At 38.0% G+C, this 288,358-nt stretch overlaps 4 protein-coding genes and 1 long non-coding RNA gene across 6 annotated transcripts; 2 read left to right on the top strand and 3 right to left on the bottom strand.

The window, feature by feature from the left end:
- The first annotated feature begins 63,327 nt into the window (after window positions 1-63,327).
- LOC111764989 (uncharacterized) lies at window positions 63,328-64,361 on the top strand. The gene is made up of 2 exons (XR_002797461.2): window positions 63,328-63,617; window positions 64,204-64,361. It is a non-coding gene; the product is annotated as an uncharacterized lncRNA (long non-coding RNA).
- Window positions 64,362-96,609: 32,248 nt separating this feature from the next.
- On the top strand, window positions 96,610-147,133 carry DAPP1 (dual adaptor of phosphotyrosine and 3-phosphoinositides 1). Its single transcript, XM_004461955.4, has 10 exons — window positions 96,610-96,757; window positions 97,728-97,860; window positions 115,123-115,245; window positions 120,317-120,450; window positions 131,067-131,197; window positions 137,872-137,919; window positions 139,206-139,268; window positions 140,395-140,480; window positions 144,065-144,152; window positions 145,484-147,133. The coding sequence occupies exons 1-10, from the start codon at window positions 96,655-96,657 to the stop codon at window positions 145,550-145,552; spliced, it is 978 nt and encodes a 325-aa protein (XP_004462012.2). The 5' UTR covers window positions 96,610-96,654; the 3' UTR covers window positions 145,553-147,133.
- A 4,314-nt stretch (window positions 147,134-151,447) lies between these two features.
- LAMTOR3 (late endosomal/lysosomal adaptor, MAPK and MTOR activator 3) lies at window positions 151,448-173,152 on the bottom strand. 2 transcript variants are annotated; one of them, XR_009185384.2, is made up of 8 exons: window positions 173,001-173,131; window positions 172,644-172,690; window positions 170,835-170,869; window positions 160,605-160,663; window positions 158,189-158,322; window positions 156,796-156,859; window positions 153,471-155,269; window positions 151,448-151,915 (listed from the first exon to the last, which is right to left on the bottom strand). XR_009185384.2 is itself a non-coding variant. In XM_058294945.1 (7 exons), exons 2-7 carry the CDS (start codon window positions 172,650-172,652, stop codon window positions 155,196-155,198), a joined length of 375 nt encoding a protein of 124 aa, XP_058150928.1. In that variant the 5' UTR covers window positions 172,653-172,690; window positions 173,001-173,152; the 3' UTR covers window positions 151,448-155,195. The 2 variants fall into 2 exon arrangements, 1 of the variants encoding a protein (XP_058150928.1); XM_058294945.1 differs by having other exon boundaries at window positions 151,448-155,269; window positions 173,001-173,152.
- An 8,406-nt stretch (window positions 173,153-181,558) lies between these two features.
- DNAJB14 (DnaJ heat shock protein family (Hsp40) member B14) lies at window positions 181,559-241,962 on the bottom strand. Its single transcript, XM_004461954.5, has 8 exons — window positions 241,533-241,962; window positions 223,281-223,452; window positions 204,027-204,172; window positions 195,455-195,640; window positions 191,296-191,390; window positions 190,323-190,432; window positions 189,120-189,292; window positions 181,559-186,402 (listed from the first exon to the last, which is right to left on the bottom strand). The coding sequence occupies exons 1-8, from the start codon at window positions 241,663-241,665 to the stop codon at window positions 186,278-186,280; spliced, it is 1,140 nt and encodes a 379-aa protein (XP_004462011.1). The 5' UTR covers window positions 241,666-241,962; the 3' UTR covers window positions 181,559-186,277.
- A 1,151-nt stretch (window positions 241,963-243,113) lies between these two features.
- H2AZ1 (H2A.Z variant histone 1) lies at window positions 243,114-245,297 on the bottom strand. Its single transcript, XM_004461953.4, has 5 exons — window positions 245,158-245,297; window positions 244,666-244,743; window positions 244,264-244,377; window positions 243,795-243,924; window positions 243,114-243,549 (listed from the first exon to the last, which is right to left on the bottom strand). Exons 1-5 carry the CDS (start codon window positions 245,158-245,160, stop codon window positions 243,488-243,490), a joined length of 387 nt encoding a protein of 128 aa, XP_004462010.1. The 5' UTR covers window positions 245,161-245,297; the 3' UTR covers window positions 243,114-243,487.
- Window positions 245,298-288,358: the final 43,061 nt, after the last annotated feature.

Genomic DNA, 288,358 nt, shown 5'->3' with positions numbered 1-288,358 from the left:
ATAGTCTATATGGTTATAAATAGTTGTAAGAAGTTTTATGAAGCATTGTTTAAATTAAAGTGTTTAAATGGCTAATTCCAAAAAGTCATTATTAAACAAACCTGAATTAATAATAATAATAATAATAAATGGTAATTTTATACCAGGAAAACTCATCGGCAGCCAGCCTCCCCAGCCAACTTGCTTCTAGGGGACTGTTTCTGATATTGCATGCTACTAAATATTTAAAGCAAAAAAAAAGTTCATTATTTTAACAGGCTTATTTAGTGTTGATGGTATTATATGTTGTAAGAAGTTTGCTTGATAGCTTCGTATGTGGGCTATATGGAATGTGTTTTTATTATTAAGGAAACAGGAGATGATTTTGTCCTAAGATAAAATGATTGGTTATTAAGAAAGAGTAAAATATGGAACAAAAACTGAGTAAATACTGAAAGTGCAGAAGGTTCGTGGAAAAAGAATTTTTATGGTTAAAGTTAAATAAGATTTGATGGGTCTATCTATAAAATTTTAAAGGCTTTAGTATCAAGTAGTATACTAATGCAAAGTTAAAATTCTGTTCTTTCTCAAAGTCTCTCAAATCATTAACCTGTTTTGGTAAAAGCTTTTATCCTGAATAATCAGCATACAAAGAAAGTCTGTTTTATCAAAATAGCTTCTTGTGCTTTAACCTTATCATTTCCTCAGTGTTCAAAGAAGGAAAAGTCTTATCTCTTTTAAAGGAACATAATGGTCAAAACTGCTTTCTCAAAACCAAATCCTGAAAAGTAGCCTTTTATTTCAAACTAATTATAAGAGATTTGTTCTTTTACCTTGAAAGAAAAATTAAAGTAATAGTTAAGTTCATTTAATATGTTTTAAGTCGAATAGAAGGTGTTTAAAAGTGTTATAAAATTAACAAGTTTTTTCTTCTTCTTTAACCCTCTGCTAATTAAAGTTGTATGAGTAAAAAGTTTCTATGAATGCTTAAAAGTGTATAAAGTTACCAATATTTCAACATAATATTAAAGAGAAGTACAATGTGATTATTTATGGTTTTAATTATTATAAAACAGTATGTGTCACAGAAACAATCTCTTATCATAGATTAAAGTAACAACACTGTAGTATGCAGCAATCCCAAACACTGCTAGTTTGTTGCAAAAAGTTAATGTCCAGCTGTGTTGCTATCACTTTGTTTTAAAACCTGCTAAAACTTTCTTTAGTGTCTTCTTAAACAAATCAAGCCCGCTACATTCCTCTATCTGTAAAAAACCCAACAATAGACTTTTGCAGTGCTTTTCAGGGCTATGTGCATAGCCCAACCATCTTGTACAGTATTTACTGATAGTAATAGTAATAAAAAAGTAGCATATGTTACTTCTCAAAGAGAACAGGTTTGGCAAACTCCATATTCATCTGCTCAATGCACAGAGCTTTCAGTCATCATTAAGGTTTTACAAATATTTTGAGAGCCCTTAAACATTGTCTCTAACTCTAAATATGTATGTCTTACTGTCAAACATATTAAAACAGCTCATATCTTTGCTACTGATGAGTTATCTCAACTTTTCACTGACTTGCTATATCTCATTAGGTTAAGACAGCATCCTATTTACATTACTCATATACGCTCTCATACCTCTTTGCCTGGTCCTATGACAGCAAATAATGCTTGAGCTGATTTATTAGCAGGGTGTTTACAAAGTGCTTGTGATTACCATGCTTTAACTCACATTAATGCTAAAGGCCTGCAAAATAAATATCAAAAGTTAACAAAACTACATGCGCAAAAAATTATTCGCACTTGTCCTACTTATGGACCACTAACAGCAGTGCCTTTTCAGGCTGGAACTAATCCCAGAGGCCTAACTCCTAATCAATTATGGCAAATGGATGTTACACACATATCATCCTTTAGTAAATTACAATATATTCATGTTTATATTAACACTTATTCTCATTTTATGTAGGCTACTGCTCAAAGTGGGGAACGGTTTCATCATGTTTGCTCACACCTCTGGTCTGCTTTTGCTATAATGGGATGCCCTCTAAAAATTAAAACTGATAATAAAACTTCTTACATTAGTAAATCCTTTAAATCTTTCTGTTTAAAATATGGTATTAAACATGTTACCGGCATTCCTTATAATCCTACAGATCAAGCCATAGTTGAATGCAGCCATCATACCCTAAAAACTATGCTTTTAAAACAAAAAGGGGGAAATGATGGTATTATAACACCAAAAGATCAATTGGCAAAAGCTTTATTTACTTTAAATTTTCTTAATGTTTATAATTCATTGACACCTCCGGAATGTCACTTTGGAAAATGTCAAACATCTACAGTGGACACAGGAAATGAAAATCAATGAATATTTTGGGAAGATATTTTAAGCAATGAATGGAAAAAAAGCAGGATTAAAGTATGGGGGAGAGGTTATGCTCTTATCATTTCAGAAAATAAAGAACAAATTTGGTTATCTGTGAAGAGGATTAAACCCCAGAATGAAGAGATGGGGTCTCCTGCAACTTCTGATGATGGTGATCGTAAGTAATGAGGAAACTGCCGGTAATTACACTTATTGGGCCTATATACCTAACCCCCCATTACTTAGAGTGTTAACCTGAAAAGATCCATTGTTTCATATATATCTGAATAAGACCCATATATTCCCTGGACCAATTGATGATTGATTACCAATTAAACCCTATGAGGAAGGACAAAAAAATCTATAATCTCGTATTACCATTTGATTATCGACCCTTACGCATTGGTAACCATCCTTCCTGTATGTATGTTAAAAATCAGGCCATAATTATCTTCAAAAATAATAATACTCAGTTTATTGTAACTTTATTTCCCTCTTACTATTTAATCATGACCAAAAATCCTACTTATGATTGTCTGCAAAAAGACAGTAGGGATAAAGAAGGATGGCAAGAGTGCCATATAGAAAGAGAATCTATCACTTTTAATAATTCCTATAAAATAGTGTAGGAAAGTGCCCCTATGGGGGGTCCCATTAAATATAATGACAGATTTATTTGGCATGGTCTAACTAGTAAAGGACAACAAAAAATAATTTTTACTAAAAATAATAATATTTAGAAACAAAAAGGAAAATAGATATCTTCTCCATGATGTAACATTACATCTATACATAAACAAAAGAATTTGTGAAAAGTTTTTCTAGGAATAGCTCCTACTATAGAATGGATTTGGAATAATAGTAAGAATGGTCAATATCTGCATTTAAATCAAATTCATCTTTTTCAATCATGTGTAAAAGATCCTTATGTGTTTATAGTCGGAAAATTAACTATAACCAAGAATGCTCTATTTTATAAAAGTGGGGCCTTGCATCCTAGTAGTCATTACCCCGCAACTAACATACTATGGAGAAGGCGAACAAGAAATTTTACTATCCCCATCTGTGTCAAAGAGAGCTGCCTTCCTCCCTGTATTAGCAGGATTAAGCCTCACTGCCTCAGTTGCAGCTGCTGCAACCCCTGGAAGCGCCCTAGGCCATAACATTATCACCTCCCAAAACTTTAAAAGTCAGTTGCAATTGTTAATAGAAACCAAAGCAGATTCTCTCTATTCCTTGCAATGCCAAGTTACCCTGCAAAATCGAAGAGCTTTAGAGTTACTTACAGCTGAAAAAGGAGGAACCTGCCTTTTCCTCCAAGAGGAGTGCTGTTATTATGTCAATAAATCAGGAACTATAGAGCAAAATATTGAAAAATTACAGAAGTTGCAAGAAGAAATAACCAAATGCCAACAGAGCCAGAGTTCAGTCCTAAGCTGGTTCACCTCCCCACTTATGGCATGAATTGCCCCCATACTCAGTCCCCTCATATTAATCATTCTTCTTCTTCTTATAGCACCCTATCTTATAAAGTTCTTCCAGAAAAAACTACAAGACATCTCCAATCTAACCTTTTATGAATTACAGCTGGCCCCTTATCAACAGCTCCCACAAACAGATCCCCAATATGAAACTCCCTTATAGCATCCCATGCCCAAGAACTGACCCTGCCTAAAGTGGATGTACAGTCCAACACTCAAAGCTTCGCAACCCCCAACTAAGGTCTGATAGTCAGTGAGCTTGGCCGGTAGCCAATAACGGGTAAGATCCTCAGAGGAGGACAACCTAAGACAGGCACGGTCACCTTAACATATGTCTCCTCGAGTTACCTAAAAAACAAAAGGGGAGGAATTGTGGGAATTCCCCCCACTGGAAAGCCCCTAACAGAAGATGGCACCTAGAGCTATCAAAATGGTGCCTGGAGCAACCAAACGGCGCAAAAGAGCACCTGGGACAGTGACTCTGCATATACTGGAAACCAGCCCGTTTCCAGGAAAAGGCAACTGAATCCAAGTGATCACAGACCTGCATAGACCTGATAAAGGCCTAGCAACCAGCACTAGAGCTCTAACGTACGTTTCACTCTGCCCAATATCATCTAATCAACCTCTTACATGGTCCTTCCCCTTAAACGTCCATAAAAGCTGTCGCAATTCCTCAATAAACCAGACCTGCGCTACCAAGCCTGCGTCTCCAGAGTGGACTCTGTGTGAGAACTTTTGCTCCGTTCACCACTCACCTCGTTGCTGGAGTTGAGACTGCCGGGAACCTGCTTTGGGTACTCTTTCCTATCTTCCTCTCTTATTTCTATCTCCCCTGAGTACTTGGGTGCGCCTTCTCCGGTCTGACTCTTACTAACCCTCTCCACGCGTCCTCTGTCTCCCCTGCCTCAGCGGGGTCGAGCAGATGGCATAAGTGGATGAGCAAAAAGTAGGCAGCGGATGGACCGTTGAGATAGCAAACCCCGAGGCTCTTCTCCCCCTCTAAAAACCTTCTTTCCTTCCTCTCGGCCTTTGCCCCGCGAACGGACGTCCCTCTGGGGGTCCTTCGTGCAATAAGTAGGTCAATAAGAGAGGACCACTCAGTCCTACATAACCAACACACAACACATACCCTTCTTTTGGAAGATTTCCTATCAAGTAACAGAAATAGCCTCAGATCTGTAATATAATGCCATTGTCCTTGGAATTCATAAAAACGGTTGAGGCATGAGCTGACACCAAGGTCCTTGCAATTCTGAGCTACAAAACTGCTGTAGGGATGGCTAGAAGTGATTAAGGGCCTTATTCTGCACTCACACTCTCTCTCTCTCTCTCCCCCCCCTCTTCCCCCCCGCCCTTATTCTCTCTCATTCACTGTCTCTATGATTTCATAGAGTGGGGTAAAAATAAAAGAGAATCAAATCAGTTCTTTGCCCTTTGTTCTTGTCTCCATATCCAGGAAATTTTCTCAAGGGTGCTCGCCTCAGTTGCATGAGTTGTTAATGCAAGACCTATCTGGTACTCAAATAAAGCACTTGAAACTCTAAGAAACTAACAAAAAAGGTCCTTTTGCATATAAGCACCATTTGACTCCCCATTCCTACATTCTCTGTAAAAAAGGGACCAAAAAATCCTATTCAGGGTTCAGTTTTTTATTATGACAGGAGTCCTCCAAACCTGGCTGGCTGTTAATAAATTTTCCTTCTCAGCTTTTTGCATCCTGGCCTTCAATATCATGATCACCCAACTTCTCTCTGCTACAACATCTCTGGGGCTCATCCAAGATACTCTGAGAAGGCCAGAGGTGGCAACAGTTGATTGCCCCTCCTGGATATCTCCAGAAAGGCTGGGAGGGCCTGGGAGAACCCCAGCTCTGGGAGCCCCTGGACTCTCCTTAGTCCAGAAAGAGGTTGTGGACTCTGCCAGAGCCCTCCTGGAGAAACTGGAGGTGCTGGAGGGTTCAAAAGAGACCCTGAGAATGAATCAAGGAGCTCCGCATGCCAGATGGGTAAGACCCCCAGGGGTATAGCACAGGAAAAACCTAATTCTGAAAAACAAGGAGGGGAGCCTGATCAATTCCCAAAGAAGACCCTAGTACTCCTGAGGAGAAGGGAGGAGCCCATCTTCTCTAGGTCTGAGGAAGGAAAGAGGGTGGTTGTATGTGTATGATTGTGGAGACTGAATGAGATGCAGAGACACACTTCTGTGGGGCGAGTGCAGAGTCCTGATACATGGTTCTGTGATGACCTCATCTGGTCAAGGGTGATCCCTGTAAAGGGACCCTCTTCTAAGTAGGGTACTTGTACTGACCCGCTAAGGCTAAGAGGTGCCATAAGCTCCCAAAAGGGATGCAGCTGGAAACAGATGAAGCAAAAGATGAAGCATGAGTGTTGTGCAGCATTGACACAGGGTGGAAAGACGGGGAAAATACAAAGTAGGACTCCGTTAGGTTGTGTGCTGAAAAACTTACCCCAAGCATTCCATGGAGATGTATACAGCATAAAATTCCAGCCAGGAAAGCTTAGAATGCTTTGTGAATTAGAATGGCCAACTTTTGGCATAGGCTGGTCCCAGGAGGGCACCTTTAACCCCCAGGTCATCTGTAAAGTCCATGACATAGTAACTGGAAAACCAGGGCACCCCAACCAGTTCCCCTACATCAATGCCGGGCAGGATGCTGTGAGTCAACATTCACCCTGGTTAGGGAAATGTAAGACTAAAGAAGTCAGGACTAGCCTGATACAAAAGCCCAGGAGTGCTGTCCCAGGAACTAGGCCAAACAAGTACCATGAAAAGGGTCCAGAGGAAGTTAGCCCCAAATTCAGTGCCAACCCACCCATTCTAGAAGTGTCAGATGAAAATGACCTCCCACCACCTTATGCAATTGTTCCTACCACACCAGTGCTGAGGAGTGGGCATGAGCCAATTTCCCTCAGTAGTGCACCCCGCCATCCCCACAACTGTCTTTGCCGCCATCCCTACTGGGAAGTGCGCCCCTGCAGCCATTTGCCCCTGGCAGCATAGCGCGACCATCAGTTGGGAAGGAGTCCCTGAAATATGACAACTCAGACCATGGGGAGCCCCAGAGACAGGTGGAGCAGGGAGAAGGTCTGCCCTACAGTTACCTCTTCAAGAAGCCCCAGCTCCAGTTTATTATGATGCAGATGGCCAGATTCAAGGAGGAAACCAAATGTTCGTGTACCAGCCCTTCACTACCACCAACCTCTTTAACTGAAAGAGCCACACCCCACCGTACTTGGAGAAGCCTCGGGCCATGACAGACCTCTTCCAGTCCATCATACAGACTCACAAACCCACCTGGGCTGATTATAAACAACTCATCATGAACTTAGTCAACTTCGAGGAGAGAACACAAGTCACACAAGGAATTCTAACCTGGCTCAAAGAGGACCCATCTGAGGGAACCCTGGGCAGGGACCAATATGCCCACTCACAGTTCCCAAATGAAGACCCTCCAATGGGATCCCAATGATACAACTGGGCTTAACTGACTAGAAAGTTTCCATAGGGCCTTAGTGAAGAGTTCAGAGCTGGGACCCAAAAAGCAGTAAACATGGCAAAAACTATCCAAGTCCTACAGACTCTTGATGAAAATCTGTCTCAATTCTATGAGATACTGTTGGAGGCATTTCATATACACATGCCCTTTAACCCAGACACTCCCAAAAGCCAAAGAATGGTCAATGCAGCATTCATTGCCCAATCACAGGCTGACATCTGAAGAAAACTACAGAAGTTAGATGGGTTCACTAGTCTGAATATTTCCTAGCACATGGAGGTAGCCACCAAGGTTTATGTCAACCACAATGCATAAACCAGGAGAGAGGAAAACCGGAAAATGAAAAAGAAAGTAGACCTTCTTGTAGCAGCAATAGTCGAAACAATCCTGTGTCAAGGAAAGTAAACTGGGAAGCTTCTGCCCCAAGGATGGGGGGCCCACCCCTAGGGTGAAATCAGTGTGCATACTGCAAGGAGGAGGGGCACTGGAAACAGGAGTGCTCCAACAGGCCACTCGACCCCATCACCCTAAAAAAAGCAGCCAAAACATTAGCCAGGAGAGCAAGTGGAGCATCACAAACTAAACCCTGTGTTTGCAAAAACTCAGAAGGAAAACCTGCAAATCAGCTTATTGGACTTGAGGGAATAGAGGACTCTAATGGAGATTATTAGGACAGACCAGGCTCCTAGTCTCTTCACCCCGCAGAGCCCATGGTCAGAGTCCAAATTGGGGGCTGTACCATACATGTGGTGGTTGACACTGGGGCTCATCACTCCGTGATGACCAAGCCAGTCAGGCTATTATCAAAAAGACAAGTCACTGTCATAGGGGAAACTGGTCAAAGCACCCAAGGCCTTTCCTCCAAGCCAGTTCCTGTAATACTGGGGATAAAGAAGTCACACGTGAGTTCCTGTATCTCCCAGAAAGCCCAGTACCTCTCCTGGTTCTGAACCTCCTGTCTAAACTACAGGTTCAAATTACCTTTAACACCACGGGGCAATCCACATTAACACTGGGGCCACCAAACCCTCCAAAAATAGCGCTAACCCTCCTTCTACAGGAGGAATGGAGACTGTTCTGCCTCAGCAAAGCTGGCCTATCTGTGGTCACACAGCTCCCCTTCAAAGATGTACCCGAAGTATGGGCAGAGGGCAACTGAACAGGGATGGCACATAACATTCCTTCAATTATTGTTGAAATAAAGCCCACAGCCAGCCCAGTGAGCAAAAAGCAATATCAGTTCCATGTGAAGCACTAGAAAAAATACAGCTACATATTCAGAGATTGCTGAATAAAGGCATACTAAGCTGTGACAGTCTCCATGGAATACCCCACTCTTCCCAGTTAAAAAGGCTGATGGGGATTACCGTCTGGTCCAGGACTTGGGAGCAGTCAACTCAGCAGTAACAACCCTATATCCGGCAGTTCCCAACCCTTTCACTTTCCTCAGCTTGATACCCTCTTGGTAATCTACTTTTCATGTCTGGATCTTAAAAAATGCCTTCTTCTGCATTTGGATAGTGCCCCAGAGTCAACCAATTTTTGCCTTTACATGGAATAATTTGAGCTCTGGCGAAAAGCAACAGCTAACCTGGACACCGCTGCCTCAGGGATTTAAAAACATGCCCACTATTTTTGGACAATCCCTGGCCAGGGATCTCAAATTCTTTAAACCAGAAAGCCATAATTGTTTTCTCCTCCAATATGTAGATGACCTCATCCTCGGAAATCCCACCTACCAAGATTGTGCTAGCAGAACCCATGCTCTCTTAAAACATCCACAACAAAAGGGGTATTGGGTGTCCAAGAAAAAAGCCCGAATCTACCTACTTCAGGTCAAATATTTAGGTTATAAAATAGCATAGGAACTCCATGAATAGGGACTTGAAAGAAAGGAGGCAACCTGTAGACTCCCTGAACTCAACACTCAACAAAAATTGCAAGAATTCCTCGCAGTGGCTGGATTCTGCTGCATTTGGATCCCCAATTTTGGGGTCCTTACATGTCCCTTATATGAAGCCACAAAGGGTGGAGGTCATGATCCCCTACTCTGGGAAAGCCCACAGAAAGACACTTTCACCACTCTCAGGCAGGCTCTGATGGAAGCACTGAGCCTCGGGCTTCCAGATCTCAGTAAGCCATTCTACCTATACATCCATAATCACCAAGGCATAGCAGTAGGAGTACTCACTCAATATCTGAGTTCCTGGCAAAGACCTGTAGCCTATCTAGCCAAACAACTGGACACTAGATGCCTGCAAGCTGCAGCAGCTGCAGCAATGCTAACACTAGAAGCCATAAAATTAACTCTTGGGCAGCCTATAATTGTTTGGGTTTTGCATGCAGTAATTGCAATCTTAGAAGCCAAAGGAACACACATTCTTATTAACAGCTGCCTGGTTAAATATCAAACCCTATTATGTGAAATCCATCTGTCTGACTGGAACTCATAAAAAACCCTCAATTCTGCTATGGTGCTACCCATTGAGCCAGGGGTTCCAACCCACAAATGCCTGGAAACATTGTAAGAAGTGTATTCCAGCCAGCCAGATCTCAAAGACCAGCCACTACCAAATCCCGACATGGAGTTCTTCATGGATGGGAGTAGCTTTGTTCAGGGCAGTAACCAGTGAGGGGGATGCACTGTAATAACTTCCAAAACCAAGTGGAGGCCCAGTACCTCCGGATAACACATCAGCACAAAAAGCTGAACTCATTGCCCTCATCCAAGCCCTACAACTTGCGGTTGGGCCAAGGTTAACATCTACATAGACTCCAAATATGCCTTCCTTACCCTGCATGTACATGGAGCCTTATACAAACAAAAAGGACTTATACAAACAAAAAGGAAAGAGCATTAAACATTGCACACAGACTCTGGAACTACTAAAAGTAGTTTGGGAGCCCATCAAAGGGGCTGTGATGCACTGCACGGAACACCAGACAAGCCACAGCCCCATCACTCAAGGAAATCAGAGGTCAGATGCTGAAGCAAAAAGAGTGGCATGGGAAGGACCCCTATCTGAAAACTTGGTCACTGCCCTCATTCCTCAACCTCTTAATTATCAGAAACTCCAATATACACTGCCTGCTCTCTTCCCGCAGCATCTGAATCACCAGGAACAATAATATACTCAAGCCAAGAGAGAGTGGATTCTCTTTGAGAGCAGGACACAAGGAGCAAATGGGTGGTGGGCATTGCCTGATCACAGAATAGTCATACCTCAAATATTAGCTATAACTGTAGTTCAAGACTACCACAAAAACTCACACTTGTAAATAATCCATCTTAAAGAAGTGTTAGAAAGATACTTCTACATCCCAAGTCTAGCCACTATCACCCATGCCATATGCCAGCAGTGCATGACATGTGCAAAGAATAACCCTCTTCAGGGACCTATGGGAGCCCCAGGAGTCCAAAGAATCAGGAATATTCCTCTCAAAGACCTAGTAGTTGATTTCACTGAAATGCCATGATCCAGAAACTACAAATACCTTCTTGTTCTCATTTGTAACTTTTCCAGTTGGGTGGAAACCTTTCCTACTCAGACCGAAAAAGCTGAAAAAGTGGCCAAAGTTCTCCTCAGAGAAATCATTCCTTGATATGTGCTACCCCTCTCTCCAACAACGGGCCCATCTTCATCTCCAAAATCACTCCAAAGATTGCCTAAGCACTGAGCATCCAATGGAAACTGCACACTGCTAACTATCCTCAAAGCTCAAGAAAAGTAGAGCAAATGAACCATACAATAAAAACTTATATTGCCAAAATTTGCCAAGAAACTGGGCTAACATGGGTACAAGTACTCCCAAGTGCTCTCTTCCAAGTTCAGGCCAGCCCAAGCCGAAAGCTAAGCCTAACCCCTTATGAAATCCTATTTGGGAAGCCCCCTGCTTAATCCAAAATATAGAAGGGGATCTCAGAGAAAGAGGAAACTTATCGATAGCTCAGCAAATGATCAGCTTAGGAAATCCTACAAAACCTGTATCACTGGATCCAAGAAAGGGCCCCCATTAGCTTAAGCAGCTCCGTACACCCGTACAAGCCAGGAGATGCAGTCTGGGTCAAAGAGTGGAAATCAGCTCCACTAATAACCCCTCAATGGCAAGGACCCTATCTTGTCATTTTACCCACCCCCAGTGCAGTTAAAGTAGCTGAAATCACGCCATGGATATACCATAGCTGAGTCAAGTGAGCTGCCCCAGAGTCTTGGACCTGTATTCCAGATACCCACAACTCAACCAAACTCATCTTGCAAAAGAACAAAACACCAAGCCCTGCTCCAGTCACACCTTGGAAGCTGGTTGGTCTATGCATAACTGAAGAATAGGAATCTGGTTTAATCCCAGTTACAATCCCTCTTCGGTTATTTTCCCTACTCCTAGCCCTGACCCTCCCCTGGTCCCAGGTTGGCACCACAGAGCAAAGCCATGTATCCAAGAAGTGTGAATGGGGGTCCGTGTCAATACCACATTAATATATTATAGCCATTACACCTGCAAGGGCCATATAACCACCTGCCAATTTCAGGGAATCTCCTATAGTGTCTGTAAAGTATCTAGCCAGATAACCTGCTATGATCCCAAGCCCCGAACAGTCTCCCATGAATGGGAAATAAGAGTGCTTAATCAAAGTGGGGAGCTACTTAACTCCACCTCAGTCACTAGCCGGAACCAATGAGTGTCCCTCCTATTTGAAGCATGTCAAGTTGCAGACTCCCGGATACCACGCAATACCAAACATAGAGGGCTTAGCTAGGAGCAGAAATATACTCATAAGAATAAGTATATGTGCACTACAGAAACGAAAAGTACAGCTCAAAGAGGGGCCTTCTGGCACAAATACATAGGTGCATACTACTGTCCCAACTGGTCCTGTGTCACCTGGGCCACCTGGAACACAGACACAACAGCCATCCTCACCAAAGGAATGGCCCCGACTACCTGTCCACACAGTCAATGTAACCCCTTAAACCTCACCATCCTTAACCCTGAATCATGGAAGACTCAGGGAGTCCAAAAGGACCTCCTCATTGATGGTAGAGGAAGAGACCCAGGAGCCTACATCTGGTTGGGTATAGGGAACACCCACTCACCAGTAAAGCCCACTCTGTGTTCCATTCCTTCTATGAAGAAATGGAAAAGCCCTTTTCCATTCCACAAACAGCAAAAACCTCTTCATAAACCTAGCTGAAGTAGTAGGGGCTGCCTTAAATGTCTCCTCATGCTATGTATGTGGAGGTACTAATATGGGAGATCAATGGCCCTGGGAAACTAAAGGATACAATTACAGCCAACCATATAGCAAAACTGGCCTCCTGGCCACCCCCAACATAGTATGTGGCCCTTGCAAATTTCTGTTATAGGAAAATATTGTGCTTCAAGGGTATGCCTACACTCATCTGTATCTGTTGGAAACCTAATATGCATGGCAGGAAAATTCCAAAATTACACCACCAATACAACAGAACCTTAGGGAACATGGAATGAATCTGACCTCATTTTCATAAATTATACTTTCCCCAAATTAATCATAGTGTGGAACTCCACCACAAAGGGTCCCTTTACTGCCCCAAATGGTCTGTACTGGGTTTGTGGAAAAGTTGCATTCCGAGAACTTCCCTGAAACTGGTGTGGTACTTGAATGTTTGGTAAAATAAAACCCTCTTTCTTCCTCATTCTCTTAGCAGAAGAGAAAGAGTTAAGCCAACCAGTATATCAAAACATAAGAGAAAAAGGGACTGTCATTACCTGGGGAGGTGAAAAATGGCCCCCTGGGCATATAATCCAGAACTATGGACCAGCAACTTGGGCAGAGGACGGCATGTGGGGTTATCGAACCCCTATCTATATCCTAAACTGAATCATCTGCTTACAAGCTGTGGTAGAAATAATAACGAATGAAACTGCCCATACTTAAACTTACTAGTCCAAGAGCAAACTAAATTCAGAAATGCTATCTATGAAAAACATCTTGCCCTAGACTATCTCCTGGCAGCTGAAGGGGTAATTTGTGGAAAATTCAGTCTTTCTAATTGCTGCCTTGAACTAGACAGCACCAGAAAGGTTATTGATGAAATTACAAGCAAAATGGTAAAAATTGCTCATGTCCCAGTGCAAACCTGGAATGGTTGGAATTTAAGTAATCCCTTTGGAAACTGGCAGTCAAGAGCAGACAATTTCAAGCTTGTAGTGGGAATAATTGCCTTCCTCATAGGAGGATACACCATACTTCCTTGCCTCCTCCCTTTCTTCGTAAACAGGATAAGTGCCCTAATAAATGGTATAGTAAAAATGCAGACAGCTGCCCATCTCATGGCTCTATATACACACCAGTCAGTCCAGAGAAACTGACAATAGTGATGCCGAAGCTTAATAACCTTAAGCAGGCATCAAAGGGGGGAAGTAATATAGGCTGTGCATAAATTCAAATTTATTCTATATCCAATTATGCCTAATTCCTGGAAAGCCAATTGAGAGGTATAAGCTCTATAGACTTTGGACATTCAGGGAAGGTGCAAACTAAACGTGTTAATTCAAGTTTACCTGGAATGTGGGGAATATGTGTTAATGCAAGACCTATCTGGTACTCAAATAAAACACTTGAAACTCTAAGAAACTAACAAAAAAAAAAAGTCCTTTTGTATATAAGCACCGTTTGACTCCCACTCCTACATCCTCTGTATAAAAGGGACCCAAAAATGATATTCGGGGCTCAGCTTTTTATTAGAACAGGAGTCTGCAGAGCCTGGCCATCTGTTAATAAATCTTGTTCTGCATTCTTTTCTCTCTCTCCCACTCCTTCTTATTCTCTCTCATTCATTCTCTCTATGATTTCATAGAGTGGGGTAAAAATTAAAAAGCATCAAATCAATTCTTTGCCCTTTGTTCTTGTCTCCATATCCAGGAAATTTTCTCAGGGGTGCTTGCCTCAGTCACATGAGTGACACCTGAAGAGGGCTTATTTTAGGATAAGTGTTCCTATTTTGACCATGCCTTATCTTAATATTTTAGGATCTCATTCAATAAATATGCATAATTTTCTATGTGCCAGGCACTGGGTATATCAGTCACTGCTATTTTCCTACCCCAAAACTAACCCTCCTGCTTCCTTATTAATTTTGCTCAAGGGGACAATGCACCCACCTAAAATTTCCTAGACTCCTTAGACCTAGGGGTAGTAAAATGACACCATTGTGGACAATAAGATATAAACTGAGGGTTTCAGGGAAATAGTCCTTATGAATTTAAGCCATCCCTGGGACAGTTCTGTTACTCACCACTGATTGAAATTCTGACATGGCAAAGGCAGCCCCAAGATCTGTTGGAAGCATGGCCAGAGGAATGACAGGGCTTAAATGCTGACATTTCATATCCTGAGCTTTTTATTTCCAGACCAATTTGAAATCTTTTCAGTGGGCAGATGAATGAAAAGAATTGAGGAAATACACTTCCCCTGTGTAGGGAAGGAAGAGGATTATGGACCTATTGTTGTCACCTTTAGACCTAAGATGCAGTGTGTGTGTTTGTGGTAGGGAAGCTTGCAGGCAAATGCATCCTTTTTGAGCCTGTGTTCTGTCCAGGGGTAAGGAAGTGAAGTTATAAGGAAGGGATCGGTTCACACAAGGCTATGAAACTCCTCCTGGGCAACAATCTGCCCCCTCCAGAAGGGACAATGTCATCATTATAGGATGACACAGACGGCATTTTCTATTTCTCCAAATCCCAGTTTCCTCACAGACACTGCCAGTCTACTAAGAGAATACAATCCAGGTCAAGAGTTTCCTTATTAGCAAACAGATCACGGCCAGAAGTCAAAACAACTGACTGAGGCGGTATCAAAGGAGCATTCGATTTGGGGAGAGGGGCTACTTCAAATGAATTGAAATGGAAATATATTCCTGCATTTCTATTTCTCTTTCCAAGTCAGTGCAGCCCTTAGATTATCTTTCATGTTCAAGGCATGTCATCGTAACAGCCATTCTCCTTTAACGGGAAAAGCAAAGTCACTCCCATCCCACTGGCCATGGGTAAATATAGTAAGCCACTTGAAATGCAATGCCTTTGAGAAGCCAGGATCCTCTATAGGGAGCAGCCTCATCTCGATAACAAAGAGATAATAAAGGACCTCCAGCTGCTCTGATGGGGGTTCTGGAACTCAAACAGCTGTTTCCGGATGTATCATTCCCACCTATCACAGCCTTTCAGCGGAAATATTTATTGGCTCATTCCTAGGATAGAAAATGTTTCCAATTAAGCAAGTTGGTGTAAAGGCATTAGGTGGGAGCTGGCAAAGTTCCCTGGAGGAGCCCACCTCATGTGACAGCCTGAGTTCATCCTGAGTGCAAGGATGGTTCCATGTACAATGAGGTGTCTTTATTCACAGACATGGGACCGGTGGAGGGAGGGGGGGCGGCCAACTGGATAAGGTCCTGCTCATTTTTTCTGTATTATTGCTTTTTCTGCTTTGGAATTCTTTGATTTCTCCAAGCTGTAGCAATAAATACACCCCCGGGCAGCTGCAGGTGTGTGTGTGTGTGTGTGTTTGAGTGTGTGCCAGTGTGTGTAGGGGAGCAGAGGGAAAGTGGGAGGGAAGAAGGAGCCGAAGACTTCCCCTCTTTCCTGGAGACTGACATATTTACAATTAAGATAATTATAAATAAGTATACTTACAATACTGCCTGAATGGACCAAATATAAGAAACAAAGAAAGGAAGGCAATGGACTGAAAAGTGAATCTTATGGAAAGGAGCTTGCTGTTTGGTTTAAAGAGCAGTTTTTTTTTCTCCCTCTATCACCTGCCTACTAGGTTCTGGCCAACATATCTTGCCAAGGCTGGTGACTCAGCAGAGTGTGCATCTAGCTGCTACTGAACGATGCCCTCGAAGCAGATACTACGGATCTCTCCACTTCTTATGAGCAGCACAGTGAACAGTGAGGCATTATATCTTTGCTCTTGCTGTTTTCACCTTGAGGCGCATGTCCACTGCTGTGCACCTTGTCTGCATATTCTCCATTGCCTCAGAAGTATAAGAGTAAGTCAGTAGAGAGGGCAGCTACAAAGGCCTCCTGCGGTCTTCAGTCTCAAGACCCCTACTTCCTTATCTCAGTTGGCATTTAGAACACCTGAGAAAAGCCCAAGTTCAGCTCCCTTGACACTCTTGGGTGAGTTTTCCTGGAGACCATAAATTTCTCTCAAGTTGAAAACCATGGAATTGGCATTAGATGGAGCTCAATGGAAGAAAGAATAGAGGATGGGTTTGTTTTTTATTTTTGGATTAGAAAGAGGTTTTTCCTGGAAAGTCTATTGGAATGGTTAAAGAGGAAAGTTTCCCTCTGGAATGTGCTTTTAGAGTGTAAGCCTCCACATAAACCTAGAAAACATTCCTCTGATATTAAGTGCTGTCAGTTCACACCCATAAGCATTAACTTCAAAGATGAAGCTAGTAAGTGAAAATATGAAGCCTTAGAAAATGATATCAAGATCAAATGGGAAGATTTATTTTACATCATGTTAGTTTATGGGATACAAGCAAACCCAGATTTCTTTGTAGTTTGTGAAATGAGATCTAGCTAGCTTGTTTCCTTTCCCTATTCCTCAATCATTCCCACCACCAGAAGATTTCTGGGTGTTCATACTTGGAGAAAGTTAGAGTTAAAGAGATGTAATATACAGCCTGGGAAGAGAAAGGCCATCTAGTGTTTGTGGTAAAAAGGAAGTTTTCTATCTCACTTTGTGGCAATGGTAAGCCTGATGGCCAGGCAAGACTATTCACTTTTGCTCAATGGTTGGGATCAAATCAGAGTGTGCATGATCCTGTGTAGTAGAGAAAAACCCAACCCACCTAAGTACTAGATGGTAAACAAAAATATCAAAGTCTTTGTTAACAACCAGCAGGTAATGATTTGATTGTATCATAACAATTTATATTCATATATTCCATTGAGCAATGCTGGGAATTTGTGAAGGACATTTCAGTTAAGACCGTCTGTGTCCTGAGGATTTATACAACTATAGAGATCAAAATGTTAGGGGGGGGGCGGATAAAAATAAATCATTTCACTTCATTTATTTATACCTATATTTAACCATAGTGAGAATAGATTTGTATGCTATAAATCATAAAGAAGATATGGATTAAATGAGTGAATTTGGTTCTATGAACTGATTTGTGCCAGCTTTTGAGAGTAGCCGTTGTTCCTTTCTTTTCTAATACATTAATCTATATAATTCTGTGCAAGGATTTTGCATTTGTCCCTTCCCTTCCACTCCATATACATCACTTGACACATCAGATGAAGTGTACCTTTAGAATGCTTGTTTGTAAATCAGAACATATTTTAATTGCACTGGTAGGGTCTTTATTAAACTATTGGGAATAATTTCACAACCTAACATTTTTTACAGAGTGAATAATCAGTCCTTAGTAAATAATTTTATATAAGTAGTAGCTCATATTACTAAATGTGCATAAAGCAAAATGTGCCATACAAAGTAATAATTCATATACATATGGCAGGACTTTCCAGTTTGGCTGATTAGCTTATGTTTCCCAGAAAAATGCCCCTGAGGTCCTTAAAGATTCCAGTCTGGGAACTGTAGGAACTGGAGGTAACTCTGGCCAAGTAAAACCATCTGCGCTAAGTAAAATCATCCCAGCCTTTTGACAACCTCACACGCCTTCGCTTACATCCTGACTTCCATTCTGAAAACAACTGTCTCCCTGTTTTTCAGTCTATTTATATCTGAAAACAAAGGTGGTAGGGTATTAGGAAACAATGGATTTGTTACTGAGCCTCCAGAAAGAGATTTCCTCCAGAGAATTAAGGGAAGAAATCCCAAGGGGTAGGGGGGGAATTTGGAATCAGAGGACGAGGAAGGCAGCAAAGCATAATTAAAAAGTTGTGGTAATAACCTGTGCTTCAATGAGGGCCTGGATGGAATATTAATCTAGATTTGTATTCCTGCATCTATCACCCTTTAAAAAAATAGGCAGACTTTCCAGGACTTAATGACTGATTAGGGAGTGAAAGAAAGAGAAGGACTGAGGATGATGTGTGAGGTTCCTGGGCTTGGGTCACCAGTAGACGACAGCATTGCTCACCGATACTGGACTGATACTTCTACACCAAGTTCGGTGTTAGGCTGACAAATTGGGAACATGTCTGCCTATAATTATAAAAAGAAGTGTTATTTTAAAAAATATATATATATAATACTATTGCCTTGTAAGTATATAATTCTTTATAATCCTCAATATATTTTCATCACTATTTGATACTATTTGATACTACCTGCAGCCCTGTGAAATAAATGCTTTTCAAAGGTCACAGAGATAAAACGTGGCAGGACAGAGCTTGAACTTCAATCTTCTGATTCTACACCTTTAGGTTTGTACCTAATTATTCTTCCAAATTTCACGAACGTTTATTGTCAGGTTTCCAAATAGAGTATACAGCCTTTGAAGAAAAGGATACTGGCATATATTTAGTCCCAGGTTTCTCAGTGCTAGCACCGCTGACTTTTGGAGCCAGATAATCACCTGTTGTGGGGGCTGTCCTGTGTACTGTAGCATGGTTAGCAGCCTCCCTGGCCCCTACAGAAGCATGCCCCCAGTTGTGACAACTAAAACTGTCCTGACATTGCCAAAAGTTCCCCGAGGGGCAAAATCAATGCTGGTTGAGAATCGCTGATTGAACCCCATTTTCACAATCCTGGGCACAAAGGAGCCCAGTGATTTCCTGGTGATTGATTGAAAATGAATATGCAGTCAGACATGTTTTAAATAGAAACTGGTCAAAAGATGAAATTAAATTGGTGTATGAGACCAAGAAGTTTGCCTTTAAGCATTTGGAATAGCACCTAACAAACTAAGGAAGATTTTGAGGATGACAATCTTTGTGCTGACTAACAGAGTAATGTTCTCAATTTGGGAGAAGGACATTGTTTCTTTCAAAAAGAGATTTGTGTACTTTTTAGCATCTAGCTCCACTGGGAAAACAGCTGTGTCCTGAGGGGAAGACACGCCCATATATATTTCATTTGTTTAGAAACCCCAGCCTCCTAGAATAGCTCCTTAAAGGGGCTGAGTAGAGGGAGCCCCGGACTCAGCACCTGGGGACTGGAGTCTATTTCTATCTCTGCTACTAACCGAGTGCGAGTCCTTTGGCAGGCCAGTGAGCTTCTCTGGACTCTGAGTACTCATTCATAAAACAAGGAGGTTGGAATATATTACCTCTTAGGTGCTTTCCAACTTATTTATTTACAATACAAGTTCTAAATCCCATATTTTTTAAAACCTCTGCAATGCATATGTTACTGAATTGAAACTTGTTATATTCTTTTTAATAAAGTTCACATACTATTTTTAATAACACTTCCAACAGGAGGTAGGGCAGCACCCCAAAATCAAACACATTAATAGTTCTGCAGTGTGGCTTTCACAATCAGTAAGATAAATAAAGATTATTAACAGCCTTGCATCAACTCAGGTCAGATTTTGCTGCCAATTAAGTTTGTCACAAAGACAAAAATTCTTTCCATTTTCAGGCCAGTGAATTTCAGAATTGTAGATATGCAATTGTATACATATCCTCAATTTTGATTATTGATAATTGATTAATAAACTCTGTTACATATAAATAAAGTCTACTATATAAGCCAAGGGTGTATTTTTTTTTTAACACTTTGGGAAACAGAGTTTCATTTTTAAAAAATAAAAGTTATTTTCTTATTTATTCTCTCGGTTCCCAAATTTCACACAATAGATAGGCATTCTCAATGCCACAATAGATAGGCATTCTCCTCTCAGTTCTTGATTTTCATTTTAATATATAACCATTATGCAAAAATAATAATCCCATGTAGTATATGAGTGATATATGAGTGAAATATGAGTGAAAATTACTCATTTGAAAATTAATTCCTTCATCTTAATATAAAAGCATATACTAAATTTCACAAAAATTGTAACAAAATGAAAATTGAGTACAATAAATATAACACAAAGCAATTTAACAGATAATGTATTTTGTTTGTTCGTTTGTTTTATTTTATTTTAATTAGTCTTCCTATCCTGCATTTTGGTTAATCAGTAAATATTGCTTGCAGGGCAATGCTACCAGAAAGCTCACCATTCCTGGCAAGCACAGACATCTTCTCAGGTTGGACTTGAGTCTCATTCCTGTGGGTCTCAGTTCCCCAAAATGCTATTAATAGTGCTGCCAACCATAGCACTTTCCTTCACTCACTCAGCACTTTCTGTTACACACTAATAATACCCCATAACAGGAAAATACCATTGAGCTAAATTTGTTAAAATCTCTTTACAAAATAGAAAATCCATGCTCACTATCCTGAAAGGGAAACTGAGAAAGCCAGTGAGCCAGAACTAGTCCAGGTCCCCCAATCTTTCACTCAAGAGCTAAGAGCAGAAAACAAGATTTATGTCACATACTCTCTGTGGGTAGCAAAGAATAAAACTGAAGCTCTGGATATTTAAAGCCAGAGAGAAATTGAGAGACAGATTTGGGGTTGGACATAAGGAGGAAGGAAAGAAGGGAAGGAAGAGTTTGCAAAATAGTATTGGTTATGACAATTTTCCTTGAAATGTCCAGCAGTTAAGTTGTCTATTTTGTCTCATTCATTTATCATACTACTACTAATAATAAATGTTAGGTACTGGGCTGGGTTCTGGGAATACAATGATAAACAAGACAGCCTGGAAACTTACAGAGATATTTAGTATAAACAGACAATAACCACTAGTAAGAAAAGAAAAAGATAATTTCAGCTAATGATAAATGCTTTGAATGAAACCAACCATGTACTCAAGCAACTAATAACTTGCAAAGAACACTTCTGATGAAGTCCTTCTAGGAGGTGAGAGTTAAACTGAAATCTGAAGAAGGAAAATGAGTCAGCTAATGAGCTTCTGAGGGAAAAGCATTTCACTTAGAGAACACTCCTAATGCCAATGCCCAGAGATACATCTCCAGAATATCTTTCAGTCAACCTGGAGAAAGAAAGTGGTAGGAGGACCGTAATAAAGGGACATCTATATGAAGGCAGACTAAAGATATTAGGACTTTCAATCTAGGAAGATAAAGGTTGAAAGGAAATATAATTTAAGTCTTTTTAAAAATCCACAAGATATGGATAAGTTGAGGAGAAATTGTTCATCAGATGTTAGTGTGAATACTTATGTTTCCACAATAACTTCTGACCCCAGAGTTGGGTTGGATTCAAAGGTTAACAGAACAGTCCCCACAAGACTGAGATTACTTCAGACACCAGCCACAGGTTTGGGGGTTACCGGGGCCACCCTCACTTCTGACCAACTGACTACAAATTCGGCAGTTCCCACAGGGGTTCAATAATTTGCTAGAATGACTCACAGAACCCAGGAAAGCACTATACTCCAATTACAGTTTTATTATAGCAAAAAGGTTACGAATAAGAGGAAGCAAAAAAAAGAGCTGCTTAGAGCAAGGTCCGGGAGGGTTTAATATGGAAGATTCGTGTTCTCTACACATGGATTCAGAACATATCACCCTCCCAGAATATCGATAGGTATTGCCAATCGGGAAGCTCACCTGAGCTTTGGTGTCCAGAGCTTTTATTATGGTTTCATTCTGTTGAATCAATGCCCAAGTGGTTGAATTAAGTTTCTAGTCCCCCTCCCCAGAAGTCAGGCTGAGAGGACACTGGCTCAAAGCCCTAACCCTCTGATCACATGGATGGTCTTTCTTCTAGTTTGGCCAACCCCCACCCTGAGTCTTCTTGCTAGCATATACACTATCAGAGGGGGTCTTTGACTCACCATGAATAACAAAAGACACTCCTGTCATGGGAAATTCCAAGGATTTAGAGGCTACCTCTAGCAGTCAAGACAAAGGTGAGACCTCATTTTTGGAGGCCAAATTCCTTACACTACAGTAAATAACTATATGGTCTTTGCCTGTGTCCTGTCTGTATTTGGATTATAAATAAATTATCCACACCAGGAAATAGACATATAACATTCTTTAACCAGACAGAAATTGCAGATTGAAAATATGAACAGATATGTACAAAGCTGATACATATGACAGGATTTGAGAAAGACAACATAAATAGGTACTATTTCATCCTCTCATTAACTAGCCCTTGATCTTCATGTCTCATACTGATACTTGCTCAGACCACTCTTCTGTTAAGTATTCTCAACCAAATCAGCCTCCTAACTAGTGCTTTCACTTCTGTTCTTCCCCTCCCCAATCCATTCTCCGCTTGGCAGCAGCATGTTCATGTTAAAACATAAACCAGATCATCTTTCCTTTGCTAAAGAAGAATGCCTTCTCTTGTCCGTCCAATAAAATAGACGTCTTACCATAACTGAACAGGCTGTGCAGTCCCTGGATGTTGCATCTAAGTTCATCCTGAGTCATCCCCTGTTCCAATCACACAGCCTCCTTTCTCTTCCAGGAATCTTCCGAACCTTGTCCTATACCTGGGCTTTGGCATTTTAACAGTGCTGGCTTTAATTACCATATTGTTAAACTAAGTTAGGCTTTCATATGTCTATGTCAATATATGTCTTTCTGTAAAGACTGTGCTTTCATGGTTGGCTTAGTGGGCTCAGTGGTCTTGCTGGTGAAGTAAGACCGGGTAAGAGATTTAATTAGTTATCTGTTGCTGTATAACAAATTTCCAAACCTAGTAACTTAAAACAACAATAAATACTCATTATCTCAGTTTCTTTAGGCCAGGAATTTGGAAATAGCTTAACTGGTTTATTGTGGCTTGGAGACACTCATGAATTTTCTCAAGATGTCTGCCAGGGCTACAGTTATCTGGAGGCTTGAGTGGGGTCTCCATTCAAGAAAGATCTGCTTCCATGATGGCTCATTCTTATGCTTGACAAATTGAAGCCAGCTCCTGGAAGGAGGCCTCAGCTCCTTCACAGGGTTTCTTGAGAGTCCTTATGACATGGTAGCTAGATTCTCCCTGAGAAAGGAAGCCAAGAAAGTGAGGGGCAAAAGCCACAATATCTTTTGTGACCTAGCCTGGGAAGTCACACTCTGTCACTTTTGCAGTATCCTATTGGTTACACAGTTCAGCTCCTATTCAGTGTGGAAGGGAACTACACAAAGTTGTGAATTGGTATGGGAGGTGAGAATCATTTGAGAGAGCTTACCTTGGAAATTTTTTACTGTAGGTTATAAACTAGAATAAGAAGGGGCAGATTGGGAGGAAGCAGGCCCTTGAAACACACACCCATTATGGCAAGAAAATTAATTGTTCCTCCTTTGGAAAAGTCTCACTGACCAGATGCAGTATCTAAAGGGTGCAGCAACAAATACCAGTGCAGGAATGGAGAAGAACAACCAAAGTGTAATAAGAGGGTGAGGTCAGAGGAAAGAACTGGCATCAACTCATGTCAGAACAGGAGATATTCTGATTTAGAGAGGCACTAAGCCAGCATCTGGGAAAGCATCATTCATTCATTTGCTTATTTAGTAAAGACTTACTCAACAACTACTGTTCACTGTGCCCTGAGGCTACAATGGGAAGACAGATGCTCTGTCATCATAAAACTTAAAATCTAGGGTAGACCATGTGTAGGTAAAAAGGTAGCTGCCCTACAATATGATGAGTTCTATGATAGGTAGAGTATAGAATAGTGGGGATTTCACAGAACATTTGATCAAGAATTGTAAGGTCAAGGAGGTCTAAAGCATGACAGGACATTGGAACTGAAACTTAAGGAGTTAGTGGTTGAAAGATGGGAGACTAAGAATGTTCCAGACCAAAGGAATAGCACATAGAGCAATCCTGGTGCAAGAAAGAACAAGCCCCTCCATGGCAGAGGAAAAAACTTGGCATCAACTTATGTCAGAACAGGAGATATTCTGATTTAGAGAGACACTAAGCCAGCATCTGGGAAAGCATCATTCATTCAGATGCTAGGCATGCAAGACTGAAGATAGGAGAAGGTGAGAACAGAGAGGTAATCAAATGCCAGAATTTCAAATGAGCGTAAGAGACAAGACCACAATCATGGATGGGAGGGCAAGTTCAAGAGGAACAAAAGCAAAGCCCAGCCCTGGAAGCATAGGGATTCTGGGGATGTTCTCCAAACAAGAACTGTGAGGCTGGGGCAGACATCTGTTAGGAGTTTGCCCCTCCTTAGATAATACCTAAGATGGGAGGTCTCGTGTGATGGTTCATGTCAGAAATGACAGTGCTGGGCCAGGGAAGCCTGGGAATGTACCTGAGAGGGAATCTGAGAGCCAAGGTAGAGATGTGGTGTGGCATGTGAGCAGAAAGGACAGCCAGTGGATGTGTATTGGAGTCCTCAGACAAGAGTGTCAAGAGAGAAGCAGATTTGGCTCCACTGATAGAGCATCCGCCTACCATATGGGAGGTTCAGGGTTCAAACCCAGGGCCTCCTGACCAATGTGGTGAGCTGGCCTATGTACAAGGAGTGCCATGCCACACAGGGGTGTCCCCCACATAGGGGAGCCCCAGACACAAGGAGTGCACCCCACAAGGAGAGCTACACTGCGTGAAAAAAGCGCAGCCTGCCCAGGAGTGGCACGGCACACACAGACAGTTGATGCAGCAAGATGACGCAACAAAAGGAGACACAGATTCCCAGTGCCACTGACAAGAGAGCAAGTGGACAAAGAAGAACACACAACGAATGGACACAGAGAGTAGACAATGGGGGGGGCGGGGAAGAGGAGAGAAACAAACAAAAATTTTATTAAAAAATGTCAAGAGAACAATGTGGAAGTGGAGGTGTGGGGCAGATAGGATTTAGAACTTTTAACAGAGTTCTGAGCTTCTTGCCAGGACAAGAGTAGCTCCGTACTGCCCCAGACCTCACAAGATGAGTAAGGGAAAATAATCAGTTAGTAATTAATGTCTTAGGAAAAAAGCAGAAACCCACTGTAAAGCCTAAATTTGCACAAATCTGGAGGAGTTGGACTGGATGCTGTTGCCTCAGTTAAAGCAGGGATCATTTGGATTGGTCTTGGAGACCACACAGGCTGAGCTTTCAGGAGATGAAGATGTTGGGCTTTCAGGAGGGGTTCATCAGTGGTCCTCTTGTAGGTAGGAATTAGGCAGAAGCTGGCATCCAACGGTCCCTTGGCCAGGTTGATAATTAGGCATTATTTAGTTAAATGATCCTTAAACTTTAGTATTTGTTGGTATAATGTACAATCCTTGCTAAAATTCAGACTTCCAGGATTGCTTCCAGGTACAGTGGTTAATAGGTCTGGAATGGAGTTCAAGAATCTGCATTTTAGGAAAAAATTGAGGCCAAGAAGCCTGCAGATCACACTTTGAAGAAACCTTATTTGGACCTTAAAATTTAGCATAGTGTGATTCATATGTGGGCTCTGCAGCCAGGCTGCATAGATATTAATGCCCAGCCCTGTCACTCTTATAATCTCCAGTAATGACAGTCTATGCTTCAGTTTTCTCAGCTGTAAAAGGGCACAACAGAACCAATACTTTCTGTATCGTTGTGACAGACAAGTTAATAAATGTCAAGCATGGTGTCTAATACAGTTTGAGCACTCAACAAATGGTAGCAATCATTATTGACTGAAAACATTTTTCATTATTGCTTGAAAATATGTTTAGCAAAATTTACCTTTGAAATTCCAAGCCTTTTGAATTTTGATTGATGGCACAACCAAAAGAAGAAAAACAGCATTAACATCTATTTCTGTCTTAAATAATCTTACAAATTCTTCATTATTACTTTCTGCCCATCTGAATCTTTTCAATTATTTAAAAATGTTAAAATGGGAGGAAGTTAAAAACAATATTGGAAACATTGACCAAATAGTAGTCAAGACAATTACCACTCATGTTTTATGTGTGTCTTACCTGTCAGCACTTGGATGACTGCATACAGGATGTCCAAAGTTTGGCTCCAACCAGCCAGCCAACCACCTGTCATGCTGGACAGTCAACAACTCCGAGTACTCACAGTGCATGCTCTGTACCAGGCACTTAGGCAAGTAGATGCAATGATGAAGTCCTCGCTCCGGGTTGCTATAGGGAAGACAAGGACAAAGGAAATTTCACCTTCTATAATGCTTTGCTGTTTCCTCTGTTGGGGAGATCAGTCAGGTAGTACTGTCCCCATTTTAATGAACAAGGAAGCTGCAAGTCAAAAGTTTCCATGGCTAATAAGAAGGAAAGTCATCATTTGGAGTCAGGTCTTCAAATATAGTATTGTTCTTTTTTCTTTCTTATAATCTATCACATGGCCTTTTATACAAAGAGAGAGAGAGAGAGAGATTATTAAAAATAAAATTGTAACTAGGGATTAGAAGAGGACTCACGAAATGAGAAGGTATTGTCACACTTACAATTGACCAAGATTGTGGGTGTAAGACACTCCAAGTTTCCATTCCTGTGTAAAATCTTTGAATGAGTAGCAGAAGCTGGCTTATTCAAACCTCCATAAAACAGCAAAGGTTTCCAGTAACAGGGTAAGCACCAAAGCAAGAAAATACAGCTTAAAATGACAAGAGAAGCTCATGACACCCTTACTGGGCCCGCCCCTAATGACTCCACAGCATGATGCAAAGCATCTTTCACTCTCATTGCGAGTCCCTGGCATTGTTCCAGAGGAAACAGAAACACCTATTTGTATGCTGGGGTGTCTGCATGTTGGTGCCAAGCTATTGAGTGGCAGCCTGAAGAACTGAATCAGGTCACTCCTCTCTGGCTCATTTACCCAGGACTTTCTCTGTGGACAGAAGTAGATTGTGGACAGCTAAAGCACTGTAAGAATGAATCAAATTGAAGTATACTGGAGGAAAAGGTTACTGGCTTTAAGACATACAATAGAGGAATGAAGGTGTGGAGATCCATTTCCAATGAAACAGAGGGAGCATTCAGATCCCTGTAAAAAAGGGGGAGTATCTAAGGCCAGGAGCACATATCCAGGAAAGAACATATGCTCAGAAAAGACAAAGTGCCATGGACTTTTGACTTTGCCTGATCTTCTTGATAGAAGGGAAAACTCTGAAGGAGATCACTAGCCATTGAAGAGTCAACTTGAAAATATGGTAAAGTACATTTTTAGTGTTAGATTTTTTGTTTTTTAGCATGTGGTACCCAAGGAAACCTCTGTCATATCACTATCTGGATACAAACTTAAGGAACAGACAACACAGAGACTAAATTCCAGAGTTAACACACTAAAATAGTAAAATATTCAGTGTGAAACAAAAGATTACAAGGCAAACAAAGAAGTAGGAAATGATAGCACATTCAGAGAAGCAATATGCAACTTCAGAACCACCAATGAAGAAAAGCAGGCTTTAACATACCAGACAAAGATTTTTTTTAGAAATCGACATGCCCAAAGACCTAAAGGAAAGCATGAAGAACTAAAGGATATCAGGAAAACAATAAATGAACTAAATGAGAATCTCAATAAAGAGATAGAAATAACAAAAGGAAATCAAAGAGAAATACTGGTGTTGAAGACCATAATAATTGAAATAAAATACACCTTAGAGGGTGAGAATAGCAGATTGGAGCTGGCAGGAGAAAAAAAAATCAGCGAACATGAATATAAGACAATTGAAATGATTCAGGCTGAGGAAAAGAATGAAAAAAGTGAACAGAACCTAAGAGACCAGTGGAACAACATTAAGTGTACCAATATATGAATTATAGGTCTCACAGAAGAAAAAAAAATCATGGGTGGAAGCAGCATCCAAAAAAATAATAGAAGAGGTGGGCAGGATGAGGAAGGCAGAATAAAATGTTCTGGGGTATCAATATCCATTGAATCTTTAAATGAGTAGCTAAAACTGGCAGAGTCATTTTCCTCAAAATTCTGGAAAAGTTAAAGGGTTTCAGTAATGGATCAAGGAATGAGTGAAAAAAAAAAACAGCTTTAAAAACGGTGGTAGAAGCTTGTAGAACCCTTGCTGGCCACTTCTTTGTCCCTTCCTGTTATGTACAGAGCCAGCTTGTTCTCCAATTGTGGGTTCCTGGTTCTGCTACAGAGGGAGCAGAGTAAACCCTATACACCTACTGATCACCTACATCAGGGATAATCCATTGGGTGGCAGCTTGAAAGACAGAACCAAGAAATTCATTTCAGATTAACCCTCCCAGAATTTACCCTGCAGGCAAAAGCAGCTTGTGGACATGTAGAGCAGTGTAAGAAACAATTCATTCAAAGTGGCCTAGAGGGAAGCGGACTTGGCCCAGCAGTTAGGGGGTCCATCTACCACATGGGAGGGCTGAGGTTCAAACCCCAGACCTCCTTGACCCATGTGGAGCAGGCACATGCGCAGTGCTGATGTACGCAAGGAGTGCTGTGCCATGCAGGGGTGTCCCCGGCATAGGGGGGCCCCACGCACAGGGAGTGCGCCTGTAAGGAGAGCCGCCCAGTGCCAAAGAAAGTGCAGCCTGCCTAAGAATGGCACTGCACACATGGCGAGCTGACACAACAAGATGATGCAACAAAAAGAAACACAGATTCTCATGCTGCTGACAACAACAGAGCGACCGAAGAAGACGCAGTAAATAGACACAGAGAACAGACAACTGGGGAGGGGGGGAAGGGGAAATAAATAAATAAATAAATCTTTAAAAACAACAACAACAACAAAGTGGCCTAGAGCAAAGGATTGCCTGCTTTAAGTCATACAATAGAGCACTGAGTGTGGGAAAACGGTCTATTTCATAGGGATATGAGGGGCATGCCAATTCCTATAAATGGAAGAGCAATCACAAGCCCAACACAATACTCAGGCACAGAAAACAGAGACTACCCTGCACTTCACATTTGCCTTAGGCTTATCTTCTTAATGGGGGGACTAAATTCTGAAGAACTGCACCAGTCAAATCAGAGCCAATTTGCAAAGACAAGGAAAGGTGTTATTTTTTTCCCCTTGATTTGTTTTATTTAACTACTTGCACTCAAGAAAATCTCTGTCTTATCACTAGCTGGATACAAACTTAAAGAACACATGGCTCAGGGCTTTAAAATACTTAAATGAATAGTATGCATAAAAAGAGTATAAGATAAACAAAAAAATGAGATATGATGGCCCATCCAAAATAAAAAGATAAAAATCTTGAAGCCTTCAATGAAGAATGACTTTAGATATACCAGACAAATACTTTTAAAAATGATTCTTAATATTCTCAAGAAGGTAAAGGAAAGCACAGAGAAAGAATAAAAAGATATCAGGAAAACAAGGACTGAACAATATGAAAATCTTGACAAAAAGATAGGACATGTGAAAAGGAACCAAATAGAAATAATGGTTGAAGACAACAACACTGAAATGAAAAATCCCCTAGATGGTTTTAATAGAAGAAAGAATCAAGGACCTCACGATAAGACAGTTGAAATGATTCAATGTAAGGAGCCAAAATAAAAAAGAAGGGGAATAAAGTGAACAGAGCCCTAAGATACCTGTGCATGCCAATACACATATTATAGGAAACCTAGAAGAAGAAAAAGAGAAAAGGGGCTGGATGAATATTCCAAGAAATAATGGCTAAACTTCCCAAATTTAATGAAACAAATGAGTATGCACATTCAAGAAGCCCAATAAATACCAAATAGAATAAACTCAAAAAGAACTATGCCCAGGCACGTAGTAGTCAAACTGCTGAATACCAAAGACAAGGAGAACATTCTGAAACCTGCAAGAGAAAAGTAATGTGTAATGTACAAAGTGTAACTGGATTTTGTCTAGGTTCTTGACTATGCTGCAAAATGTATTTCAAGAGCATGCTGGGTGAGTTAGGCAAGTAATTTATTAAGGTAGGGAAGAAAGAGAATGGGAGAAAATAACAGATCATAGGACCCAGGTATAGAGGAAGGGGCTGAAGATTGATAAAGATTGATAAAGATTTATAGACTACAATTCCTCATTATAGGTTACAAATGCCCAGATTTTACTTGCATGGTGACCATGACAGAGGAAAAATGATGAGAGCAGGGAGCAGAAGGAAGGAACAGGCACACAGACAGGCACAGGGACAGGGTGAAGGCAAGAAAGCAAAAGAGTAAGAAGTCTTCGTGCTTGCTTTTTAAACCTTTAATTATTCCACCACTTTGCTAATGGCAGGGGAGGAGTTCCAGCTGTTTGCTGTTTTGATTGAGTACCCCACCCATCTATCTTCCAGGAAGGCCCAATAATAAGTCCCCTGGAGAATCTCTGGGGCTTCTCCTAGCTTCTGGATGAAATCTTGTTCTGAAGTGTCTTTCTGGCAAGTCTTCCAGCAGCCACATCTTGGGGATATTGATATCCATGTGGACTCTTTGCTGGGTTCCAGATTCATCTATTGATTCCCTATCTTACTAGCCAGCTTCAAAAGGAGTTCTAGTAAGTAAGTATCAATTTCTCATCAGAAACCATTGAGGCAAGAAAGCAGTGGGAAAAAAATATTTAAAGTACTGAAAGAAAACAAATCCCAAATGAGAATTTTGTACCCAGAGAAACTGTCCTTGAAAAATGAAGGAGAGCGCTCTCTGCCTAGAGGAGCCCGCACCAAATCTTGGTGTATATTTCTGTCTTTCTCGTTTCTCAGCAAGCACTGTTCTTTCCCCCATTTCCCAAATAAATTCTTATTACTGGCCTACCTAAAAAAAAAAAAAAAATGAAGGAAGGATTAAGAATTTCACATATACACAAAAGCTGAGTGAGTTCATCACCACTAGAACTGACCTATGAGTAATGCTAAAGGGAGTTTTCAGACTGAAAGGATACCAGGCATTGGATCAAAGGCAAAAAGAAATTAAAACCTCAGGTAAAGGTAACCATATGGGTAATTATAAATGTCAGTACTATTGTATTTTGGGGGGTCTGTTACACAATGTGGTGCTTTAAAGCTGTATGTACCCCAGAAAAATATGTTCTTAAATCTAATCCATTCCTTTGGGTGTAAACCCATAGTAGGTAGGATATTTTTGATGAAGCCAGTCTAGTTAAGGTCTGACCCACCTCATTAAGGATGGGTCTTAATCCTATTATTGGGGTACTTTATAAATGGAATGAATACAGAGAGAGAAAGCCACATAAGCAAGAAGGTGAAAGCAATGAAACTCAAGGGAAAGAGCAGCAGATGCCACCATGTGCCCTGACATGTGGCAGAGGTGCCAAGGATCACTCATAGCCAGTCTTCAGGAAGAAAGCACCACCTTGGTGCTTAATTTGGACATTTTCTCAGCCTCAAAACTATAAGTTAATAAATTTCCATTGTTCAAGTTAACTCTTTGTGGTAACTACCTTAAACAGCCTAGGAAATCAAAATACATCACTTTTTTTTTTATAGATTCTAAAGTGCAAAGGCATAAAAGCAATAATAAATCTATAACTTTGGGCATTCAATGTGTAAGATATAATTTGTAACAAATAAAACAAAAAGGAGAAAAGGAGAGAGGACAAAGGTGTATGGGAACAGTGTATTGTATGCTACTGAAGTTAAGTTGGTATCAAATCAAACCTGATTGTTATAGAGTTAGAACATTAAGTTTTAGCCCCACAGTAACCACAAAGATATACATATTAAAAATATATTCAGGGAAGTGGCTGTGGCTCAATTAGTTGGGCTCTCATCTACCATATGGGAGGCCCTCTGTTTGCGTCCCAGTGCCTCTTTGTGCAGGCAAGCTGGCCCATGTGCCACGGAGAGCTGAGGGCCCGTCCACCATGGAGAGCTGATGCAGCAAGATGATGTTGCAGCAACATTGATGTGGAATGGACACAACCAAGCCAAGGTCCACAGGAAGGAGGAATACAGTAAGGATTAGAGTGGACTTAATGATATTCTATTCATGAACTATTGTGGTTAATAATCGAGAAAATGTGGCATTGGTGTAGAAAAAGTGGCCATGGTGGCTGCTGGGTGTAGGGAATGGGAGGAAGAGATGAGATGTGGAGTCATTTTCAGGACTTGGAGTTGTCCTGGGTGGTGCTGCAGGGACAATTGCCAGACATTGTATGTCTTCCCATGGCCCACTGGATGGAACGTGGGAGAGTGTGGACTATGCTGTGGGCCATTGGCCATGGGGTGCAGCGATGCCCAGAGATGTACTCACCAGATGCAATGGATGTGTCATGATGATGGGGGGAGAGTGTTACTGTGGGGGGAGTGGTGGGGTGGGGGCGGTATGGGTGAATGGGGACCTCATATTTTTTGAATGTAATATTTTTTTTTAAATGAATAAATAAATTTTAAAAAAGATGATGTAACAAAGGGAGACAAGCAGATTCAGAAAAAAAATGTGCAGCGATTAGACACAGAGATCAGATAGCAAAAAGAAATATGCTGCAAGAGGGGGGCAATAAATATTTTAAAATATATATCTATATTCAGAAAGAAAAAGTGAATCAAAATGGTACAAACAGAAAATATCAAATAAATATGAAAGTAGGTATTAATGGAAGAATTAAGGGATGAAAAAAGGCATAAAAAGTACAAAGACTTAATGCCAAATGAATGAAAAAAATTCTACATTAACAGTAGTTACTTTATTTTTTCCCTCCCACCCCACGTCAATGCTGTGCTTCATCTTGACTCTCCCCTTTGTCTCTCTTTTGTTGTGATCATCATCTTGCTGCGTGACTCACTTGCATGGACACTGGCTCACCATGCAGGCACTTGGCTTGCTGCACGAGCACTCAGCTCACCACATGGGCACTGGCTTGCTGTGTAGGCACTGGCTCACCATGCAGGCAATCATGCGGGCACTCAGCTCACCACGTGGGCACTGGCTCACCACACAGGCACTAGCTCACCATGTGGGCACTCACGTGAGCACTCGACTCACCATGGGGGCACTCATGTGGGCACTCAGCTCTTGGGCATTTGGTTCATGGGGGTACCGACTTGAGCACTTGGCTTACCACATGGGCACTTGGCTCACTGTGTGAGCACTTGGCTTACCACATGGGCACTGGCTTGCTGTGCAAGCATGCTTTCTCTTCTTCTTTTTCACCAGGAGGCCCCAGGGATCGAACCCGGGTCCTGCCATATCATAGGTCTTATCACTTAAGCTACATCCACTTCCCAGTAGGTACTTTAAATGTAAGTAGGTTGAACTCTCCAGTCAAAAGGCAGAGGTTAGCAGAACTGATGATAAGAGCATGACCCAACAATATCCTGTATACAAAAGACTTAGCTCAAATTCAGATATACAATTATACTGAAAGTGAAAGAATGTTAAAAAAAAAAAAACAGAAAAGCAACCATGCAAATAGTAAACAAAAAAGAGCTGGGGTAGCAATAAAAATACCAGATAAAAAAGTCTTTCGTTCAGAAACTGTTACAAGGGACAAAAAACAGTCACTGTACAAAGGCAATTCAACAAAAGTCATAATAATTGTAATATTTATACACCTAAAGGAAGAACCCAAAAATGTATGAAGGAGATATTGACAGATTTGACGGGAGAAATAGATGGTTCAAAACTAATAGTCGGGTACTTCAAAACACCATGTTCAATAATGGATACATTATCAAGATAGAAAATCAATAAAGAAATAGAGAACTTTAACAATACTATAAACCAACAAGACCTAATAGTCATATATAGTACACTTCACCCAAAAACTTTGGAATAAAAACCTCTTCTAGTGCACATAGATCATTCTCCAGGATAGACTATATCTTGGGTCACAGTAAATTTAAATATATTGAAGTCATACAATGTATCTTTGGACACAATGGAATGAAGGTAGACATCAATAACAGAGGGAGACATGGAAAATTCAGAAATACATAGAAATTAAACAACACACTCTTTTTTATTCCTCCCCCTCCCCCCTGCCCTGCTGTTTTTGTTGTCTGTGTCCATTCACTGTGTGATCTTCTGTGTCTATTTCTCTTTTTTGTCTTCTCATTCTCTCATCTAGGATTCACCAGGATTCAATCCTGGGGACCTCCAATGTGAAGAGAAGTTCCCTATCACTTGTACCACCTCAGTTCCTGGTTGCATCTCGCCTTGACTCTTTCCTTTATTTCTCTTTTTGTTGCATCATCAGCTTGCTGCATGGCTCGTCATGCAGACCTGGCTCAACCATGCAGGCATGCCTTTACCAGGAGGCCCCAGGGATCCAAACTGGGTGTTCCCATGTTGTAGACGGAAGCCCATCACTTGAGCCACATCCACTTCCCACAACATACCTTAAACAACCAATAAATCAAAGAAGAAATTACAAGGGAAATTAGGAAATAACTTGAGGTGAATTAAAATGAAAACACAACATACAAAAACTTTTGGAGTACTGACCAAAGGCAGTACTGGGAGGGAAATTTGCAACTCTAAATATTTGTATTGAAAAAGAAGAAAGATCTCAAATCAGAGACCTAACTTGGCACCTGGAGGATCTACAAAAAGAGCAACAATCTAAATCCAAAGAGAGTTGAAAGAAAGAGATAACGAAGATTAGAGCAGAGATAAATGAAATAGAGAATAAAAAAAAAATAAAGAAAATCAACAAAACCAAAAGTTTTTCTTCAAAAAAATCAATAAAATTGACAAACCTCTATCTAGATTGATAATGGAAAAAAGAGAGAATACAAATAACTAAAATCAGAAATGAAAGGGGGACATTACTACCAACACCATAGAAATGAAAAGTACTATAAGAGAATAACACTTATTCTCTTTCATCTAGATAACTAGATGAAATGGACAAATTCCTAGAAACACACAAACTACCTACATTAACCTAAGAATAATAGATGATCTTAACAGACTAATAACAAGTAACAAGATTGAAGGAGTAAAAAAGAGAAACCAGACCAGTTGGCTTCAAGGGGGATTTTATCAAACAATCCAAGTAGAATTCACACCAATACTGCTTAAACTCTTCCTAAAACCTGAAGTCGAGGGAACATTCTACAGAACCATCATTACCCTAATACAAAAACCAGATAAAGATATCACAAGAAAAGAAAACTACAGAGCAATATCCCTCATGAATATAGATAAAAAAATCCTCAGCAAAATACTAGCAAACTGAATCTAACAGCACCTTAAAAAATTATACACTATACTCAAATGGGATTCATCTTAGGAATGCAATAGTGGTTCAACATAAAAAATCAATTAATGTACTACACTACATAAATAGAACATAAGTCAAAAAACAATATGATCGGCTCAATTTTCACAGACTAGGCATTTGATAAAATCTAGCATCCCTTCTTGATAAAAGCACTAAACAAACTAGGGATAGAAGGAAACATCTGTAACATGAAAGGGACATATGAGAAAAACTCATTGCTAACAATATAATCAATGGTAAAAGACTGAATTCTTTATCCTAAGACAAGGACAAGGCAAGGATGCCAGATGTTGCCACTGTTATTCAACACTTTACTGGAAATTCTAACCAGATCAATTAGGCAAGAAAGAGAAATAAGAAGGTATCCAATTTGGAAAGGCAGAGGTAAAACTTTCCCTATTTATGGATGACAGGATCATATATTTAGAAAACCCTATTAAACCCATAACAAAAATACTTCAGGTAATACATAAATCCAGCAAAATGATGGCAAGTAAGATGAAGAACAACAAAAAATTCAGTGATGTTGCTATACACTAGTAATGAACAATCTGAAAAAGAAATCAAGAAAAAGTTTCCATTTACAATAGCAACTAAAAGAATAAAATATCTAGGAATAAGTTGAACAAAGGATGTAAAGGATTTATACACAGATGAACAGGTAAATAAAACATGGTTATCTGCATACAACGGAATACTATTCAGCCTTAAAAAGGAATTCAGTTCTAATGCATGCTATCACATAAAAGAACCTTAAAGAAATAATGTTGACTGAAATAAACCAGGCACAAAAGGACAAATATTGTGATTTCCCTTATATAATTAAAAATAAAAATCCATAAACTCAGAAACTAGAAACCAGGTCACTGAGCTAGGTATGGGTGGAAATGGAGACTTAATTCTTAATTAGTATGGTATTTCTGTTTAGAGTGTTAGAAATGCTTTGGTAATGGGTGATGATGACGGTGGCACAACATTGTGAACATAATTAATACCACTTAATTGTATAATTGAAAGTGAATAAAATGGAAAATTTTAGATCATATATATGTAACCAGAAAAATTTTTTTAAAAAAACCAATCATAGACTGTACAACATAAAGTGCTAAAAATAGGGATAGCTGTGTGCATAGGGGTATACCAAACTCTGTACTTCCTGCATGATTTTTTTAATTTTAATTTTTATTTTTTTAAAGATATATTTATTTATTTAATTCCCCCCCCCCCCCCCCACTTCCCCGGTTGTCTGTTCTCTGTGTCTATTTGCTGCGTCTTGTTTCTTTGTCCGCTTCTGTTGTCGTTAGCAGCACGGGAAGTGTGGGCGGCGCCATTCCTGGGCAGGCTGCACTTTCTTTCGCGCTGGGTGGCTCTCCTTATGGGGTGCACTCCTGCGCATGGGGCTCCCCTACGCGGGGGACACCCCTGCGTGGTGCGGCACTCCTTGCAAGCATCAGCACTGCGCATGGGCCAGCTCCACACGGGTCAAGGAGGCCCGGGGTTTGAACCGCGGACCTCCTATGTGGTAGCTGGATGCCATAACCACTGGGCCAAGTCCGTTTCCCATGATTTTTTTTTTATAAGCTACAGCTGCTGTAACAAAAAACAAAACAAAAGAAAACAAAACAAAAGAAAACAAAAAAAACGTGAGGGGAAGCCATGAGCTAATTATGCACATGAGTAATAGCAAACTAGTGACATCTTAAGTCTAAATGTTTAAGTACCATCATTTGGGGGATATTGCATAACACAGTTAATACATTAACCTATGCATATAAAAGGTTTCGAGCTGTACAGATAAGCAGAAGAAAATTCTATGGCAGTTGTTGAAGGCAACAGAATTACCTGATTCAAGAGGCATTCTTTGATGGTTGCAAGGAAACAAAGACAAAAATTATTTTCCTACCTGCTTTTTTTTAAAAAAAAAAGATTTATTTATTTATTTCTCCCCCTCCCTCCATTTTCTGCTCTCTGTGTCCATTCACTATGTTTTCTTCTGTGTCTGCTTGTATTCTCGTTAGGGGGCTCCAGTACCGATCCTGGGACTTTCCAGAGTGGGAGAGAGGCAATCATTCTCTTGCACCACCTCAGTGCCCTGATTTGCTACGTCTCTTATTATCTATCCTCTGTGTCTTTTTTAGTTGCATCATCTTGCTGTGACAGCTCTCCATGTGGGTCAGCACTCCTACGCAGGGAAGCACTCCTGTGTGGGGCAGTACTCTGTGCAGGCCAGCATTTTGCACGGGCCAGCTCACCACATAAGCCAGCTTGCCTTCACCAAGAGGCCCTGAACATTGAACCCTGTACCTCCTATATGGTAGACCAGAGCCCAATTGCTTGAGTCACATCTACTTCCCTCATACCTGCTTTTGAGAATGGGTCAGAGAACCACACCAATTGCTGTTTATTGAGCACCTACAATATTCTAGGAATTTTAAATAAGGAATCTCATGTAACGCTCAAAACAATCACAAGCAATAGTAATTGGCCTCCACATTTAACAGAGACTCATTGCTATGCACATGAGTAATAACAAGCTAGTGATATCTAAGCTTGTCCAGTGGGGCAGGAATTGTACATTATTAAGAAAGCTGTTTTTTGAACCCAGATCTGATTCCAATGTTCATGCTTTTGCTCCTATACCAGGGGTCGCATGTTAAAATAGAACCACAGCAATTGTCTCTTCTTCCTCTCTTGATTCCTTAATGCTGAATCCGCTAAAACCTAGTCTGGTATGGGATTTATTCAAAGTTTCTCCCAAATCTGCTATTTCTTGTGTTTCCTATTTCTGAGACATTTCCAGCAATCATGTCAATCAGCTTAGTTTGGCTCCTTTCTTCACTCATCCTCCTCATCCAATCTGTTTGCAGGTCCTGGCAATTCTAATTCCATCTTCATTTTTACACTATTCCCTTCCACTCCATGCTCACAGGAACCACCTACTACAATGCCTCGTCACTTCTGACTTGCTGGGTTGCAATAGCCTCCATGATGGCTCCAGTGACCCTGCCTGCTACTATTTATGCTCTTGCATAATCCTCTCCCCTTGAATTTGGGTCTAGCAACTCATTTCTAATTAATAGAATAAGGCACATGTGATAGGATATCACTTCCAGATTAGGTTACAAAAAGAATCTGGCTTCTATCTTACTTGCCTTTTATTGTTCCTCCTTGGTCCCTCTGATGGAAGCCAGCTGCCGTGGTATAGGCTGTCCTATTGAAAGGCCTGCATGACAAGGAATTAAGGGGATCTCTAGTCAATAGCTGTGGAGGAAATGAGGTTTCCAATCTAATAGTCCATGAAGAACTGAATCCTGTCAATAACTATCTCAAAAACTGAGCTATTAAGTGCTTGTTGTTTTAAGCTACTAAATTTTGGGATAATCTCTTATGCAGAAATAGATAACTAAAATTCTCCCTAATGGGTATTCCTATACTTTATTTCTGCTGCCAAATAAAATCTACAGAAATATAGTTCTGATGATATTCCCTTGTTCAAAAACCTTTAATGACTCCCCATTTCATTCCAGAAAATGTCTAAACTTGGCAATGATGATCCTTTTATCACCAAGGTTCAGCATATCAGTTAATAATCAAGAATTATTTGACCACTGAAAGCAATTCAGATAGCAACTGAGTCTGCCCTACCCTGAAAGGCAATATAAGGTTGACTCAATCCACCACCACGCATTCTATAGAAAATCCAACACCAAGATTTCTCTCAATTCCTAGTTAGGTTTATGTTCTCACAATCACCTGTGGCTTCATTTTGCTTCTGCTTAAATAATTCCGTTTATGATTTGTCTCTCCATCTCACACAAGTTGTTCCATATCACGGCTGAATATCAGGCATCATTACCAACATATTTTGGAAGGTGGAAAATTAAAAATATAAATTCATTTTGGAATGTATTTGCATAAAGAAATACTTGATAGATACCTTAGAAACTAAAAAATGAAATTACCTATAAGGGGAGGGATGGTATAACAAGGTGGTCAGGGAAAAAATTAGAGTAAGACATTTCACTCCCAATACAATTAAACTCTCTTTTGTCCCTGCTTTCAAACTCAGTCTCAGGTGTACTACCACACATTAAAAACCCATGAAGAGGGAAGTGGATGTGGCTCAAGTGATTGAGCTTCCACCTACCACATGGGAGGTTCAGTTCCCAGTGCCTCGTAAAGAAGACAGCAAGCTGGCACAATGGGCAGGCATGGCAAGCTGACACAACAAAATGATGCAACAAGAGACACAACAGGAAAAACATAGAGACACAACAAAGCAGGGAGCAGAGAGTCCTGGTATCTCCTGAAAGAAGACAAGCAAGACAGCAAGCTGATACCACAAGATGACTCAGCAAGAGACAGAAGAAGAAAAACATAATGAGAGACACCACAAAAGCAGGGAACAGAGGTGGCTTAAGCAATTAGGCCCCTCCCTCCCACATCGGAGGTCCCGGGTTCAGTTCCCAGTGCCTCCTAAAGAAACAAAGACAAACAGACACAGCAAGTGCAAAACAACAAGGCGGTGAGGAGAATTAAACAAATAAAGTAAATCTTTTAAAAAAAACAAATAGCCATAAAGGTGTTCAGATGAGCAACGTATTATGAAGAGGACCATTGACCATGAGGTGCAGCGGTGCTCAGAGATGTATTCACCAAATGCAATGAATGTCTCATGATGATGGAGGAGGTTGTTGTTATGGGGGGAGCAGTGGGGCGAGGGGGGTGGGGGGCATATGAGAACCTCATATTTTTTTAATGTAATATTAAAAAAATAAAGACAAAAAAATTAAAAATTAAAAAAAAAAGAAAAGAGAGAGACCTTGGAGTTAGTGGTATTTTAAATGCAATCTACCACCCTGCTCCCCCTCCACTCCCAGAATAAATACAGAAAAAGATGGGGTTGGGGTGGTTGACAGTAGACTGTGACATCATAGAAAAGATGGAAGGGAGAAAAGAATCCAACAGGTGTGGTGAAAGAACACTAAAGATATATTGTACTTAGGGAACATCTTTGCTTGGGCCTAGGCTGACCGTGTTCTCTAGTCTCTTGCCATTGCTAGGCATGTGTGTCCAAGATTAGATAATCACACTTACATTGTCTTTGATGAAACAAGTTATTTAAGTGGTTTCCAACTGAGTAGTGTAACATTAAAACTTCACCAGAATTTGTTTTAACTGAAAGAAATTTGAAAAAGAACTTCACAAATTGTTAATAAACATGAAGTAAGACTCAATTGCATTAGTCATCCATACATACAAATTAAAGCCACAGTGATATACCACTAGGCATCAGAATGACAAAAAAGCAACACATAGACAAAGCCAAGTGTTGGCAAGGATACAGAGAATTGCTGAAGGAAGTGTAAATTTGTACAACCACTTTGGAAAACTGTTTGGAGTATCTACTAAAGCTGAAAATATGCATAACATGAATATCCTTTCACACAGTTATTCCACTTCTAGGTATATTCCAAACAGATATGTTTGCTTGTAAAATTTTGAAGCTTTTCAAAATGTCCATCTGTATTAGAACAGATAAATAAATTGTGGATATTTGTGCAATAGAATATTATGCAGCAATGAATGAGTAAACATAATATTGAGTGGAAGAAGCTATACACAAAGCAATACATATGCTTTAATTCTATTTACATGAAGTTGAAAACCAGGAAAATAAGACAATTAAAACAATTGAGTCTGGAAATTAATTGCTATTCAAACAGGGCTCTAATACAGCATGACCATAAATGTCCTGCCAGAGAAAGTATGTGCTAGTCCCTGAGACTTAATTTAACTCTCTTCCTAAGTAGGGCAGCAGGGATTCAGCAGAAGAGCTGACTCTATTTGCTTCACGTTGGTCTTATTCCCCCCTCTGGCCTCTTGCATGTAACAGATGCAAAAGAAAGGCTTTGCAGTTATAGCTAAGCCAGGAGAACCATCTCCAGGGACGGTTCAGTTAACCTTCATTAGTTGCTAATGATCCTTTTGCAGGTCGTTTCTAAATTAAGCTTCATAGATTAGTGGCTTTCAGTCTTTCCATGCACGGAGCAGACTGTTCTTGCTCCTGTGAGTAATCCCTAAGGAAGTCAGAGCCGTGATGATCCATGCGGGGTTGAGAGCTAATCCCAAGACCGGAGGGGTTTTCAGGGTAATGGGTGTTTTTCATTTGTTTGTTTGTTTATTTGTTTGTTTGTTTGTTTGTTTGAAATGTCATTTTCAGTTAGGGATGTAACAATGATTTAGAAGGCTGGCCAACTAAAATTCAGGTATCTCTCTTTCAAACAAGAGCCTATACAAAATACCTACAAATAAAAGACAAGTCTTTCTGTTCCATAAGTAAAGAAATCATGACAGTTGTCAATCAGTCAGAAACAAGGCAGATAAGCTGAGAACTTCCTTCCCTTCTTCTTTCAGATTTCAGTCTGTCTGGAAAGACAAATGTCATATCTTCTTTGATTCACACTAGCTTTATCTTGCTGAAAATCATCATTGCATGGTAAAGGATGATGAAGCAAATGCAGTCAGACATGGTTTACTGAATTTGTTAAGAGACACCTTAATTTTGAGTTCGTACTTACTAGAGAGCAATATGAAAACTATAGTCCAAGTTTTAGAATGTGCCTGTCCTTTGATCAAGAAATTTTATTTCTGGAAACTTAACCTAAAGAAACAGTTAAAGGAGGCAGATGTGGCTTAAGCAGTTAATCACCTGCCTCCCACATGGGAGGTCCCAGGTTCAGTTTCCAGGGCTTCCTAAAGAAGACAAACAAACAATGAGCAGACAAGCAGACATCCAGCAAAAATAATGCACAGACGATGAGCAAAAACAATGAACAAACAAGAAGGAAAAACAATAAGTAACAACAAACAAGCAGGCAACAGACATGGTTCAAGCAGTTGAGTGCCTGCTTCCCACATGGGAAATCCTGGGTTCAGTTTCTGGTGCCTTCTAAAGAAAAAACAGACTATGAGCAGACAACAAGCAAAAAATAACAAGTATACAACAAGCAAAAACAACAAACACAAACAATGGCCAAACAGATGAGGAAGCCATGTCGGGGGCTGGGGGGGAGGGGGGCAAGAAATAGTTAAGGATTTGTTCCAAATATTTATATATACAAATGTTAGTAACAGAATGACTTGTAACAGTGAGAAGTCAGAAATAACTTGTCCTTCTGTAAAACTCTGGGGAAAATATTCTGAGAACATTCTCTGAGAATGCAAGATATTGTATACTTTGAATGTGCATTGGAACATACAGGTGAATTTGGTAATAGCCACAAAAAGGTACTCATCAAATTCATAGGATTTTTTTTTAAGATTTATTTTCTTTCTTTCTCCTCCCACCCCTCCCCCCATTGTCTGCTCTCTGTGTCCATTCGCTGTGTGCTCTTCTGTGTCACTTGTATTCTCATTAGGCCGCTCCAGGAACCGATCCTGGGACCTTCCAGAATGGGAGAGGGGCTATTATTGTCTTGCACCACCTGAGCTCCCTGTTCTGCTACATCTTATTTTCTCTCCTCTGTGTCTCTTGTTGCATCACCTTGCTGCGTCAGCTCTCAGCATCAGCCAGCACCCCTGCCTGGGGCGGCTTTCCTGTGCTGAGTGGCATTCCCACACAGAGGGGCACTCCTGTGCAGGGCAGCATTCCAGCATGGGCCGGCACAATGCATGGGCCAGCTCACCATGTGGGCCAGCTTGCCCTCACCAGAAGGCCCTGGGCATCGAACCCTGGACCTCCTATATGGTAGATGGGAGCCTCATTGGTTGAGCCACATCCATTTCCCAAATACATAAGATATTTTGAAAGAAAAATGGATGATGCCAACCCAGAGGTAAGAGGAACTAAAGGAGATGACAGTGTAGAACCACATTCAACCACTTGCAACAAAAGTTGTCAAGTAGGAGGATCCTGAACTTTGAGGTCAAACAGAATATAGGTCAAATGCCAGCTAGTTACTAACTGTATGACAATGGGCATTGACCAAACCCCTCTTCTTCATTTAAAAATGGGGATGAAAACACCTTATTAAATGAGTTACCCAGAGAATAAAAATTGGGTAATGTGTTAACGAGAGTAAATGTCACATGTAAATTTCTCACTATATGTGCATGGCATATAATGGATGCTCAGGAGATAATGGTTAAATAGCACTCATCTTCATCATCATCATCATCATTATCACCACCATCATCCCCATCAATATAAGGAGAGAGAAAATGAAAAACAACTAGAAAGAAGTTCATGCTATTACTAAGAATGATGAATGAAAACAACAAAAAACTGAAAGAAAATGGGAATACACTAGATACCCAGAGAACTCTGAGTGAAGAAAAAAGAAAATAAAGACATATATATATGTGTGTGTGTGTGTGTATGTATATAGACATATATAAATATGTATATTCCATACAGATATGAGCCAGGTGTGGTAGTAATATTAGACTTAACTGAATTTAGAAAGGTCATCTTTTTTCCTTCTGATGGGCCATGTAACTCCAAAACAAGTGGTAAAAAGAGGGAGGAAGAAGAGGAGAAAAACCATAACATCCACTATATTTAGATTTTATGCTGATTATGAAAAGAGCCATGGAATCCTATATAAATTCTCCACACCTGAAACTTCAATATAAGCCCTTCTTGAGTGTTGGATATGTTACTACCCTAGTATTCTCGTGTAGCTTCTGCACAAGACCTCATTTCCCCCTTCATCTTGGTTCCATTTCTCCTCTGCCTGTGGGAGAGAATTTTAAGAATCAAAAAACCTTTACAGAGTAATTGCTTGAGCCTCATGCTGTGCTGGGGCTGAGGCTCCTGACATATTGCTCCTGATGAGCAATAGGGCTTAGCAGTTGTAACTGGCATTTAAAGGAAAGGGAAGGATGCCTCAGTATGGCCTCCCTTGTGAGATTCCTCCATTTGTCATGGTCTCTAGGAGAGGTGCTCGGTATTTACCTCCTGTTTAAGCCTGCTCCTTTTTGTTGTTTCACAGCAGTTTTTTGCAGTTTATGGGGCGATCACCTCCTTCTAGCCTGGAGCGTGGCAGGCGCTGGCCCCCCGGATGACTGCACAGATGAATTACAGTCTTCCTTTTTAGGCTCTCTTCTCTAGGAGCCCCACACAGCTACATGACCCATTAGAAGACACAGTTTGCTGGCTGATTTGTTGTCTATATCCCTGCCAGGCAGGAGAGCTTTATTTGGTAGCATTCTATCCTTGCATGAATATGTTTGCTCACCTCCCCCAACAGTCCTATATATATATATATATATATATATATATATATATATATATATGTTCCCTCACCACATATAGTCTTACAGCTGGGTTGCTATAATTATGATTGAGAAATATTTTTTATCTAAACTAATATTACGATTTGCCTACAATTTTCTCAGTATGCATGCGGACTTTATTTTTATTTTTATTTTTATTTTTGGCTGAGGTATCTCAACTTCATCTATACAGATTTGTATATAAAGAGGGATTGGCTTCAGGAAAAAGCAATTTTGCACATTCAAAGAACTTGGAAATGAAAGTCTGTATAACTTATGTTATAAAAATGCATTTCCTTCACAACACAATTATATCCTTTGATTTTTCAAAGCTAACTGTTCATTTGATTAATGCTTCATGCTTTAAATCACATTTATTAGCATGTGAAAGCACCAACTGGGTTCAAATCTCCCAAAGACTTTTGACTCAGACACAACTATGAAATTCTAAGTTAGTTTAATTTATTAGTGATCATTATTTGGTAAGAATTGGGGCACAACCCGATCATTTTTTCCCCTTCATTTCGTTCAGTATAGCAAACTAAATCTGCCATGCTGGGCAAAGGGGAGACAGCAGTCCTCTCAAACACTTTGAGGTCTCCTGGGAATGACTGGAACACAAACAGATAATTCGACAATTTTAACTTGATGCCTAAGTGCTATGACTATACCTTGCAATGATTGCAATAGGAACACAGAGGCAGAATGTTTCACCTAGCCTGCTATTTGGACATGATTTAGAGGAAATGTCCACCAGAACTAAGAATTGAAAGATGTATAGAAATTGGTCAGCCAGGTGAAGAAGATGGAGAACTGCCTTCCAGCAAAGGAATGTACACAGGTGTATGAAGTGTGAGTTAGGGAATGGCAGGAGGAAAGGCCAGGAAGGTATTAGATTAACCATGAAACACTGCTAATATCCCACCATTTTTGACATACAAAAAATGGCAATTTCATATAGCTCTACCTCATTAGTGGGAATTAGTTACATACAACTCTATTTGTTCTAAGTTGAGGAATTGACCTTTATCTTTCATGTGACAAAAACTAATGATGACTTTTAATCAGGTGGGTTTCTGTGTTTTGGATAGATCATTCACACAGGATAAAAGGTCAGCAGGGGCCAGTTTATTCCTCATCTCCAGTTTCTCTCCCTCATTTTCTCTCAGCTGGTAATAGTCCATATGAGAGAGAGCAGAGGTATAAACCAGGGCTGAGGTAGTAGGAATGCAAAGGAAGGAGCACATTAGAACATGTCAACCCAAAACAAAATCTTTAAAACCTGGTGACCGATTTTCAGGGGAGGAGAAAAAAGGAGATAGAGTAAACCTCTCTTTGAGTAAATGGAAGTTATTCATTAACTGTAAGCTATTAACTCTGCTAAATAAAGAAAGGTGTAGGTTTGAGGGTGAAAATAATGACATATTTTGGACATTGATTAGGAGGTATCAGCCATATAGCTAAATAGGGAAATTCATTCAGAAGGAAATTAAATAAAGGAGAAAATCCAGGGAGGATTCTGAACTGGAAATAGGGATATGGAAGTCATTGGATCATCTGAATGTGATCGGGGTGCGGTGAGAGTTGGGGGGTGGAAAGAGGCAGGGGACAAAACCTGAGAGTGGTTGACACTACTTAGAAGCAGCCAGTTTTCAAGGGGATTTTAGAGAAACAATTTTTATTATTTTTCTTTTTTTTTAAGATTTATTTTTATTTATCCCCCCCCCCCCCAATTGTCTGCTTTCCATGTCCATTAGCTGTGTGTTCTTCTGCATCCGCTTGCATTGTCAGGTGGCACTGGGAAACTGCAACTCATTTTTGTTGCATCATCTTGCTGCATCAGCTCTCCGTGTATGTGGCACCACTCCTGGATGGGTGCATTTTCTTTCACGCAGGTTGGCTCTCCTTGTGGGACACATTCCTTCTGCGTGGGGCACCCCTACACAGGGGCACACCTGAGAGGCACGGCACTCCTTGCGCGAGGCAACACTGCACATGAGCCAGCTCACTGCACAGGTCCAGAGGCCCTGGGGATTGAACCCTGGACCCTCCATAAGGTAGGCGGATGCTCTTATCAGTTGAGCTATATCCGCTTCCCAAGAAATAATTTTTAAAAATGCCTTTTAATTGAAGAAGCTTTAATAATCTTACTCGGAATTCTAAAATATTACAAAGAGTTGCTCTGGCTGAAATAGGGTTGAGAGCCATAGAATCCCACTTCTTCTCTCTCTCCTTAAAACAGCCTCAGAAATCCCTGAGGAGCAGTTGGATAGTGAGTGATTGGACCAGAATTCAGTCCACTATGTCCAAGGGGCTAAATCCAGGTTAGTGCCTATTTGTGTAAGTAAAGTTTTACTGCAACACTCATTCGTTTTCTTGTCATGTATGGATGCTTTAATGCAACAACAGTAGAAATGAATTGTGATAGGGCACTGTGTGGATCTTGAAGCCTAAAATATTTCCTGTCTGGCCCTTTACAGAAAATGTTTGCCAACCCATGACCTAGATTAAATCTTTTGTTTCACAGATAAGAAAGCTGAGCTCCAGAGAATCTACATTACATCCAAAAAGCCACTCAGGCTAGAGCCCAAGTCTTGGGACACAGACCCTTTCTATCTTTTTTGAAAGAAAAGGAGAATTAGCAATACAGTTGCCAAAGAGGGACCTGAATGCATTGGCCACCCACAATAAAGCACATAAGGACAATAAAACAGTATCTCTGAACTTCCTTTCACTGTTGAACAAAGTCCACATTTTAGCTTTTTGTCGTTGCTATTATCCCTCAAACAAACAAAAACTGTCTTGAACCTGTCTAAGACAAAACAGTGGATTATTTCTTAACAATTATTCTGTTGCTAATCATTCTTCACTAAGCCAAAGATAATTTTATTTTTAAAAATTAAAAAGTACTATGTATACTTTTTCTTACAGTAAGTTATGTGCATTGAGAAAATTTTAATTCTCCGTGTTGGAGCCATCATGGTGGTTCACAGAGGTCATACCGCACATCCCAGGTACACCCATATGTGCCCTGTGCCTGGATCCAGCCCAGCCAGTAGTTCCCACCCACTCCTTTACCTCCCTCCCTCACACATCACTTCTGTTAATAGACAGCATTGAAGAACTGGGGCCAGAAACAAGCTCGGAAAGGAGAACACAGAATGTCCAGCCTGGAGAGCTGAAGAGAGGGACGTGAGGAGTGAGGGGCAGGGAAGGAAGCCCGGGGACCTGCCATTCCAACAGGTGCAACACCCTACTCCTGCCTTTGTGACTTCTTCCTCCAGTCAATCTGCTCTTCCACATTTGGGCAGAGAGCAGAAACACAAGGCAAGAAGCACTCGCTGTGGAGTTCTAAATGTAGTTCAGACAGGCACCCACTGGGAAGTGAAACTATTTCCACAGTTCAGCAGAAGGATTTTGATGTAGCAAATTAGAGATCTGAAGTTGAAGAAATATGAATTTGGTCCTGGTTCATCTGTTGACAAAGCAGTATTTAAAGATAGACTCCATATTCTTCCTTCAATATTCTATATTCTAGAGCAATAAATTGAATACGGAAACATGAAAAATAAACAGTTATTGTCATGTTTCTTTTAAGGATGACAAGGGAGAAATGTCACAAGTGAAAAGGAAAGTGATATTTTTATATAAAGATAAGAGTTTTCTGCTAAGATGTTTTAAAGCGTCAAGGAAAATTCCTACTGTAATTTGTCTAGACATTTTTGTAGATCACATTAAGTGGGGCAGAAAAGTGTGAAGGAGGAGAATAGGATAAATGTATGAGATGAGACATATAACAATTTTTTGCAAGTGTGCCATCCAAATAACATACCCATCTCTACTCTTTTTTGTAAATCATTAGTTTTCTTTCATTTTGTTAGCCACGTTGATTTCAAGTAGGATAATGAAAACCACAGTGAAGGTTAAATTCAGATCTTGAGAGTAGATGTTTTAGTATCATTTGTATTATTTGGCTACTTACTGCTGGAGAAAGTATGGCTCTTACTGGGACATGGAGACTGATTGACTATAGCGAAAAATTTATTTATTGAGAAGCTCTCCCAATGGAGGGGGTCTGAAGAACAGACTTCAGTCCCCCCCACCAGCATGGTGGGGGTCTAAAGAGAGACTTCAGCCCACTCCTGGAAGGGGGGACTTGATTTATACAGACCTTTCCTAGGAGGGGAAATGATAGTGGGAGGGGGTTGAGGGTCCCAGTGTGGTAGTGGGAGGGGACTGAGGGAGTCGATGGCTTCCTGGAATGCTGCAGGAGCAAATGTTTCTTTTGATCTGTAAGGTTTTAAAGGGCTTGTAAATAGTGAAGTTTTCTGTCTCCATCTCCCTCGGATATGCAGGTAGAGATAGTAAAGATTTCCATCTGCCTCAAATATGCAGATGGTGAAGATCTCTATTTCCCTTTACTCCTGTCTCTACGGGGTTCCTTTGTTTAACCTGTGGGAAAGTGCCACACAGGGGACAGGGTTTATCTTTTTCCCAATGCATATCAGGGGAAACTGAGGTACAGCTTGATAATTATTGCAAACCTCTGACACTTACTATATGCCAGGAACTGCTTTCTAAGAGCCTTTTGAATATTAACTCTTTTTTGAATAGCTGTGGAGTGCATCTCAGAAATAACTGCACAACACTGCAGTAAAAAAAAGACTGGTATAGATAAAAGTGGGAAATATTAATAGAAGCAAGATTCAGAAAGAAATGTAAGAATATCTTGACAATTGTACCTTTATTTTACTCTACCTTACTTCTACAGAGCAGCTCCTCTCCTGAGCATTTTGTTGTTTTACATACAGTATTTCTGTGAGATAAAGAAGCCCCTGCCTAAAAGGCTCAACTGACTGTGGCACTTCATCTCCCCAAAGGGATGCTTGCATTAACAATGATTTTTCTCACAGCTGGGATTTAAAAGAAAAAAAAAACATTTTATAATACTTTTTTTTAAGATTTTTTTTTTTTATTTCTCTCCCCCCCCCCCCCCCCCCAGTTGTCTGCTCTCTATGTCCATTCACTGTGTGTTCTTCTGTGACTGCTTCTATCCTTATCAGGGGCTCCGGTAATCTGTGTTTCTTTTTGTTGCGTCATCTTGTTGTGTCAGCTCTCTGTGTGTGCGGCACCATTCCTGGGCAGGCTGCTCCCTCCTTCGTGCTGGGCGGCTCTCCTTACGGGGCGTACTCCTTGCGCATGGGGCTCCCCTACGCGAGGGACACTCCAGGACACTACTTGCGCGTCAGCACTGCGCATGGGCCAGCTGCACACGGGTCAAGGAGGCCCGGGGTTTGAACCACGGACCTCCCATGTGGTAGGCAGATGCCCTATCCATTTTTTAAGTTCTTTTATGTAAATCATTCTACAGATAAATATAAAACATATTTATATTTACATATGCAAAATATATAATATCAAAAAATTATTTAATTGCAGTATTTGAAAATTCCCTAATTACCAAAACCTTTTCATATGCATATATTAGCTGTTTCTTACAACTGCAGTATCTTCAAATTTTCATTATTTCTTTTAATCTATGAGAGTCTTCTCTTTTCAACAACAGTCTAATTCATCCATTTAACGCATCCCTGACCTCTGCCTTTCCACTACATCAAAGACTTCATCCACAGGACTGTGAGTTTGTGGTTTCCTTTTTCCTCCAATTTTCCCACATTCTAAACAATTTTTACTTCAAAACAACTGGGGACCCAGTATTGCTGTCTTTCCTCCACCCTATCTCTGTTTTCAGTCAGAAGTTTGCTTTCAGCCCTATATACTTCTTGCTGTAGCCAGGAGTTGGCTTTGTGAGTTTTCCTTCTATTACTGCTGAGCACTTCTATTCCATGGGCTCATGCCTCGTCCTCAAATCCACTCCTTTCTAGAGCTCTTATAAACAAGCGTGTGGCTCTTTAATATATTCACCTGATAAATTCTCTGTACTTTGAGCTTGTAGCATGTTTCAAGCACAGCTGTGCTTGGCTTTACATATTCAATGATGACCAAAACAGTTATCATCGCAGTTCTCATGCAGCAATAAGAAACTAAACAAATATTGTTCTAATTGTGTTGAGTGCCATTAAGAAAATAAGGATCAGTGAGGGACTGTGAAAGGACAGAACTCCCTCAGTAGTCAAGAAAGATTTCTCAAATGAAGTGATGTAACAACTGCGATCCTAAAGGTATTTTGTTCATTTGTTTGATTTCCCTGATTTCTCTCAGGGACTTCTACCCTTACCCCCCAGCGATCTCACAGTGTCCTTTAACAGAGATGCCTTTCTCTGTTAGCAAAACTCCTCAATTAACACCTTCCACACACCCTTTTCCACTGGAAGAATACCTTGCTTTCTGTTGTCATCATTTCCTGTCGTCTTAAAGTAGAAACAAAAGAGCTCTAACCCCTGATGGCTAGTACATGTACCACTAAATGTGCTGCAGGCGCAAAATAAGATCCTTTCCATAGATCTCAATCCCACCCACCCAGGAAAACACAGTCACTGTGAGAGACACTTGGCCCCAGGGCAATATTGGTTGGACTGCTTTCTGAAGAATCCCCTGTTCTAGTCCCTTTCCACTTCAAGATATATTTTCCACATTTTAATCTGTTTTACTCAGTATCTTCTGCGGCTTGTGTCCCCTCCACTCCTTCATCTTTAATGCAGTGTATCCCCTTTATTTCCTAGTGTTTAAACACACAGCAATGCAGGATACAGATTGCATTACCTCACAAGCCTCACCACGTCCCAGCAGTGAGACCTTGAATAAGTCATCAACTTCTAGACTCCACTTTTCCCTGAAGACAGTACATCTATATCAATTTTCTATTGCCTTATAACAAGTTACCACAAACTAAGAGGCTTAAAACAACACACATTTCTTATCCCACACTTTCTGTGGCCCAGGAGTCCAGGTACAACTTTGCTGGGTCTCACAAACCTGCAATCAAGGCATCGGCTGGAGTTTTATCTGGGGCCTTGACTGGGGAAGAATCTGCTTCTGGGCTCATTCAGGTTGTTGGCAGAACTCATTTCCCAGTGGCTGGATGGTTAAGGGTTTCTTACTGGCTATTGTCCAGAGGTGTCCTCAAGGCCAAGAGGTTGTCTGCTCTTCCTGCCACACGGCCGTCTCCTTGGCCTGCTTGACATGGCTGTTTGCTCCATCAAGGCAGACAGAAAACTCTCTCATCAGCCCAGTCTACTAATCCAGAGTCTTAGATAATCACAGGAGTAGTCAAAGTACTGACATACCATCACATTAGCTATATACCATAAGCTCATCAAGGCACTGGCATCCCATCACCTTTGTCATTTTCGGTTGGTTCGAAGCAAGCCAGAGTTTCCACCTGGACTCAAGGGGAGGGGATAATTTAGGATGTAACCCTAGGGGGCAGAGATCATGGAGGCCATCTTAGAGTTGTGTCTATCACATCTCTCACAGGGCTGTTATAAATAGGCATCTTAAATTAAATCTTGCATGAAAGCACTTTCAGTGTCTGGCAGGTGGTAAACATTCAACAACAATCAGCTAGCATCACGCTGCTTCTTTGTCATACTTCTTAATTTCCTGCCAGAAAGATGTTGGCTGCTTAACTTATAACTGGACACTGGATGCATCTTCCAAACACCATTTTATCTTCACAAGCTTGTCTCTTAAATATCTTTCCTGAGTGTCCCATCTCTCTGCACTGGTCACTTGATTGCTTTCCTCCCCGGTGCTTACACTACGATGCGTGTCATATCACCAACATCATCTCAGGCACACCATGTCTCAGATGACCTTAAGGACAAAATTATATTTGCTTAAGTTTTTTTCAGCAGCCCTGAACACAATAAATAGCTCCCAAGCCCCTCCACTGACATGTGTGTTATTTTCCGAGTGCTCAGTGCCATGCCCTCTGCTGTTCTTGACAACTCTGCGGCAAGTTTATTTCAGAGCTTTTTAGAATAGTCTTTAAAATATCAGCAGCTTCAAATACCTACTTTCCTCTTCCTTAAATGAACTATATCCAAGTTCCCATACTTCCCATGGGGTCCTGGGGCCTGTGTAAAACAGGGACACAAAATTTTATTGCTCAAACAGAAGAAAAATCCAGGGTTGTAAAAGATGCTGGTATTATTGTCTGAATCTGCCTGAGGCCTGAGGAGTCCATCCAGCCATGAAAGGTTGTAAGGTTCTAGAGAGGAAGAACCAAAATATATAGCAGCCAAGTTAGGGTCCTCAATGAATTCTGATAGTCTGGCGCCTATGCTGAGAGCAAGTGGACTGAGAGACCTAAAAAGGAATGAGAGCAAAAAGAATTCCACTGTGTTCCAACATCATTGCAACAGACGCAGAGGTAGAAATGTGGGTGGTTTGACAAGGGGACAAGGAAAACAGTGAACAGGAGGGAGAAAATCTCATATTTTTGCATCTTTAGCTTCAGCCATACACAGCTTAGAAGTAGCTCAGTTCTTCCCAGCCTGCAAATTGGCATGAGTGTCCTGATAAAGAAATTAGCTCTGACAAGTTTGAGTCTGAAGTTTTGGAACATCCCAGTAGGCCCTGTTGCTGGGTCGCTGGGTAACATTTGTGGCATTATCCCATGTGGGCCATGACTGATTCAAGACAGCTCCATGTATCAAAGATCCCACTGGTGACTGCTTCATTCTTTGACTGGTCACTTAACCTTGCATTATTTTCCTTCTCTCTACTTTTCCTGCTTCTAAAGTCATCTCTTAAAGAATTCCACCTTCAAAAATCTACTTATACAAAAAAGACATGCACACATAAAAAAATACATATTACCATGTTCGTAAATACTAGTGGTTAGCCCTTGACAATATTTGCTTCAGCAGCTGCTATAACAAACTACTATGAGCATAGTGGCTTAAAACATCACACATTTATTATCTTACAGTTCTATAATTAGGAGGTCCAAAGTGGGTTTCACTGAGCTAAAGTGTGTCAGCAGGTCTGTGCTCCTTCCTGGAGGCTATAGGGGAGAATACGTCCAGCTACTGGAGGCCTCCTGCATTCCTTGGCTTGTGGCCCTCTTTTTCCATCTTCAAAGACAGCCATGTCAGGCTAAGTCCTTTTCATGCTGCCGTCTCTCTAATTCTGCCTTTCAATTCCTTCTCCCACTTTTAAGAAAGCTTCCTTGTGTTTACATTGGACCCACCCAGATAAAATAATTACCCTCTCTAGAGGTCAGCTGATTAGTAACCTTAATTCCATCCCTACCTTTAATTCCCCTTTGCCATGGAACCTAATGTATTCACAGGCTCTGAGAATCATTAGAACCTACACAGCTAGGGGCAGGGCCATTATTTTGCCCACTATAGAGGATTATGGGTGATGTTGTGGATGTTTATTTTACCTTCTAGGTATTTTTATATTTCTATATAGTGAATATTGATTAGTCATATAAATTCCACAATCCACTCACAAAATAATATAACTCTTTTATTCATAATTTCCTTTACAATGTCCCTCCCCTAACTAGTATTACATAGTAAAAATAAAAAGCAATTCAAAAATAACTTAGAGACAAAATAGAGTTGTTAAAAGATATAGTCATGTAAAAATAACTACCTACAGCAAATAAGAGGTAGAGCTGAAGTTCAAACTCCAGAATCTATTCTCTTAAGGATTTTGCTGTGTTTTCACTCATATTTTCATATGTTCCTGTTTCAACACTTTTTAAAATTTATAACAATTTTTTCATCTCTCATCTGTTGCCCAAATTACCATTTTTTGAGAAACAGATTTCTTCTATTAGCATAACAGAATCAGAAAACACAGTAGCAGGATCAAAACATATAGTACACACACATAAATACCATGAATTCTTTTGCTGGTTTACTCCTTTAATGGAAGAATAATCTTGCTCACTGTGTACTTTTTCTTTTTCCTATCTGGTTGCATCACCGTCTGTTTTTGGTGCCATGCTTCACTGAGAGGTGCTGTGCCTCACCACACAGGTCTGGGATGCCTTTTTTCTTATTTTTACCAGAAAGTCCTGGGGATCTAAGCGGGGTCCTCCATATGGTAAATGGGAGCTCAATTGCTTGAGCTACAACTGCTTTCCTCGCTGCTGTGTACTTTAATCTTCTATTCATGAAAATTTATTCCAATTATTTGGTTTCCACCCACTTTTTTGTCATTTTGATCCCATTTGAATGCTTTCTGCAACATAGTTAAACACTATTCTATTATAAGTAGAACAAACATTATATTCTAAAATCATATTCTCTTTTACATTTATTTTGGAAAAGAAGAAAGGAAACTAGTGAGCATTGATTGACTCTTAAGTCAGGAAATAGGAAGTTTTTTTTCCAAATATTGCCTTGTTTAACCTTTACAATAGAGCTGTAAGGCAGATGGCACCATAGCTAATAGCTATTTTATGGTTGAGAAATGAGGCCTTAGATAATAATTATACCTACTACATACTGGTGGCTTGCTTTTATCTACCTCTGCTATGCAGTTTTTCTTTCGTGATCATATTTAATCTTTAGAACAATCTTGTGAGGTGGTATTGTTTCCCCCATTTATATATGATGAAACTGAAGTTTAAAGAGGTTAAATACATTCCCTATTGTATAGCTTAAGTAGCAAAGCTGGTCTATCTGACTTCAAAGACTTTGTTTTTCTGTATAGTATCCTGAGATCTTGGCTCCAACTTCTGTTGAAGAATTTGTTACTTATATGCTTTAATCCTTCCCGTCATGATTTTCTTAAATCAGGAGAGATGAATTCAAATGCCTACAGGGCCCAGGCAGGTAACAGAAAGGCACAAGCCAAGCCAGTGTCAGAAAGAGATATATGTAAGCTCAATAGAAATGGTAACTGATCCTAGACCTCAGCATCCCAAGATGAATAGATAGAATCAAAAGGCAATATAAATGGTTTCCTTTGTAATTCTCTGTATTTTATTTTCTGAATTTTAAGATATTTTTCTGAGATGGAGGTTCATAGGGGCTCATCATTTTGAAACCTTGTCCATGTCACAAAACAAAGGCTGAGAAACCCTGCATTCAAATGTGACTGAAACTATTAACAGTTGTCTGCAGGTTCAGGTGCTGTGGTGTCCTCGTGTATCTTTTCCACAGCAGAACTAGGGCCCAAATGTTCCAGATCTTCAGATTTTTCAAAATGAGCCAAATTGAATTACATTTCTTAATTTTTCAATAGTGACAATTAATCCAACACTTTATTCTTCGACTTCCAGTTCAGAACCGCTGCTCTGGGGCTATCATCACCATCTTATCACTGAATCTTTTTTCTTTCCCTATTTTCCCACCATTTCATGGATTCTTTTTTCCCTATTTCTTACATCATTTTTAAAAAATATTTTACTTCTGCTATCTGATACTTCTTTCTTTACACAGGTAGTACATGTTTTTTGTAGAGAAATCAAAAGGAAAGCCAAGAGAAGAATTGGTTTCTGAATCCAGTCTGTTGAGAACTCATACACTTAACCTTGACCTAATACCACCTCCTATGCCTCAGAACGTACCATTACAGCACAACACCAGAATGTAGTCAAACATCCCTCACCCTCTTGTTCAGCAGTTCCCTTCCTCCTGCCTCTTATTTCATTAAAAACCTCAGGGGACTTCCCTGTATTTACTTGGATAAATGTTACCAATTCTGTGATTGTTCCTCTTTCCTTCAGAGCCCCACAGGGCTTGCTTCCTCCTCTTGAGCAGTTTGTCCAGGTGTTCTTTGTTATTACAAAGACAACCATGATTTATTCCCCTAAAATATATATATACACAAGTGTGGTGGCTTAAAGTACGTGCCTCAAGGAAAGGCATGTCTTAATCTTAGTTCACATGTCCATGGGTGTGAAACCATCTGTAAATAAGACCTTTTGAATATGCTATTTTTTAGTTAAGGTGTGACCAAATGTATCAGGGCGGGTCTTGAGGCATTATAAAGAGAAGATGCCGGAAGGCAGAAGATAGAGAAGACTGCACAAGAAGAAGCCAAAGGTCAACTGAAACTTGAAGAGCAGAGAGGAGAAGAGAGAGGTCACAATGTAACAGGAGGCACAGATGTAAGCCAAGGAACTCCAAGGATTGCAACAAGCTAGCATCATAACACCGCAGACTTTGTGGAGAAGCCACGGCTTTGCCAAGGCCTTAATTTTATCATTCTAGCCCCACAAACCAGAGACAATGAATTCCTTTTGTTTAAGCCGACCCACTGTGTGGTGTTTGTCACAGCAACCTGACAAACTAAGACTAGTAATACATTAATACATTCTCCTTGTCAAAACAAAGCAGGAGCATACATAATAAAGCGAAAGCATCCCTCCCAACCCCCAAAAACTTTGATTCCTTTCCCCAAACATAGCCCTTATCTTCCAGACCATTTTTGAAAGAACATATGTATACTCAAATGCAATTATATAGTTTGGATTTTGAATATAAATGGGATCATGTTGAATATTGAAGGGTGGAACAGCTTTCTTTTATGGCAATACATATAGACTTACCGCATTCATTTATTTTATTTTTTATTTTTATTTTATTTATTTTTAAAGCAACTTTAGATTACATAAATGTTACATTGAAAATATAGGGGATTCCCATATATCACACTCATCCCCCTCCCACACTTTTCCCCATTAATAAATCTTTCATTAGTGTGGTACATTTGTTACAACTGATGAACACATTGAAACATTGCTACTAACCATGGTCTATAGTTCACATTATGGTTTATACTTCACACAGCACAGTTCTGTAGGTTTGATACAATGGCCTGTATCAATCATTGCAGTGTCAAGCAAAACGATTCCAATGTTCCAAAAATGCCCCATGTTATACCCATTCTTCCCTCTTCCTCCTCTCAGAACATCTGGTGGCCACTGCCTTTAGATCAATGTTATAAATTCTTCCATTACTACAAAAATAATAAGTCTACTATAGTCCATAGTTGTGTTCCCCCCTTATGTTTGTTCATTCCTCAATCTTGAGGATTTGGGGATGGGGATGCCCACTCTGCTTCAGACTGAGAGAGGGGGCGTCCTCTAAGATAGATATTTTAAAGTAGAAGTACAAAGTTGAAGATATATGCGTTTGCAACTTTGACAGCTATTGCAAAATTACCATCAAGATAGACTTCAAAATGTATATTTCCACCAAGTTTGTAAAATAATATGATTTCATTCTTTTAATTTTTTTGTCATTCTGATGAATAAAAAACTATTTTTCATTATTCTTTTTATTTGCATTCCCCCAATTACTCTTAAGGTTGTGCATCTTTTCATATCTATTAACCTTTTATTTTTTTTCATTTTTGAATTGCCTGTCCATATTTTGCCTACTATTGGGTTGGTTGTAAATTCTTCATAATGAAACTTTGTCTCATTATATGAATAAAAATATTGTCTACCATTCTGTCATTTGTCTTTTAATATTAATATTGTTTATGATGCCCTTTGTATATACATAAATAAGTATTTTTGTAGTCAAAGCATTGAATCCTTTTCTTTATAACTACTAAATAATTTCTTGATTAGGGAGCCTTTTCTACCCCAAAATAAAGAAAATACTTTTCTAAGCTTTTAATGTAATACTGTTATGTCTTTAATCTACCTGAAATTTAAAATTGATAAATATCTCTAGTAATTAAATTTTACAGGCATCTTCATATGCATTCACTTCCTTACCCCTTCACTGATCTCTCCCTAGCCATCTCCCATGGTAGGCTATCTAGAAGTTTAGCTCCTTGCTATCACCATGACTCCTTTCTTTCTCTCACATTCTACTTCCAATCCATTAGCAAATCCTGTTAACCAGATCTTCAACATATATCCAGAATCCCAGACTGTATCACTGTCTCAATGTAACCAACCCAGTCCAAGTCTCACCATCTCTTACCTAGATGATTGCAATATTCTCCTCTTTAGTCTTCTGTTTCCACCTTTATGCTCCTTCACTCTATGTTAAACACAGCAGCCAGAGTGACTCCATTAAAACTTAAGTCAAATTACAGTCCTTCCTTTTTCAAGTTTCCCAAAAGGCTAAAAGCCAGAATCCTTTCATAGATCTACACTGATCTGTCCTCCCCTCCTGACTTTGCTAACCTCTTCTCATTCAAATCTCAAATCTCCCCTCACTTCTTCTGCTCTAGTAGTATGTCTTGGTTTGCCAAGGCTGTTATGGCAAATGCCACATAATAGGCTGTCTTAAACATCATAAATTTATTGTCTCACAGTTTCCAAGTTTAGAAGTCCAACATTATGGTATTGACTGTGCTTGCTTCCTCCCCAAAGTCAGTAGCATTCTGGTGATGCCAGTCCTCTATCACATGGAATGTCCTCTTTTGGTTTTCTCTGACTTCTGGCTTCCAAGTCTTCTGTCTTGTCTATATTCTAATTTTCTCCCTTTATAAGATCTGCAGTCATATAGACTAAGGCCCACCCTAATTCAGTGTGGCCACACCTCTATCCAATTTTACAAGATCCTATTCACAAATGAGTCTAAACCTTAATTGATAATACATCCTATTTACAAATGGGTTCATAGTCACAGAGACACAGATTCAGATTCAGAACACCTTTGGTTGGGGTACATGATTTGGTCCACCACACCATACTAGCCTGTTTGCTATTCCAGGACCAGGCACTTGTTTCTGCTGCAGGGTGTTTGTACCTGCTGTGCCTTCTACCCTCAAGGTTCTTCTCCAAGCTAGTCACTTGGTTCTCTCTCCTCATTTCCTTTACTCAATCAAGTACAACCTTTTCTGTGAGGCCCTCTCTGGCCATTTTATCTAAAATTAGCTTTCCTAGGAAATAAATTACTATACATTACTATATTACATTGGCTAGTAATATACAATATACCTAAAACATAGGGTATATTTTTCTTACTATTATCTGTTATCCTATATAAAATGTAAGTTCTAATGAGGATAAGGCTTTTTGACTCTTTTATTCACTCTTACATCTCCAGTACCTGGCACATAATTGGTGCTCAATAAGTATTTCCTGAATGAATGAAGAAACTCCTTATACCAATTAAAACACACTGTAATGTAAAACTTCGCTAGTTTTACTGGTGTTGTTAACTCATCACACCATATTTTTCTATAACCTAATATAATTTAAAACCTGTAATCAATTTTGGAAGAAAATGAAGAGCCTCTCTTCTTCATAACTACCAATGGCTCTTTCAGGCATTCTTTATCTTCTGATAAAATAAATCTAATATAAATCCAATAAATCTAAAATAAATCTCATTACTAAGTTCTCCTCACCCCTATTCTCAAGGTATTTCCAGTGATAAAATTCTATGAGTCCATAAATTTGTTCTTACTTTATAGAAGTTAAATTGCTGCAAATATACCCCCTTGATTTTACCCTTGAATTAATAAATCAAAATTCTCACCACCTTGCTAAAGCAAATATACAGTGTTGTTTTCCTAGGAAAGCTATAGACTCATGCTTTCTACATGAAAAAGAAATTTCAAACAATACTAACATTAAAAATTCTTAATAAGGTGATAAACGCAAATAGCAATAGATTTCCTAATTGCTAAATGTTGAACCATATTCTAAAACTTAATGAGAGAGAGAGTGAGAAGCCTTAGGTTTTAAAACTGTGGCCTGGAAAAGTTTTAGAAAAAGTTTAAGCAACCAATGGGTAAAATATAGCTCCCAAAAATATGTTGTTTCAGTATGTCCCCCAGTAAACCGCTGAGCTAATCCTGTTTTTTTCAAGAACTTTTCTGACTGCTACCGTTCCTATCCACCATGTAACTAATAAGAATTAAAATGTACCATCCTAAGGTCTGTGTCATTGAAATTCTATTAATATTAATTATACTGGGTTAGTAACACCCACAAATAATTTACTTTATCATTGTTGTAAGATTCTTTGTCAGAATTTTCTTTTCCTTCAATGACATCTATTTTAAGCAACAATCCAGTCTGATTTTTATTTTTAAAAGATTAATATAAATCAGGGGCATCAAAAGTGATCTCTAATAGTTGAAGCTGCAATTATCTTCTACTTGGTTGCAATGACTTCCAATCAGCCAAGAGGTATTAACCACGTGGGATGATAGTGGGAGGCAAAAGAGATGCATAATCCCAGCTCTAAAAATGCTTGCATCTGCCTGTGGTGAGCATATTAACATCTTCAAATCAGTGCTGGAAAGAGGGGTGGTATCTTGTCTGAAGTTTAAGGGTCAGTAGGATTTAGATAGATAGAATTGGAAGGAGGACACTGAGGTCAAGAAGAACATCATGGGTGAAGCAGACTTGGCCCAGTGGTTAGGGCATCCGTCTACCACATGGGAGGTCCGCAATTCAAACCCTGGGCCTCCTTGACGCATGTGGAGCTGGCCCATGCACAGTGCTGATGCACGCAAGGAGTGCCGTGCCACGCAGGGATGTCCCCCGCATAGGGGACCCCCACGCGCAAGGAGTGCACCTCGTAAGGAGAGCCGCCCAGCGCAAAAGACAGTGCAGCCTGCCCGGGAATTGTGCTGCACACCCGGAGAGCAGACGCAGCAAGATGACGCAACAAAAAGAAACACAGATTCCTGTGCTGCTCACAACAGAAGCGGACAAAGAAGAAGACACAGCAAATAGACACAGAGAACAGATAACTGGGGCGGGGGCGGGGGGGGGGAGGAGGGGAGGGGAGAGAAATAAATAAATAAATAAATAAATAAATAAATAAATAAATCTTAAAAAAAAAAAAGAATTCTATATGGAGGATAAAAAAAATCTCTTCAGCCTCTGACCATCCCCTTTTTTCTTCTGAAATGCATGGTTGTTTGACCACCAGGGTATTCTTGAAATACCCCAAACCCCAATCACACCCGTGTGTCTCAAGTGAGCAAAAATGTGGAATTCTATCAACCTCCAGGTTATAGTGAGCAGTCTCTTGGTTTCTCCACTGCATTTTGAAGAAAATAAATGAGCAAATGTCAGATTCAAATAGATCCCTGAAGAAGGATAATTTTAGTTGTGACTGGAAGACTGTCTGAGCACGTACAAGCACACAGATATCAGTTACCTTTGGTCACTGAAGAGGAGCAGGTGTCTAAACAAAGCTGCTGCTAGTCAAACTGATTTAAAGTGACACCGCCTTCCTCTACAGCCCCAGGGATTAGTGAGCACGCAGCAAGCCCGAGATCGCTTTCAATACAGATGGCTTTTGAGGACACCTGTACTTAATTAACTGTCAAGGCCAATGGCAATGGCTGCATCTGAGCCTGACATTTTGTCCTGAATGGACCACAAAATTGTAATAATATAATGTTTATGAGCTTAGAACCTTGGGAAAGTGACTATAGGCCATTTGTGCCAGAGGTTCTGTAACTTCTGTCACATTGCCGAGTCTTTCTAATCTCCAATCTATCTTTCAGTAAGTTACACAAGGGTGAAATTGTTACTCTTTCTTAATACTTTACTATTATTTTTCCTATTTGTCAAAAAGTATTTGCAGAGCATGTAGCTCTGCAAGACTCTCTGCCAAATGTCTGAGAGAAGAAGGGAAGGCCCAAGATGAATGAGGAGGCAATTCATGACCATGAAGAGTATAAAATCTTCTCTGGTAGCTAAAAACAACAAATGCAAGCTAAATAGGGCAGAGCAAGACTAAGGCCACAAGAGAATATGCCAAGGGGAGACCAGGGGTGGAGTGGTTTTTTTTTTACTGGGTGCCAGGGATTGAACCTGGGACCTCACATGTGGGAAGATGGCGCTCAACAACCAAGCCACATTGGCAACCTAAGCTGTTTTTTTCATTGTTTTGCTTGTGTTTGTTTGTTTGTTTGTTTGTTTGTTTGTTTTAAGAAGCACTGGTAACTGAACCTAGGACCTCTCATGTGGGAAGCAGGCACTTAACAGCTTGAGTCACATCCCCTCTCATGGAGTAATTGTCTTAAATCCTGAATCTCTTCAGGATATTTGCTTTGTTTCTTTGGCAGGGCCATCTCCTCCTGTTTCCTGGTATGGCTTATAATTTTTTGCTCATTTCTAGACATCTGTTATGTTTGGTGAATTTACTCTAATGGACAATTTCTCTCTCTTGCCTATTGCTATTATTTTTTCACAGTTCTTTGATATTTGTTTCAACTTATCCTAAGTCTTTAAAATTGACCAACTTAAGTCGTGCCAGGGACTCACTAATGGGGTGCAGACTTTCTCCCAGAGGTAGGGTAAAGAGAGTTCTAAAAGCAGTTTCTGTCCATGTAATTTCCAGACCTGCCAGAAGATGGCGCATGTTGACACACCTTTCTGCAGAGGTGTCTCGGTTTTCCTTTGTTTTTGTGTAGTCAGAACTGGGATTCAAAGCAGGTTCCACTGGCCACATTAACTGATGAAAAGCCCCCCAACTCCCTTTCCTTTTCCCTTGTGATGTACTATAAGAAAATTATTAAGAATTGTGAATTCATAAGCTTTCTAATCAATAGTGTCTGCTGTTTTAGCCTAGAATTGTGAATGATTAACTTGTCCTTTGTCCTTTGGAATGTTATAATGCTGCTATGCAGGCAACCCATCATCCATTACCCAAAAAAACAAATGTTCAAAAGGAGCAAGTTACTAGATGTGGTATTTGCACATCCTGTTTGTATCCCCTGTAAAACTAAAAGCTGAAAAACTTTATGTTCCTGTTCATTGTACCATGATTAGAATAGAATAAAGACTCCTCAAGACAATGTGTCTCTCCTGTGGGGGGCTGGCCATGCCCCACACCCCCTCCATTGGATGGATTCAATTACTTTCAATGAACTTATTCCTCATGAGTTGCAAGGTTCACTAGAGTTCTGAGGTTTGGACCCCTTAAAAGGAATGGTCCCCAAGCTGCCAGTTGAAGTCTCACCCAGGAGGGGATGCTCTGCCTGGGAACATTTTTCCAACTGGGACTCTGATCAGCTGCAAAGGGGTTCCCCAGCCACATGAGAGATCAGATATTGGTGAGTGGTTATATGTATTTTCATTCTTTCCTATGTCTTTAATCAATCACTCTTTTCTGTGATTGCTCAATTGTTACAATCATTTGATATAACCTAAAACTCATTTCATTGAATAAAACCACCTTTGCATAGCATTTAGTTTTTGCCTCTTCCTTAGCAGAACATTTTGGTATAGTTGGCAGGATTCTTAGATATTAAGCTTCCATTATTGTTAAAGTTTATTTAGCAAAACACCTTGTAACAAGTAAAAACTGGCAAGGAGTAAGATGTCTGCTCCCCTTTCAATGAGTGGAAATGAGCCAGGGTTTTGCCCCCGCTGAATATCTTGGGGATGAGAGAAATGTAGTAACTCAGTTTCTTGTTTCGACTTCTTTGTCTCTCTGTCCCTTACCTTCCTGGGAGTTGTGTAGCACTGTCCTGGTCTGCTGACCCCAAGGCAGGCCCCTCAGACAGCCTTTGGTTCTTTCTTCATTATTTTTGTGAGAGTTGAGCCCTGTCTGCCTAATCAGAGGCCATGTCCCTCTCATGGAGTGATTAATTTTGAGAGATTTCCAAAATAAATTAATAGACCTTTTTTTTTTTTTAGCAGAGACATCTTTTAACCTATGTGTTGAAGAACGTTCATATTCTGACTAGCGGGGGAAGAACATTCCTTGATAAAGGGAAGATGTTAACGAAGACACAAGGACATGAAAATGCATGATGTATTTGAGAAATAAATCAGGCAGCAGTGAGACTGGAAAAGATACAGTGAAAAAAATATGTTTTTAAAAGTGTGTTGAAACTAGATCATGGGGAAGTTGAATGCAAGGCTGAGGGGATGTAATCATTTTCTGTATACAAAAAACAAAGAGTGACTCAATGTTTTGAGCAGGAATATATAGCATGATCATACTGAATGTTAGTATGTCACCAGGAATGCAAATGATTGACTGACAAGAAGAAAGGCCAGTTAACACCAACAATTACCATGTTCCTAGAATGAGGCCTGACCTGTATAGAGGCAATGAGAATGGCCAAAAAGGCAAATTCAGTATGTGGGCCAAGGTAGAGAGAGAACCAAAATACCTATCTGGAGTTGATGTTTGCAAGCTATCTTCCAGTTTATACAACACTTTTCATGAATATTCCATCTTATGGAATAGAAGTTTAACCTCTTCTTTTCATAAATAAAGAAACTAAGGCTGGCAGGCCTCCTATATCTTCCAGACACACAATCAGCAATTAGTAGTTTAAGACTGGCAAAGGATCTAAATCCAAATCCTATATTTTGGAGGCTAGAGATAATTTCAGATGAGGAAGAGGAAACAAGAGGAAGAAATGGTTCATGGAGGGAGGCATTGGAGGATGTTTGCTCTTGAGCTGCTTACTGGCCATCTGCAAACATCTTCCAACATTGATTGAAACACTTAGCTGGTTTGACAGAAGTCATGACTAGTGTTTCAGGTATTTGTGAACAATTAGGCTTTTTAGTTTTGTTTTGTTTATTGGTTTTTGTTCCTTTGTTTGGCAAGTTAACCATCAGGGAAAGTAAGAATGTTCCAGTTCTGGTGAATCTTCCAACTGAAGAAAGGAAGATGGAAAATATTCCCAGAAATCAAATCTCTTCTAGAAAACTTCAGTACAGTGTTGAAGCAAAGTTGCAGGGAATCTTGTTGCTCTTTTAAAATCCATTACAGAGCAAGAAGTCATTTCTTTGCCTTTTTGTAGGAGATCAGGCCTTCGAAGTGATGACACAGGATTAGGCCATTTATTTTCCTTTTTTCTGCAAAGGCCCTTACTTGCATAAGCAAAGTCTTTGGTGTATTATAATGGGTTATGTCTCCCTTGAATCCAGTCCTAGAGCCTTCTCTTTCCCAAAGATTCTGAGGATGGGGAATTTCACTTTTAATCTTGGGAGCTTCAAAGCGCACCTGCCTGGGGCAGCCTACATGCCTTTTCTGAGAACAGGAGGGGCAGTCAGTCAGCTTATCCAAGAGTAGCTAGAAGAAAAACTTTCAAATGGAAAATGTGCTAAGAATTTTCAGATTCCTCTGGGAGTAAAGTTAATTTGTCCTCCTGTACCTCCAAAGTACTTATTTAAGCATTTATTGGTTGAAGACTTTAAAAAGATTGTGGTTGGAATTAGTCTAAGTGAATTTGTTTAGCATCTAGATAACCATCATGAACAATTTAGATAATAGCATTTGTTTTTCATAAAACATAATTGAAAAATACAGTTTTGAGTGTTGTAACAAAAATACAAAGCACATTTGGTATCATAGATATGGAAATTTTGCTAAAGTCCATTAAGAGTCATATTTTGGCAATGTGTTCACCCAACTGACAAGTTCAAAAGATACATGCAAAGGAATATTCATAGCCTAAGATTCCTGAGCAATAGTGAGTGTGTGCATGTTTGACATTTGCTTCTACTTACAGAGGAGATCTTGCACAAATTTGTGACATAGGAGATGACTTTTATCCAAAAATGGTTCTTGATTCCTGTGTTACTTAATCACCTTACAGTTTGAGGAAGATAAAAAAGTCATGTGACAGGAAAAATACACTTAGGATATTCACTACTCACTTTTTGATTTTTAGGTGTTTTCCACAAAACTGATATGGTTTTTGTGGCTACTACTCATACAAAAGAAACAAAGAAATGTATGAAGATACTGTACCAAGATTGAGGTTTAACCTTATCTTAAAACCAAACTTTCTGAACATACAAGTCTTCCAAGCATGGGAAAAAAGACTACATTCTTTGTTAAAATGTGGTATTATCCTTCTTATGACTAATGGAAATGATTTGGGTAATAACAGCTTCCCTTGATGCAAATTCCCATTATGGAGAATCAGTATGCCATCAGAGAGGAATAGAAAGGACAGACCTTTCTGAAAGCCTTGGAGACCATCTCAAGTTAAGCCCTGTCTGCCACAGCCCTCTTTCTGCTCATTCCCAGCTCATGTCCTTTCCTACTGAACCTTGTCTAAACCTGACAGCCACCACCAGTTTCAATGCTCAGTGGAAAAATACCATCTGCACATGTTGCTTCCCATCCTCCTAAGGCTAGAAACACTGATGACATGTAGTACTCCAGACTGCCAGAGTAGTTTCCAGTAATTAACTATTTTTGATGGCAGGTGTCCATGCATAATTCCATTCTATAGATGGTCAGGCTGAGTCCCAGGGCTTGAATGACTTGTCCTCTGAAAATCCCTTATAGAGCAATGGCAGAGCCACATTCAGAAGGTAGGGCCCCTGAAGAAACTGGTCATCCTGTTACCAGATTTTGTTTAGGTTCTTGACTTATGCTGCAGAAATGAATTTCAAGAGCATGTCATGTGAGTTAGGCCAGTAATTTAGTCAGGTAGGGAAGGAGGAGTGTAGTGGCAGCAGAGAGAAGTCAGAGGTCACACCTGGAAGGCTAGGATGCTGGAATTCTCTGAGAAGGAGGATTTATTACAATCAGCTGGGCACGGCAGACTCCTGTCCAAGAGACTGAGCCCTGAGTAAGATTTTCAGGTCCTTTTTATGCAGAGAACTTAGGAGTGGGGGTCAAGGAGCACTTTTGGCATGAAATGAACTTTCTTTGTTAGATCAGGTTTCAGTTTCTTAGGGCCTAGGGGTTTGTTTGGACACCAGGTAAGCTTAAATTAATATACTGCCCACATTCCGTCTGGATGTAAGCTTGAATACACATTCAGTCTACATCCTTTCTGAATATACAAAGCCTATAGAGTTTATATCACTTAATTGGCTTTCCAGAAACTAGGCAACTTGGATACAGAATTAGATAAATTTGAATACCCGCACAGGCCAATACACACACAGGCCATATGAAAAGAAATGGGAGAAAATAATAGATCTGGGGCCCCAGGTAGAGAGGAAGAGGCTGAAAAGTGATAAAGCAGGCTAGTTTACAGGCTACAATTTCCCATTATAAATTATAAATCCCTATATTTACTTGCATGGCAACGTGGCAGAGGAAAAATGGCGAGGGTGGTGCGCAGAGGGCAGGAACGGGTCCAAAGGCAAGAGAGCAGAGCGTGCAGGCTTACGCTCTGTGCCTGCTTTTTAAACTATTAATTATTTCACCCCTTTGCAAACAGCAGGGGAGGGGTTCCAGCTGTTTGCTGTTTTGATTGATTACCCCACCCATCAATTCCCCAGGAAGGCCCAATGATAAAGTCCTTGGGGAATATCCAGGACTTTTCCTGGCTTCCTAAGAAGTCTTTGCTCTGAATAGAAGAACCTTGGCGGTGGGGGTCTTCCAGCAGCCATCTTGTTATTATTTTTTTTGTCTTTATTCATTTTTTTAATATTACATTCAAAAAATATGAGGTCCACATATACCCCCCCCCCCCCACCCCACTCCTCCCCCTGTAGCAACATTCTCCTCCATCATCATGAGACATTCATTGCATTTGGTGAATACATCTCTGGGCATCGCTGCACCTCATGGTCAATGGTCCACACCATAGCCCACACTCTCCCACGTTCCATCCAGTGGGCCATGGGAGGACATACAATGTCTGGTAATTGTCCCTGCAGCACCACCCAGGACAACTCCAAGTCCTGAAAACACCTCCACATCTCATCAGCAGCCATCTTGGGGGTTATTGATGTCCATGTGGACTCTCTGCCAGGTTCCAGATCCAACTATTGATTCCCTATTTTACTAGTTTGCTTCAATCCTACATACAAACTCGGAAAATGAAAATGTGGCTTCAGGCTCAATTGCAAGAGAGAACTTTTAGTCAGGCTAAATATAGTGACCCAAACTGGAAGCCAGCCAGTGTGCAGGGTGCCAGCTCCATGAAGCTTACACAAGAACATGATAGGATCCTTAATTGCCACAGGTGGGCTGCATGGTTCTTTTAAATCTCTTCTAAAAATAAGCCTTTAATGAGTCCAATTTAAGTGTTGATTGTATTGTTATTTTAAAATTGAGAATTAAAAGAGATAAAGTCAAAGAAGAGGGAGTAAAGGTGGTTTCACATTCCAGGGGAGGGATTTTGAAAGTTGTTTTGTATTTGTTTCTTTAAAAACACATATTTAACTTGTTCTTTAGGGGGCTGCTTTGTTTTGTAAATACCTGAGGAATGGATTTGACAATCAAGGTATAGGAATGAGAATGCTGGAGCATCTGCCTTATATTCAGGGTTGTCTATTTGCAACCTGGGGCCACCAGTCCTGTTTAGGGTGGAGTGAGCCCAAAATACAGCCCTGCCAGTTCCCTTCTCTACTTCCAAGGGGCCACCGGCCAGCTTGACCTCTGCAGGGCTGGGTTAGCTGAGTGACTCGGAGCAATGGTTTCCCTCCATTTAGCATTTCCATATGCAAGCCTCATGCTATTTGCTTCACTCAGAAACATTAATGCCTCTTCATAGGAAGACTGTGAAGGTCAAATGATAGTGTTGTAGACATTAAGAGAGATTCAATTATTTGCATTAAAAAAGGCCAGGATTCATAATAATTTGCAAAAGGAAAAAGTAATTTATTTACAGCCGGCCAGACTCGGGAGCTTTCTGTTCAAAACCGAAGCCCCAAACAAGATTTTTTAGTTCTTTTTATATAGAGGAAAGGCCAAATGGCTCTTTGTTTCAGTGCTCAATAAGCTTCAATTAACATGAATCTTCCACATTCTAGGTAAGCTTTTAGCATGGACTTCATACATTCTAGGTAACCTTTTAGCATATTTGGTTTGCATTTTCCCTGAATATTTAACATTTCTAGAGTTTGCATTGCTAAACTGTTTTTCCAGGACTGGAGCTGTTGTCATGGTTACCAAGGGCAGGGCTGCAGCCTCTTACTGTCCCACACGCACAGCTCAGGACACATAGGGCTCAGGTTATCTACAAAGAGATGAACAGCCCACCCCTCCCCTCCATAGCCTACATCATTTCCCCCCTTAGTGCCAGCTTGTCTTGCTAAGCTTTGGCATCATTATTGTTGGAGTTATGAGGTGGGTGGCTGTTCATTGTTCTGATTGATTATCCCACTTATCAATTTCCCAGTGAGGGTCCAAAGACAAATTTCCTGGGTAACATCCGGGGTCTATCCTGTTTTCAGAAGAACTTCTCATCCTGGACAGTAGAACCCTGGGGGTGAGGCCCACTAGCAGTCATTCTGGGGGTTATTGGTGTTTACATGGATTTCTTGCCAGGCTCCAGATTCATCTATTAATTTTATTTTACCCTTAGAGAGTTTACACCTTTAATTTTAAAGGGGTGCTGAAGAGAGATGATCTCTTTTCTGTAACTACTTCCTGCTGGCCATCGGTTGTAGTTCTTACCTAACAAGGTATAAAAATTTGTTGTTTTATTTTGACTGGAGGAAGATGGATCTGGCATTCTGTATGAAGCTGGATGAAGCTTTCATATGGCTAATAAGATGTCCATTCTGAAAGCAACAAATTCAGTTAGAATTTTGGAATACCTGTTTTTAAAAGAGGACATTGGATTACAGACGTAGACAAGGTTAGGTGCCCATAAAGATGGTGCCCCTTTTAAAAGTTGGTGGGGAACAATATATATATCTACACATATATTTTAAGTTATTTATTTTCAGAGAGAAATTGTAATAGATAACAGTATTAGGTACTTAGCTTTGTTTTGAAGATGCATTTCAGGCTGTTTAATGATTTGGCACTCATGTGCTTCATCAGGTGCTTCTGGTGAACTGGCACCTTTTTCTTTAATCTTTTTTTTAATTATTTTATTTTATTTTTTAAAAATCTATTTATTTATTTATTTATTTATTTCTCTCCTCTTCCCCCCCCCCCCCACCCCAGTTGTCTGTTCTCTGCGTCTATTTGCTGCGTCTTCTTTGTCCACTTCTGTTGTTGTCAGCGGCACGGGAATCTGTTTTCTTTCTGTTGCATTATCTTGTTGTGTCAACTCTCTGTGTGTGCGGCACCATTCCTGGGCAGACTGCACTTTCTTTTGCGCTGGGCGGCTCTCCTTACGGGGCGCACTCCTTGCGCATGGGGCTCCCCTATGCGGGGGACACCCCTGTATGGCACAGCACTCCTTGTGCACATCAGCACTGTGCATGGGGAACTGGCACCTTTTGAGCAGTTGGTTCCATTCAGGATTAGTGCACCAAGTTGGAAATTCTCTTAGTTTTTAACTATGGAAGTGATCAGAACTACAGAATAAAGTTTTTTACATTTTGGTTTTAATTGTACTATTCCTGGTAATTTTGACTGTACAATAGGTGACCCATCACTAGCAAGCAAGCCTTGTTTTGCTACACAGTAGAGTACAGTAAAGTCGTAGGGTGGCCGAGTCTGGCATCAATTAACCAGACCAGCAAGCCACTGGTGGCCCCATTGTTTTCAGTGAAGACAGTCACTTTATTTTATAAACATGATTATTAAGTATTTAGAAAATGAAGTTACCAGGAATTTAACATGTGTAATATACTTTTGTACCTAATCCAGAATAGAAAAGATAAAATTATAATTATTAGGCATATATTTAGAACAGGATAAAAGTATAGCACTTCATATTAATTAATGTATTACTTAATGCTTAAGGATTCTGAGTTGCAATGAATAGTTTTAAGTTTCAGGTTACTAATACTTTACATGTTATCTCTCCATGGGAGCAGGCCATAATGCCAATTGCATTTAAGTTTTACTTACAGTGTCCTGGTAATCATGGCTCCACTTAGCATGCTCTTCACACAGTGAGCAAGTTGCAGTATTGTCAATCCTAGAGAGAAGCCAAGAAGGTAGGTTCCAGTATTTCACTGACCTGGTGCATAGTGCTTTCTGGCACTATGGAACAGTGGCAGACTGGAGGTGATATTCACTGTACTCTTGGCTGTACTGAGCCATCATTGGCTGTTGCAGGAGCTTAAACTGCAATGTAGTTTCTGTCAACTTCAGGAGTACAACCAGAGGCCTGATGTAGCAAATATTTTTATCTGAGGGTTCAGTGACCAGCATAGCCAGTAACTCACATGGAGAGGCAACCTGTAATGTATTCAAGGCTGGTTTGAATGCACAAGAGAGTTTGACAATGTTAAAGTTTATCCTTTGATTTTATATATATTTTTAAACATTTTTAATGCAACACATTATGTATCAAATGACTTTGTTTATTTTTCACAATTTTACCTAATTTACCATGAAGAATTAGTAGATATTTTACTTTAGTAATAGAGGAAAAAAACTATTTTTCATTGCTAAAATGAAAACAGAAGATTCCTAATGGAATCAAGATAACTTTTCATTACCATTTACTTAAATATGCACCTTGTGGTGACTTTCAGACAGGTTTCATTACCATGATTTTACTTTTTGCCATTAATATCAATTCAGGTTTTAGTTAACAATTATGGCTTTTAGAACTAGAACCATTTAAATGTTTGAATTTGGAAGATGCTTTTACAAACATTTTACAACTGACCACATTTATAAACTGGCAAATTTACTCCAGATTACAATTAGTAACCAATGGAATTTTATTCCCTGCATCTAAGAGAGAGAAGGAGCAGTTTTACACTTAATTTAATTTCATGAAATACGAGTTTACAGTTTTCATTATTCTAAAGATTCAACACATGCAATGTTAACTTATCAACCTGGTATTTTATAAACCTAAGAGATAGTATTTAAGCCAAACAAGTTGAAATTCTTATTGATTAAATAATGTTGTTTTTCTTTTTACAGGGGTTTAAAACCTTTTATTTTTGATAATTTTCAAATTCTATTCAATTTATTCATTTTTTTAAAAATATTACATTCAAAAAATATGAGGTCCCATTCATCCCCACCGCCCCCACCCCACCACTCCCCCCACAGTAACACTCTCCCCCATCATCATGACACATCCATTGCATCTGGTGAGTACATCTCTGGGCATCACTACACCCCATGGCCTGTAGTCCACACCATAGCCCACATTCTCCCACGTTCCATCCAGTGGGCCATGGGAGGCTATACAATGTCCAACAATTGTCCCTGCTGCACCATCCAGGACAACTCCAAATCCCGAAAATGCCTCCACATCCATCTCTTCCTCCCATTCCCTGCACCCAGCAGCCACCATGGTCACTTTTTCCACACCAATGCCACATTTTCTCTATTATTAACCACAATAGTTCATGAATAGAATATCATTAAGTCCACTCTAATCCTTACTGTATTCCTCCTTCCTGTGGACCTTGGCTTGGTTGTGTCCATTCCACATCTATGTCAAGAGGGGGCTTAGATTCCACATGGATACTGGATGCAATCCTCCTGCTTTCAGTTGTAGGCACTCTAGGCTCCATGGTGTGGTGGTTGACATTCTTCAACTCCATGTTAGCTGAGTGGCGTAAATCCAATAAATCAGAGTGTAGGAGCTGAAGTCTGTTGAGGCTCAGGGCCTGGCTATCACATTGTCAGTCCAGAGATTCAAATCCGCTAGATATATCTTAAACCCCAGCACCAACTACAATTCCAGTAAAGTAGCATGAAAGGCTTGTGAAAAGAGATCACATATGAGTCCAGCTCCATCATGCAGAAACACCAGCTCCAAAGAAGGGCCAACTGACATGGCAGTGAACTCCATCTGCCATGACCATAGAGCCTGTGGGTCTCTTTAGCCCTCAAAAGAACCAATACCTGGGGTTGTATCTACTTTATCTGTCTCTGAGACTCTGCTCAGGTGTGTTTAAGGGCAATCCTTCTGACAACCTCCAGACTCTTTTTTAGAGACTCATAGCCATATAAATTCATTTGTCCTTTCCATTTCCCCCTTAATTTAGGTCAAACAGCATTTTTAACTCCTGTTATTATATGTAGACAGGGATATTCTGTTGGTCCACATTGAACCTTTAATTCAAGGTCATTTTCTAGTTACATCATCAGCTGGTACTTGGTAGTGATCCCTCGGCGCCAGGGAGGCTCATCCCCAGGTGTCATGTCCCCAGGTGTCATGTCACGCTGGGGGGAAGGCAGTGCATTTACATGCTGAGTTTGGCTTTGAGACTGGTCACATTTGAGCAGTCCTGACACAGAGGCTGTCAGGAGGGAACTCTTAGGCACAGTGCTGCTCTAGGCCTTGTTCTTATTTCAGGTGTATAGGCTCACAAGCATAGTCATTAGTATCAGGGGCTCACTGTTGAACCCTCATTCCTTCCTGGTCCTTGCCGTTGCACCCGGGGGACTGCCGCTGCTCCCCTAGGGACCACAACAGAGCCCCCCCCCCAGCCAGGAACACAGTACCTCCCCAGCTGTTGTTTATAATTGTTTCCACTATGGGTATATCCAAACATTTCCATGCACCCTGGACACATGTCCTGTATAACTCCCTGTCAACCATATGTCCCCTGTCAATAACATCCCATACCAGTATTCCTCTGCTGCCATTGTTGAACCACTCTGTGATCCAAAACTTCCTGAAAAGTGAAGCCCAATATAATGTCAGGTTTCCTTACTAGTAAAATGGAATATAGCGATGAGTTTAAAGGTTAGATATAGAGTACATATTGATTTGGAAAAATTCTACATCCTATCTTTTTCTTTTCTTTTTTCCTAATTATTGAGCTTCTCTTCACAAGAGCCCTAGATCACAGTAATTCATATATACAATATACAGTACTGCCACATATCCATTATAAAACCTTTTCCCTTCCACAGTGATAATCTTTTAACTTATTCATGTCATATTTACTGAAACTGATGTACAGATATTGAGACAATAACTTTCAAACAAGGTAACATTTGTGTTTACATTGTGGTTTATACTTTAGGCTATACAGTTTTCTAAATTTTTTAGTTATCTTATGTTTTACATCATGGTTTACATTATTAGTCTGTTGTCCCCTATATGTTTTTGGTGTAATATTACATGTTTTATATCCATCCTTGTGTACTCTTTTGAAACACTTCTTTTGCCCCCACATTTACTTTGGTTCCATCTATTCAATATCTATTTCCCCCTCCCCTTGGGGCCCACAGTGAAAGTCAATCTTCATTTCTTGAGGAGCCACGTCCAGAGATACTTGCAACAGTGTTGAGGGCTTGACTTGCTCAACTGCCTTAATGCCCTGGGAGCCACCCTTTCTCTTGAGAGATACAGTTCCCTCTATTTGATGGCATTAGTCCTCCCCAGGATGTGGGTCTAACTTCACTCTCATTATATGGGTCTCTACCCAATGGTATAACCCACTCTGGCAAAATGAGCATTCAGGTATTCCCTAGGAGTCTGTCCTGCATCAGATTTATCCCCTTTGAGTATCTTAAACAGGTAACTTTCCTAATTATATTTTGAAAAGTTTCTCTCAGCATTATACTCTCAACCAACACCTGAGATAATTTAAAACTGAATAATTTCAAAAGCATACTGTTTTAGGTTCTAGAATATAAAGTAATTATTCAAGAGGATTTCATACCCTTTTAACAGTTCTTTATATTTAGATTTTACATGACCTTTTATACTGTTAGTTTAATTTGGGTTTTAGAAATATATATATATTACTTACATAACTGCATATTTAATTTTAATAAATTGAGCAAATAGGCAGACATGAATAGTTTGATACAGAAACACCAATTTGTTATTTAGAACCTCCTTTTTTACTTCTCTATTTATAATTGAAGAGTTACAAACATGGAGTAATATATATATTATATATAAATGTTATAGTCTGTGGTCATATATATATATGACCACAGACTATAACATTTTTATATCTGCAGTCTGACGACTGGTGCACACAGCCATAAACCCTCTAATATTACAGGTAGCATTACATTAGTATAGATGGTATACATATACACACATGCACACATTGGAATGGGTTAAGACAACAATTAGAGGAAATGCTTTATAGTAATTTCCCTTTGAGGTTTTAAACACATCAATTTATTTTACTGAGTGCATATTATGTGCCAGGTACTAATGCAGGCAATGGGGTTGGGAGTGGGGTGGAGGTGGTGGCAATGCCTGACAAAATTGCTGTTTGGAGGGAACCTGGGAAGCATCTGGGCTTCTGTTTAGACTGGAAAGCAACTGGGTAGCTTTTATTTTATTTTTTTCCTTTGAGACAGCCTGAACAATGGTGGGGGGGGGGGTGTTTAGTAAGGCCTTGTACCCTAGGAAGAGTATTGCTTATTCCTGGAAAACCTAACAACAGTTATTTCTGATTTCTGGTGGAAATGGCCAATCAGAGTTAATTTATATTATTTTAAAGGTAAAGAAAAAAAGAGTTTTTCCTTTAAAAGGATGAAAAGGAATGAGAAGACAAAAAAAAATATTTAGAATGGCACAAAAGTGATATGCATAAACCCCCTTTTTCTAATTTAACTCTAATTTTTAAAGTTTAATTATCAAGTTGAATTGTTAAGGGGTGGGCCAGATTTCCCGGAGTCACAAGTTAATACAGTCTACAATTACCATCACAATAATTGAAATCCAGGCTATGTTTACTCCGTTGCAATAGTCCCAGCTACCAACATGTATATATACACACACACGTAAGTGTACTTATAGAATAATTCTAATTCTTAGCTACTGTTTTTTAGTACTTTTTACCTTAAGATGAATTGGACACCTTCATTAATTAAGTTACAAGAATGTTATTGGTAATAACCCTGCATAGTTTTCCTGGGTTTTTTCCTGCAGTATTTCATGACCCTTACTGCTGACTGCTTCCAGCCAAACTACTAAAAGGGCTATCAAGTGATTAGAGGTTTATTGTTTTCAAGCAATAACCTCTTTCCTTTAGACCAAGGTATTTTACCAGTTTATAGCTTTAAATATTTCAAAGCATTTTTACATAGACTTACAAAGAGAGAGATCTCCCTTACCTCCCCCCTTCCAGGAAGATCAGTGATTGTTGGAGATTTGGACCCGAAGGGTATCGGGAATGAAAGAAAGAGAAAAGGGGGAAGGAAACAGAGCAAGAATGAGTGAGAAAGCTGGGATCAGGGGGTCTGCGAGTAATAACTCCTCAGAAAACTTTATTGTTTACAAGGGGCTCTCTATATACCCCAGTATATGTGACAACAAGCAGTAACACATGGCCTACATGACAATAAGCAGGAACCCATAACCTACGTGACATCAAGCAGCATTACCCATAGTCTAAGGAATTTTAAAAAATCTTATCTCAAGGTACAAAGCCTAAGTGTTCTATTCATTACAAAAGGTATGTGCTCATCTTTTCTTTCAGCCTTCAACAGCTTCATCCCATTTGCTGGGAACTCTTAATTACTGCATTCCTTAGGTTGCAAGTATAGCCATGAAGACAGCATGTCTCTCCTTGTGAGGCCACTGTGCCTCAGTTTCCTACAAGTGATTTGATAGGAATGTGGCTTATGAATAGAAGAATTGAATTCACTGGAAAGGGGCAAGCCACTCTCCATTACCAGCTCTCTACTTTTGTTATGCATCCTTCTAAAGGGAGGAGGGGGGATAAGGTGATGGTAGCAAGTTCCAGGCTACTAAAATGGCTTGAAAGGACTTTTTAAATTTGGCACCTTTCCTGTGACATCCTCCCACCCACCACCCCTCCCCCCCACTCCCCCGCCATCAGGTCTATGATTCAAGTCGCTGGCTTCATCAGCCACTCTGACTGGGCCAGCTCCAATAAACTTGTGTGTGTGGTGCGAATACTGACACAGACAATCCCCAAGCTCCAGGACATGGGGCGGACCCAGAGAGTCAAGACAGCAGAACATGTGCACACACATTCAGACGCCATGGTTTTGCTTTATAAACTACAATCAATTCACTCCTTTGCCAATGGCAAGGGAGGGTTCCAGCTTAACCATATTCTACCACTTTACATAATTACACAATTCTAACACAAGCATTTAGCAGACAGAAGCACAAAACTTATCAATCTGACTCACAATTTTTATATATATTTTCTTCAGCATGACTGCTCCCACACCTATTACAAACTTTAGAAAGAGAGAACACTTAACATTAATATCTGAACAAGATAGCCTGCTTATGGTTGTTGTCTATAAAGCAAATTCATTGCAATTCAATACCATATCAAAGATTCCAGCTAGACATTTTCACTGCTTAACTTTACACCCAGACCAAGCTTCACTAGAAAGCCAATTCATTTTCCAGTAATGCAAGTTTTTAAAATCCAGACCAATTTCCAGGACTTTAGGACTCAAATCTATAAACATCCTTTCTTATTATAATCAAGCCTTCACTATCTCAGTGGAGACAAGACCAGAACCAGATGCTAACATGCAGTTAGACAAACCCAAACACCAGGTTTTTTCCCTTTTTTTTTTCCTTTCCTTTCAGATCTGAAGGAGATGGCTTCCCCCTGAATTTCTGGAGGTAAATGGGGTCTCTCTTGGGAGGTGATCTGGCTCCTGTCCTAGCAATTAAAGCTAGGGTTTTTCCCTGACATTATGCTACCCTGGGGAGCCTTATCTTTTCCATGTTTGGAGTCTTTCATTCTCAGAATTTTTTCTAGACCCTCCATTGCCCTCGGTTTTCATCAGGAAAATTCCAGTGGAGCCCACATCTTTTCTGAATTAAATGTAATCCAGGGGCGCCCAAATTGGGGTTCACCCAAGTCCTCCCAGCTTCCTCGGGGATTCAGAAGGGGTAGTAAAATGCTACCTTCTCTGACCTTCATTTTGCAAATCCCAGACAAGCCCCCAAAATGTTGTAGACATCGAGAGTGGTTCAATTATTTGCGTATGAAAAGGCCAGGATTCATAATAATTTGGGAAAGGAAAAAGTAGTTTATTTACAGCTGGCAGGACTCGGGAGCTTTCTGTTCAAAACCGAAGCCCCAAACAAGATTTTTTAGTTCTTTTTGTACAGAGGAAGGACCAAATGGCTCTTTGTTGCAGTGCTCATTAAGCTTGAATTAGCATATATCTTCCACATTATAGGTAAGCTTTTAGCACATTTGGTTTGCATTTTCCCCAAATATTTAAAGTTTATAGAGTTTGCATTGCTAAACTGTTTTTTGGGACTGGAGTTGTTGTCATGGTTACCAAGGACAGAGGTGCAGCCTCTCACTGTCCCGCACACACAGCTCAGGACACATGCAGCTCAGGTTATCTACAAAGAGATGAACAGCCACCCCCCCCACACCCCTCGCATAGCCCACATCAACAGAAGGATCCAAAAGTAGTTAACAAAGGGCACAGCACAATGATCAACACTTGATATAACTTTAAGTGATCTTCCTTGGGTCTAGATAATCATCTTTCACAAGTTAGGTAATAACATTTGCTTTTATTTCATCCAAACCTCTTTTGTAAAACATTATTTTGGAAGTGGATGTGGATCAAGAGATGGCCCAGCCAAAAGAACAAACCAAATATCCTGAAGAGATTCAGGATTTAAGACAATCACTTCCATGGGAGCTGATGTGGCTCAAGTAGTTGAGTGTCTGCTTCCCACATGGGAGGTGCTGGGTTCAGTCCCTGATGCCTCCTAAAAAAACAAACAACCAGCAAACAAATTGAAAAAACCAACCCAGGTGTGATGGTTAGACTATTGTGTCAACTCGGCCAGGTAATTGTGCTCAGTTGTTTGGTCAAGAAAGCACTGGGCTAACTTTAATACAAGGGCATTTATGGACTTTAGTCAACATTGACTTTACTGCAGTGGTAAATCATAGATAGCTGGTTATAATTACATCAATCAGGGAGATTGCCATCAGCAGGGAGTGACACTTACCCATCAGTTGAATCCCTTAAAAGGGGAAGTGATTCCAGCATTGAGAGAGAATTTTCCAGCTTTCTTTGACAGCCAGCATTTCTCAGAACTTGCCAAGAATCTTTACTGGACTTTCATCGGAGCTCCTGGTTGCAGCCTGCCTGTGGAACCTGGACTTGTGCATCCCCATGACTGTGAGAAAGACTCTGATAAATCTCTTACTATAGACAGATATCCCTTGTTGATTCTGTTTCCCTGGAGAACCCTGACTAATACAACAGGAAAGCCAAAACGGCTCAATGGTTAAGCGCCAACTTCCCACATACAAGGTCCCAGATTCAATCCCTGGTCCTATACCTCAAAACAACAACAACAAAATACATGGTTTTGTACAAAGTATAAGGTGTGTAGGCTACCATACTAGTTTTATAAATGGTAGTAATCCCTTGGGATAATTCTCAGGGAATAGCTAATTTTATGATTGCCAGAAATACAGAGGAAGGTCTCTAATCTTAATTGGCATTTCAAATATTGCCTAATTTTTTTTTTGACTCATAATTTAAAGTCAAATGAAAGCAAGTGAATTAAAGTAGCATCCTATTACCTAAGCCTAGCTATGCTGATTATTCACCTTCACTGGTCATCCAAATTTTCGTATGCATTTCCCCCTTTCTCAAAAGAGAAGCCATGTCTACACTTGCTTTCCTAATCTAGTAATTATGTAGTGTTCCCTGAACTCTTAGCTGATTAACTGTTAGATGAAGGTGGGGCATTCAGTGCTAGGGGACTTCTCTAAAGATATAACAAATAAGCCACATTTCCCATCTCACTGAAGCCCACAAGGGAGCTTTTCCAGACACATGTTTAAGGAGGTCCAAGAAGGCAGGCCAGGATCAGGAGAGTTCCCTGGGCTTTTATTCATTCTCCCAATGAAATTCCTAAATTTAATCATAATCCACAAAAAACAAGCAGCTTTTCCCCTCACTCCTTTGCCTTTTTGTTGTTTACTTGTTTTTGTTTCAATCCCAGTGTATTCATTCTACAAATTACTTTTAAAAGGTTTTCCTCTGAAGCTTTTAGGTTTCCTGAGGCTGGGCTGGTAGGCTTGCATGGCTTTGATTTTGTTTATGTGCTCTTAAAATTCTAATTATAACTCTTTGGGGAGCTGCTCTGCAAAGGGCTGTATAAAACTGACATGCTGGCAGTGATTAAACATACATGTCACTGTGGGACTGGGTACACTGCCACAGCTAATACCACAGCAAATAACTCTGGGACAAAGGTTTGCAGAGATACATTGTTATGTTTTATCAAGTGCTAAGGAGGAGACAGTTAAATGAAGGTGAATGCAGAACTGTTAAACATGGCGACCTTGGCTGCCCCAGCAAGCTGATTTGGAGTCATCATGAAGTCACCCCAAATAATCCACTTACCTCTTCTCTGAAAATTATAGCTTTTCATTCCATAACTAAAATGTCAAGTCTGGAATCTAAATATCTTGGTTAAGTCTTGGTGAACTACTTTATAAAGGGAGAGTCAGTGCTCTTTGGGAATCGGGGAACACTTAAATGAGACAGCATAAAGTCAAGCCCCTTGGAAGGAAATGCTCTGGAGCAGTGATTTATTAAACATTTGTTACTGGACCACTTCAATGAAGATAAAAATAGATGTTCTTATTAAGGGTATCCCTTGCGGAGTCTCATTATTCCCCTAAATCTCACAATCCTGCCTTACCCAGTGCTGGCAACCCACTGTGAGCATTCAGCCTTTTGGATGAAGAATTGTCTTTGTCGCTGGGTGTCTGTTGTTGCTAATTGTTTACAAATGTAGGGCAGGAGGGATTGGTGGGGAATATATCAGGTTGCTTACAACCTTGCTTCGCAAAGTGTGGTCCATGGACTAGCAGTATCAGCATCACACATAGCTTGTTATAAGTGAAGAACTTTACCCCCCTCCGCCCCTCGGCCAAGACCTATAATTAGAATCTGTCCTTTACAATATCCTCTGATGATTTGTGTGCACAGTAAAGTTTAAGAAACCCTGACTCACAGCTTAAGGTAGATTTATTTATTTTCGGCCTGCTTCTTGGGAAGATAATGACTTTCTGGATGTTAAAAGGGGATATGAAATATAAGAAATGAAGATTAGTTTTCACATAAAGGAAGAAAATATTAATTAATGTAACCTGGCAGCCTACTGCCTCAGTCTCCCACTCCCAGATTAAGCAGGAACAAAGGAAACCACTTTAAGCCAGCCCTATAGGCAGTAAAAAAGATGCCCAAGAAAGAACTAAATCAATACCAATTCAGCACTAAATTCCATTCCTTCTTTGGCAAAGGGGAGCAGGTAAAAATTAAAATGGTTGGAACATGATGGGAGAAGCGATTAAGCACAAACTTTTGCATGAGAAAGTTAGGTCTTCTAGGATAGGCTGTAACCTCTGAAGTATCCAATCTATGGAGGAAAAGAGGAAAGGCTTGCGTGCTAGGCTTAGGGGTATAAATTGTGTAATTTTTCTTTGTTCGGTGCACCAGCCACGTTTTCTGGTTGTGTGCCCCTTCTTGCAAGATTGAGAATAAATTCTTTTCTTCTCCACAATTGGGTGAGCCTTATTTTCTTCCAGAAGATTTCTTTCTTAACAGAAGCCCCAAAAATCTCTACCCCATTCCATTCCTTAGTAGATTTACTTGAATACCTCCAAGGCCCCATCAGCTTGTCAGTCTGAGACTAAGTCACTTTAACAGCTTGTCCCTATGGTTGCTGGATTTATATCCTCCACCACTAAGTGGCCAGGTCACAGCCATCCCCCATTCTTGTATTTGTCTTGAAGTTCCTAGAAGGAGAGGTGAGTATTCCACATCTACTCAGGCTCTACCTGCAGTTCTGCTGTCTCCCTGCTCCAATTGTTGCCCTCTTCCTGGTGGCAACCTTTTCCCACATGTCTCTGATGCTTTAATGTGGCTACAGACAGTGTCCACCCACCCACAGAGAAAGAAGCCACAGACCCCCAGGGCCCAGGACAGATGCACACCAAGCTGCCGGCATAGCAGCATTTTGCCATCTGCTTAATGGTCTTGGATGCTCATATCTCTTTCAGGGAAGAACATTTCCTTCAGCTGGCCACCTGTTTTCTGGCGAGGGAGTCAGGGAGTGAGAATGGGTGAAGAAAGGAAGCCCAGGCAACATGGTGGGAAGTAGTGACCTGAGGACAAAGATGATCACTAGGCATTCTCTACTGAGGTGTTGAAGAAGAAATCAAGCACACAGAGTCTACGAAGTTGTTTTGTTTTGTTTTCCTGAGCTGTGCACAAGTTCGGGCCTCCTTCCATTTTCCCACACAAACCTTGAGTAATCTCTACTATCCTCAGCTTTTTAGCAGGAGAATGGCCTGAGTGTAAGTGGTGTGAAGAGAGGAGAAGGACCTCAGAGAGGCACCCCAGCTGATTAAGGGCCCTAGCGACCAGTAGAAGCAAGAAGTTGGGGCAACAGTAATCATGAGCATGTATACCCCAGAATGTAGAGAAATCGCCTGGCATGAAGGGGCCTGAAATTCTTTTTTAATTAAAAGAAAAGGTGACCCCAAAAGACTGCAGGGAGTTGAGTCACCAATGAAGCAATTATACTCAGCCCTTTCCTTCCAGGACACAAAGTTGCTGGAGAGCAAGAGATTAGTTAGGGTGGGGTCAGGAACAGCTACTGCATGCCACCTGCCCACCCCTGCCCTGAAGCCATGAGTCCTCCTCCACAGGGATTCTTTCTTGCAGGGACCCTCTTTGTCACACCCTGAAATCCAGCTATCATCCCTTTTCCCTCTGCCCTTGCCTTCCAGACTTGTGTGCCTGTGTCTGAACCCTAAATCCAGATAAAGTTCAAATTCCCTCCCATGGGAACTTGACCAACACATGACCTCTAAGAAGACTTTGCAGAGTCCCTGGAAGATGTCCAGGGGACACCAACAACCGAGTCTTAGCTGAGCTGCAGCCAAGTGTACCAGGACAAGAGGGCTTGAGTTTACTTAATTGCCACCATCTAAGCGTTAAAAGATCCCAGCCTTTCCTCTTTCCGGAAGTTGGCCTTTCTCTCCCTACCCATCCCACTGCTTGCCAGTACACACAGATGGATCAAGGACTGACCAAGCCTTCTTTTATACGGCAGTGTTTCTGAGGTGCTCCAGTCTTCTTGGCACAGGCTTAACGCACTTGGCATCCTCTCCCCCTCCCCCGGAGGAGCCTGCAAATCTATCACCACATCACTTTCGGTCTGCCGGCTATTCAGCAGTCTCCAGTGATCCTCAGCCTTTGGAGCGCCTAACAGTTACTTGGTGTGAACGTCAGAGCTGCAGGTTTGTGGGCTCCGTGCCCAGGGAGGATTTTGAGCCTGGTGGTCTGTTTTTCACTGCAAGAAGCCCTGCTGCAGTCCCGTGGTCTTTGGCTTTCCAGTATACTGGCTCCTAACTCCCCACCTTCCAGTCTCTTATTGAGCCATTACCTTTTGCTCCTGAGTGGTCTCCAGATCCTGAAATATTCCCTTTGCTTGTGGTATATTAGTATCTTAAGAGTCACCTATTTCAACACCCTAGCCAGTGTTCTCTCTTTGTTTCCTTGCTCCCCTCAGAATTTTTTAAAAACTTTCTAGTTCCTCCCAATTCTGCCTTTCCTCCTGCTTCTTCTCCCATGCCCACTCCCCAGCCCCCTCCCAACCAAATCATCTGAAAAAAAGTCACTTTTCAAATAGCCCCTTCTTAAAGACAAAAATAGAAAAAGAAAAAGAAAAACACTAACATTTTAAGGAAAACTCCTCTTTACCATCATTAAAATATTTAAAATACCAAAGATCCCATATCTACACATATTTACATGGTAAACAGAAATCACAGACCCACGCCAGCAACGAACAGTGACTGAACTTAATCTGCTTTAAAATTGTTGCTGAGGACAGTCATGTTTCCTATCAACAGAGAACTGTTCTCAAACTGCTTTCATTGTGATACTGGGAACTCCAAAGAATATTTGTTCACTATTCCCAATCACCAGTACAATGAAAAGGTTACCCTCTAGATGATATACAGAGTAATTATATAGAGCAGTTTTAGATATAACATATATTGCTTGCTTTAAATGGACAATGAAATAAGTGCTTGAACATTTATATTAATTAAGTTGGGGCTTAATTAATATAATTAATAAGTGCTTGAACATTTATATTAATTAATATATTGTGATTGCTGGAACAAAAAATCATTTTTTAAGTATAAAATTGAAGCTTTTGGTTCAAATCACTTTTTACTAATTCAAATCTTTTGGGTATACTTACCTGGCAGAAGAAAAGATACTGTCATCACAAAGGTGGTTTGCCCAATGTGAGGCTTATCTGCTGTGGATGTGCTGGCCCCAGTGATTTTCCCACCGTGGGAAAATCGACTACATAATTTATGGAAGTGGGTACTTAATGGAACCGTTTAAGACTTGATGAGACAGGTAATGAATGCAAAATACCTTAATCATTTAATAGAGTTCTTTATATCTGCTATAAATGAAGTATTATTAATATTGTTACAATCTGCTTTAATGATAAACAATTCTTTTACAGATAAGAAAAAAAAGCAATGTTTCTCATCTCTACTTCGCATAAAAATTCAGAGCCCCAAACTAATGTGAGACGACTGCCACCTGGTGGTAGCATATCTTCATCACAGAAGTCCTGCATAGTACACGCATGGAGGGAAGAGGGCAAAGCAAGCACCTCAACTCCCCGACTACTCCACAAACAAAAACCACCAGGTGTCCAGGGTAAAGTTATATTTTCTATAATGCTTACACTCAGAGCCTTCATAGATATTTTAAGAAATACATATATATTGATGTGGTTTCCAAGAAAAGTCATTTAAAAACATCTAAGCCCTGGATTTCTCTCTTACAAAGTTTATATTTATTTCATGCAGGCTCCAACTAGACATACTACTGGAGATAACATATATTTTAAGTTCCAGTTTCCTATACATTTAATTCTAGCTCATAAAATACTTTGCAATTTTTTTAAAAAGCACTGAAATTTACTGGGCTTTTTTTTTTTTTTTTTTTAGTCAGTAAGAAAAGAACCATAGACGAGTCACAGGGTCTGACCTGTTCTCAGCCCAGTCATTTTCGGGGCGGGGTTGGGGTTGGGGAGTGGGTGGAACTACTTACCCAACCTGTTCAACAAGGGAGTTAAAGTAGATTCTAAGATGCTCTCCAGAAGAAAGTTGTAAGACCCTTCTCAATCCTTAATTCCCACCCTAAGGCAACCCAAAAGACTGACATGTTAAGTTATTCCATCCTCTCTGACTCAAGGTACTCACACTTGGTGATTTCGAAGTTGGTTTTCATAACCTAATTCAACCCTGGCCTCTGGGGGGAAGCTACAGTATCTCAGAAATATCTCAGTTGGCTAATTGGTCATAATTTTTGCTGTTTGTCACTGACACCTATTGATTACAGAAATCGTTTTCAAATGAAGTCTGACCAAGAAGACAAAAAGGATTTGGGTAAGGCCCACAAGATCCAATAACGCAGCATGATTTCGTTTTGTTGAGTTAGCAGCTACTTTTGCAAACTTAAAAACAAAAGCTGTGTGTTTGAGGTTTCATCTTAGTCCATACTTTCCTTATTCAGAAGTCAGTGCCAAGATGATTAAGAGTGACCTTTGCATACAGATGGTGTCTTGCCTCCCCAGAGCAAATAGCATCTGCCGTACTAGCCCTCCAGGGCAGATGTTTGCATATTTTTAAGGCACAGTGTCCTAAAAATGGTAGAGTGAGTTCCGAAGTAAAGGCTTTGCAGAAAGGCGCATAATAATCTGTTTGCATTACCCGATAGGAGGTTGTACTGCCGTCCTAGGAAGTCAGGAATCATTAAAACAAAGCTCGCTTCTTAACTCACACATATGTGTTGTATCTTAAAATTATTGAAATAAAGTATAAACCCTGCTTAACTAAGGTTGTGTTGATTCACTTGGTTAATGAATTGTTCTGTTAAATATAAATGGTCCCTTAGCTACAATACAAAGCATAGTGTGTATTAAGCATAATGTAAGATAGTTTCATCAACCCTGAGTGATTGTTTCAAATAAGTCACAATATCTCAAAGTCAAAAGGAATCTTAAAAGTAATTTAGAATAATTTTCCTTCAAATGTAAAAATCTTTTCTACCAGTGGCATGCAAAGGTGGGATGGGGGTAGGAGTTGAGATCAGTTGACCCCATTCATAACCAATGAGAAGAATTTTGAAACAATAAAACTGACACAAAAGCGGTCTATTTTTTAATCACCAGATATAGCAACCCATCTACTTCCCTGCTTCCTACATCACGGCTGGCTGCTGATCTAAAAATAGGTTTTCTATGTTATATCTCCTAGTTATCAAAATGACATTACATAACTTGCAAGATATAGATGTAATGTAAAGAAGCACTTTTGAAACTGTCCATAATTTCACTATTCAGAGCTGCTTCCAACCTATCTTTCAGTGTATTTCCTGCATATCCTTGTCTCATTATTTTTCTTTACATCATAGAGATAATTTGTATATTTGTTTTAAAGATTCTTGATAAATCACAGTTTTAAAGGCTAATATTTCACTCTGTGGGTATGCCATACATTTCCTAAATATTCCATTAATGTTGTACATTCAAATTGCTTCCAGTCTGCCACTCTAATAAAACAATGATATTGTTGTCGGATTTCTCTAGGTTCTTGGCTATGTTACATAAAAGAATTTAAGAACAAGCCAGTTCAGTTAGGCCAGTAGTTTATTAAGGAAATGAGAGAAAAGAAGAGAAATGACAAAAAATAAGAAATTATTAACTACACCTCCAGGTGTAGTTGCAGGCTGGTCCAGGCAGAGAGGGGAGAGAAAGCACGAGAGAATTAGCTGGTTGGCTGCTTTTTAAGCCATTAATTACTCCTCCCCTTGTTAATGTGCAGAGGAGGGATCCCAGCTCTTTGCTGTTTTATTGATTATTCCACCCATCAATTCCCCTCCGGGAGGGAGGACAGCAATGATAAGGCCCCTTGAGAATATCCAGGGTTTTCCTTGATCCCAGACGAAATCTTGTTCCAAATGGGGGATTCTTGTGGGGTTCTTCCAGCAGCCTTCTTGTGGGGTCTAACTCTCAGGGGATTTCTAGGTACAATTCCATGGCCATGGTTTTCTGCCAGGTTTTAGATTCATCTTCTCATTCCCTAAACTAGCCTGACTCAATATGATGAAGATTATTATATTAATATTGTATTTCTCTAATTATTTTGGTGAAAATTTCTAGGAAGGATATTAGTGAGTACAAGGGTAAACACTTTTCAAAGACCTTAGAGTTATACTACTGAAGGGTCAGTTTTATACTTCCAGAGAAGCATATGAAAATGCTAGTCCCACCAAACCTCACCAAGACTGAGAAATTATCCAGAGGCTTTTGGAGTTTGTTTCTTCATTTTGGTTAATTTTTATTTTTACTAATTTGATAGGCAAAAAATAAAGTATCCCATTGCTATTACAATTTATATTACTTTCATTTCTAGTTGGATTTTTCATTGGCATTTTCTCATTTGTGAATTTGTCTGCAAGTCTTTTATCCATATAGATATTCACCCTTTTGAACTTTTTCTACTGGGAATAACTTAAACTCACTACTTTTTACACAGTTCTATGATTCGATATCTTTCATATTAAAAGTCTTCTCACATCGATCTCAGATCTGCTGCCATGTAACCTCCACCCTGAGTCTGAATCCTTCCTCCTGGAGCCACACATACTAAGCCTACTTTCCTTCCCGCAGAACTTCAGAACGTAGAGACGACCATTGCAGTCCCCTCTGTGTTCTTTCTTTCTAGATTTATCAACTGTCCTACCATCTTAGTGGACACACTTCAGTTTGTTAGAGTTCTCTGGAGCAGTGGCCATAAAGAGGTACAATAGCCAAGCTACTGTCTCAACAGTAGATTGAAATAGGACTTTGACCTACCCTGATGTTGACACCACATGTTTGTTAATACTGCCTAAAATATCTCATCTTCTTTTTCAGTTATACCTCACAGATGCCTCACAGTGAGTAAGAAAGCCACCAAAGCCCCCAACTTTTTTTTCATATGGACTGTTCTCAAGCCAGATCTCTTTGCTCTACTTAAAGGATTGATTTGAGGGCACTGAAAGGAGATCTTTACATTCATGAAAGTATGGCAGACACTGCCAGTAGTACAAAATCCTTTCTTTCCTTTTCCTGACACACAGCTGGGTCACATTTCCTAATTGTCCTTGCAGTTAGGTACAGCCACGACCAGTTGTCTTCAGTGAAATGTGAAAGGTAATGCATGCTTCTTATTGTCCTGGCCTTGTAATAACCTCTCTCCCCTGCTTCTCCATGCTCCTTCCCTCAGGTGTCAGATTGTAAAGCTGAGAACAACCCTGAAATCCATGTGTTAAAGATGGCACAGCCACCATCAGCCTGTGAGAAAGAGGGCTGCCCCCAACCTGAATACCCACCCTGTAAATAAATATTTTGTGCTAAGCTATTAAATTTGGGGGTCTATCTGAATCAGTGATGCAGTATACCCTGACTAACACAGGAGAAAATAAGATATGGTGGAAAAAACTCAGGATGAAGATATTCTGTGTCAGACATTCATCTGTTGGCTCTCGGCTCCATTCCTGACCACCTCTTATCTCTTTTGTATCATAGGACATAGGAAGACTTTGAATTACACTTCACTGATTCCTTTACTAACAAACTTCCAGAAATGTTTTGTCATTTGGGAGACTGAAGAAAGGAATATATACATATATATATTTCACTTTAGGCAGCACCTCCAACAGAAACAGCAGAAACAGCCAGTAGCATGTGGGGACAGCTGCAAGTTCTAGAAGCAATGATGCCAGTTTTCAGCAGCCAGAGCAGGAGTATGTCCTACAGATTTCCCATACCAATAGTGGCAATGTCTTCTGCAGTTTATCTGCAAGTGTCGATTTGTATAGACTAGCTCAAAGACATTTCCAGCTTCATGATCTCCATTTTGCTCCTTCAGTTCTTTCAACATCTTTAAAACCAATGCCCTGCATTAAATGCCTCTCTGGCTAAAATATTTAGAGTAGTTTCTCTTTTCTTTTCTTACCTGGATACTCACTGATACACACAAATTCTCTCCCCAATGCTGCTAATTACTAGTAAGGTCCTACATTTCTGAACCCCAATTTTCTATTTTATTAAAAAAATAACAAGAAAAATAATTGCTGCTCTACCTAATTAATATAATGTTTATGGTATTCAAATGAAAGTTACTGTGGAAATTCATGATTTACAGATACATATTACATTTTTTCTAGATCATAGTTAAGTTTCCCCTTGTCAGTCACATCTTCCTCTTTAAGCAGCTCTTGAATGTTTCTAAATCCTGGTTTTGTTAATATTAGTTAATTTTTCCTTTGAAAAAGCCCGATACGCCTGCTGCCAATAGGGGACAACGGTTTCTTCATAACCACTGGGGGTGATTATATCTCTTATTCTAGGGCAAAGCTTCAGACATTTCAATACTGTCTGCTAGGAAATACCAGCACCAATCCAATTAGCCTGGTTTCTTGTATCCACACAGAACTAATTGAATGCCAATGGTGGGCTGGGCATAGGAAACACAATGGCTACAGTGAAGAGTGACCATAATATCCCAGGCTGGATCTTACTTGACTTGAACTCATTCAAATCCTTCTTAAAAGAGGCAGGGCTACAGCCTTTCATAATCATTCATATCCTTCCTAGTTATTTCTGAAAGTTCCCAGAGAACATGCTTCACGTGTGTGAAAGCCAAGTCTGTCATGTTTTCATGCTCTGTGCTTTGTGCCTCGGCTCTTCAGCCATATTCTCCGTGAGAATGCTCTCTGCAGTATACAGGACTCCACCTTTTGCCCTCAACATGCCCCATTTCTTGGGCTACACTTGGCTCTCTGGAGGCAGTTCAGTTGAGTGGACAGAAGCAAAGAGAAAGCTTGGAATTTTATTTTAGTTCCACTCTCTCTTTATTAGGTGGCTGTATTAGTCAGCCAAAGATGATCTAATACTAACCTTGTTCAAGCTCTACAAATTAATTGAACAGGAAGGAATGTTACCAAACTCATTCTGTGGAGCCAACATCACCCTAATACCAAAACCAGGTAAAGATACTGTATTAGTCAGTCAAAGAGGTGCTGATGCAAAATACCAGAAGCTGGTTGGTTTTTATAAAGGGTATTTATTACTTGGGGTAGGAGCTTACAGAGACCAGGCCATAAAGCATAAGTTACTTCCCTCACCAAAGTCTATTTGGAGCAAGATGGCTCCCAACGTGTGCAAGGGTTCAGGCTTCCTGGGTTCCTATGTTCCTGGGGCTTGCTTAACTCAGGCTTCAAAGTTCCTTCCTTCCTGGGGCTGGCTTCTCTTTCCTCTGTATGCTGACTTCCTGGTTCTTCAGCACCAAACTCTGACATCAAAAATCCCCAACTCTATTCTTCATCATGCCCTAATCATAACTCAATCATGCTCAGGTACAGATCAGATTACAAGCATAATCCAATATTTCTTTTTGGAATTCATCAATTTTATCAAACCCTAGAGTGACTTTAGTCTTTCTTCATGACCAATTTTATCCTCTTTAGGATGAAATTTCCTGCTTTTTCTATTTTGAGTTCTGTTATATGCATCAAATAAGATACTATTAGGAAATGAAAAACACTAGGCTGTAAAGAACACTGAGTTCTAGTCCCATTAGCTACTAATTCACTGTACCACTGCAGACAAATTACCACTCTTTCCTGGTCTTCATTTTCTCCACTGACATGAAGAGTTTGGACTAAAGGAATAAACAATCTTTTCTAGCATCAAAAGCTCATGAATAAAAGATGTCTTCTAAATAAGTAAATATGCTATTATTATATTTGAAGTGCTTCTATTCATTTATCACTGTGAGCACCACTAACTTATTAAGCAGTTATCCTTTAGAAGAACACTATGCTATGGATTACAGATTCAAAAAGGTATAAGTTATCCTTAACCTCAGTGGATTTACAATCTCATACTTTTTAGGACCCTCTTGGACTGAAGAAAAATGTGTTGGAGGTAGACCAAAGTTTCTCAGCCTTGGCACTACTGATATATTAGTCCAGAATTTTTTGGAGGAAGGGAAGTGGGAAGGCAAGGCAGGGATGCCCTGTGTATTGGAGGATGTTTAGCAGTATCCCTAAATTCTACACATAGATGCCAGTAGCATTTCCCAGGTTGTGAGCACAAAAACGTCTCCAGATGTTGCCAAACGTTCCCTGAGAAGCAAAATCACCCTTGGTGGAGAACCACTCTTTTAGGCCCTATGGTCACAGAATGACCAAGTCACACAAAGTTCCTGCCTCATGGAACTCACATTCTAGGAAAGGACCCAGATGATAAACAATTATTTCAGTTTACCTACTGCTGTATAACAAACCATCCCTAACTTTGTGTCATAAAACAACTAGCATTTTATTATGTGTAAGTATTCTGTAGATCAGAAATTCTTACAGAGCATAGCAGGAAATTGTCCTACTCTTTGATGTCTGGGGCCTTAACTGGCAAGACTTGAATGAATGAGTGGCTTTGAATGTTTGGCAGAGAGAATAGTCTGGAGGGTGCTTCAGTCACTTATCTGGCACCCGGTCTAGGATAAATCAAGCTGGGCTCATCTGATCATCTGTCAACCAGAGCATACACAGGAGACCACTCTATGTGGCTTGGGCCTTTCTTACATGACAGCTGGGTTCCAAAGGGGAATGCCCTGGAGGAAACCTTTGAAGAGGAAGTGTTCTGAGACCAAGGCAGAAGTTGCCTCAGAAGTCACACAGTGTCACCTCCACCAAACAGTATTGGTCAGTCAGTTCAAGATTGAGTATTGAAAACAAAAAATGAAAGCACACCAGAGGATGAGAAATATAAGTGGAAAGTGGAAAAGTTGTGAAGATTTCTGCCACAAATAATTTCCGGGAAATGTCTTTGGTGGGTCTAGAGATGGAGCTGATCAGCAGGAGTGCCTAGACCTTTGGGTGCCATGACCTAGGAAAGCCATAATTATTGAACAGTTTTTCTTCCCAGAACTGGCCAAGTGCTTGGGTCGTTTAGAGATTCTCACTGCAGTCCCTCAGCTGCTTGAGAGCTAAGAACCAATATCCTTGCTTTTATTATAATTATTCAGCAAAAAGGAAGGAAGAGAACACAACTTAGTCTTCATGCTCAAGCACCCCTGTGGCAGCCACAGGAGTACACAGCTCACATCATTCTTAAGGAGAGAACCTGCTCTAAGGGGTGTGGTCAGCTGACAGGCTCCAGCTGCTGTGCACATGCCAAGGCCATGCTCTCCCCAGCTGCTCCTAGGCAGTGACTGAACCCAAGAGGGTACTAGAGCTGAGCCATTCCTGCCCAATGCAAACTCTTCTAAAAAGAAGTCTTTGCTCTGGGAGTCCCCATTTCCCTAACTGAGATTTTCTTAGAACTGCAGTCTGAAGCTCTTCTAACCAGCCTCTTTCCTTCTCTTTTCCTCTCCTTTCACAGGTGTCAGCTCAACATTGTGGTTTGAGACTCTTACTAATCTCCTTCTCTCCTCTGACCTCCACAGATATTTCCCCCAAATAAAGCTCTTGCACTTTAATTCCATCTTGTCATCTGCTTCCCTAAAGATCCAAATGAACACATACTCCAAAATTAAAAGAAAAATTGACCCAGTTTTAGGCTTTCAATCAAAAGCTTCAAAAGGATCTTTACCATCGCTTCAACAAGAATTATCAAGCTGCTACTACTCACCACGTATTGTGCAGAATTGAAAAGGTGTAAAAATGAACACAACATAAACTATCCCTTAAGTACTCTCTCAGTCTAATGAACAGAGTTTTGTCTTAAGACATACATCAAGAAAATAATTTTAATCACAATACAGTAAAGTGTTATAATTGAGATATGCCAAGTATATTATGGAGGTACAGATGCTTAGTAACATGGCAGGTCACCTAACCCAGTCTATGGAAGGGGGGATGCAGGAAACACATCACAAGAAGTAAAGATTATGCTGAGACTTGAAAATGGTGAGGAGTTGGTCAAATTGAGTATAGGGAAAAGGCTTCCTAACAGAAGAGCAGGTACAAAAGTTAATGCATTCTTTTCAAGACTAAATCAAGCTGATCCTAAATCTCATTAACTGGGGAAGAAGAAAGGAGATAACATGGCCAGAGAGTTTCTCAGAAGTTAGCTGTGAGTTGCGCTGGAGATTGGGATACAATGTGGACTTTGGAGATACCATTCCTAAACCTTCTCCAGTCCTCATTCTTTGCCCAATTAAACTCATTCATTGTTTTATATGAAATCCTAGAGAACATGTCTGAAATTGAAATTTAGACATACACAGATATGACTAAAAATCTGGGAACTCTAACAAAAATCCATTTGCTTACAGATACTAATGAAAGAAAAAAGTCTAAGGAAGGAGAGTCTGATTTATTAGATATCCCTCAACAGTGGGATCTAAAGAATGATTCTGGATAGAGTATGAGATTCTCAAACCTAGCCTAAGCCACCTCTGTGAATTTGCCTATACTATGTGGTATGGAGAAATGCTGAGAGAAATGGGTCATCTCTGGAAGTGAAACTCCAGTGAAACTCTGGAGCAATTGCACTTCGCATGCCCCACACCCTCACAAAAGAGTGGGTCACGAAGGAGTAGAGGTAAGCAAGGAAGTGAGGACTATACTTAGCAGATCGAGCATTATGCTAAGGACATTTGGTAATCAGGAAGGAGCAATGGCATTCATGGAGATAGAACATTGATTAAGGTAACCTGGTACAGGTCAGGTCTCTTAAATGGTGAGGAATCTGACAGCAAATGGTGATGGGATACTACACATAGCAGTAGAGAAGAAAGTAGAAAGCCAAATACTGCCAGAGATCAAGGTTAGGTCAGCACCATTGCACGGCTGAGGGGAGTTAGAAGAAAAATTGACCAAAGGCAAGTCAGCACATGACTCCCAAGAGAAAGATGAGAGTAGCAGCCAGAAAAGTGGGATGGCAAGGATAGAAAAGGCATGAATTATATGTGACCTGTCCTGATCCAGAAGGGTGCAAAGAACTTCCTTCTCCTCACCACTTGGATGTCCATCTACCCAGCTGACATCTCTACTTGGCTGTATTTTATTTCTCAATGTATATAAAATTAGTTTTATGAAATATTTACTGAGCATCTTGAAGCTTTTGCCACTCCAGGAAACCACATTCTTTTAGGGATGTGTTGGGAAGGAAAAATCCAAAGTATTTATATCTTTCCTTTCCCCTTATGTGGAAGTCCCCTTTGTTCTTTGTTTCCAGTGTCTCGCTCTTCTGTCAGAAGGAGGAATTAGGGTGAATTTTACATCTTGAAGTTGGTGAGTTCTAGCCATATCTAGACAGCTTTGAGTTTGCCACAGAATTAAGAGGAAAGATAAAGAGCTGGGAGAAGCGGATGTGGCTCAAGCAATTGAGCTACCGCCTACCACAAGGGAGGTCCTGGTTCAGTTCTGGGTGCTTCCTAAAGAAGACAGTGACCTGGCATGACAGGCAGGCACAGCAAGCTGACACAACAAGATAACACAACAAGAGACACATGGAGGGAATCATGATGAGAGATGCAACAAAATAGGGAGCAGAAGAGGCTCAAGCAATTAGGCACCTCCCTCCACATCAGAGCCCAGGTTCAGCTCCTGGTGCCTTCCAAAGAAACAGGACAAACAGACACAGCAAGTACAAAACAATGAGGGAATGGGGAGAAATAAATAAATAAAATAAATCTTTAAAAAAAGAAGAAAATTTATAAAAAAGATTAAAAGCTGGCCCACAATGAAAACCAATGCTTGGTTATTTCTTTCTCCATTGTTCCTCTACTCCAATTTAATATGAAATGATGATTATTTCCTTTTTCATGGTTTAGGAGGACAGGCAGGGTAAAGCAGAGTGAAGGTACTTCAACCCCAAGCTACAGTAACCTCAAACCCTGGTAACCCCAAGCCATGGTTTTCCTTTCTATGTGCTCAGGGGTTCCTTTCCCCCTGCTGAGAGCATGGGTAGGTGTGCTGTTGCTGGATGACTGGGTGAAAAGCAGTCATCTGAGCTTTGTACACAGATAAATAAATTAGGAAAAGAGGGAACAGAGTTTTAACTATATGAGAAGTAGTTTCTTCTAGAAAGTTGTCCTTAGCTGGGGATACAGGATGGGGGACAAGTCTCAGATGCCCTTTTTACCAATGAAAAAAACTTAAATCTAGACAAAATAGCTGTCTCCAAATTCTCTTCACAAGAAAACTGATGATTTGAATGTGATGACTATTCCAATGAAGGCCTAACATTTCTTGGTAAGTAAAATATTTTTACAACAAAGAACCTAATACTCCAAAATTGTTAAAACCAGCTTGTATCCATTTCTATGCCAAAAACCGGGGCAGAAAGAATTCAATGCCATAAATCAGAACCAATGAAAAGAGACTTTTGAATAAACGAGTTAATTATGTGGCTTTAAAATATATATACTTTGCACTTGTAGGAAGGTTTTTGGAAGCAAAAGTTGAGGTAGTGTTTTTATTTAAATAAAAATAGTGTAACATCTGAACACCCTATTTTAAAATATGTTAGCAAATATTTTTATGAAATATTTTTGTGGTAGCCATCTAGCAACTCTGCAGTAACTGTTAGATGTGGAGGGAGAAGGGTGGGATCCTGGGAAAAATAGAGTAAGTGACTAAAAGGGAGAATGGTATCAAAGAAGAGGATAAGAGATGGGAGAGCAACATGAGAAAGGGAGAAAGACAGGAAGGTTAAAAATAGAGAGAGGGATCATCTTAGTTAATTCTGTTACTTTCCTGAAAAAAAAGTAAAAAAAAAAAAATGAATTTGCTAAAATGAGAAGCAAAATAGATTATAGAACACTGAACAAAGGGCCATAGAAAGGGGGTGGGAACTCTGCAGTACAGGCAGTTCTATCTCAGCCCCTCACCGGCCTTGACTGACCCTCCCTGTGGTGGGTAGGCCCTGTGTGCTGCTCAGAACAAACTGCTGCCAAAAGAATTTTAACTGTTCATGTACAGTAAGTTAGACGTGGGTTATCAGAGCCTGGCCTTCCACTGGCTATCTCTAGACCCTAGGGATTTTCTCACTGGCTGTCAGAGTCATCCAGAATCTCACCGATCACTGATGAACACAGGTAGAAAGGAAGAGTCTTGAGGGAAAATAGAACATGGGGCTGGAAGAACTTGGACAGATGTGTCTCTTATAGCAATCTAAGACCTTGGGTAGCAACTCCTGCTGACTTGGTATCCAGTAAACTAGTCATCCTCGCACTTCAGTGTGCACAGGAGTCACCTGAGACCGTGTTCAAATGCAGGTGCTGGCTCAGAAGTGCTTGGGTAAAGCCTCAAATTCTGCCTTCATCCAAGCTCCTGAAGATGCCAATGTAGCTAGTCTGCGGAGCACACTGAGGGGTAAGTTACGGAGCGTCCTGTTGGCACCGAGTGAGTCATGAAGGAATACAAGTGTGTGTGGGGGGGTGGGGGGTGGAGAAAGAGAGAGAGAGATTCCAGAAGAACATTAATTCCTACAGGTACATACAGAGAGAAGGCAGGTCAACACTTGCTCTTTATTCACTTATTACTGTATTGTGTTCTGGTTCTCAAGGATTCAGAGTTGCTGCAGTTTCCCTTTAGGACTTTCAGGCAGAAGGAATTCTCCTCCATACATGAATTTGTGCAGAAAACAGTACTAGTTGTATTACCCCCACTGGAAGGAAGTGGGGCTCAAGAAAACCCATTAGGTGGTCCAGGGTGGCCCCCTACAAATATTTTTATCTTCTTCTCACCTAATCCTTCCTCCATAGAGAAAACCATGATTGTTTCTGAATCATCCCCAAGCAGAACGTCAAGGGATGTTGGAAAGCTTGGGTCATTAAGCAGAAAATTTGAGAATTTACTAAAAACCCAGGTACAAGATTCAAGCTAGTGGTTTGACTCTGATTTCTTCCCACGATCTAAAGATGAGTCTAACACAGAAGTTTCCTGGGTGTTTCTTATGTTTGTGTGAGGCAGAGGGTGAACAAGGGAACAAACCAGGGCTAATAGCACCAGCGAGAAGCTTTGGTTTGGCCTCATGAGAAGTGTTTTAAATCTATAGTCCAGGCCCAGTGAAGTGGGTGCATCCTTATTTCCTCTGACAGAAACCACATGTTGCATGATGCCGGGTGGGTGTCCTCAGAGGTGGCTACCTAAGTTTGCATACTTCCTGACTGACAGAACACTCCTGCCAGTGCCTCGGGGCCAGGGTGCTGAGTGTCACTGGGAGGGGTAACCAAGTTTCACTTCCTTGCTGGTTGGAGACTCACAGCCGCAGCTTCTCTCACTGAGGAACAGGCGAGGGTGAGGAGCAGCAGAGCCGTCCCTCTCTGCCTCTTCCCCATAGCACCTGGAAGGGGCTTAGTGAGAGGAGCGCGAATGGGCAGAGCAGAACTCCTCGAAGGGAAGATGACGGCCCAGGATCCCTCAGATTTGTGGAGCAGATTGGACGGAGAAGCAGAGCTGCTCCAAGACTTGGGGTAAGAGAGCCATCCCCTTTTCCAACTGCATCTTGGTGAACATCTTAATCCACCACTCCCACCCAGACATGCACTCTGCTCAGCAATGATCTTCAGCACTGCATTTCTCTCTGCTACTCCCATTCTTCTGTCCTTCCCAAATTTACTCATTTGTCTCTGCTAGGTATCTTCCTGTTGGAGGCTAATCCATTGTAAAAACATAGATTATTTTTCCAGATGTGAGAACAGGTAGGTTGAGAAAACAGGAAAAAAATCAAATAGGTATTCTTTGAGACTAGGGACAGAATTGAGATGTGTGAGATGATATTGCCTAGTTTACTTAATATTGCTCTGGTTTATGAATAAGTATGCTGTTAAAGGGTTTTGATGGCTGAGCTATTGACATTAAGAGGACGGTATTGCTGGTAAGATAAACAGAAAGACCACCCCGCTGTAAAGGGACTTTTTCAAAAAAGAAAGAATGAGGAAGTTTCTGCGGCACTCTTGCATATGTGGTTCTTTCTCCTGACGTTGCATTTGTGAGCACTTGTGTACATCCATGTCTGTCAGGGCAGCTTTGAGCCTTTCAAATACTAACAATCCAGGAAGAGGATAAGGCAGTTCAAATCAGAGAAATTTCTGTCTCAAACTGCATAAATTTGGGTAGGTGGAGTCATTGGAGTCCTGTCTTTAAGAAGAAACCCAGATAAGACAACTTCTCAGGATATTTAATAAAAAGAGCCAATTATTACACAAGAAAGAAACAAGGGATTTCCTAGAGAAACTAAACCTTCAGCCGAAGACTCTGGGAATTCCCTGATGAGACTGGTCTTGAACATCTGTGATTCAGGAGAGGCGAAACTTGCACATTCTGTCTTAATGAATAAGTCTAAATCTTCACAACAACCCATAGGAACTGTTATCTGCTCCATCTTACAAATGAAGAAACTGAGCAACAGAAGGGTGGAACAACTTACTTACTGTCACTCATCAATTAAATGGCAGAGTCAGGATTCCAATACCTGTGCTTTTAATCATAGGAAAACTGAAATAGAAAGGAAATCTCTGCTTTAAGGCTGCAGGGATTGCCTTTCTTTGTGTTGTGTTACTATAAAAGTTCTCAATAATTTCTGTCTTTAGATTTTAAAATTGAGGTCTCAAAATTTAACTGTGGCTTCATATGGTAAATCAGATATAATAACAGCTAGAATTTTCAATAAAGTAAACCGCTCATATTGGTAAGTCAGAGTTCCAGGATATCCCTACCCTTCCAACGTGAGTCCCCAAAGAGAAGAGGCAAAAGTTCCCCGACCATCCAAAACAGGTGTCACAAAATCCAGGCAATAAAACCAGACCCTTGGGCTCTCACTCATTGAACCATGAAGCTATAATTCTACAAGCTTGATTATATGTAGTCCCTGCCCAGTGGATGTGAGAAGCCCCAAAGGAGAAGAGAGACAAGGGAGATGCCCCATTCTGTTCCATTCATTTAAACAAGCAATCCTTGATCTCATACTCTGTGCTTGAGTGCTGTTGGCACCTGGATTACAAAGATGAGCTAGGTGAGGTCTCTGCCTCACACCATAATGGCAATACAGGAACAGAATACAAGTACACCCACAGGGAAACAGAACTGCATCTTCCCTCGATGTGCAGAGAATGGATGTTCAGCATAAGCCAGAGTCATCAAAAAAAGAAGCATTTCTGTTAAGATTTCTCTATTTGAGAAGGCCTGGAAATTTATTAATCATGGGAGGATGATTTCTATAACAATGAGCAAGCTGCAGTTGTCTGGAGAAATGACTCTGTGGTGATGGTTCTTAACCTAGGTTATACGCTAGGAACATTGGGAGAGTTTTTAGAAATTCCTGGTGCCCTGGCCATATGCCAGAAAAGTTAGTATTTATGGGATGAGCTGTCTTCTTTTTAAACTCTCCAGGTAATTCCAGAGTGAGTCCAAGGTTGAGAATCACTGCATAGAACATAAGTTCACCAATGGCATTGACTAATTCAGTTTTTTAGTAAAACCAGAATGATTTAATTTGGTTGGTGGAAAAAAGATAGATGATTTTCGTGACAATTATTTTTTTAATTTTTTTAGTAGGCTATTTAAGTAAAGTGGATACCGTGTTTATATTTCTGATAATTATACACAGATAACTTGGTGGCTAAATTTGAAAGCTATCCTAAACCTACCTTTTTTCTTTAGTCCGTGTATTTCTTCAGGCTCTGTAATATGTAAATTGAACAATGAACTGCAGCAAATTCATCACTCACTTTTCTAGAACATGTGTCTCCTGGTCAGAGCACAGGTTTATTATTATTTTTTAAAGTGCCTAAATCAAGCAACTCACATGTATTTCCATGTTTCTTTTATTGTTTGTCTAAAAACATTATTTTCTTCCATCCTTAAGGTATTAGTGTTCTTAAGCAGTCAGTTTCTAAAAGCAAAGCAGAAATAAAGTCATCTTAAATTGTTGCTCAGCTTCAGTTACGCTTTTGCAGTATGGGAATTTGGAGGAGAAGTTGGGGAGTTCAGGAAAATAAGAAGCAAGAGAGTGTGGACAATGGTTGGAAGAAGTTAGAGGTGGATTGGGAATAGTGGTCAGGCTGTTTGTTGCCTTCAATAGGAAGCGATGGAGAAAGAAAAGAAGGAATAAACACTAGAGACATCATCTAAGGAATAACTACCATAAAAATGCTAGTCAGTTCATAATTTAAATTTCCAGCAATTCTTTACCTGCAACAGTTTCCTACAAGTAAAACTGATAACACTTTATAAACATACAACTGCAGACTGCAAAATAAAAGTATTTCCAGAGACTTTTAGGTTAAATATTTGAATTACGCAGTCAGACATATTCTCCCAAGTGACAAAATTTAACAAATATTTCCTTTTTTATATATGCCTTCCCAAATGTCAAATTTTATTAGGAAGTGCCAAAGTATTTGATTCTAAGCTTTGGATGTTTAAATCAATAAATGAAAAAGAGTCTAGAGAAGGTTAGAATAGATCAAGGGTCAGCAAACTTTTTCTGTAAAGGGCCAGATAATAAATAATTTAGGCTTAGTGGGTCATACTATCTCTATCCAACTATTAACATTTACCAAGCAGCTGTAGAAACAAAAACAAATGAGCATGACGATGTTCTGATAAGACTTTATTTATGGACACTGAAATTTTAATTTCTCATAATTTTCACAAGTCAAGAAATTGTCTCTTTTTTCCTTTTCATCCATTTAGAAATGTAAAACCATTCTTGGCCCATAGTCCATATGAAAACACATGGTGGGTAGGAATTGGCATTCAAGTGGTGCTTTGCTCACCCTGGGAATAAATTGTAACAACCAAAATGAGTCCCTGTTATAAATCGGAGCACAGATGAGCTCTGACCTTCAACAGGTATTAGTATTCCAACTTTCCATGTGAGGAGACCCAAGAGCAGAGAAATTGGGTTTCCTGAGGTCCCAGAGAATGTGGGTCCAAAGCCCATGCTCCTTCCACCAAACCAGGTCTCCTTGTTCTGGTGACCACTACTGATTGACCACCTACCATGGTGCCAGCTCCATGCTTTTTCACATACATCACTTCATTTAGCTTTCATCACAAAACTTTAAATACTGTACTATTCTACTCATTTCATAGGTACACTTCAAATAAGTGCATAGGTGACTTCAGATAAGTTAATTGAACTGTCTGGGTCAAAGATCTGGTAAGCGGTAGAGTTTAGGAGCACACCTTGGTCTGACTTATCCCAAAACTAATGTTCTTCCCACTACACCATGCTGCTTCCCAGAACTCGCCAATCAAAGAGAACACATCCTAGTAATGATAAGTAATTATTGGATGCTCACCACATATCCAGGGCTATTTTAAGCTCTTTATACATAAGAACTGATTTAATTCTCACAGCTCTACTGTGCAGTAGGTACTATTACTATTGCACTGCCATTTTTAGATGAGAAAATGATCAGAACCTTGATCACATGCCCATGTTACAGTGCTAGCAAACCTTCAAACCTAGCAGTTTTGCTTCAAATTCCACATGCTTAAGCATTAATGCTACAGTCTAATTTCCATCAAACTTCTTTCTTATTATTACTCTAGTCTTAGTTATTAGTGATAGTATAAACTGAGAAAAAAAAGAATGTTCTATAATTACTACTGCCAACAAATTTTATTACTACAACACATTATTTTTTTTATTCTTCACATAATACACCTGCTTATGTACACAGTTATAAGCCTAATTAGTCAGAGCTTTATTGATTCCATTTTCAGGGTTAGAAAAATGTAATAGGCTTTAAAAGGTATAAATAAATTTAAAGCTTGAATGGAACCTGTTTACCAAGTCGTGATATCAACTAGACCTTTAGAGCTTGTTCCCCTTCTGTACATAATTTTGTAACCTTGGATTCTAAAAATGGAAAGTGATTCTTCTGTGGCCGTTTAATAGTATGCAACTAGCGTGCCGCTTGATCTATCCTTGACTAGAGTGAATTTCCTCTTGAGCTGTTGTGTTTTTCTGTTCCTCCTATGGGTGATGGTAACTTCTACCCACTTGCCTATGGAAGTCTGTCCAGAGTTTCCACAATTGGGTGGGGTCACTTTGCTTCATTCATTCATTGTTCCATTTACTCATGGGTCCTTCTGTTGATTAACGACCTAATGCAAAGGAGTGGCGTGAGTGAGAGTGGGGGAGGATACGGAAACATAGAAGGAATGGTTATCACCTCCAGGAGCTTACAGTGCAGAGGTCAGAGAAGGCACATGCATCAGCAGTCATCACACAGGGGAGTGTGGGCTCAGTGCTCTAACAGTGGCTAGATAAGGCACGCTAAAAATGGCAGGAGGAAGGAGCATCACAGCAAATGGTGAGGTTGGCCTTTAGACCAGTAAGATGGCTGTGGGTTGAAGACAGAACATAAAGAGAAAATGGCACAAGTAAAGGAATAAAAGGGGCAAACACAATGAGTCAGAAAATAAAAAGAGCCCAGAAGGACTCAGACCCTCCAGGGCCTGGGACCTATCCAGTTCCTAGTCCAGAATGATGAAAGAACAGCAGGCCAGAGGTTTAGTTAACCAGCATCTAGCCCATCTTTTTTCTAATCCCAACTTCCCAGCATCTCTTACCTTCAGCCTCTTTCTATTAGAAAACTTCCAACCGGCTTTTCTGTTCTAGTTTTACAACCATACCCTCAGCCTTTTTTCAAATTTCCCTTTCTAAGACCAGTTTAATTTCTTACTTTTACCAACATCCTGGGAGGATAGATTTATTTATTTATCAAAGAGATTTATTTTATTTATTTATTTCTTCCCACACCCTTGTTGTTTCTCACTTGCTCTGTTTGTCTTCCTTGTTTCTTTAGGAGGCACCAGGAGTTGAACTCAGGAGGGTTGCCTAATGGCTTGAGCTAACTCTGCTTCCTGCTTTGTTGTATTTCTCATTATGTTTTTCCTCCCTGCAGCTCTTGTTGCATCATCTTGTTGCATCAGCTTGCCATGCCTGCCAGTCGTGTCTGCTCATCATCTTTTTTAGCAGGCACTGGGAACCTCTGCTCCCTGCTTTTTTGTGTCTCTCATTATGTTTTTTTCTTCTTGTATTTCTTGTTGTGTCAGCTTGCTGCACCTGCCCATCATGCCAGCTTGCCATCTTCTTTAGGAGGCACCGGGATCTGAACCAGTGACCTCCCATGTGGTAGGCGGGGGCCCAGTCACCTGAGCCACATCTGCTTTCTCTGGGAGGATATATTTCTATTCTGAGTCTTTGCACCTCTGGCTCCTACTCCCTGACTGAAATTATTCTGGTCCATGTAGGTCTTAACCGCATGCCTTTCTCTCCTCGATCACCTCCAGATTCTCTGTGGTCATGGTCCACCTCACTCCCTGCCCACTCTTGCCTGCCCCCACAACTTCTCATTAGACCTTCTTGGTTTAAAGATATTTATAATTTTAAAAAGCATAAAGGTAATAATTTAATTTATTTTTGTAACACTGTAATAATTATGTAGAAGAATGTTTTTAGTTTTTAGAGACATATGCTCTATTACTGAGTGTTAAAGTATTATGATATACATAATATACTTTAAAACTATTGACCCCGAAAGTATATAAAGAAAATATGACTAAAAGTTAAAATTAGTCTACCTAAGAATGGTGTGTGGGCATTATTTGTCCTATTTTTTGTACTCTCTTATAATGTTTGAAATTATTCATAACAGCTAAATATAAAATAATTAGCTAAAAATAAAATAATATTAATATGTATTAATTATTGAAAGTTTGGAAGATAAACTTAGCCATGTACCTCCTACCCGAATGACATTTGTTCGACTTCTTTCCAGTCTTATAAAAATATTTTTTCTGTGAACCCACACACATACACACACACACTGACACAGATTGAGCTTTGACTATACTGTATGTATAAATTTGCTCTTGCTTCCTGGTAGTATATTTTTTCATCTTCTGTTTTTTGATCTGTCTCAAAGCAGGCCCAGGGTCTAGTTTTTCCTGGGCCAGCCTCTTTCTCTACCTTGAATTTTGAATAGGTCAGTGCAGATTTCAGAGGGCCTAAATTAGATTAGGAGTTTGGGTCAGTTGACGATACAGACTCATTGAATGTCGGTAGGGATAAGAACGTATGTGGTCATCATATTTTGTTTGCAGGAAGATTTACCTGATAGTTTGAACATGTTGGGTGCCAAATGGTCCAGAACCAAGAAAAGTAATCAGGGAGCTCCTTCAAAGGATTAGTGAATAACAAAGTAGACTACAATGGTGACCTGAGAAGAGCAAGGAAGGAACAGGGGTGGATGACAGTCATTTCATTAAGCTAAGCATAACACATGACTCACAACTACGCAAGAAAGAATTCTACTTCTTTTTGGATATATATTTTTTAATTACATTTAAAAAGTAGGAAACCTTGCTGTCTCACTTGTATCTTCTAATTTGTTCTTTGTTTGCTTTATCACTATACATTTCTAAAGTTGCCCAGGTTTCTTTTTATGCTACTAAGGTTTTGATTTAACAGCAGTAAAACATGTGTGTTTTGTGTTAGTTCTCTAGATAATCATACAATCATCTTGCTGAAGTACTGAGAGGTTTGGCCATTTGCTTCCTTAAGCGATAATGACACTGAATCCTTCCCTGAAGCCAAGGCCCCCTCCACCGAGGATGAGCCTCTTACTACATCCCTGCACTCTCAATGGTTCCCAGCTCTCATCGCACCCTCACCAAGTAGCATGATATTCCAATCAATCATGATACTGATATTCCAAGGTCTAAGCCAGGACTATGGTAATATTCTAGCAATATAAATGACCTCAGACTTTCCCTTTCAGTCACTGTAATACCCATATATTAGCACTGTTAGTTACAAACACTGTGACGTGCTTTCACCATTTGTATTTACTTCCAAAGATTTACAAACAACTTTTGACCAATTCTGCACAGATTAACCCTCAATTTTCCATTCTATAACCATTCTCATTCTTTTTTCTGGTGACCTATATTTTAGGTTTTAACTGCATAAGTTTACACAATATATTTAGTTCATAACAATGCAATTATACATTATTTGTCCTTTTGTGTCTGGCTTGCTTCACTCAACATAATGTCCTCCGGGTTCATCCATGTTGTCACATGCATCATGACTTCATTTCTTCTTATAGCTGGATAATATTCCATCGTATGTATACACCACAATTTGTTTATCCATTCATCAGTTGATGGACACCTGGGTTGTCTCCACATTTTGGCAATTGTGAATAATGCCGCTATGAACATCAGTGTGTAGATGTCTGTGTCACTGCTCTCAGTTCTTTTGGGTTTATATCTAGTAGTGGTATGGCCAGGTCACATGACAAGTCAATATTCAACTTCCTTAGGAACTGCCAGCCTTCCACAGTGGCTGTACCGTTCTACATTCCCACTAGTGGGAAGGTTTCTCCACATCCTCGTCAACGTGTTGTTTTCTCTTTTTTAAATAGTGGCCATTCTAGTAGGTATGAAATGGTATCTCATTGTAGCTTTGATTTGCATTTCCCTAATTGCTAGTAATGTTGAATATTTTTCCATGTGTTTTTTTGCCATTTGCATATCTTCTTTGGACAAATGTCTATTCAAATATTTTGCTCATTTTTCAATCAGGTATTTGTGTTTTTATTATTGAATTGGAGCATTATATATCATGGATATTAAACCTTTGTCAGAAGGGTATGGGGAAAGGCAGGAAGAGATGAGAGGTGGAGGCGTCTTCGGGACATGGAGCTGCCCTGAATGGTGCTTCAGAGGTAATCACCGGACATTGTAAATCCTCACAGGGCCTACATGATGGAATAGAGGAGAGTATGGGCCATGATGTGAACCAATGTATATGAGGTGCAGAGGTGCCCAAAGATGTACTTACCAAATCCAATGGATGTGCCAGGATGATGGGAACGAGTGTTGTTGGGGGGGGGAGAGGGGGGGGGGGGGTGGGGTTGAATGGGACCTCACATATATATTTTTAATGTAATATTATTACAAAGTCAATAAAAAATTAAAAAAATTAAAAAAAAAATAAAAAATAAAAAAAGATTTGGGGGAAAATTAAAAAAAAAAAAAAAAAAAAAAAAAAAACCTTTGTCAGATGTGTGATTTCCAAATTATTTTTCCCATTGAGTAAGCTGCCTTTTCACCCTTTTGACAAAGTCTTTTGAGTTGTGAATGTGTTTTATTTTGAGGAGGTCCCATTTATCTATTTTTTCTTTTGTTGCTTTTGCTTTGGGTATAAGGTCCAAGAAATCATTATCTTCCACAAAATCTTGAAGCATTTCCCTAATTTTTCTTCTAGTATTTTTTTAAAAAAATGTTTTATTACCTTTTTTAAAAAGATACATAAATCACATAAGAAGTTACAATAAAAAATATGAGAGGTTCCTATATACCCCACTTCTCACACCCCCCACTCCTCCCACATTGACAACTTTCATTAGTATGGTACATTCACTGCATTTGATGTGTATATTTTGGAGCATTGCTACACTGCATGGATTATAGTTTACATTGTAGTTTACATGCTCCCCCAGTCCATTCAGTGGGTTATGGCAGAATATATAATGTCCTGCATCTGTCCCTGTAATATCATTCAGGACAACTCCAAGTCCTGAAAATGCCCCAATATCACAGCTTCTTTTCCCTCTCCCTGCCTTCAGCGACTCCCATGGCCACTATCTCCACATCAATATTTTTATGGTCCTGACTTTTTTTTTTTCCAAAAGTTTTTTTTTTTAAGATTTATTTTTATTTTATTTCTCTCCCTTGCCCCGATCCTTCCCTGCCGGCCCCCCCCCCCCCCCCCCCGGCCCCAGTTGTCTGTTCTCTGTGTCCATTTGCTGCGTGTTCTTTCTTTTTGTCTGCTTTTGTTGTTGTCAGTGGCACGGGAATCTGTGTCTCTTTGTTGTTGCGTCATCTTACTGTGTCAGCTCTCCATGTGTGCAGCACCGTTCCTGGGCAGCTCTCCTTACAGGGTGCACTCGTTGCACATGCAGGGGACACCCCTGTGTGGCATGGCACGCCTTGCACATATCAGCACTGCACGTGGACCAGCTCCACACAGGTGACTTTTATATTTAGGTCATTGATCCATTTTGAGTTGATTCCTGCATAGGGAGTAAGATAGGGGTCCTTTCATTCTTTTGGTTATGGATATCCAGTTCTCCTAGCACCATTTATTGAAGAGACTGTTTTGTCTCAATAACATGGACTTAGTAGTTTTATAAAAAACAAGTTGTTTGACTATAGAGGTGAGGGTCTATTTCTGTACTTCCAATTCTATTTACTGATCAATGTGTCTATTTTTAGGCCAAAACCATACTGTTTTGACCACTGTAGCTTTGTAATATGTTTCAAGTTCAGGCAGCAAGAGTCCTCCCACATTGCTCTTCTTTTTTAGGATGGTTTTGGCTATTCAGGTGCCCTTTCCTTTCCAAATAAATTTGGTAATTCAATTTTCCATTTCTGTAAAGTAGGCTGTTGGAATTTTGATTGTGATTACATTAAATCTATTAATCAGTATGGGTAGAATTGTTATTTTCATATTTAGTCTTCTAATCCATGAACATAGAATGTCTTTCCATTTGTTTAGGTCTTCTTTGATTTTGTTTAATCAGTGTTCTGTAATTTTCTGAATATAGGTCCTGTACTTCTTCGGTTAAGTCGATTCCTGGATATTTGAGTCTTTTTGTTGCTATTGTAAATGGAATTTTTTTCCTGATTTCTTCCTCAACTTGCTCATTTCTAGTGTGTAGAAACACTACTGATTTTTGCATATTGGTCTTGTATCCTGTCACTTTGCTGAACTCATTTATTGGTTCAAGTAGCTTTGTTGTAGCCATTTCAGGATATTCTAAATATAGGATCATATCATCCACAAATAGTGATTTTTACTTCCTCTTTTCCAGTTTGGATGCCTTTTCTTTTTCTTGTCTGATTGCTCTAGCTAGAGGTTCTAGCACAATATTGAATAACAGTGGTGACATTGGCATCCTTGTTCTTGATATCAGAGGGAAAGCTTCCAATCTCTCCCCCATTGAATACAATGTTCACTGTGAGATTTTCATATGTGCCCTTCATTATGTTGAGGAATTTTCCTTCTATATCTATCTTTTGGAGTGTTTTTATCAAGAAAAGATGTTGGATTTTGTCTAATGTCTTTTCTGCATAGATTGAGATAATCATGTATTTATTTCTTCAATTTGTTAGTGTGGTACATTATGTTAATTGATTTTCTTATGTTGAACTTCCCTTGCTTACAGGAATAAATTCCATTTGATCATGGTGCATAATTCCTTTAATATGTTGTTGGATTCTATTTGCAACTATTTTATTGAGAATTTTTGCACTGATATTTATTAGAGAGATTGTTCTCTAATTTTCCATTCTTTATTTTATTTTATTTTATTTTATTTATTTCTCTCCTCCCCACCCCCATTGCGCTCTGTGTCCATTTGCTGTGTGTTCTTCTGCTTCCACTTGAATTATCCAGTGGCACTAGGAAACTACATCTCTTTTTTTGTTGCATCAACTTGCTGTGTCAGCTCTCCATGTGTGCGGCGCCACTCCCGGGTGGGCTGCACTTTTTTCATGTGGGGCTGTTCTCCTTTACTCATGCAGCATCCCTACACAGGGGCACCCCTGTGGGGCATGATACTCCTTGCACATGCAGCAGCATGCACACTCACCACATGAGTCACAGGGCCCTGGGGATTGAACCCTGGACCTTCCATATGGTAGACGGACACTCTATCAGTTGAGCCACATCCACTTTCCTAATTTTCCATTCTTGTATCTTTTTCTGGCTTTGGTATTAGGGTGATGCTGAGTTCATAAAATGCTTTGGATAATTTTCCCCCCTCTTCAATTTTTTGGAAGAGTTTAAACAGGATTGGTATTAATTCTTCTCAAAATACTTGGTAGAATTAATATGTAAAGCCATCTATCCTGGATTTTTCTTTTTTGGGAGTTTTTTGATGACTGATTCAATCTTTTTAAATGTGATTGGTTTGTTGAGTTCTTGTATTTCTTGTAGAGTCAATGTAGGTTGTGCGTTTCTAGGAATTTGTCCTTTCATTTCTGATTTTATTTATTTGCATCTGCTCTCGTTTTTCTTTGTTAGTCTAACTAGTGGTTTGTCATTTTTGTTGTTCTCAAAGAACTAGGTTTTGTTATTGTTGTTTTCTCTATTTGTTCTTGTTGTTCTCAGCAACATTTATTTCATTTATTTCTACTCTAATCTTTGTTCTTTCTTTTCAGTTTGCTTTGGGATTGGTGTCCTGTTCTTTTTCTATTTTCTGCAATTGTTTACTTAGGTCTTTGACTTTAATGCCCTTTCTTCCTTTTTAAGAAAGGAGGTTAGGGCTATACATTTCCCTTTCAGGACTGCCTTTACTGTAATCCATAAGTTTTGATAAGTTGTGTTATCATTTTTATTAGTTTCAACATGTTTACTAATTTCTTTTACTATTTCTTCTTTGACTCATTGATAGTTTCAGAGTGAGTTGATTAGCCTCCACACATTTGCAAATTTTATGATGTGCATTTCTAACAAATTCCCTGATGGTACTGATGCTGCTGATCCAAACTTTGGGTAAAAAGTTAGTTTCCAAACAGCAGTTACAACCCATAAGTGGTTTAAAAGCAACTTAGTATATCACAATCAACATTTTTAAAAAAGAAAAGAGAAAAGAACTATTCAAGTAAATTGTGTATATTAAGAATAAGTATTGTTTCCAAAAGATTTTTAAATTTTATGTGTGTGTTCATGATGTATATATATAAAATGTATTCTCTACTGTGTTTTGATCAAAGAAGTATGAATGCCTGTCCTTTAATGGACAAATCAAAATGGGATATTAACTTAGATCAGCAAGTTAAGTCAAGATAGTACAGCCTAATGGGATAAGATGCAATGTGGCTTTAAAACACTAGATCAATTTTCCAGAAGGTTCCAGCATGAAGAGACACTAGAATGGAAAGAAGAGGAGTGAGCTGAGAACTAGCTTTCTGGATCTAGCCTTGTCTGCTTTCTCTGTGGTTCAGCTTATTTCCTGTAACTTTTCTCAGAGCCAGCTATGAAATTCTAAAGTGGGTGGGTGTTTCCTAATTTGTTACTGTATCATGGAAGAGATAACACCACTATTTCCTTCAAGGTCAACTGCTAGTTTTGATAATCCCGTAAACCCAGGACAAATGTTATTTTGAAGTTTGATTAGCTCTGTTCTATTGGCTCTATTATTAGCCTAGAGATAAAATTATGCCATGCATTGGCCTTGGGGGAAAAAGGAGAATAAACATTGATTCAAGTGAATTGTCATAAATAGGATGGTTCTTATTCTTTTTTACCTCTTTAGGGAAAATGAAACGGAAAAAATGGTTTCAATAAAATGAACCTTACTTATTCCAAATTGCATGAAACCATATTCCCAGCACATAGCACAATGTCTAGCATGTTCATAATATATTATATAATTTAGCAAGGCTTGCAGATTGTTTCCTTCTGCAAAAGTTAATAGAATCATATAAAAACTTTATTTAAAAATAGAATATCAATACATGAAAATAAGAGGATTTTCTTACTAGGTATTATTACTAGTTGCCTTAATGGATGAGAAAACTGAGCTTGCTATTTGCATGGGGTCACATAGTTGATAAGTTAAGAGTTGTTGGAGTGAAAGGACTAGCTGGAGTTACAGCTGGAGACAAAGACATGGCTTCTCTCGCCCCAGTTTCTCACCATCTCTATATGGATTTTTGTGATCAAGGCTTGCCGTTCTTCAGCATCTCTTTTCTCAAGGTATTTCCCAGTAGTAAAGTGGTTTCTTACGGCACACGATTCTAAAAACATCAGTCTTCAACAGGCAGCTGGGGGAGACGTGACAGAGCCGCAGAGGAAAACTGACTCAGTTGGGAGTTGGAATCAACAGTAAGTTCGGTGTGAATCAGCAGTATGATGTAACTGTGAAGAAACTAATGCAATCCCAGGCTGCCTTAATGTGCACCCAGTAGCTAGAAGTAACCCAGAGCTGTTTTATTTGCAGCAGTCAGATCTTCCCTTTAGGAGAGATTTTCAAAAATTAGCAGGTGTTCAGAGCAGAAATGTCCTTGGGTGATAAAAGGACTAAAAGCCTTTCAGAAAGGGAGAAGGCAAAGCTGATGGAAACAGAAGAAAGTTGTTTTCACCTACTTGTAGGTATCTATACAATTCCAAAAAGTACTTCCAGGACCATCTGTTGAAAGCTATACAGAAAGAAATATCAATTCAGTGCAGGCAAGAGTTTTCTGCCCATCAAATATGGATGTATAGAAGGAGCTTGTCTGTACAAATAGTGTGTTCCTCATCATTAGCAATATTTAGGCAGATTGGATAAAGAGCCTTGTTAGGGTTTAGACATTATTCAGACACTGTATAAAAATTAAAAGGAATATAAACCAAACTGATGATTATGGTTTTCACTGGGTTAGGGAGTTATATGTGTCTTTTTTTAATTAAGGCAAGCATTTTTATAGTTGTTTGATTTTTAAAAAAGAAAAAGCATATCTGATTTTTGTAATTTCCAGAGATAAATTTACTGTGAAGCCAGTGAAGCCTCAACTTCAGGGCCCCTCCCTGCCTTGCTCAGACCCTAGTGAAGTGATTAATAAGTGTAGTCAATTCAGAGTATTTAAGATAAGTCTCTGAATATGAATATTTAAAATACCCTGGAATCTTACAGCTCATCTATGAAAGAAACTTGATAAGGGTTCCTGAATTTGCCAACAATCCCAAAAACTTTATTACCAGTATCATGTTGTAAAACTCTAAATTTTCTACCCTATCAATCATTATTTAAAGTATTCTACACAAAAGACTGAATTAAGGAAGCTGATGTGACTCAAGCGATTGGGCTCCCATCTACCATATAGGAAGTCCAGGATTCTATTCCCAGGGCCTCCTGGTGAAGGCAAGCTGGTCCATGTGGAGTGCTAGATTGTGCAGGAGTACTGGCCCACGCAGAAGTTCTGGCCCACACAGAGTGCTGGTCCACATGAGAGCTGGTGCAGCAAGATGATGCAAAAAAAAGAGACACAGAGAAGAGACAATAAGAGATGCAGCAGACCAGGGAGCTGAGGTGGCACAAGAGATTGAGTGCCTCTCTCCCACTTTGGAAGGTCCCAGGACCAGTTTCCATTGCTGCCTAAAGAAAAGACAAGCAGACACAAAGGAACACACAGCAAATGGACACAGAGAGCAGACAGTGAATGCAAAACAATGGGGGTGGGGTATAGAAATTAATAAATAAGTAAATCTTTTTTTAAAAAAAGACTGAAGTATTGTTCTCTTTGCTTTATGGAAAATCTTACTACAAAATTCTTATTATATAAAAAGATTTTTCAAGATTATGTAGCCAAAAACATAAAGGAAAAAATTACAGTTTCGTATTATATAGCTAATTATTGAAAATGTTATTTTTCTTAGCATTGTGATATTTGTGATATTTGTCAGCTTTAAAATTTGTATTCTTTTTTTGTGATTTCTCCTTCTAAGTAAATATTCATTTTTCTTGTTAATTTTAAATTATTTTTCTTAAAGAGATCACCAAATTTTATATGGTTCAAACCCCTTAAAAATCTGGATTGTCCTGCTAGTAAACAGAATAATGAAATAAAAAATTTTAAAACACAGTTCCGATTGCAGGAACTTTAGTTTTCATGCAATTATGATTCTATATGATGAGGAGTTATATGTGAATATTAAGCTATAAGGAGCACTATAGATGTCAGCTAAGGATTTGAGTGTATCCAGTGCCAAGTATGACACAGCCTCAAGTTATGCCCGGCCATATCTCTTACCTCGCCTCACTGCTGCCTTTGGCACTTGCCCTGAGTTAATTAAACAACTGCAAGGTGCTCTGGTCCTTCAACAAACCTGGCATTCTCTTACTTCTAGGGCCTAGAATCTAGGCCTGTACAACTGTTACTACCCTCCCATGGAATACCTCCCTGAACTGTCACTCCAAATCCCACACAATTTTATATAGATTATAAAAAGAGAAAAAGTCTCTCTCTTCTCATTCCTCTTTCTCTCTCTCACAAACAAAAGGTCTTCATTGATGTAACCCAGGTGACTAGGACAGTTTCAGCACTTAATAAACAGTAGTTGAATAAATGAAATAATAAGTGAATGAAAGAATTAAAAGGGCTATCTCTCTACTAGTACTTAGTTCATCTTATTGACATTATTTGTGTAATGTCTGTCTCTCCAACCTCTCCACCGCTCTTGGGGTCAGAAATGATGTCCAGTACTTAGATTTCTGTTTTCTGAACTAAATTGAAAGTAATAAAGAAAATTGGGGGGAGGGGGAGGGGGTGGGGTATATGGGAATCCTCTATATTTTTGATGCAACATTTATGTAATCTAAAACTTCTTTAAAAATAAAAATAAAAGAAAATTTTATTTAAGCAACAAGGAAATCATATCACAGAGGATTAATAGCAAGGTATAGCCTTGAGGATCTCAACGGCTCAATGATAAGGAAAAAGTAGGAAGCACTACGCCTTGCCAGGCCTGTTTCAACCACTTGGCATGTGTTAACTCATGAAGTACTCACCATAGTTCTACTATTATCGATCCTATTTTAGAGAGTAATCCTTTTTCAAATTAGTTAAGTACCTCATCCAAGGTCATACAACTAGTAAGAAGTATCACCTGGATTGGGAATCAGGCAAACTGACTCCAGGGGACCAATCCTAACCACCACAATGGAAGGTAATAAAAAGAATATGGAAAATCGACCATTAAGGGCAAGGGCTAAGGTGCAGAGCAGTGTGCCTAGAATGCTCTTATTTCTATAGAATCAGGAGGGTGGCACACTTCAATGCCTCTAGATACACAGAATCTCTCTCAGGAAGAAATACAGGAATATAGTTAACATTGGTGCCCTCTGGGAAAGGAACTGGGGGACTGAGGATCAAGAATAAGAAAAGGGCTTTGTTTGTTTTCACTATGTGCTTTTTTATGCCCTTTTCTATGACTTTGCTTGTTTACCACAGATATATGTCATACTTTTTCTATAACAAACTTCAAATAGAAAAGAAACCATGTAGACAATTTGGATCTCCTTTAGAACTTGCCCATCTCTTCAGATACTTGTCGTTTTGAAACAATAGTTATTGGAATATTTACTTTATCATCAGAGTCTGATTATAAGATAGCAAACTCTCCTGATTCTTCTTAGACCCAAGCAAAAGGAATCCAAACTATGAATGGTTAAATAGACTCTGAAACATTCTCGCTCCATCCATTCACGAAAAAAATGTTAAGAGTTGGAGACTTTATGAATTGTAAAGCATTGGAATTCCTTGTTTTTCACTTCATTTTACTCATAGCAATAGATTCAAGTATAACAGCTCGGTGGTTTTGCCATGAAATGGTACCACGCTTGCAGAGAGAATGTGAGGGAGAGACAAAAATATATCAGGAAAAGAGGTCAAGGCCTATTCTTAACTGTTATTTTTAGCTTGGACTTTAAAAATAAAAGTTCTGTCTACAAAGTAATACTGCCATTGGCCAACTCTTTCTGCTCTCCTTTTAATACTCACCCAGCAATTTCCTTGTTCTAATATTTTGTCTGAGAGCTTGGTCTTTGGGTACATATAGTTGAAAATACTGCTGAAATATTCCTTGAGATCAAAAACCCAGAGAAGGAGAAGTAACGCCATGAATCCCCTGAATGAAAGCACAATCCTTTCTTTCCTAGATGGTATCACGGCAATCTCACCCGCCATGCTGCAGAAGCTCTTCTTCTCTCAAATGGATGTGATGGAAGTTACCTTCTAAGGGACAGTAATGAAAGGACTGGGCTATACTCTCTTTCCGTAAGGTAATGTGCTTAAGAACTGTGTGGATTCAATTACAGTGCCATCTGTCACATATATATGTATTTACTTTATGATCAGATTTATATTGTAAGAAAATGAAACTTTCCTGATTCTTCTTAGACCCTGTCAAAGGAATCCAAACTTTGACGAGTTAGACTCTGAAAACATTCTTGCTCCATCCACTAGCAGAAATTAAAAAAAAAATGTAGAGCTGGAGTCTTTATGAATTGCTTACTCCAAACCTTTGGCTTTATGGATGAAGAAACTGAAACCCACAGTGGTGGAGGGCCTTGTACACAGTAGATCAGTGATAGAAACAGCACTAGAACCCAAATCCCTGTAACCTACCTCAGTGCCCTTTGTGCCACTCCTTACTTCTTCTGGAAAATCAGAATGATTTGTGGTATACAGTTTTCAAAGATACAAAGCCAAGCTGACAATAATGCAACTTTAAAGTTTTTCGTGTAAATGGGCTTAATTTCTTTCTTGAGGCTCCATTTCCCCCTAATGGTAAGAAAGCTTATCTATTCCCTATTAGGTAAACCCAGCCAAATGCTGGGATTTCCCATCCTTCCAGGATTTGCCCTCCCCACTGTCTTCCTCCTGGTTGGCCTTCTGGATCAGAGAGGCTGATCTAGCTGTGTGTAATAAACAGGATAATACACCAGGAAGGAATAACAGTCATAAACGTCTATGCACCTAACCAGGGTGCCCCAAAATACCTGAGGCAAACTCTGGCAAAACTGAAGAGAGAAACAGATATCTGTACAATAATAGTTGGAGACTTCAACATGGCACTTGCATCAACAGATGGAACAATTAGACAGAAAATTAACAAGGAAACAGATAACTTGAACAATATGATAAATGAGTTGAACCTGACAGACATATACAGAACATTGTACACCAAATCAGCAAGTAATACATTCTTCTCAAGTGCTCAAGGCTCTTTCTCCAAGATAGAGCATGAAACAGCTCTCAATAAATTTAAGAAAATTGAAATTACATGTAGCACCTTCTCTGATCATAATGGAATGAAGCTAGAAATCAATAATAGGCAGTAGGGAAAATTCACAAATATATGGAGGCTAAACAACACACTTCTAAGCAATCAGTGGGTCAAAGAAGAAATTACAACAGAAATTAGTAGCTATCTCGAGATGGAATAAAATGAGAACACAACTTTTTAAAACTTAATAGATACAGCATAGGCAGTGCTGAGGGTGAAATTCATAGCCCAAAATTCCTACATTAAAAAAGAAGAAAGAGTTAAAATCAAAAAGCTAACTGAATACCAGGAGAAACTAGAAAATGAACAGCAAACCAACCCCAAAGAAAGCAGAAAGAAAGAAAGAACAAAGATTAGAGCAGAAATAAATGAATTGAAACAAACAAAAACAATAGAGAAAATATACAAAACAAAGAACTGGTTCTTTGAGATCAATAAAATTGACAAACTCTCAGCTAGACTAGCAGAAAAAAGACAGAAGATGCAAATAAATAAAATCAGAAATGAGAAAAGGGACATAACCATTGACCCCATAGAAATAAAAAGGATCATAAGAAGATACTATGAACAACTGTATGCCAACAAACTAGACAATGTGGAGGAAATGGACAAATTCCTAGAAACACGTGTATAACCTGCACCACCTCTAGAAGAAATAGAAGACCTCAGCAAATCAATAACAAGTAAAGATATTGAATCAGCCATCAAAAACCTCCTAACAATGAAAAGTTCAGAACCAGATAACTTCACTGGTGAACTCTACCAATCATTCCAAAAAGAACTAATGCCAATCTCACCTAAACCCTCCCCAAAAATTGAAGAGTAAGGAACATTCCCTAACTCATTCTATGAAACCAATATCACCCTAATACCAAAGCCAGATAAATATATTACTAGAAAAAAAAATTACTGGTCAATCTCTCTAATGAGCATGGATGCAAAAATTCTCAACTAAATACTTGCAAATTGAATCCAACAGCATATTAAAAGAATTATATGCCATGATCAAGTGGGTTTTATTCCTGATATGCAGGGATGGTTCAACATAAGAAAATCAATTAATGTAATACACCACATTAACAAATCAAAGGAAAATAAAGCACATGATCATCTCAATTGATGCAGAAAAGACATTGGACAAAATTGAATATCCTTTATTGATAAAAACACTTCAAAAGATAGGCATAGAAGGAAATTCCTCAACATAAAAAGAGGGCATAGATAAAAATCCCACCGTCAACAATGTACTCAATGAGGAGAAGTTGAAAGCTTTCTTTCTAATATCAGGAACAAGTCAAGGATGCCCACTGTCACCATGGTTATTCAATATTGTGCTAGAAGATCTAGCTAGAGCAATTAGGCAAGAAAAAGAAATAAAAGGCACCCAAATTGGAAAAGAGGAAGTAAAACTCTATTTAGAAAATCCTGAAATATCTACAAGGAAGCTATTAGAGCTAGTAATGAGTTCAGCAGAATGGCAGGATAGAAGAACAACACACAAAAATCAGTAATGTTTCTATACACTAGCAATGAGCAAACTGAGGAGGAAATCAAGAAAATAATTCCATTTACAATAGCAACAAAAAATTCAAATGTTTAAGAATTAATTTAACCAGGAATGGAAAGGATCTGTATTCAGAAAACTAGAAAACACTGCTAAAAAAATTAGAGACCTAACAAATGGAAGGACATTCCATGTTCATGGATTGGAAGACTAAATATTGTGAAGATGTCAATTCTACCATTTATATATACTTACACTGATTTATGTATTCAATGCAAAACCAATAAAAATTCCAACAGCCTACTTTACAGAAATGGAAAATTCAATTACCAAATTTATTTGGAAGGGAAAGGTGTCCCAAATAAAAAAGAACAAAGTTGAGAACTCACACTCCCTGATCTTGAAGTGTATTATAAAGATACAATAGTCAAAACACCATGATATTTGGCATAAAGATAGCCACAATAATCAATAGATTTGAACTGAGAACTCAGAAGTAGCCCCACACCTCTATGATCAACTGATTTTTGATAAGGCTACAAAGTCCACTTTTCTGGGACAGAACAATAAATGGTGCTGAGAGAACTGGATATCCATAACCAAGAGAATGACAGATTATCTCACTCCCTATAAAGAATCATGTCAAATTGGATCAAAGACCTAAACATAAAGCTAGGACCATAGAATTCCTAGACGATAATGTGGAGAAACATGTACAAAATCTTGTAGGTGGGAGTCTCTTAAACCTTACATCCAAAGCACAAACAACAAAAGAAAAAATAGATAAGAAGAACCTCCTCAAAATTAAAAACTTCTGCACCTCAAAGGACTTTGTGAAGAGAGTAAGAAGGCAACCTATTCAATGTAAGAAAATATTTGGAAATCACACATCCAACAAGAATCTAATATCCGTGATATATAAAGAGATCCTACAGTTCAACAATAGAAAACAAATGACCTGATTGAAAAATAGGCAAAAGACCTGAATAGACATTTTTCTAAAGAGGAAATACAAATGGTGAAAAAACACATGAAAAAATATTCAATGTCACTAACTGTTAGGAAAATGCAACTCAAAGCTACAGTGAGTTATTTTACACCTATTTGAATGGGCACTATTAAAAACAAAAACAGAAAACTACAAGTGTTGGAGAGGATGTGGATAGGAACACTTACTATTGGTGGGAATGTAGAATGGTACAGTCACTGTGGAAATCTGTTTGGCATTTCCTAAGGAAGTTAGATATAGGTCTACCATGTGACCTGGCAATACCACTACTAGGGATATACCCTGAAGAACTTAGAGCAGTGACATGAACAGACATCTGTACATCAATGTTCATAGTGACATTATTCACAATTGCCACAAGATAGAAACAACCCAAATGTCCATCAAATGACAAATGGATAAACATCCTGTGGTATATACACGTGTTGTAATATTATGTAGCTGTAAGAAGAAATGAAGTTATGAAGCATAGACAACATGGATGAAATTGGAGGACATTATGTTGAGTAAAACGAACAGGCACAAAAGGACATATAGTATATGATTTCAGTATTATGAACTAAATATAATGGGCAAACTTGTGGAGTTAATAACTAGAATATAAGTCACCAGAGAACAGAATGTGGTTAGAGAATGAAAACTGAGGTTTAATCTGAAACTGGAAGCACTTTGCAATACTTGACAAAAAAGGAGACATTTGAACTGAAACTTGATGGAATTCAAACTAGCAGAGACAAGTGGGGGAAATGTTTCAGGTGAAGAGAACAGTATGAGCTAAGAAACAAGCAGACACTTTTTGGAGAAGAGGAGGTCCAGTTGTTCTAGGGCCGTGATTTTTCAAAGTGTGGCCTTCAGACCTGCTGCATCTGCAACTTCTGGGACATGTTAACATGTAAGACTTAGGCCGCTGCCCGGACCTACTGAATCAGAACTTTCAGGAGGGAGGGGGATGGAGTCCTGTAATCTAGGCCTAGTGGAAGGCAACCTAGAAAGTAGAGTGGATAGGATTACATGGGCCTATATATTTGTATTGATTGATTGAATACTCTGCTTCATTAAAAAAAATGAAATGGAAAATAGCAATATAGGGACATTGCTATTCTATTCAGTAGGCAGTGAAACAGGCATGGAAACCTGGGCTCACATAAATAATGAAGTGATAGAAGCAGAACTCTACTGACTTCCTAAACAGGTAAGGGTGGAGGGCCAGGGACAGAGGAGAATTTGATATGGGTGTTATATACTGATTCTATCATTTTTATTCCCTGCCCTTCTTAAATCCATTTCTATTTAATGTTCAAAGACTTTTTTAGTAAGTGGGGAAGTGTGTTGGGAGAATTGTCTCTAATCCTCCATTAGAGTGAAAAACTGAACACAATAAAATCTGCCAAGAAAATAGTGATGCTCTTTAAAACTGCCAGTTATTTCAATGATTCATCATAATTCTCAGTTTTGGAAAGAGCTAATAGCACTGCTAGCACCCAAGATTATATTTCCCTTCAAAAGATACTCATTTATTAAATAACATAAATACTTCTTTTTCCCTTTCAGAGCCAAAGACTCTGTCAAGCACTTTCATGTTGAATATACTGGATATTCATTTAAATTTGGCTTTAATGAATTCTCATCTTTGAAGGATTTTGTCAAGCATTTTGCAAACCAGCCTTTGATTGGAAGTGAAACAGGTAAACTATGAATGGATAATTGATCTATGCAACATTGTTTCAGGATGGAGGTGGGACAAGGCAGATTTCTTATTAAAGAATTTCATAGTTGTCACTTCTGTTGGATTTTGTACATGTGATGTGTAATTTGGTATGTTTAGAAATAATTATTTCCTGTTGCTGTGCCACATGTTACATTAATAAACTATAAGTGTGTGTACTTACTTATTTAAGTATTTCCTCATTCTCTTTAGGAGAAAACAAAGTGTTTTGTATAAAGTAGATATTTTCTCAGAATGTTTTTTTTAACAGATAGATTATGGAGTCAGGAGAATAACTGTTTTTATTCATTCACATGGAAAATTTCTTTAAAATGGTCTATCCATTTTATAATAATGATGTGCATGTGTGTATAATTTTATAAATAATATATAAAATACAAATAGATATACATATAGATACACAGAAAACAGAGGCAAAATCAACTTTTTGGTTTCTCTTAATTTTAGTTATGGTAATTCACGTGTGGGTAACAGTTTATACTCATAGAAGACAATTTTGAGGATTTAAAAAATAAAATTTAAGTCAAAAGCAAAAACACTATCCTGTACTGAAATTATCCAATTTGTTTGTCTGTATTATTTAAAGAAAGTAAGTAAAAGATCTCTCTATTTGTGATACAGAATTTCATTTGTTTGCTTCAAACCCTGATAAATATCAGTTAATCAAAGACTGGGAAATTCCAAGAACCTGCAGCAAAAGAGGAACTCAAAACTTAACACAGACAGTTACCATGAATTTTGACATACTCGATTTCTTGGTAAACTTGGTCAGTGGGCTTTTTGTAACTTCAGTGTGGTAGGAAGAGATGGCACCATTGGCTTCTGCTTTTATTGCCATTTAAATGGCCTGCTTAGACCTTGCTTACTGAGTATAGATGAAATGGAAATGGAAACCACAAAATAGTTGTGTAACTTTATACTGACCACACAAGGCCTATACTAAGATATTCCAAACTATAAATTGAAGCAGTGGTCTTTTTGTCTAGTGGAAATTCTCCCAATCAGCCCTGAAAATTACTTCACCATTTTACCAGCCGTAGTTTCCTTAAACAAATGGCATGTGGGGAGTATACTTTTCTCCACTGCTACCTTGGCCTTGGCCAGTGTTTCAGTTTCTCAAATTCCTTCTTTTCAGACTTATTTCTTACCTGTCTCCAATTATTAACTGAATTTTGTTCCATTCTCAGTCACCAGCAATGGGAGAAGAGATTTTTGACACAGGGACTATGTCTTCTCCAACTCTGTTTATTTTTCTTCTTCTCCATATCCCCCAGGTCCAGGTATAGTGCACGGCACTTTGGGCGAATGAATAAATGAATGAAGAGATGACTAAAAGTAGGAATTCTTTGTAGCCTTCAAAGCCATTGTAGTTGTTTTCTCTCTACCTTCTCTTTTTTCTCTAAACAAATCAATGCCCTTTCTTTCAACATTCCTCTAGACTCTGTGTTCAATCTCTTGGATAATTTTCTAGGCCCCTTCCTGGACTTCTTCCAAGTAAGGGAAAGGATAAACATTCTGCCTACCAGTAAGACTGAAGGCAGTTTGAAATCAAGTGAATGCAGTGTCTTCTGCTTGAATCTTCCTGGCACTCACCCAATGGACTAGGCAAGAGAATCACTAAAACTAATCCAAAACAAAGGCTTCTCACTAATGGATTTAGGACAATGTTAACCTTCCCTGTGGATGCATTAAGCTGACTTAAGAAGGCTCATGCATTAGAATCTATAAGGGTTTATAATCTGGACTCCTGTAGTACTTTTCTCCTTGATATATCATTGTTAAAAATAATAATATTTATTTATTAACATTTTATTTATTTGCAGCAACACCAAGGAAACTAAGACCTTTATCCTCTCTACTGCCTCTCCTCTGTTCTGTTCTTTATCCAATGGAGAATTTGCTGCTATGTGGACCCCTGCTATAGGGTCCTTCTGCTAACGGATATGTACTTGACTTCTGGCTTCAACCCTGGAGTTAGATTCCACTAACTCAGTGAAATGTCCCTCTTATCTGCACTAGCCAGATGAAGGCAGTGCTACTGAGAGTGAGAACAAGGGGTAAAACTCATGACAGAGGAGTGTTCCAATTTTGCCCCTCTGGGAGTAATAGGCCTCGGGAAATGAGATAACATGCTGAAGTCATAATGACTTTTAAACCCAGAAGTGACAGAGCCAGCTTTGTGACCAGTGAAGAACGGTTAATAGAAACTAGGATGCCACCTTTAAAATTAAGCCTTTTCTTCTTGTTCATTTCATAATTAGCTCCAGATATTGGGTCTCAGTGCTTAGGAGAATGCCAGGCTGAGGGTTTCTTGTTCACCATGAAAGAATTGCAAATTCTTCTGATAGTTTCTGTTTAGTAAAAGAACACCACGGTAAAGCATTTTCTTGCACAATGGAGGAGGCCCTGCAAGGGCTCTCTCTTTAGATTCTCAGAGTGGGAAGGACTGGCATTCCTTTCGGCCCAGATCCCACCCAGGCCCAGCCTCACTCCATAGTGCCTAGGGCGAGTTCATTAAAGAGAAAGGCTTTACACTCATCTACTGACCTGGAGGGCATTTTCACTATGGACAACATGGATGTTGAAGTAACCAACAACCTTACACTTCTGCTCTGCGGCTACACATAATGCCTTTAGTAGTGTGAAAATCAGAATACTGACTTTGGGTTTGTAAGAAAGCATTAGCACTCAGGATAGGTAAAATTGTTGCCCTAAAGGGATAAATACTACTTTCAGAGCTTTCTGTTCTTATTCTTTCCCATTCTCTACTCTTTAAATTGTCAAAATTTCTCTTCCTTAATCTGAAAAATAAGGGTTTACTAAATAAGATTCTATTAAAATCCCCCCTTTCCCTTGTCATAATCTGCATTTAATCTCTTTATTCTCCATAAATTTGTGTTCAACCTAATTTCTCATTATTTCTATCCAAAACTCTCTTAATAAGATACTTCTAGTTCTCTAAAACCACTCTCTTCAAGAAATATGCAATGTACTCTCTTGCTTTATTTTTCTGAATGGCACTTTTACCATTGAACATACTGATTTACTTTTTTAAAAAAATCTTTCTCCCTCTGCTAGTAGGTAAACTCTTCAAGAAGAGGGATTCTTGTCAGTTTTGTTCTCTGATATATCCCAGCACCTGAAAGAATAAATGCTCATCATTATTCACAGCATTTCAATTTGGATATCTGATTGTCAGTACCCGCCTTGCAGCTTGCATAGGAACCCTGCAGTGAACAAGCTTCTGACAATTATTTTTAACTTCCAAAGTTTAGACAAAGCAAAATTTGAAGTGATGGACTTCTTTTGTATTATATGTATGCCTAGTGATGATTAAACTCAGAATCTGCTCTTCAGAAATAGGGAATTATCTCTTTCATTCATTTGTAATAGTAAGATGGTATATAAAACAAAGTCATATAGGTACCTGACTTCTAAACTTAAATAAAAAAGACTTGGAGATTTGAGAAATATAATATTTTTCTTAGCATGGATATGTTGGGTCCATTATTAATTTTACCATATTCTCTTATAATTAGTTAAGATTCCTATCTTGAAAATGTAGACAGCATTTTCTTTGTATTTTAGTCTCTAGATATTATTCAAACAAAAATTGCCTTTCCCATTATCTTTTGCTTGTATTGCCTTACTTTCATATATGAAGTTGTCATGTACAATTTATTATAGGAATTACTGTGCTGTAACTTTAGTCATCTAACCAGCATGAGAAAATATGATGCAAGCCAAGTTGTGTATGTTTTTGTACTTAACCTTTATAATAACTGGTTTTCAGTTTTGAAGATCCTATTTGGTTCTTTCTTGAATGCCAAATGTCCACTTCTCTTTTTCATTTGATGTGGGGATTCCCAACCTTTTGATAGCAGCTCCAGCTATTTTATTTAGTGATACCAGCCATTTTTTCCAGATGGTATTTTTAAATAATTAAGTATAAACTAATTTTAATTTGAGAATTGTGTGACACCTCTGAAAATAACTGGTGACAACTTGGAATTTTGCCAAACCACAACCAGGAATGGCTTGTTTAGATTTTGTCTGCCAAAAAATAAACAAATGTCCTAGGTTGTAGATGAGGTATGTTTGAAAAAGGAAAAAGCAGATAAGGGAATGAAACCAATATCTGTGGAGTATTTACTATGTTCCTAGCATTCTGTCAGGCGTTTCACATACATCAAATTATTTAATCTTTTCAAACACTCAAAATAATGTGTACTGTGATTTCTTTTTCAGATGAGGAAACCAACACTCAGAGAATTTAAGGTACTTGCCTAAGGGTGCACAGCTAGTAAGTGTCAGAGCAGAGATGGGGAATCCAGGCTAACCTGATTCTAAAGCATAGTGCTTTCCATTCACCACACTGTCTTCTGAAACTGGTCTGACAATGACACTACAGTACAATATTGCCACAGCACAGCATGACCTTAAATAGACTTGGATATGAAAAACCCTTGCAACAGTGATATAGTAAAATAGTTATAAGATATGGTAGGACTGTAATATGTATTTTAATCCCATCCCTCAGTATTACTCTTAACAGTATTTGGGTATGTACAAAAAAAACCATTGTTCTAAAGAATGCAATTGAATTTGAACTTCTGTCTTCATATTTATTGCCATTCTTATTTTGTTTACTTTAATTGTCATTGAGAAAAATACTCAAGGAGATCTTAAAACATAAAAAGCTCTAATAGTAAACATTCTTAAAATAATAGGCCAATCTCATTCATGCTTCTCCTGAAAGAGTATGAAAGAGCCTATGTCAATACAACAAGGTAAATTAAAATTTAAAGTTTAAATGAAGAAAGTAAAGGAAGAGGAAAAAGAAAGCAAAGATAAAACGAAACCAGGAGTAAAGTATTTCAAGTAAATAATGTATTTTTATAGAAAGCAGGACACACATTTGGTCCCCAAGCTTCCTAGTAGTCACTATTATTTTTCCCTCTCAATTGGGCCTATAAGGTAAATGGATGTGGCTCAAGCAATTGAGTTCTTGCCTATCATATGAAAGGTACCTTGTTCGGTTCCTGGTGGCTCCTAAAGAAACAAGAAAGATGAACAGACACAGAAAGTGCAATGAGGGATGGGGAGAAATAAATAAATAAAATACATCTTTAAAAAAAAAATTGGGCCTATGTGTTTAACTAGATTTACAGTGTGTTAGAATTGGAAGGGATCACTGGATCATTTCCTTTCTCCTTTGCAAATGAAGAAACTGAGGCCTGGAGAGATATTTTTAGGCAAAAACTCACATCTCCTGACCTCAAGCTGCCTCCTAAAGAATCCATTTTTTCATATTTTGATTTAGGCATGTGATTTCTTGCCCACGCTAGACAGAATACAACATTGTGCATGTCAGAGAGAGTTTCCTCATAGGTGACTTTACCAAGGCTGAGAATAATATATGGTATAACAAGCAAACACACAAGCTCCTGGTTCAACTCTTGCCCTCAGGCAAGTTATGTAAGTTCTCTGAGCTTCAGTTATATTATCTTACAATGCTAAAATGATGGCAATAAGTCATATCTTAATAACTTGCTGTGAATAATGAATAAGATTAGGCATTTAAGACATTTTAAGCAATTCTTGGTATAGCTTAAGTATCAATCATTATTATTATCTAATGAAACACTTTTATGCAGTTCATTCACACCATAGTCTGTGTGAAAGCTGTAAATTCTTCAGTATATCAAGAAGAGTGAGTTCAGAGATAACTGAATTTATATTTATCAAATGGTTGTCATATCCTTTTCAAATGTTAAGCCAGTTCCACAGTGGATTCATTTGAATGGTGGAAACAAATGACTACTGGAAAAAGAGAGACCTGGCTTGACATGGCTATTTGAACAGAATCTTCTGCCCAGGCTAATGATCTGCTTTTCCTGTCTCTGTCTGGTTTTCCCTGTGAGACTGGAAGTTGAATATTAAAATCCCTTCAGATGTAAATGAAAGCACCATTTTATGGTGTGTTAGCAGAGCTGGTAGCCAGGAAGGAAGAAGAAAGGTCTTGAATATTCCTCTAACCTCCAAAGAGCCACTTCCCATTGGCAGGAGAAGGCAGAGAAACCCACTATGCATAAACAAGTTGCAAGACATACTCCTTACCCTCAAACTCCTCAGAGTCTAGCTGAGGCAACTGATGGGTAAACACGAGCTTAGGTACACAGAAGAAATATTCTAAACAAAAGTTTCCCTTTAAGGATCTGTGTGCCCTGCACTATATCTCAGATACCAAACCGATATCTGAGGCTTGAGACTATTCTGACTCTTTTCCTGAATTTCTGCTGGAGTATAAGATAAAGAGTCCTTCAAGGAAATCTAATTGTGTTTTTTGTATAGCAGGTGTACTATAAATTACTGTCCTGCCAAACCAAATTAAAATGCCTGCTTCAGTCCAGCTCTGATGATTTCTAAAATGAATATCCACAGATAATTTCTGCAACCAGGTTTCATGGCAAAGGCAGGAAACAACAGTCTCCTCATGTAGTTCAGAAATTGAAGTGAAACTTTCAGCCAGTTTCCAAGGTCTGTGGTTGCTGAACTTCCTCTACCACCTTTCTCCTCTACCATCCCCCTGCCTTCTATTGTCTTTCTTCTGAATCTTCCATCCAAGGCCTGGAATTAATTTGGTCTCAATATCACTAACGCAGAGTTCCTCTCCTCTGAAGCAGAGGCTCTGCCTGTGATCTTTGGTTGGAATTACGAGTCTGAGTTGGTGGCTACATTAGAAAAGTTTCTTTTGATTGCAAATAACAGACATCAATTCTGACTACCTGAATTTTAAAATGGCAGGGGAAGAGGAGTGGAATTCTTGGGAAAGATATTAACGTACCCTTCCAGATTTTAAAGGCAAGTTGAACAACGAAGCATTAGAAAATGAGGAAACATCTCAGTGATTAGGGTAGCTCTGTGGCTTTCAGTAACAACAGTTGGTGGAACTCTCTAGAGAAGCAACTAAGTAGATTCTGGGCAGGTTTGATGCCCAGGTAGGTTAGTTGGGAAGGGACCAGGGTCTCCTGGTATTTCATGGCTCTGGGAATCTATCTCTGTGTAATGGGATGGGACTGCACTAAGAAAGGGGAGATCATGGTAAGCCTAGGAACTATTCCAAAATGTCTCTATATTGGCCCTTCCTTGAACAAAAAGGATCTGCTAAGGAAACTTGCCATTTAGGACTGCAGACCTTTATCAGTGAAAGTTAACAACTTTATAACTAGTTTGTCATTTTCTTCATCTCACAATTCAGTCTACCCTAATTCATGCTCTTATTAGCTAAAATCCATCTACAACTAATTGTACTTTCCCAGTTACCGCAATACTATTTCCGTGAGATTATCATTTCTTGGGTTAAACTTAAGAAGTTTTTGAAATAGAATTTGGGGTCCACCCAATGGATATTTGGAGAACCATGCTTGAAGCTGTGGAGGAATGTAGGTTATCTTATATAGTCCTTACCCCAGGCCAAGGCATATTATATTTCCTGATATAAACCAAACCCACCTATTCATTCATTCATTTATTAAACCTTCATTATGTCAGGGACTCTATCAGGTGGTAGAGATACAAAGATTATTTTGACACCATACCTATTCTGAAGGGGCTCATAGGGTTTGGAAACACACATGTGGGAAAGGTAATGCCTTTACAATACCAAGTGGTTACAGCACTGCAGGCTCAGGCAGAAAAACAGGCCCAGAGATTCTTACACTGCAGCCCCAAACTGACCCCTATGGTTCGGCATATCTCCCAGGGACTGGTACTGTGGCAGGCAGAATAATGTCCTCCTCCCTCCCCAAAGATGTCCATGGTTATCCCAAACCTGTGGATATGTTATGCTACATGACAAGGGGAAATTAAGATTGTGGATGGAATTAGGGTTGCTAATCAGTTGCCCTTGAGATGAGTTTATCCTGGTTTACCCAGGTGGGCTCATTGTAATCACAAGGATCCTCTTTAGTGAAAAAGGGAGACAAAGGAGTCAGAACCAAAGGGCTGGATGGCAGCATGAGAAGGACTTGACCCACTGTTGCTGGCTTTGAAGATGGAGGAAGAAAGCCATAAGCCAGAGAATGGGGGCAGCGCATTGAAGCTGGAAAAAGCAAGGAAACAGATTCTTCCCTGGAGCCTCTGGAAGGAAGGCAGCCTTACTGATTTCAGACCAGTGAGACCCATTTCAGATTTCTGATCTCCAGGAATAGGAAGATATAAGATTGTATTATTTTAAGTCATTACATTTATCTGAATTTGTTACAGCAGCAATAGGAAACTAATGTAGATACTCTAGGGTATGCCTGGTTAAATGCATAAAGACAGAGGATTGACCAGGTGTATCTCCCTAGAGCATTTAAAGCATTATTTTCATATTAAGCATGTGGAATACAATGAAAATTTAGCATGAAGTTTGAAGATAAAACACAAGTGGCAATTTTTTCTAATTTGAGAGCTGCTCTGAGCCTTAACCTACCAGTGCCCTTTCCTCCTCTGTCAGGTTGAAGTACTTAAGAGGCGCCATTTACCCTAGAGTTATAGTCAGTGATTCTAGGCTAGTGCCATTTTTACATTTTTATTCTCTGCAGAACGTTGCATCTAGGCCTTTTTAAAAGATGCAATCATTGGAATTTCATTTGAGAATTTAAAAATATTATTTATCAATGCATAATAATATCTAATGTTTTTGTAATACATTTACAAACACTTAATTTGATGCTTAAAACAGTTAAGTCCAGGGCAATGGACAAGCACACCACTGGAGGTGCTTCTCTGAGGCAGGTCATCAGGAGCTGGTCCCCATTCACAAGCAGCTGCCATGGAAGGACTGTTTTCACACAGCCCCTACGTCTGCACAACGGCTGCTCTTGATTTAGGTGTCGCTGCTTTCGTTATGACTGTACAACTGTAACCGGCCTCTTCTCCTTATATGACTGGATCTGCTCTCATGAAAGGATCATATTGACAAAAGAGCACAGGCAAGGTGGTAACTGCAAGAGCAGGACCAGGGCTTGTGATAACTGAGCTATTGTTCTCTGTGATCCTGATGTTACTGACATGAACTGGATGCAGAAAGAAAAGGGGGCAGAGCCCCTCATTCTTCTTTGGAGTCGAGGTCAGAGGACTTGAGTTGGCTTTTTTCAAATGCTCTTTCTTTTCGTTTTACAGCTGTGCTTTATCTGGGTCCATCAGATAAATGGACCTGTAGCATCTGAAGCCACAGGTCTGTTTTTGTAGTCAGTACATTGTATATACTCAGGCACCACTGAAGAGTTTTGTTTTGTTTTTAGTTTTATTGTTATTATTAAGGTTTAACTAAAGAATAGATGCTTTTCTTTTGTCACTCTCTCTTAGTCCAATTAAAGGTCAGGAAACCATACCTTCCATAATCCTTTAAATCACCTTCCCTGAACACCGATATAAAGTATCACCCTCCCCCAACCCATTCCTTTCACTCTGTACCTCCTGTACCCTGCTTTATTAGGGTTTTTTTTTTTTTTTTCACAACACTTCTCTCCACCAGATATATCATATTTACATGGCTTTTCAAATATATTGTCTGGCTTCCCTAATGAGAATGTAGGCTCCATCAAAGCAGATGCTAGATCTTTTTATTTTCTGTTGTATCTCAGGATCTTGACAAGTACCTGGCACGCGAATGAATTACTGAACCCTTTACATCTCCCCCAATGTCAAGAACATCCCAGGGCTTGTCATATAAAAGACCCGAGTAAAATAAAAAGCAAGAGCCATAGCAGGGGAGGAAAAAAAATACTTAGCTTATTGTTTTTATAGTCCAAGTTCCTAGTTTCTGATTGACTGATCAATTGGGGGAAGGGAATGATGCAGACAGAGAAATTGTCAGCAAAGTTGAGTCAGAACGGCTCAAAGCCTTCTGAACTACCTTCCCAAGCCCTTGAAGCCACACTTGCCCACCTGAACTGGGCCCTTCTTCGGCCCGATCCCACCTTCTCAGATGGAATGGGAGGAACAGCTGATTCACTTCGTGCCCATCTACAAAAAGAAAATGTTTCACTGAGTTGATTTCATTAACTGGGTGGTAGGAGAGAGTGAGGAGAGTGCTGTGATTCCACTTTTTTGACAACCACTGATTTGTTACAAATCTGTTCTGAACCTGTTAAAAAACGAAGGGCAATGGAATAAACTCTCCTGTGCTACAGTACCCTTGTTTGCTTTCTGTTTTCACGGTTTTCATCAAATTCACCTGGAAAATTCCAGTCAGGACTTAAGGTCGAGATCAATTGTTGCCTCCTCTAGGAGGCTTTCCTTAAGCATGCCAGAGAAGAGTCCTGCTCGCTGCCACCCCCAGCATTGCTCACTTTGGTCTCATTCCCCTGTTGATTTGAGGACTGTGTTCTGTTACAGTTCTGAGGACCAGGAGGCCAAAATTGTCTCATCTTGCTTTGCATCTCTGGTACTCAGTAAACGTTGAGAAAATGAACAGAAGACAGGAGACTACAATCCATCCAGTTATCTAGGTATTAGCACTTGGACCTCATGTTTGAGATACCATCCAATTATGTTTTTTTTTTTTTTCTTTCCTTCATTCAGGCACTCTGATTGTTCTGAAACATCCCTATCCAAGAAAAGTGGAGGAACCTTCCATCTATGAATCTGTCCGTGTTCACACAGCAATGCAGACAGGAAGAACAGAAAATGACCTTGTGCCCACTGCTCCTTCTGTAAGTGACCCTCAGTCTGACCGCAAGCTCTTTTGCCATCTTAAAGCTATAACGTGCAGTAAGAGCACATACTTTTTGAAGTGTATTTTTTCACATAAAGATTCTAAGTTCAAATATAAAACTGGGACAAGTGCATAAAGCTGGATGACTTTCAGTTCCTCTGATCCAGGGTAAACTGTGAAAGATACAATGCAATAGTAATAGAATTTTAAATGCTTAGAAAATGGCACTTGAATTCTCATCCTTACTTAGCCAAATAAATTGACGGTAGAACGGGCAAGAGATGTTTATGTTCACAAAGTTGACTAACTGTAATTCTTGGACAAGGTTCTTAAATTACCTATGATAGAAAAATTCTCTCCTCCTTTATTATCAAATCTCAGAATGTTATTTTTTCCTAGCTTGTTTTCCCTTCACTGAATGAAGGGTACAGGCAGAAAACATTTGCACAGCTTTGCAACTTGAGCCATTGTTCGGTTTCAGTGCAACTGGAGTGCTCATTGTTCTTCTAAGGTATCATTGTGTTTGTTCTGTGAACTGTGACCCTGCAAAGATGCCTCTGCAGCAGCCCTTAGTTATTCTCTTCCCTTAGTTATTCTCAAGGCATTTGCTGAATACTCCTGGTGTAAGAAATCTGGGTTCGTGTAGATGATAAAGAGAGCAATACATGAATGAAATATCATTACGCTGGAAAAATAACCACTTGAAAACATTTAGCTACAAATTATATTTTAAAATATGTATGCCCTTCCTGTGGTATCATAGTGCTTTTTCTACCCTGCCACCACAGAGTCCTTTTAAAAAGTAGATTTACCACATGACCTCCCTGTTTAGTGTCCTTCAGTAATGCCCACAGTCTTCATGGCCCAACTGAACCCTGCTCACCTCTCTGGCTCATCTCACGCTGTGGAACCTGCCACTCTCAATAATTTCTCTGAATGTGCTCCTTCTCACTTCTCTGGCTCTGGAATGCTACCAATACCACCACCACTTCTGTCCACTCTTCCTTCAAGATAATCATCAGGGTCAATTCTTCCAGGAAGTCTTCCTTGACCCCCATTAGCTTGCCCTGTCTTCTGTGATCCAGGGCACTCTCTGCTGACCTTTACCCTAGAATAATCACACTTAGGCACAACTACCTGCGAATTTCTCTGTTCTCCCAACAGCTTAATAAGATTAAGTGCCAATTTTTCATTGGAAACCATGGAAGCAAGAAGGCAGTGGGAAGACAAATTTAACTTGCTAAAAGCAAAAAATTGCCAACCAAGATTTCTGTATCCAGCAAAAGTGCCTTTTAAAAATGAAAGAGATGGGGAGAGGATGTGACTCAAGTGGTTAAGCCATGCTTCCCACATGGGAGGTCCCGGGTTCAGTCCCAGTGCCTTCTAAAAAATAACAACAAGCAAACAAATGAAAAACCAACTCAGGGGAGTCAATGTGTGTCAGTGGTTGAGCACAAGCTTCTCACACACTAGGTCCCAGTTCAATCCCAGTCCTGACACCTAAAAAAAAGGAGGAATTAAGACATTCCCAAATAAACAAAAGCTGAGGGACTTTGTCATCACCAGATAGTGACATGAGTAAATATAAATACTTGTATTTTTGTATTTTTATGACTCCCTGTTTATTTCCTACAGGATCTAAAAGACAAATGCATACAATGTAATGATAAATCAATGGTTTTGGAATTATAATGTATAAATATGCAATTTGTGACATGAATGACAGAAAGAGAGAAAAAGAGAAAGAGGAAGGAAGGAGGGAGGGAAGGAGGAAAAGAGGGAGGAAGGGAGAGAGGGAGGGGGAGGGAAGAGGGAGGGGGGATGAAAGGAGAGAAGAGAAAGAGATGGGAAATATGAGCAAATGTTAAAATTGGTGGATCTGGGTGTCTGGGAGGTGTAGGGGTATGTTGGAGTTCTCTTTATGGAACTTATATTGTTTTGCAATTATCCTATATGTTTGAAATTATTTCAAAATTAAAGTAAAAAAAAAAAACTACTGGGTCAGAGATGAAGAACAATTTGTTACAGCAATAGCAGTTGCCAAAATACCAATATGTGTATTGATACCTACATACACACTGGGTTGCAGTACAGGAGAGGAAAAATGCGCCTAGGGAACGTAGACTTTGGGCAGTGAACATGTCTGCCCTTTGCTCTAGAGGAGGACACTATTTCTATTTCCCAAGGCTGTTTGCTAGACAAACATCCTTTAAAAATAGATCCACAACAAATCTTGCTTGTAAGACATTCAGAATCACAAGAGACCACGGAAAATTTTTTCCCAACAGTGGGCAGAGGTCCTGGGGGCTAAATATCCTGCAATGCGTAGTGAAGAATTATTCTGCTCAAAATGTCAGTTGTATATCCTTTACACAACACCAAAGGGCTTCAATGGCAAAGTAAAGAATTTGTCTTTGCTCTAAGTACTGATGGGAAATTATGAATTGAGTAACATAATTTGTTAAGTTTTCTAAAAGATTATTTTTACTGCTAAGTGGAAAATGGGGTGGGGACAAATATGGAGGCAAAGAGACCCATTAGGAGACCAGGTAGAGATGGTGGCCATTGAAACTGTGGAGAGGTGATAAGAACTAGTCAAATTCAGAATGTGCTTTGAAGGTAGAAGGGACAAGATTTACTGATGGATTGGATGTGGTTTGTGGGGAGGGGGCGGGAATGCAAAAATCTAAGTAGTCCTGCCATTTACTGAGATTGCTAAGACAGCAGGAGAAGAGGTATGGGGGATGGCAAAATGGAGTTCTCTTGGAAATGCTAAATTTGAGATTCTTATTAGAAATACTGGTGGAAATTAAATGAGATAATATATTCAAGTGACTGATACAGAATAGCTCCTATTTAAAATGTTAGTTTCCTTAGCTTCCCTTTTGTGGTATTTGACTCCCTCATTCTAAAAATTCTGTTTCTTTCACTTCTACAACATTTTTCTTTTTATTCTGTTATCTTTTCAACACATTTTGTAATTCCTCCTCCTGAACACTTCCCTTGCATGTTGTTGCTCTCCTCCAGTATTTTGTACTTGAAGCTCTTCTCACAGTTAGTATAATGGTGTCTATCCTCTGCATCTTTCTCATTTATATTTATATCTCTATTTATCTCTATTTATATCAATATTTATATTCATATAAGAATATCTTCACTGTAAATGCAGTTAAAATGTGCTTGTTTAACTTAATTCTATAATATGGACACCTTCCATGTCATTATAGTCTTCTAAAAAGATACTTAAATTTTCTAGATTACTTTATTTGAGTGTCTATTTAATTAATCCTCTATTAAGTTTTGCCATGCTATTTTTATTTAAAATAAATTCAAAGTTATAGTAAAATTACAATAATAGTACAAAGAGCTTTATTTTTCTCCTGAGCCAGTTGAGAGTAAATTGCCTACATGATAACCCATCACCACAAATATTTTTGTGTGTATTTTCTACAAACAAGGACATTCACCTATCTCACCACATAGAACCATTAAAATTAGGAAATTAATATTGATACAGTACCACCATCCAATCCACAGATCTTACTTAAGTTTCATTAGTTATCCCAATAAAGTATTTGAGAGCAAAAGGATTCAATCCAGGATCATAATTTGGATGTAGTTGTTCTGCCATATTAGTCTCCATTACTCTGGAATACTTCTAAAGTCTTTATTTTGTGACTTTGATCTTATGCAAATTAAAGACTACTTATTTTGTAAATAGACTGTACCTCAAATTTGGTTCATCAGACATTGTGTCATGATTAGATTCAGCTTATGCATTTTTGGTAGAAATACCACAGAAGTGACACATTCCTCTTCTCACTGCTTCCTCTCAGAGGGTACACGATTTCAGTTTGTCTCATTATGATGTGTTAACTTTGATAATTTGATCAAGGTGGTGTCTGCCAGGCTTCTTCATTCTAAAATTATTCTTTCAGTTATTAATATATATTTACTGGAAAGGGTATTTGAGAATATGTAAATATTCTATTTCTCATTAATCTTTTGCCTGCAATTTTAATGTCTGTTGATGTTTCTTGGTTGTTTTAGCTACTGTTATGATCATTGCCAAATGGGGATTCATCATTCTTTTTACATTTATTGGTTGTCCTTCTATTGTAAGGAAAAAGATCTTCATTCTCTTAATTCATTCAATAATTTTTTTTTTTTACATCAATGGGCTATAATCAAAATTGCTATTTATTTTAATTCTTTAAATTTCCCCAAATTTGGCCATAGAAGCCCTATCAGGGTGGCTTCTGTGTCCATCAAACATGCAAACTGGCCTCATTCTTTAAGTACTTCTTACTTTCTGGTATAACAAGATGTCCCAGGCTTATCTTGTACTTTCCTTGTGGCCAGTTCTGGAATAAGCCATTTCTCCAAGTAGCTCTGTGCTTTGTCTGGAGAGTGGTACTTTAGAAACCAAGCTAGGCGTTGTATGATTATGGTCATGTCATTCTACCAACCTGCTTAGGCAATAGAGCTAGGGAAAATATGTATGTTTATATGTATGCACACATCCATACATTTACATCTATATTTGATATCATCTGTCCAATGATCGATCTATCTATGCATTCATATCAATACCTCCAATCTCAATCCAATACAACAAGCTCATTCTAATTTTTTCATTTTTCATATTTGTAGCTCTCTTACCCCACAATGAGGAATATGGCTCCCATTATCCTCAATATACTTATTTATTTGACGATCAATCCAATGTAACCAATCTCCAATTGCTGCTGCTGCTACCACCTCTCCCCATATACACTAATCACCCAAGTCAGGCTCTAACACATATTCCAGTCTACTGCCATCCCAGCCCCCACCACAGATGCCCACCTAGCCTGACTTGATTTCAACTCTTGTGCCCTGGGCTGCCACTTCCACCCTTTGGGCAGAAGTCCTCCTCACCCCACTCAGGCTTCAATGCCTCCCACCAAGCTGCTGCTGCCACTGTCACCCATGCAGATGTTCTCCAGACCCTGCTTGGGCTCCACCACTCTGCATGGGGTGCACAAGTGCCCTCCTTACCCAGCTCAGACTCCAGCTCCCTCCACCAACCTGCAGCCTGCCTGCACAATCATGCCGCCACCAACCTTGCTTCACTGGGCCTCATGACTTTTTGGCTGAATTATCAAGGCAGGTGGGATGACAGGAAAGCAGGAAGGCTAATCTTGTATTATTAAATGCTTAGGTTGTTTCCAGTATGGGACTCTTATAAACATCTTTAATGTTACAGAACATAGATTTTTTTTAAAAAGATAAATCTGTATTATTTCTTTTCTTACCTCCTGAAACTCTGAAGAAAATTAGTATTCTCAGCTCTTTCCTCTACAGTCTTCCACTGACCTCTCAAGAAAACTAGACTTAGGGTATATTGTTTGGATAGGCATAAGATGGAAAGTGTAGCATGATTCCTTAGATTTCAATGAATTCTTCTATCAGGGGCTTCTATATAACAATTTTGTCTTTTATTTTGCCTCTATAACATTAAACTGCAACAACCTGAAATGTTAATTTTTACCATTTCCATAATATGATACATAAATGCAATTCAGTCAGTTCAAAATAAATCAAACTAATCATGTGATACTGAATTTACCAATCTTGGTTTAAATGGACATCTGGGAGATCACCATTATTTTAATGTCATGAAAAATTAAGAAGTATTACTTCTTGTTTTTGTCTTTTTTTTTAATTTTTTTTTATTTATTTTTTGCTGTAGTAGTTGTTGTTCCTCTTCTTATTTGGTAGAGAGAATGTACCTTAGGAAAAATTACACTGGAAACTCCCATAAAAAGAACCTTGAATTCAATAAAGTCATTTCCCAGTTATTATTCATTTTCTTCTTGGTAATATAAGGCATGTATGACATCACATTAGAACAAAATACCCTACCAGGAATTCATTATCTTCAGAAATTTATTTTTAAAAATTGTAAATTTCTTGAGCTTAGGGTCCTTGTCTTAGGACAATTCTATTTATACAGTTCCCCATCATTCCTTACATCTCATAGGTGCTAGCTAAGTGTGTGATACTGTTGCTGCTCTTGACTTAATGGTAAGTGAGTTAAAAGAAACAACTCATTCTCCCATCAGATCCCTTTTGGACAAGTCAAGTGTAAATAAATCTGTACTCCCAGAAGTCTGCCCCATGGAATATGGGTTTCGAGAGATGGTCAGTGTAAAGAAGGCAGGGGAGATTAGTATGATACAGACTCTGTGGAGTCCCAAAGTAAAGGAATCCCTTTACTTTCCTTTATATGGAATTTGTGGAATATTTTGACCATAGATGTGTGTGCACGCGTATGCAGAATTCCCCACAATGGTCCAAGCAGCTGGCGTTCAGATGACACACATAGCCGAGCACTAACTTGTGTAAGTGAAAGGATGTGGTTCATTGTAAATTGTTGGCTCCAGTTAGTAAGAAGTCTTTGAATTGTTGCCTGTTGCTACAGAATTACACCTGATGATCCAATCTGAAAAAAAAATCGTCTCTCACAATACTTGGAGGATTTTCAACTGCCTAGGTAGAAGATTGAAAGGCCATTATTTAAAGATCAAAGGCAAACTTGCTTTTAAATTTAAAATAGGACAAAAATATAAAAACAAAAACCATGTCGTGACAGTTCTGGCTTTCAACTGATGCTTCTTTGTTTTTCAGCTGGGCACCAAAGAAGGTTACCTCATCAAACAGGGGGGCCTGGTCAAGGTAAGGAGGCATACTTTCCCTAGAGCAGCCATAGAGAGAGAACACATTGTGTAGACTGAATTCAAATTTTGAAACTGACCTTAAAAAAATTTTTTTAACGTAATTGGCTACTCATTTTGACAGAGTTATCATATTTACCTGTTTTGAGGGTTCCTCTACATGGTTAATTGTCACAAGTCTGAAAAATGACTTGACTGTTCTTTGGTAAAGTCCTGCATGAAAATAGCCTAAAGTTTATACTTAAGAAAATATACAGTCCTTTAAATGGAATAATTGAGGACGAATGCAGCAAGTTAACTTAAGAATACTTTTTTCCTTCAAAAATAAAGAAGTCAAAATTTTACAAATGATTTACCTAAAGGTAGATTAAGGAGGCCGTAGGCCCTGATTAAACTATTTTATGAAATCCCAAAGAAAACTCAATTTAGGACTTTACTAGTCCAAGGTATTCAGCTGTCCCCCATTTATGTTTAAAGGTACTCTATTTTATTTGAATGCACCAAAAAAACCTTCATGGAACATATCTGCTCCTTCCTATTTTAAGAGGCTGTATACTCTACCTTTATCACAGGAACTGACCTGCTTGAATTAAACTAAATATTTAGTTATTTGTGTTCCTGCTGGACTATATGCTCCTTGAGGATAGGGAAGAATCATATCATAGCATAGTTATTTTTAAATCCTGTTTTTCTTTTAGCTGGGCACATTACCACCCAGAATAAGATTAGAGTTCTGTTACTATCTAAGCAAGAGACAACAGATATTGAGAAGCAGCTGGTAGTTTTTGCCAGAGATGCCATGGAAATCTTGGACAAGCCTTGAATATCATGTGGTTTGAGGTCTCTAAACCTCAGTTTGCTAATTTGTATATCATGAGTAATAAAATTTGGAATTATTGGGTAAAATTTGGAAACACTATCTGTATAACCTCAAGGACAGTCAGTAGCCCATGGTAAGTACTCAGAAAATATTATCATCGTGTTAAAAATATGTTAATTTTAATGGTTTGTCACAAATCACCTTAAATATTTATGATAGATTATTTCTTTTTATTTAAGAATCATTTAATGATTTATCTTCCTTTGATATAAAATTAATGTATGAAAGTTTTAATTTTTGTAGATGTTTTGAAACTTTTTCCTTAGAAATGACTCTTAGTATAAGTGTTTTTCAAGTTTATTGTATCTAATCTTTTAAATATTGTTTAAAAGAAAGGAAATTGCCAAGTTCAAGTATTGCTTACCTCTATTTGAAACCCATGTGTTTTAACCGATTTTTTTCCCCAGACATGGAAAACAAGATGGTTCACTCTGCACAGGAATGAACTGAAATATTTCAAAGACCAGATGGTGAGAAACATTATAATACATATTCCCTATAAAAATCTGCTTTCTAGAAGAAAGGAACATCTGCCTTTAAAATCCCTGAAAGTCTCCTTATGTCTACCAGAAACATCCAATAAATGTTTAGACATGTGAGTTCCTAATTCCTGATATGAGCAGAGCTATTTTGCAAAGACAAGATGGGTATCCCAGAAGTTGTTCTTTTGAACTGGCTAGGATATAGCTCCCCAGGGCACATAATTCCCTATGTCTAGGGCAATGGAATTGTTCTCTTGTTGTGATTCATTCATTAACTGTGTCTCTGAAACAATTTCCCTATTTATTAAAAATATGCCCATTCCCATGCTCATTTTATTAAGCCTGAAATTACTTAATTTCTCCTCACTTTCCCTATATAAAATTTCTAAGAGTAGAAATTTAAGACGATGGGGGTGTGGGATATGACTTCCTTCTATGTGTTAAAATATACCTCCATCAACTATAAGTTGATGGGGCATGTCTTCTTTTTTTTTCCTTAAGATTTATTTATTTATCCCCGCCCCCTCATTGTCTGCTGTCTGCGTCCATTCACTGTGTGTTCTTTTGTGTCTGCTAGTCTTCTCTTTAGGTGGCACCGGGAGCTAATCCTGGGATCTTCTGGAGTTGGAGAGTGGTGCTCAGTCTCTTGCACTACCTCAGCTCCCTGGTCTGCTGCATCTCTTATTATCTCTCCTCTGTGTCTCTTTTTAGTGTGTCATTTTGCTGTGCCAGCTCTCTGTTCCGGCCAGCTTCCTGCGTGGGCCAGCACTCCTGTGCGGGCCAGCACTTCTGCATGGGTGGGTCAGCTGGCCTTCACCAGGAGGCCCAGGAAATTGAACCCTGGACCTCCCATATGTAGATGGGAGCCCAATCCCTTGAGCCACATCCACTTCCCAGGCATGTCTTCTTAATCCCAGTGTTATGAAAGACTAATCCCAAAAGCAGGGGTTTGTGATTTCCTATTATAAGGCTTTTCTATTTTCAGTCCTCTTAGTGAAAGTAAAATTGACGGTTGCACACCCTGGAAGAATTGCCAAGGGAATAAGTGCTGGACGGATTTGTGTATGTGTGTTATTTTTTGTGATGATACAGGATGCTCTTTTTTTTTTTTCAGTCACCAGAACCAATTCGGATCCTAGACTTAACAGAATGTTCAGCTGTGCAATTTGATTACTCACAGGAAAGGGTAAACTGTTTTTGGTAAGTTGTTTTATAAAGTAAATACTTTCAAAAGCCACTTATTTGATTTGCCAATTATTATTGTAGCTAAAGAATAAAAAAAAATCTGTATGTTTTAATGTAGTACAAACGTTCTGATGTGATAGAGGTGGCGTTAACTATTGTATGGGGCCTATGTACCATTTAGGTTAGGACTGCTTTCAGCTAAGTGTGCCTTAATAATACTTCATTTAAAGTGGCTTAAACAAATAAGCAGGTCTAGAGGAAAACTGTTTAGGTTGTACACTGCACAGGGAAGACATACATAAGAGGATGCCATTCACATTTTAGACAGTTACATTCTTTTGAACTTTTTACCAATTTTAATTATAACTTTCTTGACTCCAAGGATGATGATTTGTATAATTGTGACAATTTCTGGAAGAAGGCACAAAGCATTTTTATTAAACAAATCAATTTTACTGATACATATTAATAAAGCATAAGTCCATCTGAAGTGTAAAATACATATTAGGTGTAATCACATATTTGTGCATTCATCACTTCGGTCATTCTTAGAATACTTTCATTATTCCAATAATAATAATAAGCAAAAAACAAGCGAACAAACAAAACTTATCCCCTCTCAATCTTTCTATGCTTCCCCTGTGGTACATAGCTGCTATTCTTTTTCCTTCTCTCTAATATATTTGTATTTATATTTTGTAAAAATAGTCTTATATATGCAATATCACCCATATTTGTGTTTTACATGAGGTTTTACTATTTGTACAGTCTCGTGTTAAAGTTTTTAGCTTTCCTTCTAGTAATATACATGACCTTAGACTTTCCCTCTCAACCAGTGTCATACCCATATAATAGCGCAAAGCATTTTGTTGTAAGTATTGTTGTGACAATTTTAAATGTCTTGAAAAGGAGTCTTTTTCCCACCAACTGTTTAAAGTTTTTCAAGCATAGGAAAAACTGAAAGACTTATATACCCATAGATCTATCAATTTTTAACATATTCCACATTTGCTTTATATATCTAGCTATCCACTTCTGAACCAATTGAAAGTGAGTTGTAGACATCATGGCACTTTATCCCTAAATGCTTGAGTACGTGTCTCCTTAGAGTAAGAATATCACCTCTAGATCTGTAATATTATTATCACACTTAGATAATTCATGTTAATTCTATGATATCAGCTAATAATAAACAATCTCTTAAAATTTGTATAAAGGTGCTATATGAGCTAACACATGATTATTTTTCTCATATAACAGAAATCTGGGGGCAGGCACCTACCTTGACAAGGTTAAGTTAAGCATGTCAACAATTCTCATACTTGCCATCACAGGGTCCAGGATGGCTACTCCAACTTCAGGCCTGTCGGGCAGGAAGAAAGAGGAAGGAACGGTATTAAGCCATGTCTTTCCCATTTAAGCAGAAAGAGCAAGGTTTTCCAGAAATGACCCTATCAGAGTTCTCCTTACAGCTTATCGGCCAAGACTTGTCACTTGGCTTTCTCTAGCAGCAGGGAAGGCTAGAAAAGAGTAATAGCATGCTCATAATTGTCTTAAACTAATTATGATTTCTTGCCTGGAGTTCTCTTAGCAAGAAGAAAATTTCTGTAAGAAAAATTATCATATTAGTAGGCAATTAGTAGTGCCCCTCCCCCCCAGGGACCAAACAATGATAATTTCAGAAACCAGTTTTATACAGTACATGCACAATGTTATTCCCTCCACTTCCCTCTACTCATACCTCAACTGGGTCTCACATCAAGGGCTTACCATCTATAAACAGGCACTTACCTCTTACCTATTCAACATTACTTACTGATATAAACAGAACTTCAGATCAAGGCCCTTTCTTTTTTTGTAGGAGGGGGAAAATTAAAGATTTAAATGTTAAGCACTTCAACTGTAATGGCAGAAATTTCACAAGATATAAGCTGCAGCTCACTTTATAAGTTAAATGATTTTGACTATATAGCTAAAAAGACAGTTAAAAGAATTATCAGGTTCCTGGGAAAAGTTCATCTTCCCTCCAGCATGGACTAATTCATAGCCGAAGATGGGCAAAATGAATACTATTATTGCCCTGTTCCCTGTCCTAATTAGCTGAAAATTCTTATATCAATGAAAGGTTAACAGTTATCCCTTACCCCTTGGATGCAAGTTAGCACAAGTAAGTTTTTTTAAATAAACCCTTTCTTATCTGACTTGCTTATTCTTTGACATATATATGTGTGTGTGTGAAATTGTGAACTTACAAAACAATCCTGCATAATGTGCAGAATTCCCATAAATTGCCTCTGCACCAACACCTTACATTGTTGAGGAACATTTGTTACAGATTATGGAAGAACATCATCAGACTATTACCGCTAACTATGGTCTACAACATACATTTGTTATATTTTTTCCATACCCCTATTAACACAATACCTTCTTTGACACTGATGCAAGAATATTACTGTATTGCTGTTAAATATAGCCATAAGTTAAGCTAATTGTATTTTTCCCATGTTTCTCCATATTCTTACCACCTGTAATAGTGATGTAGATGTACATTTAAGTTCATAAAAGAACATTCTTGTATTTGTACTATTAACCACAGTGCTCATCTACCTCTGGTTTCACTGTGTTATTCAGTCCCTAGATCAATCTCTAGCTTTCTTTCAATTGACATTTACATTCCTAGACTACCCCTTTCAGCCACAATCACATTTATAAACCAGCTGTGTTAGTTATACTCACTATAATGTGTGGCCATCAACTCTGTCCATTTCTACACTTTTACAGTCAAGTTAATTAGAAATTCTACATACACTGAGTATCAGTACCCATCTCAGCCCTCATCCTATCTCCTAGTAACCTATACTCTAGGTTTTCACACTGTTTATTCTTCATATTTAGTTCATGTTAGTGAGACCATACAATGTTTATCCTTTTGTGTCTGGATTATTTCACTTAGTATAATGTCCTCAGGGTTCATCCATGTTATCCTATGTGTCCCAATTTCATTTCTTCTTACAGCAGCATAGTATTCCATTGTACATACATACCACATCTTGTTTATCCATTCATTGGTTGATGGACACTTGTGATGTTTCCATCTTTTGGAAATTGTGAATAATGCTATGAACATTGGTGTGCAAACATCCATTTGCACCACTATTTTCAGTTCTTCTGGATATATTCCTAGTAGAAAGATTGCTGGATCATATGGCAGCTTTATATTTAGCTTCCCGTGAGTATTCTTTGAGTCATAGCACAGGTTTTCTGGGTTACTTGAGAGATTGGCTAAACAAACTCGTGAGTGTTGTATTCAGCCCAGACATAAATAATAAAAAGACCTGAGCAGTGCCCTGGACATGATATTTTCTTCTTTGATGTCTTGCTAGGAATATAAATCTAACTGTAATAATAATATGAATATACAACTTCCTCAGCATTTTTGGTTTGCTGGCAGGAATAGCTTCATACATATCAGTTCCTTAAGTTGCTTATCTGGGTCCTTTACCAATTCTTTTTTTCCCCTTGGAATATTCTAAATAGTGTTCAGCTAATATATAATGAACCTGGAGTTTCTTATGTTCTTTCTTTTGTCTTATCAGCTTAGTATTTCCGTTCAGGACGTTTTATCTCTGCGCAAAGACAGGAGTAGAAGCTGATGAGTGGATCAAGATATTACGATGGAAATTGGTGAGTTATAAAAGGCTTTCAGACACCAAGTACCCAGAAATAACATAATGCCCATTTCAAACATATTTCTGCTGAAAGAGTCAGACTATTCCTGGGAATCAACAGGGCATGTACTTGTAGGCTTGTGAAACAGTCTAGTCATTCTTCTGGGGCGTGGAGACAGAGGTAAGAAAGAAATGATGGAATAACATATGAGTCTCAGCACTATAGCCTAGTGTGCCCACATCTACTAGTCTTCCTTTAATGTGTGCAAGTTAGTCCAAGCTCATCTGCAGGAGGAGGACAATGGGGGATACGGTTCAGGTGGAGGAAAGCTGACATAGTTCTAGTAGACAAGTTACCTTCCTTTTCAACTGTCAGAGAAAGAAAATTGCCAGAGGGATTTAGCTTAGTTTCTAGTGTAAGCATTATTTTTTACAGGTCAAGGAAAAAAGATAGTTTGCTTTATCTGCTATTTGTATACTTCACAAGAGGAAGACAGTATGCTTATAAAATTTTGCCAATTCTTTATAAGTGCTTGCAAGTTAGTGAGTTGTTAGCCAAGAACTTGCTCTGAAGACTTACTAATATTTCCCTTAAATGCTACCTTGAAACCCTTGCTGTTTTCAAAAGTAAAATAATTTCTTCCATATTACATTTTATGAAATTAGCTGCCATATAGGTGTTCTCTCAAAACTGAGAATCATGTTGAATATTCCTTTCTAGATACTGAAAATTTTGCTTTTAGTTATCATTTCAGTTTGAAATACAAATAAATATTCCACTCATTTTGAGATTGATATTCATTGGGAAAATACTTTGCCATGTGAAACTTTTGCTCAGAGATGAATGTTACTATTTCCATTGAGTAATAATGTAAGTAACACTGATCATTATAGAAAAATTAAGGTAAAAATATCTCAAATATATTCACTTTTAGACTTTTCCTCATGCAAATATATATTCAAAAACAAAATGTAATCACTATCCAAATAATGTTTGGTACCTGTTCACTCCACTTAACAATATATTATAAGCATCTTTCCATATCAACAAATTTAGGTCTGTATCTTCATTTTGATTCATTGCATAGTATTGTATTTTATGGTTGTACCAAAAGTATTAGTCCAAGTCTTAATTTGTATTTGTTTTAGCAACCACTTTACAATGTTTCTTCTGAGAAAAATACAGAACTTCATGTTAAAACTTGGGAGGGGGCACATGATGTTAATATACAATTACATGGTTTCTTTACTAATCAGCATACCTTATTTAATATTTATTAACAACTAGAATTAATTATCTTTAAATCACTACCTAATAGAGATGCATGTCTGTGTGCTTTATTACAGTCACAAATAAGAAAACAGCTAGATCAAGGAGAAGGCACAATCCGATCTCAGTCCTTCATCTTTAAATAGCCCTTACCTGACAAGGGTGACCCCGCCCAGGACCAGAGTGGAACGTGTCCTGATGCTGGGATTGGTAGCAGCCTTTGGAGGAAACTCTAAAGTTTCAGGACTTTCCTTTAAAAATTGAACAAAAGAAGATGCTGATTGGGACCTTTCAGAATAGACCATATTTGCTGGCTTACGGAAAGCTGCTACCCTTCTAAAATATAGTTATCTCATTGAGGATAATAGTGAAGCAATCATTATTCTGAAAGAAACTGATTAAACCTCCATTTCCAGACCTGTTCCTATTTAGAACACGTAATATATGATAATGGGCTTTTGTTTTCACTCATTGTGGCCCCCAGGCTTGTTGACATTAGTTGTGTGGAGTCCCACTGTGTCATGGTCATCAAGGTTGTTCTATCAAGCCAGAAAGAAACAGCAGTATACTTTGCAGTATAGAAGCTTAGAATGCTTCTTCAGAAAAGATATTGAGACAGCAACATCAAAGTGTTAGGTGGGGGTGGGGGAGAAGTGGCAGGACAGTGTTTGTTTTTTGCTTTTTTCTCTTTTTACAAAAAACAAAAAGTTTCCAAAACTAAAATGGAAAATGTTTGCAGTATTTATTTTCACTCTTTAAAAGGTTCAGAAATATAGTGGATCCTTTACTTCTAATAATAAACCTGAGGGAACTAAACGTTCCCTGGGCAATTAACAAGATGATAAAGATGAATGAAGGTACAATTTTAAATACATCTCTTTTAAGCATTTGGGGGGAAATGTTTTAAAGAGTGAGAAAACATAAAATGAGGTAGGATAATAAAGTAGTAGATAACTTGTTATTTATAAAAATAATAGCAATAGTAGAACACTTGTAAGCAGTTATGTTCATTTGACATTTCTCCAAACATACTAAAAGAAGCTTCTCAAGGAGAGTATAGCAAGATCTCTCCCAGTTAGCTGTTGTGTTGCACCAAGAGATGTACGATTGTCCTGTCCTGGGATTGTTTAGAGCTCTGCACCTATAGAGCAACTTCTGTTGTCAGTTGAGGGAGTAACACTAAATCCACATGAAGTATATAATAATGTTACATAGCATTTTTCTAACTAGATTGTAAGGAAATGAGTTAATAGTGTCCAGAGCTAAAAAAAAAAAGGAAAATTCTAACCTAACCTCTTTAATTGTCTTTGTTAAAACTGCTTATTTAGATAGACATTTCAAAGAGGTAAAAGAACTTGAAAATAAAAAAAAAGATTGGTGCAAAACTGTGGCACGAGACTGCACTTGCAGTCAACGGGATACCATGTTACAATGAAATTACATTACATTAATTTTTATATATTTCAACAAAGTTTTTAACATATTTTATTTAGTTTGTATTAAATGGCATAAAGAAAATGTCAAGTTAGAATATATTTTGTCAAGTTTGCAAAGCAAGAACTTACATGAGTCCTCACAGAGTTGTAAGGTTTTATGTTTTGCTTTCTTAGAAGCTAGAGTGTTTTCTTTGTGTAGATAATATTATTTTACTTTTTGTAAAGAGTTTCATGTTTATTTATATTCTTTGGTTTCGTTTATTAAAAACAGCATGATTTTCTTGCACATGAGTATTTTGCTTTTAAGTATATTTTAATATCTGTACTTTACAGAGAAATACAAATGATTAATATAAATTGCTCTAAGAAATCACTTCAATTAGACTATGAGCTACAAAGGAATTCAAAATTAAATAATCCCAGTCCTCAAGGAATTTTCAGTTGAATAAGGAAGAGACTTAATATATACAAGACAAGCTATAGCTATGACTAAGATAAATACTTTGAGAGGGACACAGAACTGTATGATGGAGAGTGTGTTTCCACTGCAAATAAACCCATTTCTGGAGGATTCTGACAGGAAAGGAAGAGCTACCATATAATCACTTTGTAGTAGGCCTGATGACTTTCCCTGTGTAAGTCACTGAATGCTCTCAGCAGCCCTGAAAAGTGGTTGTGAGTTCATTGCCTGAGAGGAATCTGGTGAGGGGTGTTCAACTATTTCTTCAAGTCCAAAGCAAGGGAAGATGTTTTGTACCAATGGCAGGTGGGAGGAGGAGAGTTTAGAAGAGAATTGAGTGAGGTATCTGTGTCAGGCTCGGTCTGCCAATAGTGATGTGCTTATAATAAAGAAGATTTATGACAAATTATTTGCAATTATTTCTTAGAACTACCCTCTGGGGAAACCTTCCCACAAAGGAACACGGTGGGAATGGTTATCACTGCCTGTGAAGAAAACCTACCCCCTCTTCAGAACACTCCCTGGGGCAGGCTTTTCCTTTTTCATCCACATGATGAGCAAAGGCGTTCTTCCCTCTCACCTCTCGTGCACGCTGGACGCACAGGTCAGGGACTTACGCTGTGCCTCTGATTCAGGCGGTGAGGAAGTCCTCCTCCTCTTCCTCTCCATCACTTCAGAATGGCTTCAGTAAGCCCCACAGCTAACTCGAAAGGCAAGTGCAGGACAGAGCCTCAGCTCAGCTCACAGCAATTCACGTTATCTATGCACGGTGTCGAGCAGAATTGCTCAATCAGTGGTGAAGGACAAGATTTTCTTTTTTAAAATTTCTGATCTGTCACAGACTGGGATTTTGTAAAATCCAATAAAAATGAATTATTAGTAAATTTAAGGAAAACTACAAATATCACAATCTTAATTTTTAAAATCAGATTGAACAGATACAGTTACTATGTTGAACTGCTATAAGGGGTTTTTTTTGTCTTTACTTTTTTAATATTACATTCAAAAAATATGAGGTCCCCATATACTCCCCACCTTCCTCAACCCACTCCTCCCCCATAACAACAACCTCCTTCATCGTCATGTGACATTCATTGCATTTGGTGAATACATCTCTGAGCACCGCTGTACCTCATGGTCAATGGTCCACACCATAGCTATAAGGTTTTAAACCTTTATTTTCAATTTCTTTTTGTATCTTGTCTGTCCTGCAAACAAATAATAATAGTTTGCAAATTAGTCCAGTCTGTGGACCACATTTTTGTGTAGCACTGGCTGAGTGGACTGTGGGTAAAAGGAACCAAAAGTTTTCTTGAGAGTTCACCTTAAAAAAAAGAAGGTTGAGGTTTAAATGCTCAGCAGAACCTAGGTGTGTATACGATGGCAGCTTTGGCCGTTAGCATAGGCGCCAGCAGCCCATAGGGACCCGGGACCTCAGTGGGCACAGCAACAATGGCACAGGTCATCTCAGAGAAAAGGAGTAAGAGCAAAGGAGATTGGCAGCTGCCATGTAGTATCTGTGAAAACTGTTTCAGGAGTACGTGTGAAAGGCTCTAAAGGGACTCCTAGAAATATGTGAAAGGAATCAAGGGGGATGAGGCTTTCCACAGAGGGAGGAAGGATGGAGCCAGAGAAGAGTAATTTCACAACTTCGGACTATCCTGATTTCCCCTCTAGGATGGTTGTGACCTGGACAACTAGGGCAACAACTACCATAATGCACTCATCTCACCACTCTTTATTGTTGGCAAAGCCAGCTATATTCTAATGTGTTTATCCTGTGGGGTCATATATGACTGGACTGTGAGGTTTCTCTACCTTCTCCCTGCCCCCCCCCCCATCTTCTTTTCTGCCCCTTTCTCACTTGGCTTTCAGGTCTGAGATGCTATATTTTACTCCCTTCTGTTTCCCCTCTTGAACATGTTCTTTGTTGGGCATTCTGCTTAACTCTTCCTGCTCCTCATTCCCACTCTATAACTTTTTTATTGGCAGTTCTGCTATGTATCCACTTTCCCCTCTTTTCTTCTGGGGTCCTCAACTTACTGAAATTCCCCCAAAGAACTGCTCAGTCCAGTGACCAGTAAAGCATTTTGACATATGACGGATGCATTTTTAAAAAAGATTTTATTTACTTCTCCCCACCACCTTGTTTTTTTTTCACTTGCTGGGTCTATTCATCTTTCTTGTTTCTTTAGGAGGCACCGGGAGCCAAACCCAGAATCTCTGATTTGGGAGAGAGGTGCCTAATCACTTAAGCCACCTCAATTTCCTGCTTTGGTGTGTCTCATTATGTTTTTCCTTCTTGTGTCTCTTGTTGTGTCGTCTTGCTATGCCTGCCCATCTTGCCAGCTTGCTATCTTATTTAGGAGACACTGGGATCTGAATCAGCCACCTCCCATATGGTATGTGGGAGCCCAGTCACCTGAGCCACATTCACTTCTTGACAGATGCTTTCTTTTTTTTTTTTAACAGATTTTATTTATTTATTTTTTATTGACTTTGTAATAATATTACATTAAAAATATATATGTGAGGTCCCATTCAACCCCACCCCCCCACCCCCCCTCTCCCCCCCCAACAACACTCGTTCCCATCATCATGACACATCCATTGGATTTGGTAAGTACATCTTTGGGCACCTCTGCACCTCATAGACAATGGTCCACATCATGGCCCATACTCTCCTCCATTCCATCCAGTGGGCCCTGTGAGGATCCACGATGTCCGGTGATCACCCCCGAGGCGCCATCCAGGGCAGCTCCACGTCCCAAATACGCCCCCACCTCTCATCTCTTCCTGCCCTTCCCCATACCCATCGTCCACCATGTCCACTTTTCCCAATCCAATGCCACCTCTTCTATGTGGACATTGGATTGGTTGTGTCCATTGCACCTCTATGTCAAGAGGAGGCTCAGATTCCACATGGATGCTGGCTGCCATCCTCCCATTTTCAGTTGTAATCACTCTAGGCTCCATGGTGTGGTGATTGTCCTTCTTCAACTCCATCTTAGCTGAGTGTGGTAAGTCCAATAAATCAGATTGTAGGTGCTGGAGTCTGTTGAGGCTCAGGACCTGGCTATCACATTATCAGTCCAGAGATTCAAATCCCCTAACTATATCTTAAACCCCAACGTTAACTGCACCTCCAGCAGATTAGTATGAAAGTCTTATGAAGGGAGATCCCATCTGAGTCCAGATTCATCACACATAAACACCATTTCCAGAGAGGGGCCATCTTAACATTTGTTGGGTGGACAAAAATTTGTGATTTCAGCTCAGCAATGATTCAAAATAAACTTTTCAAAAAAACTTCACAGTTCCGAACGCTTGTTAAATTTAAAAGGATTTCAGTAGTGTCAAATATGTAGTAAGCAGACAGCAAACTTTGGCTTTTGAAAGGAAAACAAGAATGAGGGATGGGGAGAAAATATCACGGACAATTATATGTATTTAAAAATCTGAAAGAAACCATTTTCCTCTTTATATTGCTAAGTTTAAATACTATATACCCTGCTTGGGGAATAAAATACAATTTCATCTTTTCAATTCTGGAAGTCAAATCATATTTGTTAATGCAACAACAAATAATCCAATTTTCTAAGAAAGATATTTTTCCTATTTCTCAATGTATTGGGAGAGAATGCTCATCAAAGAGAACCATGTTATCTGAATTGAAGTTTGGGGGAAACAACTTACAGATAAATAAGAGGTTTGGGTCTCCACTGGGCAAAGAACAACCCACTGAGGGGCTCGCTGAGAGTGAAGGGAATATGGAATGGTAGAGGAAAAATGTAGTTAATAAATACCAGGTATGGCCACATGGTCAGTTGCAGAAGAGTACTATGATTGTTGAATATTTTTTCCTTATTTTATTAATATGGGTGTGTATTAAGCAATTATCTTTTCTTCCCTTATCATTTAATGTAAGATGTATTGATAGTATTAATAATAGTTAACTTTACATCACAGTATTTAAGTTACAGTAAATCAAGAAAAGGGAACATGACCCAAGGACTTTGCAGCCTCTTCTGAGGAAAGGCTTAGCATATTTTTGGTTGTACACAACATAGTATTATGGTATTATGTTAGGTGGTGTATTTATTAGTCAGCCAAAGGGGGTGCTGATGCAAAGTACAAAAAATCTGTTGTCTTTTATAAAGGATATTTATTTGGAGTAGAAGCTTACAGTCACAATGCCCTAAAGAGTCCAACTCACGGTACCAAAAGACGTACTTTCTCACTCAAAAGTCATAGGCCATGTGTTGCAGCAAGACGGTGGGCGATGTCTGTGAGGGTTCAGCCTTCCTTCTTCAAAACTCTGTGGTCCTAGCTTCTTCTGATCTCAGCTGTAGACTGGCATAAGGCTGATCTCTCTCCCTGGGGCTTGTTTCTTTCTGGGCTCAGCTGCTCTGGTCTCTCCACAAGGTCAGCTGTAGACCATCAAGCTCATCTCTCTTCCTGGGCCTCTGTTGTGTCTAAGGAACTGTCTCTTCCTCTTGTTCTTCTTTGTATATTCATTTCCAAATAAGAGTGTTTTATCAGCCCAGCAAGAGGGCTGGGACTCAATGTTGAGTTGCACTCAGTGATTGAATGGAAGTCTGTCTCAGTTGAATCTAATACAATCAAAGGGTATCATGCCCAAGGAACAGATCAATTTACAAATGTAATCAAATGTCTTTTTTGGAATCAAACTGCTATGGGTGGAGAGAGAACTTTTCCAGTGTCTTTATTTGGAGATTAAGTACGGCTTAAGTAAATAGGTATGGGTGCCAAGAACTGTGATGGTTAGTTTCATGTGTTCAACTTGGCTACACTATAATACTGTTTTTTTTAACCAAACATGAATCTAGGTGTTACCTTGAAGGTATTCTCTAGATGTAGTTAACACCTACAACCACTTTAAGTAAAAATTATCCTCAATAATGTGGGTGGATCTCATTCAATCAGTTGAACCACCTTAAGATAAATCTGAGGTTTCTCTGAGGAAGCAAAAATTCTGCCTCAAGACTGCAGCATCACCCCCTGTCCTAGTTTCCAACCTGCCATCTTTTCCTACAGAATTCGGATTTCCAGGCCTCCGCAATTGTATAACCCAATTTCTTAAAATAACTATTTTTCTATCAGTTCTGTTTCTCTGGAGAAACCTGGCACTATTTTCTTCCCCAATTATTTCATTACCATTTTATTATAAATATTGTTTGCTAAAATATTTTATTTCATTAATTTACTTCTAATTTTATTTTTTGAACAGAGCAAAAATTCAAGATGTACAAAAATATTTACAGTGAAAAGCCTCACTCCCTTCCTGTTCCTCAGGTACCTAGCTCCACTCCTTGGAGGCTGTGAATGTTACCAGTTCTTCTGGGTATTCTTTCAGAGATAGGCGATCATACAATGAAATATGAACATACACACATATCTTTTCTTTTTATACATCAATTTGTAACATAGCACACACACACTGTTCTACACCTTGCTTTTTCCAATCAGCATTGTCTAAAGTACTCTTCATTTTTTCCATTGGGCAAATTTACTAATTTAGTTAGGCAGTACTCTGATGAGGGTGGCTAATCTCTCATCTAAAGTAGGACACTTGAGAATGAAAGCACTATTAATTACAGACATAATAGCAGGTACAAACTGTTATCTGAAACACCAGAATATAGTAATTCTACTTATAATAAACATTTAGGTTTCCAGTCCTGTTATTATAAAGTTGCCAAGAACACATCTGTATATATATAACTTTGCAAATATCGACATGCATTGATAAGAATCATTTCTAGAAATGGAATTGCCGGGTCAATGGATATTGCAATTTAAAGTTTGATAGAGATTGCCAAATTGCCTTACACAAAAGGGTGTAACAATTTACACTGCCATCAACAGGGCATAAGAAATGTCTGCCCTATTTATTGAATAATCCTTTCCCCATTGATTTATGATGCTGTCTTTACACTGTACGAAGTCCTCTTATGTTAGACTAGTATGTTTCTGGGCTATGTTCCATTGATCTGTCTAGCTGTATACCTAATCTAGTTTTATATTACCTTCTCAGAAATTTCTTAGCCATTTTTACCTGTTAACTTTTCCAGGTGAAATGTAGAATAATTGATCTATTAATATTATACTCCTGCCAATAGAAAATTAAATAGTTGCAGTACTCACTATGCAAAGGTAAGTCTCTCCATTTATTAAAGTCTCTTCTCCTGGTGTTTCTATGTATACAATTATTACCTGCAAATAAAAAATTGGTCACCTCATTTCTAAAAGGCCTTCCTTTTATTCCATGTAACACTACATTGGCAAAAATTTCTTGGGCACTATTAAATAACCCTGATAATGGGAACTCTAGATATTAATGGATGTGTCCAATGTTTCACTATTAGGGGGCAATGTATAACCATTTATAGCTCCCTATAGGTAAAACACTGTCTTTTGTCCCTATTCATTTGTAAAGGCTGCTGTTCTTACCCAATTTAAGAGTCCATTTGCTCTGTTTCTATAGCATCCTGTGCATAGTTTTAACACAGCACATTCTATACCTGTTTCCTTTATTGAACTGGAAGCTTTAAAGGAAGGTACCACAATTTATCCTCACATATCTATCTATAAAAAAGGAAAGAACAAAAGCTAGCACCTAGCCAGCTTCCTCCCTGCACAATTCTAGAGATACCATTCACATACATTTCATCTAAAAGGCAAACCCTGGAGCACAGAAATAGGATATGAATGGTGACCCTTAGAATTGGGCAATATGGTAGCACAAATAGGTGCTTAATATATGCATAATGAACTGTACCAGTGACAAAATTTGACTGTCAAAAAACATAAGAAGAAATGAACAATCTCAAATAATGATTATATTCTGAAAGTAAATGGCATATTCTAGAACTATGATACCTCTTTGGTGGAGAATAAATTAGGTTTATAAATGATGTTTGTTTTCCAATTGATGGTTTATTCTAGGTAAAAGCATCTCCAAACCTGTATCTACAAGAAACACTATTTATTCACGTGGATTAAAGAGTGAATTATGTTAACTATATCCTTTAAACTGTTGGAAGAAAAGTTTCAAAAAGAGGAGACCTATATAGTGTTCAAACTATACTCTTAAAAATACTATTTTATTTATACTCATGTATGAAAAAAAAATGGTTGTATTTATGTTTACATACATACCAAAATTGGAAACAGATTTCAATAACAAATTGCATTTAAATTTTATAAAGAAAACAAAATTATTAAAACACTGATTGGTTATAGATACCAGATTGGGGGAAAATCCATTAACTATAATTTGCATTTTAGATAAAGAGCAGCACCCTCTGAGAATAAAAAAATCAGTAATATTCGTCTACACTAAGAAATAATATATACATAGGAAAGTTAGTGATTGTGCTGACTTTATTACCTTTGCTAAGTCATTTTATCTTCCTCACATTCAATGCAAAGAAATAAAACTTAATATGGAGAAAAATATGTCCTCATTATTATTCACAATAAAAAGGGTCTGCTTCACTCTGAAGGCCTGGGAGAAATATACACTAGGGATCACTTAATGGCTTAAGTGGACCAATATATCATTTTGATTCTGATCTACTGAAGAGAATCTTAAGCATATTTGGTGACTGAACTAACTCCATGGGAGCTGACACAGACGGAACCATTTTTGTAGTGTCCCCAGATCTCACTAAATAAGAAAAGACCTTAAACAAGGAAATGAAACAATCTGTCCAGAAATTATATCTAGAGGCTCTTTCTTAGTATAAGGTGGGAAAGGGGCCCTTCCTTGAGTACATGGATATAAGTATTATTGTGGTCTAAAGATTGCTGGATTGATAATGTGTCTGGCATAATGAAGATAAGATACATATTGAATCCACTGCCAAATTAAGAAACTTCCACAACTTGTCTCAATTCTTCAAACAACGGAGCAAGTTCCTTTTCTAGGCTGACAATTAGTCCTAAAACAAAGAGATTAAGAAAATGAGAAAGTTAGGAAAATGTTCCTGAGAAACTCAACTTAAAATTTTCTCTTATCAAAAATTTATAGTTACTAAAAAGTCAATTAGTTAATTTCCATAACTAAAACAAAGCACTGTAATTCTAAATAAGGTAACCAGAAAATCCATATTCATTGTAAGGTTTATTTTCATCATCTATTTTTAAAGTAGATAAAAATATTTGGTGTCTTAGAAGATACTCAATGAATTAGATGCACTACAATTTTGTTACAGAGGTTTGAAAGGAAAATCTTAATTTATAATTTATACCTTACTGTTTCAAAACCTGTGTTGATTCAGAAAGAATATACACGATTTTTACTAAACAAGGGACAAAATTTTCCCTGAGCACATTTTAAGGTATTATCAAAAGACAAGCTATTTCAATCCTGAGCAAAGGAATGATCAGAAATTCATGTGATAAATTCAATAAAGCTAAAGCATAAATGGTTATTTAAATGAAAAAAATTTAAGGTGAATGGAAGGAGCATAAAATACACACTTAAAACTTCTTAAAAAGAAGTTCAATGATAAGCCTGGAGACAAACTAGTCTAAAAATTAGATCTAGCTTTTCTTTAGTTTATTAAAATAGAAGGCTATATACCTTAGACAGTGCCTCTGCTTTATGTTCAAACAAAGATCTTTCTTTTGTCTCAGAGGGCAATATTAAAAGCATCTGGGACTCTCAAGGAAAGTTCCATTCTGTATATTATCACAATTTGTGTTTAACATACTTAAAAAGTTTGTAAGTGGAAGAGACTTAATAAATCATCAAATCTTTCAGACTTCAGTGACATATCTTAGAAGTAAACTTGCTCAAACCAACCAGCTTAAAAAGAAAAAACAAAAACAGAAAAAGGATATATAAAAATTCTAAACAGTAGTCAAATCTGTAGGAAACAGACTTTTTTAAAAAAAATCCCATTTTACCTAACAGGGAGTAAAAACAAACAAAATACCCAGTGATAAGTGGACATAATGGGATTTTTATATCCACTATATCAAGTACAGCTTCCTAGCATTGGTTCTCGAATGGGGATATGTTCATTCTAGCCATGCTCTTTAAAAAAATAAATTTTCAATTACTTTCACCTTGTCTGTTTTTTAATATTTTAAAAATTCTAACTTAAAATAGATTGGTCTATACAGAATTGAACACACCCTTGATTATTTTATGTTTCTGTTTGGTATTACCTTCATCTTCTTTTTGATTTCTTAAGCTTTAGTAACATAAGCAAGATGGAACCTCAAGAGTTAAAGATAACATTTAATTTTCCTTTCTATCTTAAAAAAACTCACTTTCTCACATATTGTCTCAAGTGAACTATAAAAATCCCCTAAGATGGAAAAAGCAGATAATGATGGTGAAGCTGGGCCACAAACTCAGGTTTTCTGACTCTAAATCCATTATTTTTATTACATTAAGACTTCTCAGTTATGGCAATATCAAAACATGAAAGCTGGATTTAAGGAAATCAAAACGTACCTGTGTTGGCATTGCTGCTGGCTATGAAACTCACCACCAAAGGTAAACGATTAAATTGAACCACCTAAAAAGAAAACAAAATTTAATTATATGTTGATTGAGAAAATGTAATGTAATGCAAATGAGTTATCTTAACCTTTAAAACATTTTAAAATGGTCAATATATAAGATACTAGCTCCCAAGATCAAGGTATTATAGCATGAAACATGCAAGAACTGAAAGTATTTCCACAAAAAAAGTCACTGATTACCTCTGAGAGACATTAACACCCCTTAGCCAAGATGCTTTTCAAGGTGGGACTAGGCTGTCTTCATCTTATTATCTGAAGTTCTACATTGTCAGTTACATAGTAGGGGCTCTATAAGTATTTGAAAAGTAAATGGCTAAGAGCAGTATTCCTTTTTAAGTAGTTACATCTTCATGATTTTTTTCTGCCTCATATGTACCACTTTAATAACAGTATGGTTTTCTTTAAGTTAACTTTAAACTCACTTGAACCTAATCAGTTATCTGTGAAATTAAGCATCAGATGTGATATTTTTTTCCTAATACCCATTAAAATACATAATTTTTTCTTTGTGTTTTTTTTTTTTTTTTTTTGAGGTATCTAGGTCAGGGATTGAACCTGGGACCTTGCATGCAGGAAGCCAGCGCTCAAACACTGAGCCATATCAGCTTCCCTGTACTGTTTTTTCGTTTATTTGCCTGTTGTTTTTCATTGTTGTTGTTTTTAGGAGGCACTGGGGACCAAACCCAGGACCTCCCATGTGGGAAGAAGGTGCTGAACCACTTGAGCCACATCTGTTTCCTACAATATATAGCTTATAAAATGAAAATTATCACTGTGTATCATCAGTGGTACATGAAACTCTGGGAAACACTACAGCAGAAGAGGTTAATCTGTTCTAAAGAAAATGCAGCTAGAGATCAAGAGACATGTAATAATTGCCTTCCAAACAAATAATCTCACTTTATATATATACATTTCAAACCAAATGAAGGAATTATTAGCAATATCAAATTCAAATAACTTATCACTTGATTTTCAAGGAAAAAATTTTACCTGTTGCAACAACAAAAAACTGTATCATTGAAGAAACCAGTTATTTAGCTGAGGGCACCATCTACTGGAGGTAACAGTGACCTGATTTATACCCTTTTTAGGATAACATGTACTTTATTATTAATTCTTAACTACTTTTCCACATTAATTATTTCCTGGTATAAAATGTGAAGAAAATTACAACTTAAAATAACCAATTTGAAAGCTAAGGATTTATAATCCCATGCCTGCAAAAACTAAAATTTAAAATTAAAACACAAGTTATTTTATATAGAAGATATAATAATGATGACAGAAATCAGCAAACCATTCAATAATTATGAGGTTACCTGGTAGGTGTTATAGTAACAGATAATACTTTTGTTTTTTGAAAGTCCAAGTTTGCTCCCTTGGTCTGTTGCAAGGGCAAAAGTAGATAAGAAACCAGGTCTCAAAGCATGCTCTGGGGCATTATCATTTGCCACTGTAAAAATAAAAATTATACAAAGGGTAAGATAGATACATGGTTTACAGTACTTTTAAAAGAATAACTATAAAAACAGAAGCACAAAGGTTATGTTTCACAGTATTGAAAATCATTTCACTAATTGGGTCAATTTAGGTGGGGAAAGTTGTTCCATCAGACATTCAATTACTAAGGGAAGAAATGTTCTCTCACATTTTTTTTTTCTATTTTTTAAAGGAATATTAAATGTTCTTATTGTCTTAATCTAGCTTAAAACATAGATAAGTACGTTTAATAGAGTGAATGTTCTGGTTAGCCAAGCTAGAATAAAACCATGAAAGAAGCTACAAAACCTCTGCTCTCATGAAACCCACAGCAGTATTTCTCAAATATATTTAAAATGCTGCAGCTGGCTACCACTTTTAAGTTTCTCTTGAGAATTCACTAAAAGGACTGAATGGAGTCTATTGTACCAATAAGTGCAGAGCTCAAGGCTTTAACACAGAGATCCTCAGAGTGACTGAGCTGGAAAATACCTTTGAGATTTTATTATGCAGAGTCCTTAACACAGAATCAAGAAAAGTCAAGGTACTTGCCCACAGTCACTCATCTTTTATGATGTGTGCACACTGACCACACAATACCAGGAGGCGATAGGTTCAAGTTATCATCTTGCCACCAACTCTGGAATGGCAATGTAGACTCTCTGTACTTGACCATCTTCATGTACAAAATGCAAGAACTAAATTGGGTGACCTCTAAACTTCCTTTCAATTCTAAAGCCTAATAAAATTATCCCACTTATATGATAATCCCACATGGAAAACAAACTGTAAACCAGTTGTGCAAAACATTATTTAATCTTTCTTTGGTAAAGCTATTACAGTGTCCCCCCAAAACCGAACATCCATTACAATCACATCAAATCACAGAAATAGTAAAAATGAACTGAATCCATACTAATTGAATCTATGACATTATGTCCACTATACAAAGCTGAAAATAGGCCAAAAATTCTTGCTAGATTCTAATTAACAAAAGTAATTGTAAAGTTACGAATTTAAAAAAAAATCTTATTTTCCAATGAGGAAACAAGAATCAAGAAAAAGTAAACAAAACAATCAATATATGAAGGTTCAAATGTATAGATGTTTATCCTAAAACAACTAGCAACAGAACTAATTACAAGAAAACATATAGGGCAGATGGCCCCTCTCTGGAAATGGTGTTTATGTGTGATGAATCTGGACTCAGATGGGATCTCCCTTCATAAGACTTTCATACTAATCTGCTGGAGGTGCAGTTAACGTTGGGGTTTAAGATATAGTTAGGGGATTTGAATCTCTGGACTGATAATGTGATAGCCAGGTCCTGAGCCTCAACAGACTCCAGCACCTACAATCTGATTTATTGGACTTACCACACTCAGCTAAGATGGAGTTGAAGAAGGACAATCACCACACCATGGAGCCTAGAGTGATTACAACTGAAAATGGGAGGATGGCAGCCAGCATCCATGTGGAATCTGAGCCTCCTCTTGACATAGAGGTGCAATGGACACAACCAATCCAATGTCCACATAGAAGAGGTGGCATTGGATTGGGAAAAGTGGACATGGTGGACGATGGGTATGGGGAAGGGCAGGAAGAGATGAGAGGTGGGGGCGTATTTGGGACGTGGAGCTGCCCTGGATGGCGCCTCGGGGGTGATCACCGGACATCGTGGATCCTCACAGGGCCCACTGGATGGAATAGAGGAGAGTATGGGCCATGATGTGGACCATTGTCTATGAGGTGCAGAGGTGCCCAAAGATGTACTTACGAAATCCAATGGATGTGTCATGATGATGGGAACGAGTGTTGTTGGGGGGGGGGAGAGGGGGGATGGGGGGGGTGGGGTTGAATGGGACCTCACATATATATTTTTAATGTAATATTATTACAAAGTCAATAAAAAAAAAAAAAAAAAAAAGAAAACATATACATCAAGTTTCTCTGTGTATGTATAATTTATCCAGTCACATACATGTGCACTTCATCACTTAGATTTACATAAATGTCTTTAATGGAAAACTGGATCTTTGAAAAACTCTGCTAACAGGATACACTTGACATGTAATAGATTACAGGCTGCAATGTAGCAATCAACATACCAAAGCAAGCATTTCCTCCCAAACAGAGACCATGTCCTGAATTTACTGTAGTGAGTTATATATGCTTGCCTTCTGCACTACTCAGAGGGACATATGCAGTTTTAGTCAAAAGCAAATGTGACATTTGCACTTAAGTGTTCAGTTTTACCTTTAATAACTGGTACTCCATCTCTATCTGACACAACAATAGCATGGAGCCCTTCAACACTAGAAAGGAAAAATAGGCAAAATATAATAAAACATTCCACTTTCTCAAAATACACACCTCAAAGAAGTAATGGCAATTTTTATGTATATTCTGAAAAACCATAGGAACTCAATTATTGATATCCTTAGCTCTATAAAGTCTGCCAAAACTCCCAGAAACTGAATGAATGTGTATTACATTTGTAATTTTTACAAATTTACATACTTCATCAATGACGACATGGTTTACAAAAGTATGAAATGTTGTCAGCAATGGCTATAGAGACAAAAAAAAAAAAAAAAAAGACAGTTTTCTTTCTCTCATTCATTCCAATACCAAGTCCCCAGTATTTGCGGCACTTGCTAGTCATATCAAGTTGAGGTAAAATGAATTGTGGTTTTGGTCCGTGAATTTTAAATCATTATAGCTAGGTTGAAACACATCTTTATTAAACAAAATAGGAACCAATACAATCAAAACATTTTTAAATAAGTTCGTTTATTACTCTAAGGTAAAAATCCATGCTTTGGGATTCGACGAACTCTTGGAAAGCATTTTCTGTATCCTGCTGGTTGTGGAAGTGTTTCCCAAGCAAAAAATTGTCAGGATGCTTGAAGAAGTGGTAGTTGGTTGGCAAGAGGATCAAGTGAATATGGAGGATGAGGTAAAGCTTTGTAGTCCCCAATTCGTTCAACTTTTGAAGTGTTGGTTGTGTGATGTGCAGTTGGGTATTGTCATAGAGAAGAATTGGGTCCTTTCTGTTGACTGATGCTGGATGCAGGCATTGCAGTTTTCAGTGCAGCTCACTCATTTACTAAGCATATTTCTCAGATGTTAATGGTCTCACCGGGAATTCCGAGAGCTGTGGTGGATCAGACCAGCAGCACCAGACAGTGACCATGACCTTTTTTTGGGGCAAGTTTGGCTTTGGGAAGTGCTCTGGAGCTTCTTCTGGGTCCAACAACTGAGCGGCTGTCCCCAGCTGTCATATAAATACACTTTTTGCCACACATCACAATCTGATCAAGAAATGGCTCACTGTTGTTGCACAGAATAAAAGATGACACTTCAAACGATATTTCTTTAAATTTTTGGTCAGCTCATGAGGCACCCACTTATCGAGCTCTTTCACCTTTCCAATTTGCTTCAAATGCCAAACGACCGTAGAATGGTTCTTCGGCAACTTCTCATGTAGTTTTAAGAGGACCAGATTTGATGATTGCTCTCAATTGATCATTCTCAACTTTCAATGGCTGGCCACTATACCTTTATCTTCAAAGCTCTCATCTCCTTTGCAAAAACGTTTTGAACCACCACTGCACTGTATGCTTGTTACCAGTTTCTGGCCAAAAGGGTTGTTGATGATGCGAGTTGTCTCTGCTGCTTTACAAGCCTGAACTCAAATAATAAAATCACTCTAATGTGTGGTTTTTTTTTTTTAATAATCAAAGGGTTTGCTCCTAAGGAAACTGCTTTTTTTTAAAGATGTATTTATTTTTCTCCCCATCCTGCCCCCGCCCCCCCCACCCTGCGGTTGTCTCTTCTCTTTGTCTATTTCTGCTTCTGTTGTCAGCGGCACGAGAATCTATGTCTCTTTTTGTTGCGTTATCTTGCTGCTGCGTCATCTCTCCGTGTGTGCGGTGCCATTCCTGAGCAGGCTGCACTTTCTTTCACGTTGGGCGGCTCTCCTTACAGGGCACACTCCTTGCATGTGGGGCTCCCCTATGCGGGGGACACCCCTGCATGGCACAGCACTCCTTGCGCACATCAGCACCGCGCGTGGGCCAGCTGCACACTGGTCGAGGAGGCCCGGGGTTTGAACTGTGGACCTCCCATGTGGTAGATGGACGCCCTAACCACTGGGCCAAGTCCGTTTCCCCTAATGTGCTTTTTGTCTAACATAATTTCTATAGTCTAAAATAAATATAAAATTAACAGCAAGTAATAAGTCATTAGTAAAAAAATAAAATGAGAAATGCACATTAAAATGACAGATAACATAACCACATTTAAGAATGTATTCCAATATCAAATGGAAAACTGCAATTACAATGCAAAACTGCAATTACTTATGCAACAACCTAATACTACGATAAGCAAATAGAGACATCATTGCTGCCATCACAAACTTACACTTTAACAGGAGAGCAGATACCAATAAAAAAAAACAACTCTCACTAATAAATATAAAATGTTATCTGATGTACCATTAAAAGGTATAGAGAATATGAGAACCTATAAAAGGGGGGTTGATGTAGACAAGTAGGTGAGAGAAGGAGTCTCTGAGGAGATAATTTTTCAGCTGAGATGTTATGGTGCTGAGTAAGAAGAGAGGATGAAAGATCATTTTAGTCTAAAGAAACAGGGCAGAATGAATAAAGGTCACACAGCAATCCTTCCAGCCATACCTCCCTAACAAACAGTAAAGAGAATGGTTAAGGTTAAGGGCATAGATTTGAAGTTATTAGAGAAGGACTGCTCCAGACTATACTTGCTATTTATGCTATTCTTTAAGCCAATTACAAAAAACCCCTTTAAGCCTGAATTTAATAATCGGAAAATGGCTATTTTGAAATTTAAATGAAACAATGCATGTAAAGGATACAGCTGGTACACAGCTAATATTAAAAAATAAATAACATCAATGATGTAATTTGTGCACACTGACAATGAGGTAATGTATCACTGCAGTTTAAACACTAAAATATTAGTGAGAATCCCTGTGAAATGAGCAGTTAAAAAACATATACTCTAGGTCTTCTGGTCCAGCAGTCAGCCTGGCACTCCATATTCCCTCTGTCCCTGTGTCCTGGGAGCTTATGTGTCATGTGTTCGAGCATGTCCAGCTATGACTGACTTTGATCCTCAAAGTCATACAGTGGCCAGAAACTACTGCAGCTTTGAAATGAATGATTGAAACCCTGATGGACAAAGGAGCCATGGTGAGGAATCTGGAAAACTCAGAAGAGCAAGCACTTCCTTATAAGATCTTCTCCCACAGTCCTGGCACGGCAAAGGAGGGTATTTCATGGTGAATTTTTGTGCACCAACAACTACGGAAAGTAGGATGGATCATTTGTCTCCTGACATTGATGTGATTCAACCAAACATTGTCATGCACTTACTAACCAAGGAAGTAAGAGAGTACAAAAGGATTGTCCCAGTCCCACTGGAAGAAAAATTGTATTACACAAAGAAGATTCACCCAACTTCAGTCTTATTTTTCACTTCTCTCACTTTTGCATATCATGTAATAGTTTACAAGCCCGTCCTTCATATGGGAGTGTGTCGCAGGTGTCATTTGATTCTTCTAAGATGTTTTTAGCTCTTTGATTCCCTTTGCTATGAGAGATGGGCAACAACTTGTTTCAAGCTGCTCCCCGGTCTAGGGCACTAGCACATCACTCTTGATTTTGTTTTTATTAATTTGCTCTGTCAATGAGGACTTTTTGCCTTACAACAACAGTAATTTTGTAGAGCTAAACTTATTTAAAACTGCTTTGGATTGGGAGCTAATTATTCAGACTGTACAACTGTGAAAAAATAAAATTTAAAGCCACTGCATAATTTTGAGTGACTTTTGATCAGGTTAATAAATTGACTTTTCAAACCTCAGGGGGGAAAAAAAAAAATATATATATATATATACTCTAGAGCAAAAAAATAAGGTGATAAAAATTATAATAGGATTGTTTTGTTTTGAGGTACTGAGACCGGGGATTGAACCTGGGATCTCATGTGTGAGAAGCCAGTGCGCAACCACTGAGCCCCATCGGCTCCCAAAAATGGGGAAACATCTCCAGACTTTCGACATTTAAACAAATCCAATAGCACTGTAACCATCATGTAATAACTGTTACCTGCAACTCAGAAATATGTTCAATGTTCTTATGGTGGCCCAAATTATCCACTACTTATTGTGTTAACCTTATTTTAACTCAGGAATGAGTAATATTCATATTAACCTAATGTTAAGATACTGAAATTTAATTTTTAAAAAAATCCCATTGTCAATAATTTTAAAGTCAGAGAGGTATTATTAAAGTTTGAGGGGAGAATTGTTACAAATTCATTTATCTTCATCACATTAAAAATACAAATGATAAAATGTGTATAAATATTTACAAGTATTATTTCCTATTAGCATTGAAACCTGAATTTACTTATAGATTAAAACACATCCTACAAGATCAATACATAAACAAATACATTTTGTCGCTGCAATACAAATGATATTGCAGGGACAGATGCTGGACATTACATATCCTGTCATAACCCACTGAGTGTACTGGGGGAGAGCGTAAATTACAAGGTAAACTATTATCCATGTGGTGCAGCAGTGCTCCAAAATGTATTCATCAAATGCAATGAATGTGCCACAATGACGAAAGAGGTTGTTGATGTGGGAGGAGTGGGGTGAGGGGGGTGTGGGGTATATGGGAACTTCTTATATTTTTTGAATGTAACATTTTTTGTGATCTATGGATCTTCAAAAAAATACAATTAAAAAATTTGATCAGGGTGGGGGTGGGGAGTGGGGTATATGGGAACCTCATGGTTTTTAATGTAACATTCTGTATGATCTATTAACTTTAAAAAAGATAATTAAAAAATAAAATTAAAAAAACAAATACATTCTTCTAAGTTAAAAAGTAGGCTATATAAAAACATACATATCCTTCAGATATTTGCACATGCACAAATCACCTTTGTGCAAAGTTATCAATGGTAACATTATTTGAAATAGGAAAAGTGTGGAAGACTAATGGTCCATTAACAAGGACAAGTTAAATTAACTATAGTACATTTATATAGTGGAATACTCTGCCGCCATAAAAAAGAATGAACAAGTTCTTTAGGTACTGGGAAGACTGATCTCCAAGTTACACAGTTGGATGAAAAAATAAATGCTTTTGAACAGTATGTACACAAGACAATTTGTGTAACAAACTGTATAGGCATCTGTAGCAGTTTGGCATTATTTATGAATTCCAAAAAGATATTGGATTATGTTGTGAACTGGTCTTTTCCTCCCGGTTTATTAGATTACGTTGGATTCAGAGGTTTCACTTTTGCTTGAATAATGATTAAGGTTTTGATTGGGCCACATCAGTAGGATGCTGATTCCCTGACCCCTTGGTGGGTGGGGACTCACAGGGAAATACACTGCAGAGAAGGGAAGATGGAGTTTTGATCTGGAGCCCTGAGAAGTAAATGCGCAGGAAAAGAACACAAAGGAATAGAGACAGTGCCATAGACAAAGCAGAGACCCCAGGAAGAGAGACGAACCTTTAGCCTGAAAGTCTACAGCTGGCCTTGTGGAGAGAGAAAAACAGCAGAGCCTAGAAAGAAACGAGCCCCAGGAGAGAGACGAGATTTATCATCGCCCACAGCTGATATTAGAAGAAGCTGGGACCATGGAGCCTTAGAAGCCTGAACGCTCGCAGACATCAGCAGCCATCTTACTCCAACATGTGACCACAGACTTTGGTGAGCGAAGTTAACTTACACTATATGGCCTGGTAATGGTAAGCTTCTACCCCAAATAAATACCTTTCATAGAAGCCAACAGATTTCTGGTATTTTGTATCAGCACCCCTTGGCTGACTAATACAGCATGCATGTAAATATGTGTGCATATAAATATGTTTGCTTGTACGTGCATAAAACATCTCTGAAGGTAACTGCAAGGACCTCTGAAAGGCAACTGTGTAACTGAAGGGTAGGGCTGGGAAATTTCTCATTCTATGTCTGTTGGTAACTTTTTGGAACTTATTAAAAATGGAAGCAAATTTAAAAAACAGATAAAAAGGAATGTTTACAAAGTAGCCACTTAAGGAAATCAGGTTCCAAATATAAAAGACGTTTCCAATTATACTCGCAGTGGACAAGAGTAATGAGTAGATTTTACTAGTAATTTAAAATAACCAAGGTGCATTAATAGGTACACTAATTTTTAGAAGGAATAAAATAAGCTTCATAAAATATTCTGGAGAAATCTAACCCTTAAGCTTAATAAAACAACTATTTTTATTCTAAAAACAAATGTTACATTAGCAATCAAAGACATAGTATTTGGTTTTATTTATGCACTGGTAAAATATTTGATTATTTTAAAACACAAAAAATTGTAATTATTTGACAAAGAATTCAAACCTGTACAGAAACACACATTTCATTAACATCTCTAGCTGACTGATTTGGTTGCTGAGACATCACAGCACAATAGAAACATGAATGGATAGCTCCGAAGCCATGCTATTTGCATTCAAATCCCTTAACTCTACATCCATCTAACAACAAATTTCAGAGACAGTTCACAACATTGAAAGCACAAAGGATAAAATGTTGGAGGTTAGATTCAAATTTGGAAAGGAATATGAGTCACCAAAGCATAGAAAAGATGCTTGGTCCTTATTGTAAGGTATACGATAAGCCATACTCTACTGCTGTTCTTTGTAAGTTACCACATTATTTCTTCATTCTTTTAGCTATTGGGATGCAGCAAGCTTACCTTCAAGAAACAGTCACGAATATGAATCAAATTGGCCTCAGTCACGAAAAAACAAAACAGATGGTACTAATCTCTTTCCATCTGTTGCAGAAAGATTTTCATTTTGTTTTTATAAATATCCTTTATTGAATTCATCTCTTGGATCAATACTATCACTGGTTTTTTTCCACTGATTGAAAAATAAAAGTTGTCAGAATTTAAAAAAGAAACTAGCACTTCTTTCCAACTTTCTTTTTTATCAACATTAGAACTTCTCAGTAATAAAATGAATATACTTGGGATCATTCTCAACTACTTTACATATAAGCAGCCTCACTATACCCAGTGTTAAAACACTATGATGTTCAGAGTGCACCCAGCTGTCAGACTCTCACTGTCTGAAATAATTACCAAAAAAAAAAAAAAAAATTATTACATTGAATTTGTAATTCTAGGCATTTATTATTTATTTTATCAGATCTACCCATGAACAAACAGTATATAACAGATGGCTTTACAACATAAGAATACTGGATGCAATATCATTGTTTCTTTAAGACTCAAAACCTCCAAGACTTCTAAGTGGATCAACTATGCTTCTGTTCCATCAGTCTGGTGTTTCACTCATTTTAGCACCCTTTCAATATGCTAAGCCTCCAAGAAGGATCGACAGAGAGAGCCCTTTTTTTGCACAGTTCCAATAGGGACACATTTTAGTTACCATGGTCTAGTTAAATACCTCCTCCAATAAAACAAAACATTTTATATTAACTGAATAACTGTGTAAAGTACAAACTTCACTGCTAACCCTTCAGTCCACAAGTCACTATGTAAACAGCTACTTAAATAACAAGCTGTATGTTATGATAAGTGACCCATTATGGCTCATGTTTCAAATTCTGTGAGTGAATGGTCACTATATAACTGTTATTCAGCTCTGGCATAGAAAGAAAAGCATGTAGTTTTGAGGCCTCCTCGTCTCTCAGTGATAAAACATATGACATTTTACCAGTATGAAAACCTGAAAGAGGGAGTGACCAATAAAGATCAAATAGAGCAAAGACAAGAAATGTGATAATGCTGGAAGTGAAATTCATATTGACTGTGTAAACAGAACTTTAGAAGAAACAGCTGACATTGTAGAGAGACTCTAGAGATGCAGCTAGAGGACTTAGTAAAGTCAAAGGTATTGACATGAAAGAATAAAGTGGTTATGATGAAAGGAATTAACATGTCCCAGAGGAAATGATGCTGTCAAAAAAACTCAGGTTAAATGAAATCTAGAAGATATTTCATAACATTAAAAGCACAAAATATAAAATGTTGGAAGGTCAAGCAAACTTAGAAAAGAATATGACAATCTGCCAAGGCATGGAAAAGATTCTTGCTCCCTAAGAAACAGAACAAGAAGGTTGCAAACACTACTCAAATTAAATTACTCTTGATAAGTTTTTTACAAGGAAATAAAACAATTCTTAATGTTTCAAATGTTTTAAACTAGTGTAACAAATAAATATTAGTTTTAGTATTTTTTATTATCCTGAATATTTATTATAATTGACAGAGAATTTTTAATGTTTTCACAATTTTTTAAGGTAAAGAAACAAACGTAATTTTTCCAACTGATTACTAAAATCAGTTTGCAGGTGCAGCTTGCACTATCATTTTTATGACCCACACTAACATGCAAAGTTAGATCCACCTGTAGGGAAGCGGACTTGGCCCAATGGATAGGGCCTCTGCCTACCATATGGGAGGTCCGCGGTTCAAACCCCGGGCCACCTTCACCCGTGTGGAGCTGGGCCATGTGCAGTGCTGATGCGCACAAGGAGTGCCCTGCCATGCAGGGGTGTCCCCTGCGTAGGGGAGCCCCACATGCAAGGAGGCACCCCGTAAGGAGAGCTGCCCAGCGCAAAAGAAAGTGCAGCCCGCCCAAGAATGGCACCGTACACATGGAGAGCTGACACAAGATGACGCAACAAAAAGAAACAGATTCCAGGTGCTGCTGATAAGGATAGAAGTGGTCACAGAAGAACACACACTGTGAATGGACACAGAACAGAGAACTCGGGAGGTGGTGGGCAGAAGGGAAGCCTTGAGAGAGAAAGTGGAGAAGCTGGAGGCAGTGGGCTTGAGGGTTCTAAGTAAGAAGGGGCCAGGGTGGAGAAAGTTATGTGCCCTGGAGACTTTTGGGAAATGGGCTATGGAGAGGGGTTGGAGGGAGGCAAAACAGGCAGTGAGAAGCTCTGGGGATGGTCAGCACAGAGCTGGCCTCAGCAGCAGCTTAGCAGCCTGCTCCTTGGTGGGTGCCTGGCTTGGCAAAGTGTTAGAAAGGGGTGGGCCACTTAATTAGAGAGGGGTAGAGTAGATTGGTAGTTGCTGAGACCCTCCCAGAGTCAGGAGAGGGTGAGAAGGTAGACGGGGTGGAGAGTGGGGCCCCGAGGTAGGTCTGGGCTCCTGAGTTCAATCCCTAGCCTCTCTTGTCTTCCTCAGCTTTGGGACCCTGAATTTGAGTTCAATAAAAACCTTTATGTGATTAAAAAAAAAAGTTAGATCCACCTGTATTGCTAATCATTAGGTTGAAAACAGAACTGGCAGTTTGTCTTTGCAATTTACCAATGTAAGGAGAAAGACAGTAAAAATGAATTTAAGATTGCATTAACATAAAATCAATGGTAACAATTATTTCATTTAATACCCCACAGTATTTTCTTTCTAACACAGAAGAAAAATATGGAGAATTCAAAACCAGAAAATAATATTAAATTTCTAGTGGTTTGTAATCAGAGTTGTTAAAGGTACATGCCAGAATCAAACCACAGAAAATAATTCCAGCAAAAAGTCAAATTTTTTTCTACTATAAGAGTAAACTGACATTTAAAATCTTTAACTTCAAACAGATTTAGTGGCTAAGAAATAAAAATATCTCAACACACAATCTCTATCTTACCTTAAAGGTTATTCAATTAATTTGCAATCACTTTATTCTGCAATGTGACAATGGATGTCTCAAGTCATTCCTCTTTTGCACTTCCTCAACTCTCATGAATTCTTACTTATTTGTAAATGGACATGGGTACAAAGGCAAGTTGCATGTGCTACAGAAGGACTGTACATGGCAGAATTCAGCTAAATTGATAAAATCCTTGACTCAGTAAAATATCTAAAAGGAGGTTTGCTGACCTTAACAAAGAGCCTATTTCACAGAATCGTGCATCAAATGAATTGTGTGCAAGCAAAAGAAAGCCTTGTGATTTTTCAAGTATGAACTGTTGTCTATGTCTAGCATTCTCCAGTTAAATAAACTCAACAATTAGGTCTCAGAAACACTGGTAAAAAATGAAGGCAAGTTCTAAGCATTTTTATTTCCCCCTTAAAATTACTGTAACTACCTTAAAGTAAATCCAGCAAAATGCTAACATACTATATTTGGAAGAACCCTAATGTGGCAAGGAATCGGAGTTCTAGCCCTCCAGTATCCAAGAGATGCTTAATCTTAGACAAGTCATGTAACTTTTCTAGGCCTCATATTATTTATTTGCAAACTCAAAGGACATCATTTGTGCCACCTAGGGTAACTGTTAGGTATTTGAAAGATTATATACATATAATACTAGTTTAAAATAGACACTAAATACTACACAAAATTAACGTATATTTTGCAGAACTTATTCTATAAGAAATTAATACAGTTTTACCTTGGTAATTTTTTATACAGGAATCGTTTTAGGTCCTAAAAGAAAATATAAAAAATATTATTACATGCCTTCTACTGATTCTCTAGATACCATCCTATCCACAATTCAGAGACTTTATCATTCATAACCTTTCTTGCTTGGATTTTATCTTTCTGATTTTGATTCTTACTAGTTGTGTAACTTGGAGCAAGTTAACTAATCTTTTTGTCTAAGTCTCAGTTTCATTATCTGTAAAGTAGGGATAATCATTAAACTTACTTCATAACTGTTATTGAAAAGATACATTTAAAGTGATCAGTAAACTTGGAAATGGGAAACACAACTACATTATAAGTTGTAAAATCAGATCACACGTTCCATACTATTTTACACCCTGTTGCTATTGTTGTGTCCACTTAATACATTATAAATGTCTTTCACTGTCCATAGAGATTTTCTGACCTCAACTCAATTTCCTCACATGATTAAAGGTAAATGACAACATCTGTCTAGTGTTAAGCATGGAACATAATAAGGACTAAGGAAATAGAAGAGTATTTAATTTTGTCTCATTACACTCTATTACTCGGGATTTTACCAACAATACAGGTATTGATTATCATCTCTACATAGATGAATCAGAGATCTGTTCTTTTGAACCTGTAACCCCCTACTTTTCTCCAAACTTGAAAGTTCAATTTACTGCATGCTATCACCACCAGCTTATCTTCCTGATTTGAAAATACACTCACACACACAAACTGAACTCATCATGGTCTGCCCAAAATCCAGATTTCCCCATTTTTTCTTATTGATTTCCACTAATTACTTTCATTTCCCTAGTTAGATTTTAAACCAAGAGTAATAGTTAATACTAAAAGCCAAATGGTTAAGAACGGATCTCTTCCTCTCCTTTTCCACTGACACTACAGTTCAGGTTCTTTTATTATTTATGATTTACATTAGCCTTCCAACAGATATCCTGGCCGCCCATCTTTTTCTTTCCTATACCATTTTATACCACACCAATCATATTTATTGCTGTAGTTCTAAACCTCGGTTATAGAAATCATTTGGGATGCTTAAAAAAATACTATGGCTCTTCAAACTCTTTAAGCATGCCCGATGCTCTACAATATGCTCTAGATCTAATTTTTTCACTGCTCTGTAACCTGGAGCAAGTCACTTGATTTTTCTGTGCCTGAGAATTCTCATCTTAAGACAAGGATACATAATAAGGCCTACCTTATAAAAGTTGCTGTAAGAATTAAATGAATTAGTATACAACTGATGTTAAGAATACCGCATGTATGTAAGTGACTTAACAGGATGTAAAATATAAACGTTAGTAGTAGTTGCATAATTCCCAGTTCTCTCCAGGAACTAGTACAATTAAGTTCCCTAAACTTAGAATTTGAGTTTTATTGCTGTGCTAAAAAGCAGTAGCTTAGTAATAATCTCAAATATCTACAATGAACCTCGTGAAGACTAGACTGCAAAAAAGAATTCAGAGAACATGCCATGATCACATACTAACCGGAAAGGCAGCAGAAAATCATTTATAAATATACAGAGCCTTTTTTATTCCCTGAAGATTGGGGATTGGGAAGAATACAGTTTTCTCACCCTCAAGGTCTTTAGTTTATCCTCCACCACCATTCTAGGAAAAAACCCAGGACCATGCAAATTCAGTTTAGTCTCCTACCCCAGATCCTAGGGAAAATAATTAACCGAGCGTGAGGGTGGAGCTAAAACAAGCAAAAAATTCTAGTTGGAAAGGAAACTTCCCAGTCTCCTTCCTCATGTGTGTGTGCCAGGGTGCCAACTCACATCCGCCATGACGAACCCCTTTCTTCTGCACACTCAGTCTCCACGCCCTGAAAGAGAAACCCCTGGTGATTCTCCCCTCAAAGCTTCTTCGCCCTCCCCATCCCCGGCCACAAAAGGTCATCCCTCGTCAGGGTTACGCCAGACTCCGTGGCTCTGAGGCTCAGACACACAAGGCTAAGGGACTCGAGTTCCCCGAGACCCAGACGGACAGGCAAGACGGCTTACCTCTGCCCACGCCACCCCAAAGTTCTAAGCCCAAAGAGGAACCGGAGGGGTGTACTCGCCCTCTCCTCCGTCTCAGCCCCGGCACCACCCGCGTGCCTAAAACTGCAGGTCGGGCAAAGGGGAGCAAATTACCTGGGCTTCGGTACCCTGGGCCGTCCGGTTTTTCCCAGCTGTCACTTAAGGAATAGCTTCGAAGACAGGATCCTCCACAAGTCGCCGTCACATGATTCGTGACCTCGTCAGAGCTGCAGGAAACACTTCCTACGCTTCCGACACCAAGTGACGCAGAATATCCGGGCAGGCCCGCGCCCCGCCCGCGCCCCGCCTTTTGCGTCTATGCACCGGCCCCTGGACCAAAAGAACTTCTCCGGCTGATACCTCGTCGAGATCCATGAAATCGCAGTGCTGTAAGGCCCTTGGAAAATCCACGGAACGTTTTGTGCAAAAAAAAGTTTTTACCAGAGAGCGTGAATAAATGTCCTTAGTTTTTCAGGGTCTGTTACCTTAAAAAGTTGTTCTTGTAGATGAAGAAATGAGGGTATAGGGTTACAAGCTAGTACAACTTGCCCGTTATTATAAGTCCCAGGTCTGTAGGGTTCCGATACCAATTTCCTAGTTTTTTGGCTTTCCTGTGGCAGCTAGTCCACATATTCTTCGAGCTAGGCCTTGCCTAGATTGAATGGAGGAATCCTGAGCTTTCTGAAGTCCTCAGAGCTGGGTGTGCACCCCAAACGTCTACTTTTACATGTAGATACTGGACTACCTTCTTTCATGGCTCTTGATATGTGGGTGTCTTCTAAGGATCGCCTATAACATTTGTCTTGCTTGTTTGCACATTTAGCTAGAATTTATAGTAGGTGTTAGATGGATTAGAAAGCCTGGCAAAATGGGGGGATGTCCCTCTCCAGTCCCCTCAATCTCAATCTATTCTCAATCTCAGCACTACTGTTGTTTTGGGTCAGATAATTCTTTGCTGTAGAGGACTGTCCCGTGCATTGTAATATGTTTAGCAGCATCCCTGGCCTCTATTCACTAGATGTCAGTAGCAACACCCCCCCACTCATCCTTTTTGACAACCAATAAACCCTGAGGGCTAAAGTTGCACCCCAATTGAAAACTACTCCTTTAGTTTTAAAACCTTGTAGGAAAAGTGAAGTTTATGGCTTTAGTTGCAGATTACCTTTGATCTCATTTATTCAAAACAGGGTAGTGTATCTTGGAAAATGAGATCAAGGGGAATTTGTTTAGGACTGATCTTCTCCAATCTCTAAAATCGACTCAGAATTAACTCTCTAGCCCAATACATGGTGAAAGTAGTTGAATATTTATTTCTACCGTCATCTCTGAGAAGATAAAATTGTAAACTAGAGCTTCAAAATGTTACAAATGGCCTCCTTCCTAATTATTATAAGTGATTTTGACAGTTCAAAAGCAACTAATACCACTGAAAATTATTTCCTTTACCTTAAACTCCTGGATTTAGATTTGGGGTCATTGCACAATGTGTATCAGATCCCTACCCGCTCCAGTCTCCTAACTTTCTGGACAATGGCATTTTGCAAGATGGTCTTTGGTTCCTCTTCTATGTTCTTGCCTTTTCATACTGTCCTAAGAACAAGAGTCCTAAATCTGCATCTTTCCTCTGAGTTCTAGGTTCACATTCTCAACTGCTTGATGGATATTGGATATTTCTATATATATGCCTTTTTTTTTTTTAAGATTTATTATTTATTTCTCTCCCCTTCCCCCCTAACCCCCCAGGCCCCCAACCCCCCAGTTGTCTGTTCTCTGTGTCTATTTGCTGCGTTTTCTTTGTCCGCTTCTGTTGTTGTCAGCGGCACGGGAATCTGTGTTTCTTTTTTGTTGCGTCATCTTGTGTGTCAGCTCTCTGTGTGGGCGGCGCCATTCCTGGGTAGGCTGCACTTTCTTTCGCGCTGGGCGGCTCTCCTTATGGGGCACACTCCTTGCGCGTGGGGCTCCCCTACGCGGGGCACACCCCTGCGTGGCAGGGCACTCCTTGCACGCATCAGCACTGCGCATGAGCCAACTGCACACGGGTCAAGGAGGCCCGTGGTTTGAACCGCGGACCTCCCATGTGGTAGACAACGCTCTAACCACTGGGCCAAGTCCTTTTCCACTATACATGTCTTGCTGTCAGCTCTAACCCAGAAGCTCTAAAAAGTTCTCCAATAAACCAGTTTCTCCAAGGTACCATGATTCTACCAGTCAGAAATGTTTGACTGCTCTCCTTATGTTCTTTTTCCCCCTCAGTAACGAGTTTTGCATCTCTGTTTTGTCAATTCTTGATTCAGACCAAGAGTATACCAATACCTATGTAAAACTGCCAGATAAACCTTCCTAAAACACTGCATATTACTGCCTGGTGAAAACATCTTTAGTAGTCCTCCATTGCAAACAATGATAAAGTTGAGTCTTTAATGTGGCAATGTCATGCTGTTTTACTTATGAACACATTCTAATGTGAATCCTCTACTCCAGCCAAATTGATTATCTCATGTTTCCATCAACATGACTTTTACTTTCCCTCACTGGTTCTATTAATAGAAGTTTCTTTTATCTGGAATGCTTATTTTTCTCTATATTAGCTATTTAAATAATTTACTTACAATGTCCACCTCAAATTTTACCTTCTCACCTTTGATATTTCTTGAATGCTACTATATACTACAAAGAATGGTTTTTTAAATGCATAATTATGTTATAGTTTTGGTTTGTTTCCCCAATGAGACCATAAGATCCAGAAGTCTGGGGTTCATGTTTTACATTTTTCCATTTCTTATATTGCCTAAGTTTCTTGTGCCCAATAGGCAGTCATGCTACTTTTGTCAAATAAGTGATTAAAAGAAACCAATAATTCTGGCCCTGAATAAAATCTCCTTATTCCTGGCATTTCTACCCAAGTTTATAGGCAAGTATAAACATGAACTCCCACAGAATTTTAATTTTGGGAAGTGCTACTTTTCATTTTAACACAATTCCCTATCTTGATGATTTAGACAGCAATTAATTTGGAAAATATTGCTGTTTTTTTCCTTCCCCTTGAGTGGCAAAAAGGAAGATTATAGCTTTCCAAGATCTCCAAATACCAATGTCCTCAAATTTAAAGAGTAAGATTTCTAATTTTCAAAAATGGTGGCTTTCAAATTAGAGCATTTTGATGGGCGAGTTCATATGTACTCAAACTGATCTATTTGTATTATTCATTAATACCACTGCTGCTAGTATAGGATTAGAGGCAATATTACTGGTCTGAAGGATTATCAGTATTGTGTACTTGTTTTCTCCAAGTGAGGTGTACAAATCAACTGATTTTTGTGGTTCAAGGAAGGAACTAGTAGAAATTATACAGGTAAGGGTTGTGGAGTTTTTCTTTTTGGAGTAATGAGTTGTAAATTTTTTTGTGATGATGAATATACAACATTGTGATTAGACTAAGCCACTGATTATTTTAAAAATTATACATACAGATACATGTATACACAAATATGTGTATATATATATACATATAAACATAATTTTCTTATTTAGAATTTTTATTTTTAGTATGTACACAGCATGCAAATCTATGTAGCTAATAAACATAGTAGTTAATTTTTTTTATAGGAAAGCAGATTCTGAAAGTTGAGAAAGCTCTGCTCTCTGAACTAAAAGCTAAGCAAGGTTTATGCTAAAGAGAAACAGAGATAAAGGCTCTGACATTACCAATAAAATTATAAATAAAAACATGTACAGTAACAGCATTTTATTGATTCTGGGATGGAAACCGCTACACCCCCCCCCCCCCTCAATTTTAATATCTTAGTCAGGATGTTTCTTAATGATGATATTTTAGACCTAAAAAAGTGATTGAGTTTATTTATTTTCCATGGTCTATTTTATATAGGGTTAGGATAGAACTAGTGATAAACACAGTATAGGAAAATGGGGTATCAAAGATAATGGGAAGGTACATATGATGTGGTTGGTCCCTACACATAATGAAGCCAGGTTCTAGTTTCCTCTTCCCAGTTTTATCCCTGAACATTTCCAGATAGGTCAATCATCACTTGTTAAAACAGCAGGAAAAGTTAATATTTTATTTCAATCTTAGAATAACAATACGCTCTATATGTAAAATAGTAATACTACACTCTACAAATTTTAAAAATCTTTCATATTTTAACAATGGCAACTTTAAAAGTAATAATACCTCAAGTACACCTAGATTTGTGTTAGTTTCATCATAATAAATTCTACATATGTAGGATTCTTCTTTGTTCACAGTGTGAAATATTGCTTGAAATGAAGAAGCCAGATTTAAGCTTGCAAAATTTTATTTTAAAGTTTTGGTTGTTTGGGCAGTCTTTGCTTTTACACAAAAGGCATGCTCCTGAGTTAATTTTTAAAAATTAAATCTCATTTTAAGTTGACAGAATTTTGTGGTATATTTTATTAAAAACAAACTTCTGCTGAAATCTTTTGTTCAATCTTTTGGGAATGAGAAAAATTTATACTTATGTATCTGTATATGTAATTATATTTTATCATATCCATTTTAAATGGGGACATATCTGTAATGACATTTCAGCAGTAGAGAAAATATTGACATATTTAAGCATAAGGAATAAAAAACAAATATTTCTAGGCAGACATATGGCTAGCATGGAGTATGAAATTTGTCCTGTGACATGTATTTGAAAAGATGCTATATGTCAATTTTGTATACAGGATTAAACCAAGATATTTAGTATAAATTAGAGATATATAACTATGAACTGGAACTAAGTCCCAGTTTTTTCTTTTTAAAAAACCAACCAACCTTTAAAACTACCCATCCTATTAGCTGTCTTAAGACCAATACATATAAAACAAACCTATCCAAATCAATTTTTTGGTTGTGAACACTTGAGGAAAAAATTTCAAATTAGAAATTCTCTTAATTGACCATAATTAACCATTGCTATCCATTCCCCCTGTAAAACATGATGGAAGGCTACAGCACTACAAATGCCTGAATCTCATAGGCTGTTCTCTAGTTCGATGGTTTCCAAACCTTTCTGATCACATACTTCTGTTAGTAAGACTTTGAAACAGGTACACTAAATATATTTTAAAATTATATACATGTAATACTATACTAATATATTATGTACACTATAAAAGACCTTAAATACTTTAAAAGGTTAAGATAAAAAGTAAACATTAAATTTTCAATGAGATAAAATAATTTTGTACCCAAACATCTTATCGGTTCCCTACCCCCCCATTGTTTATGGTTGCTGTCTGCTCTCTGTATCCATTTGCTGTGTGCTCTCTGTGTCTACCTGTCTTCCCTTTACGAGGTACTGGAACCGAACCTGGGAATTCCCATATGGGAGAGAGGCGCTCAATCACCTGAGCCACCTCAGCTTCCTGATTTGTTGTGTCTCTCATTGTCTTTCCTCTTTGTGTCTCTTCTGTTGCATCATCTTGTAGTGTCAGCTCACCTTCCCTGCCTGCCATGCCAGCTCCTCTCCAGAAGACACCAGAAACCGAACCTGGGACCTCCTATGTGGTAGGCAGAAGCCTAATCATTTGAGCCACATCCACTTCCCTGCACATTTTTTAAATGACTGCATTCTAAATATTTCCAAAAGTGAATACACTGACTTATAATAATAAAATACTAACATCTGCTATTTCCATTTTTTGCTAGCCCATAGGGAGGTCTTTATGGAAACAATAAAACATTATAGGGCTATAATGAATTATAGAGGCTAAAGTGGAGAATTTGGGGAACTTAGAGAATCAGGGTTGAGGCTGGCTCTACTGTCTTTGTGAAAATTCTAGTTGTTATTCAAATTCATAGGAGAGTCTTACTGATCCTCCAATACACAAAAATGAAAACTTTATCTTTTTGCCTGACCACATTGGAAAATACTTTGCTATTGTTGATTGTGGCTGTGGTTTGGGCTTTGACCCATTAAAAATGCAATTATAAGGTCATGTGCAATAACTTTTCTTTTTCTATTTTGAAGTATCAGGGCTGGGGATTGAATAATGGACCTCGTATATAGAAAGTCAGCACTCAACCACTGACCCACATTGCCCCCTCTGAGTTGGTTTTCTCATCTGTTGGTTTGTTTTTTCTTTCTTTCTTTTTTTTTAGGAGCCACTGGGACCTCCCATGTGGGAAGCAGGCACTCAACTGCTAGAGCCATATCTGCTCCCTAATAATTTTCTCTTCTATATATACCACCGTCATCAAACCTTGAACTTAAGCAATGATCTCAGAAATTACTTACTTCAAATGTTCCCTGTATTCTATTTCTGACTTTACAGCTTTTTTGCATTGCTCCCACCACAACAGTTACCCTGTCCATTAGCCTCCATCTTATCTTTATGTCTCCTAATCTCTGGCTTACACCCCATAGTCAATCAATAGAATCATTCATTTGACAACAACTTTAATGCCCCAACACTCTTTCTGCCTGGAAGAACCTCAGATTTGAATGAACTAAATGACTGTACTCTCCATACTTAGGCTGCTGGGTCAGGCTGGAGAAAAATCAGACTGTAAATTCTGTCACCAGCCTGGATCCTCAGAAATATTTTTTCACTAGTTAGTTGACTCAGTGAAAATGATTCCTTCAAATTCTCTTCGTTTTAAGCTCTGATTTCCCCCTTGGCTACTCTATATAGATCAGGGGTTCTTAAGAAGGGGTTTGTGAGCTTGAATTGAAATTGAAAAAAAAAAAAAACAAAAAAAACCCCACCATTATTCTGGGAAGCAAATGTGACTCAAGAGATTGGGCTCCTACCTACTACATGTGAGGTCCTGGGTATAGTTCCCAGTGCCTCCTGAAGAAGGCGAGCTGGTGCAGTGGGTAGGTGTGATGAGCTGACACAACAAAGAGACACAAAGAGGAGAGACAATGAGACACAAAACCAGGGAGCTGAGGTGGCTCAAGTGATTGAGTGCCTCTCTCCCACATGGGAGGTCCCAGGTTAGGTTCCTGGTGCCTCCAAAAGAGAAGATGTGGGAAGCAGACGTGGCTCAAGCAATTGGGCTCCCAGATAGGGACCATAAACAGGTCCAGAGTTCGATAACCAGGGCCTTTGGTGAAGGTGAGCTGGCCTGTGGAGCACTGTCCCGCACAGGAGTGCTGGGCCACGTGGAGAGTGACGCAGCAAGATGATGCAACAAAAAGAGATACAGAGGAGAGATAAGAAGAGATGCAGCAGACCAGGGAGCTGAAGTGGTACAAGAGAATGATCGCCTCTCTCCCACTCGGGAAGGTTCCAGGATCTGTTCCTGGAGCTGCCTAATGAATATACAAGCAGACAAAGAGGAACATACAGTGAATGGACACAGAGAGCAGACAATGGAGGGACGGGGGAGAAATAAATAAATCTTAAAAAAATAAAAAAAAGAGCAGACAGAGAGCACACAGCAAATGGACACAGAGAGCAGATAGTGAATGCAAACAATGGGGGGCGGTGGAATAAAAAAACAAAACCTTTTTCTTGTGGGGATGTTTTGGTGTGGATGTGACATATTTATTAAATAAGACACAGTATACTGTGGACTTTAGTAAGGGGTCCATGGATTTCACCTGCCTGGCAAAGGGGTCCATGGAACAAAAAAGGTTAAGAACCCCTGATACAAATAAATTGCTTTGTTTTATCAAGAAAATGGACATCTTTCCACCAACGCTATAAATTTACCTGCTTCTGCCCCCCTCCCCTGTATAGTCCTTTCTGTAAGAATGCAAGGGAGTGTCCTTCACTTAACTAAAGCCAATTCTTACATCTTTGCAAGGGATACACTATCCTCTGTACAAACCATAATACTTAATGCTATTACAGAAGTTGGAGGTTTACAGAAAAGGCATGCAGAAAATACAGAGTTCCAATATACCCCTCCTGCCATTATTAACACCTTGCATTAGTGTGGTACATTTGTTACAGCTGATGAAAGAGTATTATTATAATTGTACTATTTACAGTACATGGTTTACATTAGGGGGTTCACTGTGTTCTACAGTCCAATGTTGTTTTTGTTCTTAAATTTTTATTCTAGTCACATATTTACATCCTAAAATTCCCCGTTTTAAATTATTCTCTTTTGCACTCCAGTTTTCTCCACATGGCAGCCAAAAAGATATTCTAAAAAACTCAAATCTGATCACATAACCCTGTCCTTAAAAATGCCAAGGTTTTCTACTGACTTAGGATAAGCTGAATATCTTCATCATCATGGTCTATATAGTCTTATGTGATCTGACCCCATCTTAATTTTAAATTTTCTACCCTATCCTGTCTTCCTTATGTCATTATACAACCTATGTCAGTTCTCTAACAGTCCTATGACCTTACTAATTTTTTGTAACAGTCTGCCTGAAATATTTCTCTAGCCTTCTCCTCACTCATCTTCTGGGTTTCAGCTAAATTTTACTTTTCAAAGAAATAATCTTTGACCATTTTAGAGTAGTTTAGGTCTTCACATATATGTTCTCACTGTACCTTGTAATTTTCTTTACATGACTCATCATAATTATAATTACTTATTTGACATTTATTTTCCTTGTTAGATATAAACTTCCTAAGGGTTTCTTCTTTGTTCAGTGATGAATTCCCAGCACTTAACGCACTTGTTGAATGAAAGAATGGACACCTTACAAATATAAAACATGATAAAAATTTAAATCTTTTACAGTGAGAACAGACCTTTTTATTCATATATTGAAATAAGCTACAGACTGAAAGACAAAAATTCATCATAAATCATTCAGTAAACATTAGTAAAGATCAAATGCCATTTTCTTTAACAGTTCTCACACAGAAAATTTTATTTTTATAGAAGTCTGATATAACATTAAATATATTACAAATCAGACATTTCATTTTTAAATCTAAATGTATAATTTTGAATGCACTATAGACAAATAAAGTAAGATCTCCTTTCTGCTTTACTTCATTTAACTTATACAAGGCTTCCATTAAAATTTCATAGACAAATAAAGTAAGATCTCCTTACTGCTTTACTTCATTTAACTTATACAAGGCTTCCATTAAAATTTCATCTCAACTTGAAAATTACCTGTACCTTTTTAAAACACAAATTAAACTTTAAATAGAAATAAATTATTATGTAACAATCCAAAACACACATACACAAAACAAATTAAAAACAAAAAGAAAAATTGGTAAGAAGCATTTCTTAATACAAATAAATTATAAAATATCATTTATTTATGAGATTTTTCTTTTCTTTGGTATGGTCATCCAAATCACAAGAATTCATTTTGAAATTGATTATTAAAATACTCCCAATGTCATTGAAAATCTCTATTATTTTAATGGTGTTCTTAAATGATAAAGTAGAGAATTAGAATGCCCCAACTCTTGAACTGAAATGAATGAGACTTGTTTACACTTTTCAGGTGCCATTTGTTAAGACATCTTGGCAACCAATAATCCCAATTTTTAATAATAACTTACAAAACTAAAACCTTTCAAGAAACACTTCTTACCCCTATATATTTCCAGATTCCTATATACAGAAAGATAAAATTACTTTAGAAGTATGGGCCTTTTATAGGAATGTCTGTATTAAAAATATAGAAAGGATCACAACAGAAAGAATTCATCACAAAGAAATTCTGTGGACTGATTTTCAAAGTTAGAAATAAGAATATCTACTGCTAAAGGAAGCCCTGCTCTGTGCAAACATAGTGTGGTATATATTAAACAATTACACATTTGAGGTATTAGCTGGGGACAAAAAATATATATATATATACACCTATACATGGACACATCCACAAAGTATTCACAAATCTATTGGCCCCAACACCAGCAGATAATCAAATAAAATGAAAAGGATCCACATACTAACAGGAAAAAGTTAGACAGAGGAATTTACAATAAAACGTGGTTACAATAATCCTTAATATAAGGAGTATGTTTTGAATTAATATTTTGAGGAAAACATTTCCATTTATATGAAAATATTTACTTAATAGTAATGAAACCAAAAAAGGTAGCCTGAATTCTAGGACTGTGCTGTCTCTAGATTAAGGGCTATGCAAGAATTCCTTAAAGAGCCTCATTTTACACTTTTTCTTTATAATTAAAAATTAAATTACAAAATTTGGACGTTATTTCTAGACTACTTTTTTGTTTTTGTTTTAAAAAGAATTTCAATTTGGCTAATAGACAAGGGTTTTCAGCTATGGCGTGAAAAATAAAATTTGGATTTATTGTTCATTGTCAGAAGTATGAAAATGGTTAGTAATGCCAAGCATCATGTAGGGAAGCTAAATAAACACACAAATTCTCCCCTCTGAACCATTTGGTCTTTTCAAATAATACTTGTTTAACTAGAAAGATGGCTCATTTGGTCTTGTGGCCCACATTAAGAAATATTTCACTCCCTTAACACAAGTGGAAGATTTATTCACTTTTTATAAAATGATGTAGGAATATATTATTAAGTAATATTAGCATGTGACATTTGTTAAATAACAGCTGCATTTTAAAATATTACAGATACCAAAACCAAAGTCAAGAAGTTAATCATTTCTCTCAGTAACTATTTTAATATTACCAGTGGAAATAAAGATTTGATAGAAAGAAAAATTAAGCATAGAAGTTCAGTTAAAGTAAAGGGCCAGCATTCCACATTCCTGTTCCTATGAACACCTGAGCTGACACAAAAGCAGAGTAGTTTGATGCACTGGCATATCTTACTTTTCTCTACCAGATTTTTGCAAATGATAAATAAGCCTATAGTGATTATGAAATAGATCCTTATTTAAGCATTCAAGTGCAATCTTTTCTGAATAAATTATTTTCACTTATTACAAACTTCTCAAAGTTAAGAATTACATTCGTATATCTTGATCAAAATAAATTCTAAAAATTACAAATGACTAGCACCAGTCTATGTGGAACTAAGAAATGAAAAGATAAAGAGGAAAGGTAGTATTTCCCTTTCCCCTAAACCCTCAATGTTTGTGTGTGCGCTTGTGGGTAAACTGGGATGAAAATGTAAAACATTAATAAATATAATTGCTGCCAAACTTCTAACATACCAGGTAGAAAAGTCTAATAAATACTCAGAGACGGAGGACTTTTAGGCAGTGATTAAAATGAACAGTACAAGTTATTAAACGAAATTGCAAAGCTTATGTGGCTAAAAGATGGGCAAAATCTTCAGGTTTTTACTATAAGAGAGTGGTAAACATGAAGATTTTACATCTCAAGATAGCTAAGGTCTTCTTCCTTTGTAGAATTACCCAATTCTAAGATACTTGGGTTGGGTCTTTAATCATGATGGAGTGAAATTAAGGACCCAATCTTTATCTCCATCCTTGATAAGTAGCTTAAAATATGCGGCATGTGATAAAGTTCATTTCCCACAATTATTTGAGAATTTTATTTTATCAGACATATTTCCCCTAACATTTTGTGAAATGGAAAGGGATGCAACAATGCAACTGAAATACAATACTGTCCAAAAAGCCATGTATGGCTTCATGATAGACAACTTCACTTAACTTGCTAACTCCATTTACTACCTTAAGGCTGGAATTTAGGGAAAAAGAATCAGTAAACAAGAAGATCTGTTCACGTAAGTACCAAGCACAATAGTATAAATTTCCCATTAGAACTGAAAAAATAAATAGATGAAAAATTTTCACTAGAATTTTAATATATATTCTGATGCATATGAACTTTCAAAGTTCATTAGAAGGCTATGACCTTGGTTTTTAAAAAACTCATTCTAGACTTAAGAAATATTTAAAATTATAATTTTCTTTGAAGAATTGCTAGTTTTTTAAAGGTCACATTTCTAAAAGAAAGTTAGGTTGTCCAGTTTTCCTAGGACACTATGCTATTTAACCTACTAATTCAATCAGGCATTTCTATTAATTCACCTGGAAAAGGGCATACATGAGACCACTATTTAAGGAAAATGGTCATTTTATCAGTTTTATTGAGAAGATACCATGAATTAACTACATTTAGAAGTAATTTTTAAACCAAAAGAACACTACCACTATATCCAATATTCTCCTATAAACAGAAAAATTACCAAAGATGTGTTCTCTTCTACTAAGTATGAAACAAAGTAATTAAAATGTGCAACTATTAAACACAGAAAACTAAAAATCAAGTAGTTTCATACTCAATATACAGGCACCAAAAACTTCTGTTTCCAGCTACTTTTCTAATTTATATTATGGATTTAATTACAAGGAGCTTATTCCTATAGGATAAATTGAATTACTCAATGGTGAATAGATTTTAAGCTCAGAATTTTTTATGAATGACTTATTACAAAAAACTATTCTACCTGTTGTTATATTTCTGCTCACTGTTTCATGTGGCCAAACAGATTATGCTCTGATCAGTAAGTGTGCTCTAATCTATTCAGATGTTTTGGAATTGGCAATAGAGTTCAAAGGCACAAAGCTTAATTTTAGTAGTAATTTTTCTTACTACTTGTTTGTAAAGGGATCTATTAACTTTAGAATCCTGCTTTAATGATAACTAAGAAACTCAAATTTCCATAGGGAGAAAAATTAGGTGGGTCCTCTTCATAAATTTTACAGACTTCAAAGAGAAGGGGGACATTTTAACTATTGGAATTGCAAATAACATAATTAAAATTTACTGTTGAAGACTCTTTCCATTTAATATCTATATAGTCATTTCACATATTTTCTTTAAAATGTATCAGTATAGCATCTCATTTCTACACATGGCTTAGCAATTCATAAAATAAATAGCAAACTGATACTCTACACCAGTTCATTTATCTCACTATATATTTTGAATAGCAATATTTTAAAATATCAATTTCCTCTAAACGGGTAATGCTAGAATACACAAAGTTAAATGGTTTTTGTTTTTCCTTTTCTTTTGAAAAAGTTTCACTGTTTTAAACTCCACACATCTGACACCTGACAAGGAAAATGTAATTTTGTCATATAACATTTATTCCATCAGTTGAAGCTGAAGTGTCTCACGGAGCTAAACATATAAAGAATTTAAATAAAAACCTGTATGTATACAAAATGATCATTCCATATATATTTACAAGAAAAAAATGGAGAATCACTAAAACCAGAAATTGCTACAGGTGTGGTAATCCTTTCTTGAGACATTTTTAATTAGGAATCATATAAGCTTTTAAAATGAAAATAATTGCAGAAGCACAACTAAAATACTAATTTTAGTTTTCAGTTTCTTACTATTTAAAAGAGCCAGTAGGTCATAAACAGTCCAAGATTTGAGGGACCAACAGTTCAGTTTAGTTTTTAGTATCAAACCTTTTCCTTCAGCTCTCATGATGAAACTTAAATTTACTTAAAGAAAAAATAAAGAGTATGCTAAAAGTGGTAAATAAAAATTCCTGTTCATCCTCCTTTATAGATACTGGTTAGTCGCTCTAATTCTTTACAGTTATCCATGCTCAAGGCATCTGCCTTCCTTCGGAGTCGATCATCACGGTATACTTTTGCTGCGTATTGCATATCTGTTTCTGTTAATGAACAAAAATATTTTGATAATTAGATAATAATTTATATCACACAGATGTTTAAACTCTAGTGATGTTACACAGAAGCTTTATAATATGTTAAATATTTTGAAAAGAACCTAAAAGTCATTCTAGTAGAAAAATCTTCCTTTAAATGAAACTTTATCTGAACCCTAGCATGTAAAATAAATACAGAGCTGCTCTGAAGGAAAAACAAAGATAAAATTCTATCAACTCAGGCTGGAACCCTTTCCTTTCACCCTCCCACCCCCTTTAGCTGTTTAAGAACCACTACTATGAAGCATCACCTTGGCCTCTTTTCCTAAGGATATCATATGCTCTTCAATACTGCTGGTATTTGTTTTTGCTGTTTAAGGTCAATTATCCCAAATATAAAAATTTAAAACCATTTTATGAATTTAATTAAATTAAAAATATATATATATATATTAACCTTATTGAAGAACATAATAAAGGGAAAAAAGTTTATTAAACAGTTATAATAGTGATAATAAATAAGTACTTCTGTAGTTTCTTTAAGTTTGTGGACAGAAGTACTAATAATAAATTGATTAGAAATCAAACATTCTTCAGAGCAATATCTGTTGTTTTTTTATGTTACTCTTAGCCATTTCACTGTTAAGTAACATTTGCAAAGCATGGGAACAGTTAGAGGAGAATAAACAAACAAACAAACAAAAATCAGGTACTTCCTTGAAAACAGTGGTCAAAGTAGAGGACATTTGCTTTATACGCAACAGGTAGGACCACATTCAAAATTTACTTCCAAGAGTACATTCCATTTGTACAGATCTCCACAAAAGATCCTTTTTCAATCAGGCGGGCTGGGATTTAACAACTCTACCCCAATTTTTTAATATTGTTACTTTACTCTACTCTTTTTTTATAAATGAGGAAAGGCATTTGTAAACTCCAACTGCAGATGACTCTTTCCAAATGAGGAACTTGAGAGTTAGATAAAGTTCAGCCTGCTAATGAATAGCAGTCTAGATTCTAAACCAAGTCTCCTAATTTCTAGCCTAATATTCTTTCCATTACCTCAAATTATTGCCTGTATTTTATAAGATACTTATTTAAAAGTCTGATGATTAAAGAGTATTATAAAAGTCACTTCAAAACAAAAAAACACTGGCAAACAATATCCATTAGCCAACAATCTTTCTGATGACATAATTTAAAAAAATAAGATCATTTCATCCCAATTAGCAAATGAAACATTCAATAAATGGATTCACTGATACTATACTGAGCTTCTCCCACTTCCATCTTCATTCAAAAACTCTAAACCAACGATGTACTAAATTTGTTTAATTTTATTTTGAAAAATGTCAAACCTACACAAAAGTTAAAATAGTATAATGAATGCCCTAAAACACTCTATCTTAATTGACTAATTCTTTACATTTTGTCAAATTTGCTTTGGCTCTCCCTAAAATTAGGGCTGCTGTGAATTTTTAAAAATATTTGCATTGATTTTATTGAAACATTCACAAACCATACAATCTGTAAAATGGGTATAATAGCATCATAAGGTTATTGTGAAGATTAAATGAGTTAATATACATGAAGTACTTGGGACAGTGACTAAAACAATAGGCATTATACATATGACAGCTATTATTTCCGTTCCCACTCATCACCCATATTACATATAAGAAGACAAACTCACAGGGGTGTATAGAATTTGACCTTGCCAAAAAGAGGTCTGGCCTTTGCCCTCAACTTCTGGGAGGAAATCTATGTCAGAAATCTGATAGGGAGAAGCAGATGTGGCTCAACCCCTTGAGCTCAAGCCTACCACATGGGAGGTCCCGGATTCCTCCTGTTGCCTCCTAAAAAAAGACAAGCAGACGCTGCTTCCTGCCACAATGACCTTAGATGCCACCTCCAGCCGAAACAAGCTAGACTCTGCCCCTGCTGCAACAAGGAGATGACACAAGCCAGGAGATGCCCCAAACCAATGTGGCTTAGGCTATTGGGCACTACCCTCTCATGTGGGAGGTGCCAGGTTCAGTTTCTGGTGCCTTCTGGAGAAGGTGAGCAAACAATGAGCAGACAGATGAGAGAAGCTTCTGGGGGAGAGGAGGGGCAGATAAAGTAAATAAAATAAATCTTTAAAAAAAGAGAAAAGAAACCTGATAGTAGTATCTTTGTTTAGGGGAGAGCTGGCTATCCTAAACTTAATACTAGTAATAATAATATTAACTGACAAAAAGAGGCAAAAGTAGATTATCTACCAGTTGATAATCAGGAGAAAAGAGATGGAAAATTACCTTGAAAATACCATATTTCACTGATGCTAAGAGAGCTTTTTTTAAAAAACTCTGAAATAGGATAAATCTTAAAACTGATGACGTAGCATAGTTCACATGCCAGCATTTTTTTCCTCAGTAACACAGAAAACAATGATGAATCTTATAATTGACAACTTAAATGCAATGAAATTTGGTATTAGTCACTTATCATTGAACCAAACATTTATTGTTAATAACAAGAACAGCACAAGTACCATTTACTAAGTCCTCACTATGTCCCAAATACTGTGTTAGGCCACAGGTATATAAAACATACTATCTCAACTACTGAGCCCTATTATGAGTGAGAGAATTCCAGAACATTCCTTGAGCAGAAAAATCTACAGTAAACAATTGCAAAGACTCTGAATAAGTTTTAAAATGTTAAACATTTGATAAACTTACTTTGTTGTCTTTCTTTCCAGCAATTATTTCGAATATTAGTCACATAATCTTCTTCCACACTCTTTTCTACCTTTTGTAATAACATTCCTTTATATTCATTTTTAAAGTCCTTGTTGACATAATAAATGACACCCAAGTTTTCTGTCTGCATTTTAATGGTTTGCCCTGATCCACTGTAAAAGATATGATCATTATTTTTTTTTTAAGTAAACTTTACTTCAAATTCAGAAAATAAAATAACAGAAAAAAAGCGGCTTAACAAGTTATGGAAGCATTACTCCAAAAAATTCTGTCCAGGCAATTTTATCACATGTAATTCTAAAAACAAACTCAATTTGGAAACATAAGATGAACACAAATTGGTTAAATGACATGATCATTATTTTTTAAAATTAAAATTAGACATTCTGCTATGCTACTACAAATGAAGCTAACAAAAACAACAAAAAAAGATAATTGAAAAGTTATTTTTGGTAGTAATTCATTCACATTATCTCAAATTGCCCAAATTTGTGTCATAAAAGTGTTTTATTTTAATACAGTATGTTCTCAAAGTTCTCTAAATTTTCAGCTAATAAGTCTTATCTAGGAAAAGTTATTTCTTATTTTTAAACCAATCTATTTTTAATACTATAAAATTACTATCAATATAACAAAGCTTTCTTTATGTTCATTGCATTACACTAAAGCTGTCTAGAATAGATGCCAGATTAAATTTCCTTCATGCCTTGATTTTTACATAAACTATATTGTGAAAAAATACTTCACATAACAAAAAAATTTTGATTTTTGTTTTTTTTTTTGCCTTTTGCTTTTATATAATCAATATTTTATAAACAGAAGATTAAAGTAATTTCCCCCTTAATGATTCAAATCTATATAAGTTCAATTATTAGTGTTTTTGTCTTTTAAAATATTTTTTGGCTTATTACCTATCAAAATTTAAATTGCTATCAAATTTTAATGACATGTCTGTCCTATCCACAGTGGAACAGAAAAATAAATTAACAACAGTACACATTTGTCCCTTGAGTAATTATTTTAAAAACTGGACAGGAATATTTAAATCAGTTTGTTAATCTGGTATATTTGTAGTAACAGGAGATTGGTATTTAAAAGTTGAGAACAGTACACGCCCTTTAAAGGAAGCTAGAGAAAAACCGGCAATAATTCATTTTTGTAAAACTTCACTTAGTTACTTACGATCTGGGATATAAGGAATAAGGAGGATTAGAGACCATCAACTGGCTTAACAATGACACAAGGATCAATACAATAATGGGCATCAGCTGGATAAACACAGAAAAACCTCCCTATAAAAAATAACAAAGAATAACAAATTGTTATATAATTGGAGTTGTCAATAATCCAACAGTTGTCATAGATTTATAAAGATAGAAATGGACATTAGAGATCATCAAGTTCAGGGCTTTGAAATCTGCCTGATAATACCAAACCTCCTAGGTTTAGTCTTAAAAATACAACTTTCCAGGCCCTTAGTCTGGAGATTCTTATTTGGAAAACATTAACATAACTTGCTCTTTTTTTCAAGAAAATAAATTCTCTCTTTCTCACACACTGAGAGATGCTACGGATAGAAAGTAAGCTGCGAAACTATTTTTATCTTGGATTTGTGGAATGGGATGTGGTAGCTCATGAGGTGGGGCCAGGCCTTTTTAACTTCTATTGTTTTTTCCATTTACTTTGCCACACCATGTAATTTAGTTGCTATATGCAATTAGGTATAACTGCAATAAGACAAGGAAAGTTACTTCCAATTTAAGTTTTTTCATTATCATGTCATGGAATTTAGTTGCTATATACAATTAGGTGTAACTGCAACAAAACAAGGAAGTTACTTCAAATTTGTTTTTCCACAATTACTTCTAAATTCTTTAGGACTAACAATAAAAATTTACTTCCAAAAACACGCACTGCAGGTGTATCTTCATTAGAAACACAGAATACCAAATGTAATCGGGTCCTATTATTCAACTATCTTCCACCCTTATTTCTTTTACCCCTTCCTCCCACAATATCCCTAAGGGATTTTCTAAGTCTCTACAGAACACTACCAGTAAGAGAAAACTCATTACTTCCTAAAACAATTGGCCCTAAATACTTTTCCTGAGCTGAAATTTCCATTTTATAATTTCTATTCATATCATAAACATACATCTCCTCTTTCTTCTTCTCTTTCATGTCCACTATGTCGATGTTGATGTTGATGGCTATAACCAGCTCGTCCATTTGAAAATGAATGTACACTACCTAGAAAATCAAAACCAATGTTAAACTAGGAGAGTAATTATGGCCAGAAAAACTATATTTCCTTTCACATTTTTATTTAAAAATTTTAAATTAATAAAATAATGCATGGTTGTTTGAATTGTGGATGCTAACTGCCTTCTCCTCATGTGAGTGAAAGGTTGACAGAAATGGGAATAATTCTTCCCAGGCTTTCTCTCCTTTAAAATAAGGTAGCCATTTCTTCTTCTCTATGAAAACATGAATAAGATTTCCTGCCTAATACTACATATATAAATGTATTTTGTTGTGGTTGGTTGTTACAACCTTGATCATTATTCTGAAACTTTGCATTTCACATTTATACTGTATCACCAACATCCCTAGAAATCAAAAGATACTTTTTAAGCAGCTACATAACATACTATGATATGGGTATAATGCTATTTATTCAAATATTCTCTTACTGATGTATATTCAAGTTATTTTCAGATACCATGACCAATGCTACAACTGACCAGGTAAACTATTTCATAGCTAGCAAAAGAACTGCAAATCAGCTAAAAGAAGAAAATTTACTATTACCCAAAATATCTGATTGTTCTTACCATATTTTAAGTCAAAAGATTTTCATAATTTTTTTGGGAGGCAATTATGTATTACAATGTGTCAAAATACAGATTATATTTTCAGTCACTTCCTTTCCTTCAAAGATATTTTACAAAATGCCTATCAATGAGCACAATCATGTCAGTAATATTCAGAGAGGGCCACCAGGCCAAATTCTATTGTTAACTTCACAAAATTCTCTGAATTTTGAATAAGATATTTACTTAGCACCTTGAATAAAAGTTATAAACAAGATTGGAGCTGTAATTTTAACAATGTTAGAAAAGCTACTCAAAGAAAATTAATTTCCACATAAGTCAGAGTAAATATAAGTAGAGTTCAATACTACTTAGGTTGGTAATATAAAATCTGTTCATATAGACAGTACCTTTACAATATTTCACATTGATATCCTATCTCAAGTAGTTATTTCTATCTTAAAGTAATTTAAAAAATGACTTACTTTATATATACACTAGGAATCAACTTTTTTGTATTTCAATGGATGGTACCTCCACATACATCCAAATTAGCAATCTATAATAAATATCTACAATGATCTTCAAAGAACCCATTTCAAATGGTCTTCCAGGACATAGGATACCTCCCATCACACTTTCCTAAAACAGTGTGCCTTGCCTTTCCACTTACAGGCCATCTCTTCAGCTTTATATAAAATTTTTTTTTTAATTAAAAAATGTTCCAGAGGATTGTGGAAAGATGGTGAGAGACTAACAAGCAGAGATGAATACGCTCACAAAAACAACAGAAAAAAAGACAAAAGCTGTCTGAGGGAACTGCTTTGGGGCTGGTAGACCAGGAGAGTGGTACATAACTCCCAGGAGGGTGAGGGACAGAGAGATGAAGAAGCTGAAATGACAAATGTGAGTTACCAAGCCGTGTGGCAGCCCTGAAGGGCTTCCCACCCCCAAGATTTTTAAGTTGGGGTAAAATCCCTGGCTCACTGCAGCCAACTGAAGGGAAAAGACATCTTTCTTCCTGTCAGCTGTTTCAAGGGAAAAGGGAGAGGAGGTTGGGGTGCTTTTCTTCAGTGAATTTGGCCAGCAGAGTCTCAGTGGAAAGATGTGCTAGTAGCACCATCTGCACTTCTGCATGGACAAAAACTGGACACACTCTGTATCTAACCCATGGGAGAAAATCTGCAACCCACTATAGTCCCTGGCCCGATTTTGAAAATGTAAGCTGGGCAATTTTAAAGACTGAGAATAATTTGAACCAAATAGCAAAGAAAAGCTGTGAAAAAAAACACAAAAACAACAGGTAAGAGAGAAAGTGGCCATCAGAGTAAATCTGCCAACATTTTCATATACCTAGACATCAGCAGAAAATTACAAGCAATACTAGGGAACAGAAAGAAATGACCCAGCCAAAAGAACAAACCAAACATCTTGAAGAGATGTAGTATTTAAGATAATCAGTGATAGTCACACAACTCTCCTAAATCACTTCAAAGAATTTATAGAAAATATGACTAAAGAAGTAAAGGATATTAAGAAGATACTGGGAGAGCATAAATAACAATCTGAAAGCCTGTAAAGAAAAGTAACAGACCTTAGGGGAATGAAAGACATGAAGAATGAGATTCAAAATAAATGAGATGCACTTAGGAGCAGATCTGAATTGCTTGAAGACAGAATTAGTGACTTCGAAGGCAGAACATCTGAACTGGAAAAGACAGAACAGAAAGAGAAGAGAATGGAAAAAACAGAACAGGTCTCAGGGAATTGAATGACAACGCGAAATACACAAGCCTTTGCATTATTGGTGTCCCAGAAGAAGAAGAGAATAGAAAAGGGGCAGAAAGACTATTTGAGAAAATAATGACTGAAAATTTCCCAACCCTTATGAATGACATAAATATCAATATCCAAGAAGGACAATGCACCCAAACAGAATAAATCTGAATAGACCTACTCCAAGACACCTCTATTCAGAATGACAAATATCAAAGAAAAAAGAGGATTCTGAAAGCAGCAAGAGAAAAGCAAAGCATCACATACAAGGAAAACTCGGTAAGATTAAGTACAGACCTCTCATCAGAAACCATGGAGGAGAGAAGAAAGTGGTATGATACATTTAAAGTACGCAAAGAGAGTAACTGCCAGTCAAGAATTCTATATCTGGCAAAGCTGTCCTTCAAAAACGAGGGTGAGTCCAAAGTCTTGATAGACAAACAAATGTGATAGAGTGAGTATGTTACCAAAAAACCAGAGTTACAGGAGATACTAAAGGGAGTGCTACAGCCTGAAAGGAAAAAACAAGTGTGAGAGATTTGGAGAAGAATTGAGAAATGAAGATTATTAGGAGGGGTAAACCAAAGGATAAAACAGACAATAGAATGATATGACCACAGAAAACCGAAGGATGAAATCGAAGAAGGAAGTAATGCCTTTACAGTAATAACACTGAATGTTAATGGATTGGAATCCACAATCAAAAGACATAGACTGAGAGAATGGATAAAAAAATATGAGCTGTCTACAAGTGACTCACCTCAGACCTAAGGACACAACCAGGTTAAAAGTGATTCTATGCAAACAGTAACCAAAAAAGAGCTGGAGTAGAGCAGATAAATGTAAAATAACAATATTATAGTATATATGAAGAATAATTACTCAGTGTAACTAGCAAATTTGTTCTTCTGATCAGTATTCTCTAAGTTTCTTCATACAAAATAAACATTTGCTTTTAATTGAGGAGGACTGAAAAAGAGATATATTTTTGGGTAATTCATTTTTCTTTAACGCTTTCTTAGGCATACTCATTAATTAAAATAACCCATCTGGAACAATAATGATTTAGCATGACTACTGTTGAAAAAGATTTGAGTTCTTCTGCCTCATAAAATTATGAGTTGGCATATTGTTATCTGCTGTAATTCATTCCAATAAGATGTGAAGAATTCCCAAATATGAATTTGATTTTCCATAAAGAATTATGGACTAAATGGAAATTAAATAACCAAACCAATAATTTATTTCATTTTTAGAGATTATGTCCAACATTTAGAGCTATAATATAAAAATAAGAATTGTTATAATTAATTTCTATTAAAATTTTATTTACATTTATAAATGTTTGTTGCTATATTATCTATTTCTTAAAACTGATTATAGTAAATATAACCTGGCCTTGTACTCTCTTCTAAAATTTGTAATTTCTTTCAATCTATTTTTCTACTTATTTTACAATTTTACAATATAGGTCTTTTTAACAGCTATTAAAAAAACCACTGATTACACACTTTGAATAGAACAAATGTATGTAAGTATATCTAATAAAACTGCTTAATAAACAGACAAAAACATGTTCTAGAGAAAGGTAGTCTAAAGCAATACTTTTCTCTACCTACATGAAAAAGTATAGGAGAACAGGTAGATAAATCTCTGAATAGTGTAACTGGAGGTGAGAATCTTTAACTTTATAGAATATAATATGTATAATTAATATTGAAATACCTGAAGGAAATCCACCACCAAAGAATATATTAAATAAGTCTTCTGGGGTTATATCAGCTTCACAACCTCTATGGAAATTAAATCTGCCATTGTTTTGGTGATTACAAGCTTGTTCTTCATTTCCTGTAAGGTCATACTGTTTTCGTTTTTCTGGATTGCTTAAAACAGCATAGGCATTTCCAATCTCTGAAAAAATAACAAGTAAATGTTAGCAGTTTTTTTTTTTTTTAAAGATTTATTTATTTATTCCTTTCTCTCCCCTTCCACCCCCCCCCACCCCATCTGTCCTCTGTGTCTATTTGTTGCATCTTCTTTGTCCGCTTCTGTTGTCAACAGCACGGGAATCTGTGTTTCCTTTTTGTGGTTGTGTCATCTTGTGTCAGCTCTCCGTGTGTGTGGCACCATTCCTGGGCAGGCTGCACTTTCTTTCGTGCTGGGTAGCTCTCCTTACGAGGCACACTCCTTTCGCGTGGGGTTCCCCTACTCGGGGACACCCCTGCGTGGCATGGCACTCCTTGCACGCATCAGCACTGCACATGGGTCAGCTCCACACGGGTCAAGGAGGCCCGTGGTTTGAACCATGGACCTCCCATGTGGTAGACAGACGCCCTAACCACTGGGCCAAGTCCGCCGCCAGCAGTTTTTAAATTATAAAAGAATGCCCCATATTAGAGTTATTGTAATTAAAAAAAAAAATACTCGAGACCAACCAAGAAAATAGAAAAACATAACAATTTCTTATAAAGAGAAACATTGCTTACAACTATACACGTTATCTTCCAAAACATTTTTTTTTATATTAGACAGGCAAGTCTCCCTACTGCACTGAAAACAAAGTAATGTGCATCTTGCCTTTCTTAATACTATGCTCTGTCTCTGTATTTTGCCTAATACTCTACTTCTTTCTTTTTGAGCACCCTAATCTCGCCCTTTATTGAAGCCTTTCAAACCCATATTAGCAGCTACCATTTATTTAGAACCTAATAACTAGCAGGTCTGCATCCAATACCTTATTACATTACCCATTATTTACCCCACTTTACAAATGAGGTCACTGAGGCTCAAAAAGATTACATAATTTGTTCAAGATCAATTTTTCTAAACAAAACAAATATCCTTTCACTACCTAATGTAACCTACACCATGAACTTTATTTGCACTTAAGCCCACTGTGAGCTGTTCTTTCATTCTACCCCTGAACAATTTTTCCTCTTTCACACTGTAAACTCTGTAAGGGTAGGGTATCCATGTTTTCACTGCAATAGCACAGGGTCCAGTCAGTGTAAAGTCCGAATTTGTTACTGATGGACACAGATAGTCCCTAGTTTTCCTAGCTCATTTTGCTACTTACTTATTTACTTATAAACAAGGAACTATATTTCCCTCCTCATAGTCCCATGATCAAAAAAGGCAATGGTATATTGGTTCCAGGAAGTTTCCTTGAGGCAATTTACAACAGTAGTAATACTGTGAATTTAAAAGCATAACTACCCTATTCTCATTCTGACACTTCTAAATAATTAATCATTTCATCCTGCTTTTTGGACTAGATTGTAAACATCTTACAATATAAAATATTTTAAAAATTCTTTTCGGATCCCATGTGGTGGCTACATAGGTTCTGTGCAAGCAAACAGATGTTCACTAGGTAACTGGATTTAGATGATTATATTGAAATTAATCGTTACAGATATTCTGAAACTTTTTTTGTTTAGGGTTCTCTCAAACCTTGTATTCATAGATAGTTTTCACATGGTCTGTGAAACCTGTTGTATGAAAAATTAATTGGACGATCTATTTGTCTGAGGAGATGGTCCAAAGCTTTCTTCAGATTCTCAGGGATCTGTGACTAAGGAATACAGCCATCATTTATAATGTTGTTCCAATGGGAGAACATAATCAGAGATCCAAACAATGTACTTACAAACGCTACCAAGGTATTGACCCACTCCTAAAAAGGAAGCACATCTATAAATTTCTGCTAAAGTTGTACTTCTAGTTTTAGGATTTAGCTGCTCTATATTAAATGGAAGGATTACATTTAATTTCATAACACTCTTACTTTTTAACTACTAATAAATAGGCAACCGCAATTCTCTTTGGAAGGGTTTCCTTTAATAATTTCCAAACATAGATGCTTTAGGAGTATTTTTGAAATACCATCATATACCATAATTTTATGTGGAAGACAATTTATTCTACATACCATGATCAGAATAATTTTCTGGTCATGTACTTTGTGAAACCTTGTAATCAAGAACTTTTGTCAATTCCTTATTATCTAAAGAATTAAGTCCAAACTTTATAAGATATATAACTACCTCATTCTTACTTATTTCACCAAAAGGTAACTTCCAATTCACTCATTTTTCTTTAATTAAAATTTCTGAGATAAGTAGATTCAATAGCAGTTCTAAAAAATAATACAGAGAGATTCTTTGTGCAATTTATGCAATTTCCTCAAATGGTAATATTTGGCAAAATTATAGTATAATATCTCAACCAGAACACTGACATCGATATCTCTGAGATAGAGAACATTTCCTTCACCATCACAACCACCACTACAACAATCACTCATATTACCCTTTTATAGTTATAACCACATTGCCCATCACTCCCTCTTCTTAACCTGACAATTATCAATCTGTTCTTCATTTCTCTAATTTGATAATCTTAAGAATTTATATAAATGGAGTCATGCAATATGTAAACTGAATTATATCAATCTTATATAAATGGAATTAACCCTTTTAGGAATGGCTTTTTTCAATCAGTATAATTCTCTGGAGATTTATACAGGATATTATATATGCCAATAGCTTTTTCCTTTTTACTGCTGAATAGTATTGAATGGAATGGATGGACCATTGTTTGTTTAACCATTCACCCACCGAAGGCTATATAAAACTGCTATATGCTTTCATATACAAGTTTGTGTTGTGAATATAAATTTTCATTTTTCTTGGAAGTGCCCCGGGGTGCAATTCCACTTTCATCACTATGATTTCCATCCTTTGCTTCCTTTGGGTTTATTCTGCTCTTCTTTTTCTAGGTTCCTGAGGTGGAAACTTAGATTTCCACCTTAAATCAGATGACTGATTTAAGATTTTTCTTCTTTTCTAAAATACATAAAGATGTATTTGGGAAGTGGATGTGGCTCAACCCTTTGGGTGCCCACCTACTACATGGGAGGTCCTGGGTTCAGGTCCTGGTGCCTCCTGGAGGAGGCAAGCAAACAATGAGCAGAGAGATGAGAGAACCACCTGGGGGAGGGCGGATAAATAAAGAAAAATAAATAAGTCTTAAGCCTCCTCTCAAAATGGCTTGAGCTGGTCCCACACATTTTGATATGCTGAATATATTCATTTTCATTTTTATTTCTTGAGAATTCTTCTTTGATTCATGGTTATTTAGAAGTATGTTTAGTTTCCAAGCATTTGAGATTTTTCTTAATCTGTCCATTATTGATAGCTACTTTGATTCGACTGTGATAGGAGAACAGTCTGTAATGATTTTAGTTCCTTTAAATTAGTTGAGGTTTGTTTTATTGGTCTATGTTCCTTGAACTCTTGAAAAGGATGTATATTCTACCATTGTTGGATGGAATGTTCTATAAATGTTGATTAGATTTTGTTGGATTTCCCTGATATTCAGATCAGATAATTTCTATCTTTCTATCCTCCAGTTCACTGATGCTTTGTCCACCCATTCTGCTGTTTATTCCATTCATAGTTTATTTTGTTCCTATAATTTTTCAGTTTTAAAACTTCCATTTAGTTTTTCTTTATATCTTTTATTTCTTTGCTCCCTCTTTATTTTGCTGAGACTTATATATATTTTTTCCATCTGTTTCAAGTATATCTGTAATTGAAGCATTTTAAAAAATGGCTGCTTTAAAACTGTTGTTGGATAATGCAATCATCTGTCTTTTCCAGCTTAGCATCTATTGATTGTCTTTTTCAGTCAATTTGAGATCATCCTGGTTTTTGGTATGACAGGTGATTTTTGATTGAAACCCTGTCAGTTTGTGTTTACCTTATGAGACTCTGTATCTTACTTAAACTCTCTATTTTAACTATCTTCCTTAGATACCACTCTGGCAGAGGAAAGGGAGACACTGCCTTTTTACACCCAGGTGGGTGTGTAAGTCCAGGTTCCCTGGGCCTCCCAACAACACGCTAGGGAAGGAGCCCCTTGTTATAGCTGGTAAGGGATGGGATTTCTAACTGGGATTCACTGATAGCTTTCTTGCTGGGAAGAGTAGAAGTGTCTCACTAATGCTCCCCATGTGGTCTAACTGAAACCACAGAGAAATGGCTGTTACCCCTGGGTAGTGCTTAAAGTCTTGATTCTCCACCAGGCCTCCTTTGACAGCACCCCAGTGGGGCAGTGAGGAGATGCCTGGTTTCTGTTGAGGTTCCAGGGATGGAAGTACAGTCTCCTCATATGGCATTCACTGACACTGTGAAGGTAGACTTTCTTAGTGCCTGACAGGAATGAAATCCCCAGCTCCCCATTCACCTTCCCTGACACCATATGGAGGGTTGAGGCATTTTATCATAGCCTGGAGAGGGTGGCAGTCTAGGTTTTCCACTCACACTTCACTGGCATTCATGGGTATGGGGCATACGTTTTACTGGTGTTTGGCTGTGGTAGAGCGGTGACGGTTTAAGATTTCTGCCTTGACAGGCTGTCCCTTTCCTGTTCTTTTAGCCAGAGAAAGCAGCTTTTCTTGGGACTTTTTGCCTGTTCCCATTGGTGTTCACTGGTAGCCTGCTTCTCTAGCACCCAATCTTGGCTATACGAGGCAAAATAGAAAACCTAAGGAAATTACCGCATGTCACTCTTTTCATCCCAAGATCCCTAGTTGGTCTTCCTCCTTTCCACATTTCAGAGTCTTCATAGGTTTATTTGTTTTATATACAATGTTCAGGGTTTTCAATAGTATTTAATTGGAAGGATAGGCAAAAATAGTGGAACTTGTCAATGATTTTTTCTCATTTGTGAAAAGAGGATGGTGTTGGTCTCCTAGCTACTTCATGAGTTTTTTTGTGTATGATTTTTTGGTTTGTTTGTTTTAGGTATGGGGGCCAGGGATTGAACCTAGGACCTCATGTGTGGGAAACCAGTGCTCAACCACTGAGCCACGATGGCTTCTCTGAGTTGGGTTTCTTTTTTAAATTTGTTTTGTTTTTTTGTTTGTTTTTTCAGGAAGCACTGAGAACTGAACCTGGGACCTTCCATGTGAGAAGCAGGTGCTCAACTGCTTGAGCCACATCTGCTCCCTCACAAGTTTTTTTTTTTTAAGATTTATTTATTTTTCTCCCCTTCTCCACCTCCCCTACCCCCCACCGTGTTGTCTCATTGTCTGCTGTGTCCATTTGCTGTGTGTTCTTCTGTGTCCACTTGCATTCTTGTCAGGGGGGACCAGGAATCTGTCTCTTTTTGTTGCATCATCTTGCTTTGTCAGCTCTCCGTGGGTACAGCACCACTCCTGGGTGGGCTGCACTTTTTCACATGGGGTGGCTTTCCTTGCAGGGCACACTCCTTGTGCATGGGGCACCCCTGTATGGCATGGCACTCCTTGTGCGTGAGCCAGCTCATCACATGGTCCAGGAGGCCCTGGGTACCGAACCCTAGGCCTCCTATGTGGTAGGCAGATGCTCTATCAGTTGAGCCTCACCTGCTTCCCACAAGGTTTTTAATAAACATTAATTGAGAAAATAGGAATGTAAAACCATAAAATGCTTGTCAAATGTTAGGTATTACCATTATTGCAAATGTACTGTGCAATACTGGTGCCCCCTATGAATTATAAATTCTTTGAGGAAAAGAATATCTCATATTTTCTTTTTGTATTTCTCTACAAGAATTAGCCCTAAGGGTAGAGCTAATTCTTTGACCTAACAAATGGCAAAGGCACCTGATACATTATTATTTATCAAACAAACACATAAACAGCTAATCTATGTCCCTTGTTATTATATTCATATATGTGTCAATAGGCACAGGTATTATTCAAACCGTTCCTGAAAAAACAAGGGAGTCTGACAATAATGTATACTATTTATATTTTGAAAACATATCTAGGTCAGGAAAAGAAAAGGGATCCATTCATTCAAATATTTTTTAAAAAATATTTATAGATACTATACAAGTCATTCTCTATGTATTAACTAAAGTAATATTCACTGCTTTGAGACACTCTAGCTAGAAAGACAAAACATACATATGAACTTAAGACTTCGTTTAGAACACCCTTCTTTATAGAAACTTTTTTTTAAGCTTTACAAAAGACATAAATGAAAATATCTCTTCTACCTAACTTAATTCTCTAAACCAATTACGTCTTCTTTTTCTATTCTTGGAGAAAACAAAAAGCAAGTGGTTTCCATCTTTTGAAAAAAGTGTTATGATAATCACAGGGCAATCAATCTATAGTTTAGCTTAAAAGACAAAACTATAATTCTGATAAACACAGCTTGGTATCCCAAAAATGGAAGTTAAGATGGATTAGTTAGACAAAAAATAAGATGATTCAAAAGGTAATGAAAAGATTCTGTGTACTGAGTAATGACTGGATGATGACACTAGGCTGTAATATCCTCTAATTAACTACCTTTACTCACCAAGCATCTGTGGATTACAACTTGAATTTTTAGTATACTTTGTACTGAAAGAAAAATGGCATCATCAATCAACTTCCTATTCTAATCCCCTTTGGGGTTAAAAAAATTGGTATACTGATTTACAGATAACCTACTCTGTAATGAACATTGTGAGCCTCTTCTCCAGAGATGAATCATCTCCAGGAATATAGATAAATATTAAGTTTCTAGATTTAAAAAGTACAGCATCAGACTCTGAATGTACCACACCATAAATACCACCTTGTAAGACCCCCTTCTGAGTGGCTTATTGGGGTGACATACAAGCTGCTCACCTCTTCAAAATGCAAAACAGGCTACAGACATACAGGTACATTCACTTATTGTACCAATGATGTTAACAAGACTTCAATACAAAAACAGAAGAAGTAGTTTAGCATTCTTAACATTAATAAAGGATTAATACTGAAATCACTTAGCAGATTACAAACACGCAAATTACCCACTGCAAAAATTTTTAAACATCTATAAAAACACCAAAAATTTTCAGTTAAATACTTGGTGCAATTTTAATCCACAATGTGGACTTTTTTTCAGCTTTTGAAGGAATATCTGCTAACAAAATTTGGTGTTTAAAGACTTCAGTTACTTTTTTAGTAACTCTGTGATTGCACATATGAAAAGCATTTTTTTATTCATTGAAGATTGTAACTCTAAGAACTAGGCTATAGGAATAAAACAAATAAAACAAACATTCTATTTGAAAAATTTCATCAGAAATTTTCCAACTTTTTGTACTACTGAGTTAGAAATTAACCTAACTTCTATTAGCTGTGTTATTTTTGTTTAAAAATGGAAGTATATATTTGAGTATGTATGAACAATGGCATAATTTTCTGAACATTGACAAATGTAATTTGTAAATTAGTGTTTCTGAATAAGAAACCTTTCCTGTACTTTCAATATGAAAATTTTAAGGAACAGAAACTGATGAAGGCTCTCACCATCACAGTAATTTTTATTGTCACCAGCACCACTTTGGTAGCTGCTTTCACTGGAAACTATTAGAAATTCCCAAATGTATTTTCCTTGGTGACTTCCTTCAAAAAATAAAACTGTTTTGGAAACAATTTTAACAATTTTTTTTATGAAAGACGAATAGAATCTTTAATCTTTTGGGGGCATTTTGAAAATGAGTATTTCCTTCCTATTATTCCAAGACCCCAACATTTTACTGTAATTATTATATATTGGCTCTATGAATGCCAAATTCAGAATGAACAATGACAAATTTAAACGTTTTACTATGAATTGGAAGTATTATGAAAAAATTGTACATAAGATAAGAAATTACAAAATCAATTCTCAGACATTTGCTTACCAAATTGGCCAAAAACAAAATGAAATATTCAGGAAAAACAGATGATAGTAAGCAAAAGGAAAGAAAGTAATTCTTAAAAATAAAAAAATCAAGTTACAACTACATATGAAAAAATGCAAAAATATTACAAAGATTGGCCAGGGTTAATAGAAATATGAAGAACACTGGGCAGAGAGCTATTCTAAGTAATATCTCAATACTAAACAATCTCTAATGACCTTAAAATCTCACAAAAACTATATTTTGCTTTTAGTTCACTTAGAACTACATGACAATTGGCTAGAAACGCATGCAAAATCATTATGCTTGTTGGGCTTGGTAAACTAGAAAGTATGCATGGGTGTCATCTAAACAATTACTTAGGACTTTGTCAAAAATTACAGAAATGACAAAACTGTCATTTGTTTGGCTCTTGCTATAACACGTTGATACTGAAGTTTTAAAGGATTGTCTGGATGGATGCTTGCTTATACTGGTTTCTAAATGCACCAGTCTGAAAGGAGAATTTAATATTCTGAAACATGGCAAAGTGGATTATAAAAAAGAGCTTGGCAAAATTGCTTTAAAAGGTTTACATTACTTTTAAAAGCATCTGTTGCTCCAGGTGCATGGTTTTTGTCTGGATGAAACTTCAAAGCAAGTTTTCTATAAGCTTTTTTCAAATCTTCATCACCAGCATCTTTTGTAACTCCAAGTACTTCATAGTAATTTTTACATTTGTTTATGCTGTGAACAAGAGAATGTGTTATAATATAAATTACAAGGAAGAACTTCATGTAATAGCTCTAAATGTTGATTTATTAAATAATATAAGGAACTGTCTGTGGATTGTTTTCTCAATATCAAACAACAGCACATCCCTTTAAGGATTAGTTTGCTGCTTTCTATTTTAACTAAAGATTGTTCCTTTTAAACTCTTCCCTTAGGAGTTAGCTATAAGAATGTCCTTGGTACACTTTACCACAACTACAGAGAAGCAAAGTGAAACCCATAAAAATTATGAATGAAGATCAGAGCACACACTGTAACTAAAATTAGAGGATAACAAGTATATAGTACTCTTACGTACATAAAAAGATTCCAAAACTCCTCACAAGTATGTTGCAGCTAAAGATTAATATGCAATTCATCTCATGAATTTTGTTCTCAAATAATGTAAATCTAAACAAATATCAAAGCAATTAGACAGTACATTTAAAACAACTGAAGTATCCTATGGTTTAAATATCAAAGCATCTTAATTCAGCCCAGCTATGCTTAAGAGAATTCATCTGTGTCATTCTGTGAAAAAGAGATTATTTCTTAATAAAAATGTATCATGGGAAAAAAAAGTCACTACTGATAATGCAAAAATAAACAAAAACAAAAATGTATCATGGGACTCAAAGTATTTGTTACACCTGATATTCATTTCGTGACCACACCCTGAGAGATTATCTATATATAGTTTATGATCTTAGAGGTGTAACAAGATTTAAGCCAGGAATCTTTAAAGTATATGAGGAATAGAAAGTAAATATTCTGAATGGAGCAGAGAATATTATATACATTTGGATATCAATATTCTCCCACAACTTAATAATTTTCCTCCTCTAAATTTCATGGTATATTTTCAACGTTTTTATAAAGCACTTGATGACTTAGATGTGGTCTATGTGGGGATGACTAAACAACAGAAAGTAGTAAAAGGTGAAAGGATCTGAGGTATAATTTATTGCTCAACTGTCAGCACAAGAATTGCAAAAACTGACTCAAACTTTTCAAAGAAAACAAGCAAGATCTATCTTGTTTTATAACTATCTATTAGCAGTCACAAAGCTGGCACATGTTAGGTTCTCAGTAAATATTTTTGGAATGAATGAGACTTAGTCCTTTTTCATAATGCAAACCATTTGTCATTTGTAATGTAAACAAAGGGAAAAAAATATATATATAAGACTGCAGAAATGTATAGAAATTTTCTTAAAATCAGAAAAATCTGCTGTTTTCTTTATAGTAAAAATTAAAACTGGATTTTTATCTACTCTAGATACTTCAATAATACTAACACTTAAATAAAATTAACTTCATTTCATAAACATGGCATTTCCCTTCTTTAATCAATAATATTTATTGAGCATGAACTATGTCCAGGACAGTGTTTTGGGCACTTGGGGTACATCAGTAAACAAAACAGAGAATGATCCCTGTCTTTGTAGAGACCCATTCTCCTAGGTATATTAAGCAACATGTAGATATGTACAGAAAAAAAGGGGAGGGAGACATTTACAGAACACCTACTGTGTATTACGCACAGGTCCAAAATCCCATATCCACGTTCCCAAATCCATAAAGCTCTGAAAAATGAAAGTATTCTATCACTAACTGGGCTGCAAAACCTGACCTGAACTTTGTTAAGAGGCAAAAATTAATCTGAACAGATATGAAACTACTACAATCTTCATTTAACCTATTTAAACCATGAATGTTTATATATTTTGGGCAGAAATGTTATTGATTATGGACTACTATTCCAGTTCCTCTAAAACATTATGTAATATGTAATAGATGCTCCTTATTATTGTTCTAAAATATGAAAAATTCTGTTTGCAAAATACATCTGGTCCTAAAGATTTCACAGAACTGTGGAACAGTATCATGCTGATGACTTTAAATAAATCATCTTATTTACTCCTCAATGGGTAGATATTATTCCTATTTAACCAATGCGGAAACCAAGGCCTGGAATGGTTCAGTAAATTGCCAAAAGTTACATAACTATTTAATAGATAGGAACCAGAATTATTTCTTTTGACAAAAGTCTACTGAGCATCGACTCTCTGAAAGGCACTGTTTCAGATGATATAGCAGTTATTAAACAGTCAAATATCTATGTTTTTATTAAATTTACAATTGTGGCACAGATAGTACAGAAATAAGTAAAAAGTATATCATATGGTGATAAGTATCTGGAGAAAAATAAAGTGGCAAAAGGGAATAGGGACTAGAGGAGGAGGTCTGCTATTATAAATAGGATGATCAGAGAAGGCCTCATGCAGAAGGATTCAAACCTCAGTTTGTCAACTTGAAAGTCGTGCTGTCTCAGGGCCAAAATAAAGAAGGAAAGGAGTCCTTCTAGACTTCAGAAGGATCAACTTCTCCCTTTTTGTTTCTTACAATCAATGCTTAAACAGACTCTTCCCGCCTAGATATTTGAAATATTTTTGGTGCCAATAACATTCCTTCTCTGCCTCTCTTCTTGCTTCACTAGTTTCTACAAGTGCTTCAAACTTCAGTTTAGCTATTCCTTTCCCCAAAAACTCAAATTCTTCCCCCCCACCGTCTTATTTGTTCCCAAAGATCTCTGAACTTAATCCTATTCCAGCAAGTACCACAATGTGATACAGTTGCCTATTTATGTGTCTGACTTCTCTTCCAGCATATAAGCTTATTCACCATATGTGCTGGATGGATGGATGAGTGCTCAATTTGAGTGAAGAAATGTTGGGGAGCTAAAAGTCATGATGGGAACAAAGGTGATGAGTGCTGTAAAGAAAATGTTGTTGGCACTAAAATCAACAGGATTAAAGAAGAACTAAATAATAGAAGAGGAATAGAGAGTGGGACAAAGAACAGGGAGTGGGACAAGGAATAGAGCCAAAAATTGGCAGACACTACTGAAAAGGAGAGAACAAAAGGCTGTTATAAACTAAATACTGAGCAATATTAAAGCCATTACTATTTCATTTGAATGCATAAGATGTTTACTTATATAGCAGATTAGCCCACTAAAATTATGTTTTGTTGATATTTCCATGGACACAAAAAAGCTGGACAATAGAAAAGGGAAGGCAAGGAAAGAGTTGCTGGAAAGTGTAGGGAAAATCACTGCACTGAATTCCTCTACATATTTGAGGAGAAATTCCTTGAGAAACCAGAAGAGAAGAATAAAGTCATATCACCAATGGACAGGCTGAAGACTATATTTCAAGTAATGTTCCAAATATGCATGTTTCAAATGTGTACATTTACCAAAACTTTCACACCTGAATGAGAAATTAATATTTGAATATTTAATTCATACTGTTTTTCATCATGCTACTGTTCATCAGTGGCATGTGTTTGTCACATTTTTAAGTTAGCTCCTTTTTGAAATATTCAGACCTTATCCTATCTTCACCAAAGGATCAAAAATAGAAAAAAAAAGAAAACAAATGAAATGAAATGAAAAAAAGGTAACACATTCATTATCATGGAAGAAACATTGCACAAGAAGGCAAAAAAAGATCTATCTGAAACTTAACAATGGGAAAAGTGTATCTGAGTCATTTCTTTTATGTGTATAAAATCACAATGGGTGAGGAATAAGGGTCTTCTTCCACTTTTATCATGTGTTATAGTTTATTTATATAAACTCTAAATTTAGTTGGTATATAAGGAAACATGTTTATTTCCAAGACAAAGGATTATTTGTAAGTCTGTCAAAATGACTTATTTTCTTTTTATTTAAAGATTTGGGGCTTAAATCAAATCCTAAATTCAAATCCCTATAAGTCAAATGACTGAACAGTTGTATAGAAGTGAATAGAATTGATAAATATAAATGATTATCACTGAATGATTTCACACTAAATTTTTTATATAAGAGGTGGTTTATTTTCAAGGAGATAGTTAAAACTTTCTCAAATTAGGTCCATGACACCCTTTGTTTCAATTATTTTACAATATATTTCAACTCAAAGATAACAAACAGTGCTTATTTTTACAGAATGTTGTTAGTGTTACAGTCATGCACTCTCTTTTCAGTCTTCACTATAAGCTAGTTCTTACTTATGCAATGGACACAGTATTATTGCATGGCTTCTCCCATTGAGCCAAATTGTCACTGAGCAACTTGTTTGTATAATCGTGCCTAACCAACAAGATAACATGGCTTTCTTCAGAAAAATCCCCTGTGTATAGATGAAAAAAAAAAAAAAAAACATACAGCATGTAAGTGTTTGCTGGTGATCTGCTACTCACTAAACCAATGCTTATGAATACTCATAATGAATAAGTGCTATATAATTCAGCAAGCAACTCATATTTATCTAAGGTACAGATTCAAGTATTTTGAATGACTCAGGGATTCTATTAAAGAATGTTCTAAACATATTTAGTTCCCAAACAAAAAAAAGTACATTTATTTAATTAAAAAGGTATAATGAAATGATTGTTCAGAGAATCAATGTCTAATACTTACTAAAATACTTCTCCTACCCATAAAGAATTCATGGTCTCAAACTTGGATGGGTCCTCAAGGCTAACCAGTAATCCTTCCACTCCCTTTGCTTTACATTCCTGCAACTATTTCACACCTTTACATACTATTCAAGCTGTCAGCCTCATTTCTTTCTCCTTAAATCTTTAGAGGACCACCTCATCTCCAATTTCACAGAGAAAAGAGAAGCCAACAAAGAGGAATTCCCTCAACATTTTCTTTCTGCATCTACCCAACTCCGGTCACATACAAAATTATCTGGCACCTACCATTTTCTTTCATTCTTCCATGCCCTCTGCTTAAAGCTGGGTCTACGGGGCTATGGAGAACCAAGTGTATTTTATATATGTATATATTTTTGTACACAAACATATGCACACAAATTTATACGTAGTAATTATCAGTATAAAAATATAAACATACAACTGTCAGTATATACACATACATATAAAAACATATAAATATTACCAATATTGCACTGTCAGCACTGTTCTTCTGCATTTCTACACATATGTACTATGCTTCTTTTCTTTTTTTTTTTTTTTGGAGGTACTAGGGATGGAACCCAGGACCTTATACATGGGAAGCAGGTGCTTGACCACTCCCCAGTGAGAGTTGGTTTTCTTGTTTTTGTTTGTTTTGTTTTTAGGAGGTACCAGGGATCAAAACCTGGACCTTGTACTTGGGAAGCAGGCGCTCAACCACTTGAGCTACATCTGTTCCCCTTCTTTTCCTCTTGAGACTATAAGGGTAGAGGAAATGAAGGGAAAAAAAAAGATTTATAATTTTTCAGTCTCAGGAAATTCCTATTCTCTAAAATTTTCAATGATAATTGATTTTTGGTGATATTTTCAAATACATAGATGATTTGAAAACTTTCTAAAAAAATCAATTATTCTAAATAAAAATCACCTAAAATACAATTAATTTATTTTGGGTGCTTCATCAAGAACATGTTCTCCCAATGTAATTTCTACAAGAAAATGTAATTTGTTTTAGGATGTAGTTTTCAGAAATGTTTTTCAGCATACTTGCTTAAATAGTTTTCTGAATGAAATTCAAAGGCAGGTCTCTTACCTATGCAGCTATCTCTGACACAGCAGTACAATTATCAATTTTTTAAAAAATTTTAGTATTACAGTTATTAATTGACAGTTATTTATCAATACGGGTAACAGCATTATTTACATTCTCAAAGTGCTTTGCTATCATCTATGCTAACCAATAGCCTTTACATTGGCTTTAACATGATTAGAGAGTCTTTTTCTAATTGTGGGTCACATCAGAGAAAATGTTATACTCAATATCCACCATTTAAATACATAGATAAAAAAGCAAAATATTAATGGCTTATTAATTGTTTTCAAAACTAACACTGGGTAGGAGGGATGTCAGATAGATGGTGGAGTAAAGCAGCTCCAAATTTCCATATCTACTTAGAAACTCTAAACAAGCTGAAACTGGCAAAGTCAACTTTCAGAACTCTGGAGAACAGTCAAAAGTTTCCAGCAATTTAAGTGAATACTGTGTCAAGAAAAAGGCAAATTAAAAACAATAGGAGAGACCCATGGTGCTTTTACTAACACTTCCCCCATCCATGCCCTGGCTCAGAAGGGCAGCAACTTGTTCTCCCAAATCAGGTCCCTCTTCCTAGGTTGTGAAGGGAGCAGGATATTCCTTATTTGCAGTTTTGGGGTATATATACATTTGTTTCAACTTGTCTAGTGAAAGACTGAAGAACATATCCAAAGCGATCATCTCTGTCTCATCTGTTCCAGAACTCACTCTGGACAAAGAAGTGATGGCATAGCCACTAAAACACAGTAAGAAAGCAATCAAACTGCAGCTACCTAGGCAAAATATTACAGATAAGATATACAATACATTATGGAAGGAAAGGGCCTGCAAAGAAAGGCTGAAGAGAATTTCTTGGGGGAAAATAGAGCATCCAAGACTATCTGTATATAAGGAGGAATTTATAAGGCCATGCCCAGGGCAAGATGCATACTCAGAAAAGACCTAAGAGGACCCTAACCTTTAAACTCAGGCAGTTCTTTAGGCTCACTACAAGTCTGGCTGAGTGCTAAAGGAGTATACCAACAGAAAGCCAATCTCAAAAAATGGGAGAAGTGGGTATTTTTTCTTTTTTGTTGTTGCTAGTGGTGGTGGTAGCTCCTGGCATTCAAGGAAATCTCTGTCATAACACCAGCTGAATACAACCTTAACAAATAGAGGTCAGTGAGTAAAATGGCAATGAAAACAGGCTATTCATTAATATTTTGGAAAAATCACTTAAAAATATAGACTACTAGAGTCTTTAGTTATATAGAAGAAAACCATAAACCTTGCAGACAGGCTAGAATCTGATTTCCAAAGTTAACAAATCAAAATATTCCAATGTCCAGATTTCAAGAAAAATCCACATGGCATACAAAGAAAAAGATGGCCCATTCAAAGGAAGAAACAAAGTGACAGAAATCATCAATGAAGAAAGCCAGACACTGGACTTATGAAACAATGACTTTAAAACAACTGCCTTAAATATGCTCTAAGAGGTAAAGAAAAACATAGATATAGATATGTGAATAAAATTAGAATTGCAATAAAGAGATAAAAATTATAAAATGAAACCAAATACAAATTCTGGAACTGAAAAGTATAATAACAGAAATAAAATTCTCTAAGAAGGATTTGACAGAAGAGTTGAACTGGCAGAAGAAAGAATCAGTGAACTTGAAGATAGGCCAAATGAAATTATCCAGTCTGAGGAGACAAAAGAAAAAGGAATTAAGAAAAATGAACAGAACCAAAGGGACCTTGGGAGATCAAGTACACCATGATATGCATTATGAGAATCTCAGAAGGACAAAAGAGAAAGGGGCAGGAAGAAATAAAGAAATAATGGTTGAAAACTTACCAAAGTTGAAAAATGACATGAACATAAACACTGAAGAAGCTCAACAAACTCAAAAAAGGGTAAACTCCAAGAGATCTAACTGAAACACATTGCCAAATGTCAAAGACAAAGATTCTGAAAGTAGCAAAAAAGAAGTAACTTGTCTTGTATAAGGGATCATCAATAATATGGTCACATATTCTTCTGAAATGATGAAGGTGAGAAGACTGTGGGATAACATATTTCAAGCACCAAAAGAAAAAAAAAAGCTATCAAACAAGAATTCTATATCCAGCAAAACAGTCTTTCAAAAATGAAGAAGAATTTAAGATATTGAGATAAATAAAATCTGAGGGAGTTCGTTACAATTAAACCTACTCTACAGAAAAATGCTAATGGGAGTATATCAGGTTGAAAAGGAAAGATGCTAGATGGTATCTTGAAAACTGTATAAAAAAATAAGGATCTCCAGGAAAGGTAACTAACTATAAATGTCAGGACTATTGTATTCTTGCTTTGTAACCCCACTTTTTGTTTCTGATGTGATTTAAAATACAAATAGGACTTCTGGGAAAAATGTGACTAGAAAGACACAGGATTCTCTTCTGTCCCAGAAAAATAGCTAGAGGACAGGCAGAAATGGCTTGGAAAAAATCTTCTAGGGTTTAGGACACCAGGGGAAGTTGGACACAACCCAGAGGAGAAAAGGGCAAAGGAAAAGAGTCACAGTGGCAAAACTGTGAGTTAAAAGCCACAACTGCAAATCTGGACTCCCTCCCCCACACAATAAGACACTTTGGATTCTAAGGCCTCGGGGCTGGTGGCTACAAAGTAGGCCCCACAGAGGTAGGATCCACCTCCTTGGGAAAGGGAAGAGAGGACACAGACTAAGGCTGACTCAGCTTTTGACCCACAAATTTGGTCTGCTGTCTCCCACAAGACCTTTCAGGTTGGGTGGAACTGCACCTTTGTTTGACTTAGGAGTTAGCAAGGGACTAAAGAGATCCAACCTTCTCAATCTCCCTTTCTACTCACTGGGTTTGGTTGCTGAGGACTTAAGAGTAGAGTGGAATTACTTCCTACCCAGGAAAAGGGAGGGAGGCTGACAGCAAAGGTTGGAGAGATGCCTCTGAGAAAGTTTGATTTGGGAGATTCTTAGCCTCTAGGCAGGAACCTCTGTCACAGTGATCTGATCTGTGCTGCAACAAACACATTCTGATCAGGCATTGAACTGAGAAAGTAGCCAAGAACTGCCATCTGCTAGCAGACCAAATAAGTGCACATGAGGAAAATAAAATAAATAAGTAAGAGAAGGTTTTTCTGGCCTTTAGCACCTCTCTCCCCATGGTACTAGGAAGTGGGTCTGCAACCCATTATTGGGTACAGGACCCAGATTTGAGCAATTAACAGCAACAGTCCTAAAGACCCACAACAGGTTAAACCAAGAAACAAAGAACAGGCAGTAACACACAGCCTTTTGCCACTAAAACCCTACAAAAGAGAGAGAAATCGAGCATCTGAGTAAACTCACCACCATAATCAGACATCACCAAAAAATTATGAGCCATACTAAGAAAATGGAAGAAATGGCCTAAGAAAAGGAATATATCAAAGCCCCAGAAGACATGCAGGATTTGAGTCAGTTAATCAACAAGATGCACGCAAGTTTCCAAAATGAAATTAATGAGTTGAAAGACAATATGGATAAGGAGATAAAGGACATAAAGAAGACACTGAGGAAGAACAAAGAAGAATTTGAAAACCTGAATAAAAAAGTAACACAGCTCATGGGAATGAAAGACACAATAGATGAGATCAAAAATACATTTGAGGCATGAAACAGCAGACTTGAAATAAAAGAAGAAAGAATAAGTGATAATGAAGACAGAACAGCTGAAATTAAAAGGAAAAAAGAATGGAAATAATAGAGCAGGGACTCAGGGAGTTGTAAGATAACTCGAAACACAACATAAATGTCATGCAAGTTGCAGAAGGAGAAGAGAAGTGAAAAGGGGCAAAGAGAATATTTAAGGAAATAATAGTTGAAAATTTCCTTTCATGAAAGAAATGAACTTATATCTCCAAGAAGCATAGCATACCCCAATGAGAATAAATATGAACAGAACTGCTCCGAGACATATATGCTTGAGAATGTCAAATGTCAAAGATAAAGAAAAAAATTCCGAGAGCAACAAGGAAGAAGCAAACTACCATATGCAAGGGTTACCCTTGGAGGCAAGAAGACACTGGTGTGATACAATTAGGATACTGAAAGAGAAAAACTACCAACCAAGAATTCTTTATCCAGCAAAACTGTCCTTCAAATATGAAGGTAAATTTCAAAATTCACCAACAAACAGAAACAGAGTTCATAAAAAAGAATCTACCTTTGCAGGAAATACTAAAGGGAGCCTTAGAGCTGGAAAGAAAAAGACAGGAAGGAGAGACTTGGAGGAGAGTATAGAAGAACAGTAGAAAGAGTCCCACAAAAAGACAAAAATAAGATATATGAAAACCAAAGAATAAAATGGTAGAAGTAAATAATGCCTTTACAGTAATATATTCAATGTGACAAGATTAAACTCCCCAATCAAAAGACAAAGGCTAAAGGATACTAAAACATGAGCCATCAATATGCTGCTTACAAGATACTCATTTCAGACCTAGAGATAGAAAGCAGCTGAAAGTGAAAGGCTGGAAAAAGATATTCCATGCAAATACTAACCAAAAGAGAGCAGGGGTAGCTATACCAATAACAGACAAAACATACTTTAAATGCAAAAAAGTTAAAAGAGATACAGAGGCCATTACATATTAATAAAAGGGACAATCCACTTGGAAGAAATAACAGTCATTTTAAACATCTGTGTACCTAACCAGGGTGCCCCAAAATAAATGAGGCAAATTCTGACAAAACTGAAGGGAGAAACAGACATCCCTACAAAAATAGTTGGAGATTTCAACACACCATTCATATAATTAGGTAAAAGGACTAGAAAGAAGATAAACAAGGAAACAGAGAACTTCAACAATACGATAAACAGGTTAGACCTAACATATATACAGAACATTGCACCCAAAGTCAGCAGATTATACATTTTTTCAAGTGCTCATGAATCTTTCTCCAGGATAGACCACATATTAGGGCACAATGCAGCTCTCAATAAATATAAAAAGACTGAAATTATACGAAGCAACTTCTCAGATCATAATGGAATGAAACTGGAAATCAATAATACACAGGAAAAAAGTAAATTCACCATTGTGTGGAGGCTGAAGAACACACTCCTAAATAATTAGTATGTCAAAGAAGAAATTACAAGAGAAATCACTAACTATATTGAGACAAATGTAAACAAGAACACAAATTATCAAAACTTATGGGATACAGCAAACAGTCTTGAGAGGGAAATTTATAGCCCTAAATGCATATATTAAAAAGAAAGAGCTAAATTCAAAGATTTAACTGAACAACTAGAGAAACTAGAAAAAGAACAGCAGACCTGGGAAACGGATGTAGCTCAAGCAACTGGACTTCTATCTACCATATGGGAGGTCCAGGGTTTGATGCCCGGGGCCTCCTGCTTCCATGGCAAGCTGGCCTGAGAGGATAGTTGACACAGCAAGATGATGCAACAAAAAGAGACACAGAGGTGAGACAATAAGAGATGCGGCAGACCAGGGATCTGAGGTGGTGCAAGAGATTAAGCACCTCTCGGAAGGTCCCAGGATCAGTTCCCAGTGCTGCCTAAAGAGAAGACAAGAAGACACAGAGGAAAGCACAGCAAATGGACACAAATAGCAGACAATAGGGTGGGGGTGGGGGTATAAATAAATCAATCCAAAAAAAAAAAAAAAATCAGCAAACCAATCCCAAAGTAAGCAGAAGGAAAGAAATAATAAAGATTATAGCAGAAGTAAATGAAATTGGGAACAACAACAACAAAAAACAGAGAAAATGAACAAAACCCAAAGCTGGTTATTTGAGAAGATCAATAAAATTGACAAACCCCTAGCTAGACTAACATAGAAAAAGAGATAGAAGATGCATATAAATAAAATCAGAAATAAAAGGGGCAAACTTAAGACTGACCCCACAGAAATAAAAAAGGATCATAAGAAGCTATTATGAGAAACTGTATGCCAACAAACTAAACAACCTAGATGAAATGGACAAATTCCTAGAAATGCACAGGCAACCTAAACTGAGTCTACAAGAAATACAAGCACATTTAAAGAGATTGAATCTGAAATTGAAAATCTCCCAACAAAGAAAAGTCCAGGACTAGATGGCTTCACAGGTGAATTACACCAAGCATAATGAAGAAAATTAACACCAAACTTGTTTAAACTCTTCCAAAAAATTAAAGAGAAGGGAAAGTTACCCGACACATTTTATGAAGCCAATATTACCCTAATACCAAAGCCAGATTAATACCAAAGCCAGATCAAGACAAAACAAGAAAATTACAGACCAATCTCTGTAATGAACATAGATGTAAAAATTCTCAACAAAATACCTGCAAATAGATTCCAAGAGCATATCAAAAGACTTATACATCACAACCAAGTGGTATTTAATCCTGGTATGCAAGGCTGGTTCAACATAAGAAGATCAATAAATGTAATAAATCACCATAACAAATCGAAGGAAAAAAATTGATTGATTGATCATCTCAATCAATGTAGAAAAGGCATTTGACAAAATCCAGCATACTTTCTTGATAAAAACACTTTAAAAGATAGGAATAGAAGGAAAATTCCTCAATAAAATAAAAAGTGTATATAAAAAACACACACAGCCAACATTGTATTCATTGGGGAAAGATTGAAAGCTTGCCGTCTAAGGTCAGGAACTAGACAAGGATGCCCACTGTTGTCACTGTTGTTCAACATTGTACCAGAGTTCTAGCTAGACCTATTTAGACAAGGGAAAAAAAAGGCATCCAAATAGGAAAAGAGGAAGGGAAACTCACTATTTGCAGATGACATGATCCAATATTTAGGAAATTCTGACCTGTCTACAACAAAGCTACCTGAGCTAACAAATGAGTTCAGCAAAGTGGCAGGATAGGATCAACACAAAATTCAGTAATGTTTCTGTATGCTAGTACTGAAAATCTGAAGAAAAAACTCTATTTATAATACCACAAAAAAACTCAACAACCTAGGAATTAATTTAACCGAAGTTACAAGCACAGGAACTTTATAGAGAAAACAACAAAACAATGTTAAAAGAAATCAATGATGACCTAAACAAATGAAAAGACATTTCATGATCATGGATTAACTAAATATCATAAAGACGTCAATCCTACCCAAACTGACTTATAAATTCAATGCAATACTAATCAAAATTCCAAAAACCTACTTTATAGATAGAAAAGACAACTACCAAATTCCTTTGGAATGGAAAGTGCACCCAAAAACCCAAAGGCATTCTAAAAAAGAAGAGTGACTTAAGAGGAATTTTACTGCCTGACCTTGAAACATAATATAATGCAACAGTGGTCAAAACAGCATTGTATTGGCATAAAGATAGACATATTGATCAACAGAATACAACTGAGAGTCCAGAAATAAAACCTCACTTCTACAGCAAACTAATTTTTGACACACTGACCAAGTTCATGTTGATGGGACAAAACAATCTCTTCAACAAATGGTGCTGGGAGAAGTGGATATTCATAACCAAAAGAATGAAAGAGGATCATCTCATTTCCTATACAAGAATCAACTCAAAATAGATCAAAGACCTAAATATAAAAGCCAGGACCATTAAAAAAAAAAAAAACTAGAACAAAACGTAGAGAAACATCTTAAAGACTTTGTGATAGGTGGTGGTTCCTTGGAACTTACACCCAATGCACATGCAACAAAAGAAAAAAAATAGATAAATGTGGTCTCCTCAAAATTAAACTTTTGTACCTCACAGAACTTTCTCAAAAGGGTGAAAAGGCAGCCAACTCAATGGGCGAAAATATTTGGAAATCACGTATCTGATAAGGGTTTAATATCAATGATGTATAAAGATATACTACAACTCAACAATAAAAAGACAAACAACATGATTTTAAAAATGGGTAAAAACAAATAAAGCAAAAGACAACCAAAAAACCCAAATAAATAAAAAATAGAAAAAAAAAAGAAAAAATGGGCTAAAGACTTGAAAAGACATTTGTCCAAAGAAGAAATGGCAAAAAAAAAAAACAACATGAAAAAATGATCAACATCATTAGTAATTAGGGAAATGCAAATCAAAATTAAAATGTGATATCATTTCACACCTATCAGAATGGTGACTATTAAAAAGATAGAGAACTACAAGTGTTGGAGGGGATGTGGAGAAATAGGAATAATTATTCACTGTTAGTGAGAATGCAGAATGGTACAGCCACTGTGCAGGACTCTTTGGAGGTTCCTAAAGAAGTTGAATATGGATTTGCAACACAACTACTGAATATATACCTAGAAGAACTTAGAGCAGTGATATGAACAGACACCTGCACACTGATGTTCATATTCTTGCATTATTCACAACTGCCAAAAGGTGGAAAAAACCCAGGTGTCATCAACTGATGAATAGATAACAATATGTCATGTATTCACACGATGGAACATTATGCAGTTATAAGAAGAAATGAAGTCATAAAGCGTATGACAACATGGATAACTTGGAGGACATAATGTTGAGTGAAGCAAGCCAGACACAAAAGGACAAATACTATATGACTGCGCTACCATGAACTAAATATATTATGTAATCTTATGGAGTTACTAACTTGAATATGGGTCACCAGAAAATAGAAGGAGGTTAGAGAATGAAAGGTGATGGCTAACTTGTGCAGAACTGGTAAAAAGGAGATGTGTTACTCTGGAAATGAACAGAAAAGGTGAAAGCACAACATGGTTGTTAGTGGCAGTTCTAGTATATGGATATGAAAGTGGTTTAAGGAGAAAAGTCTAAATTCATGTATATTACTAAAAGGAAAGCTAAAAAATGTAACATGGAACTCTATAGCATAGTAAAACCACATGTGAAATATGAAAATGGGTAAAACTGCATATATAAGATCATCTTTCTTTGAAGGTGCACAAATGTATGTTAACACTACAAGATGTTAATATCAGACAAAAAACACATTATTCTAAGTGAAATAAACCAGAAATAAAATACTGCATATTGTAGGATTCCATATATATCAAATGTAAATATAAATCAATTTATAAAGATGAAATTAGATTAGTGGTTCTATGTAGGGCTGGGAAAGGACTGCAAAGGAATGTGGAGTTTTTCTTTTTGGAGTAATGAAATTGTTCTAAAATTTTTTGTGGTGATAAGTACACAACATTGTGATTATACTAAAAGTCAATGATCATACCCTTTGGATAGATCGTATGGTATGTGACAATATCTCAACAAAATTGCTTAATAAATAAACAAATATTTGTGCAAGAATAGTCAGAAACAGCAGCTATGTACATCAGGGGAAGCTCAGAGAGGTGAAGGATTTTCTTGTTTGCCTGTTTTTTGTTTACTATTATTATTGAAAGAATGATAATGCTCTAATAATGATTGAAGTGATGAATGCACACTAAGTGATTATACCAAACAACACTGATTGTACACTTTGGATGAACTGTATGCTTTATTATTATGTATCAATAAAACTGGTTTAAAAAAATACAAATGCATAAAAAGCAACTACAAATCTATGATTTGGACACAATGCATAAAGATATTATCTGTGACAAAAACAACATAAAAGATGGAGGTTATGGGGGCGGATATGGGATATGTGTATGCTATTGATGTTCAATTAAAATAAGATTATACATGGCAGGTGATAAATTTAAACGCCATAGTAACCCCAAAGAAAATATCTAAAAATATACACAAAAGGAAATGAGAAGGAATTCTAAATGGTTCACTATGAAAGATTAACTAGGGAGCGGATATGGCTCAAATGATTGAGTGCCTGCTTTCCACATGGGAGGTCCTGGGTTTAGTCCCCAGTATCTCCTGAAAACAAAAGAAAACAACAGGCAAGCAAATAAAACAACCAACTCAGGGGAATGGATGTGGCTCAGTGGTTGAGCACTGGCTTCCCATATAAGAGAGGGCCTGGGTTCATTCCCGATCCCAGGACCCAGAATCTAAAAAAAAAAAAAAAAAAAAAGAACTAGATGGAAAAGGTGGCAGGAATGGAGAAAATGAAGGAATAAAAAGATTTAAGACTTAAACAAACAAATAGGGACGTGGCAGGTTTCCTACATTAGCAGTAATTACTTTAAATGTAAATAGATGAAACTTTCCAATCCAAACCAGAGACTGGCAGAATGGATAAAAATACATGACCAAATTTTAACAAAAGACTAGGCTCACCTTAAACTCTAAGACACAAATATGGTAAAAGTAAAAGACTAGAAAAAAATAGTCCTTACAAATTGTTGTTATGACAATGGAGTTATACTAATATCAGACAAAATAGATTTTAAGTCATAAACTGCTATAAGAGACAAGGACACTTTATTTTGATAAAAGAGCAACTCATCAAGAAGATATAACAATTCTAAACATTTATGAACCTAATAATAGAGACCCAAAATAAATCAAGAATTGATATTCTTGATATATTGAAGGGAGAATTGAATTGAAGGGAGAAATACATAGTCAAGAATAATAGGGAAGTTTAATATACCACTTTCAAAAACAGAAAGACTATCTAGACAGGAGATCAAATGGAAATATTGGACTTGAATAATACTATAAACCAAATATACCTAACACATATATAGGACACTTCAACTTCACCCCACAACAGTAGAATACGCATTTGTCTCACTTGGACCATTTTCCAGGATAGATCACATATTAGGTCACAAAACAAGCCTAAATAAATGTAAAAAGAGTGAAAGCATTTCAACTTTTGAGTAACATCCCTGACCATAATGGAATAGAGGCAGAAATCAAAACAAAGGGAAAACTGGAAAATTCAGAAATATGTAGAAATTAAACAACCTACTCTTAAACAATTAACAGCTCAGAAAAGAATTAAAGAGACACCAAAGAATTTTCAGAGATGAATGAAAACAAAAACATAACACATTGAAACTTATGGGGTTCATCAAAGGCAGCGCTGAAAGGGATATTTACAGCTCTAAATGCTATATTCCTATTTAAAAAAGAGGAATGATTTCAATATCAATAACCTAACTTCACACCTTGAGGAATTACAAAAACAAGAGGACACTAAACTCAAAATTAGGAGAAGGAAGAAAATAATAAAGATTAGACCAAACATAAATACAATAGATAAAACAACAGAGAGGATCAACAAAATCATTAGTTGGTTCTTTGAAAAGGTCAATGACATTTCTATGATTATAGATACAAAAATCCTCAGAAAAATACTAGAAAATGAATCTCAAAGCATACTGAAAGGATTATATACCATGACAAGTAGAATTTATCCCAGGCATGCCAGGGTGGTTCAACATAAGAAAATCCATCAATGTGATACATCGCATTAATAGAATGAAAGGAAAAGAAAACACATGATTGAAAAAAAAGGATCTGACAAAATCCAGCACTTTTCCCCTGAAAATAGGAATGGAAGAGTTTCCCCCATGTGAAATACCAAAAGCTTTCCCTTCAAGGTCAGGATGCCTGCTTCACCACGGCTATTCAACATTATAGTGGATTTTCTAGGCAGAACAATTAAGTAAGAAAAAGAAATAAAAGGCATCCAAATTGGAAAGGAAAGAGTAAAACTATGTTTTCAGATGATAACATCCTGTATTTAGAAAACCTGAAAGAATCCATAAGCAATCTATTAGAAAGTTTATGTATTTTGAGCAGATTTTCTGTGCCCTTGTACTTGTCAATGGATTTGTAAAAATGACACCAAAGGCATGAGCAGCTAAAGTAAAAATAGATAAATGGAACTCATCAAAGTTATAAACTTTTATGCACCAAAGGACATTATCAAGAAAATGGAAACCAACTGAAAGGGAGAAAATACAAGAGAATTATATATCTGATAAGGGTTTAATATCCAGATTATATAAAGAACTCCTACAATAAAACAACAAAAAGACAAACATGATAATTAAAACATGGGCAAAATATCTGAATAGACATTTCTCCAAAGAAGACATACAAATGGCCTATAAACATGGAAAAAAATGTTCAATTTATTAACCATTAGCGAAAAATCAAAATGAGATACTACTTCACATTCACCAGGATGTATTTTATTATCAAACAGACAACAAGTGTTGGTGAGGATTGTGAAAAAATTGGATCTTTCATGTATTGCTGGTGGGAATGTGGAAAATGGTTTCTCAAAAAATTTACCTTTATTACCTGGCAATTCTACTCTTAGATATATACTCCAAAGAACTGAAAGCAGCAACTCAAACAGGTACTTGTACCTTCATGGACACAAGAGCATTATTCACAATAGCCCAAAGGCAGAAACAAATCAGAGAAATGGATAAACAAAATGTAATAACATTATACAATGGACTATTATTCAGACATAAAAAGGAATGAAGTTCTGATACATGCCACAAAATGAATGAACCCTGAAAATATTATACTAAGTGAACTAAGCCAAATACAAAACGATAAAAATTATATGATTTCACTTAAAGGAAATATCTAGAATAAAAAAATTCATAAAGACAGAAAGTAGATTAGAGGTTACCAAGAAGCTGTGGGAATAGGGAGCTACTGTTTAATGGGTACTGAGTTTCTGTTCTGCATGATGAAACAGTTTTAGTAATGAATGGTGGCTACAGCAGCACAACATTGTAAATGAATTAATGTCCCTGAATCATACACTTAAAAATGGTTAAAATGGCAAATTTCATGTTGTATATGTGTTATCACAATAAGAAATATAAACTTTAAAAAACTAAACAAAACTAAGTCTGAGTGAGAAGCCATCCTCCTCAATAAAGCAAACCTGCATCTTAAAAAGTACTTCAATTCCAAATTATGGTAAGTAAAAAAGTTTAGAGAATAAACGTTAAAAAGCAAGGATGGGATAAACAAGAAGGGGAGGGAATAAAGGAGGAAATAAAATTATAAGAAATAGATAAGAAAGGACAAAAGAGAAAGGGATAATCTGTAACTAGATTTACCTACTCTTCATTTGAGCTAGTTCACTTTCCATGTGCATTATTTGATTAATCACTGTTCAGAGCCCTTCATTCTAAACTCTAGTTTCTCTAGAAAAATAACATGACACACCATTTTACTTAAACTGTAGCAGAAAACAAAACTATATTTCCGCTAATGTTTCATATTCAGAGGTTCATTTTATTTCCAGAAACCTTTTTCTTATTCATAAAATTAGATCCCCAAAACAATAGTTTATATTTCTTCAATTCTGCCTAATTCTTCTGCTTTAAGCAGGAGCATATCATGAGGTAAAACTAAAACACTGAGGCAGACTAATCAGAGTTAGAAAAATATTAGAAGAAGAGAGAACATTATGGTGTTTGCATATATATGTAAATGAGCTACAGATTGATTTCATAAAGAATATGAAGCATTAACACATCCAGATTTTCAATTCCTCAATGTCTATTCTTCTACTGAATCATAATTCACCCATTTTTTAGGCTTTATAACAAAAAATTACATTAGTATCAATTAGAGTTGAAATATAAATCATACTTATTCCTACCTGAGAACTCCATCTACTTGGTCTTTGGTGTAGCTTTTTCCAGTTTCACCACTACCAGATGTGCTCTCCTTTGTACAGTTAGGTTTGTTGTGGTCACCACTACTTGATGGCTTTCGGCAATGAGGGGTATTTCCAGCCGTGCTTCCATTTTTCATAATTATTTCTAATAGTGCTGTAGAAACATATAGAAAGTATACTGTGCCTGTTTACATCAAGATACATACACAACATCTTGAGAAGAAAGTTATAAAATAGACAAATTAAGAACTGTGTTCTCTAAAAAGATTCACCACAGGGTCCTTTTAGATATCAAGCATCCACATATGTAAAGACCACTAATCACCATTTAGAAGTAGACCGTTAAGAAATTTAAACCTGATACTTTGACATTTCTATCAATTACCTATGACAACTTTTATTTGTCATACCTTTTTATGTAAATTCTCCCAATGAAACCACGGAATATAAAAAAAAAATCACCAATGAGATCATTTACAAGGAAACAAATTACACTTTCTGCTTATTTTTCAACAGCATTAATGGTGGCAAGAAGGTACTGGAATAATATTTGTAAAATGCTCACAGAAAATAACTTTCAACTGAATTATATACTATTTTTCTAGAAACTGTGTAAAATCAGCACATTTTCAAATAAATAAAAAACTGAAATGATTTACCACTAGTAGATTATCACTAGAGGACAGTGTATTACTTGTATTTCAGGCAGAAGGAAAATACTTCCGGGGGGCTAAAGTACAAGAAGAAATGGTGAGGAAATACTGTGGTAAATGTGCAAGCAAATCTAAAATAACATTGAGTGGACAAAATAATGGATATCTGGGATTGGTTTTAAAATAATCTGAAAGGAGTACAGATGAAGGCATGGAAGTAAAGGTAGAGAGAAGGCATGATATAATAATGGCTATTAATTGATAATGGTTAAAGGTGGGTGACAGGGATTGATTACACTATTGTCTTCTTTTGTACTTGCTTGAAACTATCCATGATAGAAACAAAAATTAAATATATATGTATTTTAAAAGTAACAGAACTAAAAGGAAACAAACAGAGAAATCCACCATCCTGGTGGATGATTTTTAACACATTTCAGCTCATAATTGATATCAGGTATAAAAAAATATCATTAAGGATACAAGTGACATAAACATATAATTTATCAAGCTTGATTTAAAAGACATAAACACATTAAACTAAAAAATTGCTGACTACTCATTCTTTACAAGCACAGAAGGAATGAAACTGGCCATATTGTAGCTAGACCTTACAATGATCCTCTTCAAATCTTATAGAATAGTATCATATATACCACATTCTATAAAGACAATGCATTTAAGTGAGAAATAAATTACAAAAATGCAACTAGGAAAAATCATAAATGGTTTGGAAAGGAAAAATAAACATCTAGACAACCAATGGATCAAAGAAATAATCATAATAGAAATTAGGAAGTATTTGGAATTAAATGAAAATGAAAATACTACATCAAAACTTGTGGGTCACCAAATGGTGCCAGGACAACTGTATATCTACATGCTAAAGAATGAAGTTAAACTCTTTCCTCACAACAGACACAAATATTAACTCAAAACAGATAATATACTTAAATGTAAGAGCTAAAACTATAAAAAAAGCCTTAGAAGAAAATATAGGCTTAAATCTCTGTACCTTGGTTTAGGCAAAACATTTTCAGATAAGACACCAAAAACATAAGCAACAGAAGAAAAAAACAGAGAAATTCGACTTCATCAAAATTAAACACTTTTGTGCTATAAAGGATACCATCAAAAAGTTAAAAGACATTCACATAATGGGAGAAAGTATTTGCAAGTTATATATCTGATTAGGGGCATGCATGTATCCAGAATACACAAAGAACTCTTACAATTCAACGTCAAGACAAATAACTCAATTTAAAAATTCCAAAAGATCTGAATAGACATAGTTCCAAAGATACACAAATGTCCAATAAACACATGTAAAGATGTTCAACATCATAAACCATTAGGAAAATGAAAATAAGAACCACAATGAGATACCATTTAACAGTTACCAGGATGGCTATAATTAAAAAGACTGAAAAAAGGAAAAAAGAAAAAAAAAAAAAAAAGACAAGACTGACAGAAGTGCTGACAAGGAGGTGAAGCTAGTAGGAATGTAAAATGGTATAGCTGCTTTTGAAAATACTCTGGTTAATTCTTCAAAGGTTAAATATAAGAGTTACCACTGGACCCAACAATCCCACTCCTAGATATATACCTAAGAGAAACAAAAACATACATATACACAAAAACTTGTACATGAATGTTCATAGTAGCATTTTCATAATAGCCCCAAAGTAGAAACTATACAAATGTCCATCAACTGATGAATATATAAAATGTGATATATTCATACCATAGAACATTACTAACAAAAAAACATGAAGTGATGATACATGCTACAACATAGATGAACACTCATATGAAATGTCCAGAATAGGCAAATCTACAGAGAAGAGTAGAATAGTGGTTGTCTAAGGTATACCAAGGGCATGGAGGTAAGTGACTGCTAATGGGTATAAGGTTTCTTTTTGGGAGTTGAAAATGTTCTAAATTTAGATCATAGTGATGGTTACACAACTCTGGGAATATACTAAACCCACACTTTAAATGGGTGAATTTTATGGTATATGAATTATATCTCAATAAAGATGTTAAAAAAAATTGTGGGGCAAAACTAAATAAGATAAATTTGAAAAAAATTGATATATTCCTAGAAAAAGACTGCTTATCAAAACTGATTGGCAATTGGCCCAAAGAGTCCTATAACCATTAAGTTAATATCAGAAACCTGATTGATGAAATTTACCATTAAAAAATTAAAAGACAAAAACCATATAAGCATCTCAATAGATACAGAAAAACAATTTCTACTTCTGTACAGGGTAAAAAGAGAAAAGAACAAAAATTGTTATCAAAATTTAACCTGATAAAGGTCATTTACAAAAAACATCTACAACAAATATTCCACATAATGTACAATGGTGAAAATACATCCTTTAACTCAGTAACAAGATAATTATGCCTGCTATCACCTCTTAGTATTGTATTGGATGATCAAGATAATCAGTAAGACAAAAAAATCAGTAAAAGGTATAAGAATCAGAAAAAAAAAGAATCATTTGCAAAAGACATGACTTAAGTAGAAAACTCAAAATAATTTATGATAAATAATATTAATAAGAATTTAACAAGGTTTCTGGATATAAAAAAATCAATAAACAGAAGGCAAATTATTTTCCATACAATCAGTTAGAATACTTAATTTTAGAAAAAGATTTCACTTATAATAGAAAATATGTATGCATATTTACTATATAAAGAACCTAAGAATAAATCTAACAAAATATATATAATCCATATGTAGAAAAATTATTTAAACTTCATTGGATAAAAGAATTAAACATCATAAAAAGTTAATTCTCCCCAATCTTGAGCTTTAATACAATTTCATTCAAAATTCCAATGCAAAAGTAAAAAAAGAAAAAGGGTAAAGATAAGTGACAAATTGAGGCAAGACATTTGCAATATAGAAAACTAAAAAAAAGTGTAAAGAAGTGTATAGACAAGCAACAAATTGAGACAAGATATTTGCAATATAGAAAACTAAAAAAAAGTGTAAAAAAGTGTATAGACAAGCAACAAACTGAGACGAGATATTTGCAACATAGAAAACTAAAAAAAAAAACCCAAAAACAGAAGATTAAAGAAATCCCTCAAAACCAATGAGAAATACATAAAACACAACAGAAAAATGTGTCAAAGACATATAAGAAATATCAAAGAAATAAAAAGTGGCCAATCAATATATGAAAAGCTGCACAATTTAATTCTTTATAAGGAAAATACAAAGTAGAACAAAAATTAGACACTATTTCATAGGAACTCTCAAACACTGTTGATAGCAGCAGAAACTTGTGGAAGCCCACAGGAATACAATTTGATATAATCCAATAAAGTTGAAGACAGGCATATCCTACAACAATTCCTAGTAATATACCCTAAAGATACTCTTGCACACGTGCACCAGAGGCTCAAGAATGATTTGGGAAAGAATGTTATAATGGCCCCAAACTGGAATCTATTCAAATATCCTTTAATAATGGAACTGATAAATGTTATATAACATAAATGAACAATATAGTACTATACAACATATAAAATGAAAGAAATATAGCTATTTTCACCTATATTATTGAATTTTTAAAGAAACCTAATACTGAGCTAAAGGAATATGTCACAGAAGAATATATATATTGTATGATGCTATTTATATTAAGGTCACAGAGTAAACCAAACATTTCATTATGTGGGAAAAGACACATAGGTGCTAGTATTATAAAGAAAGGCAAGGGAAAGATTAAAATAAAGTCAAGAAAGTGGTGGAGAGGGAGATGAAATCAAAGAGGAGCATGCAGGAAGCTTCAAAGATGCTTTTAACCTAGACGGTAGGCATACATTATGTATTTTATTATTGCCATTTAACTATGTGTGCATGCATGTATAAGATAATAAAATTCAAAAATATTTTCTTCCCCTACCCCAATGTATTACCATTCATTTGTTCTGCTTTATAGTCCATGGCCTTAAACCACTACAGTATAAATTAAAATCTCTTAAAATCTGTTACTTTCCTATCCTCAAAGCAGGAGTAGAGGTGAAAAAATACATATATATTTTTTAGAGTACAAAAGATTTTTACTGATATTAAGTAGTAGAAATCAGTCACTGCGAGTAATACCCAAGAATGCAGTTTAAAAAAATACTTTATAAAAGTTTATAAAGTGCTTTCACACGCATTATTTCATTTGAAACTTTCAATAACTTTAAGGAATAAGGTATATATCATTCTTCACTCTTTCAGGTGTGTAAACTAAGGTTAAGAAAAGTAAAGTTACTTGATCAAGGTCATAAAACTAGGTGAGTAGTGGAGTCAGGACTCAAATCAAAGTACTGAATCTACATTTTGTCCAATATATCAGGATGACTATTGAAATAGTTTCCACAACTCTCACAAGTATAGCACTAAGATCTGTTCTTCCTTCTACCCACTGACCTATATATGAAACTAGAACCTCCTTATTCTAAAACTACATCTTTATTTAAGAGTGTCTGCTGAATTCTGCATCTTATATATCCTGGGTTTAGTGCTCTTGGGTTCCCCATTCCTTGTTCAATAAGGAAGGTATAAATCTTAACTTTTTAATGTCTCCATATTTTACTTGAAAGTGTGAGTAAAATCTTATCCATATCTATCTGTTTGTCTATCTATCTTTAATTTTTAAGCTGAAGAACACCTCAGGGTCTTTAATATTCTAAGTTTCTTACTCTTTTAAAAAGACATAATATGTGGTACAATATTTATTTGTACAAAATTTATGTGATTAAAGACCTTGGTCTAAAACTATTAGAGGGACTTCCACTTCTGACCATGACAAAGTAATTGATACCAGATTTGTCCTTATGTCATAACCAACTAGAGAACTGGACAAACTATGTGCAACAAGCAGACACTGAGAAAAAGGCAACATGTGACTGTAGTCACTGAGAAGGGAAACAAAAGTGATACGACAGGTATGGTTTTATACCTGGAGGAGATTTAGAAGTTGAGGTACAGGGAAGGGGAAAACCAAGCAGAAGACTGAGGTTACAATAATCTGAAGAGAAAGAGGTTGGAGATAGGGGAGCTAAGGTATCTGGAACCTCCAGATTAGACTACCACATTGGAGGGAGATAAACAAAGAGAGAAGTCCAGAGATCTACATGCAATCCCACTGAGTCTTTGGCTAAACAGTAAACTGGGCATGCACAGACAAAAACACCCTGAGATTGGATAAAGAACAACTACAAGTACAGGGGTGCTGAAAGCTGAACAATTTCCTAGAGCTCAACCATGACTAGCAGATATTTAACTTTCAACCAGCTTGAGTGAGTAGACTGCATGGAGGACCAACAATATTCAGCATAAATCCCCAAAAAGATCACACCTTAGGAAGAACCTTACCATAAAGACAAGTGCTGACTTAATAAGGTATTAAAAACAAAATCTCAAAAAGATCAAGCTCATCTACAAGAAACATAACTGACTGCTCAAAACATACTCCAATGTTCTTCTTTAAAAGAAAATGTTCATGGGTAAATTTTCATAATTTATTGTTTTTAAATCAGTATGCACAATGGGGTAGCTCCTATACTCTTTTTTTAAAATATATTTTTAAAATATTTAAAGAAGTATTTTTTTTTTTAAAGATTTATTTAATTTCCCCCCCTCCCCTGGTTGTCTGTTCTTGGTGTCTATTTGCTGCGTCTTGTTTCTTTGTCCGCTTCTGTTGTCGTCAGCGGCACGGGAAGTGTGGGCAGCGCCATTCCTAGGCAGGCTGCACTTTCTTTTCACGCTGGGCGGCTTTCCTCACGGGCGCACTCCTTGCGCGTGGGGCTCCCCCACGCGGGGGACACCCCTGCATGGCAGAGCACTCCTTGCGCGCATCAGCACTGTGCATGGGCCAGCTCCACACGGGTCAAGGAGGCCCCGGATTTGAACCGCGGACCTCCCATATGGTAGACGGATGCCCTAACCACTGGGCCAAAGTCCGTTCCCTAAAGAAGTATTTTAAATACTTAGAGAAGTTGTAGGTCAACAGAAAAGTCATGCAGAAAATAGAATTCCTATATACCCCCTCCATTATTAACACTTTGCATTAGTGTGGTACATTTGATGTAGCTGATGAAAGAATATTATATTATACTACTATATGTAGTCCATAGTTTACATTAGGATTCACTGTGTTATGGTCTTTTAAAACATTTTTATTCTAGAACCATAAATACAACCAAAAATTTCCCCTTTTAACCACATTCAAATATACTCACACTGTGCTTTTTAGTTCAGTTTCAATTTGAGGCAGCAGTTAATTTTTTATGTAAGCCCTCCCCCTTATGGATTTTATAGCCCACCTCTAAACTCCCATAAATCACTGGATCCAATCTGTGAATGATGATATCACAGATTATCTTTTTTTCTCTCTTCCTTCTATTTTTGTTTCCTAAATCTTCTATATTAATGTATATTATCTCATATTGGAAAAAAGCCACCTTGTTGCTAGTAAATTTATATAGAAACAATTATACTACCAGTTTAGAATAAGTAACATGGAAGTGGCCATTGATCATTTTGAATAGAAGCCTTCCAGTTATACTGGGAGGATTATACTCTACTCCTCTCAAACAAGAGTTACCGGGATCAAGGAACCTATCACCTCACCGTCATAATTACTCTCTGAATACTCCTTTTTGGGCTGCATTTAGAGGTCTAGATGGATGTTTACCTATTTGTCAAAGAGTATAAAGCAATGCAAGAAAACGACAATACATTCAGACTTAGGTTTTCATAACTACCTCCAGCTGGGACTTTTTCTTAACCTCTTCATTTCTCTGTTTGAGACACAAGGATAACAATAATGGTTTTACTATAAGGATTTAATCAGTTAAACATAGAATTATCATATGACCCAGCAATCCCATTCTTAGGTGAATATCTAAGAAAAGCAAAAACATACATTCTACACAAAAACTTGTATTTCAATGTTTATAGCATCATTATTCACAATAGCTTCTAAGTGGAAATGATCAAAAATTCCTATCAACTGATGAATGGATAAACGAAACGTGATACATCCATACAATGGATATATTTTTTAAAAGATTTATTTATTTATTTCTCTCCCCTTCCCCCTCCTGCCCCAGTTGTTTGCTCTCTGTGTCTATTTGCTGCGTCTTCTTTGTCCGCTTCTGTTGTCGTCAGAGGCACGGGAAACTGTTTCTTTTTGTTGCGTCATCTTGTGTCAGCTCTCCGTGTGTGCGGCACCATTCCTGGGCAGGCTGCACTTTCTTTCGTGCTGGGCAGCTCTCCTTATGGGGTGCACTCCTTACGCATGGGGCTCCCCTGTGCGGGGGACACCCGTGCGTAGCAGGGCACTCCTTGCGCACATCAGGACTGCGCATGGGCCAGCTCCACATGGGTCAAGGAAGCCCAGGGTTTGAACCGTGGACCTTCCATGTGGTAGATGGATGCCCTAATCACTGGGCCAAGTCTGCCACCACAATGGATATTTTTTGCCAATAAAAAGAAATGAAGAACCAGGAGCAGATGTGGCTCAAGCAGTTGAGTGCCCACCTCCCACACAGGAGGTCCTAGGTTCAGTTCCCAGTGCCTCGTAAAAATAATGAACAATATAATGAACTATAAGCAGACCAGAAAAAGCAATGAGCAGACAAATGAGCAAAACAACAAGCAAATACATGAGGGAGCCATCTCAGGAGGGGAAGGAAAAAAAAAAAGTAATGAAAAATCAACACATGCTGTAACATGGATGAATCTTGAAAATATATTGCTAAGCAAAAGAAGCCAGTCACAAAAGACCACATATTATGTGATTTCATTTATTGTAACATACAGAATAGGCAAAGCTACAGAAACAGAGATTAGTAGTTTCCTAAGGTTGGGTAGGTGAGGGGAAAGTTGGATGTGGAGTTTCTTTTTTAGGGGGTAAGGGAAATGCTCTAAAATTGATTGTTGTGATAGATGTACAACTGCAAATATTCTAAAAACCCACTGAATAGTATAATTTAAATAAGTGAATTATATAGTATGTGAATTATATCTCAATAAACATTTTATCTATTTTTTTAAAATCCTAGCAGTGCTACTGACAAATCTGCAAATATGTAGGTATTTTTAAATTATATTTTATACACACAAAAGAACTTCTATCAACCATACCTTTTCTCTGGCTAGTACAATCAAGAGTCACCAAACACAAAGAAATTTAGCTTTTTATAACAATCTAGTTGTATATGGTATAGAAAAGCACTCCATTTGACAGCAATGTATTAGTTATTAACAAGTAAAACATATCTATTATAAAGTTAGTTTTTTTTAAAGATTTATTTTATTTATTTCTTCTCCCACCTTGTTGCTTGCGCTCACTGTCTGCTCTTGGTGTCTTTTCATTGTATGTTCTTTGTGTCTGCTCATCTTCTTTTCAGGAGGCACTGGGAACCAAACCTGACTTCCCATATGGTAGGGAGGTACCCAATTGTTTGAGCCACACTGCTCCTTGCTTGTTGTGTCTCTCATTGTGTTGCCTTAGTGTCTCCTTCTTGCATCACCTCGCTGCATCAGCTCACCACGCCAGCCCGTTGCTTCAGCTCACTGTCTTGTTTTTTTAATGAGGCACCAGGAACCAAACCCAGGACCTCCCGTGTGGTAGGCAGGCACCCAACTGCTTGAGCCACATCCAGTTCCCTAGTCAGTTTTTATTGTATATTAGTCCTTGTTTAATGTAATCACAATGCCAATCTAAGAAGGAAGCCAGCGTCATCACTCAACTTTTAAACATGAAAAAAACCTGTGGGAATTCTGAGAAGGCAGTAACGGCAGCTTAAAATGTAAATCTTCCAAATTCCCTCAAAAAATCAGATAGAGCAAAATCAAAACCTCATGGACAACATCCCAAAATACAAGAAGGAAGGGACAAATCACCAACAGTTACAAGATCTGTCTGGATATCAGCATTTGTATGCGAAGAAGAAAAGAACAGTAGTAGAGCATTTGCCAGCTCAAGGAAGAGAGGAACCCCAAAATAACCAGCAATGACTATCTATAAAGCACAGCAGGCAAAATTGAAAGGAAAAAAAAAGCATGCAAAAAGGAATGGGCTTGACTACTCCAACAGTAGTTGAGTGCAAGCATTCACAATAAGGTCTTAAGGAAACAGAACACTCTAAGTGCAAGAAATTGTCAAAACGAATCAAAGTTTCCTTCCAGAACAATGCCACACAAAGGAGAAATTGCTGGTAACAGAATTCAAACTGAGGAGGATGGAGCAATAGAAAAAAAAAAAGAGAGAAAGAGAGAGAGAGGGGAGAAGATCTAGACAAAAGTGGAGAAGGAGATAGGATTGAGGAGATCTCATAGAGCAAGGTGACATAATTTCAACCATTATACAATTACAAAAGGATCTCCATGTATTTGGAAAGTTAACTACTTTCATATAAAAATGAGTAGAAGAAAATGAAAGACGTCAAATCTCATTAAAAAATCCTAATAAAAAGGAAAACAGGAATAAAATAAACCTCTGAAGACAATAAATTCATACCACAAACACTTGCTGACAAAACATACAAACCCTAAAACCTCCTATATCAAAACAAGTCACTTTAAGAAAATGATATATGAAAGGAAAGGACAAAATAAATCAGAATTAGAAAAAGAAATTATTTATCTAGACTTTAGGTGATAAAACTTAGGGAAAATAAGAAAATAAAGAAAAAATCAATTCAGAAAACTTTTCTGATATAAAAACAAAAAGATTTCAAACTACATATTGAAAGGTCAAAGAAATCACATACCTAAGGATATTGATCCAGAACAACCAATACCAGGACAGTCTAGTAAAATTAACTGAGCATCTAAAATCCAGAAAGAAAAGTAGTTGAGGATAATGAGAGTCATGGTCCTCGCTGTCAGAAAATGAAATTACAAATATAGAAATGGAAAAGGCTAAAATGATCCTGTGGTGATAGAATGATTTTCACACTGTGAAAAAATACACATAACCATATATGTCCAGAGTCTTACATTCAGGTATAAAAATTAATATAAGTTATCTGTTTCTAAATACCATTGTCCACTAAAAGGAGATTCCTTGGATATACAGTTGATTCCAGGGCAGAAAAAGTGAAAAATGGGTCTGAGAAATTTTGGGACTGGGAGCCAGTGTAGCAGCAGCTTCCTATATACAAGGTCCCAGGTTCAATCTCCAGCCCTGGTATATCTGAAAAAAACTACAGGGTGGTGTCTAGGGACTCAGGAGCTAACATAAAGGGGCTCCACCTGGTCAAAGAAAAAATAAATAAAAAAATAATTATAATAATTTAAAAATAACAATTGATTTTAGAGAATGACTCTTTTTCTTGAAAAGAAGCTCCTTTTCTTGAAAACTGATAAAGGCAATCAAGCATTTATCCTACCTTTCCTGTATAAACTGTACCACTGCATAACCATAAGACAGATGAGGAGGAAGTGTCTCTTTATAGAAGTATTTCAGCTAATAAATGAAAAAATAATATATTTTTAGGTACTGGGGCTGGGGGTTGAACCCAGGACCTCATATATGGGAAGCCAATGCTCAACCACTGAGCTACATTGGCTCCAAGAAATAATTTTTAAACATTGTGGAGCCAGATATGAAAGTCATCCAAAGGGGTGCTGATAAAAAGTATCAGAAATGGGGGAAGCAGATGTGGCTCAAGCAACTGGGCTCCTGTCTACCATGTAGGAGGTCCAGGTTTTGGTACCCAGGGTCTCCTGGTGAAGGAAAGCTGGCCCGTGTGGCAAGGTGGCCCATGTGGAGTGCTGCCCCGCGCAGGAGTGCTGGCCCATACAGAGAGCTGGTACAGCAAGATGACGCAACGAAAAGAGACACAGAGGTGAGATAGTAAGAGACGCAGCAGACCAGGGACTGAGGCGGCGCAAAAGAATGTTCATCTCTCTCCCACTCTGGAAAGTCCCAGGATCAGTTCCCAGAGCCACCTAATTAGAATACAAGCAGACAAAGAAGAACACACAGCGAATGGACACAGAGAAGACAATGAGGGAGGGGGGAGAAATAAAATAAAAATAAATCAATCAACCTTAAAAAAAAAAAAAACCAGAAATAAGTTGGCTTTTATAAAGGGTATTTATTTGGCGTAGAAGCTTACAGTTACCAGGCCATAAAGTGAAGTTATTTCTCTCAGCAAAGTCTGAGAACATGTGTTAGAGCAAGATGGCTGCCAATGTCTGCAAGGGTTCAGGCTTCCTCTCCCTTAATGCTCCATGGTCCCAACTTCTTCCAATATCAGCTGTAGGCTGGGTAAGTTTAGTCTCTCTCCCAAGGCTCTGGGCTCAGCTGCTCTGCTCTCTCCACAAGGCCAGGGTAAACTATCAGGTGAACAACTCATCTCTCTTCCCAGCACCTCTGCTCTGTCTAATTTAGCCTTCTCTCTTTTCTTATATATCTACTCCTCTGTGTAATTACTTCCTCCGGTTCCAGGATTGAAAGTCTAAACTCTCTTCTCTGCTGTGTAGTACTCTCTTTGAGTCCCTGGTGGGACTCAACATCTTACTAATGTGGCCCAACCAAAGCCTTAATCATAATTGAATCAAGGAAGAGTGAAACCTCTGAATCCAATCCAATATAATACGCCCAGAGGAAAAGGCCAGTTTACAAACATAATCCAATATCTATTTTTGGAATTCACAAATAGTGGTTATATATGTTTAGTGTTTACAGATGGCCACAATGTCCCTGTGCGTGCTAGTTGGAAGTTATTTATGTTTCCCTCCACTCTTTGCACAAATATTAATTATTCCTAATGTCCTTTAGACATCTTTTTCCATGTTGATAGCTGGACATTGGATATTGCTAAAGCGGGACCTGTACAAATAGCTGCATATGTACACGCACTCACATAAAACATCAAAGGCTCCACAGAGTGAAAATCTGGACAAGTCCCATTACTTCTGGGTCTCAATATCCAATGTCATCATCTTAAAAAATGCCATCAGCAAGGTTTTCTTTACTGACAGCCACTGGAACAAATGTCCAACAAGGCAATATGGTCCAACTGAAGTACTGTAAGAATTTAGTAAACATGGCATTTTTCTGATTTATTAAACAGCTTAACTATCACGAGATCTATTTCTAATAATGAGCACAACTAAAAATATCAGTTGCACAGAATGTAGTATTTATAAACCAGAGGATGTTTACCTTTGGTTTCGAAATTATCCAATTGTTTTTAATCCATTCATCTTCCAGAACCTATCCTTTTTTTAAAAAAATATGTATTTACTTATTCCTGTCCTTGCACTCGCTGTCTACTCTCTCTGCCCATTCACTGTGCGTTCTTCTGTGTCTACTTGTTTTTTCTTGTCTTCTCATTAGGAGGCACTGGGAACTGATTCTGGGACCTTCTGATGTGGGAGAGAGGCAATTACCCGAGCCACCCTAGTTCCCTGGTTTGTTGTGTCTTTCACTGTCTCTCCTCTGTGTTTCTTTTTAGTTGCATCATCTTGCTGCACCAGCTCTCTTCGCTCAGTTTGCTTTCACCAGGAGGCCTCAGGTACCGAACCCAGGACCCACCACATGGTAGACAGGAACCCAATTGCTTCAGCCACATCTGCTTCCCCCAGATACTGTCTTGACTGGGGTTCTAAGGTAATACGGATTTAGTTGAATGCATTCTATATTAAGGAAAAGTGAAGAAATCAACATAGTATCAAAAATGTTTTTGTAGATAATCCAAAAGTGAAGAACTGAGATCTGTTTTTATTTTATAAGTCTCTGCCACACACCATTATACATAAGGTCCATTATAAGCTGAATCTAAAATCAGAACACATGATTTTAAAAACAAATGGATTTTCCCCTTCTCATCACAAACTGGAAATAGCTTTATTATTTGTGTGATTATATATGTAATAAATGTTCACTCTTCAAAAAAAAAAAGATGTAACAAAGCAAAAATCATTTATAAATCCTACATAAGAAAAAAAAAATCACTGTATCATTTTGGTTATTTAACCCTAGCTACTCTAGATAGCTAGCTGTCTAGCTTTCTAGATATTTTAAAATAAAAACAGAATTATCTACATGCACAAAGTTCTGTAGTCTACCTTTACTCAATTCTTGAAATATTATGGATATCATTTTAAAGCAATCAATAGAGATCCACATTGTTTTTAACAGTTGCAGAATATTCTACTATATGAATGCAATGCAATTTATTTAATCAATTCCCACTAATGCACATCTATACACTTTCCAAATTTTTGCTACAGGGACCACCTTTATTTACATATATATATTCTTTACCCAAATCATCTGATTGTGAATGTATTAAGTGAAAAGCTTAAAACCATAAAATTAAATTTTCATTGATTTATTAACAAATCACCCTCATTGAAGGGAATAAAATTATATCAAATAGTACCATCCCAGAAGTTCCTGGTTTATAGATAAAGGAAGGAAATGCAAAACTCTGCTAGGTACTATGGGAGAAAAAAGGATGATTAAGATTCAAATGGTTTTACTTTAAAAATTCAAAGAAGTTTTTAACGTAAAAGAGGGACATCTATGTATATATACATAGGTATTATAAGGAATGAAATTGGTAAGACAGAAGAACTAAGCATAGAATGAATATTTGAATCCAAACTGAGATTAATCCAAACTTATAAACCATTATTTTGTGTTTATATATATACATTAAAAACAACAGAAAAGGGACAAATATTACCCTGTCAGCACCAAAGCACCATCCAAATTCTTTTGCTATAGTTGTAATACATGACATTCTTATAGCACTTAAGCTACCAAAATATCTTCACAATTATTGTGTGAAAATGAGAAAACAGAGTCAAACAAGGAAGGGGGACTGATGGGAACTGAGTCATTTTTATGTCCCTCAAGTACTTTCTATATTCTCTAGAATCGAAGTTCCATGAGGACAAGGACTTTGTATTATTGCCCACTATTGCCTTCTAGAACAGTGCCTAGCATGAAGCAATGCATACTCAGTAACTTATCTGTCGAGTAACTAAATCTCCACTTTACAGATGAGGAAACTGAGGCTCAGAAAGATTAAGTTAACTTTCTGAGTTATCTCAGAAAGATAAAAGTAACAAAACTATTAAATTAAGGGTTAAACCCCAATCCAGGCTTCTTTCTTCAAACATAATGTCTCAAATAGTTTGGTTATTAGCTGATACTTGGAAAACATTTTCTAACATTTAACTTGGTTCTATAGAAATAATTGTTCCAAATGTATAATTTGTACTTGACAATGAATTTTAATTAAGTCAGAAATAGAAATAGAATGGAATTGTCTTAAAATGAATATTCTGTATAATATTCCAGAATTAGGACACTTTAAGGGGCTTTATTTTACCATTTTAAACAAGATAAAAGGACAGACCTATGAATGTTTACTAGATTTAAATTTTAAAATATATATAGGAAAGAAAGGAAGAAAAAGCAGTTAATTTGGGGGTACATAACTAACTTTTTTAGTTCAATTATTCCACCAAGATATTGTTAAAGAATCTAATGTTGGATGTAAAGTCAGGTCCAAAACATTAATCAATTATATTACTTGACTATACTGCCTTTCTGTGTAGAATTTGTTATATTAGAAAAAGGAGAAAAAGGATGTTTTCTACACATAGCTCTCTCAAAGGTGAGAAAAAAGTAAAATAGAGGGCTATCTTAATTGTTAATGTGCAGATTGACACTGCAAATTATACGTAAGTTATCCATTCAATAAAGTAGACTCAGGATGGCCAATTTTTTGAAGCCGTATGCCATCATCTGGTTCAAATTACTACAACATTCTTGAAAACAATAAAAATGCTTTCTCTAAAAAAAGAAAAAAAAAATTCTTCAGATTGCCAGTCCCTCTAATTAGTCTGCAACAATAAAGTATGAAAAGAGCAACGTGGCACATTAAACAATGAGATTATATACCCCTCTAAGACCAAAACATACAATAATTCAAATAAATGTATCATTTAAGAAACTAAAATGTAATTTAGTTTTTGCCTGTTGACACTATTTTCCCAGAATGCTTATATTTTGTATGCCATTGCTATTCATATACATCAATGCTTTCAAAGCTAAATTAAATAGGAACAAAAATACTTGAATCCTGTAAAATTCATTTCACTCAGAAGTCCACTACAATAAACTGTAAAACAATATTCTCAACTAAAAATACAGAAAGCAACAATGTCCTAGATCCCATTGGAAATCAAGATTTCCCTCAAGAAAAATTCTTGCCAGTATTTTAGTGTTTTATCAATAACACTTCTAATCTGGTAAGAATAAAATTTGACAGTATAATAACCTAGAATTTAGCTAATTTAGTCTTACATTTGTCCATTCACTGTATAAGAATAATGGAAATCAAAATACAATGTTTTCCTTAGTTTGGTAAGAAAACACATCTGGAAAACTATTCAGTCACTTTTCCGAGTTATAAAGGTTTAGTGGTAATCTAAAGAGGTGTATGTAATTCAGGATAAAATTTTTAAAATAACTTCACTTTCCTTCTACAGAAAACCTTTTATCATATCTCACACAAACTCTAGATCTTTCCCTCCTGGAATTCTTAAATTATTTCAATTAACATCTTCAGAGAACAGTCTATGTAAAACAGACTTTGCTAAGCATTTGTACATACCTATTTCAGTGAATGTTCACCTCAATCCTGTGAGGAAATTCTTCATTTTACATTTACTAAACAAGGCTTAGAGAAGCTAAATGACTTGTCCCTGGTTGCAAAGCTGTTAAGAGGTAAAGTCTGCATTTGAACTAAAGTTTTCAGACTACACCACAAATGGACCTTATCACTTTATTTGGAAATCACATACTGCCTCACAATACCTTTGTGCTGATTTTCACTCTTATATTTTTAATTTTTTCTTCTATTTATGTCTTTAAGAGAAATAATTGTGATGTGCTTCGATATAGTGTCCACTAGCAGACTGCTGCAAGCTGCTTATATGATAGGATAGACTGTATAAGTTTTGATAGGCTTTAAAAATTTTCAGAGACTTGTAAAATGAAGATGACACCAAATCTGAGAACTTATTATTAAATGTTTTATATGTATTAATCCATTTAATCCTCACAACAGCTCTAGGAGATGAGTACATTATTGCCCCCATTATACAGATGAAAAAGACAAAGGCTAGAGAGGTTCTCTAACTTGCCCAAGATTAGAAGGTTATGAGGAATCGAGCTTCAAAATTATCTATCACTAGGGTCAAGTTGTTTAATGTCAAAACTGTTTCTCTAGGACTAGACAATGACTAAATAAAGTCATATATTCACACAGTGGAGGAATTCAAAACTTATTCATTCCTTTCTTTTCCTTCTCTTCCCTTTCCTGTCCTCTCTGACAGTTGTCAAAAGCAGTGTAAAAGGAGGGATAGAGAGAAAAGCAAAGAGCACAAGGGCCTCAATAACATCGAAAAAAGTTATTAACAATAAAATAAAACAGGTAACACCACATTCTTATCAATAATTTTCTTCTTAACCTGGAAATATTTTGCAACTCAAGTAAAACGGTATCCTATTGGCAAGGTAATAGAGTGTAGTGGTTAAGGACCTTTTGAAGGCAGACAGCTCAAGTATTACTCTAGACTTTGTCACTAATTACTATGTGACCTTGGATAAGATATTTTCTTTCATTCATTCATTCATTGAAAAGTCTGTTTCCACATGGTCAAATGAATCGTGTACCTCCACAAAGGGTTATTCTAAGGAGTAATTTAAATAATGCACATAAAACGCTTGGTACAATGCTTGACACTTTGCAAATGCTCAATAAATGTTGGCTGTTATTACCTCGAAGTCTAAAGAGTAGGAAAAAGAATACAGTGAACTGAACTGAAGGAAGTCCAGTGTCTGTTCCTTAGAGTTTTGCCTAATTTGTCAATAATTATGATGTTGTCAATTCGGATAATAATTAGCAAATCATTACTGACTCGATCATTCCTGCCAAATGTGTGCTCCTCTCTTCTTAAGGAACTCTTTCCCAAAGAAAAGCAATGTCATCTCAGGTATTTGAAAATATTTGCTTTGCGAACGGTTTCTACCCAAGAGATGGTGGAACGTGAGACCCATAAATTAGCCACTAGAGTTCCCCGTTCCCCTCACTTCATTAGGGGCCTAGGCCTTATTTGGGGGTGAGGATGGAAGAAGGAAAGGGGCCACACAACCAAACAGTTAGATATAAAGCCCCTTTCTGGTAAGACGGCATCAGCCAAATCTCCCGGAAAGACGAGAGCTGAACATTTCCAAAAACGATCCCCGAACCGACAACTTCCCCCTGTCAGCTGGGAGCCAACCACGCGCAGGCAGGCTGGTGCAGAAGACTCCGGTAGCCCATCCAGAGCTCGGCCGGGGCCCGCGGGGCCGGAGCTGGGGCGGGGGTGTGTCCGGATGCTCCTCCCCGGTACCCTGGGGCGGGTTCGGGAGGCCGGGGTCCCGTGGGCTCCCCCAGAGGGGCAATGGCGCGGATAGGGGACCAGCTACGCGGTGGTCCGGGGATGGGACAGGGAGGGGAGGGACGCTGAGGTCCTCACCGCGGGCCGAGGGCAGTGGGTAGAGCTTCTCGGCCTTCCGCAGGAAGCGCTGGGCCTTCTCGCGGTTGCCGGCGTTCAGGGCCTCCCGGGCGATCTCGACACATTTCTCCGCCTCATCCCGGTTCCCCTCCATGGCTTACGCCTTCTTCCGTTTCCTCTGGTAGCGCAGCTAAAGAGGGGCGGAAGCCGCCAGGGCGGGGGCGGGCGGGGAACGGGGAGGAGCGCAGGAGACCGCGGCTGCGGCCGGAGCTGACGGGCGGGCTTCCCAGCTCCGCCTCCTCCGGCGGCCTCCCCGCCCCCTGCGGGCCGCTACGGCGCGGACTGCATCTTTTCCGGCCCCGGACCCAGCTTCCGGGCCCCGGCGTCTGAGCCGACTCCGCGGGCAGTGCGCGGCTCCCAGATTTCCGGGCCGTCGGGAGCCGACCAACCGGAGGAGGCGGGAAGGCGGGCCATACCAGCTGAGCTGCCCGGGTAGGGGGCACGTTCCGCCGGTCCCGGCCCCTTGACCTCCTAGCGCGGTTTCTGCAGACGGAACCCCGCCTTTCGGAGGCCCGGGCGGTAGGATGGTTTGGGGGGGCACTTGTTTTCAAGAAAGCTCCCCTGTCAAGAAGGCGCCTCCTCTGGGCCACCTTAGTGGCGAGAGGATTCGGTCAGGTGAGGACCGTATTGTCAGGCCTCACTGGGAACTCCTACACAAGTCCTAAACACGTTAAAGCCACGTATGACCCCAACCCCGGGGTCGTTTTACAGCCTATTTCAACTGCACATTTTTCTGACCCAGGTTCCATTAGATTGTCAGGCCAATTAAAAAGCTGTTTAATTTGTAGTCTACAACTAACTGTGGTGAAAAGCAGTGTAACACTAATCTTATGATCAAAACAAAGCAGGACCTGGCCTTTCCAGAACGTATAACCATCACTTAAGAATGTTCTTGGTTTTCTCCCTTCTCATCTTCAGGACAGTATTACCTCAGCTAAATATGATACCTTTGGGGGATAGGTGGGAAGTGTCATTTTTTTATACTGTCCACATCCTGGTTTTAAATCTTCTAAAACTTCCTTGAGCCAAACATCAAAATGATTTTTTACATGTTGACTCAGCCAGTCTATCACAGGTCATACTTCCAAAGAAATCCTGATTCTCTTCTATAAAAAGGAAGTAATGAGTATTGTAGACTTAAAAACAGTTCCTAGTAGACTGTTTGCTATTGTCTTCAAAGAATAAACTTAAAGTTCATTTTGTGGAGATAACTATATTCAGGACTTCTCTACCTCCCTCTCCCTTCCAAGCCCAAAGTAAATAAATAGTGCACTGGTGAAGAACTGTCACAAACAGCAAGACCAGCCAAAGTAAAACAGATTGCCAAACCTTAGTCTCAAAAAAACAGAAAAACAGTATCATATCCCACTCTACCTCCCTCCAGTTTTTAAACTTTACGTTCGAGTCATCTGACTTTGGTAACCTATAGAGTTAAAAGTTTAATTTCAAGGGAATAAATGTACTTTGCTTTTACTGGATGAGATGCCTATTCAGAAGACATGAGTTCCTATTACAGTTAAGCAAACTTTAAACACAACAAGGTTGGGATATGACCTTTATTGAGCTTATCCACCAGAGTGGAAATAATGTCTGTACAAAACCAAATGTTTGTTACTATAACTTCTGCATCACAATTAAAATCCAAACAGTTTTTTTAAAAACAGTCAACTCAATCAAAACCCACTACTTCAGAATCAATAGCTTCTTTGAAGCCACAGTAACACTTAAATATGGTTAAGACTCAAATGCAGAAATTTGGTTGGCTGGAAAGTTAATTAAACTTCCAACTTGCTCAAATAGAATTACAAAAAGGCAAAATTGTGTTTTTCACAGAGATACAGTCCACTGGAATCACCAACACTGGACAGCTGTTAGAGTATTTAGAGTCCTGAGATAATAAGGAATCCAGGCATCCTTTAGACAGTCTTCTGTTGTCCTTTCTTCCCAATCAGAGATTTGTGGATATGTGGAATGACACCTAGGAGAATGAAAAGGATTAATTTTACTCTTTAGTATATATATTTTAAGTCACAGTTTACAGTTCAACTTGAAAGATCTTTAAAATATGGAGCTCAAGTATGTAAAAATTCATTTGGAGTTATAAAGCATAAAATCAAATTTAACAAATATGTGACCATACTGAATCAATAAAAAGTGTCCATTTTAGACCAGAAATAATTACGAAGTTTTTTTCCTTAAAGCATTAAAATATTTGTTACATACCACCACCAGCAATTGTAGCCTTGATCAGAGAGTCCAATTCTTCATCTCCACGAATAGCAAGTTGCAAGTGACGAGGAGTAATACGCTTTACCTTTAAATCTTTTGATGCATTTCCTGCCAGTTCAAGTACCTAAAAGACAAAACCTAAATCAATTTCTTTCCAACTTGCCTTAGGCCAAAATCCAGAGAATAGAATCAAACCATCGTGAATATAAACCTACCCAATTATCGTCCCCGGACTACCTGACTGGCAAGATATACCAAAAACTATAGGGGGCACGTAATTATTTCCAAGAGCAGCAAACTCGAGCTCAACAGGATCCCTTAATGAACACCAGCTCCCTCTAGCGTTCCTAGAGGCTTCTAGCCGCGTTTAGGGCCTGGGAGTTTTCTTGCATCACTTTCCTCCTTCCCTCTCCTCCCCCCCTAACCAAAACCTTTTCCAGATTATAGGCGTACACCCGTTTACCTCTGCTGTGAGGTACTCCAGGATGGCTGCGCTGTACACAGCGGCAGTCGCGCCCACGCGCCCATGGCTGGTCGTCCTAGATTTCAGGTGTCGATGGATACGGCCCACCGGGAACTTAATTTTAACAACACAAACATAAACGCATACAGATCTAAGTGTCAAAGATGGGAAAATTATACGAGCGCCAAAGCAAAGATCATGGGCGACGCTGGTGCAGCAACACGCCCCAGCCTCGACACACGTGATCGCCCCCCCCCCCCGATATTTATCATATCGACAACCCAAGTCGCGACACCGCATCGCCTCTGAATAGACAAGACGTCCTTCTCGAGCGGTGGCAAACAAGAAAGGAGGGGCAAAGAAAAACGCCACGACTCTAAGACAGCACGAACAGCCACTGACCTGCAAGCCGGCTCTCTGCGAGCGGGAAACCGCCTTTGTCTTGGCCTTTCCGGAGTCCTTCCCAGCCTTACCGCCAGCCTGCGGCGCGCACACGCCCGAAAGCGAAGGAGGAACGAAGAATATAGGATTACAGGGGCGGCACGCCCCTCCCCCACCGCAGCGCGTCCCGGGCACGAGCGCGGCCCCGCCGGGGTCCCCGGTCCGCCGCGCTGCAGAGACGACCCCGCCCGCCCCCCGCCGCGCGCTCGCCGCGGCCGCGCGCCTCCGCCCGCCCGCCCCCAGCGGCGCTGCGCGCGCGACCCAACCGCCGCCGCCCGCCACAAGATCGGAGGCTGCTCCGCTTGCCGCCGACAAAAGACCTCCCCCCGCTCTTCTAAATCCTGTCTCCGCGCGCTCCCAACCGCCGCCACTTCACCCCAACCCTGTGTGCAACGGGTTTTACTCCTGCCGGCAAAAACCAGCGGAGCCGTCCAGCGTCTCTGCTAAGTTTACCATTTCGAATTCTGCTGAAGCTCAGACAAGCAAGGCAGAGAAAGGGCTAGTCAAACACCCAGCGAGATCCCACCGCCTACTCCTTCGTCGCACCGCGATTCAAACTGCGCTGTCTCCCGCCTTCCCCGCTCCCTTTATACTGCAGAATGTTCCCTCATCCGGGAACTCGGATTGCTCATCGCACCAATGGCTGCCACCCGCCCTCAGGACGCGTCCTTGAGCCTTCAGCCAATGATAAAGCGAAGAAAAGGATGGAGGGGCGGGAGCTTCGTAACTCAAGCAGCGATTGGGGCGTGTGAGGAGAGAGGTGGGGGAGGGCGGGGGGACGGGAACCGGGGAGAAGAAGGACAAGGCGGCGGGAGGGAAGAAACAGAGCAAGCTACGCTGCAGGAGCGGAGGCACCAGCAGGTCGCTGTCACGTGTCTGGGGGAGGGGCACTCGGTGGCAACCTCTCCCCAAACCCCCTGCGGAGCTTCGGAGACCGCCGCGTGAGGTCTCTCCGAGCCTAGCTTTCCTTGCTGCTCCCGGACGTTCCCACGGCATAGACGCGCTGGCCTCGCGGCCTTCCTCCGGGGACCTGGCGCTCCCCTCCCCAACCCTCCCCATCCTCTGCAGCTACTCCCGTCTGACAGGTGGCGGGAACGCGTCAGTGAGAGGAGCCCCGGGGTCGGTCCCGTGTCTTCCGCGAGGTACAGACTTCCTAGTTTCTTCACCCTAGGCGAGATCTCAGCCACCGACTGATCACGACCCGCAGTTCTCACTGCATTTTCAGCTGTCTCCCACCCCCTCTTTCCTCACCACTTTTGAGTCCACCCCCACTTAGTTCCACGGGAACAAAAAGTGGAACGATATCAACCTCTCTGGTCTCGAGACCTTTATGTCCGTCTCACAGGGAGCCTGGTATGAGGCGGTATTTTTTAATCAAACCAGAAACCATATTTTTCTGGAGACTACATATGAATGTATTGTACCTATAGCCTAATTCTGAAGTTGATTTAGTGAAACCTTAGAACTACTGTTTGTCAACTTTTTTGCACTTAACAATTTGCTACGTGACAAATGTTCGGTAAATGCCAGTAGAGTAACTCTAATATGATTCACAGTTACAGATGGTCCACGTAATCAATTGCAAATGGTGGGCTTAAAATATAGTGCTGTACACAAAGTTCTATCATAACGCCACCTACTTAATCTTCCAACTAATAAATTAATAGCACCTGTGTACATCTCTAGCTGCTTGTAAATAGTCGTGATATAAATCTTTACAGTGTTGAATAGTGTATTACATTTTTTACATACTTGGATTGGTCCAACTTAAAAATTCAAAATATATACTCTAAAGTATTTTAGATTGGCTTCCAATTTGAAAGATTTTATAAAATTAGAGGACCTCCCTATTTCTGGGAGATAAATCCTAGAGAAGGGGTTCCCAACAATTTGGACACTAAAGGCCTTTTTTTAAATTTCTCCCCTTGGGAACAGAGGCGTTCTTATCATGTCATCAATAGCAAGAATTAATCATTTCCCCTCAATTGATATTATGACAAATCAAAAGCTAAGAAACCTAATGTAGTTAACCTAGCTCCACTGAGGCCCCACGAAAGTATTAACTCATAAGTCGACAATAATACTCTCCAGTTTAGAGATTACTCCATGTGATCTTTGCTATGAGAGAACCATCTAAAGGAGTTTACTTTTGCATCACTAGTGGTTGAGATTGAGCTCGGGAGCAGTTAGACTTGAATTCTGCTCTGCTTCCCCATAGTGTGATCTTACATACCTTTGAAGCCTCTGTGAAACAGAAGCGGTAGCATCTAGATTCATATGTTGTTTAAAGATTAAGAGAAAAGATATGTTAGGTACACTATAGTATGTGTTTGGCACACAGTAACTAGCTCTCAGTGAATGATAACTGTTATCTTCCACGCTGGGGAAGGATGAAATAAATCTTCAAAGTATCTTTGCTTCCTAAACCTTTTTTCCTTTCTAGTAGACTGTCTTCCTTTTATGTGAAATCAGCAAAGTTTAAAAACTGCCCACAGTAAACTCAGCCAAATCATCCAACACTCAAACTAAAACATGAAATCGATTTAACACACTCACCAGTTTTCCTCTTCTTAAGGTGAACAGGACAGTAACAGTTTCTCCACTTTTCTCAACAGTTATATGATGATTTCTTACACTCTTGTCATGGAAAAAAAGCAGGATGCAAAAATGCTAATATTCTTAACATATCTCTCTGGTACTTGTGTTTATATACTAATCCATGTATATAATATACATGTATAATGTATAATTCTTTCAATGCCATATCCGATTAGCTACTTATTAAGTGCCCTTTAATCATTAAAAAACTAAACTAATATGAAGTAGATGGTCCTACTAATACTGCCTCTTTTCTTAATGACCTTTTTCTACCTCAGCCAGACTTTTCTACAACCAATTACTATCTCCTTTCCAATTACTCTCTCTTGCAACTAGCAACTTCTATTGCTCTTTTTTTTTTAACTTATTGAAATATATCACTCATACGTATACATAAACAATAAATGTCTAATAGTTGTGAACTTACAAAGCAAACATAACATCAAACATATATAACATTTCATCCTACCACCAATAACTTGCATTGTTTTTAAACCTTTTTAACTAATGATTAAAGAGCATTATCAAAATATTACTACTAAACAAATTATTTTCCCCCTAAACAATCCAATTATTATCTTTATGTCATTTATATATGAACATACATAAACAATTAAGTGTATACTAAAAGTTGTGAACTTACAAAGTAAACATGCATAACATCATACAGGGGTCCCATACACCCTCCACCAACACCTTGCATTGTCATGAGACATTTGTTACAAACTATGAAAGAACACTGACAAAATCTTACTACTAATCATAGTTCTTATCTTATATTTGGTGTGTTTTTCCCCCAACCCACCTATTATTATTTTTTAAATATATATATTTTTTGACAGAAGTTACAAACTTATAAAACAATCATGCACATGTGCAGAATTCCTAACACCCCTCCATTAACACACCACAATGTGGTGTGTCATGTGCTACAGATAAAATAATATCTGATTATTGCCATGTCCATAGTGCACATTTGGCTCACTTTTTCGTGCTGCCTCAGTATCAACATAGTACATCTTTTGCATAGATGCAAGAATATTATTACTACTAACCACAGTCCATAGGTCACTCCAGCTGTATTTTACCCATGCTTCTCCACGTTCCCAACACCCTGCAGTAGTGATATACATTTGTTCTAGCTCACAAAGGACACTCTTGCATCTGTACCATCAACCACAATTCTCACTCACATCTTGGTTTACTGTGCTATCCAGTTTCTAGGTTATTCTCAACCATTCTGTCAATTGGCATTTACATAATTAGACTACCATTTTCAGTCAAATCCACATTTATAAACTAACTGTTACTGTGTTTTGCCATCCACTCTATACATTTCTGCACTTTTATAGTAAAGCTAATTAAAACTTCTATATACATTAAACATCAGTAGTCCACTCAGTCCTTCTCTTATCTCCTTTAAGAATCCACCACCTACCACCAGGTCTTGAAGATATTTTCCAATAATTTCTTCTAGAAGTTTTATGGTTCTTGCTTTTATTTTTAGTTTGTTTTTTTAAAAATCTGTTTTGAGTTCATTTTTGGAAGAGGTGTGAGGTAGGGGTTCTCTTTCCTTCTTTCAGCTATGGATGTCCAATTCTTTCAGCACCATTTGTTGAATGGATTGTTCTGCCCGAGTTTGACAGGCTAGTCAAAAATCACTTGGCCATACCTGTGAGTCTGTTTCTGAACCATAAATTTGGTTCCATTGGTCTATTGTGTCTGTCTTTAGGCCAGTACTGTGCTGTTTTTAACCACTATATGTAGGTGTTATGATTTAAAGTCTGGAGATGAGGGTTCACTTTTCCTTTTTATGATGTTTCTGGCTATTAAGGACTCCTTACCCTTACAAATAAATTTAATGATCGTGTTTTCAATTTTTTCTTTAATGCTGGTGGAATTTTTATCGGGATTGCATTAAATCTGTATATCAGTTTGAGTAGAATTGTCGTCTAATGATATTTAGTCTTCCAGTCCATGAGCATGGAATGTTCTTCCAGTTATTTAGGGCTTTTTTGATTTGTTTTAACATTGAGTTGCAGTTTTCTGAATACAAGTGCTTTATATCATTGGTTAAGTTTATTCCTATTTGAGTTTTATCTATTTTATTTTCATCACTCTTTTGACATTTTTAGTTACTTTTATTGATATAATCTTCATTTCTAGACTCTCTTCCAGGCCTCTTTCTCCTATCTTTTCTTTTCAGGCTCTAGCACACCCTTTAGTATTTCCTGGAATTCTGGTCTCTTGCTTAGAAAGTCTCTCAGTTTCTGTTTATCTGTGAATATTCTTATTTCACCCTCATTTTTGAAAAACAGTCTTGCTGAGTATAAGATTCTTGGCTGGAAGTTTTTCTCCTGTAGTATCTTAAATATATCAGACCACTGTCTTCTTGCCTCCATGGTTTCTGGTGAGAAATCAGCACTTAATCTTATTGGGTATCCCTTATATATAATGCATTGCTTTTCTCTTGCTGCTTTCAGAATTCTCTTTGTCTTTGGCCTTTGACGTTCTGATGAGTATGTGTCTTGGAGTTGGTCTATTTGTATTTTTTCGGTTGGTAGTACGTTGTGCTTCTTGGACAGGGATATCTATGTCCTTCAATAGGGTTGGGAAGTTTTCTACCATTATTTCTTTAAATATTCCTTCTGCCCTTTTCCTTCTCTTCTCCTTCTGGGACACCATGACACGTATGTTTTACATGCCTTTTGCTGTTATTTAGTTCCCTGAGACCTTGTTCAATTTTTTCCATTCTTTTCTTCATCTGGTCTTTTGTATGTTCACTTTTAGAGGCCATTTCTTCAAGCTCACCAATCCTTTCTTCTGCCTCTTCAAATCTGCTATTATATGATTCCAATGTTTTTTTTATTTCATTGATTGCACCTTTCATTCCCATAAGATCTGCTATTTTTCTATGTATGCTTTCAAATTCTTCTTTGTGCTCATCCAATATCTTCTTAATATCCTTAATCTCTTTAGCCATCTCACTGAATTTATTAGAGACTTGTTTGAACATCTATAATTAGTTGTCTCAACTCCTTTATGTCATCTGGAGGCTTATCTTGTTCCTGGGCCATAGCTTCCTGTTTCTTGGTGTGGATTGTAATTTTTGGTTGATGTCTTCACATCTGGCTTACTGGAGTATTTTTTTGGGTGCAGTCTTTCTCTTTAGGGCTTCCTATCATTTCTCCCTTGCTGGTTGTGCAGTAGGAGCCAAGCATGTAGTTGGTGTTATAAGCTCTAGAGGCTCAAGCTGCCCTCATTGCTCCAGGAACCAATGAAGCTTCTTCCAACTTTCTCCTTTGCCAGGGGTAGGGACAGAGTCACAGCTATGTGGAATAATCTATGTGGAGGCCTAGATTGCAGTTGCCCAGATAGACTGATGAAGCTTCATATCCTTTCTCCCCTGCCTGGGGCAGGATGATGCTTCAGGTATGGGCAGCAGTCTATGCAGTACGGGTCTTAGATGACTGCAGTTGCCCTGGTAGACTTCTGATTTTCAGTCTGTGCCAGCCAGAGTTCTTTGTAGTTATCTGTATAGGCTGGTGCAGGGCTCCTCAGCTTCCTCCCTGCCAGAGATGGGACTGAAGCCTAGGATAGGGCTGCAGGCTGATCTGCGTTAAAGAAACTGGTTCCTGCTGACACTGAGAGTTTCAGTCAGCCTGGTTTCCCCTCAGGCTTGGAGGGGAGTCAGAATGGCGGCTACTGGCCTCTTTCTGACTTAGGCTGGTTCTCACCCCAGCTGTTCCCGGGGTTCTCTCTTAGCCAGCCAAGTCTCCCAATCCGTAGCTGAAATCGGCAGCCAACCATCTCCTCCTCCCCTGTTTCTGGGAAATGGAGCTTCCAATTCCCAACACAGAACCGCTCCTGGGGCAGCTGGTACCACCAGAGTAGGATGATCATTGGCCTCCGCGACTTTGCTGGTAATTTCCTGGAGAGGCTGGTACAGCTCCCCGCAGCTTCCTCCCTGCTGGAGGTGGCACTGGGGCCTAGGCTAGACTGCAGTATGATCTGGATGGGAAGAAGCCAATCCCCACCAGCACTGGGATTTTCAGTCTACCCCACTTCCCCTCGTGCCAGGTGCAGAGTTAAGATGGCAGCTCCCAGCCTATTTCTAACCTGGACAGGCTCAAACCTTAGCTGTTCTCAGGATCATACTGTAGCGCACTGAATTTCCTCATCATAGCTGAAATTGGTGCCAAACTGTCTCTTCCTCCCCCGTTTTGGGGAAGTGGAGCTTTCAATTCCTGCTGCGGAACAGCTCCCAAGGCGGCTTGTGCCTCTGGTGAAGGACGGGCACCAGCTTCTGCAGCATGGAGCCTCTACTTACAAGTCTTCTCTGCAGACAGGTAGTCTCCTCCCACTCCCCCAAGGATGTTGCAGGATGCTCTTCTGGTCTCCTGGAGCCCCCAAACAGGTGCTTCAGCTAGCTCCAGAGAGCTCTGGGTGTTTGCTAGCTGCCCTGTAGCGGGAGCTGACTCTATGAGCTCCTTACTCCGCCGCCATTTTAACTGGTTCTCTGCTCTTGACTTTTTAATGTAGAGAATTTGAAAGATCATCCCACACTTGGTAATCTCTAATTTCTCAAATATGTCTTTCTTTTTAAACACCTTTTTTTGGTAAATATGAAGAGGCTTTCCAGTTATTTCAAGGATATTAGCCTAGATGAAAATGGCAGAATTCTTCTTATGAGGAAACCCAAATTGAATCTTGGTTCTCTACCTAATGCATTCTGGAAAGAATGTGCCTTCAAGGATTCAGTTGTCAATAACTAAGTTCCAACATGGTATCATGCAAAATATTAACCTAGAATAAAAGAATTGGGATTGAGTATAACTCAGCCACTCATTATTTATTAAATAGGGATTCATAGTATCAGATAAGCCAAACTTATGAAATTATGAAAGGGTGTCATGAAGTTTGAAGAATATATGGAGTGATGTATTAATTTTTATGACACCAGGGCTTTAGTTCTCTCCAAATTCTTCACACAAATATGTTTAGGTTAACAGAAGCCTATGCTGCTTAACTCAGTGTTTTTTTATTTTTTTGGTTTTTTTTTCATTTTTTTTCATTTTTTTAAGAAATATTACATTCAAAAAATATGAAGTCCCATTCAACCCCACCGCCCCCAACCCCCACTCCCCCCACAGCAACACTCTCTCCCATCATCATGACACATCCATTGCATTTGGTAAGTACATCTCTGGGTATCGCTGCACCTCATGGTCAATGGTCCACATCATAGCCCATACTTTCCCATGTTCCATCCAGTGGGCCCTGGGGGGATCTACAGTGTCCTGTAATTGTCCATGAAGCAGCACCCAGGACAACTCCAAGTCCCGAAAACGCCTCCACATCTCATCTCTTCCTCCCATTCCCTGCACCCAGCAGCCACCATGGCCACTTTTCCCACACCAATGCCACATTTTTTCTGTGGACATTGGATTGGTTGTGTCCATTGCACTTCTATGTCAAGAGGGGGCTTAGATTTCACCTGGATACTGGATGCAATCCTCCTGCTTTCAGTTGTAGGCACTCTAGGCTCCATGGTGTGGTGGTTGACATTCTTCAACTTCATGTTAGCTGAGTGGGGTAAGTCCAATAAATCAGAGTGTAGGAGTTGAAGTCTGTTGAGGTTCAGGGCGTGGCTATCATATTGTCAGTCCAGAGATTCAAATCCCCTAGATATAACTTAAACCCCAGCACCAGCTACAATTCCAGTAAAGTAGCATGAAAGTCTTGTGAAAAGAGATCCCATCTGAGTCCAGTTCCATCACGCAGAAACACCAGCTCCAAAGAAGGGCCAACTGACATGGCAGTGAACCCCATCTGCCATGACCATAGAACCCGTGGGTCTCTTTAGCCCTCAAAAGAACCAGTACCTGGGGTTGTATCTACTTTATCTGTCTCTGAGACTCTGCTCAGGTGTGCATAAGGGCAATCCTTCTGACAATCTCCAGACTCTTTTTTAGAGATTCATAGCCATATAAACTCATTTCTCCTTTCCATTTCCCCCTTACATTCGGTCAAACAGCATTTTAAAGTCCTGTTATTATATGTAGACAGGGATATTCTGCTGGTCCGCGTTGAGCTTTTAATTCAAGGTCATTTTCTAGTTGCATCATCAGCTGGTATTTGGTAGTGATCCCTCGGTGCCAGGGAGGCTCATCCCCGGGTGTCATGTCCCACACTGGGGGGAATGCACTGCATCTACATGCTGAGTTTGGCTTTGTAACTCAGTGTTGATGAAACCAAGGTCATAGGTTTGAATTGCAAACTGCCTGGCTTTGCACTTTCTGGGATCACAGATTATACACACTTAACAATTCACAAATTCACGGAGTAGGTTTCTGTCTTAGTTTGCCCAAGTTTCCATGACAAATACCACACAGTAGTTTGGTGTAAGCAACAGGGATTTATTCTTATGCTTTTGGATACTAGAAGTCCAACATTAAGGTATTGGCAGAACTTGCTTTCTCCCAGAGACTAGCATTCCAGCATTCTGTCATATGGCTCTCTCCTTGTGTTTGCTCCACTTGTTTCCACTGATACTTGACTGCTATGGACTTTTGCCTTCTTGCACATTTCCTTTGCTAATAAGGAATAATGGGTTCATGACCATAGGACCAGAGTTTAAGACATAGACATGTCTTCTGTGGGGTACATGATTCAATCCCCAACAGTTACAGTAACAATCAGCCATATCCACTGCCATTTTGGGTAAAACAGTTCAAAGATCTTGGGACTAAACATCTTTTTTTTTTTTTTTAATTTTTGATTTTTTTTTTTGAAGGTACATAGATCACAAAAAATGTTACATTAAAAAAATATGAGTTTCCCATATACCCCATCCCCCACTCTCCCACTCCTCCTACATCAACAACTTCTTTCATCATTGTGGCACATTCGTTGCATTTGGTGAATACATTTTGGAGCACTGCTTCACTGCATAGATTATAGTTTACATTATAGTTTACCCTCTCTCCCAGTACTTTCAGTGGGTTATGGCAGGATATATAATGTACAGCATCTGTCCTTGCAATATCATTTAGGACAACTCCAATTCCCAAAAATGCCCCCACATCACATCTCTTCTTCCCTCTCCCTATCCTCAGCAGCTACCGTGGCCACTTTCTCCACATCAGTGCTACACTTTTTTTTCCATTAATAATCACAATAGGAAGAGATGGAAGAAGTTGCCTTACCAATGTGCATACAGGGCAACACTTATTGCAGTGATGGAAGGTAAAACATCAAAACAAATCTTTTTCATTTTTAATTTTTTGATACCCCAATTTACTTTTACTTTAATTTTTCTAAATTAGTATGTATTCTATATCTAACCTTTGAACCCATCACTATAGTCCATTTTACTATTAATGGAATCTGGCAATATATTGGGCTTCATTTTCAAAGAAGTTTTGGATCAGAGAGGTTCAACAATGGCAGGGGAGGAATACTGGTGTGGGATGTTATTGATAAGGGGCACATGGTTGGGAGGAAATTCTCCAGGGCATATATACAGGGGACATGAAAGTGTTTGGATATTTTTCATAGTGATTACAGTTAAAAACGACAACTGAGGGAGTGCTGAGTTCCTAGCCAGGAGGGCTCTATCACATTCCCTCAAGGAACAGCAACAATCCCCCAAGTGCAACGGCAAGGACCAAAAAAGAAGGAAAGTCCAACAATGAGCCCTTGATACTAATGACTATGCTTGTGAGCCTGTGCGCCTGAAGTAAGAACTAGGCCTAGAGCTGTAGGGTGCCTAAGAGTTGCCTCCTGAGAGCCTCTGTGTTGCTCAAATGTGGCCAGTCTCGAAGCCAAACTCAGCATGTAAACGCATTGCCTTCCCCCCAGCATGAGACATGACTCCCGGGGATGAGCCTCCCTGGCGTGAGGGATTACTACCAAGTACCCGCTGATAATATAACTAGAAAACGACCTTGAATAAAAGGGTCAATTCAGACCAGCAGAATCTCAGCCATGTAATATCAGGAGTTAAAAATGCTTTTTGACCTTGAATAAAAGGGGGAAATGGAAAGTACAAATGAGTTTATATGGCTATGACTCTCCAAAAAAGAACCTAGAGATCATCCGAGGGGTCGCCCTTACGCACACCTCAGCAGAGTCCCAAAGACAGCTAAAGTAGATACAACCCCAGGTATTGGTTCTTCTGAGGGCTACAGAGACCCACAGGTTCTATGGTCATGGCAGATGGAGTTCAGTGCCATGTCAGTTGGCCCTACTTTGGAGTTTGTGTTCCTGAGTGTGATGGAGTTGGACTCAGATGTGATCTTTGTTCACAAGCCTCTCCTGTTACTTTTTCCGGACCTGTGGTTGGCACTGGGGCTTAGTATATACTCAGGGGACCTGAATCTCTGGACTGTCCATGTGATAGCCAGGCCCTGAGCCCCAACAGACTTGCAACTGCTACCCTCTGGTTTATTGGACTTACCCCAGCCAGCTAACAAGGAGGTGAAGAAGGTCAACTGCCACATCAGGGAGCCAAGAGTGCCTACAACTGAAAGCAGGAGAATTGCATCCATCATCCATGTGGAATCTAAGCCCCCTCTTGCTATAGATGTGGAGTGGACATAATCATTCCAGGGACCACATGATGGAGGAATAGAGTATGGATTAGAGTGGACTTACTGATATTCTATTCATGAACTATTGTGATTAGTAATTGAAGAAAAGGTAGCATTGATGTGGAGAAAATGGCCATGGTAGCTTCTGAGAGTAAGGAGTGAGAAGAAGAGATGTGATGTGGGGGCATTTTCAGGACTGGGAGTTGTCCTGGTGGTACTGCAGGGACAGTTACTGGACATTGTGTGTCCTCCCATGGCCCACTGGGTCGACTAGGGGAGAGTGTAAACTATAATGTGGACCATTGACCATTTGGTGCAGCAGTGCCCAGAGATGTATTCACCAAGTGCAATGAATGTCCAGTGATTATGGAGGAGGTTGTTGTTATGGGAGGAGTGGGGTGAGGGGGGACCTCATATTTTTTTAATGTAACATTAAAAAAAAAAAAAGACAAAAAAAAAACCTCAAGAGCAAGAAAAAAAAAAACATTAAAAAAAGGCTGTTCCAAAACAAGTACTTGAACCAAGTGAACTTGAATGAAAACAAGTACTGCCAAATGAACAGTGCCTCTGGTTTAAAGGGCAAAGAGAATGGCAGGCTGGAGGGTTTTTGTTGTTGTTGTTGTTGTTTTTTTTTTTTTTTTTAAGGAGGTACCAGGAATTGAACCCAGGACTTGGTATTTGGGAGGCAGGCACTCAATCATTGAGCTACGTTTGCTCCCCTGGAGGTTTGAAGATTTTATATTTGAGTAGTCTAAGGAGAGAGTTTGACTGGATTGGCAAGTTGTTGTAAGGAAATAGCAGTTAGAGGGTAGGTGTAGAAGAGATTGCTCTTTCTAACCCTATATCCATTTCCCAATCTCCCCCATTAATATAATTTCCAGCTTTTAGCTGGATGCATAGTCATCAGAATAAAACTACATTTGGCCATGAGATTCAGTTTTGATCTAAAGGAATAAACAGCAGTAGTGTGTGCAACATCCAGGAAGTGTCCTTAAGGCAAATGGCAGTCCTTTTCTTTTTCTTGCTGACGGAGTTAGAGCACAATCTTGGGTCATGAAATGAACTGGAAATATAGACCACACATAAAGGAATAATAATATTGAAAGAGCAAAGATGTTCACCATGGTGTATCAAATCTGCCCTGGACCGCTCTGGACTTTTATACCTATTTCGTTTGAGCTGTTATTTTGAATTGCCTGTCATTTGCAGCTGAACCCAATCCTAATGATTACAGAAAGTCAGCACCCTAAAAATCCTTGGAGAGAGCACACTTTACCATGAGGCACCAAGAAATCAACTAATAGTTTTGAAAAGGGAAGAATACATACATTTGCAAGGTAAAGGGCAAATCATAAAAAGGATAATTTTTGTTAGAAGGCTGGAAAAGATGTCACTTAGGTATAAGACCTAATACATATATTAACACCAAATTAAGATAAGTATGTGAAACATCTTGAAGGAAGTATTGATAAGTTTTAGTGACAGACTGGGTGTGACATTTAGGAAGAGCTTGGCGGCAGAGATTGGCACTAAGGAAAGGGGAGAGGGCTTAAAAGAAAATTCCCAGGTGTTTTTAAATTGGTCGTCCAGGATATAAAGCAGCAAAACCATCTATAGAAATACGATGGCCAAGAGGGTAGATGTGGATGAACAGAGGGGAGGAGAGAAAGGTAAGTCAGGAAAGTTATGAAATATTGACTATAAATTGACATTAGAGGAATCCAAGTGGAATTTTCTGATATGTTGACAACAGGGGCAGAAAATTATGAAAGATTCAAAGATATATGATAAGGAGTATTCCTAACAAAGAAGTTAGGTGACAATATCACAGATGAGAATACCAAGGAAAAAAGCTAATACAATTGAAAGGCTAAGAGCAGCCAAAGAAAAAAGACCCAAAGAAATAGTGTGGTGTCATACTGGCATAATGATCCAATACTAAATTAAACTCTTTGTGGTTATAGCATCTAACAAGATGATGCTCAAAATCTTTCTGCATGTATATTGCTGGCTATGTATATTAGACATTAATCTGCTTTTGGCCTTTAATACTCTGTTTCCCGGAGATGATGTTGCCATAGATTTCTTTACTAAATCTGGTATTATCAAAACTCTCGATTGTTATATATAAATCCCTTTTGCTCAGCATTACAAGAGAATGATACCTAAGAAAACCCCATTAGCTACATTCTATAAGTTTGAAATTCACACAACTTTAGAAGGAATCTAGATTCCACCTTAATCCTGATGATGAAAGGAAGGCATCACTAAAACCTGACAAGAGTTTAAATCTACACACCATATACTTCATTCCTCACCACAGATTCAGCCCATGGGCAAAAACCACATAAAAGGTGTGGCCATCACATCTTTTGCTAAAACCCATGACAAGATAAATGTAACTCCCCAGCCCTTTAAATGGGATGAAATTGCTCAGAGAAGAGTCTAAAGGTTTTCCCATTTTCTTAGACTCTCTCTCCCAAGAAAGTTTGCTTTTTCGTGTGGAGAATTTTGGAATTGTTTGTTAGCCCAGCATAACTTACTGAAAGCTAATTAATACAGCTATCAATACACATAACCATATTTTTTGAAACTCATCTTGTTAGATATTAGAACTTCTTTAAGGAGCTTTTCTAGATTATTAATAGAATTGCCCTTATTGGGACTTAATATTGTCAGGGCCCAGGCAGAAGATGAAAGTGCAGTACTTTTGCTCATAGGAATAGATGTACGGTTATCAGATGAAGATAAAAAAAAAAAATCAGGAGGTTTAGGATATTTGAGACATGACAAAGAAAATCAACTGTTCCAAAAACATGTCCTAATGATTCTTTATATTTATAGGATGGTTCGTGGGTATTCAATGTATTTTCACAGAGTTCCATTGCAACCTTAAAAACACTAGACATGAGCATGAATTTTTTCCATTTTAAAAGATAAAAGAAAAGAAAAGGGGACTATACAGTGATGAAAGGAATGTTCTTTCCCCAGCATTTGTACTTCCGATTGAAATACAGAGCAGGGTCTGACTAATACCTATGACCATACATACCTGTGCTTTCTCTGTCAAACAAAATACATAAACTCTGTAATTGAACAATTTATAAGATATTGATGTCATTCTTTTTAGATGAATACTATTTTCAGGGTCCTGATGTTTCATGAAATAGTCTAATTTCTTCAGTAAGTCTTCTCTACCGCTCAGAATCTCAGTAGGAAACAGTCTGAGATGATCTTTTCCTTCATTAGTAGATAGGTCCAAAAACTTTAGGCAAGAGCTATCCAGATCATTTATCATATCTCACAACAGGATATGGAAACTTAAATGCTGACTCTTTGTTTAGTTTTCTATTTCCTGTTTTACAACTAAAACATTGTACTCATCTTCTCAAAAATGAAGCAAATCGCTTTTTGTTGCAAACTAAGCTTGACAATTCTACAGGGATAGGAAGAAGCCTAGAAAATCAGGGTTGCTATATATTATTATAGTATAGTTTCATATCACTGATTTTGCAATGTAGTAAAACTAATTTGAGAGCTGTGTAGCTCAGTGGTTGAGTACCTGCTTCCCATATATAAAATCCCAGGTTCAATCCCCAGTACATCTTTTTTTTTTTTTTTTTTTTTTTTTTTTAAAGATTTATTTATTTATTTAATTTCCTCCCTCCCCTGGTTGTCTGTTCTTGGTGTCTATTTGCTGCGTCTTGTTTCTTTGTCCTCTTCTGTTGTCGTCAGTGGCACGGGAAGTGTGGGCGGCGCCATTCCTGGGCAGGCTGCTCTTTCTTTTCACGCTGGGCGGCTTTCCTCACGGGCGCACTCCTTGCGCGTGGGGCTCCCCCACGCGGGGGACACCCTTGCGTGGCACGGCACTCCTTGCGCGCATGAGCGCTGCGCATGGCCAGCTCCACATGGGTCAAGGAGGCCCGGGGTTTGAACCGCGGACCTCCCATATGGTAGACGGACGCCCTAACCACTGGGCCAAAGTCCGTTTCCCACCCAGTACATCTTGAAGAAAAAAAAAAACCTACTAATTTGAAGAAAGGACTTGCTCAAATTAATGAATTATATAGCAGTTGAAGATATAATTTTATATAAATATACATAAATATATAACAAATAATTTTACATATGCATATATGTAAAACTCCAATATGGCTGCTAATAAGTGTTGCTAAGAACAAATAATAATAGATTTGCTTTAGATTTTAAAAAACATTTGTATTAATAATAGCATTATTTGCAAATGTATCAAAGCTTAAAAAAATTTTAAATCTATGTTTAAATTTTTTACCTTTTGCATTCTCTGTTAAGTTGATCTACAAACTTTTTAAAAAGATAGTTCACACTAGTTCAATTGCCAGTGACTTACTGAAACTTCCAGATGGTTAGGATCTGAAATATTGAGGTTCTACACTTGGGTGACTATGGCAATCTTATTGGTCTCAGAGGCTGGGAGGATATAATTTGAAATTGAATTTACAAAGTAAGCACAATATTTTTTTTCAGAATGAATATTTTGGAGATGGGCAAAGTCTCCTCAAGTTACCCTTAGTTTCTGAAATTTTGCTTTGAATGATAGTTAATGTAAAAATATAGACATTTATAAAATTACATTTGTTGTAAGCTCCCTTACTCCATTTGCTTCTCACGCTTCCAAAGGCTATTTTGCAATACGGACAAAACACCTCTTCATTTACATGATCTGTATATGGAGTATAAATTTGAATATAAACATTGGGATAAAAATACTGAAGAATATGAAGCAGGTAAGCAGAACCCTGAATGACCAAGAAAGCTCAGTGTTCACCAAGTGCATTTCTTCTTGAGCATTCCACCAGAACTCCTGCCCCCTGTGGAGCAAGTTGCTACAGTGTGTCTTGGGAACACAGGTTCAGGGCACAACAGAAACTTTCTATTTATTACTTGCACAGTATAAAAAGTCCAAAAAGGGCAAATAATCTTTTTGTTACTTATACAGCACAGGGAATCCAAAAGAGCAGGGGAAGAAGTCCCATCATGGTCTGTCTCCTAGGCTGGTCAAATCTACTATTTTCTAATACTTCTGTTAGAATCTTTTAAATTCTGACATGATAGAATAGGGTCTGACCTGATAGAATATGTGTAATAGTTCTATTACTATTTAACAATTCTATTAGTATCTATAGATATTTATTAGATTATTGTATTAGTCAGGATTCTCTAGGGAAACAGAATCAACAAGAGATATCTGTTAATAGTGTGTGATTTTATGAGTCTCCCCGTAGGGATGCACACATCCAGGTTCAATGGGCAGGCTGCAGCAAGGGCTTCAGTGAAAGTCCACTGAAGGTCCTTGTTGAGATCTGGGAGATGTTGACTGTCCAAAGACGAGCTGGGAAATTCTCACTCAGTGCTGGAATCACTTCCCCTTTTAAGGCATTTAAGTGATTGGATAAAGTGTCACTCATTGCTGATGGCAATCTCCCTGACTGATGTAATTATAATCAGCTATCTATGATTTACCACTGCAGTAAAGTCAATGGTGACTTAAAGTCCATAAATGCCCTCATATTACACTTAGCCCAGTGCTTGCTTGATCAAATAGCTGGACACAATTACCTGGCCTAGTTGACACCATAGCCTTACCATCACAATTATTATTAAGATAAAGGATCAAGAAATATATGGCTTCTGTAGGTCAGGAAATAAAACAATACAAATGTCAATATCATAGTGCATAAGCAATTTCTCTAATTATTCTATTACTGCCTTTGGCTTTGTTTTTGCTATCTTCAATGTGGTTCTTTAGTATGGGAAATAGCAGTCATCTCTTTTTAAGTCATAAACTATATCAGCTGATAAGCTGTAAATAAGCCAGGTGAGTAAGCTATAAATCCTTTTTTCCTTGAGAGTAAAATAATACTGCTATAATACATATATGTAATGACTTTTAACAAATCAGCCCAAACATTTGTGGAGACTCATATACTGTATTTTGGAATATTTACATGTTAAATTGTTAATATATTAGGTAAAATATGTTTTATATCTTACTACATTGGCGAAAATACACTGACAATGACAAAATATGAAGAACTATGATATCTTTATATGACTACAAGTTAGAAAATATAAGGATGACTGAATTTTTTTCTTATTAATTTAAAGAAGTTTTAGATAACAAATGTTACAACATCTTTCATTAGTTACCTTTCATTAGTTTGGCACACTAGTTACAATTGACTGCATTGCAGCTTTGCTACTAAGCAGTCTATACTTCACATTATGATTTGTGCTTTGCACTGTGCAACTTTATATGTTTTGACAAAATGCATAATGGCTTGCATCTATCTTTGCAATATCATGCAGAACAATTCAAATGTCCCCAAAATGCCTCATGTTACACCTACTTTTCCCTCTTCCTCTCCTTAGAACTTTTGGTAACCACTATCTTTATATCAATGTTATAAATTTTTCTATTACTAGAATAAATACTAAGCCTACTTTAGTTCATAGTTGCATTCTACCTTATGTTTGCTCATTCCTCAGTCTTGAGAATTTGGGGGTGGTGATGCTTATTCTGATTGAAAGAGGGCTTAGATCCCATGGGACAGATGGCTGGAATTGTCTTGTTTGCAGTTATAGATACTCTCTGTTTTTGAGATGGGCATTGTCCATCATCATCCTTTTGTTAGTTGTTCTGGGTGAGTCCAATGAACTGGATTGTAGGTGTTGGTTGCAACTCTATTGAGATTCAGAGCTCACCTAGCATATAAAGAGACTGAAGGTTTGAGTCTCTGAGACATATATTTAATGGATATAGTGCTAATTATAGGTTCAAATAAAAGGGGCAGAAGAAACATGTATAGGAAAACTATAAATGAACCTAAATCTAATATATTAGGGGGATAGGTAATCATATATTTCAAGGTAAGGCCCATTGATGGGATGCTGATTTCCTGAGGTTGTCTGCCTTGCCTATAGTGTCCAGATGTCTCTAAAACCCTCTGAAGCACCCCTTTTTGAGGCACTATTTATTGAGGTAGTCAGATCTTCCTGAGATATGCATAAAGGTAACCTCTGGACTGACCTCTTGAATCACTTTGAGATCTCTTAGCCATAAAACTCATTTGTATTTAATCTTTCCCCCTTTTGCTCTAGGTCTTTTTCCAAATGCATTGCTAGCTGATTCTTGGTAATAATTACTCAGTGCCAGGGAAGCTTATCCCTGGGAGTCATGTCCCATGCCAAACTCAGTTTATATGCTGAGTTTGGCTTAGAGGCCACAAATGAATAACTAGGAGACTTTTAGGAGGTAACTTTTAGGCAATATATATTAGTAGGCTAAGTTTCAATTTCACAAGAACAAGGTTTATATGTACAAACATCAATATCAAGAATCTGGCATGGGTCTGCCCTCCTTCGTTAGGCACTTGCCATGTACTGTAGAGATTCTTGCCACTCTATTGTAGAATATAGCAGGACTCCCCAGGATGGGGAATTCAATATTCCTTGCATTATTGTGTGGGTCCCCATGCACTGAGACAGTACCCCAAACCACATGAACACATATTCCATAGAGGCATGCCCCAGGTGCACCCCTCCCCACATATCCCACCACCAACAACTCACACCAGTAATCCTCCCCTGCCACAGTTGCAACCCTTCTTCAATCCAAAACCTCCCCCATACAAAGCCAATAATAATAATATTACAATTAAAAACTAATTTAAAAAGTGTTTGCATTATGCTTTCCATCACCATAAAATCTGTTATCTTTTATGTATATTGACAATCTCTTCTGTATGTTCCTCCGGTGTATTAGTCAGCCAAAGGGGTGCTGATGCAAAATGCCAGAAATGTGTTGGTTTCTATAAAGGGTATTTGGGGCAAAAACTTACAGTTACAATGTCCTAAAGAATCCAGCTCAAGGCTGCTTTCTCACTGAAGTCTGTTGCCATGGTTTGAAGTAGGGTGACAGGCAATCTCTGCCTGTTCTTTCCTTCCTTCTTCCTCTTAAGGCTCCAAGGGCCCAGCTTCTTTCAATCTCAGTTGTAGGCTGGCATAGGTCTCATCTCTTAGGGCTTCCTATGTCAGTCTGGTATAGGACTTGTTTCTCTCCAGGCCTATCAGCTGTTCAGCTGCAAACTATCTGACTAATGACTCATCTCTCTTCTCCAGGCTTCAGGATCAAAGTTCTCTCCTCTGTGGTGTCTGTGGAGCTCTCTCTTTCTTCCTTTATGTCTTCTTGAGTGACTGTTTATATCAGCCCACCAAGGGGGCAGGGACTCGACCCCGAGTCACCCCCTACAGACATGGTTGAATCAAAGTCCTAATCTTTTCTCAAGTAAACTTAAAGACTTTGAATTTAATACAGTCAAAGGGTATCACACCCAGAGGAACAGACCAGTTTACAAACATAAGTCTTCTCCAGTGGTGGGTGGGGACTCAAAGATAAAAGTTATGGCAAAAGACAGATTTGGGGGTTCTTAGTATTAGAGTTTTGATGTTGGAGTTGATGCTGAAGTCTTAAGCTAATTCCCTGGGAAGTAAGTACACAGAGGAAAGAGAAGCAAGCCCCAGGAAGAAAGGAAGCTTGAACCCAGAGAGAAGCAAGACCCCAGAAGGGAGGAACCCAGGAAGCCTGAACCCTGACAGACATCAGCAGCCATCTTGCTCCAACATGTGAAAATAGACTTTGGCAAGAGAAGTAACTTATGCTTTATTGCCTGGTATCTGTAAGCTCCTACCCCAAATAAATACCCTTTATAAAAGCCAACAAATTTCTGGTATTTTGCATCAGCACCCCTTTGGCTGACTAATAACAGTGGGGAACTAGGATAGTGCAGCAAGTCAGAACATAAACATGGGGGTGGGAGAAGCCTCTGCATGGGATAGGAACAGAAGCAGATTGATCAAGTAAACATGAAAGGGAGAAAACCAGAATGAATTCTGTGGTGTTAAATCAGAATTGAAGATATTAGTGTGAGCTAATGGCTAGAAGTAGAAATTAATGCAGATGGAAATGTGTATATATGTATTTATATATATATGTAATTATGTTTGGGAACACATATATAGATTTCCTCTGTTTAATCCATTCACATTCAATGATACTACTTTAACCGCATTATTTACTTCCACCATGTTATTCTTGGGGTTTCATATGTCACATCATATTTTTGTCTGTCTTTTTACTCTTTTGATTATCCTTTCTGCTTCTTTCTTCTATACTCTCCTCCAGTCCTCTTTCTCCTGTCTTTTTCTTTCAGGTTCTAAGACTTCCTTTAGTATTTCCTGCAAAGGTGGATTATTTCTTACAAACTCTCTTAGTTTCTTTTTGTTTGTGAATGTTTTATACTCACCTTCATATTTGAAGGACAGTTTTGCTGGATAAAGAATTCTCAGCTGGCAGTTCTTCCCTTTCAGTATCCTAATTGTCTCATATCACTCTCCTTTTGCCTCCATGGTTTCTGCTGAGAAATCCATGCTAAGTCTTACTGGGTCTCCCTTGAACATGATGGTTTGCTTCTCCCTTGGTGCCCTCAGAATTTTCTCTTTATATTTGACATTTGACATTCTGCATAATGTGTGTCTTGGAGCAGATCTATTCAGATTTATTCTGATTGGGGTGCAGTGAGCTTCTTGGACATGTAAGTTCATTTCTTTTCTGAGAGTTGGGAAATTTTCTACTATTATTTCCTCAAATATTCTTTCTGCCCCTTTTACCTTCTCTTCTCCTTCTGGAATTCCCATGACATGTATGTTCTTGCATTTCATGTTGTCATTCAGCTCTCTAAGCCCCTGCTCAATTATTCCCATTCTTCCATTCTTTTCTCTCCAATTTCAGCTGTTCTGTCTAAGGTATCACTTATTCTTTCTTCTATCATTTTGAGTCTGCTGTTTTATTGCCTCTAATGTGTTCTTTATCTCACCTATTGTGTCTTTCATTCTCATGAGCTCTGTTACATTTCTGTTCAGGATTTCAAAATTTTCTTTGTACTTGCTCAGTGTCTTATATGTCATTTATCTCTTTAGACATGTTTTCTTTCCACTCATTAATTTGATTTTGGAAATTTGTGTGCAACTCAGTAATTAGATGTCTCAAATCCTGCATCTCTTCTGGGGCTTTGATACATTCCTTTTCTTGGACCATGTCTTCCACTTTCTTAGTATGGCTCATAATTTTTCACTGATATCTAGGCATCTGATTAGGATGCGGTTTACTCAGATTTTCAATTTCTTTCTCTTTTGTAGGGATTTAGTGGCAGGAGGCTGTTTATTACTGCTGCTCTTTGATTCTTGGCTTGACGTGGATTGTTAGGATTGTCCCTGTTGCTCAATTACTGGACCCAGTAATTGGTTGCAGACCAGCTTCCTAGGGCCTCAGGGAGGGAGGGTATAAAGTCTGGAAAAAGCCTCTCTTACTCATTTTAAATTTTATCATGTGTACTTCCCCAGTCTGCCAGCAGATTCCACTCTTTGGCAGCACTTTCAGTTTAATGCCTGGTTGGAGTTTATTTGTTGCAATACAGACCAGATCAAAGTGATAGAATTTCCAGCCTGGAGGCTAAGAGCCTTGTAATTTCAACTTTCGCAGAGACAGCTTTCCAGCCTTCACTGGCAGACCCCTCCCTCTTCCTGGGGAGGAAATATTTCAACTCCCTTCTGTGTCCTCAACAGTCAGTCCTGGTTAGTAGAGAAGGAGACTGGGAGGGTCATATATCTTTAGCCCCTTGCCAGATCTAAAGGCAAAGAATGAGGCAGCCCCACCTGGCCAGGAAGGGCTCCTGGGACACAGAAGACCAAATTTGTGAGTCAGAAGCTGAGTAAGCCTTAGGCTGTGTCCCTCTCTCCCCTTTCCTGGAGTGGTGAATCCCTGGAGCCCCCTTTGTCTGTAGCTGTAGGCCCAGAGGTCTAAGTATTCTAAAGTGTCTTTACTTTGTGGGGGAGGGTGCTGGCAGCAGCTGCTGGTTTCAACTCACAGCTCTGTCATCGTAATTCACCTCCTTTTTCCCTCTCTCCTCTGTGGTGTCCAACATTCACCTGGTGTCCAAAACCCTAGAAGATCTTTTTTTTTTTTAGGTCATTTCAGCTTGCCCTAAAGCTATTTTTCTCTAAAAGTAAATAAGAGAGACTTTTTCCAGGTTTTATAGCCTCCCTCCCCAGCGCACTAGGAAGTGGGTCTGCCACCCATTACTGGACCCTGAACGCAGTTTTGAGGAATTAACAGAGACAGTCTTAAACACCCAGGTTAAACCAAGAATCAAAGAACAGCACTAATACACAGCCTTCCACCACTAAATTCCTACAAAGGAGAGAGAAATTGATCATCTGAATAAATGCACCATACTAATCAGATGCTTAGACATCAGCAAAAATTATGAGACATACGAAAGAAAATGGAAGGCATGGTCCAAGAGAAGGAATATATCAAAGTCCCAGAAGAGACGCAGGATTTGAGACAGCTAATTAATGAGATGCATACAAATTTCCAAAATCAAATTAATGAGCTGAAAGGCAATATGGCTAAAGAGATAAATGATATCAAGAAGGCATTGAGTGAGCACAAAAAGAATTTGAAAATATGAATAGAAAATTAACAGAGATCATGGGAATGAAAGATATGATAAGTGAGATCAAAAACACATTAAAGGCACACAAGAGCAAACTGGAAATGATAGAAGAAAATATAAGTGATACCTTATACAGAACAGCTGAAATTGAAGAGAGAAAGAACAGAGAGAGAGAAAAGAATGGGAAAAATTGAGCAGGGACTCAAGGAATTGAATGACAATAAGAAATGTAACAACATATGTGCCCGTGGGAGTTCCAGAAGAAGAAGAGAAGGTAAAAGGGGCAGAAAGAATATTTGAGGAAATAATAGTAGAAAATTTCCCAACTCTCAGAAAAGAAATGAACTTACATGTCCAAGAAGCTCACTGCACCCCAATCAGAATAAATCTGAATAGATCTGCTCCAAGACACACATTATGCAGAATGTCAAATGTCAAATATAAAGAGAAAATTCTGAGGGCACCAAGGGAGAAGCAAACCATCATGTTCAAGGGAGACCCAGTAAGACTTAGCATGGATTTCTCAGCAGAAACCATGGAGGCAAAAGGACAGTGATATGAGACAATTAGGATACTGAAAGGGAAGAACTGCCAGCTTAGAATTCTTTATCCAGCAAAACTGTCCTTCAAATATGAAGGTGAGTATAAAACATTAACAAATAAGCAGTTACTAAGAGAGTTCATAAAAAAGAATCCATGTTTTTAGGAAATATTACAGGAAGCCTTAGAACTTGACAGAAAACATACAGGAAAGAGAGGCTTGGAGGAGAGAATAGAAGAAAGAATAGCAGAAATGGTAATCAGAAGAGTAAAAAGACAGGTGAAAATATGATATGACATATGAAAAGCAAGGAATAAAATGGTGGATGTAAATAATGCATTTACAGTAATATCATTGAATGTGAATGGATTAAAAACCCAATCAAAAGATATAGGCTGACAGAATGGATTTTAAAAAATGAACCATCCATATGCTGCTTACAAGACAGTCAACTTAGACCCAGGCATACAAACAGGCTGAAAGCTAAATATTGGGAAAAGATACTCCATGTAAATAGTAACCAAAAAAGAGCAGGGTTCACTATACTAATATCAGACAAAAAGACTTTAAATGCCAAAAGCTATAAGAGATACAGAAGGCCATTATATGTTATTAAAAGGGGCAATCCACCTGGAAGATATAACATTCATATATATCTATGCACCTAACTCGGGTTCCCAAAACTCATGAGACAAACTCTGGCAAAACTGAAGGGAGAAATAAATATCTCTACAATAATAGTTGGAGACTTCAACACACCACTCACATCACTACCTAGAACAACTAGACAGAGATCAACAAGGAAACAGAAAAATTGAACAATATAATAAATGACCTAGACCAAACAGACATATACAGAACATTGCATCCAAACCAGCAGGTAATACATTCTTCTCAAATGCCCATGGATCTTTCTCCAGATTAGACCACATGTTAAGGCACAATGCAGTTTCAATATACATAAAAAGATGAAATTATACAAAGCACATTCTCAGATCATAATGGAATGAGACTGGAAATCAAGAATAGACAGGAAAAAGGTAAATTCACAAATGTGTAGAGGCTAAACAACACACTTCTAAATAATCAGTGGGTCAAAGAAAAATTGCAAGTGAAATCAGTAAATATATTGAGACAAATGAAAATGAGAACACAAACTATCAAAATTTATGGGATACAGTGAAGACAGTCTTGAGAGGGAAATTTATAGCCCTAAATACCTATATTAAAAAAGAAGAAAGAGTTAAAGACTTAACTGAACAACTAAAGAACTAGAAAAGGAATAGCAAACCAATCCCAAAGTAAGGGGAAGAAATAAAAATGATTAAGCAGAAATAAATGAAATTTAAACTAAGAAAACAATTAGGGAAAATCAACAAAATGAAAAGGTCATCCTTTGAGAAAATCAATAAAATTGACAAACCCCTAGCTAGACTAACAAAGAAAAAAGAGAGGAGATGCAAATAAATGCAATTGTTATGAAAGGGAGGACATTATGACTGACCCCACAGAAATAAATAGGGTCATAAGAGGATATTATGAGAAACTGTATGCCAACAAACTGGACAACCTAGATGAAATGGACAAATTCCTAGAAATGCACAGGCAATGTATACTGATGCTACAAGAAATATGAGAACTTAACAAACCAATCACATTTAAAGAAAGTGACTCTGTCATCAAAAATCTCCTAGCAAAGAAAAGTCTAGGACCAGATGACTTCACCGGTGAAGTCACCAAAATTTTTGAGAAAAATTAACACCAATCCTGTTTATCAAAAAATTGAAGTTGGGGAATTACCCAACATATTTTAAGAAGCCATCATCACCCTAATACAAAAGCCAGATAAGGATACTACAAGAAAAGAAAATTACAGACCAATCTCTCTAATGAACTTAGATGCAAAAATTCTCAACAAGATATCTACAAATAGAATCCTACAGCATATCGAAAAATTTACACATCACAACCAAGTGGGATTTATTCCTGGTATGCAAGGCTGGTTCAACAAAAGAAAATCAATCAAGGTAATACACCACATTAACAAACTGAAGGAAAAAAACACATGATTATCTCAATTGATGCAAAAAACATCCCGGACAGAAGCCCGGGAGAGAGAGACAGAGCCATTCATCTGATAGTCTACAGCCGACCTTGTGGAGAGAGGCAAAGCCTAGAGTTCTCATAGTCTACAGCTGACCTTGTGGAGAAAACAGAGGACCTGAGCACAGAGAGAAGCAGGACCTGGGAAGAGAGGAGCCCTGGAAACCTGAACCCTGGCAGACGTCAATGCCATGCTGCTCCAACACGTGGAAATAGATTTGGATGAGGGAAGTTACTTATGCTTCATGGCCTGGTATCTTTAAGCTCCTACCCCAAATAAATACCCTTTATAAAGGCCAGCAGATTTCTGGTATTTTGCATCAGCACCCTTTGGCTGACTAATACAAAGACCTAAATATAAAAGCCAGGACCATAAAAATACTAGAAGAAAAATTAAGGAAACATCTTCAAGATCTAGTGGTAGTGGTTGATATAGTTAGGAATTCCAAAAATAGTTATCGGATTATGTTTGTAAACTGGTCTGTTCCACAAGAGTATGCAAGGATGGATATAAAACATGTTAAATTACATCAAAAATATATATGGACTGATAGGCTAAAATGTAAATGATAATGTAAAACATAAGATAACTAAAAATTTAGAAAATCGTATAGTCTAAAATATAAACCACAATGTAAACCCAAATGTTACCTTATTTGAAAGCTATTGTCTCAATATCTATACATCAGTTTCAGTAAATATAATATGAATATGTAAAAAGATTATTGCTGTGGAAGGGAAAAGGGTTTTATGTTGGATATGTGGGAGTACTGTATATTGTATATATGAGTTACTGTGGTCTAAAACTTTCATGAAGATAAGCTTATTAATTAGGGGGAAAAAAAAGAAAAAGATAGGACGTAGACACTGAGGAAAAGACAGAAGTAGTTGCCTTGCCAATTTGCATACCGGGGCATCACTTATTGCAGTGATGGAAGACAAAATATCAAAAACAAAGCTTTTGCATTTTTAAATTTTTTGATACCCCAATTAATTTTTACCTTAATTTTTCTAAATTAATATGTATTCTATATCTAACCTTTAAACTCATCACTATATTCCATTTTACTATTAATGGAACCTGGCAATATATTGGGCTTCACTTTTGAAGAAGTTTTGAATCACAGAGAGGTTCAACAATGGCACGGGAGGAATACTGGTGTGGGATGTTATTGATAGGGGACACATGGTTGGCAGGGAGTCCTATAGGGCATATATCCAGAGTACATAAAAATATTTGGATATTTTCATAGTGGTTACAATTAAAAACAACAACTGAGGGAGTGCTGAGTTCCTAGCCCAGGGAGCTCTATCACAGTCCCTAAAGGAACAGCCACAATCCCCCAAGTGCAACGGCAAAGACCAAAAAAGAAGGAAGGTCCAACAATGAGCCCTTGATACTAATGACTATGCTTGTGAGCCTGTGCACCTGAAGTAAGAACAAGGCCTAGAGCTGCAGGGTGCCTAAGAGTTACCTCCTGAGAGCCTCTATGTTGCTCAAATGTGGCGAGTCTCAATATGCAACTCAGCATGTAAATGCATTGCCTTCCCCCCAACGTGGGACATGACTCCTGGGGATGAGTCTCCCTGGTGCCGAGGGATTACTACCAAGCACCAGCTGATGATGTAACTAGAAAATGACCTTAAATAAAAGGGTCAACTCGGACCAGCAAAATATCTCAGTCTACATATAATAATACCAGGAGTTAAAAATGCTTTTTGACCTGAAGAAAAGGGGGAAATGGAAAGGACAAATGAGTTTATATGGATATGAGTCTCCAAAAAGAGCTGGGTGGTTATCAGAGGGGTTGCCCTTATGCACACTTGAGCAGAGTCCCAGAGACAGATAAAGTAGATACAACCCCAGGTATTGGTTTCTCCGAGGGCTATGGTCCCACAGGTTCTATGGTCATGGCAGATGGAGTTCAATGCCATCTCAGTTGGCCCTACTTTGGAGTTTGTGTTTCTGTGCGATGGAGCTGGACTTAGATGTGATCTTTGTCCACGAGTCTCTCCTTTTACTTTTATTGGAACTGTAGTTGGTGCTAGGATTTAATGTATACCCCGGGGACCTGAATCTCTGGAAACTGACCATGTGATAGCCAGGCCCTGTGCCTCAACAGACTTGCAACTCCTACACTCTGGTTTATTGGGCTACCCCACTCATCTAACATGGAGGTGAAGAAGGTCAACAACACACTGGGGAGCCAAGACTGCCTGCAACTGAAAGCAGGAGAGTTGCATCTAGCATCCATCTGAAATCTAGGTCCCCTCTTGATATTGATATGGAGTGGACACAGCCATTCTAGGGTCAATGGGATGGAGAAATGGAGTGTGGATTGGAGTGGACCTACTGATATTCTATTCATGAACTATTGTGATTAGTAATTGAAGAAAATGTGGCATTGGTGTGGAGAAAGTGGCCATGGCGGCTGCTGGGGGTAGGGAGTGGGAGGAAGAGATGAGATGTGGGGGCGTTTTTGGGACTTGGAGTTGTCCTGGGTGGTGCTGCAGGGACAGTTACCAGACATTGTACGTCCTCCCATGGCCCACTGGGTGGAATGTGGGAGAGTGTGGGCTATGATTGGACCATTGACCATGAGGTGCATCGGTGCTCAGAGATGTATCCACCAAATGCAATGAATGTCTCATGATGATGGAAGAGATTGTTGTTATGGGGGGAGGAGTTGGGTGAGGGCGGTGGGTGGTATGTGGGGACCTCATATTTTTTGAATGTAGTATTAAAAAAATAAAGACAAAAAAAGAAAACTAAAAAAGTGAAAAAAAATAAAAAAATAGCACATCTCATTTGTGGTAAACATGGGTGTTAAGAAGGAGCAATTTCTGGGGAGCAGATGTCGTTTAAGAAGTTGGGTGCTTGCCTCTCACATGGGAAGTCCTGGGTTCAGTTTTCAATACCTTCTAAAGAAGATGAGCAGATACAACAAGGTGATGCAACAAGTTGACACAATGAACTGACAATGATCTGACACAATGGCCAGATCCAAGGAGCAGGGAGCAGATGTGGCTCAAGTGGTTGGGCACCTGCCCCCCACATGAGAGGTCCTGGGTTTGGTTCCTGGTGTGTCCTAAAGAAGTTGAATAGACAGTGAGTGAACACATTGAGCAGACAATGTGCAGACATGGTGAGCAGATAACAAGCAGACAGATGAGGGAACCATCTCAGGTGGAAAAAAAGACAAAACAAAAAAGAAGGAGCAATTTCTGACTAATTGTTAGGAAAGCACCAAAGTGCAGGAAGAGTACTTCTGTATTCTACTGAGTGGCACCAGCTGAGAAACACTAGTCTATATACTATTCTGCATTATTTTCCTCTGTAGGTCATATTTTCCCAATCATACCAATCTATTTAAGGCTATGAACAATGGCACATACCTCCAGCATCAACATTGTTAAAAAAGTATAATGTCAGAGAGAAAAAGTCCAGAAACAAGTAGCAGAAACTAAGGAAACCTGGAAGAGAAGGAAGAGATCAGCAGATGCTACCATGTGCCTTGCCATGTGGCAGAGGAGCCCAGGATTGCTGGAAGCCAGTCTTTGAGTAGAAAGCATCACTTGATGATGGCTTGATTTGGACAATGTTTTCACTCAAAACATTGAGTGAAATTTGGATCCAGAGAGAGAAAAGACCATGTCATTATGGAGGAAGAGATTGGTGCTATGCTGCCACAAGACAAGGAATACGACAATTCCTGGCTACCATCTGAAGCCAGGAAAGAACCATGTAAAAGATTCAGGAGACTTCAGATGGACAACTTGATTTCAGACTTCTACTTTGCAGAACTATGAGATATTAAATTTCTGCTGTTTTAAGTTATCTAGTTTGTGATACTTTGTTATGGCAGCCCTAGGAAACTAAGACAACAGCTAAATGAGTTGGCTTTGGTTTCCTACAAGTGATCTCCCTATTCTACATAAGCACAATATCATTATCTCAACTAAGAAATGTAACATTAATTTAAAAATTTCATCTAATATATACTTCAGTTTCAAATTTCCACTATCATCCCCCAAATCTCCTTTAGAGTTTTCACCTCCAACCCCCATCCCCAATCCAGGATTCCACCATGGCTTACACTTTGCAATGGATTGTTGTCTCCATTATCTTTTTAATTTAGAGCAATTTCCCTCCATTTATTTATTTATTTGTTTTCCAAGACATTAACTTTTTTGAAAAGTTAAGGCCTATTGTCTTATACAATGTCCCATATTCTGAATTATGTTTCCTTCACATTAAACATTCTTGGCATAAATATACTATGTCAGTGATACTGTGTTACATCACAATAGGAAGCACAAAGTTGATGTGTCCCCTTAGTTTGAATGTAATTTTGATCATGTGGTACAACCAAAACAGAGGTTGTACCATTTTGCATTTCTTCCAGCACTGTATTTTTTAACAGTGTTAATGTTGTTTTCTCATCATCTCATTAAGAATGTTATAAAGCTTTTGAATTTTTACCAATCTGTTTTCTGAAAACAATATCTGTATCTTTTTATTATTTTGTATTTCTGTTATTATGTGTGATTAAGTATAATTTATATATTTAAAAGCCACTTGTACATATTTTTCCATTCATGTTTTTTATTATTTTTCATTGGTCTTTTGAACTTTTTCTCAATTTTTAAGAGCTATTTATATACTAGAAAAATAAGTCATTTATCTGAGATATGTATTGTAATATTTTCCCAATTTGCCATTTGTTTCTTGGCTTTGCTCATCTTTGTTGCCATTTAAAAGTTTTTATTCTATATAATTGAATATTTCAGTCTTTTCATTCGTTGCTTTAAAATTTTGTGTGATATTTAAAGGGTTTTATCCAAGCCAAGACAATAGTGATTCAAATGCTAAAAAAACAAAACAAATACAAAACAAAAAATATATAGTATCACTATATATGTTAAGACTGATCCTACCCTTTTACATAGCTCTACAGAATAGTTTCAAGGACACATTATTTCCCATGAAATCAAATATGGTCCAAGTCTATTAAATTGTGAGAATTCTTTAAATGTTACTAAATAATTTTCCAAAGTGAAGTGTCTTTTTTCAAATTGCTTCATGAGTTCTCTTCTTTAACAAGTATTTACAGAGTCCTAATACTTGCCAGGCACTTATGCTAGGTTCTGGGTATATTCTGGTGGTGGAAACCTAAGAATCCTTTGTTATAGATAGTTCTTGTAGGTACAACAGGGCCCTTATATTTGGGACCGAGATCAATAAAAAACTAATCAACAGTTGGTTATGATATAACTGTCCAGTAGTCCAGATATATATAAGAAATATTTTCTTACAAAATATTGAAAAAATTATAATATTGTAGAGGTTTTGTAAAATGATTATGTACTTTTTTTTAAAAAGATTTATTTATTTATTTAATTCCCCCCCCTCCCCCGGTTGTCTGTTCTCTGTGTCTATTTGCTGCATCTTGTTTCTTTGTCCGCTTCTGTTGTTGTCAGTGGCACAGGAAGTGTGGGCAGCACCATTCCTGGGCAGGCTGCTCTTTTCTTTTGCACTGGGCAGCTCTCCTTACGGGCGCACTCCTTGCGCATGGGGCTCCCCTATGCAGGGGACACCACCGTGTGGCACGGCACTCCTTGCGCGCATCAGCACTTCGCATGGGCCAGCTCCACACGGGTCAAGGAGGCCCGGGGTTTGAACCGTGGACCTCCCATGTGGTAGACGGACGCCCTAACCACTGGGCCAAGTCCGTTTCCCTGTACTTTTTTTTAAAGATTATTTTATTTCTGCCCCCCTTGTTGTTTCCCTTTGCTGTCTGCTCTCTGTTCATTGTGTGCTCTGGGTCTGGGTCTGCTTGTCCTCTTTTTTTTTTTTTTAGGAGACAACAGGAACCAAATGTCCCATGTGGTAGGCATGTACCCAACTGCTTGAGCCACATCCACTTCCCTTTGAACTCCTATGAGCAGCACTTTGTTATGCAAAGCATGTTTCTTTTGTTTTGACAAATATATTCAGACCTGAAAATTCTCTTGGAATAAAAAGAGTATGCACATCTAGTTTGTGATTCAGTGGTTGGTTGCTTTTCAGCTTCATACTAAGCAGTATGCTAAGTAAGGGGAAAAGAAAAGTGTCCAGATTTTAAAGTCTGCATTATCCTCATTTGCTAGGACCTCTGGCAAGTCATATTACATCTCTAAGCCTCCATTCCCCAGGGATAATAATATCTACTTTGCAGAATGTTTCAAGAATGAAATGAGATAACTCATGTAAGGGAATTTAGGGAACTCCAGCACTATACTAAAGTAAAAGGTTAAAAAAGTTGCTATTTTGCCAATATGCCCAGATATTAGCATATTTTAAAAGCAGGTAGTACTGAAAATTGAACCCAGGACCTCATACATGGGAAGCAGGTGGTCAACCACTTGAGCTACATCCTCTCCCCAATGTTAACATTTTAATGACTACAAAGTAGTGCCCAAATCTCTCAACACTCCCGTTTGCTAAAGAATGTAATCTAAACTGTAAAAATTCTCCCCCAATGAGTTTATTTATTTATTTATGTATTTATTTCTCCACCCCCCCCCCACAGCTTGCTTGTTGTCTGCTCTCTGTGTCCATTCACTGCACACTTCTTCTGTTTTTACTTGTCTCCCTTTTTTTGTTGTTGTTGTTGCATCCCTTGCTGAGTCAGCTCTCCATGGGGCTTGCAGCCCAGTGGCTCTCTGCAAGGTGCGGGCGAGCCTGCCTTCACAAGGAGGCCCCAGGACACAAACCCAGGGCCTCCCATTAGGTAGACAGGAGCCCAATTGATTGAGCCACAGCCACTTTCCCCCCAATGAGTTTTGAGGAAGCTATTTTGGGTTTTCAAAAATGTGTCCTATTATTACTATCATTATTTTTGAATTGGGCTGCAAACTGAAAAGACTCTTCTCCACCATGCAACAGAACAAATGGCTCTCCTTCACAGCTTGCACATAAGTTCTGCTGTGAAACCCACTGCCACTCACCACACATTATTCCATTTCTATGACTTCTACTCATTCATCATAGTTCTGCCTCTTCAGCCACACAGAATAACCCCATCTAAATGCTCCTCAAATCTTTGAAGTCCTCTTGCTGTTCCTTTCTCTTAGACCACGTTTATAAAACTTTTACTAATCTGACCACCATACATTTGATATTTTTATTTTCTCTACATTTCTTTCATTGTGTCTAGGAGTGGAGTATAATATTCCAGATATGGTGTGTATAACACTGAAAAATAGATTTTCTTGTTCCTGGCCTCTTCTTTCTTTTTATATGTCCTAAATTTATATTAACATTTTCAACTAAAATTATGACTTTTTATACTAGAGCTGATAGTTGAGCCATGTTTTACCCATTCCACTTTCTTATAAGATTCAACTACAGGGAAGCAGACTTGGACCAAAGGATAGGGCATCCACCTACCATATGGGGGGTCTATGGTTCAAATCCCGGACCTCCTTGACCCGTGTGGAGCTGGCCCATGAGAAGCGCTGATGCGTGCAAGGAGTGCCCGGCCACGCAGGGGTGTCCCCCATGTAGGGGAGCCTCATGTGCAAGGAGTGCACCCCGTGAGGAGAGTCACCCAGTGTGAAGGAAAGTACAGCCTGCCCAAGAATGGTGCTGCACACACAGAGAGCTGATGCAACAACAACAAAAAAGAAACACAACAAAAAGAAACAGATTCCCGGTGCTTCTAATAAGGATAAAAGTGGTCACAGAAGAACACAGAGTGAATGAACACAGAAAGCAGACAACTGTGGGGGGCGGGGAAGGGGAGAGAAATAAATTTTTAAAAAGTCTTTAAAAAAAAAGAAAAAGATTCAACTACAGGAATTTGTTCTTTTTAGAATTTTCCCTGTCATGAGCAAAAGTGAAAGAGTATAGGAAACATACTTGTATCCTAATTTTTCATTTCATATGAAACTGTCCAGTGTACTTTCCTGTCCCTAGATTTTGTGAGATCCATGAACAGTGCTCCTCCATCCCTAGGATTGGCTCCCATTTTACTTAAAAAACTTGAGTGGGTTTCTGATCTTTATACTCAAAGAAGCCTTGGCTAGAGCACAGTATTTTTTTTTATTTTTTTATTTTTTATTGACTTTGTAATAATATTACATTAAAAAAAAATATATATATATGAGGTCCCATTCAACCCCACCACCCCCACCCCACCTCTCCCCGCCCCCCAGCAACACTCATTCCCATCATAATGACACATCCATTGCATTTGGTAAGTACATCTTTGGGCACCTCTGCACCTCATGGTCAATGGTCCACATCATGGCCCATATTCTCTCCCATTCCATCCAGTGGGCCCTGTGAGGATTTACAATGTCCGGTGATTGCCCCTGAAGCACCATCTAGGGCAGCTCCATGTCCCAAAGATGCCTCCACCTCTCATCTCTTCCTGCCTTTCCCCATACCCATCAGCCACCATGTCCACTTTTCCCAATCCAATGCCACCTTTTCTATGTGGACATTGGATTGGTTGTGTCTATCGCACCTCTATGTCAAGAGGAGGCTCAGATTCCACATGGATGCTGGATGCAATCCTCCCACTTTCAGTTGTAATCACTCTAGGCTCCATGGTGTGGTGGTTGTCCTTCTTCAACTCCATCTTAGCTGAGTGTGGTGAGTCCAATGAATCAGATTGTAGGTGTTGCAGTCTGTTGAGGCTCAGGACCTGGCTATCACATTGTCAGTCCATAGATTCAAATCCCCTAAATATATCTTAAACCCCAACACTAACTGCACCTCCAGCACATTAGTATGAAAGTCTTATGAAGAGAGATCCCATCTGAGTCCAGATTCATCACACATAAACACCATTTCCAAAGAGGGGCCATCTGACCTGGTAGTTAACCCCATCGGCCATGACCATAACTCCCATGGGTCTCTTTAGCCCTCAAAGGAACCAATACCTGGGGGTTGTATCTGCTTTATCTGTCTCTCAGACTCTGCTCAGTTGTGCATAAGGGCAATCCTTCTGACAGCCTCCAGACTCTTTTTTAGAGACTCGTAGCCATATAAATTCATTTCTCCTTTCCATTTCCCCCTTACATTAGGTCAAACAGCATTTTAAAGTCATGTTATTTTATGTAGACAGGGATATTCTGCTGATCCGCATTGACCTTTCCATATAAGGTCATTTTCCAGTTGCATCATCAGTTGGTAGTTGATAGTGGTCCCTCAGTGCCAGGGAGGCTCATCCCCGGGTGTCATGTCCCATGCTGGGGGGAAGGCATTGCATTTACATGCTGAGTTTGGCTTCGAGACTGGCCACATTTGAGTAACATGAAGGCTGACAGGAGGAAATTCCCAGGCACAATGCTTCTCTAGGCCTTGTTCTTATTTTAGACTTATCAGCTCACAAGCATAGTCATTAGCGTCAGGGGCTCACTGTTGAAGCCTCACTCCTTCCCGGTCCCCGCCGCTGCACCTGGGAGACTGTCGCTGCTCCCCTAGGGACCACGACAGAGCACCATTGGCCAGGAACCCAGGACTCACTTCACCAATCCTTAGTCTGCAGGACTAGAAGTCCGTCTAAGGGGTTGTCCCCCAAATTGAAAGATCAAGAATTGTGGTGGTCTTTCATGTATGAATGCCAGAACACAGGAAAATACCTCTTTTAGACTACAATTCATCTCTCTTCTTGGCTAAATATGGAAGGAGAAACTGTGTGAAAGAATTATTTCTCTGAAGGAAAACAATGAATGTTACATGCTAGGAAAAACACTGGACTGGGATTTGGGGGATATAGGTGATTATTCTAATTCTATTACATTCAGGTTGTATGGCTTTGGGCAAGTCACAGCCTCCCATGGCTCCCACACAGTTTCTTTACATGTAAAAATTAAAGAGGTGGTTGAATTGCATATCTTAGCTAAGTACCTCTGTCTTAGTTTGCCAGAACTGCTGTAACAAAGTACCAGACAGATTGGCTTAAACAACAGGAATTTTTTAAAATTGTCTTTCTTTTTTTAAAGATACAAAGATCACACAAAGGTTACATTAAAAAAATATAAGATGTGGAGAAAGTGATCACAGTAGTTGCTGGGGGCAGGGAGAGAGAAGAAGAGATGTGATGTGGGGGCATTTTTGGGACTTTGAGTCCCAATAAATGATATTGTAGGGACAGATGCTGGACTTTATATATCCTGCTATAACTCACTGAATGTACTGGGGGAGAGTGTGAACTACAAGGTAAACTATTATCTATGTGGTGCAGCAGTGCTCCAAAATGTGTTCACCAAGTAAGATGAGTATGCCACAATGATGGAAGAGGTTGTTGGTGTGGGAGGAGTGGGGTGGGGGATGGGGAGTATATGGGAACCTCTTATTTTTTAAATGTAACTTTTTTTCTGATGTATATATCTTGAAAAATATAATTTACAAAAATGATGGGGTGGGGGGTGGGGAGTGAGTTATATGGGAGTCTCTTATGTTTTTTATTTTTTTAAGTTTTTTTTAATGTAACATTCTTTGTGATCTATTAACTTTAATTTAAAAAGTTAAAAAAAAATTTATAAGAGGTTCCCATATACCCCACTCCCCACCCAACAGGAATTTATTGCCTCACAGTTTTGGAGGATAGAAGTCCAAGATTAAGGTGTTGGCAAGATCATGCTTTCTCTGAAATCTGTAGTGTTCTGGCAGTGGCTTGCTGGCAATCCGTAGCTCTATCTCTATCTCCATCAAATGGCTGTCTCCTACACCTCTGTGTCCAGATTTCCTCTGCCTGAGGACTCCACTCATTTTGAATTAAGGCTTACCCTGATCAGTTTGACTTCCTCTGCACTAATGACAGCTTCAAAGATCTGTTCACAAATGGGTTTATAGCCACAGGATGAAGGGTTAGGACTTTAACAAGTCTTTGTGGGGAACACAGTTCAATCCTTAACATACCACTTGCCATCCTCTGTAGCAGTCATCTCCTTACTTTGCTTTCTGTGTTTGAAAGTTATATTTGCCAAGCTTCTGGAGACAGGGCCAGGACTGTCACAGATGTGTACCATGTTCATAGATTCAAGACCCCTCCTCTGCCTCTCTTTATTCCTTTCTTTTGCTTTTTTAAACACATACATGCTTTTACTTCCTTGTGCTTCTGTTTTCCATAAGACTATTAGTGCTTTGTCAAATTTTCCCAGGCCTAAGGTGGAATCTAGGATCAGAGAGAAAGATGTGTGGAAGCAGCTTTATCATCTCAGTGTGTCAGCACAAAACAATGGACTTAGGAGTATTTCAGAAACCAATTTATGGATATTTTCTGCATGGAAATAAATCCTGATAAAGTACTATTTTTTTTTAATTTGCTTTTATGGTTTTGATAGGTCTTCTTGTATTTATGTTTTTTAAATAATTATTAATAATTTACTATATCCTTTTGTACATATTGAGTACATGTGCTTTAGTATTTTTACATAATTTTTATACAGAATTTAGCAGAATTTTAAAAAGACATTTTATAAAAATCAAAATGAACCAAAGATCATACATATACTCTAATCTGGCTGTTTACTCTGTTTCCCAGACACTTAATTCCCCTACTCAGAAGTTACTACCTGTATTAGCAGCTTTTCTTACAAGACCTTCCAGGGATAGTCTACATTTAGACAAGCATATACTTACAAATATAAATAAAAAACTAGTTATAATTATTGTTTTTACCCATAATGGTAATATACTATGTAATTAGCCATTTTTCCATTTTTCAATATGTTTTGCCTATGATCACCTTATCATAATTTGGAGAGCTTCCTGGTTTATTTTAAGAGGTTCATAGTATTCTATTGTTTGGATTTATCAGAACTGACTTATTGCTGTTGCAATTAATATTCTTTTACTTTTGTAGTTTTTTGAGTGTATATGTATAGCTATAGGATCGATTCCTGGAAATAGAATTATGGGACAAAGGGTAGTTGCATGTGTGGTTTTGATAGATATTTCTGCACTTTCCTCCAAAAAAAAGTTGTCCCAATTTACATTCCCACCAGCAACCTATGAATAGGCTTGTTTTCCCAATGTTCTAACACAGTGTATTATAAGACTTTTTGGGTTTTGTAGATTTGTCAGGTGAAAACAGTATGCTAGTGTCATTTTAAATTGCGTTCTCTTATTATGAGGTTTACCCATTTTTCACATGTCTAAGTCTATTTGTTTTTCCATTTTTGTTAGCCTCTTGTTAATATCATTTGCGAATGTTTCTATTTAGCCATCTTAAAGATAAATTTGACAGATGGTTTTTGAGTTATGTAAAAATAAGCACCCAATAATGGTCAGAAGTCATGTGAGAAGATATTTAGTCTTAAATTAAAAAGAAAATTTGGAGGTATTTTTAATATCATCTTCCCTTCTGGATCTCATTATCTTCTTTTTCCTATTTACCTCTGTCTTCTCTTCTTAATTACTCATGAGGAATATTAAATCTACATTTAGTATCTACTTACTGAATAAAAAGTGAAATAATTAGGGAATTCTATACAGTTAAAAAGATAAATAATTAAAAAAAGAAAACCACATGCACTTTATGTCTGTCAGAGTTCTAAGTTGAAAGCAACAAAAGCCATGGCTGACTTAAATACGAATGGGGAAAAAAAATACAAATGGGGTGCCTCCAGAATCTCTGGCAGGTGGGTAACTAGGCAACTCATCCATATATAGTGTTCATAATCATAATGCAGAATCACAAAGCCTTGACCATTGTGAGCACTGACCTAAGCTGGCTTGCTCACTGCTGATAATAGACCCAGATGTTGCTGCTAGCACAGCTGCTTCTGCTATCCAACAAACTGGATGTGGCTGCTATTGGCTTCTCCAAAATGGATTTGGGGAAGTTCCTGATTCTTTGGAATCACAGGGACTGATTTAGTCAGTCTGAGCCCTGACTGATCTGGGTCAAGTGTACATGCTCTGACCTGTCAGGGAGGCTATGGAAATCAGCATCAGGGGTTTTCAGCTTCTACAGCCAGAGGCTGGCTCTGTCCATAAGGTAAGGAGACCTCATATTTGGAAGGGTGTTTTGATTCTAGATGATCAAAAGGATTGACAGTTGTCATCAGCAATTCTCAACAGATTTTCTTCTTCTGTAGGCAATGGTCTTTGAAAGAGCTGCCTCTTTAAAATCACTGAGACTAATATTCTATTTTTTCTTGCCTGAAATTTTGCGGGCTCAGGAGGGAAATAATTGGTTCTCTCTTCACATAGCCTGATCTGGGTTTGGCTGGGAAAGGGAAAAATGTGTAGTTGGAGAAGTAACCGACAAAGCAAACATTTATGCCTAGAAGCACCAATTTTTAACGCACTATTCTGATTATTAAATTATAAGGTCTCTTTCTATCTGTTACTTTTTTCTCAAAAATTATTTAACCAACATTTTCTGCCTAAAATAATGTATTGCTTTTGAATTTTTCTAGAATTAAAACAGTTAAGTTAGGATGAATCACAAAGAGAGGCATGGCCTAAAAAAAGTCAATATTAACTTCCTTTCCCATATTTAATCTTGTTGCTGATTTTGATAAACTTTGTGTTTAGGAGAGGAGGAAAGGAGACTGCAAAGTAATCTATTGACTATATTAGCTTATGCTTTGGGAAAAAAATGGTGCCAAGGACCAAGACTCTGAAATGGCAGCAATTCCTGAATGTGAGCAGGCCCAAGAGTACTTCTCTATATCTAATCTACAGTTGGCACCAAAAACCTTGTGTGTGTGTGCTATTTTAAAAAGTACAGCTTCTCCAGTTCTCTCCTTCGGGCTGCTAAAATTTATTCTGGAAACACTTTGGCAATTAATATTAAAATAGAACTTGTTAATTTTTCTGAACACAGGAGATCATACACAAATACTTTTCAAATATTTTCACATGGGCTCATTCAACCAAATTAAACCACATTTTTGGATCACATCTATATAAAGAAGATACAGTAAAGAAATGTACTTGTCAAAGTTTTGATAGACTCTTCTCTAATCCACATCTCTTACCTTGCATTACTCAAAAGGAGTAATGCAAACTTTCTAAAGCTCTACAAATCTAAGGTATTTTTCTTATACCAAACTATGAGCAAAGAGACTTGCTTTTGCTGGCCAATTTTCTGTTAGTCGCAAGCACCTCAGAATTGAAATCGGGATAATTGCTTAGATGTTGCAAGGAATTAATAGTATAAGCAGATGCTGTCAAATTTATGAAATACCATGTTAAAATTAAAGACTTAAGATTTTGAAAACAAATAGGCTAGAGTCTAAAGATAGTCAACTAACTCTCTCTGGTGAGTCTTCTCTGTACTTTCTCTCTCTTCAGGTTTCTACTGTAGTCCGCCTTGCGTTTTGGTTATTCACACACATATTTCTACCTTACTCCGCACTGGAATTATAAGAAGAATATATCTTACTCACCTTCATTTTCTGTGGGGGCTTCCTCCTTAGCACCTTGTTAAGGGGTTACCATAATAAATATTGTTGCCTTTGAGACATTTGAATGTGATTGAGCAAAGCAGCCACACGATGGCAGCATATTAAAAGAATGAAGAATTGTTCACTTAGAGCCATCCTTTAAATTTTTAGAAACCTGTATGAACAAAGAGGAAAACCTTCTTAGTGAATCCCTTGTTCTAGTTAACTTCTGCGAATATAGGAACTGAGGTTAAATGACTTGCTTCCAGATCTGAAAAACAACAGGTAGCAAGAAAAGAGCTTGGATTTTAAACTGGAAACAGACAGTGACTAATTCTTCAAATGGAGTGGTTTTTGATAAGTACAGGAATTATTTGGTGAATTATGCAGAGAAAAATAGTAATTTATTTGCCTGCTTTTAATGTCTAGTAGTTATACAAGATGTTTTTGGTTGCTCTATCAATTAAATTGATAAAAACAAGTTCTCAGTTACATACAGGATGGGCTATTTGAGTATTTTTTAATGAGGCACCAAAACATTTATTTCAATGATGAATTTGATAACCTCCTTGCCTTGTCATTTTTGACTAAGGATTTTTTTTTCATTAGTAAACAAAATAGCCACCATTTGTTGAAAGCCTTTAACTGCATGGGAATTGCCTAATAGAGTCAGAGAGAAAGAATGAGAAGGGGAATCCTTTTGATGGAAATGTCTAGATGTGGCTTCAGTCATGATTAATTCAGGGCCTCAAACAATGTTAACAGACATGTCTCCCTCTTCTACAATTTTGGTTCTGTTTTATTTTGTATAGGATTCATTTTCAGCCAGTTTTTTTCATGATGGTGAATATCGCCCTTTGGCAGCTCTAGGTTTATAATCTATAAGTTTAACAACTTCAGCAAAAAGAGAGCTTCTCTTTCCCAAAAGTTTAGCAGAAGTACCAGGGCTAGCTTCCATTGGCTGGGCTTGGGTCATTTACAGATGCCTGACCCATTCACAGAGGCCAGGGTGAATGGAGTGCTCTGCCTTATTAGCTATCACATTGCTGGGCTCAGGCTTCAGCTGCTTTCTTCCCCACCTAACCACATGAACTGAGAATGGAAGAGAGGTTTCCTGAAGGAAAGTCAAGATGCTGTTACCAAAATAAGGGGTGAAGGAATGCCAGGCAAACAGAAACAACAGCCCTCCACTAAAAGAAACTTAAAAGATGTAGTTCCTGGCCTCAAGAATTTTATAAACATAAAAGGAATTATGAGCTGAAGAACTATTATCACCAACATTGTTTAAAATTGCTGTAGAGTTTCTGAAATATTTATTTTATATGATCCTTATAAGATCCTTATAAGAACCTTATAAATCCTTATAAATACTTATTTTATAGCTAAGGACAAAGAAATATTGACATTAAATTATTTGCCTATCTGCTGCTTTTTATGCCCAACACAGAACTTACATCAACTTGAAACTCATATTCATGGTTCCCAAATGACAGTAGTTCTGTTTATGTAAAGCACTATGGTATACTTATGAGTATTTAATGGAGGGTTGGATATATGCTTATATTATATTATCTAACATGCAAGATTCAAGCTGAGTTTTATATAAGAAAAATTACCTAGCACAGTGTTTCTCAAATTGCGGTCTTGATTTCCTGGGGTGTTATACATCAAATTCCAGGTTTTCATTCTTGAGATCTCCAGTATCAGAATCTCAAGAGATTGGGCACCAGGAATTAGTGTTTTTGACAAGAGGCCCAGTTGATTTTATGCACAATGATGTTTAAAAACTTCTGGCACAGCCTATTTAACTGGAAGCAGACTTGGAGATCTTATATTTATAGAAAATAAACCAGGAATCCACATATTATTCTCAGTCCCCTCCTTCAGGTTTTGCTTGTCTCTGCTCACCCTTCTTTTCTTATTTCTTTCCCTTCCCTGCAAGTTAAAATTCTCATCAATTAGAAAGGCTAAGAGTTATACCATCGGTACATGTGAGTTGTAATATTTAAAAATCTACCAGTGAATGAGAGTGTTAGTTTTAATAGAAATACTTTAAAATCAACCTTTAGAATTAAAAGGGACCTTTGCTGAACTGCCCTTGTGCTCAGATAAGCACATTAATTCCCGGAAATGTAAAGAGACTTTTACAGCCAAGTAATTCGTATTGAGAGATGTTTTGAAACTACTCATTTTTAAAATGACTATTTCATTTGGGAAAATGGTCATAAAACTTAGTTAGCATTTAGAATTAAAACTCAGTATTAGTTACATTTAATTGTGTGCACACCAGAGCGTAGAATTCAATTTCAGAATCCTGAACCGTATTTTATGACTTGTCTTTATTAATAGTTACTGGGCATTTGCATCTCTATATATACATTCCTCATTTAGTCCCCACAACTTTAGGAACTAGGTACTATCTGTTTTAAAAATGAGGAAGCCGGCACATGCCCGGATTAGGTAAATCACCTTAAGCCAGTGATTCTCGAACATTTATGAGACTACATATCACCTGGGTATCCTGGTAATATGCAAATTCTGATTCAGCAGGTATGGGGTGAGGCCTGAGATTCTGCAGTTTTGTCTGTTTTTTTTAGGAGGTACTGGGTATCATCCCTGGGAACTTGTACATGGGAAGCAGGCACTCAACCACTTGAGTTACATCCGCTTGGATTCTGCAGTTTTAACCAGCTGCCAGGGGAGGCTGAAACTGCTGGCTGGTGGATCATATATTGGGTCTTAAGGTCCTAGATGACAAAATAGTACAATCAGGCAGTGTATGCACCTGGACTGTCTGAAACTGAAACTCATGCAGTTAACTCCTATACAGATTATACATCAGGCGCTTTCTTTTTGCTACATTATACTGTTATATCCTCCAGATAGAGGAGTGGAACCAGTTCTTAACTACCTGTGTATTAGTGATATAATTTTACCTTGCATCCCTTGAGGAGTACCCAGGGAAACAAAGCACTGCTAGGACCTTCATCCTCACCCCAGAGGGTGTCTCTTCTACATGGTCTCTTCTGGGGCCACTGCTCCTGAGAGGGAAGATAGAGTTTGCAGTGGCAGTTGCCACTTCTCATATCCTTTTGAATCACTGGTTTTCTCCTGTTCAGTAAATGGAGTCATTCAACCTGACTTATTGCTTCCCTCAATATGTCTAATGCATATATTGAATAATAATCTCTCTCACTATATATATTTTAACTATGTAGTACATTTGCTTCCTGCTTTCTAGCTTACTTTACTTTGCTTCCCACTTTCCTTGGTGTTGGTAGTTTCTTTTCTCCTATTTGTCTTTGTTCCATATATTTTTTTGCCCTCAAATACTTCCTTTTTACTATATCTTACAGTTACTGAAAAGAGGAAGATTCAAGTTAGCTACTTTGGCATTCTATTACTTAGGTAAAAACAGCTCTAACTGAAGGACTTCCTCCTCGTGGTTTTATTTTTCTGGACATGAGGTGGTTTGACTGACTTTGTCAAACAGAGGGACAATGGGAAATAAATCAGGGTGTTCAGTATAGAAAGAGCTAATGACAAGGCCATTTTTAGGGAGAGGGATTTTCTTTCTCATATTATTTCTTGTGTCTCTTTGATATCTCTGTTCTCTGGTTCTTATCTTTAAAAAGATAGTTGCTTTACCTCAGGCATAAATTAGAACAGGAAAACCAGCTACCAGATGAAGCCTGGGCCTGGAGAGAGGATAAAGGGCAAAGAATTTGAGGAAAGGGGAAAGGAAAAAAAAAAAGACCCCTGTAGACTCCATGCTGGCCGTCAAATAACAAACGAAGACTCTTCTGTTCTGGTGAATGCAGAAGGAACAGAGAAGCAAGGAGGGAGGAAGATGGCGCTGTTGATGCCAC

Source organism: Dasypus novemcinctus, chromosome 1 (assembly GCF_030445035.2).
Source record: "Dasypus novemcinctus isolate mDasNov1 chromosome 1, mDasNov1.1.hap2, whole genome shotgun sequence".
NCBI classification, from domain to species: Eukaryota; Metazoa; Chordata; class Mammalia; order Cingulata; family Dasypodidae; genus Dasypus; species Dasypus novemcinctus.
Note: the sequence above shows the minus strand (reverse complement) of the source record. Positions and strands in the feature narration are given on the sequence as shown.

What these genes read in the sequence shown, in the direction of transcription:
- DNAJB14 (XM_004461954.5), bottom strand. Translation starts at nt 241,665, where the DNA reads ATGGAGGGGAACCGGGATGAGGCGGAGAAATGTGTCGAGATCGCCCGG. An exon ending in TGGTGGTGGATTTCCTTCAG is followed by an intron (nt 191,391 to 195,454) that starts GTATTTCAATAT and finishes TTGATTTTCTAG; the next exon opens with GTAGTGTACATTCATTTTCA. An exon ending in TATTCCTTATATCCCAGATC is followed by an intron (nt 189,293 to 190,322) that starts GTAAGTAACTAA and finishes TATCTTTTACAG; the next exon opens with TGGATCAGGGCAAACCATTA.
- H2AZ1 (XM_004461953.4), bottom strand. An exon ending in TGGAGTACCTCACAGCAGAG is followed by an intron (nt 243,925 to 244,263) that starts GTAAACGGGTGT and finishes TTTGTCTTTTAG; the next exon opens with GTACTTGAACTGGCAGGAAA. An exon ending in GGCTACAATTGCTGGTGGTG is followed by an intron (nt 243,550 to 243,794) that starts GTATGTAACAAA and finishes TCATTCTCCTAG; the next exon opens with GTGTCATTCCACATATCCAC.
- LAMTOR3 (XM_058294945.1), bottom strand. An exon ending in TGGAGTACCAGTTATTAAAG is followed by an intron (nt 158,323 to 160,604) that starts GTAAAACTGAAC and finishes TTATTTTTACAG; the next exon opens with TGGCAAATGATAATGCCCCA. An exon ending in GTTACTATAACACCTACCAG is followed by an intron (nt 156,860 to 158,188) that starts GTAACCTCATAA and finishes TTTTCTTTTTAG; the next exon opens with GTGGTTCAATTTAATCGTTT.
- DAPP1 (XM_004461955.4), top strand. Translation starts at nt 96,655, where the DNA reads ATGCAGGTGCTGGCTCAGAAGTGCTTGGGTAAAGCCTCAAATTCTGCC. An exon ending in AATATTTCAAAGACCAGATG is followed by an intron (nt 139,269 to 140,394) that starts GTGAGAAACATT and finishes TTTTTTTTTCAG; the next exon opens with TCACCAGAACCAATTCGGAT. An exon ending in AGATATTACGATGGAAATTG is followed by an intron (nt 144,153 to 145,483) that starts GTGAGTTATAAA and finishes GCTTTATTACAG; the next exon opens with TCACAAATAAGAAAACAGCT.